Source organism: Silurus meridionalis, chromosome 1 (assembly GCF_014805685.1).
Source record: "Silurus meridionalis isolate SWU-2019-XX chromosome 1, ASM1480568v1, whole genome shotgun sequence".
Taxonomy (NCBI): Eukaryota; Metazoa; Chordata; class Actinopteri; order Siluriformes; family Siluridae; genus Silurus; species Silurus meridionalis.
In genome coordinates, this window is record NC_060884.1 from 23346124 (window position 1) to 23579355 (window position 233232).

Sequence of the window (233232 nt, forward strand, 5' to 3'; positions counted from 1 at the left end):
TTAGTAATTTACCTCAAAAGTAAACCAACAATTAAAAACCAAATAAAAAAAAAAAGTACACAATTCCTATTTCAACAGTCAGCAGTGATCAGCTCTGTGATACTAATAAAACTAGTTACATTTACATATTACATTAATGGCATTAGGCAGATGCCCTTACAAAGTACAAAATAGATCATCAGGCAGTGTGACTATATTTTGGTTTGTGTACACATCATACCAAGTTCAGCCATGACCTCTGAGAAGACTATTGCTTGGCCTTGATAAATACAAACATAAACCTGAAGAAGGCTGAACTCTCTTTTCCCCCAGAACTGTATATGGCATTAGCTCTGGGTTCCTGATTGGGAGGAATCAGGGTATTCCCAAGCCAAGACACTATTCTATTGTAAAAGGTTCTTAACCATTTGTTCTCCATGGGCGCTGTAACACTGCTGACCCTGTGCTCTGACCCCAATTTACTATCCACTGAAATATGCAAAGAAATAATTTATTATATCTTTACATCTACCCGGATGCTCTAAAGATGGCACCATTCAAAACCATTTCCATATTTTGTCACAATTACTTTTCTCAGGGAAACAACTGACAGATAAAAATAACACACATGGCCAATGCATTTAAAGTGGGCTTAATGAAAGCACACAGAGACATAGAAATGCAAAATACTGAGAAAAGGACTTAGAAAAGGATTAAAGATGTATGTTAAACAGAACACATTTACATTTACATTTACATTTGTCCCATTTAGTAGACGCCCTTATCCAGAGCGATGTACAAAAGTGCTTTGAGTCTCTAGTAATGAATAAATCTACAACAGTGTTTATAATATATATATATAGGCTTTGTGTTTATCAGTTGATGTAGATGATTTATGAAAGATTATCATGTTTAATACTAAGTACATGTACAATAAAAATATATGTATTCTAATACCTTGCAGGACTAATTCTGTTTAAGTCATTATAGGTTATAGGTTTTCAGTGGAAAAGATGCTGTTCAGTGCAGATTTTCTGAGTTAAACATTTGGGATTTCAGTTCATAGTGCAGCTTACAGTCTCAATATTTTACTTCAACTGGAAACAGTGTGAAGGTCCCACGGACATTCGACGTTGCCATTATTTATGTTTTTTAGGACTGATTTATAATTCTGAGCAGCTTCTATAACACAGAACGAGACGGTCAAGCCTGCTGGTGAGTTGTTTTTTAGTTTTCTTATTTCTTGATTTATATTGATAGAAAGTGAGTTATTCAAAAACTGTTGCCATTCTTGCAGGATTATGGTACACCAGTTTTGCTGTCAGATATTCAACATGTATTGCAAAACTACAGGTCCTCAGGCTCAGATAATACAAGAAATTAGCTAGAATTAGATGAGACTCAACTTTATTGTCATTGTGCAAAGTGCATGCACAGAGCCAATGAAATGCAGTTGGTATCTATCCAGAAGTGCATAAGTGGCCTAGTTACAATAAATAGCATAGGTTTTGCATGGGAACATTGTAAAAATGCCTACAAATAATTCTCAGCACCACCCATATTATAGTATACAGTTTATTTATCATATTTACTTTCATGATGTTTTGCACACCTATCAACTGCTGCTCTTGCTGTTTTTGAACAAAATTGTTTTTAGGTTTACAAATACACTTGTTTTTAGTTCTGTACAATACAGTAGGTTTACTGGTCGACTCTATTATGTTTTTTGTGTATCTGTTCCACACTGTTTTGTATTGTATTGTCTACTGTCTTGTCTTGCACAACTTACTGTAGTCCTTAGCTCTGTTTTTTTGTTTATGTAGCTCTATATTGTGTTATGTAGCTCTATGTTATGTGATGTAGCTCCAGGGTTCTGGAGAAACATTGTCTTATTTCACTGTGTACTGCGTCAGCTATATATGGTTGAAACGCCAATAAAAACATCTTGACTTGATGTCATGCTCAAATAACATGATATAAATATGTACATATATGTACATATATGAATCTCTGCATAATGCAGTATCTATTCAGCCAGTTACCAAACAAAACAAGATGTGATATTATTATTATTATTATTATTATTATTATTATTATTATTATTATTATAATACTTGCACGAGTTAATACAAAAAAAACCCACGTCTCCTACATTTCCATTTTTGCACAAATAAATAAATATATAAATAAATACTACAGTATTTCATATTCAGTCGAAGCAGGCTGAATCAGCATATATGGGTGTATATATTTTTATGACCGACTTATGTTTAGGAGGGTTTCTGATCAATGAGTCCATTACACACACACACACACACACACACACACACACACACACACACACACACACACACACACACACACACGCCACGTGTGGTAACATTGAGACCTCTGCGCGCGCACTCCCGCGGTACAGTATAATCAGATAGGACACGTTGGTAAAACCAGGAGACGGGCATCAGAGGTGACGTAAGCGACCCGGTGGGAGGAGTCTGGGTCAGAGTACTTCCTGTTTAGGGTCTAACTGTCATCAAAAAGGGATGTCGGTCAATTATTAACAAGATCCAAGTGTTCTAGTAAGTGAAATTACTTACAATCTCTCTTAATGGCAGGTTATGGTATAATTCTTTCATAGTAAATAATCACGGTGGATAGTTTTTGTCTCTCAGCCCGGGTTGGGTTCACACGTGTTTGCCGGATGTTGTAAAAAAATAAAAATAATAATAATTTTAAGCATCTGCATGATCGAAAAGTGAATTATTTTTTTTTTAGAGAAAAAGAAAGACTTGTAAATGAATAAAAGAATGAAAGGATGTAAATCAGTAGGTTGGGTTTTATTGTCTAATGTGCTCGTTTTTACATAATGCGCTGTCTGCGATATCTTAAATAATAGCTGTGCTAAAAATGTGTCCTGCAGTTTATTTGAATTAGACAATGTGTGAGAAGGCTGGTTCCTCAGATCCTCTGGATCAGAGTCCACAGGACAAGGCAGTGGTGGATCTGGACCATCATCATGAACATGTGGTCAGTCCTGACACCAGGTGAGAGACTCCCTGACTCTGGAGTATGATGTATATTCAAGCACTTTCAGTATGGATTTTTTTTTTGCATATATTTACTTCAGATATATCTTCCTCTATCTATCATTACTGCAATGCAAATATAAAATTAATTGTTAAACATATTAATAGAAATGCTTTGAATAGAAATGTAATGTTATTTTAACCATAGCACATTTGCCTTTATATAGTTATTTTCACACAAGCACTTTGAACAGTTTTGTTGTTATTCTCCTTTATTAATAGTATTATTTATTGCCTTGTCTTCAACTGGTGACTCAAATGCAAATGTTTTCCGTTCCATCAGAATCTATATGGACTACAATGCCACTACTCCAGTTTATCCTGAGGTGGTCCATGTGGTCACTGAAGCTTTAAATGATGCTTGGGGAAACCCCAGCAGCATGTACCTGCCAGGTATGTTCTCTTACACAGTGCATTACTGATATTTCAAGATTATATTTAGTTTAATTCTGCCATCTTATTCAAGGTGTGAAAGCCAAAGACATTATTAACCATTCACGAGAGAGTGTAGCAAGGATGGTTGGTGGAAAGGCAACAGATATCATATTTACATCAGGTGGCACTGAGGTGAGAACCCGCTGTAGTTTCATTCTTTGTTTATATGCTATTTACAAAGCTTTTTAAAACCTAACTCTGTAACTGTTTGTTATTTGTCTGTCTTCTGGGCATAATTTATACAAATAAATCAGCCAATAATAGTTAGTATGTACACATGTAGCTGTTTTTTTGGTTTTAATCCATGATGCAATTGGAAAATAGAAGTCAATCAGCAAAGGTCTCACAAGTCCAGTTCCTCCTGAGGAGCAATATTTGAACTGAAGGTACAATGAGCATATATACAAAACAAAACTGTATGCAAATATAAATAAAAATCATTTTGAGATCACTCATTGCGCGATTCATATAGAAGGCATACATTTACTTATTGGTACTTTAAGTGTAGTTTTAAAATGTAATCACGTGCCATTTTCTTTAATCACATACCTGAACATGCTCACTGTCTATATATAGTCACTAGGATGGAATTGTCTGTACTTTAATCTTCTAAAACTAAAAATGAATAATTTTTTTTCAGGCTAATAACATGGTGTTCCATTCAGCAATGGAAAACTACTGGAAGAGCAGCATGTCAGTTGAGGGTGGACATGCGGAAAATTATCTGAATGGCAAAAAGCTCTTTCCTCACATCATCACATCCAACGTGGAGCATGACTCTGTGAAACTTGTGGCTGAACACCTGGTAAAAATGGGCAAGGCAGGTAATGATGACACATAACCCAGGGTTGTATTATCTTCTGTATGACTGTAACTTGTTTTTAACATTGAAGTCATTGGTATTTTATTATGCTAAATGCAGAATTAACTGTTGTATTATAATATATCATTGGGAAAAAAAAGATAATTTTATGCTCAGTCCTGGTTCTCTCCTTGTCCGCATGGGGTCCCTCTGGACTGAAAGGTGGATTGTTGATTTATAATCACCACTAGGTGTGAATGAATGTGTGTGCTCTGGGCTGGTGTCTTATCTGGGGTGTATTTGAGCCTCCTTTCCTAAGACCCTGACCAGGATTAAGCAATCACAGAAGCTGAATAAATGAATGAATGAACGATTATAATTATTAATTAATAAACTAAAACTGCATTTGAGGTGTCCTTGCCTGGATTTCTCCTGTAGATGTCACGTTCCTGCCTGTTTCCAGAGTGACGGGCCGAGTGGAGGTGGAGGACGTGATGGCTGCTCTACGTCCCTCCACATGTCTGGTGTCAGTCATGCTGGCCAACAACGAGACGGGCGTTATTATGGTAAGTGAATGAGCATAGCGAAAATTCACAAAGATCGTTAAGTATGTGAAAGGAGGGTGTTTAGATACATTTTACCTTTCACAAAACATATATCAATAGTAAATATACCAAATATATAAGTGGAAGGCAAATCTTGTGAGTTGATTGGATTTTTTTTTGTATAGGCAAAAAAACCCCAAATATCTCCTCAATTTACTTAAATATATGTAATAACAAGAAAATAAATTATAGAAAAATAAATAGAAGCAGCAAAGGCAAACAAGATAAAAGACTGGAAATGACAACATTTTCAAAAGTTTCATCATTTTGTTGTGATTAAGCCAATCAAGGAGATTTGTCAGAGGGTGAAGGCAGCAAAAAGATCACCATCTTCTCCCAGAATTCTGTTGCACACGGATGCGGCACAGGCCATCGGGAAGATCCGGGTAGATGCTCAAGAGCTGGGGGTGGATTACCTGACAATAGTTGGACACAAGGTAAACAGTGCTGCTTAGTTATAAATAATAATAAAAAGTATATAAAAAAAAGTAGCAATATTTTTTGTCCCCAAAGGTATAATGTTATACTGTTAAACTGGTGTTGTGAAATAGTACAGGTAAAAATGTATAGAATATAAATGGGCTAAAGTTCAGCACAATAGCCTCCGTAACCCAAACTGTAGTGTGAAGTTTTCCAGTGGCAGTTATGTTGTGAGTTGTTCATGTCATGCAAGTATGAACATTTTCTAGAAGAGTATTCATGTATTAAGGTTGGTTTTATCATTTTTAAAACTAAGCATATATTCACATAGTCTAATTCAAAATCTTTTCCTCTGAAAAAATACAGTAAATAGTAATCAATTGCTCTTTATTTGCAGTTTTACGGTCCTCGAATCGGCGCTTTGTTTGTGAACGGTCCTGGGACGATGACCCCTCTTTACCCTTTGCTCTTTGGCGGAGGACAGGAGCGCAACTTTAGACCAGGGTATTGCATGGCTTTATTACCTGCCAATGCAGTATAAGTGTTGTGTGGCAATGCTGACCCTTTGAACTAGTAAATAAATAAATAAGTCCAAAGCATTGACTCTGAAATTGATATTGTTCCTAACTTTTTTTTTTTAGGACTGAGAACACAGCAATGATTGCTGGTCTTGGGAAGGTAAAATGTTATTCTCAGCTTTGTTCTTTTAGGTTTGCTGTACCTACATTCCTTTATGCATCATGATCGTTTTCACTGTTGTAAATGAATCTTCATAAATGAATGATATCACCCAAATGCGGATGGGTTCCCTATTTAAATCTGGTTCCTCTAAAGGTCTCTCCTCATACCATGGGAGTTTTTCTTTGCAACAGTCCCAGGCTGGCTTATTGGGGATTTGTACACTTAATTCACTTACATGAAAATGTTTTGTTCTATAATTCTTACATTCTGTAAAGCTGCTTTTAGACAATGTCTATTGTGAAAAAGAGATATAGAAATAAACTTGAACTTGAACTTTTCTTTGTTAAAGGCTGCTGAATTGGTGACAACAAACCTGATGAAGGACGAAGCTCATCTGCTGGAAATCAGACTTTACCTGGAGCAGAGACTGCTGGTCAGTACTATTAATACTGTATATTCATTGTCACTGTTTATTTTAAAATTTGTATTCTTTAATTTGTTACAGTTCAAGGTGAGGAAGTATCTTTGTTAAGAATATTCTTTGTTTGTAGACTTTGTTTGGAAAAGAGAAGCTACGTTTTAATAGCCATTTTCATGGAACAGACACACTGCCGAACACATGCAATGTGTCGATTTTGGGACAAGGACTGCATGGTAAATATCTCTTCTCACTTTTATACCTTTCTAGCTTCTGTTGGGTTTACACTCATATCTTCACGCAGGTTTAATTGACTTTAATTGGGACTTTTTCTTTTTCTGGAACATTTCAAAGCTTCATATACTGAAATGTTTTTTAGGTGTGGTCACTTAAATATGAATCCATAAAAATTTCAAAGATGAAATTGTTGAAATATAAGATTTTCATGCAACATGTGCCGACTCGGGTCCTGACCTCGGCCATTTGTAAAACAAAATAGCAGCATTGAATAATTGATTTGTCCTTGGCTGTTTTGTAGGGCGAAGAGTGCTGTCCACATGTAGGAGATTACTGGCCAGCGTGGGCGCAGCCTGTCACTCAGACCACGGAGATCAGTGAGTCTCTAACCTGCAGACAAGCCAGACTTTTGTATCATAGCATGTACTATATAAGTTCTGTGTGTAGCTGTAATAATGAAATAGTAATAAATATGTAATATAACACCATGCCAACGCTTTAATCAGAGTAAAAATCTCTTGAACTAGTGTGTAAGGTCAGACTGAAGTCATTTAGTTCTAAATTGGCTAAAAGATAATAATCTGAGTTGGCATCTGTGTACCAGAAGCATAAACAACTTCTGAGTTGTGTTGAACACACTGGGAATTTGAAGTGCTAATTAAATAATTGTTAAAAATGGAAAATGCAAATTTTTCTGTAAATTAAACAAATATATAATTGTAAATATGGTGAAGAATACGCGATATATTCAGATTTATACTTTTACATGGCACGTACTGTAATCGCGTACTGTTAATGCTGTAAATATTTGTTTTACTTTTGGGGTAACCAGATTATTAATAGCTATAAATGCACTTTAGTTCTAATGAAGACGCATGACAAGATAAACATGTTTCAAATTATAAAGGTTTGTCATTTATAATTTTATAACTTTATTTATTATATAGGGTAAACATTATATTGTTTGTATGTGTAACTTGATCAAACTCACCAGAAAGACAGAAACTAGAAATGCTGAATTTTCTGTATGTTTTTCAGGCCTTCACATATTCTGCTGAACTGTGGCATTCCATACCATGTAGCGATAAATGCTCTGAGGATTAGTGTGGGTCGAAAGACATCCCGGGAGGATGTGGACATCGTGGTGCAAGACCTCCGGGACACGGTGGAGCGATTGGAGCAAATGAACTAGAGTCTGTTTTTCTTAGAACACCCCTTGTGGTGGGGGTGTTGAAGGACAGAAACTCATGCTTTGGTATCATTAATGTACTGGTCAATAAAGGCAGAGGGGTAAGAGGTCATAAATTGTGACTTAACATAACATAATTCTATACTGGTTATATTGAATGGGTTCATGTTTATGGTATAGAGATTCCCCTTTTTTTGTTTTCCTGTAAAGTGACAATGGCAGGTTATCAAAGTATCAAAAATACTGTTACTGGGCTGAATGTTGTTAGTGAATTATTTATTCAATTGGTTGAGTAATATTATTAATATATATACACAGTAACTGTCCTGGAAACATTTCTGAGATAGTTAGAGATTGCATGTTGTATTCAAGCAGGAATATATTAATTGCACTGAATGTGTCTACATGATGCTGGACTAGTATTTAAATGAAGCAAGCAGGTGGAACTCTTATTTGGCTTTTTTATTTATTTATTTTTTTAAACCTGATGTTCTGGATGTCCTGTTCTGTCATCATTAAAGATCACAAGCTTAAACCAAACTGGACCAGTCTCTAATCGCATGTTCTTTTTGGATACTACACAGCTCAAGCTATTCAGAGGAGCATCAATAATTAACACAAGGCTTAAAAATAAAGCTCAAGTGGCAACGAATGAATTGTTAACCCTCCGTATGCCTTCAGATGTCTGTACTTATATTTCTAGGGGCATGGTTTGTTCTTGCCCTGGGGGTATGGTGGCATGTGTCAGTCTGGGCACAAAGGTGACTGCTAGTCCATGAGGTGCTGCACTTTCATGGCATAGCAGGACATCTTTCATTAACTTAACAGCTCACTGAGCCTGACCTGCACCTCTCTGCCATTGAGACATACACTATCCTGACTCCCCACTGTGGTATCAGCTTGCTCTAGCCATGTGTGTGTGTGGTCAGGTTTAGCTTTGCTAGAGAGTGTCTAGTCTGGACTCAGATGGCCAGAGTAGTAAGGAGATGGTACTCCATAAAGCCATAGCTGCTGCTCGTGTTGGGGATCTAGATACTCTAAAGCAGCTGTTCACAAATGGGAATTTGACAGCAGCCATTGTTGATGCCCACGGAGCCGGACCAGTTCACCATGCGGCACGTTGTGGCCAGCTACACTGCCTGCGCTTCTTGGTGGTTGAAGCAGGACTGTTGGCTAATGTCAAGGCTCTGAACGGTGCTACACCTGTCCATGATGCTGCTGCTACAGGCCACACACGAGAGCTACAGTGGCTGGTGCAGTATGCCGGATGCAGTGTGCAGGTGAGCTTCGGGTAATTATAGCAGTATGAATGAGAATTGAAAGGTTCTCAGTGACTGATGCTGTTCTGAAGTTTCTTAACATACATATTCTACTGCACCAAATTTGCTTAGAAAATCAACAGAGCCATGTGTAGAGCCATCTTCAGCTTCTGTTAAACAATATATCAACGTTTTACAAGTCGCAACATCTCATAGGGTAAACCGTTAAACGTAAAACGTTGATATATTGGTCCCCAGACCAAAGCCACAAATCTGTAAACACAAAATTGTCTAGAATGTCTTTGTGTGGTGTAGCATTACAAACTCTCTTAACTAGAAGTAAGTGGCCCAAACATGTTCCAGCATAGCAATGGCCCTGTGCAAAAAGTGAGCTTTAGCACAAGGTTTGTGAAAGAAGTCAAATGGCCTAAACAATGCACTAACCTCAACCCTAATGAACACCTTTAAGAAGAACTGAATGCTGCCTGTTTGACTCCTACAACGTCAATGCCTGACCTTATTAATACTCTTTTAGCTGATTGAATATAAATCCCCAGAGCCACACTCCAAAATGTAATAGAAAGTCTTCTCAAAACAAATCTAAAAAAAAAAAAAGTAATTTAATTCAATTCAATTCATTTTTATTTGTATAGCGCTTTTAACAATGAACGTTGTCTCAAAGCAGCTTTACACAAATAATGTGGTGATTAAAAGTAAATATGTTCTTTGTAAGTAAGTTTGTCCCTGATGAGCAACTATGGCAAGGAAAAACTCTCCGAGATGGCATAAGGAAGAAACCTTGAGAGAAACCAGACTCAAGAGGGAACCCATCCTCATCTGGGTTGCACCGAATGTCCATTTGTAGCAGATATACAATGTTGCGGGGTACAGTGTTGATGATCAGAAGCCAACTGTATTCCTGAGTTAGTGTAGGAGACTGTTGACATTAACTACAGTCCAATCCATTCTCAAAGCGCCCGTTCTTACTCTAATTGTAATTGTGAGGTGTCCAGAAACATTTGGCATAGAGTGTCCAATTAATGAGGTCAGTTTTAAACTATGCTGATTTTTTGATGTGCTTGTATGCAAGATTTCCATGTCTGAAAGCATGCTTGTAGAGATTGAAAGTAAATTCTTGCCTGATGAACTATCTCTAGGGCGATAGCGAGCCCATGTGCGAAACAGCACTAACACCGACTGTTCCACCTGTTATAAATATAAGCCTATGCATAATCAGCTGCAGGACAGTGTGGATGGTGCAGTTACATCACCCGCACTTTTTCCGTTCTCTCTTTGTATAGTAGTGTTGCATGACTGCTTTAATTGGGACCAGATGGAGGCCAAGGGGGCTCGCTGTTTACTGGAGGACTGTGTGGCGCATGTGGCCCCTCTGAGACCCCACAGCCCTTTCTCCCACTAATGCAAACCAGTTCTTTTAACCTCAACAACCTCTTGATCAAATTTATGGCCAGCTGCTTTGGATTAAAGTACACGTTTTAAGTGCCTTGTTATCATTCACTAAAGCGATAACATTATTCCAAGTTGGTGGTCTTGCTGAAGTTTGTCAGAGAGATGTGAATGCTTTTATTTTGTCAGGCAATGCATGCCAACATGCAGTCAACGTGGTATGAGGATTGAATAATTAATAAACATTTCCTCTGCCCACTTAAATAAAGATGACTTCCCTAATTTAATTACACTGCTGGAGGAGTGAGTGTGATGCCGAGCCAATTTAGAGATCTGGTTTGCAGAAGTGTATATTAGCACTGAATGCTTGCTAGAAGCTGCTGCCAACATGACATCCAACCTCTCTTTATCTCTTAGAATTAAACAAAAGGTTTTTGTTATTGTCTTTGAGCCTGATATGGACATAACCTCTGCTCTAATTAACATTACTGTTCACATAGGAAATGACATGCAATACTCCCACCAAATAAATTGATAAACAAGGCTTATACTGTGAAATATATGATATTTTTCTATATTAAGCACCATGAGCTAGTTCAAAGCCACGTAGGTATGGTGTAAATATTATCTTTCTATACTACTTACATGTTGTGAGCTTGCTGTTGGAATTGATTCATTGTTCAGGATTTATGTTTTGGCAAAGCCTACGTTGTATTGTCTCACAATAAAAAATAAGTCAAAGCTAAGATATACTAAACAAGCCTAAGCTCTGGCTTTTCTTTTGTCAAAGAACAAAAAAATACAGTTCAGGCGCCACAAAGGATTTTTCAGGCTCTTTTAAAAGGTTTTTTTGCTTTCCAGGAGCCAGAAAACACACAAAATTTACCCATCTCTCTACTCCAAATAGGTCTGTTACAGACTGAAGCAAGTGGACTGTGCTGCTGACTGAAAGTGCAAAATACTGTATGTTCATCATAATGACCTCACACCTATGAAAAAATACAAATCCTACAGTTCTTATTGTATGGCACATAGAAGGAATTGTACAGAAGTACAAGAGGGTAGCTTTCCAGCCTCTTCATGTCTTTAGTTTGAGCCTGAACTTGGGTGTGTCTGTTTTCTTCCAGTTTCCTTTTACATGCTAAGAACATGCAAGTATGTTAACTATCCCTAAATGTACATTTGTTGCATGTGTGCATGAATATTGCATTGTTATTGATTGGCAGCCCTTTTAGGGTGTAATACTTCTTCCTGGAATAGGTGCCACCTACTGCAACCACAACAAAGACAAAAGCAGTTAGTGAAGATCAAATAAAACATTCTTTAATTTGAATAATTCTGTATTTAAAAAAATCTAATTTTTCATGATACAGTCCCTCTATTGCACAACAGCGTGATCATCATTAGCTTTTCTGGTAGCTTACTAAAGACAAAATGCATTTTAATTCATCATAGCACAAATCTTCTTGTATGTATGTATGTATGTATGTATGTATGTATGTATGCATGTATGCATGTATGTATGTATGTGTGTATGTGTTTTATTCAGTTTCTACAATTAATTAATTAAATTTCTACAAACCTTTCAGGAGCAGGATGATGCAGGAACCACTACACTCCATCTTGCAGCACGGTTTGGAAGGATTGAGGTTGTTGGTTGGCTGCTGGCCTCTGGGGGCAGAGCTGAGGGGGAAACTAACTGTGGTGCCATCCCTGCTCACTATGCTGCTGCCAGGGGCGAACTTACCTGTCTGAAACTTTTGATAGGAAAAGCTCCAGAGTAAGAGACTGAATGTAAAATGTTCTGAATGTTCTCAGATGTGCTCACTTACATCTACATACAGTTTAAATAGACTTGTCTTAATTAGGTATAAGGTCTACTAATTACCTGAGGACAGTGGGTGACAGCGTTTTCATTGTGTGGTGTTATAACCAAAACTTAAATTTGGATTAATTGAGATTTTTATCATTTACAAATGAAGGTACAGGGTATTTTCTTCATTGAAATCCAAATGTTAAGTTAATAAAACAGCTTTTCTAAGTATTCAACTGGAACTATCCCTTATTAGAATCTCCAGGTGTGATTTCATGTAGCGTTTTTCCAATGCTAGCTTTTTTTCCAATGCTTCCATAAATCCCAGCTTTAAATCAGTGTGAAAAATTAGAAGCTGTTTACCGAAAATTGAAGCTGTAATAGATGGGTATAAACAAATAGAAGTGAGAATGTGTGTGACTGGCCTTGAGTGCAGTGGTGTAAGAAACTCCCCTATTTGCACTGGGAGACAAAACAATAATAATCATTAACTGAAATACAGCAGATGTGAAATAAATGATGGTTGTTAACTAATTGCTTACTATTTTATACAGTCCAGCACATACTAGAGTCTAGCAGTTTAATTTATTCACATTATTGTGGCTTTACAGTATACAGTATATCAAGGTTGTTGTTAAGTGATAACTATAGGATAGTATACTGCAGAGCATAAAGCAATTATAGCTTTTATGTCTGTGTGTGTTTCTCGAGTGTTAGTAGGGGTTATTTATGATATGATTTCACACAGGAAATAAAATTGCTAAAATAATGAGCAGTAAAAAGAATACTATACGTTTATTAGATCCAACGTATACCTTGTTTACCTCGGGATGTGGCTGGATTTAACCAAACACTCAGGTGATCCTATGAACTTAGCACCAACCCTATGGGATTAACTGAGAACTTTATTTGGCAGTGTATAATTACTGGTGCATTGATATAACCCCACTGATGGAGTCATTGCATGGTTGAAAAAGCAATTTCTGTCTGCTTTATTTAAGTCTCAGTGTGAAGTGGTGATGTCATGTTAAGGATCAGAAAATATGATCGTTTTGCTGGCCACACAAGTCGAACAGGCGTGTGATGTGGCAGTAGAGCGAGAAAGGATGTTTGAGTGAAACTGTGAAAGGGCTGACTAGAGGGTAAAGGAAATCAACCATAGGTGGGGAAAAGAGAAAAAATAATAGCCTGCATGTAGAGAAATATTATGCATGTGTGCAAGTGGTGTTCAATCTGCATTTAGACCTGGTGTGGAAATATGTTATAACTCACATATTTTAGATGAAAAATAGGTTGACTTTTCATTCAATATGCTTTACTTAGCTTTTATTATTTTTGCTCAAAGTACACATTTGATACAACATGCTGTAGGATCAAAAGTATGTGGATACATGACCATCATACCCATATGCCTGCTTGACATCTTAATCCAAAGTTGTTCCCCAATTTGCTGCTAAAATTCCACTCTTCTGGGAAGGTTTTGCCCTTAATTTAACAATGTGGCTGTTGGAACAAGTGCATTGGTGAGGTTGGACAATGAGGTCAGGCAAGAAGGTCTACTGTTCCAATTTCTCCTAAAGGTGGTCAGTAGGGTGGGGGTCAGAGCACTGTGCAGAGAACTCAAGTTTTCCACATCAACCTTAACAATCTATATCTTTTTGGTCCTTGCTTTTTTCAAAGAGGCACTGTGTTTAGTCCATATAGTTCATTTGAGGGAATAATATATATAGATATATAGATGATACAAACACTAATGTCTATAGTTTATGTTTAAATAATAAGCGAGGAATACTAAGATCTTATTTACACTAACTTTTTTTTGCCTCAAAAATGCTAAATAAAAACTTTAAGACTGATTTTTTTTTTTTTAAGACTATCAATAGTTCTTACTATACAAATGATAATCTAAGAGGATAGATACATTGAAATTAACATGTTTTGCCTTGCAAAAGCAAATGCAACAACGCTCTGATATAAACATTAACATGCACCAAATTCTTAATTAAAATATTTTCAAATGATTATGGATGAAGAGTTTGCCATACAAAATGAGCACAGATCTTTAAAAACAACACGTCTCTTAGAATAATTATGATTTTATTTCACGGCACAGAAACAAAGAAGAGTGTTTAGCTTTGGATGAGAAATTCATATTTAGAGTTTGAGTTCATATTTAGAGCTCTGTTTTTGATGAGTTGCAGATAAGCGTGAAGATCGTTATCTTGGCAGATCTGAGCACAATGTGTGACTTTGTTGAAATATCTGCTGAAAGCCCTGTGAGATTACTGGAATCTTTGGCTCTGTGGAAAAATCTTTCCATCTGATCTCATTGCTTAAAAAAATAAAAAAACAATACATTTTTCGGACTTTCCGATAATGTTCTCAGATAGATTATTATTTCTAGGTCAAAAGACTATTATTACTTATTACTTGTTAATTCAATTTACCATCACTTGTATAGTGATTTTACCATTAGACAGTGTCACAAAGCAGCTTTTCAGTAATGGGTCTACACCAATATGTGAAGCTGCTGAGGATACACAGTGATTCATTTTAATAAAGCGTAGTCACAATTTCATATATTAAGCTTGGAAGTTAATATATTGCAGCCACAAGTTTATATTTCAAGGCCACAAACTAAGTGGGTATGAATTATTGTGGGCATAAGATACCATACCAATGCACTTTTATTAGGAATGTCCTTAATACATGCCTACAATTTATTATGTGTCAGGAATGGAGGATTTGCTATTGGTATCCACATAGCAACATCAGTGACTCCAGTATGTGTTTATGCATCATTCCAAGACTATAAGCAAAATGTTATGAGTGATCTCTATGCTTACATATCTGTGGTCACAATGGTTTAACTCAATTCATGTCTCTTTGTCTAAGTGATTTTAAAATATAATCATTTCCACAAGTGAAGTACTTTGTGGCCACAAACAATATCTTGAGAAACTCAACTTGGTGGTCTTAATATGTAAATTTTTAGTTCCAAGAATCTTATCTTGAATTTACTGTATAACTGTATCCATACCATTTGCAGTGCAGAGATGCCCAAAGTATGGCCTGCGGACCAAAGTTGGTCTGTGGTGACCTTTGATTTGACACAATATTTTTGAGAAGGGGAAAGAAATGGCTTTAAAAAACTTTTGAAACAGCTTCATTTTCTCATTAGTGGTCAATGAATAGCTTAATTAAACAATGTTCATTTTATATATATATATATATATATATATATATATATATATATATATATATATATATATATATATATATATATTGGTATAATGCAACATTTATTTTCAGCCCATACCCCTAAATCAAGTAAAATCTTTGGCCCTCCATAGGAAAAACTTTGGGGACCTCTGATTTAGAGGGAGGCAAACAGGATATACTGTATTCAAAATTCTGTGTTGGGTACTTTAAATAAGCATAGCAGGATGTGTCAGGGGTGCCATAAGATGTTAATTATTATTTATGTTGCTGTTCCAACATGATGATTTGCACTTTCACAGATGTGCGAATCGTCAGACTTTCATGGGAGCAACACCGCTCTACCTGGCCTGTCAGGAGGGCCATCTGCATGTGGTGGAGTATCTTGTGAAGGACTGTGGTGCTGATGTTAATCTCAGAGCTCAGGATGGCATGACACCTCTGCATGCCGCTGCTCACATGGGTCACTATCCTCTAGTTGTTTGGCTGGTGCGTGCTTTTGCATTCTTTGTTTGAATATATCAGCAATGCTATCTCTTGTTGTTTCATAGTAATCGCCAAAGTTTACTGATAGCAAACAAAACATGGCTTAATGTACTACTTTTTTAACTACTGTCTTTTGTATATATATATATAATTTTTTATATATATTTTTGAAAGTTATGGGAATTTGAATTAAAATTTCAAATCAATTGAAATTAAAAGATATACCATAGTATTTAGTTAACTTAATCTGTCATTTTCACTCTGCAATAAACTGAAGAAGAACATATGCGCCATTCTGTGTGCTGTGTGATTCTTCCCTGATCAGAAAAGGCACCACGGACATCGTAGATCATGTGGAAAACCTCTCCAAGGATCAAGTTTTGTTGGGCAGGATAAAATTCTAACAACTTATGGAATACAACTAAAACTTCCAACTTTTGGAATTAGTGTGTAATTCTTGCAAAAAAAAGTAAAGACCAAAAGAAAGAAGTATTTGCTTTTCAGTGTGGCACATTTTCCTCATGTCAAAAATAATAAGTATTAAAATCTGTATAATATATTTCACAGTGCAACTGATCTGGCATGCAGTATTCTTTGTAGTTGCTTTCCTCTCAGCTTTTCTTGACCATTTCTAGTTGTTTATGCTCTTAATCTACATATCTTGTTGTACATACAGTACAAACCCAATTCCAAAAAAGTTGGGACACTGTACAAATTGTGAATAAGAAAGAAATACAGAGAAATTATTAAATGTTGAAAGTGAGACTTGAAAATGTCATGCCAAATATTGCTACACGTTCCAAAAAAGTTGGGACAGGTAGCAATAAGAGGTCGGAAAAGTTAAACGTACATATAAGGAACAGCTGGAGGACCAATTTGCAACTTATTAGGTCAAATGGCAACATGATTGGGTACAAAAAGAGCCTCTCAGAGTGGCAGTGTGTCTCAAGATGGGCAGAGGATCACCAATTTCCCCAATGCTGCGGCAAAAAATAGTGGGGCAATATCAGAAAGGAGTTTCTCAGAGAAAAGTTGTCATTATCTACAGTGCATAATATCATCCAAAGATTCAGAGAATCTGGAACAATCTCTGTGCGTAAGGGTCAAGGCTGGAAAACACATCTTACAAATCTGTAAAGGCACCATAAATTCTGAAAGGTATATCCAAGTTCTAGAACAACATATGCTCCCATCCAGACGTCGTCTCTTTCAGGGAAGACCTTGCATTATCCAACATGACAATGCCAGACCACATACTGCATCAATGACAACATCATGGCTCCGTAGAAAAAGGATCCGGGTACTGAAATGGCCAGCCTGCAGTCCAGATAAGTCCCTTTCACCCATAGAAAACATTTGGCGCATCATAAAAAGGAAGAAGCGACAAAGAAGACCTAAGACAGTTGAGCAACTAGAAGCCTGTATTAGACAAGAATGTGACAACATTCCTATTCCTAAACTTGAGCAACTTGTCTCCTCAGTGCCCAGACTGTTTTAAAAAGAAGAGGGGATGCCACACAGTGGTAAACATGGCCTTGTCCCAACTTTTTTGAGATGTGTTGATGCCATGAAATTTAAAATCAACTTATTTTTCCCTTAAAATTATACATTTTCTCAGTTTAAACATTTGATATGTCATCTATGTTGTATTCTGAATAAAATATTGAAATTTGAAACTTCCACATCAATGCATTCTGTTTTTATTCACAATTTGTACAGTGTCCCAACTTTTTTGGAATCGGGTTTGTATATTTTAGTGCATATGTGAAACACCATGACATTGTATTTCTAATTAATGTCATTTTCATATCAGTTTATTGTGCCAGGTAAACTGTACTAAACTTGTGCTTGTTATTTATAGGCCTCGTTTACGGACATCAGCTTGTCGAGCCAGGATAACGAAGGTGCCAGCGCTTTGCATTTTGCTGCCAGTGGGGGGCATTGTCGAATCCTGGAGAGGCTGCTTCGCACTGGATCAAAGGTCATCAAAGATGACTGGGGTGGCACTCCTTTACATGATGCAGCAGAGAATGGGGAGATGGAGGTACAGCCCTAATTTTGCATCTTTAGAAATGGCAAAGACATCTTGAAAAGTTGGGAGCGTTTTTGTCACTGTTATAAATCATACCCTAAATCAGTATCATGATTTCTTTAGTGCTGCAAGATACTTCTGAGTCATGGGGTCAGCCCTTCAGAAAGAGATGTCGACGGCTTCACTGCAGCAGATCTGGCTGAATACAATGGCCATTATGAGTGTGCCAGATACCTGCGCTCAGTGGAGACAGACGTAAGGATGACTGTTTTTTATTTAATTTATTTTTTGTCTATAAGATCATTTAGACATTTTAGTTGGTGTATGTGAATTCTCAAAGAAATTACAAAAATAAAACCTTAGCATGATTTGTTCGGTCAGAAATCATGCTTATTTTGGTATTTTCATACACAACAATATTTCACGTTTGGAAATAGGTAGATTGATTGAACAGTGAGTAGCACTGCTGCCTCACATATTGCTGGTCCCAGTTTTGATCCCATAGAGTGTGTATTCCTGCTACATTCCCAATATTTCATTTCAGATCTATCACACATCTTACCAGGATACTGCAGTGATTAAATAAATTAATACTGGGGATTGATAAGTAAAGAGGCCTTATTTAAAATGTCTTTGTCTCTGTTACATCACTCAATCTCTCTCACTCTCAATCTCTTCACATTTGCACTTTTCCATGTTACATTTTAAGCTAAGTTCAACTGTTCCTGTTTTGTAACAGAAAATACTCTGCTTTTGTTAGCATATGTTATTATTACAGTTATACTAAACACAGGCCAGTATGTCATTTTATGCCGTACATCAGTTAAAACATATTATTTTACACTTTATTTACATCTTTCTTGGCATGTTATTATTGGCATGACTTAGTGTAAATGTCGTTATGCTTCTCATCCTACAGTATAATGCTAAAAATGTGAGTGCAGCTTTATGTTTGAGGCAAAAGGCAGCATGCCTCAGTCTATCTGAAATTTAAAACAGCAAGTTACCTTTACACAATGATGATGATTTAAAAAAAAACTCAAACAACAGTAAAACTATGCAGAACAACTTAGCAATCACGCCAGATGCTCACCCTGCCATGTGGAATCGTTTGGCCTTGAATACAAGATGCATAGAAATCATAAGCCTCCTATACAGTAATTCCTGCCCTCTGACTCCTTCTCAGCCATTCTGCTTGCTTTGATTGATACAGCTGCTTATGCCAAACCCTAGTCTCAAAGTGAAACTAGAGATTTCAGAGTCTTTGTGTGTAGTCCAGAGGTTTTTGAATGACGTGTTCACTCTAGATTTTTAAATGATCCTGTAGGGCTGCCAAGGTCTCTCATATATATTTTGCATATTCTTTATAATGCCTTTATCTGGAATCACTGCAATTAATTATTCTGTAAAACCTTTTTAAAATACCCTTTATTTGTAGCATTTTTCTTTAAATCACTTTAAGTACTCACAAACCTACAAATCTAGGTATTCAAACACACTGACTACTAGTATGTGCTCTATTATATTTATATACTTATCTTTTCCTTTATTTATGTTTTATATTCATATTTATCATATTATAACGCATTTTATGTACGTATTGTACCCATTTCTGAACAACAAAATAGGTTTACTGTATATATTGAATATACAGTGTAATATTTTGACACAGATTCCATATTTTTTTTAACTCTTATTTTAACTCTTACTTTTTTAGACATTTGCTCAAATGTGCAAAAATATTTTATATGTGCAGCAGCAGTTAAACTAAAAGCAAGAATAAAGCAATGCAATCTTTTACAAAGGCTGCAAAGTACACAATATAAAACATGGGTTTTAATAAATACAAAATATGAAGTGAATTTTTTACTGAATTCATGAAACTATTTACTGTTTGCTAAAAACATCTTTCCAAGATAAAAGGTTTTTTTTGCATATTTAAAGTTAAAGCTTGCATTTTTTTTTTAGTCATTGTGAGCATTGCCCCAGACTGGATGTGAATAATTAAATAAAGATTCTGTAGCTTATATCTTGATTGAAGGCTAAGGTGCTATCAAACTCCGGAAATAACTAACTCTCAGTGAACAATAGGGAGTTAATTAGCACAGGGGGTTGGAAAGGCATCTGATGCTGCTGTATGCACCCTTTACACTCTGTGAGCATATCGGTTACCTTCTCTTCACTGGCCTGAGGTAGAGCTGGTTACGGAATCCAGCAGCTCAGTTTCAGAGTTTTTACTGTTTCACTGCTTGGAAGCAGAAATCTAATCCAGAACAGGGTTAGAGAGCAGGATGTTTGTAACCCTCAATGTGCACCTTATTTTCTTTACGTTTATTCTACTTGCTTTAATGATATAGTGAAGAAAAATAATTGGTATGGCAGTAAAGTGCTTATTTGAAATATTGTAAAGCGTTGTTTTAAACTGTGCAAATGGTAAAGGGGAAGGAAAGCTTTAGTCCGAGATAAAACCATAAAAAGAGAACGCATAAAGGTATGATAGATAGATAGATAGATAGATAGATAGATAGATAGATAGATAGATAGATAGATAGATAGATAGATAGATAGATAGATAGATAGATAGATACTGGTTCATGTGAACACAATATTTTATGATATGTCTGTTGAATCATCTAAGATTTGCAGCTGTAAGTGAACACACATTTTACACAATTGCGGTCTTGTTATTGTTTGTTTTTCTCAGCTCCAATCTTTCGTGGTACTGTACAAAACACAAAAGTTTCATAATCCCCCAAAATAGATGTACTTTTTCAAATATATTCCATTCTGTATTAAATACTTGCACATTAACTTGTTTTTATGGCTTTACTCCTCCTTAACACGGTTGGGTCAGGCCTTCTTATTTCCTCATGGTGCTTGTAATGGATTGTTTGGGATGCTGGCCAGCGAGTTGCGTGCTAGGCATTTCCTCATGGTTTGGTTTCATCCCAAAGAGGTCACCATGCCTGAATGCAGCCCACCAGTCGGAGGGCTGAAATCCAAACACAAGAGTACAAGTTTTAGTTACAACACAAATCCATGCCTTCCTCATTTTACACTAGGCCTGGAATGGAAGAGACCATCTGTCTTTAAAAGCAACACAAATGATTGAAAAATATCTTTTACCAGCTTATGCTTGCAATATGTTGTGAATTGACTTTATATACTATAAACATGGCTTATTTGATTGACAAGATATTAAAATGCAGCATTTGGCTTGATAATCACTAGCTGGTGAAAGAGCAGGAAAAACAAGCCTAATAAATAAATGAGCTTTAAGATTTCTGGTAGTGATTAGAGATTTACTAGTAAAATGGCAACCTGTTAGAGATATTTGAAAACTATTGGCACTATGCTATTGAAAAAGTATGATGTGTTGATGTATTCTTGTGAAACATAATTTTCTTAAGGGAAAAAACTTTCAAAATGAAATGTATGTTGTGTACCCACTACTTGCTTATTCCTTGGATATTTTCTATTAGCAAGGACCTGTTGGTTTGTAGAGCAACTTTTGTATGCCTGACCCACCCATGATTATGTCTGTGTCCAGCTGGTGGTGACACATTAGGGATTTTAAAATTGACCAGAGCCCTGAAAACTCAATAGGATGCTATTTTCTTTATTTTATTTTTATAGAATATCTGAAACATTTCTATTGTTTAATGATCTCTGACCTGAACAGACTCCACATCTCAGTGTGGAATGTCCATCGTGAGTAGGATGTGGCTTAGCCACTAGAGGGTGATAATAGAGCTGTCTTTTGCCTTTAACATGGTCTTAATTATCGGGCAGAATCTTCAAACGTGTTTCTTGTCAAGCCTACAGTCCTATTACAAGAATGCTCATTGTTTCATTCTTTAGTGTTAAGGATATTGATGTTAGATCAAGTTTACCACAAGTGAGCCAAATATTCTAACTGGAACAGCTGTGTGCTGGCACGTGTCCCATGAACATGAAGTTAAATGAAAGGCATGCTGATTAGTAAAGCGTGACAGTGACACTGTATCATGGGTCTTCATACTCTTCTCTGGAGATCCGATGCCCTAAAACACCTGATCCAGTTAGTGAAGTTCTTGTGAAAGGATATAAAAGCCAGTTGTGCTTGTAATAAACTCTGCAGAGTAATGGTCTGGGCGGCTCGATGGTAGATGATATGCTCCCTTCTGTTGTTTCATTGAGACACCGTGGTAGGTCTCGTTGGTCTTACATACAGGGGAGCCACTGATCTGTGAAGATGAGCTTATGATCAACTCTGAAGCTCACTTAATTACCAAGAATTAGAATGGCCTGTTCTTGCAATACACACCATTGATTAATTTGCTAACCATGTTCCTACTAAGCCACTGTCTGACTCAGCAACATGTTGTTTGAAAAAAACACTGATCTGTGATATCTGAACCAAGAAGGTCAGTTGGAATTGGGTGCAGAAGGATAGAAAGCCAGGCCAAGAGGTCCATTATGTTGCCTCTAATGAGGATTTAGGAACAGTGCCATGCCCATTTTCACTACTCTCTGACATGCAGCTTTCACAAAGAAAAGGAAGAAGAAAATGTGTCCATGTAATTTAAGTGCGGTTTTGTTATTGGATTTTACACTCTATTAAAAAAAGGTGTTTTTTTGATAATTATAGTATCGTTGCTTATCGTTAATAATAATAGTTTCTAATTTTGACCTTTTCTGGCAAGAAAAAACACATTATTCAGTGTTGATATAGTGATAAACAATTAAGCATTTCTCCAAAAATACAAACAAAGAACCTATTTTCTATGAGAAAAAGTAGAGTGGTCTTTTCCTTTTAACCTAAGATGGTGTTTAGTGCTGGAACTTATTAAGTCTCAAATGCAACACTGAATAGACTGGCAGTGTTGGAGTAGCTGATTGGCTAAATATTTATTTTAACAGTTTTGTACGGACTTTCAGAACCAGTGTTGTTCCAAGATAAGTAAAAAAATTACTGATTATTTCCATTATTAATGATTTGCCTAAACCACGTGTGGCCAGAGCTGCCAAGCAGTGTGTGTGTGTAGAGTGGGAGGCAGATTCGATGTCTATCTCCTCTTCAATTGATTAAAGAGACTTCCGTTGCTACTTTTCCATAGAGCCACTGTTTGTTTGCATGTGGCTGTTGGTTTAATCCTACATTACAGTCACTTCTGGCTATCCAATCCACTGTTTTAATTATTGAGGACATTCTCCGATCAGAGTGAATTGCTTATTGGATGCAGTACCATCTCGCTAGTGATTGTGATGTTGTTGATGGTGTGAAGTAGAGGCTGGTTTTGTGCTGCAGAATGTGTGTTAATGTTTTGCCAGGCACAGCTCTGTGGATAACTTGCAGGTTAAGAGTAATTTGGTAAGTACTGTAACTGTTGCTAGGTTTACTGATCAACGGAGGAAATGGATTGTTTGTTGTCCAGTTTATCATGTTCTGTTTATAATGATGCTGATTTTGTTTTCCTATGTATCTTTTTTTGTGAAGACAATGTTATTGTTTTATATATTTGTCTGTATACTAATTATGAATATTTGTCATCATGAGAAGCATTGCTAATCAAGAACAAAAAAACGAAGGGGAAGCTGTCAAAAATGCCAGCTGTTTTTCCAAGTGTCTTGTGTTACTTTAGTTACAGTAACTGAAGCTTGTGTCATCACAGCTTTCTGGCAATGTTTTGCCTGAAACTGATGCATAGGGACTGTTGTTAGTTTGATGTGTTTAAGTGTGTGAGAGTCATACGGGAAAAACAATTGCCATCTTGAATACAGGCAGCTTGAATACAGGAAGCCTAAATGTAACAGAAATGTGGGAAGTGATAATATGGAAAGAATGTGTTTATGCCATCAACACACTTTAAAAACCAGGCCTGTTTTTATTATTGTTTTTATATGGGTTAACATGACCTATGTGTTTACGGTGTGAGGATTTAGAATCGGCTCTTTAAAGCTTTTCCACTTCTTTTACATTCACATTCAGATGCACCAGAGCTTTGAAGTCAATGTATAAACATGATTTAACATTATATAGTTTGTTAAATGTTAACAAAGGTGGGTGGTCCTAAAGCTACCAAGTTGTAAATCAAAAGTGTGTGTATATGTGTTATGTAGGTGAATATACCAGGTCCAAGATTTAAACACCATGCATGTACACATACAGAAGGTATAGATCTGACACTTGTTTGTCTCTGTTATGCTTATAGATTTACCAAATAATAGTATATATTACACATATGTATATTATTTTGTTGAAATGCTATTCCTACTGTGGCAGAGAGGCTGATATGGTAATGTGTGTTACGCTGGTATAAGTGCTTTAGCTGCTATGGCTGCAGCAGCATTTTTAAGGTTGAATAGGGAATTATACATTAACTGTGCAATTCTATCACATTTACAAAACAATGTTGTTACATCTATTTAAAATCTAAGCTATATCTGTCACTTCCAACTTTTATTTTTAGTTTACCTTGTATTTCCATGGTAAGGATCATAATTTTTCCTTAGCCAATCATAAAAATATTTATAAAAAACAAACAAACAAACAAACTATATAAATAAATATATATATATATATATATATATATATATATATATATATATATATATATATATATATATATATATATATTTTTTTTTTTTGTTTTTGTTTTTGTTTTTGTTTTTGTTTTTGTTTTTGCAGACATACATTTACATCAGTGTCAATTTCAGCAATCATTAAACCACACTGTCCAACCATCCACCACAAACGCTGTCACATTCACATTCACCATCTTACTAATCACACTCAGGTATTGCCACTCAACACTCCTAGTTGCCATTCTATCCCAGGCCATGCATTCTATTCTGTTGTTTCCTGGGATTTGTAGGTTTATTGATTATTGCCTAGTCAATTTTATATTATTTGTTGATTGCCTGGCTTGTTTCCTGTTCAAGATTTTGCCTGTTTATTTGGATATTGGCTCAAATGTATTAATATAGCTTCCTTCCAATGTACTTTCTTACCCTTTTCTCCCTCCTAACTAAATCGGATACAGTGCGTAATTCCTGGCATGAGGCTGTTGCAGCTCAGGGCCACCTAGTTGCGAAACAACATGAGCAGATATCTTTGATTCACTGTCAGCTGTTTACCCGAATTATTCCAATATGTGTTCAGCCATTCACCTGAGGGAACTTAAAGAGAGACTCTTCATACACAAACAGGAGCAACCTAAATGCAGTAGAACAGTCATGAAATGCCCGCATCTAAGCTGTAGGTAGTAGCTGGATTTAAGCACTACTCAAAGCCATGTATCCTCATGGGTATTTATTTGAACTAAGCAGCCATATCAGAAGACCAGGTCTACCTTGATTAATTCATCACAATATTATTTTGTCTGGATCTCTTGTTCAAGAATCAAGAGAAGGTCTAGGTGAAAGCAAAAAACACCCTTGAACCCCAAGTCATTGACAGTGCTATTATTGTGCACAATGGTCTTTCATATGGCCAACCAAGGCCCCACAGCTGGTTCATTATCCAGCCCCCGAATCCCTTGAAAGCATAGAAAGATGTTTTAGTTTTGCCCATTTCTATAGAGGATGTATTACTGGTTTTAGCAGCATAGCTTCACCATTAACGCTATGCTGAATCTCTCAGCAGAGCGTTCATGCAAGTCAAAGAAGCCTTCATCACTGTGCCTTTCTTAAATATCCTGACCCTTCAAAACCTTTCACGGTGAAGGTGGACACTTCAGAGAAATGTCTAGAAGCTGTATCTTTACAAAAGTAAAAAGACAATTTCTTCCCCCTGGACCTTATTTTAGAAATAATTATTTTCTTCAGAATGTAAATTTGCTGTGGGTAAAAAAGAGCTGCAGTTGTAAAGTTAGCCCTAAAAGAAGGTGTAACTGTCCAAAGGGAGCCTCTATACCTTAATGATCCTCAAAGAACACAAAGATTGATGGTATATCAATACATAACATTCTGAATTCCTGTCAAGCACACTAGACATTCTTTTGTTTGCCATTTCTTAAATCCCTGTTTCCCAAAAACTGATTCTCTTTGAAACCTCTATCAAGCTCCCACAAAGAAACTACAGAGGAGTAAATTCTACCAAATTCAAAATATTTCACAGGAGATACTAATTGGGACATTAGGAACATAACTGAGATGAGAACCCTGTATAATGCCTAGTAGATAAAAGTGTGTGCCATCTCTTCTCCAAGACAATTTAATCATGTGGGCATAGGCCACTGTTACTGGCCACCCCAGCACCCAAAGTATCCATATTTATACAAGACCACCATAGTATTCAAAGCAGGCACAATATAAAGTTTATTTTGTCATTTGTTCATCTTATGCACAAGTGCAATGAAAACTACTCCCTGCCTACACTGCAATGTCTGTGGTTTCCCAGAACCATTGACTTTGTCATCTTATTGATCCTTGGGCAAAGTTTCCACAAATTCATGCACCAACCGCCAATGTTTCTGTGAAATAGCAAGGCTACTCCTCAGCTGAGTGGATTTAGCAAGCATGTTTAGGAAGCGGTACATCAACACCTAGAACACAGAATCAATGTTTAAAAGGAATTTGCAAATTGGCATTGTGGAGAAACTCTCTATTTCATACCAAGTGATCAGATGTTGCCCTCCACAAAGGACTTGCATGTCACACAGAGGTGCTGGAAGTTGTTATTACATTTGCCTGTTGAATGCTCATCAATAACTTACAAGCTTGACTTCCCATGTCACTGCTGCCTTTTTCCGTACTGTCAGGTTGGCATTTTACTTTCCTCCTCAGAACAACACACACACACACACACACACACACACACACACACACACACACACACACACTGTCAGCAGCACTAAAGTAGGTGAAAAACTCTAGAATAGTGTAAAAAACAAAAAGGAGTCTGTATGCAGGGGGTCTGTAGGCCAGTGGTTGTTTTTGGCACCATTCGGTGTGAACTTTACATATAGTTGTGTGTGAAATTTCCAGGATTTCTGAACATCCATGCCATGTTCAGTCACACTATTTAATATGATTCCCTTGATCAATATCTGAATAACTTTAGCATTAAACTGCTGCCACATGATTGACTGATTACACAATGTTATACATGTGCAGGGGTTCAGGTATTTCTAATAAAATATATAGTGAATGTAGCTCAATTTTGCAATATGCAATAAAATGCTAATAAAACCTTAGACAGCATACTGTATCATTCTAATTTCACCAAACATGCACTGCTTTGTGAGGTTAAAAATGAAATGTACTGATTTTAAGATACTGACCGTGCAAAATATAAAGACAATATTATGATAGAGTATGTTTTGATTTATTGTGTTTCCATATCTTCCACGCTATACACCATGTTATACTTTGCTTCAACTTTGTATAACCTCATGTTCCCTGTAAAGTCCTCCAATATAATATAACACTATCACTAATGATCCCACTGTAAACATTTTGTCCATCACCGGAAAGGCCACATGTGGAGTATTTACTGCCTCCCTCATCCTCGTAATTTTCTTATCAGTCCCTGTGTGGCCTGCGAGGTAGAGATGAGAATGCGAGGGCTGCAGGGATTTTGCATCCGATGCTCTAGCTTCAGATGAGCGTGTTAGCTAATGGGAACCAAATGCACCATGCTGTCCACTGGCTTTGATTAAAGCCACTTGTATGAGCAGATGAGTGTGAGTGAGGACGTTGAACTGATGTGAAAAGGTCACTGAAAGAATGGGTGGGGTAATGTTTTATTTCTCTGAAACTACTCTGCATAACCATGTTTTTCTAAAAGTTTTTCCCACCACCCGGTGTTTATCTATTTATGAAATGCACAACTTCTGGGAAGTCTGTCCTCAGCTGCATCCGAGCAGTGTCACAGAGTATTTTGTGATCTGTGGACATCAAAGCCTCATGTGAGAGGAAACACGAAGAACCACCTCATAGAGATGAGCAACAGCAGTGTACTACTGCATATCAACATTCCCTTTAAAGTTTTGTTTGTGTGTGTGTGTGTGTGTGTGTGTGTGTGTGTGTGTGTGTGTGTGTTCTCACATTTTGCTATAAGTATAATCATGTGTTCTTATGGACCAAATATATCGGTATATATTTAAATTTTTTTTTACCTTGAGGGGACATTTGTCTGGTATTTATGAGACATGAGACATTTGACTGGTCAACTTCTGAACAAAAAAGTTATGTTTAGAATTAGGTGTAGGCAATACATTAAGTAGCTGCATTACGTATAGTAAGAGGTATGAGGTAAACAGCAGGCATTTCTTGATTTTAGTGTTGTAACTATTATTTCAAAAATATTGAATTAAATCTGCCAATATTAAAACAATAATTAGCAACAATAATTTATAGTCCTGAGAAACTAAACGGCTATACAGTATATAGATATATAATAACATTATGTATCCAGAAATACATGAATTCATCTTCACTAACTGCTTCACCCGGTGTTCTAATGGTTCTGGTGCCTATCCTGGGAAGTGTGAGGCGGAAATGGACACGTAGTCTTGTTGTTCTGTTGTAACAAAATGTTAACCAGTGTTTGTGAGTGTTTTGTTAATGGCCTGCAAAATGTTGGACAACTTTCAGATAACTAAATGAAATAAATTATTGTGTATGTGTGATTTTTTTTTTTTTTTAGCCCCGTGGTGCCGTTCAACTTCTAAAGGAGAGTGATTCTTTGAAAGCCGAGCTGAGGGAGAGGCCAGTGGTGTCACGGAAACCCAGTTCGGGAGACTACTACAAAAAGATCAGTGAACTCGAACAAGAGATGGAAAGGCTTAAGGTTAAGAGCATTAATATTAATGGAATTATGGCCCATTTCTTGCGATTTTGCACAAAGCTGTGTTTGTTTTATTTAATCACATCATCTTTAGTTTGAACTCTAATTTGCAAACATAATGTTGTAATACAGAAGTCTCAATTTCTAGATTCCAAGTAGCTTTACTAAACACTGATTTAATAGGTGGAACTGTGGGCATAAGCTTCATAAGATTATGATGATGGTGATGATGATGATTATTACTATTATTATTATGTCTTCCTTCAGCAGACTGAGACTAAAGATACCCCTGAAGCTTCATCTGCTCTCCCTCTTTCTTCTTCCCCTTTCCCTCATCTTTTATCATCTAAAAAGACTTTGACCAGCAGTGTTCTGCACAGCCAAATAGCCAGCACGGGTGAGAGAACTTCATTGAGCCTGATTTTTTCCCCCCCTTTTTTACCTCTGAAAGTTGCTTATGGGAACTGACATCATTATTGACTCTTCCTTCCTTAATTTCACTAAATGACTTAATTCCACTATAGTGAGTAATGCTAATCAGGCTGTGTAAATATGATCAGAGCAAGAGCGGAAACATATGAGAAGAAGAAATAATGTTCATGTCATTGCAGTGATGAAGAACTTAAACTCCAGTAAACCGGTTCCAGAGAAAGGGAGAAAGCTTTTGGGAACGATGAAACTTGGAGATATGAAATCAATCAACTCACTGAGAAAATCTGGATTATCGGAGAGATTGACTCCTGCTGTATGTACATTAAATAATGTGTTATTCTTTTTAAAAGAATGTTGTATAAAAATTGCTTGTTGTTTAAGGTTTACCTGTGCTTTGAATGAGTTTGGTTTTAAAAATACAATGAATTAGATACAAAATCTAAATGCTGTACTGTATGCAACTGTACATATGACAATATTTAGTGATAAAAAATAAGATGTTAATACATATATTTAATTTGGTGTCTACTTTTAGAATAGGATGGTGGTGTTACCAACAGAGGAAGCTAACCTATCTGATATTGACTACCTGGTGCCAACCCTTGATGAGAAGGGCAGGCCTATAGCTGAATGGAAGAGACAAGTGATGGTGAGGCAGCTGCAGGCTAGACTGCTGAATGATGAAGCCCAGAGAAGGAAGGTAAGTACTAAGATTGCAGTAGATATTTGTTGAGTTATCTCATAGCTGCTTTTGGATTGAAAACAACCATGTTGTATGTCCTTAACAGGAGAATGGAAACAGATATGCCAAGATGGACAGCTGGAGATATTCTCAAGCACACAATGCTATACTGGGACCATTTGGAGAGATGCTAACTGAAGATGATCTCATCTACCTGGAGAAGCAGATCAAAAGTGTCTCAATGCAAAAAAACTGCAAGGGCTATGAGATGGAGCTGGCTCGCCTTGTCGAGGAACTCCGAAACATTCTTCCAGCGCCCATTGTCAACATAACAGTCAATACTCAGTACAGAAACTCTAATACACAGGTTAAACTGCCTTTGTGGTGTAATCGGATATCTGGCATTGTCATGAGCATGTCGCTACTTATGACTAACTTGACTGATGAGTCTACTTCCAAAATGCCTAACTCTGAACTTGTTACTGTGTTCTCTGAAAGCCTTGAGAGGCAAAATTCATCCCGGGGACGTAGGGCAGAAATTGAAAATGAGATTCTTGAATTTGGAGTGTCTGTGAGCAATCTGAAGTCCAACTTTGAGAATAACTGTCCACCAGTTCCTGAGGATTCAGAGAGTACAGAACTGTGTGTGCAAGAGGAAAAAGCACCTGAGAGTGCCTTAATAAGACCCTCAGACAATGATGAGCCAGCAGAAGTGGAGCAAAATGATTCAGGCAGGGACAATGAAGAATTAACCAATGTTATGGAAAGCACTAGCCTACGCAAGGAGCGTATTGTCGTCCTCTTCCTGGGTCACTGGAAGAGGTCTGCTTATGCTGTAACTCTCAAAAATGCCCAGAGGAAGCTCAGCCTGGACAGTGTTGAGATGCCAGAAAAGAGCCAAGTTCACCGCAAATCCAGTTTGGATATCTCACCAAAAAAGATGATAGAGCAAGGCTCTTTGGGACAATTTCTTAAGCAACGAAGCACCATCAACAAAATGATTGGCAACTGGAGAAGCATGATCTCAATTGTTCCATCACGGCAAATCCGGAGGCTTAATCGTCAGCAGGCACTTTACTCACCTGAGCAGTTCCTGCCCCGCATGAATGGAGCAGCGTTTGAATATGACTCTCTGACACTTGATCTTTTCATGCTAGGCTACTTTCACATCCTTGAACAGGACCTTTCAGCTGATGAGAGAAAGATGAGGCACCTGCTGTGCTTCGAGGTGTTTGACCATTTGGGTCATTATAGCTGGGAGACAGTGCGGGATTTCCACAAGGCTGTCATCCAAGACATTGAGGCTGGAAATAGGGAATGGAAGGATGGGTTTGAGGATATTAAGATTAAGTTCTTTAGCGAGGTGCCTCCACAGGTGAAAAGCCTAGAAAAGAGCCCACAAGCAGAGATAAGACCAGTGCCTAAAGTAATTATCCAGACTCCAACACCTGATGAAAATGATACCATTATGAGAAGTGCAGACTTTACCAGCTTGACCAATGAAGAGATCTGCAAGTACATTGACAGGAGTTTTGCCTTTTGGAAAGAAAAAGAGGCTGAGATTTTTGACTTTGAGTAATACAGAAACATTGGAAATATTGTCTATATTTTACGACAATTTTTAGATATAGCCATTCCCTGCCCATTTAGCTCAATTTCATGTCAGATACTTGCTGCCTGTTCTATTCTATATAAAGATACAGACAATTGGCTGGCAGTTTTGTGATCAACAAGAGAGTAATGATGTCATGCCTACAGTACCAAGAGCAGGGCCAGTTTAGCTGTGTACACCTCACAGCCATCGAGTGTTTTGCCTAATTGGAATTTGAACTCATATTCCCAAATAAGTTGCCCTACTTGTCAACTAAGCACACATTGCTATTTAACTAGCCAGAAAATGTTAGGTTTTTTCTGCCTTGTTGAAATTTTGTTATTTGACTACATTTTTTTTACAATGGTGTAAAATTAATCATAAAGATCTATGTTAGTTTGAATCATAATTTAGGTTTGCTGTGTACAACTTTAAAATACCCTTGTAAACGTTTTTCTGCTGACAGCTTTCACAGTGAATGAGGTGCAATAATAAACCATTTGATAATTTATATGGACTATCTAATGTAGTGTTTACATTTGCTTTGTTCTTTTCTTAATGCCCATTTGAATGTATTGCTGTATTTACTGTACACTTTGCATACAAATTCTGTTTAGTAGGAAGCAAGATGTTTACTCATTTATAACAAATCCCTGGGCAGGCCACATTACACATAGTCCACAGTCAAAGCTTTAGCCCAAAATCCTTTTTAGACAATTTACTAGACAATTGAATTAACTTCAATTAAAATGCTCTTAATTTAATTAATTTATATGTATCTAAAAGGCACCTTCTGCGTAAATGCATACATTTATTAAGCATACAGTATTTTAGTCAACTAAAAACAGATTACAGTTCATTTCCAATTTAAAAAAAAATTATTCACCCTAGAAATATAGAGTTTGACATTTATTTACAAATGACAATTTACAAATGTCCTGATTATATATGTATTTATGCCTGCTGTAAAACCCCTAAGCGCTTTTGAAAACGTTTTTCTTTTAAATGCCTTGATTGAAAGTGTAGTCCAAATGTCTATATGGTCTATTGCTGCTCATTTTTGAACTTATTTAACAAATCATGGTTATTAACATGTAATCAACTAAGCTCAGATTTTCAAATAGGGCATTTCTAGGAATAAACATCTAATAGAGACTATTTAAATTATATTATTTTCCTAAGTAAACAAATGTGTTTTCTTGATTAGTTGCATTTTCCTTGCTACCTGCTCCTTGGTGAGAAACAGAATTAAACAGTTGCATGCATTTTTGCATTTCAATTGGAAAGCTACCAGCTTGATAACTTCATCACAAATGATATTGAAGTGAGAAGTTTAATGCAGTAAGAGGAAACGAAATATTATGTATAAGACATAAGGTGTAATTTTCCTGCATTTTATAAATGCTATTTTAATTATTTTGAGTGAAACTGTCATAAATATATTTTATTGCAATGTAATTAATATAACAATAGACAGAGGTGGGAAGTAACAAAGTACAAATACTGTGTTACTCTCCTTAAGTGGATTTTTCTGGTAGCAATACGTTACTTCACTATTTATTATAAAAACAAAAATTGTCTGTGGATGAGACAGAGGGAGTTGGTGATGTGAACATGACTGAGAACAGAGACATTCCCAATCACCTGATCGTCATCTTTTCTCTGCTTGTGTTCTATATGTTAATTGTTTAGCCTGGTTTCATTCATTTAAATATCAAAAATTGAAATGATTTTGTATTATTTTTGTTAATATGATGATATGTCCAGTTTCCAACATGACACTAAAATAACAAGTAGTAATGGCTTCTTTTTACTTGTACATGTCAGAGCCCAAACATTTTTACTTTAACTTGAGTAAACAAGTGTAGTCAGTATTTTTACCAGAATCCTTTAAAATATCTGTACTATTACTTGAGCGAAGGATGTGTGTACTTTTGCCATCTCTGAAAACAGGAGATTAGATGAAGATTAGGATCTGATTTTAGGCTGCATTTCAGCACTTATGATGTGTAGTGTGGCAGCCACTGCATTAAAGGGCAAATTCTGCATAAAAATGTTTTCACGTGAGCTGAAAGGATCAAGACAGTAGGCTGTATTTGAGTTGCGAACTCGGACTTTGACACCTGCAGTTCAATTGATGTTCATGAAAATAAGGAAATTCTTAATGTGAACATTAGATGAGCTTCGGGACAATTTGAGAGGTGTAGCCAAACTTAGCACCTGCTTAAAACCTACAAAAATGTTTAGTTCATTAATGAATAATTACATATCATTAACACATTTTGTTAGTACAGTGGCTGTATGTATGGCCCTGAGTTTCTTGCTCTATTGTTCCCCCTAGTGGAAGAGCAGGGACTAGCTCTTTTTTCAAATCTTCTACAGTAGACATAAAAACACTTATAAAATTGCATGTTTTTAAAATACAAGGACAGAATAAACAGCAGCATAAATGTAAGCTTGATACATCTTAAATGTAATTTTCCAACAAACAAAAATCCAGAGAAAAAAGATTTATATTAATCAAATAATTGGGAACATTTTAAGTAAGAAAAAAAACACCCTGCTTGCATAAGTCTTCACACCCTTTCATAATGAGGGCTCGAACTGTCACATTCAATAATAGGCCTTTAGGTATATGGCATATGCCTGCTATCAATTAAAGTTATTCTGATTAAAACCAGATAAAATTAAGCTGTTGCTGTATTTGCTTGAATGATTGGGGATACATTCTTCTCTAAGAGTCTATGGACACAATGATTTGCCAAAGAAACTGTGAGACTTAATTGTTGAAAGGTACCAATCAGGAGAGGATATAAAATAATATCGAAGGCACTGAATTTACATTGGAACACTGTCAAAATAATCATCATTAAGTGAAGAAAATGTGGCACCACTGAGACGTTCAAGTTCAAGTTTATTTTTATAGTGCTTTTCACAATGAACATTGCCTTAAAGCAGCTTTACAAAACTTAAGAATTTAAGGGAATGATGTGTATTTATCCCTGATGAGCAGCCTGGGCGACTGTAGCAAGGAAAAACTTCCTTAGATGTTATGAGGAAGAAACCTTGAGAGGAACCAGACTCAAAAGGGGGAACCCATCCCCTGGTGATATTAAAAGTGTGATTATAAATTGTATAAAACACTGGAGAATGAGACCTAATATTACCAACAGTATTGTATGAGGAAGACAGGTGTGTCAGAGAAGTATGTGCAGGACATGTATGAGGACAGTGCGACAGCAGTGAAGTGTGCAGTAGGAACGACAGGCTGGTTCAAGGTGGAGGTTGGATTGCATCAAGGATCGGCTCTGAGCCCTTTCCTGTTTGCAATGCCAGTGGACAGGTTGACGGACGAGGTCAGACCGGAGTCTCCATGGACTATGACGTTTGCAGATGGTATTGTGATTTGTGGTGAGAGTGGGTAGCAGGTTGAGATGAGCCTGGAGAGGTGAGGTACACGCTGGAGAGAAGGGGAATGAAAGTCAGTAGCAGTAAGACAGAGTACATGTTTGTGAGTGAGAGGGAGGGCAGTGGAGTGGTGCGTTTGCAGGGAGAAGAGGTGGTGAAGGTGGATGAGTCAGGAAGTACCTGGGGTCAACAGTGCAAAGTAATTGAGAGTGTTTGTGAAGTGAAGAAAAGAGTGCAGGCAGGGTGGAGTGGGTGAAGAAGAGTGTCAGGAATGTTTGTGAAATCTGTGATAGAAGAATATCTGTAAAGAGTAAAAGGGAAAGGTTATAGGACTGTGGCGAGTACTGCTATGTTGTATGGTTTAGAGACAGAAGGTGGAGCTGGAGGTAGCAGAGCTGAAGATGTTGAGTTTTTTTTTGGAAGTGACGATGATGGACAGGATTATAAATGAATTTATTATAGGGACCGTGCATGTAGGAGGTATTTTGGACAAAATGATAGAGGCGCGATTTAGATGGTTTGGACATATGCAGAGAAGACATGCACGTAGTTGGTTTGAAAGAGGCAGATGTAGAGGACAAAGTAGTATGAAGACGGATGATCCCTAATGAGAGCAGCTGAAAGAAGAAGAAGTCCTTTCTACAGTCGTATACAGTTAGTTGACATTGTGGAATCAGGAGCCACTGAGCAACTCGTAAAATAGCTCAAGAGTGACCTTCCAAAGTTGATGAGAGGACGAGGAGAAAACTTATCAGAAAGACTACCAAAAAGCCAACAGCAACACTGAAAGAACTTAAGGAATTTCTAGCAGGTACTGGTCATTTCTTGCATGTGATTGCTATTTCCTGTCTTCTGCAGAAGTCTGGGAAGTGGGGTAGGGTGACAAGGAGACTATGCCAACCTGTCTGAATTATGCCAAAATATTTATTCAGTCACCCCAAGACAAAGATTAAAACTTTTGGCCATCATTTAAAGAGGCATGTATGGCACAAAGCCAATACAGAGCATCATCCAAGGAACACTATACTGACAGTAAAGCATGGTGGGGGTAGCATTATGCTTTGGGGCTGCTTCGGTCCAGCTAGACCAGGGTCAAGATAGATGAGGAAATGAAAAGCTCTAAATACAAGTAGATTTTGGCAGAAACCTTATGTCCTCTGTCAAAAAGCTGCAAATAAAAAGGCATTTCACACATCAAAATCAACAAAGAAAAGGTTTTAAAAAAAGATAATCAAAGGTCCTCCATCTCTTAGAAAACAAATGAATTGATCCAAAAAGATCTGTACACAAGAGATCACCTAGAATTTTGAAGGATCTGGAATTTGCAAAGAAAAGTGGGATAAAATCCTAGAGTCTAGATGTGTGAAGGTAATAGCGATTTATTCACAAAGACTTGATGCTGTAATAATTGCAATAGCTGCTTCTACAAAGTATTAGTTGGGAGTGGTGTGCAGACTTCAATCAGAGCGTTGTAGGTTTTTTAAAATGTTCCCAAATATTTTTTTTTCCTCTGGATTTTCTTTGTTGAAAAACATTAAAGATGTAACAAGTCTATAATTTATGTTGTTATTTCTGTCTATATTTAAAAAATCTGCAATTTCATAAGGGTCCACTGAAATTTGGCTTTATTCCACAATGAGTTTTTTTGTTAGTTTGTTTATGTATTTTGCACTTTGTTTGGTTTAAATTCATTTAATACATTATGTGACAAAATAGGTACAAAATATGTACATTCTGTTGACTAAGTATAAAAATAATAAAATCATAAACAGGCAACAACTATGTCATTACGCACAATAAAAAATGAAATGCTTTAAAACACTATTTTATCAAAGGCGTGTTGGACTTTTTGGGAGATGAGAGGACTGGTGTCTAGGTTCTCAACTGAATAAATACTCACTTACAGGCTCTTACTTGAAAAAATAAGCCAAGGGTTTCCCTCATTTGATTTTCTCTACTGAATCAGGAGTTTGATGGGGATGGAAAAATATGTATAGGGAAGGTGGTAAAGAAATCATTACTCGAATAACTCCAGGTTAAGCGTGTGTGTGTGTGTGTGTGTGTGTGTGTGTGTGTGTGTGTGTGTGTGTGTGTGTGTGACAAGGTATTGTTTGTCCCCCCGCCCCAGCCTTTATAATTCTCCTCAGGTTAAAGTTATTATTATATTAAGGTATATAAATAAGGTATGAAGTATATCACTAATTAGTAATTATCATTATCATTATCATCATTGTGTGTGTGTGTGTTTGTGTGTGTGTGTGTGTTTCTCTTTAAGAACAAGTGACAGATAATACCAGACACATTGGTATCTGAATTTAGAGCCTTACCAACAGAACTAAAAATAGTACAGTGAAGGCAAGCATGCTATGAGTTGGCAAAACTTATCTGTGGCCCTGAACAAGCGGTAACAAGCAACTTAAATCTTTTACATTATTATTTTAAGCAATATGGGACTGCATTCATCCAGCTAGGAGGTAAGGTTTTTATGATCTTGAATTCATGTAACATTTGCATAAGCGTTACAATTACAGAAGATGTTAACATTCTGTCAGCAACTTTGTTAGCTGTTAGCTGCTAGTGAGTAAACAAAGAACATACACTAATCAACTTGTAACTACTAAATGTCAAATTGACTGTAATTTGTTATATGTTTTTTGACCTACTTCACTTAAATGTGTGCTTGTCTTCTGTCTAAGTTTAGCGGTTCAACCCTGAGGTGCTGTTACCCTCTTGACTGGTTATTCTTATTCTTTTTTCTGCCATAAAACAAAGTATGCAGACTGAGCCATACATTGTAGAGGTAGTGGTCAATACTCCTTCCAACCACTCATGGAAAGCAAGAGAAATCAGGCCTGTCTGGCTTGATGAAGGCACTATATGGCAATACTGTATGTTTTTGCCCATATTTAAAAAAATCAGGAGACAATTATTTTCTGTGATTGCTTTCGAAGTTGGACTATTAATCCCCATCTACTTATATTTTTGGCTATTGTGCATATAATGTACAAATGAACCTACACAGCAAATACAGAACATATTTTTTGGAACTAGTCCTATGGTCTTGTCCTGTCTTCACAACATTTCATGTTGACAACATGTCAAATTACACAGCAGAGTCTAATAAACATAGCTGACACAGGCCAATCATTCAAAGTAGGGCAGAGCTTGGATTATTCAGTTGTAACTCAAGACTAGGGGGAGGATTGCAACAAAGTTTTAAAAAGGGGCATGTTCACTAAAATGGAATGGAAGAATGTTTTTCAGGAATATAAAGTTTGTTTGTGTTGAAATTTGCTGGGTTATATCAGTCTTCTCATTTGGAAGTCGATTAATTATGACTGCAATCCCTCAGAAACATTGTCTATCAGTTTTCTTCAGGCATTTCACATGATTGAGCTAGTGTCAAAAAATTGGTTATGTAGTTATTTTATTGTTCTATGTAGCTGGGCATAGTCATAGTCATAGTCTTTACACATTGTCATCACTTCAGTCCTTTATTTGTTTATCTTTTCTGGAGCAAAAATCAAATGAAATCCAATTTTATTTGTCACAAACACATTCATTCAGAGTACGAAGTGTGTTGAAATGCTTTTTATGACTGTCCAACATGTAAATATAAATAGGAAAAAAAAAAAAAAAAAAAAAAAAATATATATATATATATATATATATATATATATATATATATATATATATATATATATATATATATATATATATATATATATATATATATATATATATATATATATATATATATATATATATATATATATATATACAAATTATATATATATATATATATATATATATATATATATATATATATATATATATATATATATATATATATATATAAAGTATAAATAAAAGCATAAAGTATAAAATATAAAGTATAAAATATAAAGTATAAATATAAAGTATAAAATATAAGTATAAAAATACTAAAAAATATCACAGCAGGATAGCATTTCCACTGGTCATAGCACTTTATTACCACACTGCTTTAATCGGCCGGATACTAATTTATGTCATTGGTTATATCTAAGACAAGTCTCATTTCTTTTTTTTGCAGATAAATATTTCACAGAAGAGTTAATTGGGTTGCAAAGTCTTAAGACAATTAGTCACTGGATCAGAAAGTGTCATCATGGTGCGTAATGTGGATGACCTGGAATTTTGCCTGTCTTCTCACTCACAGAGCATGTTGGAGGGGCTGCATTCTCTCTGTTCTCATCCCAATCTTGTGGATGTGACCTTAAGTGCCGGTGGGCGGGATTTCCCCTGCCACCGGGGCATTCTGGCTCTCTGTAGCCTTTACTTCCACTCCATGTTTACAGGTGACTATGTGGAGAGCATTGCTACGCGTGTAGAGCTCCATGACGTGGATCCAGATGTGCTTGCCACCTTACTGGACTTTGCTTACACCGGAAAACTCACCATCAATCAGGGAAATGTGGAGGGATTGATATGTATCTCAAGTCAGCTTCAATTCCAGACAGTGCGGTCTGTCTGTAGTCGATACCTGCAGCACCAGATAGATGCAAGTAATTGCCTTGGTATACAAGAGTTTGGAGAGATCCATGGTTGTCCTGAGGTGGTGGCCAAAGCCAAAGCATATCTTTTGGAGAACTTTGAGGCTGTACAACAGCATGAAGAGTTTCTTCTGTTGGAGAAGGATAAGCTAGTGGCCTGTCTAAAGGATGAAGGTCTGCAGGTGCGGAATGACTGTGCACGAGCCGAGGCAGCACTTACATGGGTCAAGCATTGCAGAGACAGCCGAATCTTTCACCTGCCAGAACTATTGAGACTAGCCAGACTACCTTTACTGCCTGAGTCCTACCTTATGGAAAACTTATTAAAAGACCCTCTAGTCCAGGATTGCCCAGAATGCATAGAACTGCTCAAGATTATTTCTACAGAGGTAGGTTATTTTGTTGTAGATTACAAATATCTAGCACACCAGTTACTGTCCAGTCTTGTAAAATCTAAACATGTGGCGTACTATTGTTTCAGAAAATTAATATTAAACCAGGTGAGTCAGCTCAGAGTCTTTCCCGAAATAGCCCTCACAACCTGCAGGAAGTTTTGTTTGTGATGGGTGGCCGCTCACTAGATGACACGGAAGAAGAAGATGAGGAAGAAGATGGTGAGAGAGAAATCAGGATTCATCCTAGGAATTGTGCTTTCTACAACCCAAAGCTACGTAAGATGGCCTTCCACTGACTTAATGATGTCAAGAAACATCTCACAAGTTACTCCATTATCTATATTGAAAAAGAACAATAATAATAATTGTCTGTTCTTTTCCAGAGCAATGGCATCAGCTACCTGATTTTCCCAACTACAATAAATGGGGTTATTCTGTTGTCTCTTTAAACAATGATGTGTATGTTTCAGGTAAATAGCAATAGCAATTTAGTTATGTATTTATAGCTAATATTTTAAAAAGTATTTTGAACAAAGAAAAAGAAAACAGAAAACAAACAGCACTAAGTGGGCTTTTAATTATATTTGTAAAAAATAAACCTTTTGGAAAAAAGAGCAAGCAAATGTTTAGGTTTCTTGCCTGTATTTGAGTCCTGCATTATATGAATGAAACATCATTTTCATGAAGGATTTGGCAAGGATATAGAAGAATATCCTGTGACTATAAAGAAAATTTCTTTGAGATCCTCATAAGAACTGGAACCATTTAAGAATTATGAGGACTACTAAACACACTTGCAAATGGAACAGCTAGCTTTTCGAAGACTTAGTGAGATATATTAAACTCTCTTCTAGCTGCAAATAGCCAATAACATTCATGTTCTTCTTATTTTATAGGTCATTTTTAGATGTTTTGGCTCAGTGGAATTAAAATATGATGCCTATACAAAGCCAGCATTATTTCCCAAGAGATATTCAGTACACCAGTACAGAAAATAATTAATAGTCTACATGACTTCTAGGTTTTCTCTTTCCCAGGAGGTTCAAGGGGTTCCCAGTCCAATACCTGGTCAACCACAGAGACCTGGAAGTATATCACTCGTGAAGGAAGGTGGGTTACAGTAGCTCCAATGTTGAGGCCCAGGACTAATCATTCCTCTGCAGCACTAAATGGAGAGATTTATGTGATTGGAGGTAAGAAAATAATGGAAATAAAGCATATTAATTGCAACCTGTCAACCTATTTTTTTTTTTTATCTCCCTATTTTTATAGAGAAAATATAAAACAAATATTTTACAACTGTTTTCTATATCTGACTAAATCTGATTTATGGCCCAGAGCAATAACTTGTATCTATTTCAATATACTCAAATGTTTTGTTTACTTGCAGGCACTATGATGGACATTGTAGAAGTAGAACACTATGACCCTTACAGTGACAGCTGGGCTTTTACATGTCCTGCAGTGAAATATGTGACCAACTTCACAGCCACAGCATGTCTGGGCAAACTGTATGTCATTGGCTCCTGTGCTGTCAAATACAATGCTCTGACTCTGCAGTGTTACAACCCTGTGATAGGTAGGAGTCACCAAGAAGTAAAAACTGTTTGCAGTCTACACAAACACAGAAGAACATCACTCATCATTAATAATGAACAATACAATAAATTAAGATCTATTAATCAAACTCATTAATTCTGTACAAATATTAAAGACTTGTTCCCTAGTGCTCTGGAAGTTAACGGGTTACAGGATCTCACCATCATGTTTGCGTTTGAATCCTGGGCAGGGAACCAACACAACAACTGAAGGTTGCATAAGACCAAGTTCAAGCCCAGATAAAATGAGTTGGGCATCTGGTGTAAGATTTGTACCAAGTCAAAAACACAGATCAATGTTTGTTTGTTTTTTTGTGGCAACTTCAACCAATATCAGATCTACCAATATCAGAGTATTTGCTGATACCAATACTGGTTCAGTTCCATATGATCCTTGTTGTGTTAGTCAAGATTAAATGTGTTAACTGCATACAATACATCATAAAAAACTGAACAAACAAAATTACATTATGTAAAAAAATATGCCACAAATCACCATTCAAATTTAATCTAGAGTTTCAGGTCAATATTGGCCCAACACTATTTAGTTTTTTGTTCTCTTCTGTTTTCTTCTTTTTGTAAGCGTTATCATGGTCCTATCTCCTGCAGCCCAGGTTTATTTTTTACAATTATCATGTATACACAACCTATCCACTTTGCGTGATTAAAACAATGTGACATTTTAAAATTATTCTCTAGTTGTGAGGTGCATAATGTGATCATACTCACGGGCAGCTAATTTAGTTCCATAGATACTAATAATATCTGTGTATTACCTTTGTCATAAAACGTTGTCATAAAAGCCACATGATTATGCAAAACTTACGGTACAGCTACAAAAAAGATGCAACATCCAAATGGACAGACAATTATTCTGATACCTAACAATGTGACATAATAATAAAAACAACTACAACAACAAAATCTCTGTAGTTGAAGAGTCTAAAGCAGATTAATATTGGTAAAATGGGACTTTATTATGGTATTTTTTTTCTTTTCAGATAGTTGGAGTATTGTCTGCTCTCCATTTATTCCAAAGTACCTATCCTCTCCTCGTTCCATTTCTATGGATGGAGTTATCTATCTAATAGCAGACAACACCAAAAAGGTGTATGTGTATGACCCAGATGCTAACATTTGGCAAAAGGTGAGTCTATATTTTAATAATTTCTAAAATGTTGACAATTTTGAATGGGAAATTAAATTACTAATGAAAATGTCTCTACTACTAAGGCTATTGTACTTTAGTTGCTAAGATTTTGTACTACTGAAAGATTGGTTGATATACCAGATGATACACTGCATTTCAATGAAAAACTGCATACACTGCAAACTGCCAACTATTCTCTGTTCCACTGGAAGTCATTTTGGATAAAAGTATCTGTCAAAATATTCAATTAACTATTCAAAACTTCTTTATTTCAATATGAGTTATAACATTTAAAACTGCCCCCAGCTTGTGTTAAATGCTGTACCTAACCGTTAAGAATCCATATCTAAAATCTCATTGGTTCAGGTTCAGTTCCTGCACAAACTTCATGAGAACGGAGGAATGGTGGTTCTGGGACAGCAGCTCTACGTGACTGGGGGTCACTGGAAAGGAATGGAGGGAGACTATGGTGTGGAAGTGGAGGTGTACCTTCGAGCGTCCAACTCATGGAGGGTGGAGAGTTTCCTTCCCAGGCTGTGGTACTATAGTGGCTGCTGTTCCATCTTCTTAGACACAGCCCAGTGGACCGAACTCTTTCCTGAAGAGACATAAATCAGTGACAAGAAGTTCAATTTAGTTATAAGCTCAACTAGAATGAACTAAACTCATACCAAGATGACTGGGACTAGAGTTTTCTTTTTGGATTTAGGAAGTGAATATGTTTTTACCGTTTTTAATATTATTTTAAAGATGTTTTTGCAATGATTGAATATTAGATTAATATACATCTTAATTTACATGATTTCAGTTTTTTTTATGTCATTTTAGCCAAATAAGTACACGTATTTGTAGAGTACAGAAGTTACAGACAGCAGTGTATACAAACAACAATATGTAAGATAAAGAATCCTAAAAGACAAGGTGGTACTGCACAATACACAGGGCACTATATAAAAAAGTGAAGACAAAATGCTAAATACAAACAATGCAGATAATGCAGTAAACACCACAAAGGACATTAAATGCATGTTTGTGGTGAGTAAGGCATTATTGTGCCTGAGTTTTATATAGTAACTATCATTTTATTTGTTTTTATTGGACTAAATTTATCTATCTATCTATTTATCTATCTATCTATCTATCTATCTATCTATCTATCTATCTATCTATCTATCTATCTATCTATAATCATTTTATTTACTTTTTTGTAAATCTGTTGTTCATGCAGGATTTCTCAATGAAAATAATTGAGCCTCTGTACATTAATATATTTGTTTGTTCGAAATAAACCGTTATAAAATTACTTAGTTTGTTGCATATAAGCTAAAGGAACATGCATGTGTCTATCAAAAACACACAAAAATAAGTGTTTCCAAACTTTTATCAGACACTGTAAATTTGATGCATTTGAATGACAAATGCAACACACAAAAATATAGTTTTGGGCCATATACTAATATAGGCATTTTTTGCTTTGTTTGCTGTGTACAAACTCTATATACGGTAATACACTTCTTTGTGTGCAATAGATACACTGCAGGTAAAGTGGTTCATTCTTGGCATTTAAAAGTCTTGATGATTATTAACCTGAATAACAATTAGACTCGTACGTGACCGTGTGTGTGTGTGTGTGTGTGTGTGTGTTGCACGGGCGTCTTTGTAACCACGGAAAACCAAAGCTAGCGTCTGAGTATCACAGCAACCGCCCAGGAGCGTCCTGTTTCCACGCCAACCGTGAAACTCCGCCTGGATCTGTGCTATGATTGTAGTAGCTTCCGAAAGTTTTGAAGAACTTTTGGTCATTTTTTTGGTGGCCAGCTTTTATTTGCATTTGAATGCTTCTGTTTGTTTGCACTTGGGCTAGTTTTGTTTGGTCACACCGAACTACAGAAATACGTTTTTCAAGTGCTGTTGGTGCATTAAGACAAAAATATATATATTTTGTTTTAGTCTAACTCCGTCCAAGGCCATTTCCATATGAATTGTGAAGGAGAGTCCTCGGCCGGACTGGAGGCTGTGATTCAGGTGCGTGAATTGTTTGGGAAATTAATTCAGGAAGGTTACTGCAAATCAGTGATGGTGTGTTCATGCAAGGCAGGAGAATTAGTTTTAATATTAACGAGGCTGGCGAATTTTTCACCAAGGTAAGGATGATCCAAATGATCGAAGTGCAGTACAATTTTAAAGCAGTCAAAAAAGATACTTTATTAGGAAAAAGTCATGAAGTGATTTAATCAGCCGATTATGTTTCATGCATGATACAGAAATCATGCATTTTCAGGTAAAGTTCTTCACTTAATGTTTATAATAAAGTCCCATCAGAATGTGGACTTGGGTATGGTTTGAGTATCCTGAAACTGCTGATCATCTGGGAATTTCACACAACACACAACAGTTTCTGAAGTTTATACAGAATGGTGCAAAAAAGAAAGAAAGAAAAAAAGAAAAACAAGTATCCTATGAGTGACGGTTCTGTTGGTAGAAATGCATTTAAGATAAGAGAGATCGAAGGACATTTTCCAGATTGGTTTGAGCTGCCAGGGAGGAGATAGTAAGTCAAATAAAAGCATCCCAGCTGACACAACATCAAATTGGTGGTGGTTTGGGCTACAACTTCTAAAAACCACACTAGGTTCCACTCTGTTCAGCAATGAACCTGGAATCTGGAAACATGAGCGCATGCTCATGCAAACTGGATAATTGAAGATTTTAAAAATCGCCCATTTTTCCAGTCTGCTACTGTCTCTCTCTTCCAAGAGTCTGGTTAGTTGGAAGAAGATGCCTACTTATATAGCTTGACATCAATGTGATTCTATCTTGTTGATATTACAGAAACATGTTACTGTGTTGGTGATGTTACAGAAACTAGAGGAATCTCTGATCAACCCAGACAGCAGCACTGAGGAGAAGGGTCTCACTGTACAAAGTGATGATGTGGACTCTTTTTTAACACCAGTTCCTGCACTCATACGGCAGATAATCACCCGAAACCTGTCCGATGGTCCTTCAGGTAAAATCAATAGACGCCCCTGGAACATAGTAACAGTGTGCCGTATATCATGAGCTTTCTTGTGGTCCCCCTAGTTTCTGGTGCTGGTGGGAACAGTGTACTGGAAGAGAACCGGCATCTAAAGGATCTGCTTTCACAGACCCGTATGGACAGAGACCAGATGCTCGGCAAGCAAGCTGTTTTAACCAGCAGGGTAGGAACATGTACACAAATCCTCATACACATGTTCAATCAGTGCATTCATGTCCTCTGACTTAGAAGAAGTGAAACTACTGTAAGCAACAAGTTAAACAAAGACAGCTCTTGAAGGGGAGGCTCATACTTTTACTTCTTCCATTTTGTCAGTGTGTCCTTCTGTCTTAGACCAATCCATAACAAATACTAACAAATGATTCTTCTTCACATTTAAAATAAATCCTCTTTTTTGCTTTTTTAAAGAATAAATCATGATGGTGTTATTATAAGTAGCAAGATGGTTATGTGATGTCTTTACCACACCAATTGTTAAACTATTTTGTATTTTATTATATATTATTTATATAATTCTTCATTTCTATAATTTTTTTAAATTAATAGATATAAATAATAGATAATAGATCTCACTTTTTAGGCTTAGTTCGTTATTGATTATTGTTGGACTTTCGGGATGTTCAGCTGGTATGAGGTATTTTTTTCCTTTATAACCTGGCATAGCCTTGTGAGCCTGATCCAGATCATTTTTTGGCATTCTGGGCATTAAACAATATTTGAATACCCAGCTTTATTATACATAATGACTGCATCACTTTACCCAGATGAATTCATGTTAAAAACCTATATCCATATACAATATATGGACAAAGGTTTTGTGTACATCTGACCATAATATTCATATGTGCCTTTTGAAAATCACATTGCAGATTTGGTTACCATTTGCTATTATAATAACCTTTACTCTTCTAGGAAGATGTTCCACTTTAAAATATGGTTGTAGAGATTTGCACTCATTCAGCCACCAGGACCTTATTAAAGTCAGGTTCTGGTATAGGGTGAGGAGTCCTTGGGTTCAGTCAACATTCCAAATAATCTCAAAGGTGTTCAGTGGAGTTGAGGTCAGAACTCTACAGCAGGCCTCTCAAGATCTTCCACTCCAACCCTTGTAAAGCATATCTTAATGGAGCTGGCTTTGCGCACAGGGGCATTGTCAGGCTGGAACAGGGTTGTGTTTGAATGGTAGTTCAAGTGATGAGAAAATTCTATTCTAAGGAAACAGTTTGGGGAAGAATCACACATGGTTGGAACAATCAGGTGTACCAGTACTTTTTTCCATACAGTGTATGTTAAAACAGTACTTCATTTGTATTACACATTCATGTCAGTTTGCTGTAGGTAAATCATGGATGTGATACACAGTGGTAGAAGTGTCATCAAAAAGGCCCATTTATTCTCTTTTTATTTAGTGTAGGTCTGTTAAAAATGTTTACCTCTTGTTTATTTCTTCTACGAGGTTGCCTCTGTGGAAACAATGGCTGCATTCTGACACTCATCTGCTGTAACCTGGGGGTAGTTCTCAGGCCTGCGATGTTTAAATATAATCAAGCTTTCTGTCTCCATGTTCAGTTACGCTCTCATTAATAATATGAAAAGAAAAACTAGCCACGTGGGTTGTATCTTTCCTGTCCTTTGCTTTTTCACTATTAAGTGCTGGTGATGTGTGCGCCATGTGCATGAAGCAGTGATCAAGGAAAGTAGTCACAGAGCTTCTCTGTCAGAAAGGGGGAGCGATGAAGAGCCTTGTGGCTTTGAAATGGAATATGTGCACAGCATATACTTTGCTCTTTCCAAAGTGGGGAAGCCCATTTGCAGGTTTTGATAAACAAACTGAGCAGTAAATGGCCCTGTGAAAAAAAAACTGTCACACTGAACAAAATGTATTTACTCCTGTTTGAACACATTCAGCTTTAATATGGCAAATCAACATTTCTGTTTAAAATAGTCTTTTACGTTTATAATATATTTTGATAAATTATGCAAAAACTTTCAACAGTATCATTTTCTGAGGTTAATATTACAGTTCTATATAATTTGCATGATTCTACTGAATACGTCTCTGTTATTAGCTGAAACACTGGTGTTATCAAATCTTATTGGTCCGAAGTTGTAAATTCATTACATTCTAATAGCAACAGTTCTTTTAATCCATATAGAGTCATTTAAGAAAAAAATGTAATAAAAACAATGATTTCTAAATGTGTCTAAAGATTACAAGCATCCAGTATTGATTTTTGCCGTAGCCCCCTGCACACAGAGTTCTCTCATAAAAAAAAAATAAATACGTTTTAATAAAAACAGAATGCAGTGATCAACAAATCTCATAAACACATATTTAATTACAATAGAACTCCCAAAACCATCAAATGTTAAGGAAAACAATGTCATTTTGACTTTGATGGCCACAAATGGACAGAGGCAAATAAAGTCTATAAATCTAAGTGTTACTAAAAAGAAACAGCTGAAGAATCATTCTGAAACGTATAACTAATTACATTTAAAGTATCAAAGAGTATTAAAGATTCAGATTCTCTCAGAATCAAAGATTGAAGAAATCAGCAAAAAACTGTCTACAAATTGTGGAACAATTTCAGAATAATACTCTCCAACATATAATTGCAAAGACTTTGACTATCTCATTAGCTACAGTACATATAATCATAAAAAGATTCTGGGCATCTGGAAAGAACTCTGTGTGCAAGGGACAATGGCAAAAATCAATACTGGATGCTTGTAATCTTTAGACACATTTAGAAAGCATTGTTTGTGAACACAATTTGCCATGTTGGCCACAAATACAGGTTTAAACTCTGTCATGCAAAAAAAAAAAACATATGTGAACATGATCCAAGAAACCTCATCATCTTCTCTTGATCAAAGTTTATTGAACTCAGGCAAAATGGAAAACTTTTCTGTTGACAGACGAAAATGTGAAATGATTCTGGCTAGTTATCAGTGCCCAGTTTAAAAGCATACATCTCTGATGGTATGCGAGTACATTAGTGCCTATAGAACATGTAAAGGCACCATCAATGTTGAAAGATCTATATAGGTTTTAAAACAACATATGCTTTCATCCAGATTACTTCTTTTTCAGGGAAGGCCTTGCATACAATACAATTCAACAGTTTGGACACACCTTCTCTTTAAGTCGTTATCTCTTTATTTTTGAATCACTTTTAATTGTATAGTGCTTTTAACAATGGACATTGTCCCATTGTTATGATTCTGAAGAAAAAAAACAGCTTTTACAAAGATAAAGAGATTTTAATGACGGAATGTATAAGAAAAGTTTGTTGCTTATAAATGTATTATTTAATTTAATTTATTATTTTTAACATCGTACATTAATACTGAACCTATACAAATTGTAAAAGAATACATATAAAACTATTAAGTAAACAAAAAAGTGTTGAACATATAAAGTGTTAAGAGTATGTTTTAAGTGGTCAAAAGTAGCTACATTTAACCTTGAAGAAAGCTTGGCATTTTCTCATCGGATTCATGAGGTAGTCACCTGGAATGGTTTGTAATTCACAGATTTGCCTTTTTAAGAGTCATCTGTGAAATTTTCTTGCCTGCTAAATGTGCTTTAGACTATCAATTGTCTTGTGGAGAGAAAAGGGTGAGCACAGAGTCAATAGCCCTATTAGTGCTACTACTGCTACTGTCATAATCCCTATTATGACAAAAAGACAAACAGTCCATCATTACTTTAAGAAAAAAAGTTCATTCAATCTGAAAAATATTTGCAGTCTCCAAAACCATCAAAAGCTATAATAAAACTGGCTCTCATGAGGACCATCCCATGAAAGGAAGACTAAGAGCTACCTCTGCTGCAGAGAAAAAGTTTATTAGAATTACCAGCCTCAGAAACCACCAATTTACATAATTGCTTCTTGGAGTTCAAGTGGCAGAGATGTTTCAACATCTACTGTGCAGGGGAGGTTGCGTGAGTCATGCCTTCATGGTTGAATTTGCAGCAAAGAAACCATTATTTCAGAAGAACAACAAGCAGAAGAGACATGTTTGGGCCAAGAAACAAAAGGAACGGACATTAGATCAGTGGAAAACTGTTCTGTATTCCGATGAGTCCAAATTTTAGATTTTTTGTTCTAACCACCGTGTCTTTGTTAGGCATAAAGACAATGGAAAAACCAAATGGAAGGAGAAGGTGTATTAAAACTTTTTACTGGTACTGTATGTAAGCAAAACAATGCTAAACCTCAACTCCCATCTATTACAACACCATGGCTTCATAGTAGAAGATTCTGGGTGCTGAACCAGTCTGCCTGCAGCCCATAGCTTTCTCCAAACATTTAGCACATCATGAAATGTAAAATATAACATAAAAACAAAGGACTGTTGAACAGCTAGACTCCTGTATCTACCACATTCCTCTCCCCAAACTGGTCTAAACCGTTTCCCAGACATATAGAGACTGTTGTTAACAGAAAAGGGGACGTTACATAGTGGCGCCATGACCCTGTTATAACTTTCTTGAGACATGTTGCAGACATTAAATTCTTAATTACATTATTTTGTCTTAAAAATGGTACATATTCTCAGTTTAAAATTTAGATGTTTCTTATGTTCTACTGTAAATAAAATATGGGTTTATGAGATTTGCAGATCATTGTATTCTGTTTTTATTTACACGGCGTCCCAACTTTATTGAAAATGGTGATGGACTTGATGTGTTTTCTGTGAGGAGGCTTTTATTAAACATTTAATAAAGGGGTGATTATCTGATAGTAATAATAATCTTTTTATACTGAGATCTATGCAAAGCAAATTCAATGCTTTAGCTTACCTTTTCAAATGTTTGTATGCGTACTCATATAGAGTATTTTTATTTGCAAGCAAATAACATTTATAACAGGAACCTGTTCTAATATTTAATAGGTATTCTATAAATGTAAGGGATGTTAATTGAAACACTATATATATTGCATTGATGTATGACATATGTTAAGTTACATGTACCGGAGTTCATGCTTATGTTTGAAATCCATGAAGACTCTCTTAACAGCTACTTATTCTCATTCACACTAATTCTTTGGGAATCTTGCATCTGCCTGGCTTTCTTTCACTTCCCTCACACTTGGGATGTCATTTTGGAGGCGAGTGAGAGAAGGTCACCTCTCTTGAGACTGTGGAAGAAACAGCTTATTTTTCACAGGCCACAAAGCTGCCATTTGTGATAACAGTGGCTGCTTTTTGCTGCCTAAGCTTTTAATGAACAGCAATGCTGCACATGGCCATTTGAGTTTATTTTAGGGTCTGGTAAAAAAAAAAAATAGACTATATTTAATTTAATTTATTTATTTATTAGTAATTTTTCAGGGCGAAAGACAGAAGTTGGACTGTCATTGACTTTGGGTTTGCAGATATGTTTTTCCTCTTAAACTTTATCCACTTTAGGGGCTTTGAGTCCAGATTTTCTACTTCTCTTACATAGTAGTCTCTAGATTGTGGCATTATGGATGTTTTGAGTCACATGGCTGATTTGCAACAATGCTAGCGTGCCAGAAGTGTGTGTCTTGACCATGCTTACACGCAGTTGAGAGCATTTTCACATCAGCTTCTGGCATCTTGGCAGTGTGCTTGTGCACTTATGTTAACACACTTTAGCAAGCAAAGCCCTAGAGAAACATACTGTGGTGAATGCCTTCTTTTAGTAGCATGACTGATGCTAACCTTTCAGTATGTGGTGAGCCATCTAAGCTTACACCCTTACATGCTTCCCCCTTCCATGAAGCTCCCATGACTGCCATTTCCATGGACATTGTCTACTAGTGCCACAGGAGCCACTTCATTTGTTACTGTATGTGTCTGTAGAGCAGTATAATACAGCTGGAATATATCACCAGGAGCTACAACCTCGTTTTTTTTTTAATTATTAGTTTTTTGAGTCACTGTTTCTATCTCCTTCTGGAATCCCTTGTTTATTGTATTGTTTAATAATGTTACCCTTATGAAAAATATAATGGTATTTAACTTATTCAGGGCAGACATAAAAAGTTTCCATCAGGAAGCACTGAAATAAATGAGGCCAAATTAGGGAGAGATTGTGCCTCTTCTGCAGCACATACAACCATTTTTTTCTCTTCATATAAACTCACATGGTGTGTGGGTGGCCAGATACAGAGAGGAGACATGCGGGAGATTCCTTCAACGGTTGTCCTTTTATAAATCTCTGCAGACTGTCATAGACTCATCTTAGTTAAAATATCAATCATTGACTGATGTTTGTGAAATTTGTAGGACTGTATTGTCAATTCCAAGACCAGGACTAATCAGTTTTAACCTGAGTTTTAATGGGATAGAAAGTCATATTTGAGTTCAACACAAAGTTGAAGTCAAGATCAAGACTAAAATTCAGCAGTTTTTTTGAGACCAAGTCTTTACAAGATGGCTTCATTCACACCTGTGATTAAGCTCTATACTCTAGAGCAGTGGTCATATATATAAATGTATATATACTGCTGTGTACATTTTTTAAGTGTGATAAAAATATGTTTATAATAGAATTTGATGAGAGCTAACATCTCAGCAAATAAAGTAAATTTCCAGGAATATTACCCATTCTTGTTTTGCTTAAATGTTAAAATGGCCCTTCAATGAGATGTCAATCACAGCAATGGCCCCCAGCCAATTTGAGTTTGAGACCCCTGTTATAGAAGAATATCTCTTTTTTTAAGAGTTTGTGTATGCAGAAAATAAATACAAGCATTATATATACAAACATCCAAATTAGACCAAGACCATATTTCGTGTGATTGATGCCTCTCAACAGTAGCAAGACCCTGCAAAAATTGCCAGTCCAAGATTGTGATTAGGTGATTGTTGGAGGTTGAACCCTGTTAAACCCTTAAGTATGGCCTTTAGAGGAAAACAGCATCCTAAATTACCTTAAGTGTGTTTATATTAAAATATTAATGATTTTAATGCTAATTTCTTGTCTGGTGCTGTATTTATTTTGTTCCTGTGAGAAGTTAGATTGCCATGTTTGCACCAAATAAACGTTACATTAAATGTTATTTTATTGAGAGCTTCAACATAGAAGTAGTGAAAAACAAATTTCCACATTACAATATAATGCCATATAAATTAAAAAGCTTAGCTGATTAATGAGGTTTGAAAGCAGAAAAAAACTAAAGGACTAAAGCACTACTGCTTCATACTTCTTTTTTCCAGCATCACTATTTGCAGGTTGTTGTACAGCATTGTGGGTAATACAGGAAACTGTTATCAAAGTGAAAATAGATAAACATTTTAAAGAGCATTGAAAAAGATTTGTTTAAAAAAGGTGACTAGAAATAAAACTTAAATTGCCATTAAAGATCACTTGGCAATTATAAATATTAACATGGAAGCTTGAATTGGCCTCTGATATATAAATGCATATGACAAGTTAATTCCTATATGTTCATTAAAGTGTTTAGGAAATGCAATAGTTTTGAATTTCTGTATATTGGTGTGGTGTATATGAAACTTGTTTCCTGTTTCTGCTGTCATTTGTATTTCAGAAGGTGTTCAGACAATGACCCTAAGGTCATCTTGCACGTTTAGTGATTTTTGATTTATTCACTGCTTGGAAATTTGGCAGAGGTTTTTGTCCTCTTCAGAGACCAGCGGCACAATGTTGATGTCTTCTGCATATGTAACAATATGTCTTGTTCTGATAATCTTGATGAAGTTGGAAAAAAGTGGTGGTGATGCTGGAGCCTTGGTGTCTATGTCCTGCTTGCCTCTCAAGGGAAGAACTGTAGAAGAATAAGATGCATTGTGACCCATGGTAAAACATTTGACTAATTGAAAAAGAGAAGCGAGCCCACCCCTCCAGCATTTTGGGGAGATTTTTACAGGGCCTCCTTCTTTTTAAAAACACAATAATAAAAGAAAAATGAATTTCAGCTTTTTCAGCTAATCTGGTCCTGATAATTGACCTCTGTTGTTTGAAGGAGCCACAATGGTTTCATATGACCCATGAGCACTGACCTTGAACCAGGATAAACTCTGACCCAGTTTGAACTGGGATAAAGCATGACCTAGTTTGCAAAGCTGCATCATCTCACACAGCTGTGGAGCATGTCAGGGTGACCTTTGAACCCTCTATGTTGATACTGGAGTTCTGCCAGATTTCAATTTTCTCAGGCGCCCACTCTATGTGTATGCCTGTGTTATGTGTGGGGGAGTGTGTCAGTTTGTGCATATGGGTGCATGTCAGGGGATTGCTGGGTATATTTTAGAACTCTGAGGTACATTTTGTGAGAATCTGTCTGCTTTTATGTGGGAGTGATTTCAAGACAAAGTGTGATATATGATAAAGTAAAAAATTTAAGTAAAGATAGAAGAAAAATACCGTGCTTTTAAATTCCAAAGTATATAAATCAGAAAATGTAATGACTGTTTTTAGCTTCACTGCACTGTAACTTGTTTGTTTACCCTTGTGTTACAGACCAGTTTAACACTTTTTGACACAGAACAGATTGGGATATTAGCAATCCTCTTTGTTTTGCTGTGAGAGTGCCTGGTTAAAGCCGGCAGATGGTGATAAGGGCTGTTTTGTTAGTGGGAGTGTGAGAAGGTTTCTTGCTTTTGCTTCTGCTTGCTTCGGTTTGTTTTTCTTGTGAATGTAAGTCTGTTAATACGTGGGCTGCTGCACGTGGCTTGGGGCCAACCAGGCCAGCCCCATGCTGTATTTAAAGTAAAAAGAATGGTCAGGGACATCCCCAACAAGGGGATCACTTACTGATCCTGAAGAGTTGAAATTCTTTTTTGCACTTCATATTAAACATTATTAATAAGAGACATATGTTTTTATATTATAGAGGGCAGCGTGTACCTCTATTCACGTGTTTGTGCTTGCTTGCATGCTTTACATACAAGCTGAAATAGTTAGTTATTTTCATGCCAGATTCATACACCTGTGTGTGTGTGTGTGTGTGTGTGTGTGTGTGTGTGTGTGTGTGTGTATGTGTGTGTGTATGTGTGTGTGTGTGTGTCAGCCTGTCTCTTTTCCACATTTAAGTTCGCCTTTTCCACAGCTGTGTTGGCACTGAAATGCTAAAAAATATGAATGCAGCAGAACTTTATAGTAACCCTGCATGTCAGGGTCCTGGGTTTGGGTCGTTCTTTGTTGATCTGTGTTGTGCAATTGCCCTCAGTGATGCTGCAAAAACAGCTTTCACAATCGATGCACTGGAGTGGCTCTGACAGCAGGACCTTGAAAGGGGCAGGCTGTTAGAACTAAATAGCGTGGTACAAGAGAGAAGTGCACGTGTATGTGTGTGTATGTGTGTGTATGTGTGTGTGTGTGTGTGTGTGTGTGTATGTGTGTGTACATGTGTGGATGGCTTGTATGTAAGCTCCAGCTGTGTTTGGGAATCTGACAGATAATTCACTACATTACTTTCCTTTATTAAGCTTCTGGGGCCTGGCCAACAGAGCGAGAAACAAATGCAGCTGTAACCCTTCAGATGCTGGACGATTGCCTCATTATCCTGCTTTCTACTCTGGGTTTCAAGAAAATGCATGTAATCTTACTGGTCCAAAGGAATGTTTAGCTGCACTGTTCGCTACTGAATTAAGTAATACACTGTATCACCACTTAATTAAATGCAGGATATGAATACTTACTGAAAAGTCCAGTGTTAATCCATCTTTTCTTTAGAGCTGAGTTTATGGGTCACCTAAAAAAATATTTCAGCACTCTGTCAACCTAAACTTTATCTTTCTCAGCATATGTTTATAATTTCAACACATTTTGTCATTATTAAAAAAAGAACAGAAAGCATGTTTAGCTGAAATTCACGTGTAAAAGGAGTCAGGGGATTTGTTGAACTCCATTGTGTAACCAATAAATCACAGCGGGTGTGCTTATAATTGGGAAATAATCAACGACAGCATGACACAATATAACGTAAAAGATGCCACACTGAATTCTTGCATAGTTGCATGCTCTGAAGTGTGCTATTCCACTTATGTCACAGCAGTTTTCAAAAGATAAAAAAGATATAGTCTATTAATCAACATATAATGTGATTAATAGTGATTTGCTCACTTTATTTTCAGTTTAATTTAATGCTGTGTTCTCTGTGAAACAAGTTCCTGTTATCACTTCTATATAGCAGCTATTGTAAGCTGCACTCTCTTTGACACTTAGACAAAATATGGCATTTTACAGGTTATTCGTTTTTATTTGTCAACCAACACATTTTTTAAATAAGTGATTTGTTATTAGGTGTAGATTCTGATGTATATTCTCTGTGTAAGTTGTTACTACAGAAACCAGAGCATAACAGAGTGATTACATTAATATAATCCTGTAATTTGCCTTGCAGCTGGCCTTATTGTCATTGCTGCTACGTTAGAAAATTAAACAACACCTTTAATTAGATTAGAGAATTTTATAGGAAGGTGGAGTTCAAATACTCAACTACATAATATTGAGGAAGACTTGAGGAAACCAAGACCAACACGTTTCTATGTACACGTATCCAACTGGAGCCAAGCAGTTAAAATAGGTTTTGTAGTATTAATGTGGCATCAAGGGGAAACAAAGGGAAACATGCCATTTGTTGGCATGGCATAACCAGAAATTCTGTTTGTCTTGATAATGATGACATGACTCATTATCTTTATTTATATAGCATATGTCAAAATCTCAATGTGCTTTACATATAAACAGGATGAAAATTTATTTTACAGTTTTATAGCTTAATTTACTATGACAAAAACATACATGCAACAGTTTTCTGTCATTGACTGACAAATCAGATATTCATGTAAACTACTGTTCTTCTTCTTCTTCTTCTTCTTAATTTAAAAAGTAAAGTAATTCATGTCTGTTGAAAGATTTTCTGCAATGTCACCCAAGAAAATCCTAACCCTGGACAATATGCCACACCCTGATAGCGTTAGACTGGGTTACAAAGAGCTCCAGGTTTTATAGGGTGATATAAGTAAGATAAGACCACTCACATACTCTCATGGAGCAAGTTCATATCTGGAACGCAGATACATTTCCAATTGGCCATGGAATATGGACATGATGCTTAAAATATTTGCAGTCATACTAGTCGGTCATTCCAGAACACAATTCTTACGAACACATGGAAGCTGAAACAGAATATTGTGGCAACAAGTTTTGGCGTTCTTGCAGAGAGTTTTCAGTGGCTTTGGGAACTGTTCTCGTGTCGGTTGTTGGCAGATGAATCAAAGTCACTGCGGCTCCTTGATGTGTTTTGAAATATTTATCAAATGAGACAATACAAGGAGTGGCACAAATCATAAATATTAAGTAATATAAAATCACTAATGCAAAACATACTGCAAAGGGCAATGCAAGGCCTCTGCTTCATTGAAAATGAGGAAGGATAGAGGGACTGTATACTAATAGAAAAAAAACTGAGTTGAAACCATATGGCAATATAAACCACACCCCTAGGAAGCCTTTTGCCTTATGAATTGCATGTTAGTGTAGAACTAACAGTGGATCATTGGATGACCCAGTCAGGCTCTTGTGTCCCAAATGCTTTCTTTATAGATTCTTTGTAACCAAAAAAGATGCAGAAAGAATTCTCTTGTAAATGGGAAACATATAACTTGCAGTATTCTTGTCTTAAAACTGGAAGTCTCCATAAGACACATCCTGTAAAACAAATGCCTTGTTGAATTGTGTATGACTGTATCTCTATGGATCCAAATTCCAAGTGGTGCCCTAAACCGAGTGGCCAAGCCTGTAACTTGATTGACCAGTAGTGTACTAGTCCTCATATGTGCATATGTGTAAAAGCTGTGCAATCCTAATGTGCAATTAATAGCTCTTTTAAATATCGCTTTAAGGGAGTTTTGAGTGAAAATAAAAATGCAACGTATTAGATGATTGCATCTAATTATCAACACTGTGCATGAGGCCCTGAGTAGATTTTCCTGCAGATTTTTAACTACTTTTGAAAATGCTATTTATGATAAAATGTGTTACAATTTAAGTACCTTGATGAAAGAACTATTCAGCAAAATCATGTGTTTAAACATGACTGTGCCATTGCCGGCTTTGTTGTGAGGTTCTGGCAAGAATCTCATCAATTTCCACACATTTAACAAAGGCACTCAACACACTAAACAGGCCTTTTTCATATTGCCAAGTTTCAAAGTGTTTTAGAAGTTACAGTCAACCAAAAGGACTATTGTTTACTTATACCCTTTCACAACAGTTTATCCAGTACACAGCTGCCTTTTTTGCTTGGAGGGGGGAGGGGGATAAAATGGAATTGGGATTTTTCATACCATTTTCTTGACCCAAACCTAATGAGTCTTAATTTTATTTGAAATTAATCAATTAATTAATTATTAATGCATTTATTTCTGTTACTGAGCTTGCAGCTCTGAGATTCACCAGTTCCACTATTTTGGCTTTTAACATCATGCACAGTTTGTGTGATACAGTAAAAAAAAAAAACTTCTTTACAAGTATGGCATTCTGAAGCTATACCTCAATCCATGTGTGAAGTACAGCCATAGTCCACTACAAATGTTTCAAATTTAGATCTCGGTTTACCGGTATAGATCACAGCCTGGGGTACATAATATATACAGCTTACTTTCATGTGAGTAAGTGATGATTTTCTAAACCTCTTACAGATAGAGACATCACAGTAAAGCTGAATTGACTCTAGATGTGATATTTTGGTAAATATTTGGAAGTGTAAATGGGGAACAAGGGAGGGAATTGTATAGATAGAAATCATTTTATTTTTGCATGAATGTGTGAATCTGTTTTACATCTCATACTCATACAGCAACATTCTTTTCTGTGAGTCATTTCGAGATCATGGAAAATGTCCAAACATTTTACAAATATTTGTTTTTATATATTGTTTACATTCTTTTTTTTAAATAAATAAATAAAAAAAGAAAAGAAAATTGATGGGCTGCATGCCACCCCAATGGAATCACCCAAATGACTGTCATTTACTTCTTGTATAGTTTATTTGGCCCTTTGTTCTATCAACCTAGGTAAAGGACATGTCTAAGATCAAATACTTTGTAAAAGCTTCATTGTGAAAATGCATCAGTAAGTATAGGAAATGAACTGTTAAAGAAAAAGATTTTGTACTTTCGTAACAGGAAAGCATATTGCTGCCTGTCCCTAAATCACCCAATTAATCAAAAAGTACACTGTATTTTACGAAAACTTAAATTCTAACAAAAATGGATGCAGTGTCAATGCTGATCTTTAAGATATGTATACATGGTTCTGTATGCCCAGAGAAGCACAAATACACAAAATCCTTTTTGATGCATCCTTGGATTTTGAAGTCTCCTTGGATCTACACAGCAGCAGTGACCCGTATATACTGTTAAAACATGTTAATGCTGAGCGTGTGCGCGAGTGACATTTATTTTATGTTTTTAAATCAAACAAACCCAGTTGCCTTTCTGTGGATCGCAGCTACAATTTGCCTACAATTGCGCCAAAATAGTTTAAAAGACACATAATCGATAGTGTTGCACACAGCTGTTTCCAGAGGAGCTTTTAAACACAGCTGTTCACTCTCTTTCTTCTTTCGTTCCCTCTCTCTTTCTCCTTCTTGTCCTCCGCCCATGTTTTTCACTCCCTTCATGCTCACAAATAGCTGTCACCTTAACAACGGACTGTAAAACAAGCCCCTGTTCCCTTGTGAGCCCTGAACCCCGAAAAACCGCCCAAGGCCGGGTGCACGCTCACCCTGCTTTGTAGTGGATGGAATAAAAGCTCTCAGAACGCCTGTTTTGAAAATGTTTTATTAAGGTACGGGAAGCCTTTGGCTCTAAGCTGGAACAGGGGGACTATTGTCCAAGCCTCTTAGTGAGACTGCTACACAGCTTAATAGCACTAGATGAAGCTGGGTGGGGATTGTGTTGTCAGCTCAGCAGTTTGGGTGATTTTAGCTGTTAGCTTTGTGTGTGTGTGTGTGTGTGTGTGTGTGTGTGTGTGTGTGTGTGTGTGTGTGTGTGTGTGTGTGTGTGTGAATACAGGGGATTCTCTCTCTCTCTCTCTCTCTCTCTCTCTCTCTCTCTCTCTCTCTCTCTCTCCTTTTTCACTTTGTTTCAGCCAGCTGGGCTAGATTGTTGATGTGTTTGGTTGAACATGTGGTTTGTGTTACTGGGGACGTGGTGTCTGGCACCAGGCTGGGGATTGGGGGAGAAGGGGAGGAGGCATATAGGGGGGTTTCAGCTTTGAGAAGATTAAGAGACATTGAGATTGAAGACCTACAAGTAAAACTTGGAAGTCAAGGCAAGAATCAGTGCATTATTTCTGTAGTAGACTAGCTTCAGTGCTCTGGCACTGAATACACATGAACCCATAAGTAAACTTACACAATGTTGGTTATGTTTGCTGCTGAACTGGTAAGCTTTCTGGTACATTTTTATTTAAGTGTAACATTTGTTTGTCGATATGACAATTACATAAGCCCTTCATGGCAACCAATTTAAATGTACAGTAACATTTGCATAAAGGATTATTACTTTCTCTGTCAGTGAACATACACTAATCTAATAAAAAAAAAAAAAAAACACCATAGCATATTAAAACAACAACAACTGAATGAATGACTGAGTTCTTACAGTTATTGCTTAATGGTCTTGCTCAAGGACCAAACAGTGACATTTGAGTGGTTTTGTGATTTAACCTTTAGTCAGTAGCCCAAAGCCAGTGCCATTCCATTTAATTCTGGAGAACTTCCCAAAATTAGTAATGCTTTATCTGAAAAGTGGTTCAATGGATAAAACCCTCCAAATAAACATTTATCTGTACTATTTCCTTTTTTTTTTTTTGGACATCTGACTTTTAGATATGGACATTTCCACTAATGCAAAATATATAAACCATTAAGCATTAAAAAAATATATATATTTAGACTGCTTTTAAGAATTATGCGTAATACTACAATACTTTATCGATTGATGTTTGTATATCCACATCTTCACCAACCCATCTACTTGGTTGTGTCTTCAGTGTACATGTGTGTCTTTTCAGCTGGAGCAAATGTTGACTCTGCAGTCGGGAGAATCAGACCAGGAGAGTGTGTATGGTGCAGAGAATCAGAGGCTGCGGGAAGAGAGCCGAGCATACAGGCTCAGACTGCAGGCCTACCAGGAGAGCCAGCAGAAACAGGCCCAGCTGGTCCATAAACTTCAGGCCAAGGTCCATCAAGGAACACAAATATTCATCCTTATATCTTCATAAAATACATCTTCTCTACATATTAATGTATTTGGAACCAAATCATGTATGCTATTTTGTTTATTATCACTGTGTGATTGTTACTCTGCAGGTGCTTCAGTATAAAAAGAGATCTGGAGACCTGGAGCAGCAGGTGCTGGAGAAAACATCCGAGTTGGAAAAGTTGCGTCTCTCGGTATGACACATTAAAGCTCCCACTTCAACTTTTTCATCCAACTGCACCTTTCACTTGTGTTGTGTAGTCCAATTTGTTCTGGTGTATTTTCTATGAACTTGTGAAGTATGTTTTTTTGTGTTTGGGTAGCTCCAGTCTCACTTGGACTCCTCAGCCCAGCAGTTACAGCGCTCAGAGCATGAGCATACCCTGGATACACAGAGCAAACTTACCCTGCTGGAGGAGGAGCGGCAGAGGTGAGCACTTCTACAAAACCTTAGCTGTAGAATATTAAAGGCAAGAAAGAAATAGGAATTGAAAGAGTGGCAGCAAGAGGGATAGAGAGAGAGAGAGAGAGAGAGAGAGAGAGAGAGAGAGCTGCGAAGAAAAAACAAGCTATTTAGGCATTGGAGCAGCTTCACAGTTGTACATTTAAAAAGTAAGAACAAGAACGCAATTTAAAATAATCTATTGTTTGCTTTTATTTAATCTTTAACAAACTAGGTGAAAAAGCTGGAGTGCTGCTTAAAAAAGAATTAAGGAGAGCTGAAGTGCTCTTATAGCTCTCAGAGTACATGCACAAGTATTAACGTTAGGAAAAAATATTCAATATCCAATTTGTCAAGCTCAGTTAGAGGGGCCCTGTTCTCCTCTCCTGCCAGTGCGCATTAACAGCACTTCCCAGAGCCGACCTTTATAGGGAGGTGATTTACTGTGGCGCTTACCTTTAATTGAAGCAGTTATGGCTTGCCTGCCTGCCAGGCGTTCGTTCCTTTTACTGCCCTGCTCACAGTGCCATTGTCAGAACCTGCAGCTCAGAGGCTGCACAAAACCAATCCTCATTTCACTCACCTCTTATTCACTGTAGCTTTGCCAGACTCTCTCTGCAAGATGGATACATTTTTACCAGTCAAATTATTTGGTTGTAGCAGGGTTAGTATTTACATTTAGTTCATATTTATTTCCTGGGTAAGTCCAATTGGAGCAACTTATAAATTTGACTGATTCAGGGCTCACCCAGAAGCTTACAAATGCTTGATCTCAGGCTTTAGCTAATTTTCAATAAATTACCTGGCTACTAAATTAGCTAAAATTACAGGCTGTGGTTGTTACAGTGAGGGCCACACACACAGACATAATGATAGATGTCTAGGTATTTATAAAATTTAACAAATTAGGCCACAAAGGCATTATAACATATATAAAAAGCAGCACAGTAAAATTATGTATCGGTAAGTTACAAACTGACAGTAGTATTCACTTACCAGCTAGAATTGTTTTAATCTTTAAAAAGATTCATAATTAGTACCTAACATCATTTAGTTTATTATAGCTACAGTATAAATGTAGCTAATGGCTTTTCCTCAAAATTTTCAATTTATACTAAAGCCTCTTGATATTCTAAAATTATTGTTTTTTTGCTCCACACTGAAGACTTTTGGGTTTGAAATCAAAAGATTAATATGAAATGTTAGATCAGTATGTTAGCTTTCAGTACCTGTTATATACATGTAGATATAATAAACTATTTAGAACATGGCACCTTTGGTGTCACCCAGTTAATTTTTTTTATTTTTGAAAAAGATACTCATAATAAATGAAATTAAATAATAGTGGTTGCAACAACTGCATGAAGTTGACAAACTAACCTACATCAATAAATTTCAGCATTTCCAGGCTTGTACTGCATCTTCTTTCAGTTGTTTTGAATGGTTTCTTTATGGTTTGAATGGTTGAATGGCGAAGAAGACCTCTGGTTTTTTGCTGTATTTTGGGTTATTGTCTTTCTGAATGGTTAGGTTTCTCACAATTAGATTGGATGTATTTCACAGACAGAAACTTTCTATGAAATTTTATCTTCTCCTACCATTACGAGTTACATCATCTATTATTAGTTAGCCTGTTCCAGAACCAACCTAAAAGGGCCAAACCATAACATTACCTCCATCTCCACTGGTGAGGTCATATGTTTTGGATCATGAGCAGATCCTTTCTTTTACCATGTTTTGGCCTTTCCATTACTTTAGTAGAGGTTAATCTTGATTCTACAACTGTCATTGCTCAATTCTGTATTTTGTTTTGAATTCCACTCTGACTTTCAGATTCTTGCTGCTGATGGTTTGCATCTTGTGCTGTGCCCTCTACTGTATATTTCTTCTCTTGTACTCTTCTACAAAAGTTGTATTGTGATACCGTCTTCCATGTACAGTGGAGGCTGGTGATGTCCTTCACAGATTCTTTTATCACCTGCTGTAGTTTTGCAGTGGTTTGCTTGGTTGACCTGTTTGGTAGGTTGTGTACCAGTGGTCTCTTTTTTCAGGACATTCCAAATTGTTTTACTGGCTATGCCTAATGCTTGTGCCATTCAATGCTATTAATTTTTTGAACAATAGAATCGAACAGGGCACACCTGAGCAACATTAAATACCTCTCAGTCACATGTTCCAATATTCTTTATAAGTGGATTCAAACAAAAGGCACCATGCATTAATTTCTTGGTTAACACATCTAGAAGTATAGACAGTCGATAGCTAAACCCCAAATATACTCTGTGTATTGCAGAAATGAACAAACCAACCATGTGAGTCCAATACTTTGAAGGGGAACAGTGTATTGAGCTAAAATACTACAAAAGTGCAGATTATCCACTTTGAAAGTATTGGAAAAGAGAGCTTGAACTTAATAAAAAAATGAATAATCATGCAAATCCTGTCAAGGACATAATGGAAGCAGCTGCAAATGAACCCCATGATTTTTTTGGATCCCAAGCCACATTCTTTGTCTCCTGAACTTACATATTGCTATGGTGGTAATCACAGAAACACTGATTAGTATCCATAATCAGCCACTTATGCACAGTCTGCAGTTTATCCACATTCCTACAATCCTTATTTCCTTTACAGTTCTCATTATTATCATATACTTGCTACTTTGCTGGCAGTAACCACTGCTTGGAACTGGGTGTTGACTAATGATATAAACACTGCTGTAAATGACGTGATAAACATCTCTGTTGGCAGTTATATCCAAGGTTAACATAGTCTTTATAAAACTGTCACATGCATTCCCCTTTGTAAGCATGGCTGGCTGCACTAATCGTTAGACAGGCCTTTACAAGCTTATAAATGTACGAGTCATCTAGAGGGTTGTGTGGAATTAATGGCTTAGATTTTTGCAGGTGGCAGTGCCAGGCTGGGATTGGTGTTCTAATTCTAAAACTTTTTTTTTTACCATAGGTGCTCCAGTTTGACCAAGGTGAACGCCCTGCTCCGTGAACAACTGGACCAAGCCAACGAAGTCAACCAGGCCCTTACAGAGAGTCTCCATAAGGCCCAAGAAGAGGCAGAGCAGAAAGAAATGCAATTGAATAGGGAACAGGAGGTGAGATGGAAATGGAGAAAGGAAGGAAAGATCTGCTTTGTATGCTTTTTAAGCAGTTCTACAGTTCAAGGAAAATCTTTCCTCAATCCAACCTAATGAAACTCAACTCTGGAACTTGTGGAATTCCTGCCTGGTCCCTGTTTTGTTAGTCTGGACACTGTTTTAAATCATTGTTGTGATTTTCTCAGCTGTTGTTTCCTGTGAAAACATTCCAGTCATTCGGAAAAAACAAAGAGAGCAAGAATTCATTGCAGTGAGCAAACATCTGGCAACATTAATTTTGTATTCAGCCACGTACAGTCAGGAAGAGCGCATTTTACTATACATGTGTGTGCTTTATTTGTGTGTTTGAATGTGCATAAGGGCATGAGAGAAGCAGAGAGTAGTTTGAAAGAAGTGTATATTCCTTACCATTTACTTGTTTATATCTTTGCACAAATATGTGCATATGCTTTCATTAAATTATTTATAACACAACACAGTGTATTGGAATGGGGCTGCTATGGAATAGCAACATTTAAACATGACATATTATTTGGGCCTTCAGAATTAAATCTGCTGACCATATGATGATTTCATATCAAACATATTCTCTCTTCCCCTCCATCAACCCCCCCCCATCCATCTATAATTCCTTGCATCTTTCTCGTTAGGTGACTGCCTCCCGGCTGAGCCGTGAACAGGCACGTTGTCGGGCTCTCTGGCGCCAGGCTGCATCTCTGAGGAGCACCTTCACGCAGCTCAGGGCTTTTGCTGACAGGTAAGTGTATGGCATGCTGCCAGAACTGCGCTGCTCCTACAGTTCAAGCCCCATTCTCTCCCCGACCCAGCCCAGGATCAAAGCTGAGTGGGTTACTGGGGTCACCCAGCTCACTGGCTCCTCATGGGAAAAGTGATGCTTGGCGTGCCCCATGGTTTAATGCTGGGCCATCCATCAGAGCCGGATGAGGACTTGGCCTGTGTTGTGTGTAAATGCTGTGATCATTGTTGAGTAATTTGCCGTAATAAGGATTACTCAACACATGGCCAAGAATGTTCAAGGCCTTTACTCAGACACGACAATGTTCAAAGAGCTCGGTCCCTGGTCACGAGATGGAGCCTAATAACTTCGACCATCTGGCTCCCTTCAGCTATAAACGTGATTTCCTGAGAGTGCACTGAACCCAAAAGCTGGACACACGCTATCTTTAGTCACATAAGAATTTGTGATTGCTCTGAGTCCCAATACTCTAATGTGTGACTTTTTGTGTTTGTGGTTACAGGAGTCTTTCTGACATGCGGGGGGAGAATGCATCACTTAGCCGGAGGCTACATGTAGTCTGTATGAATCTGGAGGCTGCTTTGAGTGATCAAAATGCCTCTACTGGTCTGGAGGTCTCAGCTCTAGAGAGGCAGCTGAGAGACAAACTGAGGGAAGCTATGCAGCTTCAGGCCTGCTTCAATGTAGAGAAAATGGAGCTCAACTCCAGGTCTGTATGACTTATTAACCTATCATGCTTATACATATTGCACCTACATGATTAATAGGTGACGTTTTTGGTAGATGCCCCTGGAACTATACATTATAGCTAAAGGTTTATATCACCTATTCACAATATATGTTACCTAAAAAGTGTTTAACAAATATGAACAAACAATACATTCTGCATTTGTGTTGACCCAAAATAATAAAATTGCAGATTTAACTATGGACCTAAGACATTGTGGTATGTTCAATTTTAAAATTGTATTTTTTGTGGAATTGTCAGGATTTACTCTTTAGCGAACATATAAAAACGCTAAAGAATCCATAGCGCCAGCGTTAGCCAGTAACCACTGATGCTAGCGCTATGGATTCTTTAGCATTTCTATGCATATGCAAAACAAATCTTATTTCCGGTACAGAGTGAGTAGCCACAGTGGCACTGCACTAACTCAAAGTTCTTGCATAAACAAAGCTTCTTTTTTTTTTTAAAGCTGTTGTTGAAGCTGATCCTTTTAGTCATAATATAAGTATTGTCTTGTTCAAAAAAGTGATATGATTTTGTTAAGATATTCTTATGTCATTCTGTGGACTTAATCCATAGGTTTTCTGAATCTTTGGGCCCTTTAATACATTAAGACCTTGTACCATTCTTATATTAAATTGCATTGTAATCCACTAAGCAATAATGGTTGTACAATGAAGAGAGCAGACTTTATACTCCATGCTCTATGACCTATGACCCTTTTGCTGATTGTAATTGCGAGTGGGGTGGGCTGTGGGGTGGGGTGGGGAACGAATGAGAATCAGATGAGAACCCTAAGGGGATGAATAAATGCTCCTTTACTTAATGTAATTGAGAAACCATCTGCACTATTGTGGGTTGTGTGAATTGAGCTAAGCATCTACCCAAGTTTGTAATCTGATGCGTTGCTTTTATCAGGCATTTGGTTAACTGTATGCATCCAAACCTACTACTACTGCTGAACTTGGTATTCTGGAAGAACTGGTAGTCTTTAGTACCTGGTTTGGTATGGTTGACAAATCTGAAGGATAATGCAAGGGTTTTGTAGTAGGTATTTTGGGTTTTTAATGATTTTAATGCTTAAAACAGTATTTGTCAGCCTCAGTTTGTACATGTACACTTGTACATTTTCCAACATTTATACATGTCTTTTTAGGATTCAGGCACTGGAGGACACTTTAAAGCATCTAAGAGCTCAAAACAGTGAGAAAGAGAACAGCCTGGCAGCATTGCAAAGCAGTCTGCATAGGATGGTGAGAGTCTACAGGAAGTATAGCATACTGTATAAGGGTTGTTATGTAAAGTGTTCATGCTCCTGGTAAACTCTACCGAGTCTTCTGTAATTGTTGTTTGTGAAAATATTCTTGGATTCTTCATAGTATTGTATGTGCTCAAAATCTCCAAGAATGTCATGTTTATTTACTGTACATCACCCAAAAAAAACTTTCTTTATTTTATTATTATTTTATTTATTTATTTATTTATTTATTTATTTATTTATTTATTTATTTATTTTCTTACCCATTCCCTAATTGGAGATTGAAAAATATTTTTATTTAAAATCTGTGAAAAACCTCCAAAATTGTGATTTAAAGCTTAAGAATGATGTCTTTTAGGACTGGAGTTAAGACCCCACTATTGTTGAGTCTGAAATCAGGGTTAGATTACAATATGCAATTGTATATTACAGCACCAGTCAAAAGTTTGGACACACCTTCTCCTACACAGGTTTTTCTTAATCTTTTATTATTTTCTACATTGTACATTTATTCTGAAGATGTCCAACTATGAAATAACACAAATGGAATTATGTGGTGATCAAAAAATATTAAACAACCCAGAATATGTTATATATTTTTGATTCTTTAAAGTAGCCACTTTTTGCTTTGATTACAGCTTTGCACACTCTTAGTATTTTTTTAATCAGCCTCATGAGCTTGTTACCTGAAATAGTTTTCAAACAATCCTGAGGTGTTTCAAGATGGTGTTGAGTGTTTGTTGGCTGCTTTTCCTTTACTCTCTGGTCCAACTTGTCCCAAACCATTTTAACGGGTGATTGCCGAGGCTAGGTCATCTGATGCATTACTCCATCACTCTCCTTCTTGGACAAATTGCTCTTACATAACCTAGAGGTATGTTTGGGGTCATTGTCCTGTTGGAAGTTTAGTCCCACTAAGTGCAAACCAGATGGGATGGCATGTCACTGCAAAATGCTGTGGTAGACATGCTTTTTAAGTGTGGCCTCAATTTTGACTAAATCACCAACAGTTTAACCAGCAAAGCAGCCCCCTACCACCACCTCGTCCTCCATGCTTCGCAGTTGGAACCTCGCATTCTGCAACCGGCCACTCACCCTCTGTACATCTAACAAAAACACGACAGTTAGAAACAAAAAATCTCAAATTTGGACTCTTCAGACCAAAGGACAGTTTTCCACTGAGTTAATGTCCATTCCTTGTGTTTCTTGACCCAACTCTCTTCTGCTCTTCTGCTCCAAAGTAATGCTCTCTTTTCTGCAATTTCACCATGAAGGACTGACCCATGCAGTCTCCTCTTGACAGTGGATGGTGAAATATGTCTGCCACTTGAATTTAATAATTTTCTGAGGCTGAGAATTCTAATAAACGTATCCTGTGCAGGTAGCATGGTGTTTCTTTCCTATACACAATATGTGTAATGAAAATGATAAAAATAAATAAAAACGACTGATGGAAAAGTTCTGTCCAAGCCTTTGACTGGTACTATACTGTATGTGCACACAAACACACACACACACACACACACACACACACACACACACACACACACACACACACGCACACAATGTTTTTAGCTCTGGTTTTAGACCTGACAATAATGGATCCCTATTGGAACCAATCCCTATTGGTGTTCCCTGTTCTCTAATTTTCTGTTGATCATAGGCATAATTAATCTTTATAATCCTTTAGATGTGTATGAAAAACAAGAAAAGACAATTCTGAACTAAATCTTTTATGTAGCTAATTCAATGCATTTTGATGTATCTAAACATATTTTAATTAATCATTATTAATTATATTAGTTTTATCATTTTTCCTGCCCAGGAATTGAGTCAGGCTGAGCTCACTGCTGAGAGGGACACCTTACGCAGTGAGGTTGGCAGCCTACAGCAGATTCTCTACAGCATCCACCAGGTTATATATATGCAATTTAAATAAATATTTCAGTATAGGTGATTGGGCGGCTATATTTTTTCAAACGTTAATGGGAAATGTGCATCAATTAAAAAAGAAAATCTAACATTTAAAAAAAATCATTTAATTATACATTTTTTTATTGTTGAGTGTTGAGTGTTTTGCTGTTTTGTTTAATTCCCAGACAGTAGGTGAGGACAGGGACAGTAGCAGCTCAGACAGTCCCGGAGAAGAAATTCTTTCTCTCTCCTCTGTCTATCTCTCCTCTCCTCAGCATGGTAACACTCTGAACGCTGTACGACGTGTATTATCCAAGCGGCAGACACAAACTCAGGTTACCAACATCTACCACTATACTTTCTAGCAAAGATTTCTCAGCTGATGATGTCCAAATGTACATGTGACCATCACACAAAGTTCATTAATATTACTTAAATTAAATTTGTTCACTGGCTCTACATGATTGAACTGAGTTGCAATAACACAATTTGTTTTCTGCACATGGCAACATGATTGGATCATGTTTTTCATAACCCTGGAATAAAATTTACAGGAAAAGTGTACATCAAAGGTTCTCTTCACATACTGGCAAACATTTTACGTGATTTTGAAACGTGCCAAAGTGCTTAGTGAATGAGTAGATGGTTTGTACAGTATGCAACATATTAATGACTGCATTTCCTCCACTACAGGATTTGCAGGATCGTCTAGAAGCTGCACTGAAGCAGGCTGCAATGCTGAGTGATCAGCTACAGGATAGAGAGTCTGAGAGGAGGCAGCTGGAGCAGAGAATTCAGCAGCTGGAACAAGAGAACCATCGTGCAGAGATGGCTGGTGAGGAGAGCAGCAGAGATGCCCAGAGATATCGCAACTCTCTGGGCATTATCTCCAGGTAGACCTTTTTTTTGCGTGTCTCCTGCCTTAACAGATCTTCTGAATGGAGTGGAAAAGCCTAGATGTCTTAGGAGGCTAAAATGTATTTCTAAAAGGACCCAAGATTGGCAGCTTGGCAATACTGGGGCTTGAACCCCCAACATTCTATCAATGACACAGAGCTTTAACCACTGAGCTACCGCTTCCTTGGTGCTACATCATACATTGTCAGAAACCATAAGCGAATTTTTTCAGAATACTTGACACTTAAGATGATTAATATGATTATGACAAACCAGAGGCTATGCAGTCCTATAATCCCCTACATTAGCATCAGTGCAACATTAAAAAGACCATCCAAATCCAAAAATGTTTCTGGTGATTACATTTTGGGGAACAGGAAGATTGTGTAAATTTCTTTATATGCCAAACTGTTTTTTTTTAGAAGTTACAGCTGGCTTTCAAAATGAATGTAGAAGAGCAAGCAATTTGTGTTTTGAGATAGATAGATAGATAGATAGATAGATAGATAGATAGATAGATAGATAGATAGATAGATAGATAGATAGATAGATAGATAGATAGATAGATAGATAGATAGATAGATAGATAGATAGATAGAACTTTATTGTCATTGCATTGTACAGGTACACAGCAACAAAATGCAGTTAGGCATCTACCAGAAGTGCAAAATGTAGCAATCATGCAAATAGTGCAGATAAATATGTAGCTTATGTACAGCATGTGATATATATGTAAGCATATGTACAGTGAATAAATATAAAAGCTATAACAGTGCATAGATGTGTGGACATTATTAAGAAGTACAGACAAATAGTTCTAAGGCTATAGCATTGAAGAGGAATGTGCAGAAGTGAAAGGTTATAAGATTATGGCATTTAAGAAACATGCAAGCTGAATAAATAGTATATATATATATATATATATATATATATATATATATATATATATATATATATATATATATATATATATACAGTAGGGATATAAGATACATATAGATAAAAATAGTGCAGATGTAATGATGAGTAAAAAAGTTTTTACTATATTACTATGTAATTACTATGCGTATTACTATGTAATATGTACATGTCTAGTACAGAGGTTATATACAGTGTTTTGTGTTTTGTTTTGTTTTTTAGTGATCTAGATTTAGGAGAGCTTTTACAGGGAAGACACTTTGTACCTTTTATGAGACTGTCCCTTTGACATTAGCGATAACTTAACACTTGATCCTGGAAACACACTGTAAAGTGGCATTTGGTAGCTTTGGGACAAGCATCCTTACACTTGATTTATAACTCTTAATTTTAAGTTCTCAATCCCCTCTATTTTACTCCCGTTCCAGTGAGAGGGATGACTTGGAGAAGCAGCTCTCTACCCTGCAGCACCAGCTGAACTGTGATCAAGCAGAGTTGGAGCGTTTAAGGAGCGCGTCTTTAGAAAACCAGAGGCAGAGAGAGCTCCTCCGGCAGCAGAGGGAGGACCTGGAGAGGCAGCTGGCTCGCGAGTGCTCCGAAGCCGAGAGGGGGTACGTTATTGCGCAAGTCCGGACCTCAACTTCCCCTGCAGCCTGTGTTTGTTTACAAGCAATATCACTAACACATGTCGTCCATGGAGGCGCTTTGCACCAAACCAGGACAGCATTGTTTGCATATGCCATTAAAGTCAAAGATATTTTATTGTTCTGGTCTTCTGATTATCAGTGTATTTTGTGTCTTTTAGGATTTCTTGTTTTTTAATGACAGCATGACAGACCTGCTAAGGACCTATGCTTTGTAGAAAAACAAGAGCTGAAATGTTTACAAATGAGATGCTGTATGACCTACAGGAAGGAATTGGCCTTGTTTATAGAAAACGTTTTGCTTGTGCGCGGAAGCAAACGCAAGTGTGTACGTGTGGATTTGTGTGAATGTTTGTCAGTGTTTGCCTACATTTTACATGTGGTTTGGCTCCGAGTCTCTAACATCTTGTGCTGAATTGTATTTCTATGCATGCAGTCGTGCGATGAGGGATGTGTGTGTGTGTGTGTGTGTGTGTGTGTGTGTGTGTGTTCACTGTAGTCAGCGGACTGTTGAACAGCTGGAGGCCAAGCACTCGGATGTGCGCAAAGAGCTGGTGACTGTAAAAGAAGCTCTGAGTCAGCTCACACTACAGAAAGAAGTACTGGAAGATGAGAAGAGGAGCCTTGTACAGGCTTTGTCGAAGGTACCACACACACTAAGTTCCAAGCACAAACCAATACTTATTTTTATATGCATCCCTAATAATATGCAAACTTCAAAGCACACATGCAGTGTACATCCACCCCAAAGCTTGCTTACATCCCCCACTAACACACTACTAATGGCTCACCTACTAACTAAATCAAGTCCATTATTCTCACTGCCATATGTTCTTCATTTATATCATAACTGTTCTCACCTGTATGAAACATACTCTCGCCAGGGTCATAAAACTGTGTTTATGCAGATTTAATGCATTATTTATCCACAAAGTAAATAGCTTTTTTTCTGTCTGAAGTCCAGCCTTTTTGCCGAATTACTGGAACTTGTGTTTACTCTGACCTTGAATTGGCTATACCGCTATACTTATTAGCAGCGTTTGATGTTTTCCCTGCAACAGTGCATTCTTGAGATCTTTCATCTCACAGTTAGAGAGCAGCCACTCATTTTCAGTGTTAGCCCATAAAACTCAGCAAAACTCAGCACAGGGTAATGTGGGGTTAAATGCCCCTGAAAACTTTTTTGTAAAACATTGTTAGTATTGAATGCACATGAGACCGATGTATATGAGGTTCTGGTAAGCAGAATACAGTCTAACCGATCGTAGAGAGATCAAATAAGCGCTTGCCTGGAAGAATAGTGGAGGTGTTAGGTAACATATGGAGCACACAGAAGAAAAAGAAATATAAATATTTACAAAACTACAACATCAATAGAGATTTTAAAACTGAGTTACTGCCCAGCAGTTCTATCAGAGCAGTGCTTTTATAGAATACTAATCAACAATCAACACCTTCTGGCCAGTCATTAATAAGAATCAAACTGGTATATGCTATAATGTACATCACAAACCATAAACTGGTGGCAATGAATAAGTGATCGACTGGCTGATGATTATAACCTGACAGGATGGTTTGTGACATTTATTCATCATTAGCTGTGTTACTCTGGTCAGGGTAGCAGTTGTTTGAAAGTCTTTCCTGATAACACTGAGTGTGAGGTGGGCCATCATAGAACTCAATGCACATGCATTCACACCTAGCTTCGATTTAGCAAAGCCAGTCCAACTACTGCAATGTTTTTGGGAGGTGGAAGGTAACTGGAGACCTCCAAGGACTAGCATGTGGACCAGAGATGGGAAGTAATGAAGTACAAATATTTCATTACTGTACTTAAGTAGATTTTTTCTGGTATCAGTACTTTACTTTACTATTTATTTTTACTTCCACTCATGCAAATATCTGTACTTTCTACTAATTACATTTTCAAAACAAACTTGTTACTTTAGTTTCAATCTATTTGGTGAAATGTAAATTTTTTTCTTCTCATTGCGCACCGTTTTCAGCTTATCAACCAATGTACTGTCATTGCGCGGCTTTTTCGATCTACCACTGGTGTATCATTTCCTGGCTCTCACACATGACAGAAGTACGCTAGTTTACGAAGCTTATAATAACAAAGCAGAAGGCAAGTGTAGCTAATATATATATATATATATATATATATATATATATATATATATATATATATATATATATATATATATAAAACGAACAATTATTTTTAATCACTAAACATTTGTTTTATTGATGCACCAATTCTCAAATCAGCATCGGAATCCAATTAACCCTCTGGAGTCAACAAATGCGCTAGCAAAATTTTTTTTGTCTTTTTTTTTATCGTACAGATTAAATCAATGCATCATTCATGTCTGTTAAGCGTCTACTTTTATTTCTATACACTTATAATAACAACAAAATGCTGTGTACTTTTGTCACCTCTGGTCATAGTAATCTAATACATTCCTGTAGTATTATATTATACACTTTATATTGGTATATGTGTCTGGTCATTTTCACTGTTTGCTATAGATGCAATGCAGCTACTGTTTGTGAACCATGTGCATAAACTAATAGTTTATGTTGACTTGTATACCAGGTATTTTGTACTGTAGATAAAAACACATGTACGTATAAATACAAATTGCACATAAGAATGAGAGATGCAAGCCTAATTTGTTTTATACTTGAACAGTGTTAATGTATTGTTATTCTATTCTATTCAGTTGTTTTCACTAACCAAAAAAATGTTCATGAATATAACAGCATCATAATTAGTCTACTCAGCAACCATATAACTGAATTTACAGAAGCTATTTTTTTTTAATAGGCAGAGGTCCAGAATGCTGAGCAGGAGTTGACACTTACCAAACTGCAAAGCGAGGCTGCAGCGCTTAGAGACTCCTTAGCCAAGATGGGTGCCCTGAGCGAAGGTTTAGCCAAAGACAAGGTGGAGCTGAACCGTGTGCTGCTACAGGTCTGAAACAGTCAGTTCATACGACTGACATTTACTCTGCCACACATCACCCTTAACATTCTCATATAAAACCAAATGTACACGTATATTAACCTTTGACCTCTGACATTTCCCCCTAAGGTGGAGGCTGAAAAGGCAGAGCTTAGCGAACGGAAAAGAGAGGTGGAGCTTGAGCGGACAGCAGCCAGGGAGGATCTGACACGCGTGCAGCAGGAGCTGCTGGATGTGATGGCCGAAAAGCGAGCTCTGGAGGCCACACACATTCACTTCCAAGAGGCCCGAGGAAGTCTGGACGCAGAGCTGAGCGTGCTGCAGAGGGAGAAGACTTTAACGCTGGAGCAGCTTGCCCAGGTCGGCCTTCTTTCGCCTGCACCTGGGTGTATGCAGTGATTCACAACTCTCAGCTGCACTCTGAAGTGTCCCGTTGTCATATTAAAAAAAGCCAAGGGGAGATATTGGATGCATCTGCCATGCAACTCAACACCTTGCACTCTGAGCATTCTCTATATGAATCTTGGCCCAAGTGTGTGTTTTATGAAGCTCTCAGGAATTGGAGCATTTGGCCTCTTAAGTGTGAAGGAAGAAGAGGAGGACAGCACAGATTGATATTACAGACTTGTTAGATTCACTGAGAGGAGACTAGTAAGAAGGGCAGTAAATTAGCAGCCTGAACTTGTGGCTCTTGACAGTAAGTTATGCACTAGATGGTGTGAAATTTAAAGCAGGTTTTTTTGATAAAAAAGCCCAGGTTGTGAAGGTACACAGGAGGACTTTTTTTTTTGACTGAAAAATTTTGATTTTGCAAAGATTTTAGCCACATTTCCAATGTTCCAACTGTTAAAATTGTCATCAGCCATTTCACTTAGACGATGTACGTGTCAGGTGAGTGACTTAGCATATCATATGAACGTTCCCCTTGCTTGATATCAAATGGTTCACTACACACTCAGTGGGGAAAAGTTTCATGTTTCGGGGAAATATTTGGACAACCTGCTGTTTGGCTGCACTCTGTAAACAGTTTGGCCAAGTTCCTGTGCTCATTCACAGCTCGAGTCCAGCAGCCCCGCACTGATTGACACATTGACAATGGCCACGGCTTCAAGTGGCGAATCCATTAACAATGACATCATGGTGAATATTTTACCTGCTAGTGAACGACATGTAGTCTCACTTGAGAATACTCTGACCAGCGTAGGAATGAACTTTAAATGCTGAATCATATTCAAATTAATGGTGGAAACATTTTTATGTTTCTATAACTAAGTAAATAAGTACATTTGTGGTGTGTGTGTGTAGGCCAGTAAGCAGAAGCAGGCAGCATTGGAGCAGTTGAGTGTGTGTCGAAAAGAAGCTGATCTCCAGACTGCCTCGCTGCAGAGGACGGGCAGAGAGAGAGAGGAGCTGGCAAAAAACAAAGCCATGCTGACTGTCCAGCTCACCACAGAACAGCGAAAAGCCAAGGCGCTCACCCAAGAGCTGGCTGCTCTTCGGTGAGTGAGTGCATGACTGTGCTTGCTTGTGCACACGTGGGTATGTGGGTGTGCGTATGAGTTTTAGTTTGTGTGGGTTTTCGTAAGTGAATGTGGACTAAGTTTTGGTATTTATGTTGGATTCTGAGACTGGCAGCTGATGTTAAGCACCTATGTGTTTTAGTGAGGTTTCGGGCAGTAATCAATAGGGTTTTTTCACTCATTAAACTCTTCCTAATGACCGTGAGCCTTTTCAATCAAACTCTAAGGTTAGGTCACACATGCTTTCTACTGTTTGAATGATCACCCTACTGCCCATCGCATTCTCAGCGACGTTCCAGATTGTAACAGCCGAGCTGTGATGAATTTGCCTTATAAAAAAAGGTTAATAAAAATATATTTTTTAGGAATTAAATGAGAATCAGAGAATAAGAATTGTTCAACTGAACTGTTGGTATAACTTTTAATATATGATACACTGACCAGGCATAACAATAGGACATTATAACATTATTATGTTAGTAAAGTGAATAACACTGATTATCTCTTCATCATAGTGCCTGTTAGTGGGTGGGATATATTAGGCAGCAAATTAACATTTTGTTCTCAAAGTTGATGTGTTAGAAGCAGTAAAAATAGGCAAACGGAAAGATTTTAGCAAGTTTATCGAGGGTCAAATTGTGTTGACTAGATGACTGGGTCAGAGCATCTCCAAATCTCCAAATCTCTGTGGGGTTTCCTGATTTGCAGTGGTCAGTATCTATCAAAAGTGGTCCAAGGAAGGAACAGTGGTGAACCGGGGACAGGGTCATGGGCATCCAAAGATCATTGATGCACGAGTGGAGCGAAGACAGACGAGCCTCTGTAGCTTTAATTGCTAAAGAATATAATGCTGTTAATGTTTAATGGGTGAGGACTTTTTGGGCAGCAAAAGAGGGACCAACACAATATTAGGTAGGTGGTCATAATGTTATGCCTTATTTGTTTATTCATCAAGTCAAATCAAGTAGGCTATATTGTCATTCCAACCATGTACATGAAAATGAAACAGGACTAAGGTGCTACATCAGACAACATAAATTAACAAATGGAACATGGAACTACACAAAACTTTAAAATAACAGCAAAAAGTGCACAAGTGCAACATTAAGCAAAAAAAAAAACTGAAGACAGCATAACACAAGGAGACAGTAGACACAACAACATTAGCCCACCAGTACAGTACAGAAGGTTCTAAAAATAAAATAAATACTTTAAATATTTAGTTTAAATAAATGTGCATGGCTCCCACAGAAGCCATTTTTGGCAACTCTTAATCTGACGAACATTTATGGAGGTCTATTCCATCTACAGTAGCATCAGCTGGTTTTCCCGAATGACTGTGCATAGTAACACAGGTATTTTCAGGACACATTATGGTAAATATATGATATAACCTGCCATGTAAATGACAGCTAATATAAATATTTCATCACAATACTTTGACAATTGTAATAATAGAGTTATAAATATTTCATCTGGCCCTTAAATAAAATGGGTTTTTGTTAAAAAAGGAAATAAACAGAGTTTTGTAAATCATGTATGGTCCTAGATCAAAACAGTTTTTTTCTAATGTTTGACATACAATTTTATTTTACTCCGTTACCTCACTATTGTCTTACTCTGAAAAATCATAACTGATGTTCCAGTCCCTAAAGTGTCAGAACACATTTTCTATCAGCATAATGCATTTGTCACTTGGCACATTTGTTCTGTCTTTACGGCAACTGACACCTGTTGTGGAGCGTTTATAAATGTATTGTCAGTTGGCATGAAAGACATGGAAGGTGCAGACTCATATACAGTAACACTATAAACAGGATCTTGAACATTACTGTTTTTTTCTCAATTTAAAGCACTACTCAGTTCCCTCACTCTCTGTCTCTCTCTCGCTCTCAGAGCCGAGAGGGAGTCTCTGGAGTCAGCTCTGTTTGATGGACAGGAGCTGATCCTGTCTCTGGAGGCTGATCAGACTCGGTTAGAGGGAGAGAAAGGCAATCTCCAGCAGGCTAACGATTCTCTGACATGTAAGTATCTCCCTGGGAGCCTCTGGCCCCCAAAAAACAACCCATGCCGGGCCTATATTTCAGATATTCCAGAGATATATTTCATTTGCCGGATCTCTGAAACAGCTGGCCTGAAGGGTCATCTACTCTCTTCTCTGGAGTTCAGCACAGTCCCCTAACAGAGAGCATTCACATTATGCACTATTTACATGTCAGCACTGTCACTGTGTATTGCATAAAAATAATTCAATCGAGAATTATGATTTCATATGTTCCCTCTGAACTGGAAGTGAGCAACATAGATTTTTGTAGATTTCCATTGAGCAACGTTTCATAACTTGTGCACAGGTGAGGTGTCTCGTCTCCAAGGTGAACTGGAGCAGCAGGTGTCTCAGGCTCTTCAGGAGAGACAGGCTCTGGAGCTAAAGCTTGCTCAGGCTGAGAGAAATGCCCAGCGAAGTCTTGCTGCTGCTCAACACTCTCACCAGGAACAACTTGAAGCTGAGCGCAAGGACAAGGTTCCACTTATTTGTACCGTACATTCAAATATAAGACCACAAAACAGATCCTAATGCTACTGGATAATGCTAATTACTTTAGCTTCCATAATTCATTATTATTTAACATCTCAAAAAAACACTAAATTACTACCTTTATTTCTGTGCCTGGTCACATTAAAACTTAAAACATCTATTCTTAATAGTTATATTAAGTGTTTGCTTTGTATAGTGAGAAAACCATGATCTTTCCAGTCAGATAGTTTGCTGAACAAAATGTAAAATATAAAAAAAAATTGTGTGCTTTTAAGCAGGTCTTCAAAAATTATAGTCAGACATGTAAAAGAATAAACAGTGCAGAGTTGTAGCAAGATCATTAAAAAAATATCACATGCACTAACCTATCCATAAGTTGTGTGCAGAGTTTGCTAGCTACCTCACTGTGACATCACCTCTTCTTTTTTTTGAGAATGTCAAGACAAAGAAAAATTGTGGATTTTCATAATTCTGCTTTCAGGCCCCACATTCTAAAACATGTTTGTGTGTATTCACATGAAAATGCAGTATTTTCTTTTTAACATCAGAGTTTATATTTGCTCATTAATTTACAATCATTTGATTCATGCTACCAGCAATGGACAATGAAAACACTTTTCCAGACCATGAAAAATCGAAAGCTGGCATATGACCAGGTTTAACACCTGGTAATGAAAAATGCTGGCTGCACATTTTATTTGATAATTTTTTTACTATTTATGTAAATCTTGTGACAATCAGTGTAACAATGATACAAAATCATTGCATCTACCAAACCAATTGCATCTGCACTACACAATACAATTCAACATGAATAACAAATTAAACACTACTTTTAATCTGGAAGCTTTTTAGATGTGATTAGGCACAGATGCTTAAGACCTCAAAACCACGAAGCATTGGAGCTTCATAACCATGATGGAGAATTTAATTGAAAGTTTGAGATGCAGCTTTACCTGATACGTCTTCCCTGCATCAGGAATGTATACGCCTGACCCTGACTGAACAGAAGGAGCAGGCTGAAGATCAGCTGCGTACGGAGTGTGAGGATCTACGGCTGCGCAGTCGCAGGGAACTGCAGCAGCTGCAGGAGCAGCTGGCCAAACTGCAGCAACACTGCACAGACAGCCTGTTACAGGCCGAGTGCCACAAACAACAGGTGTGTGTGTCTGTGTGTGTATTTGTATCTGTCCACGGATACTTAATAATGATTTATTTAGCTTCAATAAGGATATATTTGGAATTGACTTACTTATAATTACTGTTATTTAAATTTAAGACAGTCAGGTTGCTGCTTTTGTATTTTCTCAGGCGCTGTCTGAGAAAGAGGCAGAAAAAGCAGCTCTGGCCGAGCGTAATCTCATGCTACAGCAGGAACTGGAAGCTGGTGCGCTTGAGATGGAGCGCATGCACAGAGACTTCCTAAGCAAACAGGAACAGGATAAGGTAAATGTAGAGCAAATATAGGGCATCGGTTTTATTTTGGCAGGAGGTTAACATGCCAAGTTCTCTTTTCCCTGTAGGACACAATGGCAGGTCTGCAGAGTGAGCTGCAGCAGCTTCGTTCATGTTTTGAGGAGTCTCTCAGCTCTCGGGAGATCTCAGAAAAGAGACACAATGAACAGATCAGAGAATTGTCTCTACACAGGCATGAGGCTCAGCAGGAGGTGAGACCAACGGTTATGAATCAATCAGCAGATCACTTCATTAGTTCAATTGTATTGTTCTTAGCATGGAAGAAAAAGGCTGCGTTGGCCAGGAAAGCGAATATTTTGCATCTTGGGAGGTGGATTTATTTGCATTGGAAGGGGGGAACTGGCCAGGGAGGCAGCACAAGGCCTATTTGAGCCCAGTTTATACCAATTAGAACCAGTACTGTGGAGAAGCATTTACCACTTCATGCTTTTGATTTTGGCTTTGCTTAAGCTGCTGTTTGATGTGCCTAGACTGCCACTCGTTGGTTTGATAAAACACCAATAATGTTTATGTGAGTCAGAATGGCATTATGTCTTATTAGTCTAAAGTTAAAACCTTTCTCACCACAATAGTACAGGAGATTTCAGGGCACTGGCTGTGGCAAGATTGCTAATGCTGGTCACAACCAGACCTTATATCTATATTTTTTCTGTTTAAATCTTCCTTCAAGTGTTTGTATGTGTGTGATCTTTCTCCTGGCCCCGGTGGCCCCGTGCCTTTCCCTCCATGTATTTGATTATTTTTACTGATCCTCCTCTGACTTGCCTGGTCAGATGTTGACTAACTGCCAGCAGTGAGACAGTGCGTGGTGGTCGGGAAAGAGAGAGAAAGAAGATGTAGCCTGAGTTAGCGATGGATTTAGCCATCTTTATAAATTCCTGTGTGTCAGAAAGTTTATTTTCTCCTCACAAAGTACTAGCCATATTCACCCTGACCCCTTTAAGCTATTCCCTCCCCTTCAATTTCTCTCTTAAACACACACACACATGCAGACACACATACACACTTTACACCATTCACCTCCCAAATCAATGAACTAAACACAGGCGCCCTGGGCCAGAATGGTACAGCATTGTTTTTCTCACATTAGGATTTATGAGATGAAACCTTCTTGTGTGGCCCCGTTAACACAAATCCTCCCTAATATTCACACACACACACACACACACACACACACACACACACACACACACACACACACACACACACAAAGGGCTGATGTTTCCCATCACATTGCTGAAATCAGCAGTGTTTGGAATGGTTATCTTTTCCTTTCACTATTTCTCTGTCTCTTTCCCTCTCCTTCTCCTTTTCCTCTCATTTAATTTGGACAGCTTTGGTTGTTATGACACAGAAATCTGCCCCCCCAAAAAATATTTGCAGATGCCAAACCATTACCTGAGTTAGTCGAACAAGTGTTTAACAGAGCCCTGTCTACAGTATACCTCTGATTTATTTCTCATACTGTACATTTGAAAACTAGTTTCAATGCTATATTGCTTTGTAAGTAGTAGTGGCCCTGTGTGAAGGAGAGCGATGCTCACATGCATTGAGCACTGAATGGGACAGACTGTGGAATTTTACTAATAGACAGTCTTTCCATTTCATTCAAACCGTGGAAAGTGGAACAGTGCCGTCGTCACCGCGGTTTATGCCACGTATGGAATACAGCTGTCAAAAATTTGCATCTTTACTATGAGTTGTAATGTAATCTGACATCAATAATCCACATACGTGCACCAGTTAATAGTTGATGAAAACATAATTGTATTAATTCCTGTGAGGATGAGCAGCTTAATCACACTACACTATTACTTATTTTCTTCTCTTCTCTCTTTTCTCATTTTCTTTTCTCCTCAGGTGGAGCGTTTGCGGAGGGAGTTGGCAGAGGTGGAGGAAAGCCGAGATGCCGGTAGGAGGGAACTGATTGGGACTCATCGGCAGCTCAGAGAGTGCGTTCAGGAGAGAGACGCCCAGCGTAGGGAGAGTCTGGAGCTGAAGAGAGCCCTGGGAGATGAAAGCAGAGAGCGGGAAACCATCCACACCTCCAACCAGGAACTCCGGACTGCTGTCAAAAGAGCTGAGAGTGACAATAACAGGTTTAAATACCAACCACACAATACCACCACACAAACAAGTTTGCATTCATATAAATCATTATTGTCCCCATCCTACTAAGCTGGAATTTGTACTGAGATCACCAAGGTTTTGTCTATTTAAAAAACCTGAGAAAAAAAGCTTTAATTCGAGCACCTCTATTTTTTTGGCATCTCATCTATTTACACATATAAAGATGTACTTACATGAGGGGACACAGTGCATAACATGACCGCAAAATGCATGCGTAGTATGTCTGATATTATTGTTTATTTTGCTAAAGCTGTGTTTTTTAACATTGCTTGAGGCTGCATACCCTCAGAGTCAGTCACATATTGTGACTGTAATTATTAAACCACTGAATCTGCATGAGACTTTTTAAAGAATTAAATAATAAGGATTATGTGTTGATTAATTATTCAATGTTTTCTTCAAATAAATTAGGTACACTTGTGAATATCATTAATGCACCCAATGTGCCAGTTGGTTTATCCAAAATGGAATGACTGCAATGTGCAGAATTGATCTTATGAAATAACATCTCTAGGTTACGTATGTAATTCTAGTTCCCTGAGGGAACGAGACGCTGCGTTGAAACGCTTTGGGAACGTGCCCAAGTGTTCATGCTCCGAAATAACGTGTGTAATTAGTCAAAAATTGGACGCTGACCGACACCGGTCACATCATGACCAGGAGTATAAAGCACATATGAGTGAAGGCAGCGGCAGCTTCTGTAAGGGAGAAGAAAGCACTGCAGGGACGCCAGAGGTGTGGTATAGAGACACAGCGTCTCGTTACCTTAGGGAACCTAGAGACATTTCTTTTCAGGAACTCGAGCTGCATCGAAACGCTTTGGGAACAAGTGTCCAATAATGCCAGACTGCCCAGTCCCTGCCCAGTGTGTCAACACAGCTAGAGGAGGACCGAGGGGCCAGGAGTGGCACTGTGGTCTAGGTTATAAAACCGCACAGATGTCAGCGGGGTGTACCGCAGCGTCACATATGTCTTGGAGGGGAACTCCAGAGGACCGAAGTTTTGAGGCAGCCACACTCCGGGTGGAGTGAGCTCTGACCCGAAGGGAGCCGGGAGACCAGAGGACTCATAAGATGACGTGATAGCATCAACAATCCACCTGCTCAGAGTCTGCTTATTAGCAGAGGGGCCTCTCTTGGGATGGCCGTAGCAGCTGATCGGTCCTTCTCCAAGGACCCGTCCTGTGGACGTAGGTGTCCAGTGCATGCAATGGACAGGGCCGGTACAGTTTCTCTTGGTCTGGGGCCTGGAACGGAGGAGGATAAAAAGCCTGTAATCTTATGGGTTGTAGGACGGCCGAGGGCACCTTGGAGATGTATCCCGTACGGGGGTACAGGAAGGCACCAACCATACCTGGGGTAAAATACAGAAAGGAGGTTTTGAAAGGTGCCTCCAAGATGCCTCAGCTAGAGGCTCGAAGGGGGGCTCAGAAAGAGTCCCCAAAACAATGGCCAGGTCCCACCCAGGCACTCTAGGTTGTACCGGGGGCCTCAGCCTTGGCCCCTCAGGGGCCACAGCCACAGCCTCCACAGCTCTGGGCGGGGGTGAAATATGGCACCCCCTGGCTGGGAAAGAAGATCCCTCCTCAGAGTACTCTCCCTCGGAGGGTGCTCGAGGAGAGCTACCAGGTTTGCGAACCATGGTTTGCGCAGAAACCTTGGAACTACCAGGAGGAGACTGACTCCATCTCGGCAAACCCTCTCTAGAACCAGTGGGGCTGGAGGAGTAAGGGAGAACCAGAGGGGACAGTGCAACGTCTCAAGAGACGCAAACAGATCCACCTGGGCTCTTCCGAATTTCTCCCAAACCTGCTCCACCACATCGGGGTGGAGCCGCCATTCCCCAGGTCCCAACCCCTGCCTCGACAGGGTGTCTGCTGCCTCATTCAACCTGCCCAGGATGTAAACCGCCCTCAATGAGAGGAGTTTCCCCTGGGCCCAAAGGAGGATCTGGTGCACCAGCCTGCACAGGGGGCACCAACGCAGACCTCCTTGATGGGTAATGTAGGAGACCACCGCAGTATTGTCCGTACGGACCAACATGTGGTGACCTCTAAGGTCCGAAAGGAAATGCTAGAAGCATGGACAGCATCTCTAGGCAATTGATGTGCCAGCGTAGATGGGGCCCCTCCCACAGACCTCTGGCAGAGCGACCACTCATGATCACTCCCCACCCCGTGAGGGACGCATCTGTCAGCATTAAGCGACGACCTAAACGAGCACACTCTTCCCGGCGATCAGTTGAAACCCCAACGCCTTCATGTGGGGGCGAGAAGACATCTCCCCTTAGACCTCAGGGGAACCATTTCGTGAAGGTACGGGGTGAAAGGGCAAGGCCGAACAGAAGAACCCGGTATTGGTAAGCTTCGGCCCCGAAAGCAACCTCAGAAACTTCCTGTGAGAAGGTAGGATGGATACATTAAAGTACGCATCCTTTAGATCTACCATGACAAACCAGTCCTCGGATCTGATTTGAAGCACAACCTGCTTGAGGGTCAGCATCTCCAACCTGAGTCTCATGAGAGAGTGGTTCAGCTGACGTAGATCTAAAATAGGACGCAACCCTCCGTCCTTCTTCGGAAACTATGAAGTACCGGCTGTAGAACCCAGACTCTTATTCTGATGGAGGGACCACCTCAATGGCCCTCTTCCTCAGGAGAGTGTTTACTTCTTGTTCCATGACCAGAGCCTGCTGGCTTCCCACCAGTGTTGGAAGAACCCAGTAAAAACGGGTTGGAGGAGACCCGAATTGAATCTTGTAGCCTCGCTCTACAGTATGCAGGACCCACCGAGACACATCTGGATGAGCTTTCCAGCGCCTTAGGGGTATCAGTCTCTCGAGACTGACCTCAGGTATGCCCAGAGCCAAAGGAGCAACCTGAGATGGCTCTAGGGGAGGCGAAGTCTCCGGGACCACAACGACGTCGGGTGCAGACCAAGGAAAGAGCTTGCTGTAGCTGGTCTTGCCCTGAAGTAGGGTTAACGGACCAGTACCCTGAGGGGGCCGGGACAGGGCGGGCACCGGATAGAGCGGTGCAGCATGCCCCTTCACAGCCAGAGCCCTAAAATGTTCTGTGTCAGGATCTTTTCATCTGTCACCTCACGAGGCTTCGACGCCGAGCGCTGCGCAGGATCCCTCACAGGGCGTTTCTGCACCTTCCGTCACTTAAATGCATCAATTAAAGAGGAATTTGTTGTATGTGGTGGCAGGGTGAGTGGATCTTCAAAATACACTGGATGGATGGATAAATAGTATTAAAACTCATGCACAAAACACATATAACTGCAAAGTTCTTTCACAAATGTTTAAGACTCTTGAGTAGGCTAGGCCATGTCTCGACTTACGACATTTTCAAGTTACATTGCAGGACTACCTGTATACTATATAACTAAATATATGTACTATATATACACTATTAAAAATCTGTTATGGTAAGCTGAAATCTGTTTCTTAGCTACTATTTTAAAATTATATTTTTTTAAATAAAGTAGATATCCTAAGTGACACATTAAATATAAGTTAAGATGAATGTTTGGCCTGAATCTGTGCTGCTACAACATACAATCATTTGTAGGCCGGGTCACATTATAAAAAGACAATATGCTTTAATAGACAAGATTGTAAAAGAACAGGACTGCATTCTGAGAGCTGTTTTCATTGAAAACACACTAGAATATCTCCTTAAAACAGTGTTTTTGGTTTGCTGTGCTAATAGAGGATTACTAACGTCCAAATTCTCTGTCCACAGCATTTACACTTGGATATTCAGAAGGTTATCGTTTTTCAGACCAGTGGGAAGCTAATTATTTTTAAACATCCTCCTTAATCATTAACCAGCATCAAGCGTTTGCAAATGATATGTTTTGTGTGCAACCTCAAAGTCTTGACCTCATCCTGACCTATATGAACAATAATAGTGCAGTAGCCCCGAGTTGACATTGATAGAGGCATTAAATCTGACTGTGAAACTTTGCTTCTTATTTCTATTGCTGCTCTGGTTTTATAATTGATGCTTTGGCCATCAAGAGGTCCTTAGTTCAAAACTTTATGTTGGAATTACATGCATTGAAATGACATAATTCTAATGTAGAGGCCTGCAGCAGTGACTGAAGTAGAACAGTTTATGACAACCATGCAGCTTAACTGTGACTTCTGCCAACATTTACATTTATATTACTTTGATGTCAGGTTGGCCAGGTTAGATGACTAAGCAAGAGATGATACAAATATTCTGTAGACTAATAAGGAGATATGTTAATGAGAACAAAGACTCAAACACCAACAAACAAGCTGGTCTAAAATTGTTCATATTTGTCTGACTGTCACATATCATGGTTGTGATGATTATGTTGTCACTTTGTTCCTCAGTCTGAAGAGATCTCTGGAGGAGAAGGAGCAGAGACTGGCCATCCTAGAGGAGTGTAAGTCCTCTCTTCAGCAGGAGGCACTGAAACTGAGGTCCAGTCTGCGTGATCTGGAAAAATCACACCTTCAGGCCCGTCGAGAACTCCAAGAACTGCGCCGAAAGGTCATTGCACCTGCTTACACTTGTCTGAAGTTTGTGCATAGCTGACCTTCACATCAAACTATATATATATATATATATATATATATATATATATATATATATATATATATATATATATATATATATATATATATATATATATATATATATATATATATATATATATATATATATATATGGACCTTCCTAAACCCCTTGAAAGCCAGGAGGTTGAAAGTACTTAGTTGTATAGGATGTCTTTGTATGCTGTGGCATAATGTTTCAGCATGATGATACTCATATAAACAAAGAAAGGTTATTGCTATGGTACAAATTGCTATGGTTATTGTTGGGGAATTTGAGTGGTCTCAAACTCAGTGAACACCTTGGAGATAACTTGAAATTCACCCTATAGTTCTTTACCTCCTCCCCTGACATAGTACCTTACTTCTTCTTCTTCTTCTTCTTCTTCTTCTTCTTCTTCTTCTTTCGGCTGCTCCCATTAGGGGTCGCCACAGCGGATCATCCGTCTCCATACCACCCTGTCCTCTACATCTGCCTCTTTCACACCAACTACCTGCATGTCTTCCCTCACCACATCCATGAACCTCCTCCTTGGTCTTCCTCTTTTCCTCCTACCTGGTGGCTCCATCCTCAGCATTCTTCTACCAATATAATTCATGTCCCTCCTCTGCACATGTCCAAACCATCTCAATCTCGCCTCCCTCACCTTGTCACCAAAACATCCTACATGCTGTCCCTTTAATAAACTCATTTCTAATCTTGTCCATCCTCGTCACTCCCAACGAAAACCTTAACATCTTCAGCTCTGCCACCTCCAGCTCCGCCTCCTGTCTTTTACTCAATGACACTGTCTCTAATCCATACAACATCGCAGGTCTCACCACAGTCCTATAAACTTTCCTTTCATTCTTGCAGATACCCTACTATCACAAATCACTCCTGTCACTCTTCTCCACCCACTCCACCCTGCCTGCACTCTTTTCTTTACTTCTCTAACACACTCTCCATTACTTTGCACTGTTGACCCCAGGTACCTGAACTCCTCCACCTTTTCCAGCTCTTCTCCCTGCAACCGCATCACTCCACTGCCCTCCCTCTCATTCACACATGTACTCGATCTTACTCCTACTGACTCTCATTCCCCTTCTCTCCAGCGCATATCTCCACCTCTCCAGGCTCTTCTCAACCTGCTCACTACTCTCACCACAAATCACAATATCATCCGCAAACATCATAGTCCAGGGAGACTCCTGCCTGACCTCGTCCGTCAACCTGTCCATCACCACTGCAAACAGGAAAGGGCTCAGGGCCGATCCTTGATGCAGTCCAACCTTCACCCTGAACCAGTCTGTCGTACCTACTGCACACTTCACTGCCGTCACACTGTCCTCATACATGTCCTGCACCACCCTCACATACTTCTCTGACACACCTGACTTCCTCATACAATACCACAACTCCTCTCTTGGCACTCTGTCGTACACTTTCTCTAAATCCACAAATACACAATGCAATTCCTTCTGTCCTTCTCTATACTTCTCCATCAACATCCTCAAAGCAAATCATTCATCAGCTGCTCAAAATACTCCCTCCACCTTCTCAACACACTCTCCTCACTAGTCAACACATTTCCTTCTCCATCCTTTACTGCTCTAACTTGCAGTACATCCTTCCCAGCTCGGTCCCTCTGCCTGGCCAATCGGTATAAATCCTTTTCTTCTTCCTTAGTGTCCAACCTCTCATACAGCTCCTCATATGCCTTTTCCTTGGCTTTCGCCACATCCCTTTTTACCTGCTGCCGCATCTCCTTGTACTCCTGCCTACTTTTCTCATCACTCTGTCTATCCCACTTCTGTTTTGTCAACCTCTTTCTCCTTATGCTCTCCTGCACTTCCTCATTCCACCACCACGTCTCCTCGTCTTGCTTTTTATTTCCAGATGTCACACCAAGTACTTTTCTAGCTGCCTCCCTCATCACTCCTGCAGTAGTTGCCCAATCATCCAACACCTCTTCAACACAACTGAGCCCCTGTCTGACCTCTTCCCTGAACCTCACACTACACTCTTCCTCCTTAAGTTTCCACCATCTTATTCTTCTTTCAGTCTTCAAAATAAGTGTTCACCACTGCCATTTCCATCCTTTTAGCAAAATCTACCACCATCTGCCCTTCCACATTCCTCTCCTTAAAACCATACCCACCCATCACCTCCTCATCACCTCTGTTCCCTTTACCTACATGCCCATTTAAGTCTGCCCCAATTACCAATCGTTCTGTCCTAGGTACACCATCCACCACTTCATCTAACTCACTCCAGCATTTTTTCCTTCTCCTTCATCTCACAGCCAACTTGTGGAGCATAGGCACTGATGACATTTATCATCATCCCTTCAACTTCCAGCTTCATGATCATCACCCTATCAGAATCTCTCTTCACCTCCACTACACTCTTACTGTACTCTTCCTTCAGAATCACCCCTACACCATTTCTCTTTCCATCCACACCATGATAAAACAGTTTAAATCCACCTCCAATGTTCCTGGCCTTACTCCCTTTCCACTTGGTCTCCTGAACACACAGCATATCTACCTTTCTCCTCTCCATCATATCAGCTACCTCTCTCCCTTTATCCATCATAGTACCAACATTTAAAGTATCAACCCGACCTCCACTCTCCTACACTGCTCCTTTCCCTGCCGTCTCTGTAGACGTCTTCCTCCTCTCCTTCTCCTCCTTCGGCCAACAGTAGCCCAATTTCCACCGGTACCCTGTCGGCTAACGATACCTGTGGCGGTCGTTGTTAACCCGGGCCTCGACCGATCCGGTATGAAATTCTCATTTGTGATCCGCATATTTGATTTGGCACATGTTTTTACGCTGGATGCCCTTCCTAACGCAACCCTCCCCATTTACCCGGCACTAAGAGTGCACTGGCTTGTGCATCCATAATGGCTGGGTTACATAATACCTTACTACTGTTTGCAAATAACAAGTCATGCTCTAAACTCTAGTGGTAATCCTTCCCAGAAGAGTGGAGTTTATTATAACAGAAAAAACAGAATACATCTGGAATGGGATGTTTTCAAAGCACATGATGGTCCATATATTTACCAAATATTCTAGCGAGTGAGAGCTAGAAACTGTGTGTGTGTGCGTGTGTTCAGGTAAAAACTCTAGAGGCAGAGTGTACACAACGTAGTCAGGAACTGAGTGAAGTTAAGGCTCGTTTAGTTCAGGAAGAGCTGAAGGAGGAGGAGAGCAGGAGGGACAACTTTGCCCTTAAACAGCGAATCTTGGAGAGTGATGCAGGACGAGAAGCAGCACTAAAGGAGGTGAGGCAGGCATTAACACACACACACACACACACACACACACACACACACACACACATACAAACACACATACTCCTATCATCTAATTTACTAAAAAGTCTAGAAAATGCACACGTTACATGTATATACTGTATTATATGTACATGTGTGCTCATGGCAGATGGCAGGCCTGCAGCGGCGTGTATCTGAGCTGGAGGAGGCACAGCGAGTCGAGCGGGATGCCCAGCGTCAGCGTGAAGTCAACTTTGAGCAGAGCCAGCAGTGTCAGCAGGAAAAGATCACCTGTTTAGAAGCGGCTCTACAGGAGGGTCAGGTGAAGCTTAGAGACCTGAATGTGGAGTTGAGTCTAGCACAGGGACGAGTTCAAGGACTGGAGGAGCAGCTTGCAAAGACTGATGCTGCACGCGCTGATCTGGAGCACAAGATGAGTGGTCTGACCTCTGCTCTTAGACGCACTCTGGGCATCGGGTGTGGGTCAAGATCACCCACTCCAAGGCCGAGAGGGAGGAACCCATCACCATGGAGAACTCAATCTCCTTTTAAAGGTTTGGAACAATTTACCACAAGTTCAATTACAAATTAAAAATACAAACATACAGATACTACATTGTACAAAAAATGCAAAAAACACTTCCATTTGAGGTTCAATTACTTTTATTTAATTATATCATAAAGCATTTTATACACAGAATACATTTAGGCAACAATGCAACATTATTTGTTTGTATCAAATAAACCAAAATCTGTGAAAGAAAATGTTTTTGGTGCTTTCTTATATAGGGGATATAAGTAGCGATAAACATGTAGCTTTGTATGCACATTCATTTGTGTGCAAGATTAGGTGATCTGTTTGTTCATATTTGTGTTCAGGTGGTGATCGTGTATGTAGCTCTTCTCCAACTCGATCTGTTGGAGAAGACGGAGACCTGGATTTGGACTCTGTGCAAGTGGCTCTGCGTAACTTCCAGCAGGAGCTCAGAGACACCCAGAGAGAGAGGGTAGGACACACCCACACACACACACACACACACACACACACACACACACACACACACACACACACACACACACACACTGATAAGACACTTTAATATAACCATAAAATACCACAAGACACTGTAAGCAGTGTTTTGCATACATAGGTGCCTGCTAGCCCAGGTATACAGATGTGCAGACAAAAAAATGTCAAGTTCTGTTAAAATAGCTTTTCTGTTTATCTGTTGAGAGGAGATATGTGATTCTTACTAATTTTATGTGGAAAATGTATATTTTTTTCCTTGTATTAGATTTAAATATTTGCTTTATACCGAACATAGGCTAAATGTTTCTTCACATACTAAAACAGAGCTTTTTTGTCATATGCACTAAAGTATTATTTGTTTAGTAGTTAAATGCCCAGTTTGGACTGAACATAAGCTGACATATGTCTCTTTTAGGATGAGGCCCAGTCTCAGGTACTGAATTTGAGCAAGCAACTGACAGATCTACAGGCTAGTCAGGAGAAGAGCAGCACACGGGTGCAGCAGATGAAGCGTGCACTAAAGGAGCTGGAGCAGGGTCTGATCTCTGTCTGACAATACCACATAACATCTAACTGTCATGACTGTATACTATTAAAACATTAAATCCTGGTTGGATACATCTTTGTAAATGCTACATTGTATGTGTGTTTGTGTGGACACAGGGAAACGTGATTTGGTGGAGCGGTTAGAGATGGCTCAGGCCTCACTTATACTACAGGAGGATGCAGTGCAGTGTGGAGACCGAGAGAGGAGGATCATGGGAGAGGAGCTGTCCAGGCTGAAAAGTAGCCTGCAATCAGCTGAGGCAGGAACCAAAGCTCTGCAGGTATCACTCTGTCACTCCAAAACCTTTTGACTATTCTGAAGGAAATGCTATAATCTACAAGATGCTATAATCAAATGGAAAACTGGAATATGCACTCGCTGAATTAACATTTTTTTTTCACTTTGGTTTTCTCTTTCTCAGCACACTAACCTTTCAATTCAGCTAAGCATAAGGTGAAGATATTCAGCCATTTTCTCTGTGTAAGCACAGAGAAAAAGGCTCTCTTACATGTAGCCTTCTATACAATGAATTTTGACTTTTCAGATGATGTACAGTACACTTTTCAGATGATGTACAGTATAGCAATTTGTTAAACATTTCCCCAAATATAATGAAACCACACCTTCCTTTGTCACTGCATGGTTTGAATAAGACAGCTATGTAATAAATAAGATCATAGGCTCTTTAAAAAAACAAAAAAACATATTGTGTGTAGGAGAAGCTGGAGCGGGCCGATGTGTCTGAGGCGAGACTGGTTGAGGAGTGCAGGAAGTTGAAAGAGGCCTGTAAGGCCACAGAGGAACGAGTGTCCAGGTTTGAGATTAACCATCGTGCTCTTGAAGGGGAGCTGCAACGCTCACGGCTGCAAACTGGAGAGCTGGAATCCGAGCGTGCTGCCTTGCTGGAGAGAGTGACCAGTCTACGAAGGGAACTAGGGGAAAGCGAGCAGCACACGGCTCTGCTCAAGGTGAACATCATGATAAGCCATTTATTGTTCTACAAACTTTAATTACTGGCATGCACAAAAGCTTAATGTATTAGGATATAGGTCAAGAAAAGATAATGTGAAAATGTAATTTGTTTAATATTATACCACAGCAGTGCTTAGTTATTGATTCTGATAGACGGTGATGAGTTTTCTATAAGAGCACTGACGTCCAGCTGCAAAGCTGGTGTTAAAGTGAATATATATGCGAATTAAATTTAAAGAATGTTTTTTGCCAAATGTAAGTGTCACGGATACACCAGACGTCGGAAACCGGGAGCAAAACAAGGTGTCGTTTATTGATCTTTAACAGAATAAACACAGGAGAATAAGAAACGGGAGTGCAGGAAATAATAGACTTAGCTGTAGCGTGCTTCACCAGAAGCATAGCGAGGAGCATAGGAAACTCAGGGGATCGCAGGAGAAGTAGGTAGTCCGGATGATCTAAGGAAGGTATATGGTAGATCAAACAGCGAGTGAAGGGGAAGAGGGACCTTTTAAAGGGGACGGGTTAATGGAAAACTGGTTAAGGTGATTAATAGAAAGGAGAGGTTGAGCGAGAATGTTGAACGTTGGAGGGAGGCGTGACTGGTGGTTCTCTGACAGTAAGAGGAATAAAACACTTTGAAATGTCTTGTCATTGAATGGCACATAACGTGACCCCATAATTAATTTTGTCATTAGATGCCCAGTTGTGATGTACAAACTGTCCTCAGGGAAATGATGACAGCTAGGATGTGTTGTGGCTGTGTTTCAGGTGGAGAGTGAGAGAGCAGCGACAGCACTTGCCCGTGCTGAACTTCAGGATGCTCAGCTGCATGAGAGGCTGCAGAACCTAACAGCAGCTCTAAATGAGAGTAACTGCAGTACAAAAGATGCACAGGAGCAGGCCGCTCAGCTTCAGAGTGCTCTCTCGGCCAGCGAGCACGATCGCAGGACACTCCAGGTCGGTAGACAAGAAAAGAAAAATAATTTGCTTTGATGAATTTTTGTATTTGAATTACTTGAGGATTATTTTCAGAACTAATGTAAATTGTAGGTTTGACCCTAATGAGCAAGCCAGTGGTGATGTGTTGATTAATGTAGTGTAACAGCAGCTCTGGCAGTAGTTTGGCTTTAAATTAATGTTTACTTTTGAATATGTCGCTATAATATCAATTTACACTCAAACTAATGGTTCTACTGAGAGTCTAACATTGCCATGTCTTTAGCTAATGAACATGCTAATTCACTCTGGCTTGACCACACAGGCACAAAGGCTCTGATTATGACTTGATGTGGAATGCATGCCATAAAATTTTTAATGAAGCCTTCCCATTGAATCGATCGTTTGACTCCCCTGCCTACGGCTCCGGGTTCGTCGCGCCATCGCGCCGTAACTTTTCCCCCTCATTGAGAGCTTCTTTTCTTCCCATGAATCGTCAGCATGGTGGGATAGCTATGCTATAAACCACTGCCGCAGAGTCATTACTTCTCTCCCAGCATCTCTGGAGGGCTTTCAAGCCTTCATTTGAAAACAGAGTTTTAAAGATGCTGTGCAAACAAAAACACCGAGCTTGGTATAAATCTCCTGCAGTTTCCTCATGACCTGTCAGACCATGCCAATAAAAAGGGGGAAAAATGCCATTAATGTTTCTTGACACTCTTGAGCACTATTGAGCACTATTGAGATAGAGAAAGAGTATTATACAAATGCTGGGTTTGAATGGAAAAATGGAAGGAAATGGGGGAACGGGGGAAAAAATAGGACCATATTTTTGTGAGTACAGGAGCAGCTGGAGAAGGCTCGCCATGCTCTTTTGGACACTAAGAAACAAAACCACATCCTGAATGACAAGCTGCAGAACCTGCTGAGAAATCAGGATGATTCTGAGCTCAGAATCAAAGAACTGGAAAAACACATGCGCAGCTTGCAGGAGGTAGCACAAGTACATTCATATACACATACACAGTAAAAAAACACATATGAAGAGCATTGTAACTTCTATAAAACTTTGCATATCCTAAAAATCTTATGTGATTTATGAAACCATTAGTTACATTGCAATTATGTCAATCTCTGTGGATCTCAGGCTGTGCGGCAGCGAGAACAGGAGATGCAGGAGACCCAGGATAGCTGTGCTTTTCTGCAGAGTGAGAAGAGAGAGCTACAGGAGCGAGTAAACATCCTACAGACCTCAGTGCAAGGCCTGCAGGAGGACAAGACGCAGCTAGAGAAGACGCTTGCTCGCCTTGGCAAAGACAAGACCTCCCTTAAACGCACACTTGAGAAGGTAGCGGTTCTCATCTTAATCGTGCTTAATAGTCCAGTGTGTATACAATAAAAAGCTGTAATGTGGAGTAAATGTACTTCAAATATAGCATATGTGTTGTTTTATCTCTTTTAATGAAATGTTTATATATTGTTTTATTCTATCGTGTTAACGAACTGGCTTTCCAATTCTGTACAATAACTCTATAACCCCTAACTGCTATAGAACCTATATGAGCTTCGTGAAAAGTAGTAATAGTGGAACTTTTTGTGGAGACATTAAAATAAATGGTGCAAAACAAAAAGGCCATTAAAGATTAGTAAACTGTAATAAGGTTTAATAAACAAAGACAATATTTGGTGGCTTGACCCATTTATTTTCAATACAAATACAAATCATTTCAGTTTTGATTGAAATTTATTGGAACATATTACTGTGTATCTGCTACAGTTTGTTTGAGATTTTGAGTCTTTTGTCACACATTAGTCTGTTTTTGTAAGTAAAGCCTAACACTGTGCCAGGATTGTGCTTATACTATACTTCTGCTGAAAGATTAATTCTGATAGGTCTGAAGGTTTATTTTCAAAAGCAGCATTTCTGACATTTGTTCTGGCTTCAAGACAATTCACATGATTACATTAAAGGTGTTTATTCCAGTACATTATCTAATCCTTAATATGGTTTTCTGTGTTTCCACTGGCAGCTCTTTATAACAGTCAGAGATAGAGTTGTACATTTTCTGACAAGTCTTTAGGAGAGAAGGGTGTTTGGTTTCTTGGTACCATGACAAGCTGCATTTTCTTTGTCATATTCACTTCATAAGGGAGAGGAAAAAAAAGCTGGTGAGGAAACAGTTTATAAGGGAAAAGAGAACTATTTATAGCTGCTTAAATACAAGTGGCCTAACTATAAATATTACACATTGTAAAACGTTAACGAATAAAAAAAATTCAATTGCTGTGGCATAACAGGAATGTGCTGTTGTAAGAAAGCAATTTGCTTTGGGGTGGTTGCCTAAAGTAATCCTTTCTATTTTAGTACTTACATAATCAAGATTAATATTAAATATATTTTTCTACATATCTACATTTACAGCTTATCCACTGAGCCACCACTTCTATCAATCAGTGTTTAGTACTGTGCCTAGTTTTATTGGACACATGTCGATTATACATATTTTTGAGCTATAGAACTGAGAATCAACAATAACATTTTAAGAACAACAGCATGTAACTAGAAAAAATCAGTGTGTGTCTCTGTGTGGACATATGTTTATACCAGGTGGAACAGGAGCGACGGAGTCGTGAAGAGCAGGCAGTGTGTGTTGGTCATCAGAAGGAGCAGCTGGAGCAGACAGTGTGCAGTCTGGAACAGGAGCTGAGCGAGACACAAACAGAAACCAACACGCTAAAGGTTAGAGAGAAAAAGAGGCAGAGACAAAGATAAAACATGAGTGAGAGAAAGACAGATAGGCATAGGGCGAGCGAGAAAGAGAGATAAATTCAAATACTTGTGGATAAATGAGTGGATAAATCAGTATCCAGTAACTCGAACCTCCAATCCACTGAAACCAGAGATGTGAGAAATATACTTCATCAAAATTCTGTTTCCATTTTAAGCACCCTTTACTGGTTAGCCTCCAGGTCTCTTTAGCAAAGTGACTGTGTGTGTGTGTGTGTGTGTGTGTGTGTGTGTGTATAGTCCCAACTTTCCCATATGGAGCAGGCTCATACGCAGCTCCTTCAGGAAATAAGTACTCGGCACAGGCAGGAAGTAGAGTTGGAGACCGGACGACTGCGTGGTGCTCAACAGCAGGCAGAGCGGGCACTGGAAGCTCGAGAAAAAGCTCACCGGCAGAGAGTTCGTTGCCTTGAGGAACAGGTGAGTATGACTGAGGGGTGAAAACTCAATGCATAAAGCTCAGGGGACAGAGGACAATGTTTATTATATGATTATTAACCAGATGACAAGGTCATGACAAGTATTAGAGCCCTAATAATGTCACATCGTTCATAGGAGGATCACACTAAATAACTCATTAGCATTTTATTAGGTACTAAGGACCATAATCAGAGTTACAGTAACATTTATGGCATTTTGCAGACGCCCTTATCCAGAGCAACTTGCATTTATCTTATTCATACAACTGAGCAGCTATGTGGTTAAGGGCCTTGCTCAGGGACCCGGGAGTGGCAGCTGGGTGTGGCTGGGATTCGAACTCATGACCTTCAGATTCAAACTCCCTATTAGTTCATGCTAGTGACTTAAGTATGCAAGTCAGTCGGGAAAGTTCCTCATATTTCCTATATTCAGGATGATTTTATTCAGGCACTTAGATTTTCTATTAAAACTGCCTCAGTGATGTTTGATTTAATAGCTTTGGATTCTGGGTTTTTCAGCTGCATCTATAATACTGGGGGAGCGGTAGCTCAGTGGTTAAGGTGCTAGCTTACTGATCAGATGGTCAGCAGTTCAAGCCCCGGTATCATGAAGCTGCCAGTCTTGGGCTCTTGAGAAAGGCCCTTAACCCTCTGTGCTCCAGGGGCGCCACATCATGGCTGACCCTGCGCTCTGACCCCAGCTTCTGAGCAAGCTGAGATATTCAAATAACGAATTTTTCTCTGCTGTAATGTATATGTGACAAATAAAGGCTATTCTATTCTATTCTATTCTATTCTATTCTATTCTATTCTATTCTATTCTATTCTATTCTACTGCCTTTAAAATAAACCCTTGCCTTTAAACAAAAAGAAATCTGGGAGGGAAAATGCAAACTGAACTAGCAGTTCATGCACATTTGCTAAATGCAAACAATATTAATATCTATATATGTATCTATTGATATCTACTATCAGTAAATATTTAAAGTTACATGCTGACTCTTTTTAGTTGTCCAGCTTTTAATGTTGTCCAACTTAGATTTCTCTGCTTAAAAAAACGTCTACTTTTTTTATGGAAAAAGTAAACTTACACATTTGTATTCATACATTTTATTTATAAAAAATCCTTGAGATAAGCAATGTGGAAATACAATGAACAGGCATTACATTTTCACCACCTGCCTAATTTTGTGTTGGTCCCAAAACAGTCCTGACCGTCGAGCATTATCAGTATTAACTTCTTCAGCAATTTGAACTGCAGTAGCTCGTCTGGAGGATTGGATCACTACTGGGTTCACCACTGTTCCTTCCTTGGACCACTTTTTATAGATCCTGACCACTGCAGACCGGGAAACCCCACAAGAGCTGCTGTTTTGAAGATGCTCTGTCTAGCTATTACAATTTGGCACTTGGCAAACTCACTCAAATTCCCATTTTTTCCTGCTTCTAACACATAAACTTTGAAGACAAAATATTCATTTGCCACCTAATATATCCCACCCACTAACGGGTGCAATGATGAAGACATAATCAGTGTTATTCATGTGATAATGTTATGCCTAATCAGTGTATGCAGATTCATTTACAAAAAGTGTTGAATGTATAAAATTTATAATGGTCACAAATGGCATTTGATTGTTATTTGAGTGGGTTTACAGGCCAAAATGTAAAATTTAGGATGACAACTAGTCGTTAGATCAAACTGTAGTGCACCTTTTTCAAGCTCTTGTCAGGATCAAACATAACTAAGACCCAGCATGTAAATCTTCCAATAGCTTTTAATGATAGTGAATAAGCTTTACAGAAAAACAGCTAGAACAAATTGCCATTGTTTATCCATAACTGCTGATTATTCCTAGTAATGTACTCAGACTTTGGTATGAAATTTTGCATGGTCAGGGTTGGCACTTTATAAGAGCCATGTCAGATTCAGGCCCTCAGTACAGACTGCATTGTTGATTTTGCTCTAAAACACCAAGTCCATTCCCTGGGAGTTTGCTAATAAGCTGATGAGATCAGTCACATTGTTTTTAATCAGTGTGTGTGTGTGTGTGTGTGTGTGTGTGTGTGTGTGTGTGTGTGTGTGATCAGGTGTCCACACTGAAGGAGCAGCTGGAACAGGAGATACGCAGAAGACAGACCTACATGAGTCAAATGCTGAAGCCTGGGCACTAGACGTGTGTATGTGTGTGTGATTTGGCCTGCTGGATCTGACTTCTAAGGCCATGGAGCGAAGCCCATGTTTCATCACACACTCCCTTTTGCCGTCTCTCATTATGGAGCTGGGCCAACATGGCTTGCAGTGGCTACTCAGACGGATGTCCACATAATAAGCGGTTTTAACGGACGCACGCGAGCACACACCCCCACACTTTTACTCAAAGAACAAGAAATCACTCGCAGGACTGTTGGACTACATGAGCACAAATCCCCTCAGTAATCCTGATTGACACCATAAAAAACCCCCAACAACAACAAACAAAGAGATCACTGTTTCTCCAAAACGCTCGGCAAGTGCCAAATTGTTTTAAGGATTTGCTCGGCATGCGGCTGAGGCGTGTGTTAGTGTGCTCTGTGTGTCCCTGTTGGCCTGATGATGATCGCTACAATGTGAGGATGGCAACTGCTAGTTTACCTCTTACACCCACACGCACACAAAAACTCATACACACATACAGTATATACACACACATTTTTCTTACCATCATTTTGAGAACCCTTTATTGATAATTATTAATGCAGCTAATCAGTGCTATACCTACATGTATATTTAACCCTAATTTTAACCTCAGTACACTAAAAGTAATTTTTTTTCTTTAACAAAAAAAACCTGATACACAAGTCAGAATGACCCCAAAAGGTCCAAATTTTTAAATGATTCCTATCTTGATGAGGACATATGGTCCCCTCCAAGATATAAACTTGCTTGCTAGCACATAAACACACACATAAACACACACACACACACACACACACACACACACACACACTTCTAACAGAATATTCTGCTCTTTTATGTTTTTTGTTTTTTTTATGTCGTGCGTCACTTATTTAATACGTTTATTACATGTAACAACATGGAGCTTAATGATAATGAGATGCAATCGTTTTCATCTGTCAATGCTTAGGTCATTTTTGAGTTCTGAATCAAAGCATAGCATTCATGACAACCTTAGAGAAGCCATTCAGATTTATTTTTTTGATCATATTTAATGTTAATCATTGTAACAACTTAATGTCAGTTAATTCAAAAACATGACGATTTCAGCACCATGTTAAACCTCAGACATACGTGCTTGATGTTTGGTGAACAATTAAGAAGAAACCGCTTGTTGATTTGGGTTTTTCGGGTTTTTCTTTTTCCAGCTTCACTCCATGAAATTATTTTATTTATGCGCAAATAAACCCACAATGAGTGATGAAACAGTGATCAGATTGATGTGTGGCTTTTGTGACGTTGGCTATATTTGTGTTGGCTTTGCCATGTGAATAATTGCACAAACTTGTTTTGATGTGTGTGCGCAAGTTAAAAACTGCCTCAGAAGTTCCTTTGTGACAGTTTGGCTCCAGGTTTTGATTAGTATTACTAATAACCCACTTTGTAAAAAGATCTTTTTTTTCTCTTCTCTCTTCCTCGGAGAGGAGCATGGTCCTCAGAGTCAACTGCCAAAAGAGTCTTAGCACAAAATCCTCCATATACAGATTATTGCCTGATAGTGTCTGTATTGTAGCCAGCCAAACCTTGCTGTGCTTTTGTTTAAACGCAGTTATTTCATACGCCTTTGAAATTAGACATCTCACGCACTGGATGATGAATTCACTTGGGAAATTGATTTTCAGGAAGAGAAAAAAAAGAAGACCACGGTAATCCAAACCAGAGGGGCTTCACATATATTGCTCGCTTTGAACTGGCATCTCATGCGAGGCCTTCATAAGAGCCACTGAGTTCACTAGACGTGATTGGCATTCTAGTGTTGATCTTATATTGATAAAGTGTCTGTTGCTCTCGTGTGTGTGTGAGTTGAAGTGTGTGTGTATATGTGTGTGTGTGTGTGTGTGTGTGTGTGTATAGGCAGGCAGTAGAGTTAGAGTGCTTTCCACCAGCGTGTGCAAGCCCAAATGCCCTGTCAGTGTGCCGGCTGCACGCCTTTGATTATCATAGCCCTGCCCACTCCTTTTCCAGTTACCAGCCCCCTCTCGGTGATTGGCTGTGTGCTTCTAATTATGCGAGGTAGTGAATCCCCAGGGGGGGTGGGGCCCGTCCTGAAAGAACTCCTTTGGCAGGCAGAATAGAGGTTTTATTGAGGATATTTCTAAGCTAACCATCAGGGACCAAATTGCTGGATTGTAAAAAAAAAAAAAAAAATCCAAATCTCTCTCTCTCTCTCTCTCTCTCTCTCTCTCTTACTCTCTCTATTTTCACTCCCTCACTCAGTTGGTTCACTTCAGTGAGCAGCAACAGAGCACAGCAGCTCTCCAGCACCCAGCAGCACACAGAATGCAAGGAATCTGCCTTTCTTTAGTAAAGCAGAAGCTCCAGTAAGAGCAGCAGGAGCAGCCTAGAAAAGCTGAGGGCAGAGAAGACAAGAGGAAAGTAAAGAGAACAACTTAAAAACAAAAGGAAGCATTTCAGGAGCTGGAGACTCCAGCAGTGTCCTGTTTGCCCCATTCCGGGTGCTTAAGGACCCAGTGCAGCGTAAGTGATGGGACGGCTGAGGCAGCTGCTGCTCTGCCTGTGTATGCTGCTGTGGCCAAGCGATGTGATGTCAGCTGTCCCTCTTGAGGACTTTTACCCATTTGGACAAGAACAGGGTGACTCGCGGACCAACACACAGGATGATGGTGGATCAGGACTGGTGGAGATCTCAGTGGCATTCCCTTTCTTTGGAGATCGGCATACTGGGCTCTATGTGAGTTTTGGAATGTGTGTGTTTTTGAGAGAGTGAGAGAGAAAGAGAGTAAGAGTGACTCAAGCCAAAGAATCGGCTCTTTCACTCAGCAGCTTTATTGGTGTGTGTGTGTGTGTGTGTGTGTGTGTGTGTGTGTGTGTGTGTGTGTGTGTCAGATAGAGATCAGGCTTGGATGCTTAGGCACATGTGCAGGAGGTTTGCTTGTCACACTCTTAGACAGCATACTTTTCCTATCAATTGTTAGGATGTGATTTAGAGGATGCTTTTTATTAGACTGTCTCACACACACACTAACACACACTTCTTTAAACCAGTGCCACCTGTGCCATCCCTCAAATTGATCTGCGAAAATGCCACAGAGAGCTTCCTCGTGCCTTGCCAAACCTGACCGAGGTGCCATGGCAACAATGGGCAGTGATCGAGGTCTCGTTTCTCTAAGAAAAGATGAGTGAAGTCACATGCCCAAAGCAGCACGCCTGTGACACGGCTGACATGCCACTCCACCACCGTGTCCCTAACCACCAGATGCCATTCAAACAACTGTGTTCATGCTTTTAATATTGTATTTCTGCCTTGATCCTGCTCAGAATAATGAAGTCAGATGGATTTGGATCTTGGCAAGTGCGGCTGAAATAGCCTAGAGTTCTCAGTGTGTGTGTGTGTGTTTGTGTGGGCAAGTGCAAGAAAGTGAGCGCACCAGAAGCTTGCTTGTTCGCATGTGGAGTCACACGTGTTTGTGTGTGTAGAGTGGCATCTCGCATATCACTGAGGAGTGTAAATATTAATGCATGCTAGAGACAAGATAAGACATGCTGCAGATAGCGGCACAGATCTAATATTAGATTAGCCATGTGCTTCGAGCCTGAGGTGGGGCTTCTGAGGCTTCTGGCTCGGCACGCCGCAGTGCATCAAGTGCAAACGCAGAAGGTGACTGCAGGTCAAGTGTAACCCAATCAAACAAGTCACAAAGGCAGCGATGTGTGTGATGAGTGCCTAAGAGTGCACTAACGATGTCTTTAACCATGCGGTTTGAAGAGAGAGTGAGTTATTCTTCAGCTTTACTGCATGTCCAACACGTGGTTGTATTTAACACAACGCAGCCACTTCAAGCAGGTGAGATTTCACAAGAGCGAAAGGCACTAATACTGGAAAAGCTTTTGGAATGTGGAAAAAGACACAGCGCTGATTTGAGGTGGCACTTTCCAGTCTCATTTGGATAGCAGAGCGTCCATGAAGCTGAATGAGAAATTCTGAAATTGAGCTGCTTCGCTCAAAATGTTTGCTATTTCTTTTTCTTCTTTCTCTTCTAATCCTTACTCTGATTTTTTTTTACTTCTTTATGTTCTTCACATTCTCTTCTTTATGTTCATCTTTTTATCCTCTTCTGCCTTCTTCTTCTTTTGCTGTTTATTTTTCTTCTTATTATCTCCTACCTCCACCTTCTTAACTCCTCACCCTCCTTGACATCTTCTTTGTCCCTCCTCTTCTTTTCTTCTTCTTTCTTCTCATCCCTCACCTCCACCTCCTCCCCACATCCACCTCCTCCACTCCCTGTCCTCATTGACCTCCTCTTCCTCCCTCCTTCTTCTTCTATTCCATCTTTTCTTCTCATCCTCCATCTCCTCCTGGTCCCCTCCTCCTAATCTCCCCACCTTCATCTTATTTGTCATCTCTTCTTCCTCTTCTCATCTGACATCTTATTCTGCCACTTCCTCATCCTTCTCTTCCTACTTTATCTTGTCACCTCATCTTTTATTTTTCATTTAATCCTCCACTCTTCTATCTTATTTATCTTATTTGTCACATCTGCTTCTTTTTTTTTGCCACCTCTTTCTCCTATTTATCTTCTTCTTCCTTCTCACATAAAAAAGAATGCAGCACTTTCTTTTCCACTTAATTTGAGGTTACAGAAACAATCACTTTTTTCAGACCAGATTCAGTGGGATGAATGAGGTGATGGCATTCTGAGGACATTTCATAATATTTTGCAGCACAGTACCGCAGTAGCAACGTCTTAACTCTGTAACCCCATTGGCATAACCTTCACCACATGAGAGCCTTCAGAAGGCTGCATTGATAGTCAATAATGCAATCAAACTACTACACCTTTGATTTATTTTGATTTTGATTTTTTTTTTTGCTCACATACTCCCCTTGACCACCACCAACCTCCCTTCCTTCTTTTCCTTCTCCTACTACTCATCCTCCTCCTCCAGATAACGAGTGCAGGGGTCTTCCCTCTGGACCTGTCCAGCTGCTGGGCTGCACAAAGTCGAGATCCCTTTAACAGAACACAGATGCATCTGTGAAGTGTCTCAGAGACGCCAACCAACCCTCGAATAACTAATCTTGCAAACGCCTAGGACACAGAAAACAGGGAATGAGGTCTGAGGCTTGGGAAAAGCAGAAAGCATCTTCAAAGCAGAGCAGACAGTTTTGCTCTGGGTGGATAAGGAGTGATAGAGAATGCATTTTGGTGACCAATTTATTAAAATAATTTAATTGAGCACAGCTACAAAAAAGCATGAATGTGTGTGAAATGTTCTGTTTTGAAAATTAAACAATAATATGGATGTTCAACATGAAATGAGATGAAACAAAAGTGTTGGTTGGATGATAGGAAACTGTCAGATTGTCAGAGAAAATGCTCGGTCAGTGCTGCATGCATCATAAACATCTGCTAATGATCATCCTCGCCACTTCAGCACAACGTTTGCGCAACCGTGGAGAGAAAATCTTCAACCTTGAGAGATATATTCCTCTCCCTTGGTGTGTGACACTGAAATGACCCAAATATTTCTGTGAGAGTGTGAATGGCCATTGTATAACGGTGTTTATGAGCCTGAGCACATTTATTCATGGTGCTTTATATCATCTATAATCATAAAAATTATATGCCAGATTCAGTTCTTCAGAGGAGCAGGATTCAGAAAAATTAATTTCTCTCCACTGAGTACTGAGTTATTTATCCAACACCAGGGCTTCCCTGTAGATTCTTTTGAGAGGAATTACGTATATTAGTACACATTTCGAAGGTTATTATAGGTCATTTGGTGGGAAAATTATCGTAGCAGAGCTTAATTATTATGAAAGACCAATCAAGTAAGGTTTAGCATCAAGGTTATGGGGGCAAAAACATTTTTACTTTTTCCTTCAAATACTATGAGTGTGGATGAAGAAATGTGGTGAAAGCCCCCCTCTGACAGGGAACATTCAATGTTTTCTTGAGCTTCATCTCTAGACACCTTTTTTTATTATTTGGATCTTGGGATTTGTTTTAGCCTGACTTCTCCCAGATGAAAGTTTATTCGAGTCTATAAATTCTTCTGTTCCAAAGAAAGCTAGAAATTTCCAGTGCAGAATTCCCAAGAAAAACAACAACACTGAGCTAGAGAAGCAGATTGACACTAAGTAAGACCGAGTGTGAGAGAGAGCGAAGATGTTGGTGTAGCGCAAAACAATATCTAGAGTTTCCTTTATAAAAAAAAATAGCAAGAAATAAAAACATTTACTGCTTTACAGTTACAATACTCTTTGGAATTGCTAAATTAATGACATCCTCTTCCAACACAGCAGACATTTTTTTTTTCTAGCTAGATTTTTCTTGTCCCAGATAGCCAACTATTTCTAGCTGAGCAGTGTCTGTATTTGATTTTAGTCACTCTAAGCCTGCTTATTTAACAGAGTACTTTGACACAGAAAGAAAATTGCTTATTCAACCTTTTCCAGATTCTCTAACTGATCAGTTCGAATGTCAGTGCTAATTTAGAGTTCACTAATCCAGCAGTGAGGTTGGTCTAGTCATTATGGCCACCCAAAACTCAACGCTTATGCTGAGAATTTTTCTACACTGCCTATGGAATCCAACATACAAATATGCAGAGGGTGTTAGAGCCATCTCTGAAGCATTTATTATAAAAGGGATTCTGGTTTTAGTCATATATATATATATATATATATATATATATATATATATATATATATATATATATATATATATATATATATATAATCCAGGATTACAACCTGCAATAATGGAAAGACTAGCAGTCCTTCGTTCTTTTTATGACTCTCCAACAGTCTCGGGGCCTTTCTAGTCCCTCACCTGTCTTCTTTCTAGAATAAATTTCTCTATACAGTTCTTGTTTGCCACCTCTCTCTCTCTCTCTCTCTCTCTCTCTCTCTCTCTCTCTATTTTAATTTTTCCTCTCAGGTCTCCTCTGTATGACCCCATGTGCGGACCTGCAGTTTGCGCTCTATTTCTCTGCATCAACCAGACTCACGCTGCAACTCACTGATGCAGAGAGGGGAAGACTGCGGTCAGCCAATTAACCACGCACCCGCATCTGGCCAAGCAAAACTTCCTCTGCTGTTTTTACAGCTAAGGTCTCTGAATTATGGTTTCCATACGACCGGCAAAAGGGGAAAGGAAGAACTACGTGTCGGCCATCACTTCTATCACTGCTTCGGGTTGCTGCCTGAAGTGGCCACAGATATGACAAGTGCCTGAGTGGTAAAGTGTGGAGACGGGTCGGCTTAGTGGAACTCTACTTTATTTTGCAAACTCTTTTTTATATATATTTGTTTATCATAAACTGATCCCTTGTCTGCTTTAAAGGCAGTATGGATCTTAATTTCAAACCTCTGGATACACTGACACAACGTGACACAAATGAATGTAATCAATACGTGAGAAGTGTAATGATCACTGTGTGTAAAGTGTCCCTATATCATGGCTCACACTGTTATTTGCAGACATTACTATGTGAATTTAGTCAACAGATTTGCAGGGCAGCACAAATCTGTGGAACCGTAAACTGTGGTTGCTGTCTAGCTGGCAACCTGGCTTAAAAGGTCCAACGTCTTAAAACCACTTCCTGCTTTGGCAGTGGACAACACCGAGGGCAGGTGTGAGGGTGTGTGTTTGAAGAGTAAGGGGGGAGTGGTGGTGGTTAGTTTTCTCAGCTGTGGACATGGACCTCTGGTGAAACAAGGGAAGTGTCTGTTCCCTGATGGGAAGTGGATACATGGGCCACAGAAGACTTTCTTAATCTTTGATCCTGAAGTACTGAACACACCATGCAACATGTCAGCACACTGCTGAACAACTTGCCATCTCTTACTGCGTACTCTGAGTCAGCATGTTCCATACATCCAGCTCACAGAGCCACTTATTTAAACCAGCATTATTAAGTTCCCAATTTTCACAACATTACTGTGTATAAAGATTTTTTGTAAAATGCTTGAATTTGTGTCATGAAATAATAATAAAAAATAATTAAAGAATCCTACAGGGTGTCATGTTGGTGTCACAGCTCTGTTGTCTGTGTGGGTTTCCTTGGTTTTCCAGTTTCTTCTAAATTCATGACAGGTGGTGGACTATTGACTAAAGATTTTCCCTTAATGAATGAGTGCATGAGTGTGTTGTGATGCCCTGTGATGAACCGGTGTCCCATTAAGCGTGTGTTCCTTTCTGCTAGTTTCCCAGGCTAGGCTTATCCACTGAGACTCTGATCGGAACAAAATGGCTGCTGATGAGGAACTAAATGAATAAACTAAATATAATAGGTTTTTTCAAGCTGAACATGCCAGATTATATGATTCATACTGTCCATGTTTCATTTAAATGAAGGCTCACAATCAGAGGAAGAAGCTGAATGGAGCTCTGTGTGCTGACAGTTTTAATCCTGTATTTCCTCTGCTCTTGTTTTATTCAGGTCAACAACAATGGCCTTGTGTCTTTTCTAAGGGAAGTGTCCCAATTCACTCCAGTGGCCTTCCCCATCGCTGGAGACCGCAGGGTAGTAGCGCCGTTCTGGGCTGATGTAGACAACCGGCAAGCAGGACTAGTGTTTTACAGAGAGAGCAAAGATCCTGTAATCTTGAAGAAAGCAACAGACGACATCCACCACTATTTCCCCGAATTCCCCACATTCACAGCAACATGGGTGCTTGTCGCTACATGGCATAATGTCACTTTTTTTGGTGGGAGCCCAGTTACTCCGGTAAGGGCACAAAATATTTATAATAACATACATACAGTCCACATACTTTTCCAGTCCTGGTTAGAAGGGCAAAACAAGTGTGTATATAACATACCTGATTTGGAAGTCAGGATGTAGCACAGTGCAATTGAAAACAGTGCTAGGTTACTAAGAAACCTTTAATCCCCAGCACATCCAAACTGTCACTGGTTGGCCCTTGAGCAAGGTCCTATTTCTTGAGGCTGTTATATTATGGCTCTGACAACTTCTTTACAAGCTACCATATGCAAAAGAATAAATCAAAATTTCACTGTGCTGTAAACTATATGTGACAAATAAAGGCCCTTTTCAATTTTACACCCATTTACAACTCAGTTCTCAGATATAACCTATGTGACTTTACTGAATTTATCTCAAAAGTCCAATAGTGAGTGAGTGGGTTACCTGATGGTAGGCTGGTAATTTTTTCTAACTGAAAATAAATGAAATTTTTGAAATGAAAATGCTTGTAGTATAACTCTGTAAGCTCACTAAGGCACATGTACAACAGAAAGAAGACAAAAACATACAATAAACATAAAAAGCATACTATAAATGTAAAGTGTGTAATGTTATTAATGTGACTTAAGGTCTCTCAGCACTAGGAAATTGTTGTACAAATGTATGTGCTTTACAAAAGTACATCATTTACTCAGGCACTTTTCCTTTTTTAAGGTGAACACGTTTCAAGTTGTGCTGATTACAGACGGAGAGCTCTCCTTCACCATCTTTCAGTACCACAATGTTACATGGACCACAGGAATGCACGCGAGCAGCGGAGGAGATCGCTTGGGCCTGGGGGGCATCGCTGCACAGGTAGTGTCCCAATTCACTCCTCTGCCTTCTAGACACTATTATACACCGTCGGCTGAGTCAGTTTTTTGTTTTTTAGTTTTTTGCACCAGACCAAAAAAACTGATTAAAAAAAAAATCTAAATTGCATTTAAAACAACACAATTTATTTACTTTATAATTGCTTTCAAACCAAATCATAAACCCATTAAAGCAAGAGATCATTTGAACTTTGTGTCAACTTTAAGTCTTTACCTGTATGTATGTACTGTTACATTTGAAACTCTTCTCTACATAGTTCTGTTCATGTACATACACAGACGGCAAAAACTATACGATATAATCTGATTACTGCACTTAAATGCAGGCATTTTTATTCCTTGAAATATGTTTTAACAGATGTAATCCCTTATGATACCTTAGTATTTTGTTTATATTAGCAGTCTTGTGTAGCTAGAATTTGATACTCATCGTGTTACTAGTGTGAACGTGCTCAGTGATTTATATGCAACCTGAACACTGGTCATAAAATAGAAGATAAAAAACAGGCTGTAATTTTTAAGACACCATCATGATGTTCAGCTGTGTTGCCTCTGAATAAATACAACGCTACACAAGACATGCAGGAGGAGGGAAAAAAATAATAACAAATAAATAACTTTCAGGAACTCAGTACCCTTTTAGGATTAGTCTCTCAGGAGGATTTAAAATTCTCAGACATGCATCTGTCAAGAACTTAGTTCACATTCGTGACATACTCGGCATTCTCTGTTTGATGCAATATTAATGACCTTTTGTTCAGTAGTCTGTATACACCGAGCACTCAGTATCTCTCAAACTCGTTGGTGGTTTTAATTTTCAGACTTAAAGAATTATTACCCTGTAATGACAGAAAACAATGGAAAATAGTTATGAGTAAGGAGTTTTTGAGTTTTAGGAAGTTAAGGTCCTGCTCAGTGGCCCCAAATGAGCTGCCCTTTCTGAGCTACTGCTGATGTGTGGAACTAATAAATTGAAAGATTTTAATGTAGAAAAAAACAGCTGCTATTTGTAACACTCTTATTTTTATTTATTTTCATGTAAGAAAGTTTGATACAGAGGTGATTCTTGGGACAGTTTGGGCCCTAGGCAGGAAAATGCAAGCGGCTCTCCTGCCATTTTTTTCACGTGTTTATTGCCATTATGTTACCAGATGCTTTTATAAAAAATCATGAGCCAACAATAAAATAGCTGTCTGAAAGTGTTAGCATTAGGTTCTACTTGCTAGATGCAGTGCTAAAGCTTCCCAAACATCATTATTTCTTTCTTTCTTAAGATTTAACCAGAACATTTTTGAACTTTGAAAATACTTTTAAAAATTAAGCTGCCAAGCTTATCATTGTATAATTTTATCATTGTAAAATGATAAAATCTACCAAACTCGGTTCCTAGCTAGATGTCTAAATTAAGTTAGGCTAGTTTTAGTTTTATTTCTTAACCATGTGTTGTCATTATCCGGTAGGTTTTTATCGTTTTGTAAATGATAATTCTAAATAAATGCTGAGCATTTGTCAGGAATCCACCTGCCACCTGCCATTCTCCAGTGAGATGACCGAGTAGGGGGGATTTCTACGGAGCGTCGGCAGGTACATGGATGTGCAGGCATTTCAATTCCCCACCGAGCAGGCCAAGATCGCCTTTTGCATTTCCCTACTGTCTGGAGATGCTCTCTCTGGAGCAAAGCAAGCTCTGGAGCGTGAAAGGAGGCAATTTTGGCTCATACGCTGAATACATTAGACAACTCCTGGGGATGTTCGGGATGACAACGGCAGATCTCCACCTACAGTTCCCACAAGCGCGTAGCTCCATTCCAGAGTTCCCACGAGTGCGCCGCTCCGTTCCAGAGTTCCCACAAGTGCGCCGCTCCGCTCCAGTGTCCCGCCGAGGCCGCCGCTCCACTCCAGTTTCCTGCCGAGGGGGACGTCGCCTGGCCTCAAAGGGGACATCGCACCGCCGCCTGGTATCAAAGGGTGCGTCGTACCGCCGCCTGTCAGCGTAGGAGACATCGTACCGCCGCCTGGCCGCGTAGGGGCCGTCTCGCTTCCAAGTTCCCCACAAAGGCGACGTCTCGCCTCCGAGTTCCCCACAAGGCGACGTCTCGCCTCCGAGTTCCCCACATGGGAAAGTCTTGCCTCCGAGTTGCCCACGAGGTGACGTCTCGCCTCCGAGTTCCCCACAAGGGGACGTCTCGCCTCCGAGTTGCCCACGAGGCGACGTCTCGCCTCCGAGTTCCCCACAAGGCGATGTCTTGCCTCCAAATTCCCCTCTAGGGGACGTCTCGCCTCCGAGCTCCCCACAAGGCGACGTCACTCCTCCGAGTTTCTTTCCAGGCAATGTCACTCCTCCATGTTCCTCTCCAGGCGACGTCACTCCTCCGAGTTCTTCTCCAGGCGAAGTCACGCCTCCAATTTCCCCTCGAAACATCGTCGCACTTTAATACTCCTCCAACAGCTACAAAGCACTCAGAGATTCCTCCCAGTGTGCTGTCGCGCCTCAAACTCCTGCAGAGGGCACCGTCGGACCCCCGCTTCAGCTCCAAACTCCCGCAGAAGGCGTGACTCGGCCTCTGATCTCCGCCGAGGATGTTGCTCCGCCCCTGATGTCCGCCAAGAGAGCGTCTCTCCCCCTTTGATCTTCGCCCAGGGCGTCGCTCCGCCTTAGATTTCTGCAGGGGACATCGCTTCGCCACGGGTCCTTCCCAACCTTCCCCGTTTTTTTTGCCGGTGTGTTCCAGGCCTCCTTCTTCGACCCTGGGCGGTTGGCGGGACCTTCCTCGGAGTGCCCTGGCCCGCCTGGTGTGGGTGGTTTTGGGGCGTCAGGTGCCGCCCCTGGAGGAGGGGTGATGTCAGGAATCCACCTGCCACGCCTCTTTTGGCAGCTGTCACGCTGCCTTGTTTTGCCACTCAAAAGACAGGTGTCTCTCGTTAGCGATTCCCCATAAAAGCCTCCATTCCCATCTCACTCGTGTCGGACCTACTTTATGGCTACGGTGACCGACCTCACCCGAGACTGCCAGCATTCCCCACTGGTTCCGTGGATCACTCGCCTCCCATGGATTGCTATCCTTCAGAGGATTACTCACCTCCCGTGGATTACTATCCTTCCGAGGATTACTCATGTTCCGTGGATTACCCCAGTTCCGTGGATTATACCGGCTTTACGGACTCAACCTGCGTTACGGTTCGTTACTCTCCGTGACTCTGTGCTGTGCTCTGTTTACATCAATAACCATGATAGAGCTACTCCCACTTCCGATTCGGGGTCTGTACCCTGACAGCATTCTAGCGAGGTGGGGCATAATTTAGGGAGTTTCCTGTATAACCTTGTATTAGAGAAAAAAGAGACAAAAACAACCTTGCATTTCTCAACATTATGAGAATAAATGACTTCTATATTCATCTTACCATTCACAAAAACAGATAGTGAGGACACTTACAAATAAAATGCTATACCCTACTGAAAAAGATAATATAAATGTTCAAAGAATTTGTAATAGTTTTAATGTTTATAATGGAAATGATGTGGCTTTATGGGAACTATAATGGCCCCTGTGGGTCTCTCCTGGTTATTTGTTGCTTTCTGCTGGTTGCATGGTACAGTATGTTTAGTGGATACCATTAAATGTCAATAGAACACCTTCATCAAGCTTATAGTTCACATGTAGGTATTTACTTAACACCAATAGAGATTATTTCGATGTCATAAAGTATCCAGATCCCAGTAAGATTCTACAGTGGTTTCTTTTTTTGATTATATACTCAAACGCACTACATAATGGAAACAATTTAATAGAGGCTTTTTGAATGGTTACCAGCTAAGGACCATTAGAAACCATTTCTATTGGGACTATTTGTTACTATAATTTCTATGATCAGATTTTGGCCATTATCTGGTCATCCTGCCTACTTATATGTACTCTTTAATCTCTACAGTTGTTTTATGCCTTTCTGTAAATCCACAAAACACAGAATGTTCATCTTTCACCCAGCCAGAATACATATAAATAACATGCTGCAACTAATTTAGAAGAATAAACACCATTCCAAGATCCTTTAAAAAAACATTTTCAAAAACAGGTTTCCTTGGTTGGTTTAGGATCTTATAAGGATTTTAAATTCTCAGACAAGCATCTGTCATAAACTTAGTTCACATTCATGGCATACTTGACATATTCTCTCATACTCTCTCTTGATGCAAGCTGAGAAATGAAGTGTGTTTTTCTCGGGTGCAGTCTGGGTGTCAACACAGAGAGATAAACATTACAAGAATTACAGAATTAATTGACTAGATTTAATTTCATATAATGAAGTTAAAGTACAAAGAATATAGTTTGCATACACAGGAACAAAATGTTTCCAGAACCATACAATGCAAAACTGTTTACATGGCTACATAAAGTGACAATTAGAGGACAATAAATACATCAGAATTGCTATTATTATAATGCATATAAATACTGCCTATGCAATAACACTGTTATTTTAATAGTACTGAGAAATTCAGACCCCTCTGAGAGAACTGTCCCACCTCTATCCTCTCTTCCTAGGCAGGTTTTAATGCCGGTGATGGGAGGCGCTATTTCAACATCCCAGGGTCTCGGACTAATGATGTAGTAGAAGTGGAGAGAACTACAAATGTGGGGTATCCCGGGCGCTGGGTCTTTCGCATTGATGATGCTCAGGTGGAGGTGGGCAGCTGTAATAACACAGGTAAGATATGATGAAGACAAGTAAAATAGAAAATTAACTATTTCCACAATTATATGTGATAAATAATGACACAAAGAACTAATATATACAGTAGACCATAATGCAAAATTAAAGTTTGTGCATATGTTTTCTTTTTGTCAGCATCAGTCTGCCCACACCTGAGACCCTGTCTGAATGGGGGTCGTTGCATCGATGACTGCATCACAGGAAATCCTTCTTTTACATGCTCATGCTTGGCTGGCTTCACTGGCCGTACATGCCAGATAGGTAAAAAAAATAGGATTGCACCGAAAAAACGAAAAAGGAAACTAATAGAAAACACACTAATAAATTTAAAGATGTCTATATTTCCTTGTGCTGTACTTCAAATGTCATAAGTGTAGATGAGTCACTTTTTTTTCCTTTGTGTTTGTGTAGAAATTGACGAGTGCTCCTCATATCCCTGTCAGAATGGAGGCACGTGTAAGGACGGAGTGAACAGCTTTACCTGTCACTGTCCACCAGGATTCACTGGGCCCCTCTGTGAAACAGGTACGATTAACTTCCTGCGGATTATGATAAAAAATCATGTTGTAGTGATATTATACCAGAGCATGTGTTATAGAGCAGAGAGACCAAAAATAAAAAAAGTACACTAGGTAACACATTTATCAACAAAGCATATAATGTTTTGTGTTGAAAGATCATTGTCCAAGAGAAAAACAGCAGAAAAGTAAAAAAAAAAAAAAAAAGAATTCCTGCACATGTACACATACTTGCATGGCCTGTTTCAAAATTGTATCTTTTTTCATTTCATCTATCCATCATCCTGAGACCATGGCTCACAGTTTGCTGCTTCTATAATAGATGAACCCCACCATACCTTATTGCAATTATCTCAATGTGCTACACATGGCATTTACATTTCATTAATCTGGCAGATTCCAGGTTTCCTTACACTTGAACTAGGAGACCCCGTAACTGTTCCAGCATGACAATATCCTTGTGCACAAAGCAAGCTCCACATAGTTATGGTTTACATGGGTTGTTGTGGAAGATCTTGAGTGGCCTGCTATAGAGCTCTGACCTCAACTCTATTGAACACCTCTGGGATCAATTGAAATGCTGACTGCACCCCAGGACTCGTCACCCTACATTAATAGCTGACTTTATCTAACACCCTTGTGGCCAAATGAAGTAGAATTGTATCTACATGCAAATGTTGTGACCAACCCAGTCTCACGGCATTTCATGATATAGTCACGAAATGTAATCTATTGACTCGTGTTCATGGACATGAATTTCCCTCTTTTTTAGTGTCATTCAGCACAACTTTCCTTCTAATGTATTTCAATACGATGTATTTTTCGTGCCTCCGCCACATTTTTTATTCTTCAAGCACTATCAACATTTAATCAGGATATTTTTTTCTTGTTTTTAATGCTTTTTATTCTGTAAGCATCATAAGCGGTTGCTTCGAGTCAAAATATAGTAAATATATTCTCCCGGTAAATTGTAAATTTAATTGTAAAACGTCTGCAGATTCATTGCTTCTTAATTTTGCCGTTTCTATTTGGAGAATTGCAAATTTTCCATTGGTTTGGTGTGTGAAATCTAGCAGTAAATCCTACAGTACCTACCATGAGCCTTATCGACCTTTGCTATGGTAAGGACACCAGCTGAAACTCCTTGCCGCCGATTCTATTTTAATGATGTCGTCATCTCTTCTCAACACAAACACGAAATTGTGCTTTTTTATGTCAACAATACGAAGTTATGACCATCAGTTTTAATTGTTTTTGTTTTGAGTGTGAGAAAAAGTTTTTTTTGTGGGATCAGTTGTGGATTAATGAATGCAAATGTATCAAATATATGAAAGAACTTTTAACTATAACATTCAGTTCTTTACTTTTTCGTAATTATAATGAACCATATCACATTTTTTTTGGAATGTGATCATGCAAAGGATTTTTGGAAAAAAATGTTTTGGATTTTTTTCTCTACAACTAAATTTTTATTTTTGAAATAATTCATGTACTGTTTTTGATTTGGGAATCAGGGTCAAAGGGATGGCTGGTATATGGTATTTCATAAATGTAAAGTAAAAATAGTAAAAAAAAATTTTGTATTGATTTAAAACTATTTTATGATTGTTTATGCTCATTACTTTGTAAGACAGCTGCTAAAACAAGCACTTTTAAAAAGAGATATATGATTTTTGCTTGTCTGCGTGTGTGTGTGTGTGTGTGTGTGTGTGTGTGTGTGTGTGTGTGTGTGTGTGTGTGTGTGTGTGTGTGTGTGTATATATATATCACTGCATTATTGAGTGGGTTAGAGGTCATTTGATCTGGTGTAGAATACCTGGGGGATTTGGGCGACATTTACATTTAACAATGTAACTTTCTGTGTTCACGTTTTCAAGGCCCAGTCTAAAAGAAGTAAGAGAAAATAAACAGTCAATTATACAAATTTTTTTTATTATTATTACATTTGACACTTCTGTTCCTCTCACTTTTGAAATGATGGCTACACCCCTGAATGTGTCAATAATAACAATACAACTTGGCCCAAAATTACTACACATTACTACTACTTCTTCTTTCGGCTGCTCCCATTAGGGGATCATCCGTCTCTATACTACGTCCTTTACAATCCACAAACACACAATGCAACTGCTTCTGACCTTCTCTATACTTCTCCACCAACATTCTCAAAGCAAATATTGCATCTGTAGTGCTTTTCACCTTTTCTTTTAGCCTGGCTTCCACTACTCTTTCCTATAACTTCATGGTGTGACTGATTAACTTAATTCCCCTGTAGTTACTGCAGGTCTGCACATCTCCCTTATTTAAAAAAAACGTTACCAGCACACTCCTTCTCCATTCCTCAGGCATCCTCTCACCTTCCAAAATCTGAACAACCTGGTTAAAAACTCCACTCCATCTCTTCTAAACATCTCCATGCTTCCATATGTATGTCATCTGGTCCAACTGACTTTCCACTCTTCATCCTCTTAATCGCTGCTCTCACTTCCTCCTTACTAACCCTATCCACTTCCTGCTTCACCATCTCCACACCATCCAACCTTCTCTCTCTCTCATTTTCCTCGTTCATCAGCTGCTCAAAAAACTCTCTCCATCTTCTCAACACACTCTCCTCACTAGTCAACACATTTCCATCTCCATCCTTTATTGCTCTAATCTGTAGCACATCCTTTCCAGCTCGGTCCCTCTGCCTGGCCAATTGGTATAAATCTTTTTCTCCTTTCTTAGTGTCCAACTTCTCATACAGCTCCTCATATGCTCTTTCCTTGGCTTTTGCCACATCCCATACCTGCTGCTTTATCTTCTTGTACCCCTGCCTACTTTTCTCATTTCTCTGTGGGGTAATGAAATTTATCATCTTCCAGCTTCATGTTCATCACCCTATCAGAAACTCAATACACTCAAACTGTACTCTTCCTTCAGTATCACACCTACATTATTTCCCTTTTCATCCACACCATGAAAGAACAGTTTAAACCCACCTGCAATGTTCCGGCCTTACTCTCTTTTCACTTGGTCTTCTGAACACACAACACTCTTCTCCTCTCCATCATATCAGCTATCTCTCTCCCTTTACCAGTCATAGTACCAACATTTAAAGAACCCACACTAACCTTCACTCTCCTACACTTCTCCTTTCCCTGCTGTCTCTGTAGACGTCTTTCTCCTCTTCTTCTCCTCCTTCGGGCAACAGTAGCCCAATTTCCACCAGTACCCTGTTGGCTAAAGATCCTGTCAAACAAGTCACCTGTCCAAATCCAACTACACCTGATTTATAGAACCTCTCTCTCTCTCTCTCTCTCTCTCTCTCTCTCTCTCTCTCTCTCTCTCTCTATCTATCTATCTATCTATCTATCTATCTATCTATCTATCTATCTATCTATCTATCTATCTATCCATCTATCTATCTATCTATCTATCTATCTATCTATCTATCTATCTATCTATCTATCTATCTATGTTTATCATTTTCTCTCCCTATAATTTTCTCTGTCTATTTCTCACAACCTCTCTCCATCTATCTCACTAATTATATTTCTATCCATCTTTCAAACTGTGTTGTAAACAGAGAAATCCTTTGCATAATCACATTCCAAAAAAAGTGGTATTGTTTATTATAATTACAAAAAAGTAAAGAATTGAATTTTATAGTTAAAAGATCTTTCATCTTGATACATTTGCATTCATTAATCCACAACTGATCCCACAAAAAAAAACTTTCTCACACTCAAAACAGAAACAATGTTTCTGATTAAAACTGATGGTCATAACTTAAATAAAGCACAATTTCATGCTTGTGTTGAGAAGAGATGACGATCGTTAAAAGAGAATTGGCGGCAGGTCCGCAAGGAGTTTCAGCTGGTGTCTTCACCATAGCAACGGTTGATAAGGCTCATGGTACTGTAGGATTTACTGCTAGATTTCACACACCAAACCGATGGAAAGATGGTGTTTCTCCGAATAGAAACGCCAAAATTAAGAAGCAATGGCTGTAGCACAAATCTGCCCGGGAGAATATATTTAGTATATTTTGACTCGAAGCATCTACTGAACATCTACTGCACATCTGAAAACAAAAATAAAAGAAAGATGTTCAGGTGCATCATATTCATTTCAATTAAACCACAATTACATGAAAGTACCAAAAATATTTCTTAAATGTTAGAAATGTTCATCCAGTTTCTCAAATATAAAATCAAAATATTTTTAAATGTCAAAAAATCTTTCAAGGTTAATATGTAAGGAAGAGTGCTAGGTAAAGGGACCCAAAAACTGCTCAGAGAATACAAAACATTTGAGAAACATATGAAGAGCTTGCATCTTACCAGGGAAAAGTGATATTTCTGTTAATATCTGAATTTATTACATATAAAAAAGACTAATCTGTTTTATATATAGTTAGAGTTGAAAGAAGACCATTTTCTTTCGAAATATAATGAATAGAAGGCAAAAGCCTTGGAAAATATACATAAGTATGGTAACAAATTGTACTTCGTTACTTCCCAACTCTGTTAGATTCATCAGCTAGATTCAACATTCTTGTTTTATTCCACTGTGAAGAAAGCGGCATATTCTACAATAGAGACTTGTATCGTTCGTATGTATGCAAATAAACCTAGAGTAAACTTAAATCTAATGGTTATGGTAGAATCCTTCAAGCTTGGCACATCTTGACCCCCTTCACTCATCAAGACCCAAGAAAGCATCTAAACACGCTTTTTTTTTTTTTTTTTTATTCCGCTTCTAGGATTGTGACAAACAACAAACACCCAGATATGGGCTTTTAATTCCGACATAGCCCATCTGAATAAACCCTAATTGTGTAAATGAAAAATATATATAACATATTTTCTTTTGCATCAGTGCAGAGACTCCTGTCCCCGGCACCACCTTGTTGGTATCCTTAGATTTGGGCCGATCTGCACTAGCATAAGGAAATGCTTTCCAGGTTGATTAAAAAGCACTTCTGGAAGTCAAACTGGATTTAACCCGTTGCCAAATGCCATAAATGTAAATGTAAGCTGTATGCTATGATGTGGCTTTGCTCTCTTTTTCCATCTCTTTTCCACCTTTCCTGAACCCCCTCTCCCTGGGTGCTACACAGGCTGCAGGCTCCCTCTCATTCCCACAGTCCAGCCTGCAGAGATGTATCAAACCTCTAATACTTTTCACAGCCAGAAGCACATACTTTCAGAGTGAGGGGAATGGTGTGGCGGATATATTAATCAGCTGAGTAAATATCCTGTGCGTGTGTGTGTATGTGTACGTGTGTTGCCTGCAGACATTGACGAGTGCCAGGAGAATCCATGCCTCAATGGAGGGCAATGCATCGAGGGTGAAGGGAGCTTCACCTGCCTGTGCCAGGCGGGTTACACCGGATCTGTGTGCGAGACAGGTGAGCATGGTATTAAACAGTGTTCCTTAGCTGGCAATGTATTCCCCGGGGAGCAAAGCCTGCTTTCCACATTAGTACTACTAGCATTTATCTGGCAAACATCCATTGTGGAGCTTTGCACTGAAAGCCATCAGTGAGAGCTTATCATTGGTAACTTCCATTTTTTTCCCCTTGGGATTTTGTTTTGGGTCATGTGTTGTGTTACAAATTTTTCTGAGTTCAAGATTCTGTCCTTGACTTGACATTTTGGGGTGACGTGATCCCCTTGCTTAACATATTGGACTCGCCAGAGCAGAGCTTATTGATGAAACACAAACCAGGCTGAGAAACACCATGGGAATTAAAGTGTTGGCCCTGCAAATATTGGGATGCCGTGTTTCTACATAAGACTGGATTACTTTTAATGCTAGACACCTGCTCAGTGTAACCATGCACCTGCAAGACATCCTCAAGTCTTAAGATTTCAATATAAAGTCAATAAAGAGCTGTTCCGGAGATTAACTCCCTAAAGGTCCTTGTCGCTCATGAATGAAGTTTGTGTTTTTGTCGGTCCAGACATTAATGAATGCAAGTCCATGCCGTGTGTAAATGGAGGTGTGTGTGAAGACAAGGTGAATAACTACACATGCACCTGTACTGCAAACTTCACTGGAAGCCAATGTGAGACAGGTAAGTGCTTTTTAAACTTCCTGTCTAGAGACTTAACTACTAAAAGCTGCTCTTTTTCTACTCACTGTATGCCAGACACTAAGCATTTTCCAACCTTTGTTTTTATTTCCCTTCGCAATGGGAAAAATATTTCATGATTGAAAATGATCATTCACCCAGCCAGACCTACTTTCTATCTTTTTTTTTTCTCTTCCCTTCCTCCATTGTAACATTTTTCCGTCGGGGACAGACACACACTGTCCAAAAATTGAAATTCTGAATAAATGGAGAAGATGAGCTGGGATGACTGCAACATCTGGTTGTATGTCTGAATCACTAACCACATGTATTTGCTAAAAGCTTCTGCAGCATCTTCTAGTTTTTAGGCAATTTATTTTAGTGCATTTTGTCTGAGTTTAGCACAAGTCACACTTACAACATAGACAATCAATCATGTAAAATCTGCTAGGTGTAGGGTTTTGAGAATAGAAGTCCTCTCTGGTAGGAAACAGCTATTGCTAGCAACTAGTCAAAGAACATTTTGTCAGCAATAACATGGCAACGATTTTGAAAAGACACTACAATATTATAACATTATTTCTACTAGATCCAAGGATGGTTTTTGCATTGTTTTTGACAAAAGACACTCTTTTTAGTCATATTTTGTTAGCTAGCTAGTTCACTACGAATCTATATGAATCCAGACTTCTTTTTAAGGTATTAGAATGGCATTAGGCATTGGCATAAGTCATTATGATGTATGCAGTGTCTGTTGTTACATGCACTAAATGGATTAAAAGGAAAGTGAGGAGACCTGGGGTGCAGTCAGAATTCCAGGTCATTCCAATATCTGTTTAATGGGGTTGAGGTTAGAGCTCTGTAGCAGGCCACTGAAGATATTCCACTCTAACACATGTAAACCATTTCTGCATGGAGCTCACTTTGTGCACAGTGGCATTGTTCATGTTTAAACAGGTTTGGGTCTCCTAGATTAAGGGATATTTTAAAGCTTCCACCTCAGAAGGCATCCTTGTGTGTCTCCAAATTTGTGGTAACATTTTGAGAAAAAAAACACATATGGCTGGAAAGTCAGGTGTCAGAATACTTTTGTCCATACTTTTATGTTCCTGCAAACCTTATCACATCTAAACCATCAACCTGACAGCGAGTTACTATTACAACATTGTCATTATAACTTGCAAGAATATCTTTTCTCTCTCTTGTTCTTTTTATCCTTCTCAATCATTGCATGTTTAATTAAAGACTGTGTTTTGAACATTAACATGCCTTACTACCTTTAGTCACAATATGAACACAGTATGAGACCCAGTAACAACAACAACAACAACAACAACAATAATAATAATAATAATAATAATAATAATAACAATGCCACAAATTTGCTTTCTTTCCATCAGAATTAGTAATCATGACCAATTTCTCCAGTGCTGAAATTGTAAATAAGACAGGTGAGTTTCAATGTGTTTTGCTTTTAAATACTTTTTTATCTATATTTCTTACCTAATTTCATTCGTATGTTTGAATTCCCAACATGTCCAGCTTCTTGTGGCTGCAAGAACTGCAAACTCAGCAGCTCAGGAAACTTCAACTTCAACTGCACCTGCAAACCAGGCTACTATGGAGACCATTGTGAAGGTACGCTTGGCACAATGCTCTTCTTCCACATTGTTTCTCCTTCCTAGGTGGGCAGGAATGCAACACAGTGCAAGAGGTTTGGGTCAGACAGTGCTATGCCACAGGAATTTGGAGTGCTGCCCATAAAGACGATGCCACCGTGTTGGATGAGCGCAATTATCCAAACCGACGTGGCCTCGCCCTGTTTATTATACAGCCCTCACAGCAACAGGCGCTTGATGTTGCAAAATAATTGCTTAATGGCACCTTTTATTAGTTTACCAACAAAAGGAAGGGCCTCCTGTCTAGACTTGAAAGGGCCTAGATTTTATGAGATGGCACTTCTGTTTGGAATTCGCTTCCTGGACATCCAGGTGAAGATATGCCAACCAGTGAAAATTCAGGCTTGTAGTTCAATGGCTGTAATGTTCTAAACTGCTTACAATTTTAGAAGTAAGGTATAGGGTTTGGTAAAAAGTCATTTGGTTTCTTTGTGCAATCGGTTTAACTAGCCTCTAATGATTTTGAAAAACATTATATTCTGAGGTTTGTGGTTGGAGCTTTATAAATATTCCATGTCCTCAGTAAGAAAACAGTGATCTGGGTTGCAATTAAGCTTCTCTTGCTTACCCCTTTTCTTCTAGGTTTGTATTATATCTGTATCTGTTTTGCTACAATTATCCATAATTTTCCAGATCTGTATCTGTATTCTGGTTTGTAAATCTGTTCAATACTGTTTTTGTTCATTAGACTTTAAGTATTGTTTTCGAGTGGTTAGAAATTCTCTTAAACTTACCTTTTTTGACTAGGAATTTAAAACATTTTTTTTGCCTTAAGAACAGGTGAATTTGCATTTTTTGTTAAAATAAAATCCGAAAAAAAAACAAGAAAAAAAAACTACTAAAAATACTAAAATTAGTTTTAAAATGTTTATAAAATTTAGATTTAAATGTGCAAGGTTTTGTGGTATAAGCAATTAGGATCACTTATCACTGTTTAGGAACTAATAGAAATAGTCAATTTAATTTGTATTTATTTATAAGAATTTTTTTGAAAATAATATTTTCTATAAAACACAGTAGCTAAAACAATAAACAAAGTGGTAGCCCAATTTAAACTACTACAGTCATGACCATGCAGTTATCAGGCAGGTGTTTGTTTATACAGTGAGCTTCATAGGTTACTGTTTCCTCATGTTTATTTGAAAGTAATCTTCCGTAGTGTCTTGACAGTCAGTTAAATTGATATTCTGTCATTGACAATATCAGTTATATCACTGCTGTCTACAAACAAACCATCACTCCATGCGATGAGATTCTTAAAAGTGCCACAGTGTGTATAAATCTAATCTGCACTGCACTTTGCATTTAATACATGATTTTGGTCAATGAGTAAAGCATCAGAATCCAGTTTCCCACTCTCAAGTCATCCTCTAAGGGATTTTTTTTTCTTGAGTTCTCTCTCTCTCAAAGGACTTTATTAGTATGTGAGCCATTGCAAATTCACACTACTTTTCATCCATGAACTGAAATAACTATCAGCATTTATATGGACTCTCTTAAATCTCCTGAATACCTTCCTGCCCGGGCGAACTTGGAAGGTTCAGTGGAAAAAGGCGCACATGGTCCTCAGTGCAAGAGAAGGCTGTGTCCCGCAGGCAAAGCGCAGAAGCGCCTAATCGGCCACTGAGATCAAAGCCGAAAGCCTCACAGAGGGCCCATGAAAATGGCTCCGCTGAATTAACATTCTATTAATTGCCTGCGGGGCCTTTAGGTTCCGATCAAAAAGCATGTTTCATATTATCAGAAAAATAATACTCTCACGTAAACCCCCTGAACTTCAAAAGGAAGCAAATAAGTAGTGATACTGCCATGTCCTTTGATCCATTTCTGCAATTACACTCAGGGAAGGGAGGAAAAATAAATAGTCATGCAGTTAGGATGAACGATAGATGCAGAATACTGACAGTCATCCTGAACTTCGTGAACTGTGTGGGAAAAAGACATGAGAAAAAGAGACCCAAGAGAAAACAAACGGAAAAAAAAGTTATTGCAACACATTTCTGTTTCAACAAACATTATTAAGACCATTTAAAAAGCTTGGTTCCTCATGATAGTAAACCAATTAAAAACCTTATTTGCTCATCAAAGAAAGACCGTGTACACTTCCTGAGTGTCTCGTTCTCTTTCTGTTTATGTCTGTCTTGCAGAAGAGTGTCTTTGCCAGAATGGAGGTGTTTGCACTGATGCAAATGGCACCTGTGAATGTCCAACAGGTTTCACTGGACTCTACTGTCAGTTTGGTATGTCCTTACAGAAACTGTAAGCAGTTTTTAAGTCAATTCTGACTTTCGGAAGATTGGTGCTAACAAAACAGTACAGTACAAAGTACTTTTTTTCTCTAGACACCGTCACATGTGGGCTTTTAATCATTTGGGAACAAAATGAAAAATAAATTAGATTTTACTGAAATTGTTGCTTTATTTGCTTTTAAACATTCTTCTTATGATAAAATGCTTTCACAACAACTTGAATTCTGCTCAATTTAAAATAGCATTTAATATATGGAGCAGCAACTCAGGGCAGATATTTTTTTATAGCTAGTGCTAAGGAAAAGAAGAGTCTCGCTGTTGTGCTGTAATTTATACATTGGTTGTATGCACATTTTTAGGGAGTTCTGTGCAGTTTTGCCATCGCGTTTTGAGTTACATAATAAATGTTGCAGAAGATTTAAAAGCAGATTTCACATAGAAGATTTAATCTATTCTTGCAATCAAGGCTCTAAAAAATACTAGCTTCTGACCTTATTTTAGACATTAAATACAGATATATCCTGGAATTAAAATCAGTGCAATATAAAAGAAAAAAAAAACATTTAAATCAATTGCCCAACTTGTGAATAATGAACATTAAAAAAATATATTAAATCACCTGTTAAACTCTGTATGGACCTGATCAAATGATTCTATTTGCTTTTTGAACACCCCATTCCACATTTATCCCAATTTACTGTTATAATAATAATATAATAATCTTCCAGCAACATGTTCCACTACATTTTGAAGTGTGTTTGAAATATGAAAATCATAATGAAATTATTTGAAAAAGTATGCGAAACACAGCATATAAAGTGTCTATTTATATATTGTATATGCCTTTTCACGTGATTGTGTGATTTTTTTTATAAAGGTAGCATTTAATAAATATAACATTATTATGAAACAATTGATTGGTATTTAAAGAATAATTGAATTTCTAACTACGTGATGAAATCTAAGCTAATCATTCTAATCTTATTCAAATAATTGTGCAGCTTGGTGTTGTTTCCTTTTCGATCATTTTGCAAACTCTCATGAATTGTTTTGTATGTTTGTAGAGGTCACACAGACACCATGCAGTAACAGCAGGCCATGTCCGGACGGGGGTCCTTGTTTGGAATATGGGGGCACATACCTTTGCACGTGTCAAACTGGTATTGACTTTGAGCATGATCACAAAGACTTCTACCCTTATGGTAAGTGCTGAGAAACATGAAGATGATAAACACACCACTCTCAGTCAAGGTGCTTCCAAAACTTTCCCAAAAAATTGGAACTGTTAATACAATTCAAATATATATATATATATATATATATATATATATATATATATATATATATATATATATATATATATATATATATATATATTTGATATAGTTGATCACATAAATTTGGTTAAAGGAAGTGTCTTGAATTTCATATGAAAAGTACAAAACTGTAAAAATTGTGAATAAAAACAGAATGCAATGATGTGGAAGTTTCAAATTTCAATATGTTATTCAGAATACAACATAGATGACATATCAAATGTTTAAACTAAGAAAATTTATAATTTTAAGGGAAAAATAGGTTGATTTTAAATTTCATGGCATCAACACATCTTAAAAAAGTTGGGACAAGGCCATGTTTACCACTGTGTGGCATCCCCTCTTCTTTTTATAACAGTCTGCAAATGTCTAGGGACAGAGGAGAGAAGTTGCTCAAGTTTAGGAATAGGAATGTTGTCCCATTCTTGTCTAATACAGGATTCTAGTTGCTCAACTGTCTTAGGTCTTCTTTGTCGCATCTTCCTCTTTATGATCGCCAAATGTTTTCTATGGGTGAAAACTGCAGGCTGGCTATTTCAGTACCCGGATCCTTCTTCTAAGCAGCCATGATGTTGTAATTGATGCAGTATGTGGTCTGGCATTGTCATGTTGGAAAATACAAGGTCTTCCCTGAAAGAGACGACATCTGGATGGGAGCATGTGTTGTTCTAGAACTTGGATATACCTTTCAGCATCGATGCTGCCTTTCCAGATGTGTAAGCTGCCCACGCCACACGCACTCATGCAACCCCATACCATCAGAGATGCAGGCTTCTGAACTGAGTGCTGATAACAACTTGGGTTGTCCTTATCCTGTTTAGTCCGGATGACATGGTGTCCCAGTTTTCCAAAAAGAACTTTAAATTTTGATTCGTCTGACCACAGAACAGTTTTCCACTTTGCCACAGTCCATTTTAAATGAGCCTTGGCCCAGATAAAATGCCTGCGTTTCTGGATCATGTTTAGATATGGCTTCTTTTTTGACCTATAGAGTTTTAGCCGGCAACGGTGAATGGCACGGTGGATTGTGTTCACCGACAATGTTTTCTGTAAGTAATCCTGAGCCCATGTTGTGATTTCCATTACAGTAGCATTCCTGTATGTGATGCAGTGCCGTCTAAGGGCCTGAAGATCACGGGCATCCAGTATGGTTTTCTGGCCTTGACTCTTACGCACAGAGATTGTTCCAGATTCTCTGAAACTTTGGATGATAATATGGACTGTAGATGATGATAACTTCAAACTCTTTGCAATTCTTCTCTAAGAAACTCCTTTCTGATATTGCTCCACTATTTTTCAACGCAGCTTTGGGGGAATTGGTGATCCTCTGTCCATCTTGAGTTTTGAGAGACACTGCCACTCTGAGAGGCTCTTTTTGTACCCAATCATGTTGCCAATTGACCTAATAAGTTGCAAATTGGTCCTCCAGCTGTTCCTTATATGTACATCTAACTTTTATTGCTTTTTATTGCCTCTTATTGCTACCTGTCCCAACTTCCCAAAATGTCTCACTTTCAACATTTGATGTTTTATCTATATTCTATTGTAAATTAAATATAAGTTTATGAGATTTGTAAATTATTGCATTCCTTTTTTATTCACAATTTGTACAGTGTCCCAACTTTTTTGGAATCGAGTTTGTACATTGGAACACTTGGATTTTTTGTAATTACTGTCAGCATCTAGTTTTTCCATCTGATGTCATACACATTGACACAAATAAAGCATAAGTGCAAATAAAAGTTACCAGTTCTCTCCTGGAGTGATGGAACGTGGTCAAGTTGGTGTATGTGTTTTCCAGTACAGCCCCAATCGGCCTGCGATTCTTCACCATGTCAAAATGGGGGTTACTGCTACGAGCAGGATGGAGGTTACACCTGCGAGTGTGAACCAGGCTACAGGGGGAAGAACTGTGAAAAAGGTATAAACGTGCAATTGTGCGCTTTAAAAATGTGCTATCTGTCTTTTTGCCTTTAAAATATTTTGGTAAATGGCACCCTTATAAATTTGCTTGGTGATACATGCAGCCTTGATTCGTCTCTTCCTTTTTTCTCCTCAGTCAGATTAAGTATGTGTGCCTCTAGCCCCTGCCGAAATGGCGGCTCGTGTAAAGAAGATGCAGGGAGCTACTACTGTGTGTGTCCTTACCGGTTTACAGGAAAACATTGTGAAGTGGGTGAGTTAAAGGGAGACTATTATTTTTGTGCCAAAAGCTTTAAGGTGTTGGAAATATTTGTGCACAACCGTGCCTCTTTTTCATAAGTTCGATGACTACGATTAAAAGGCCCATGTGTGAATGTGCTGGCAGAAGTTTTTTCACCAAATTATCCTTCCACGATTCCCTCAGTGGAGCTCTAACCATGCGTTTTCACTTTCAAATGGAAGGAGTGCACAATCTGCTTTCATTCGTGTTTGGACAACTGCACTTCCGCACAGAGCCATAAAAACCCTGCACAGAAACGGCATCACCTCAAAGCCAAGAGGCTTTTCATCTAAGGAATCTCATTATCCCAACTTTGTCTTATATTAGAGTTGTGCAACTGTTTGGCCGTGTAGAATGATTCGGTGTGCTGGAAATCATTCAAGACTTGGATCCTTCGTGGACTGGAACAAAAACGTACCCTGGCACATGAGCCTGAAAATGTTGTGCAGCACTTTCTAAGAGCTACTGTAATGATTAATGACTGCTCACACATGTTGAAACACCACATGTTCACAAACCGTAGATACAAATATTTGCACTTGCTCTGATTGATCATAAAAACTCATTTACATACAAACAATTACAGAAATGCAACTTTTTTTTTTTTTGTTTGTTTTTTTGTTTTTTTTTTTTTACACAGGAACACTATCTTAGAGTCCAATCATGTTTCAGTTGAGCAGAATAAAACAGTATTGTTCATGTCAAAAACATTAAGTACTGAATTCTGACTTTTATTAGCACTAATCAGTTTCAGTACTTTATTATTATTATTACCTTCAATAGTAAAATGCTGGGTATAAAGGTCATCCTCTTTCACAATGCATGTAAAAAATAAAATCTTGCGCCATTTGCTCTCTAAATAGAAGAAATAAGAAATGATGCCTCTAACCAACTGACCACTGGCTCTAATGGCTTAAGCATTCCGATGTTCTGGCCTAGACTTGTATTTAAGTGGGTGGGGATTTAAAGAACATTTGTTTTTTTTAATAAGCAAGGCATTTCTTGCATTGTTTGTGTGTTGACTGTAAATATGGATTTTAGAGCATCTCTACCATAAAGGTAAAAATGTCAGAGCTGTGATTCTGGAAATATCTCAAATTAGCTCTATGTGATTTATTACAACCTGAAAGCTACATCTGGAACAGAAATTACCTCTGCAAACTGATACAAGTGAAGGACTGGTATTAAATTTGCAGTTCTTTTATAATGTATTATATGGAGAAAAGTATTGGGACACCTGACATTTCTTGCCATTTGTGTGTTACCACAAAGCTGAAGGCACACAATTGTATAGGACGTCTTTGGATGCAGTATAATAATATTTTGCATTCACTTGAACTTGGAAACCCAAATCTGTTTTAGCATTGCAATGCCCCTGTGCACAAAGTGAAAAAAAATGAAGATATGGTTTACATTTTTTGGAAAGGACGATCTTGAGTGGCCTGCTACAGAGATTTGATTTTAACCCTACTGAACATCTTTGGGATGAAATGGAACACTGACTGCATCCCAGGCCTGCTTACCCTACCTGACATTACTAACACAATTGTGGCTGAACACAAATGTGCACAAGAACACTCCAAAATCTAGTGGAACATCTTCCCAGAAGTGTGGAGGGAATTAGAAGAACAAATAGGGACTAAATGTGGAATGCGATGCTCAAAAAGCAAATATCATACTTATGACCAGGTGTCCGCAAACTTTTGGCAGTATAGTGTACTTCAACATCTGTATAAAATGAACGTGGGAATGCTCGTGGGATTAGTTATATCTACACTATAGATTATAACAGCATTTGAACAAATGCCCAATGTACAGAACACAGGCTTATGGCTCTAATATCAGTTCTGCATGTATGATGCATTTGGCTGTTAGATGTGATGTGTAATTACCTACACCTGTAGCAAGTTTCAGTTTTGCCTTTACTCTTCCAGCAGGCTTGTTTGAGATCCGAACTTGGCATGACTACAGAGAAAAATTCACACGCAGTCATTCAAGATTTTCATGTTGATTTCTCCTAATAGAGTACAGGATTGCTCCCTGTAAATTAATCACAACTGCACATGCAGTTCATCAGATGAATAGATTAGCACTTTTTCATTTGGATGTTAATAAAGTTGGGTGTCTGTAAAGAACACTGCTGTAAGGAAAAAAGCTGTACACACTTTATGCTGTGTATTTGTGTGCAGGAAAACCAGATCCGTGTGCCTCTGGCCCGTGCATGAATGGAGGAACGTGTTTCCATTACATCGGCAAATACAAGTGTGAGTGTCCTGGATCTTTCATAGGAAGACACTGTGAGATCAGCAAAGGAGCCAGTCCGGCTTTAGATGGTAAGCCGTCTCTCTTGTCTTTTATTATAAATGCTCCAGGGATTGTAACACAATAATCAATTCGTACAATAGCAAAAAACATCCATCGCAGTAAGTGCAGCTTATAGGGAGGTTCAAGAGGGAATAGAAAACGATGCCAGGAAGAGGTAACGCATGCCAGTTTCTCCTGGGGTACTTGGCCGTTGCTCTCCTCCTCAGGGAAAAAGAGAGCCGGAAGAAATGTTCTGTAAATCTGATCCTCATTCTGAATGGTGGTTGTAACTCTTGACAGTGACATCGCTATTTCAGGGTTTGTGGGTTTTCCACAAGGTAAGGTTGCAATAGTGCATTGCTGCTGCACTCTTCCACAAGGAAAAAATCAGCCCCTTGTCATCGGAAACATATCAAATTAATGATGTTTAGCATTTTATATGATTTCTCCCTGTTTATAGATTTAGGGGAAGGACCAAATCAAAATCCTAGTGATTCTAGTTTAGGAAGGCTTTTTATCATTTGTAGCTGTTGACAAAAAATGCAAAGCAGAATGCATACAAAACATCTCAATCACTGTAATTCTAACTACTTTTTGGCTACAAAAGACATCATTCAAACCACTGAAGAAAGCAGAATATTAAAGTGTATATAAGTGTAATAATATAAATGTAATGTGTAATAACATAATATTGTAAATGACAGATACAGTCACACAGTTGCATTGTTATTATTATTATTATTATTATTATTATTATTATTATTATTATTATTATTATAAGAAACGAAAATAATCTTATTAGCTTTTGTAGATTTTCATTGCATGGCAGAGAGAGTTGCGTTGTCTGAATACCTTCCTATGTAAGTGCATTACTTAGGTACTTCATCAAATTAAAACTTCAATCAAGCTTTGTTTTTAAATTATGAGAGTACATCTATTACAGAAATCCTCTGTCCTCTGTCAAATTACACTAGTTTCATTGTTGCTATACGATGTTTCGCTCCAACTGTGATGATTTCATGCTTTAGTTTTCTGCGTTTTTTCTTTATGGTTGCCGATTTACTAGACACTAGTAAATATGTGATTTGTGTTTCTGAGTATTGCTTAGCCTTTTTGCTTTGCTTGCTTCACTGTTTTTAATAAACCAGAAAACCTGCTTATCACTTTGGTTTAGCACACATACAGTTTTACCTCCTATTTCAAGTTCTATTATGACAACTGTTTAAGATTCAGCCACAGTTTCAATGAAACTATGATGATTTTTTTTACACATATACAGTATGTAGAAATTTGTTTCCTCAGTGTAATTGTTGTTTAGTTTTTGTTATATATTTGATATTTATATATATATATATATATATATATATATATATATATATATATATATATATATATATATATATATATATAAATATAAAATATATAACAAAAAACTAAACAACAATTACACTGAGGAAACAAATTTCTACATACTGTATATGTAAAAAATCATCATAGTTTCATTGAAACTGTGGCTGAATCTAAATATATCTTATATATATATACACACACACAACTTTCTTTCGCCACAGCAGATCATCCATATTCGTGATCCGCATATCTGATTTGGCGCATGCTTTGCGCTGGATGCCCTTTCTAACGCAACCCTCCCTATTTATCCGGGCTTGGGACAGGCATTGAGAGTGCACTGGCTTGTGCAACCTAATGGCTGGGATATATATATATATATATATATATATATATATATATATATATATATATATATATATATATATATATATATATATACACACACACACACACACACACACACACACACACACACACACACACACACACACACACACACATTTTATATATTATATATATAATTATATTCTTTTCCATCCATATGGGGTTCTTTCCCAAATTGCTTCATAAACTTGGAGGCACACAATTGTGTAGGATGTATGGTAGATATGGTAGCATTACATTTTCCCTTTACTTGAAACTTGAACTATAAGACTCAAACCTGTTCCAGCATGGTGATGTCCCTGTGCACAAAATCAGCTCCATGAAGTTTCACTGACTGCACCCCAGGCTTTCTCAGTCTAGTCAGTACCTGACTTTACTAATGCCCTTGAGGCTGACTGAACAAAAATATCCATAACCACACTCCAAAATCTAGTTGAACATCTTAGAAGATTATAACAGTAAATGAAGACTGAATGTAGAATAAGATACATACACATCTAATGGTCAAGTGTCTATATTTTTGTCTAATATATAGAATATAGTAAATAGCTTGCTCAATATAAATCAGTTCAATTCATTTTTATTTGTATAGCACTTTTAACAATGAACATTGTCTCAAAGCAGCTTTACACAGATAATGTGGTGATACAAATAAACAGGATGTTCTTTATATGTTTATTGTAACTCAAAAATTTATGTAGACCTTAATTCTCAAAAACAGTTCTCCAGTAGGTGGATTGTCCACTGTTAACCCGATGCCTTGTGGTTATATTGTGGCTATATTAGCACCATTCTGATTAGGATATAGCAGTTATAGAGAATAGTTAAATAATGAATATATTTCCCATGTTTTAATTAAAAGAAATTGTATCTCTTACAGGAAATGATTGTGGTCCCCCTCCTAAGGTGAAGCATGCTGAGGTACAGTTCTCTTCCACCAACCCTGGATCCTTGGCTCTGTATACATGCCACCCAGGTTACACTCCCAACCCCAGAGCTACACAAAGCATCTGCAGCAGCCATGGTTCTTGGACTCAGCCTCCGGTCTGTGAAGGTGAGTGTAACTCCATTGTGCATATCACATTGTGACGTGTAGAAGAGTAGAAATTATAAAAACAGGGAATTCAGTAATCCCTGTCAGAAGTATGAGCAGCATTCCGAATACAGACAGACAGGCTTATATGTAGTTAGTTTATTTTACAATTAGAAAAATAGCCAGCAAGGGTCAACAGCAGGAAAGACAAAGCAAGTTCACCCAACTGCACTAAATAAGAATTCACAAATCTTAGACACAGTGGAATATAAATAAGAACATTATTTAAAAACTAATTTAAAACAGCTACACACTATCAGGAAATAAGCAATAGATTTAGCCTGACTTGGAAACGACTAAAACAGAAACAAGCTCTTGCCATTGGAACCAAAGGGGAATCTGTGCCACAAAAACTAAAAGTATTTCTTTGCTGTGACATACGGGAACTAGGCTTAAATCCCTGACATTCAGCATTTGGCAAAAATGCCAACTCTTCGACATCATGTGGAAAGCCAAGTGACCAAGTGTCATGGGTAGAAAATGTGTCTAATCCAAGGTCAGGAAATACAATTTATTCGGCACAAGATACTGAATATAAGTCATCGTTGTAACTTGGGTGCTACATACGTACATTCATATTTGAGTGAATGTTGTGGCATTTGGAAGCATAGTGTAGAATCTAGTGCACGCACACATACACATACACACACACACACACACGTGCGCACGCCCGCCTGCGGTCTCGCCACAGGCCATAAACTGTGGAGAACATCATTCCAGAAATGTGGATAGTACATCACTCCCGTCACTGTAAATACAAAAAACAACAATGTATTTAATTCTGCCAGTGAGATGATGGAGCAGCCAAATGGTGACTTAGATTTATCGATATACAGTTTTCTTCCTCAGTTGCTATGAGAATAAGGCAGAACATGTCACAAAATACTTGATTTACTATGATCTGTGTTTTTATCAAAATTCTTTTAGTATCAATTTTCTGTTCACCTTGAGTTGTATGTTTATAATGGCCTTCATTTTTTTGGGATGAATGGGCTTCTCTAAAAGACTTCTATAAACATTTTTTTATCATACATTTCCAAGACTCGTCTTTCTCAAAAACCACCCAAATTCATGTGAAAAGACTTTTTAGTGCTCGCATTCGGGTTGGTTTATGTGTCGACGATTCTCTGTTTTTCTCCTCAGAAATAAACGAGTGCTTGTCTCAGCCATGTATGAATGGAGGCACGTGTCGAGACCGAGTGGCCTCCTTCTTGTGTGAGTGTGAGTCTGGATTTACTGGCCAACGCTGTCAGACAGGTGACTACAGTTTGCTAATCTTCTATCTTTCTTCATGTATTTGTCAGATGACTCTGTGGCAATTAAAATATATTCCATTTGAAATGTTCCACTAGATTTTGGTGTGCTTGTGGAGATTTGTGTTTATTCAGCCACAAGGGCATTATGAAGGTAGATGCCAAAAGTGTTAAATAGGGATGAGGTTAGAGCTTTACAGCAGGCCACCCCAACCCATGTAAACCATATCTTCATGAAACTGGCTTTCTGCACATGGTCTTTGAAATGATCGATCAGGTTTGGGTATCCTAGTTCGATTAAAGGGATAATTTAATGCTATTGCATTTGCAGGCATCCTACACAGTTGTGTGCCTCCAACTTTGTGGTAACAGTTTGGAGAAGAACCACATTAGGCTGAAAAAGTCAGGTGTGCCAATAATAGGGCCGTATAATGTATTTCATAATAAGAGAAAATCTATCTTTTACTCTTGGCTACACACACACAAAAGAACATATGAGATTTTCATCAAGCATCAACAAGTATGTTTACAGCAAGAGGCAGGCATGACATACTGTAACTTCATTAAAAATTTACACAGATCCCAAAAAGCTTAGATGTATACAATCCCTTTCCATGCTTAACAACTGTTATCACAGATGTTTGTTGTTTTTGTTTATCTTTCTCTATCGCTCTCTTTCATTAAGAAAAATTAGCAAATGGTTATCAATAATAGACATTCCAAGCTATACATAATGCCATTCATCCAAAAGGGATGGAGCACGGGGATCATAGTGTTATAAAAGACGTGTTGTAACTGACAGGCTCTTGCATCCAACAGAACAACCAAGCCTGTCTGTAAAGCAAAATTGTGAAATGAAGCTGATGAGGACATGGTAAAACAGTATTGGATCAAAGGGCTGAAAGTCTGTGGAGTATAATATTCTCCATAACTTGTTTGATGTTTGATTCACTTTGTTATATAATTACCTAGTTATAAGAGTTCTAGTGAGAAAAGGAAGTGATTGTTTATTTATGTTCTTCTTCTTTCGGCTGCTCCCATTAGGGGTTGCCACAGCAGATAATCTGTTTCATACTGCCCTGTCCTCTACATCTGCCCCTTTCAAACCAACTACCTGCGCATCTTCTCTCACCACATCCATAAACCTCCTCCTTGGTCTTACTTTTTTCCTCCTTCCTGCCCCTTCTCTGCACATGTCCAAAACATTTAAATTGTGCCTCTCTCACTTTGTCCCCAAAACAACCTACATGTGCTGTCCCTCTAATAAACCAATTTCTAATCCTCTAATTCTTCTAATTCTAATCCATTCTCCTTACTCCAAATAAAAATCTAAATATCTTCAGCGCTGCTACCTCTAGCTCCACCTCCTGTCTTTTAGTCACCGCCACTGTCTTTAAACCGTACAACATCGCAGGTCTCACCACCGTCTTATAAACTTTGCCTTTCACACTTACAGATAACCTTTAATCACAAATCACTCCTGCCACTCTTCTCCACCCACTCCACCCTGCCTGCACACTTTTCTTCACTTCTCCAACAAACTCTACATTACTTTGCCCTGTTGACCCCAGGGATTAAAATTCATCCAACTTTACCAACTGCATCACTTGCAACAGCACCACTCCACTGCCCTCCCTCTCATTCACACACACGTACAGGTAGTCCTCTACTTACGATGGAGATACGTTACGACGACCCTATTATAAGTCAAAAATATCGTAAGTCGAAGATGAACTAGAATGAACTGAAGCAGATGATTTTGTTACACTTTTAGGCCTTTAATATTTCAAAGAATATACTCGGTCTCCAAAAGATGTTACCCTCTGTTTCCATTAGCACACACAGCCTGCATGCAGTTTCTTCTCACCATGTGCGTTGTAACTCTCATGACCTTTAACCTTTAGTTCAACAGTCATTGGCCAACAATAATAGACTCACATTTAACAAATTAATTTACTAGATATAAAACAAACCCATATCTGAACAAAAAAACAATGTGTCAGTTACTATTATGTTTTGAAATAGAAATAAAATAAATAAATTGACATCGTACAACATTGGAAACAAAGCACATTTTTAAAGGTTCCTACATTTCATGTTTCCCGTGCTATGACTGTGACAGCCTTTTCTGCGTTATGCTGATTTATAATTTCGTTTTCTGCTATAAACTAAAGGCTTTCATCTTCTTTTTTTCACTACCAGCAGGAGATAATCTTGGGCGCTTGTAAGAAATGCTTTTATCTCTAAAATTGCTGTTTGAAACTGAAAAAAATACACACTTAACCCTGAGACTTGACTTTACTCTGTCGACCACTAGCGAGAGTGGAGCATCTCACAGGGTGAGAGATACGCTCATCCCAGCAACATATCATACATAGTATTGTACATCGTATGCTGCTGCCTGTTGCATGAAATCTTTTATATTTTTTACAATTTTGTCGTATTGCTATCGTCATCGTAAGATCGAAAAATTGTAAGTCAAAAAATCTTAACTCGGGGACCATCTGTACTCTGTCTTACTGCTACTGACTTTCATTCCCCTACTCTCCAGCACTTCTCAATCTGCTCCCTACTTTTACCACAAATCACAATATCATCTGCAAACATCATCATTCATGGAGACTCCTATCTGACCTCAACCGTCAAACTGTCCATCATCACTGCAAACAGGAAAGGGCTCAGTGCTGATCCTTGATGCAGTCCAACCGTCACCTTGAACCAGTCTGTCATTCCTACTGCACACTTCACTGCTTTGACACTGCCTCATACATGTCCTCCACCACCCTCACATACTTCTCTGACACACCTGACTTCTCATGCAATACCACAACTCCTCTCTCGGCACCCTGTCGTACGCTTTCTCTAAATCTCTTACAAACACTCTAATTTTCCTCATTCATCAGCTTCTCAAAATACTTCCCCCACCTTCTCAACACACTCTCCTCACTAGTCAACACACTTCCATCTGCATTCTTTATTGCTCTAACTTGTAGCACATCTTTCCCAGTTTGGTCCCTCTGCCTGGCCAGTCAGTATAAATCCTTTTCTCCTTCTTTAGTGTCCAACTTCTCAAACAGCTCCATATATGCCTTTTCCTTGGCTTTCGTCACATCCCTCTTTACATGTTGTCAAATCTCCTTGTACTCCTGCTCCTCCTTACTTTTTTTTATATCTCTCTCTCTATCTCAATTCTGTCACCTCTTTCTCCTTATGCTTTCCTGCACTTCCTCATTCCACCACCACATTTTTTTGTCTTCCTTTCTCTTTCCTGATGTCACACCAAGTACCTATCTAGCTGTCTCCCTTATCACTACTGCAGTAGTTGCACAATTATCCAGCACCTCTTCACCACCACCAAGCCCCTATTTGACCTCTTCCCTGAACCTCACACTATAGTCTTTCTCTTTTAGTTTCCACCATCTTATTCTTTTTGCAGTCCTCACTCTCCTTCTCTTCTTTTCACCTCTCCAAAGCCATCTTACAGACCACTATCGATGATGTTTAACTACACTGTCCCCTGCCAACACCTTACAGTCTTCAATCTCTTTCAGGTTGCCTCTCCTGCATAGAATATAGTCCACCTGTGTGCACCTTCCTTAACTCCTATACATCACCCTATGCTCCTCCTTCTTCTTAAAATATGTATTAACCAATGACAATTCTATCCTTTTCAGAGGTTGGAGCAAGGATCAGGTTTAAAGATCAGAGAATGAAGAGAGTGGCATATTAATGGCATTGGGACATTATTATGATTTACATTAGTCAAAATCATGGATGTTTTGAGCATGAGCAGTTAAATGGATTAATTAATACAATATTGCAGTGATTAAGGTGTAAATATTGGTAAGATTGGTGAATAAAAATATGCAATGTAAGACATTCCCTATGTTAAATGTTTTTTACTTACACATTTGCAAATGCAATGGAACATAACTGTGGTGGTGTTTTGTTTGTGTCTGAAAGAAGTGTTAAACAGAAAGATACTTTATGTATACCAGCTTACTAAAATGTCGGTGCTTTATCTGTAGAGCAGGACAGATGCGAGTCAAATCCCTGCCAGAATGGAGGTGTGTGCCGAGGCTACTGGAGAAGGCATCTTTGTGTGTGTAAAGAAGGCTACATTGGGGATCGCTGCCAGACCCGTATGTTGAACATCGCTTTCAAGTACTATGGTCGTGCTGCTGAAGCGTTCTGGACTTGCAAGGTGACTGAACATTGTTAGACACGTCTCTTATCGCCCTCTAGTGGAAAACCCGTGTGTATTACAGCCGTGTGGGAACCGAGGCTTCTGTCGGAGTGATAGGAGAGGAAATTACAGCTGTGCCTGCAGGGTGGGATACACAGGCCGTGACTGTGAGAAAGGTACAGTGTACAATTAAAGCCACGCTCCTCAATGACATGGGTTCACAGAATCATTTTTGTTTTTATACAATACAGTTGTATCTAATAATAGTTTGCATGAACAGTTCTGCATTTAAGTGCCTATCACTGAACAGCACTCCTCAGTAGTGATGGAACTGTAATGAACAGACATTCGGTGCCACTTAAATGGGGTTTCCAGGGAGTTTTTCCTTTACACAGTTGCCAATGGCTTGCTCATTAGGGATACAATTATAGGAAAATAACTTATAGGCACTAAACTTATACATTCTTTTATACAACTTAATAACTTTTTATTTCTATAAAGCTGTTTTGAGATAATATCCATTTTTAAAAGAGCTATACAAAAAATTTATTTAATTTAATTGAATTAGTAACAACAGCACTGATTATTCTGGTCTAATAGTATCACCTTTAAAAGTGAGAATTTGCAGCTTATAAGTGATTAATGTTCACACAGCTTGTTACATCTAATCTTTAATTCTGAATGGGAGTTGGATTTGTGAAACATAGTCAAGATAAATACACAAATTACAAAATGTGCACGGACTTATTGCTATTAAACAAAAAAAGAAAGAAAGGAGTCAGTATTTTAAGCATGTATAAATTTATATTCCACAAGTCAATACAGTATCTTATAATTATGCCTATTATAGCGTTTTCACTATGTTAGATTTGATATGATACATTAAAATATATACATGTAAATATTGTAATGTGACAGCTTGGCTTATCATGTCTGTCAAAATATAATATCTGATGACCACATGTCACATGTCACATGACAAATTAAAAAAACTTTAGAAGACAACTTTCCTAATTCAAAATTTTAAAAGGATGTTTTTAGGAAGCTACCTGAAAAAATACTGCTTACTGGTGCTGATAGGTAAATTAATGTAATGGGTGTTTTTGGTTTACATCCTTGGGATAACCCATAGTAGAGCATAGATGTTTAAGCACTCGTAATTTTTTTTAAGACAGAATAATGTAAAATAACACACATTATCCTCCATGTTCCCAGATCTCCTGCCTCCATCTGGCCTGCATGTGCTGAGAGTTGAAGAAAGCGAAGTGGAGTTACAGTGGGATCAAGCTGACTCCAATCAGAACCTGATCAGTGGTTTTGCCATCACTTATGCTCCGATTGGGCGCAGTCCGCGAAAAACAGACTTCCTGGAGAGGCAGCATTCGACCTACGTGCTGCAGGGCCTGAGTCCAGGACAGCTTTACAACATCTCCACCTACTCAATCAAACGCAATTCCAACAGCAACGACATCAGCCAGCCTGCGATTGCTCTCATACGCACAAGTGAGAGCGCTTGCATTTATCTTTCAAAACACGTTTAGGTTGCTGAGATTTCTCCAAAAGGTGGAGTGCATCTTCAAGTTGCCTACAGCCTTGTAGGTCTCAGTGTTGGTCTCAATTAGCCTAAAACCATACCAATAAGACTTGATCATGCATGCAGGTCTAATAATTCACTTTAATGGGTAAAGATCAAAGTACAAATTCTGAATAGCTGGTTGTCTTGCAACAGTGAAGATCTAGCTAGTGAAATAAACCACATGCTAAATTGCAGACATTTTTTTTTCTTTTAACCGTAGAGCCCTTTCCATCTCTTTTGTAAAAAGCTAATATTAAAAGTGCCGAATGTCATATTGATGAGTTGGCAAGTACCAGTGATTAGGAAATATCCTGGAGTGGTTCTATAGAGGATTTCCCATCTCAGCCTTCCAATTATTCTTGTAGAGCCACAGAGCTATTTTTGCATTGTCACTGAAGATGGAACTTTTATCTCTTGTGCTTCAGGGCCTCGGAAAGTGGATCAGCTGCAAGTGGTGAATGTTTCCTCCTTTCAGGTGTGGTTACAGTGGCTAGTTCAGGCCGGCTCACATGCCACTGTAAACCTGGTTCGGGTATCTCTGGTGCCCTCAGATGGGAGCGGCTCTCGCACTGCTGTCCTTAATGCCAGCGTTACTGATTACAGCTTCAGGTCAGCTATGAGATCAAAATGTCATCATGTTAGCATGACTGATTAGCCCTTCAAGCATGTATTTTACCCACTAGATGTCACTCTTGAGGCCATGTATATAGCATTTTGGCATCTTCTTCATTTGCATATGTACATACTCTGGAAGTAGATTTGTCAAAAAAAAAGTCTAATGTGTGTGTCACAGTTCTCTTCTTCCAGGTCTGATGTACTCTGTAGATGTTCTGACACAGAGTGGACTTCGTCCTGAGGACCTGCCATCCACCAGCCACTCTTCTGGACCTTTGCAGTTCTGGACAAGTGCGTTCACCTCTGTGTCTATTTTTTTCCTCTCTGCCCATTACAGACTCATTACAGACAGTGCATATGTTCGAACTAGTTCTATCATTTCTAATCCTGATTTTTTTCCATGTCAGAACCATTGCCTCCCCAGAACCTTTCTTTATCCCACGTGAGCTCCAGCACTGCACGGGTCACATGGGACCGGCATCCAAGGAGCATCCCTGATGGCTTTGTGGTGAACGTGACACGTGGCCTAACCACTCGGAGTCGCTACCTACCTGATGGAACTCTGAGCATGTACACCATCCGAGAACTGAACCCGGGGCAGCACTATCGGCTCGCCCTGGCCGCTGTGCGAAACACGGGCGATGAGCAGATCCACAGTGTGGCCCAGCACCTAGCTTTCACCACATGTGAGTCCCAAGAAAATTTTTTACAATGTTTACAGAACCTAACATGCTTATTGACATATTGAAAAACAAGTCATTGTTATACCTTTAAATAAGGACGTCAGATTCTCATATTGCTTGAATTGGATTCACTATAATGTAAAGGTACAGTAGGTTTAACACAATATGCTTTGGATAAATTAATAACTAAAAAATGTATTTTTGCAGTACCTCTAGAGGAGACACAGGGGAAATCTGAGAGAGCTCAAGGAGGTCGGGACACCTCTAGCAGGCGCCCTCTGACTCGCACCAAACTACAGCATCAAGGTTCTGAGAAAGACAGGGGCCATTCAGAAGAACTTCCCAGGTAGGTAAATACTAGGTAGATAAAATAAATGTTTCATAATCTTTAGACAGCATGTTTTTATTTCAACTGGTGCCATCAAAAAAAGTTATTTTTCTGGCCTTTCACAGATACACAGAGCTAATAGACGGTCGGGGAAGGATAACAGCCAAGTTTGCCAACCCACAACGCAAAGTCATTCGCCATCGCCCAAGTCAGTAATGTTTGCTTTTTTATTTTTTATTTTTTATTAACACAACAATAAGTGTTAGTATGAATAACTCTTAGGCCAACTACCGACTTTCAATTATTCCTCACTTTTGTAGCCTTCCTATTAGACTGGCCATACTTAAGAATTTTCTGAAGAATAGTTTTTAAGATAATTAACTGAATGAGTGCAAAAATTATGCAAACATTAATAACTGTCCATATAAAAGATTACCTAAAGGAGGGCCTGTGATGACCTTTGATTTTGCCTCCATCATGCGATATGTGAGAACAGGGAAAAAAATTACACCAACACAGATCTTTCTAATTTAACATCAGAATCAGAATCGGGTTTATTGGCCAAGTGTGTTGACACACACAAGGAATTTGGTTCCAGCTGTTTGTGACTCTCAAAAGTACAGACATAAATAAAAACCTATACAAAACAGACAAGACAAAAACAGACTATACATATTTTTTGTTTTATATTTAAATTGCAGAAAATGTAAATGTAAATTAAATGTAGAAAATATAAGTAAATATGACTTATGATAAAAAAAAAAAAATAACTTCTCTCTTTAGAGGTCACTGATTTTACAAGCATATGGCTATGTTGTATATATCTTGAATAGCTGTATTAGGTAATGCACTCTGTTATGTACTACATAAATGGGATTGTTTTCAATGTTCGATAAGCACTATACGTAATCACTAATCAATGATCTATAACACTGCATTAGCTAAGCAGACTGCAGAGTAATGTATTCTATTCATTTATTTCTAAACATTATGACATCATAAATCATGGTGAACAATTGAACTTTTAAATTTAATATAATACAGTTTGGTACTGTATTAAATGCGACATTTACTCCCGGTAAATTACACGGCCCCCATTCAAGTTAGATTTTTTGCCCTTTATAGGAACAAGCCTCTGGTATATATGCACCAGGGTAAACATAGCATTGGCCACTCTGTAATTTATCTAATCTGTAGCTATGCCATACCTTTATTTTACTTTATTAGCTAGCCATGTTCACTGAGCAGCTAGAGTATGTTTAAATACCTATTATATTATGCAATTAAAAACAGGAAACTTGTTAGCTGGGATGATTATTATACTGTGATTTTTATATTGTGTTAGTGGATGCAGAACTAGGCAAAGTCTAGGTGCTCAAAAGGAATATACTCTGGATCATAGGACAGCTTTCACACCTAGGGGCCGTTTTATAGTATATTGACCTGCGAGCGTGTTTTTGGGTGGTGGGATGAAAGCAAAGAATATAAGGGAAAAGCCACATAAACAGAAACCTGAGCTCCAGATTAAACATGAGATCCTGGTCTTTGGGGTGACAACACTACCTTGCTAACCTGTTAACTATTATCTTTTGTTTAATGGAAACCATTACCCTTGATTGCTCTACTATGTTGGCCCTTGGCCTTTCAAATTGGTGTCTAGGAGACTGAGCTACTGGCAATAGCTTAATTGGGGTGCAAATCATGTAATTTGTTATTATCTAATATGTGTGTATGTATATGTGTGTGAGGAACACTTCTCACATTCCAGCAACTGTTTTAGTATATCATCTCAAGGAACCATATTATAGAAATTAAACTAAGATATTTTTTAGTCAATGTGCAGCTTGTATAGCAGTACAGATTTACTGTCCTCTGAAAATAACTAAGCATACAGCTTTTATAGTCTAAATAGATGCAGATGGTGTACTCATTTTTGCAAGATACTGTATATGTGCATCACAATGCACTGCGATAAACCAGTCATCCAGTGTTTTTGGGACAGGCTCCCAATCCACCATGAAAATGTTGACTGAAGATTATTGAAACGGATGAAATCCTGAATAATCAATGACCTTGAACTCTTTTGCAATATAATTTCTTACAGAACCTGAACCTCCAATTAAACTAGAGAGAATGGAGGAAACTACCAATAAAATAAGTCTGGCTCTGGAGATCCCTGAAGAAGTGGCAAAGAGGAAAAGTGGTAGGTGTTTCTTTCAATGAAACATAAGCATTATCTTAAGAAACAGTAGCTCTCTTCAGATTCTGGTCTGTAAGTGATATTTTGACCCTCTAATTGCTGCCAGCTGAAGCATAGACTTACAATGTCAAGGTAAAATGTTATGACACACAATTGCAATGAAGTAATAATCACAAGAGAGTGTATGCTTACAATTTAATTATTTTCTACCCTTCAATTTATTTCTTAAATTCAGTTTTTTTAGTGATGTTTAATTTTATTAAGATGCTCAGATGCAACAATAACAACGTATTGTGTTATACAATGTTTTTTGTGTGTATGTGTGTGTTGCAGAAGCTCAGCATGACTGCAGGACTCAGCCGTGTCAGAATGGAGGGACTTGCACACAGAGTGGAGACACTTTCAGCTGTGAATGTCCGACAGGCTTTAAGGGCAGACAGTGTGAACTGTGTAAGTCCAATAAGCAAGTTACACTTTATCACAAATTCTCTAAATCATTAAACACTTTCGGATACATGACAGACATTTTCCAAGTGAGGGGTGGCTAATTCACCTCTTACCATACGAGTGCACATTGTTATCTAGTTTGGATAATGCATTTCTTTAATTAAGTGTTTTGCATTGAGTCAGAATGTGTTTCTGAAATAACTTCAGTGAATTGTTTCCTCACGTTGTTGCTTAATTAACCTCTACGTGTGTGCCTTTTTTTTTCTCCACACACATTAGATTGCCAACGAGTAAAACATCCATGTACCCGCCTCTACTCTGAAACAAAGAGTGTCCCTGTATGGGAGGAAGGAGTCTGCCATTATCTGTAAGGAAATCTTTCTGTCTTGTGTATTCCAGATTGTGCATGCAGATAGGAAAAAAACTTGTTACAACAGAATGCAGTTGTATGCAGAAGTTTGGGGTGCACAGAGATTCAGATCCTACTGATTTTTTTGGCTTTAACAAATGCACTAAAATCATTTCGAATTAACGAATGAGGTCAAAAAATTCCTAAAGCAAGAATTCCTAAAGCATGCCACAAGAAGCAATTGTGTGTATGCAAACATTGTAGGGTTTGGAGGTGTCAGTTTAAGTTTTGTTTGTTTTTTCACAGTTAATGTTGCATTTTGCTCTTTAAGAACGAGGCTTTGTACTTTTCACATGTACATCACAGCACAGTAAAATTCTTTCAACAGAGCACAGGATAAGCCATGATACAGCGCCCCTGGAGCACAGAGGTTTAAGGGCATTGCTTAAGGGCCCAAGACTGGCAGCTTGGCTATACTGGGGTCTGAACCCCAACCTTCTGATCAGTAAACCAGAGTCTTAACCATTTCCCTAGTGTGGTCCAGAAGGGTGCAACAAATTCTATAAAGGATGTTAAGTGGTAGCTTGTTATGGTCTGACTGCTTAGAATTTGGACAGACAGACAGACAGACAGACAGACAGACAGACAGACAGACAGACAGACAGACAGACAGACAGATAGATAGATAGATAGATAGATAGATAGATAGATAGATAGATAGATAGATAGATAGATAGATAGATAGATAGATAGATGCCATTATATTTTACAATAAAAAAATTCCATGTTATTTTCTATAGCTTCTCTAATTATAATTAGCTGTTTGTATTAAAAAAAAACAAAACATAACCAGTAGTGCCCAAACTTTTGCATATAACTCCATATTTTGCTGAATTTACTCTGTTCTTGTTGTGACATTTCACTAAAGTTTATATTTTTTATTTGGCTTCACAGATACAAAAGAACTTATAAAGTACAGCAGGATGTTTGTTTTAGAGAGATCTGTGAACCTGTACTCAATAAGAAAAACCCCAGTAAGTATCAAACTATCAGATTGTCACATTGGACCTAAGATTTTATGACTGAGGTCCAGGAAAGCTTAAAAACTCTGACTCTGTGAAATATAAAGGGATGTGCCAGACATTTATACCTTGAGGCCAACTTGTCAATAGGATGATTTATAATTCTAATTTCTAACCAGAATACTGATACTGGTAACATTTCATTAGCTACAGCCAAAACCAGCAGACAATCAGTGCTCTTTATTAAGCTGGTCAGGATGCTTTTGACATGTCATTTTTCATTTTTTCTTGTACTGGATTGAACCTGCATGTTTCAGACAAAACTCGGTTTCATCTTTTGTTTGTGTGGGCAGGACAGATTTATGGTCAATCCAAATATGACTGGAGATATTCCACTGGTGAATTTTACATTCTAATGTTATTTTAGTTACTTTTGACAAATGTTTTTTAATAAGTTGCTGAAGTAGCCTACAAATATTTTTAGACCATGTCCTGTTTTAATGCTGGAGACTAAATGCCACCAGGAGGATTAGGTCATTTGCCTAAAACCAAACATTTAAATCTTAATGACTTTTCAGCGAGGCAGATTGAAGATGGAAAGGTTACAGGTTACTATTTTTCCCAGTGAAGCTGAAACAACGTTTTTGGACAAGAAATCATGAGGCATTTTTTGCTAGTAACAAGATAACAAGGAATTGAACTTGACAAAAGAACCAGCAGGGTATTAATAAAAGCATATGAATAATGAACCTAATGAATAGTGAACATTTTTGGTTAGTTGAAAACCAGGAAAGCCACATATACATTTTAATGGGGACAGTTTGACCATAAGGATGTTTTGCAAAACAAATCTGCAAAATTGGGAAATCACTGCAGTGTATAGTATTTAGAGAATAGATACATACATTTTACCCCAATATTCCAGGATGACAGAAAACTGTAAAGTGACAATAATCAGCTGTGTTTTCATAGAATAATATTGAATAATTTGATGTTAAAATGCCAAAATTTTGTAAAAAAAAAAATAATAAATTGGGGATTTGCTGCAATGAAACTGTATACAATGAAAATAAGTGAGCTAACTGTAGATCCTTGGTGGATGTCAACTGTTACCTGATACAGCTTGAAACTTTGTTCTAAATTTTACACAATGTTATGACCACATTAAGAAATAGGATTCGATTCACCTGAGTGTAGTTCTCATGATGCCTGCGAGTCACTGTTACAGCTGACACACCAGAACATGAGCTGAGGTTTCTCAGTTTTTGGCTGCTCAGAATCTGTCTATAACAGGCAGCAAAGCAATATGGACTGGACCTTAATTCAGCAGAAAAACAGACTGAATTGTTTTGAATAGAACTGGAAGAAGAAAGAGTGAGCTGTAGATATTTATTTAGAACTAAGCTGGTTTACGGCTTTTCAAGTGAAATTGCTGAAGCCTCTAGGGGAAATTCCCTGTCAGGTTTGTTGATAATGTTATTAATCCTGTATGTGAGGGGATTGGGGCAGGGGATTACTAAGGAGGAGCTTACAAGCTTTACTTTGGTCACAGGGGAAACTAAAGAGTGTATGGGGATACTGGAAAAGTAGAGAAAATTGTCTCCAGATCTTCAAGAAAGATGTCTTAAATACCATGCCATAATTGCATCTTATGGTATCTTCTATACCTGAGCAGTTGCTGGGCAAAATATTTCTAGACATCTGAAACAGCTCAACTGGCAATTACATCTATCCTAAATGGTAAACGCTTGTAATTGTAGAATTTCTTTTTAACAAATTACTGTAATAAACTGTAACAGAAGCCTCTCTTCCATTAACCTTTTTACATAAAGACTTAATCAAAGGCAACATACTCTACCTAAGGGACAAGAATTTGTTGCATGGAGTTGAGGCAAACTATTTACAGGAAATGCCACAGTTGCACCAAGACAATGGAGTCTATCTGCAGAGTCTATCCTGTTGGTTTATCTCCCATCTTATCTGAGATCATATCCACCTAGATCTGCAGTGGTGGAACCCTTGTTCCTGCAGAACTCAGGTAGTGCCAGTCAGCTGTGCACAAATCTGTCTTCACCCCAGTCTACATTGCTTTTTTCTTTTCCTTCACCTCTTAGCACTTACAGAGACTTTGATCAATTTATAAAAATTGTGCTATGTTCTCAACAGCATATTTCTTTTCTCATACTCCTGGGGCTTCTGGTCATAGTAGAGTGAGAATTACCTCTTCCTGGATATACCATCCTTCTTGTCTTCCCAAACTTTATAGATGAGCTTGATTCTCTCTTCATTCCTAGATGTCACCCCTCTGAATCTGCTTGAGACCTTAATCTCCCAATCAGCAGTACCATCTATATGGTTATCCACCAGCTTTGGTCTTTTGGTCTAAACCACTTGTAGTCAACCCCAAAACAGGCAACATCCAAAAAACTCCTCTTCATGTATTCGACCAAATCTTTGTTTCACAAACAACTTTTCCTGCCTTTTTTATACATTCAAAGTAAACTCTAAAATCCTGTTCTTATCTTTACTTTCATTTACTGTGACCATTCCTGTTACCACCACTACAAGTAATTTCTTATATAAAGAAATATACATTTCTGTTTAACATAAACTTAACATTTAAAAAAATGAACATAAAATGAGCCACTACTTTTAAAAGGGCACTCACAATTAAGCATTCTTCAGACTTTCAGCTTGGGAAGAAATAACCCTTCTGCAAAATGGGGGTCTCAAAGATTAATATCTGTAGCAAGTTATTCACTCTTCCAGTCCAGTTAATACTAGGTAGCTTTTAAATGTTTTAAGATTAGCTTTGTTTAAAGTACAGGAGAGTACTTTATTTATCTATGTTTACACATTATCACCTTCAAAATGGTCCCCTTACACAGCTATACAGCTCTCCCAGTGTTCCTGCCACTACTGGAATATGTACTGAAAGTCTTTATTTTGTGGTGTGCCATATATCTTTTGCGATTTGCGCTGGATCTTCGCAGTGGTGAAAGAAGTTTGTTGGAAATCTTTGCAAAATTATTAAAAAGAAAAAAAAAATCACATGTACATAGGTATTCACAGCCTTTGCCATGACACTCAAAATTGAGCTCAGGTGCATCCTGTTTACACTGATCATCCTTGAAATGTTTCTACAACTTGATTGGAGTCCATCTGTGGTAAATTCAGTCGATTGGACATGATTTGGAAAGGCACACATCTGTCTACATAAGGTCCCACAGTTAACATCAGGACAAACCAAGCAATGAAGTCCAAGGAATTGTCTGTAGACCTCCAAGACAGGATTGTATCGAGGCACAGATCTGAGAAAGGGTACAGAAAAATGTCTGCAGCTTTGAAGGTCCCAATGCGCACAGTGGCCTCCATCATTTGTAAATGGAAGAAGGTCCACCAGGACTATTCCTAGAGCGGGCCGCCTGGCCAAACTGAGCGATCGGGGGAGAAGAGCCTTGTTAAAGGAGGTGACCAAGAACCCAATGGTCACTCTGAAAAAGTCTTTCTCGGTGGAGAGAGGAGAATCTTCCAGAAGAACAACTATCTCTGCAGAACTCCACCAGTCAGGCCTGTATGGTAGAGTGGCCAGACGCAATCCACTCCTCAATAAAAGGCACATGACAGCCCACCTGGAGTTTGCCAAAAGGCACCTGAAGGACTCTCAGACCATGAGAAAAAAAGATTGGCCTGAATCCCAAGCGTCATGTCTGGAGGAAACCAGGCAAACCTTATCACCTGGCCAATACCATCCTTATAGTGAAGCATGGTGGTGGCAACATCAGGCTGTGGGGATGTTTTTCAGCGAAAGGAACTGGGAGACTAGTCAGGATAGAGGGAAAGATGAATGGAGCAATGTACAGAGACGTCCTTGATGAAAACCTGCATCAGGTGCTTCAACAATGTATTAAGCAAAGGCGGTGAATACTTATGTACATGTGATTTTTTTTCATTTTTTCTATTTTTAATAAATAAAAAATGAAAAAAAAATCACATGTACATAAGTATTCAATAAGGCTGTAAGAATAAGGCTGTAAGATAACAAAATGTGGAAAACCTGAAGCGTTGTGAATACTTACCGGATGCCCTGGTTGGTGTTCCCTGTGACTGTGCATCCAGTCTTGCACTGCCATCTGTTGGCTTGTTACAAAACTAGTCTCGAAGATTTTTGATAAACCACCTTGTATCTCTGCTAATGGTTTTACCACTGTATTCTTTAGACCTGTTTTGTTTGATCTATCCATGTCCAAGACCCTGGATTTTGATGTTCTGACACAATTGTCTTTTCAACAAAATTACCTTACAGAATCTAACCTCTTTGTATTCACCAAGGCTTTACACAAAGGCACAAAGAATTATTTGTATTCAGTCCTCCCCAATATCATCATCATCTTCATCATTATCAACAACCAGCCTGTTTTCTTTGACATTGTGAATAATCATCATTACCTCTTTACCTTATAACCTCACTACTAGAGTGCCTCAGTTCAGTACTTCTTGCTGTCCTTGAACATTTATAGCATTAGCAGATGCCCTTATCCAGAGCGAACTTACAACTGAACAGTTGAGGATAAAGGGTCTTGCTCAAGGGCCCAGCAGTAGCAGCTTGGTGGCGCTGGGATTTGAACCTACGACATTCCAATCGAGAGTCTAATGCCTTAACCACTGAACTTCGACTTTCCTTTTGTATACAAAAAACATAGGACTCAGTTATCATGCTTTGTTGCTTCCCCCAACATTACTATGCTAATGACACAAAAGCCTTCATACAAGCTTCTCACAAGATCTCATACAGCCTCAACAACATCTCTTGCTAGAAGATGTCTCTTTTGCTGGACTGGTCAGTCACCAATGTCAACCTCACAGTTTATCCAGGACACAGAGAAACTTAGTTTCAACGTATAAGTTCCTGTTTTTATAAAACATGTCCGGTTTATTTAACTCTGATTAACATCTTTCCCTATTGATCCAATTTGAGCAGTAGTAGTAGAAGAATTTGCAATATTACACTGTAAACATTACATTTGCAGTGATTTCCTGATTTATTTTGTACAGGATTTTATATTTGTAAAAGTGTATAAACCTTTAAATGACAATAAAGTATAAATAATAAGAATTCACTCAAATTGTAATATAATATGCTATGACTTAATTTGTGTAAAAAGAAATTAAAACATACAGATTAATGCCATTGAATTTCTTCATATTTTAAAAGTTATTGATACCTGTCTAAAATTATTGCTTTATAAGATTTTAAAGCTTTATAATTTAGACAATTTAAATAAAATGTGCTCTATAACCAGCAATGACATTTTTTCTTTCCGTTTTCTTTCAGACCGCAGAACTCAAAGACAGCAATAAAGGTGACTGCACTTCTTTTTTAAGTTTGTTATACAGCTCATCTTGACTTTTGCTGAATTATGGACCGAATACTTTATGTTTTTTTTTTTTTGTATTTCAGAAAGCTGTAGTAACTTGGTGAAGCACAGACCCCTCTTCGTACCAAGCGTGAATCCATGAATTGCTTACTCCAACAGTTTTTTCCACATCTCATTCTGTAGATCACCATGTAAAATACAGCCTGGCAGTTACCCTGCATCAATAGCATACCTCAACTGGAATGGATTTGTAATGTTGACACTACGTGGCTATGTAGTCCCTCAGGGAATTTTTCTTTAAACGCTGGCCCCATTGCATCTCCCTTCGCCATCTTATACAGCTGTAGAAGTGGTACTCTTCAAAATCCCTGTTTTTCCTCGCCTCTCAACAAGAGCACAAACAATTAGTGGAAGCATCTCACAGGTCTTTGTGTTTGTATAAATCCAGTTTCTCTGCTAGCTATTCTGTAAATAGTGTTTATAGGTGTGTTTTGTAGGTGAATATTTTAATAATAAAATTATTAAAAATGGTTGTTGTCTTTTTTTTATCATTAGCTGATGTCCGATGGCTTTAAAATGACAATGGAAATGGACAGATCCTAGGAAATTAAAACAATGTCCATTTGTAATGCAACTGATCTCTGCAGATCAGCCTATATATAAGCCACATATGCTTGTCAATACTGAATTGATTATTAAAGGTCATTGTGACTTAAAATAGTCCCTCATGATATACTGGCAGTCTAATCTTAAACAACACAATTCGTCATTAATTACTGGACTCTGTGTCAGGCTTTATTTTACCACTAGGTGGCCCTGCACTATATGCACTAGATTGTGAGAAGTTTATAACTCTATCAGGTTATCTTAAAATTTTTATAATATATTGTTTGATGAAGTTTGTGTGATGAAACCTGACCTTCTTTTCTGTAATCCACAGGCTAAACCACTAAATCTACTGCTTCCCTAAAATAATAAAAATAATAATAATAATAATAATAATAATAATAATAGTAGTTAAAGAAGAAAAAGTGGCGATTTATTTTTTTGTCTGCCTCTTTCTCATTATAATAATAATAATAATAATAATAATAATAATAATAATAATAATAATAATAGTAAAAGCAAGTAAAAGTCTCTTTTATTATTATTCTTATTCTTATTTATTATTTTATTATTATTATTATTAGTAGTAGTAGTAGTAGTAGTAGTAGTAGAATCAGCAGTAGTAATAAAAGTATTTCAGTTTTAACATCAAAAGATCATGAAACTTTTTTCTTATTTATTATTGAAAAAATGCTTTTATGTATTAATGTAGAAAATGAAAAAAAAATTTTTTTCATTTTCATTTTTTTTTCTGCATTACTCTGCTTAATGCCATTAGTAGTGTATATTCATTATTCAAACCTATTATTCAAACCCATTATATAAACCTATTATTCAAACCTAACAATACTACTACTACTACTACTACTATTAATAAAAATAATAATAGTAATAATAATAATAATAATAATAATAATAGTAATAATAATAACAATAACAGTAGTAGTAGTAGCAGCAATAGTAATAAAAGTATAAGAAGATACTAATAATAATAATAATAATAATAATAATAATAATAATCATCATCATCATCATCATCATTATGGAGAGGCTTTTTTGTACATGCCACATATACATTACAGCACAGTGAAACCAGCAACCCAGAGCCATAACCACTAAGCTCTTACTTCCCTATAATAAGAATAATAAGAATAATGAGAAGAAGAACAACAAAATACTAATAATAATAGCAATAAAATAACAAGAAGGGAACAGAAGAAGATGAAGAAGAAGGAGGAGAAGATGTGGCAGCTCAGATTTTATCCTCATAAAGATCATGCAACTCTTTTTCTCCTGTATTTTTTATGCTTTTGGGTATAAAATATAAACTGTCAATGATATAATCTCTGTTGATCTTTTTCAAAAACCCAAATTTATTGGGTCAGTCTAAAAAAAATGATTGTGCGTGTGCGCGCCACAAGCGCGTGCTGTGCAGCAGGCCAGAGCGTGCGCGCACCCCGTATCCAGCCTTTCCGTTGGGTACGCGCGCTCCAATCCGGGCCCCGCCCCCTTTCCCCGGTGAAAACTGAGATTACAGTTGGGGGGGTGGGGGGGTGTGTGTTGGTGTGTGTGCGGTTGGTAGGACCATGAAAGGAAAGACCGGGACGGGACTTTACTGGTTATTTTCGCGGTCCGTAAAGATTGTTTTATGTGTGAATGCAGGCTTATAATTGATCAGAAAAAAAGTGAGAAGACGCTAAAACAGGCGTCGCGCATCCGTGCAGCTGTGTGACGCGAGCCGGAGCACCAAATGAGACTTGGAACAAAGTTAGCTATAGCTAGCTCGCGTCGTTAGCGTTGCGCTAAGCTCGGCCAAGAGCAGCCGAGGAACCGAGTCCAAACCAAGCCGTTGTGGGGTTTTAACGTCGTCATCAACATTTGCTGTAGTAATGTTACCTTTAGGGGGCCACTCAAGTTTTGGATGAGGGTAAAAACCCGGGGTTTGCTAAAGCAGTTTGGGGGAAGCGTGAAGGCGCAATGCTGGGGCAGAAGGAGGCGGCGCGGGGCTCCGGGGGTCGCCGGTCTGGGGGCTGCGCTCGGACGCTTCCAGCTCTCAGGACACTCGGGGGTTGCGTGTTGCTCTTGCAAGTCCAGGCGGCCTTGTGCCTCACCAGACCCGGCGGAATAATTAGCACCAGCGCGAATAACAACCACCCGAGTGTCAACGTTTACATGAGTGAAGAGGAGGTGAAGAAACTTCTGGGTGAGTGTGTGTTTGCTCTTTGGCCATTTTGGCTCGGTTTGGGGGTGAAGCAGACTGGAAGTGGAAGCACAGTATTTCCTCTAGCTTGGAAAAGTAATTTAATACCTGGAGTGTACAAAGTGAGGTTCCTTAGTTCTTCTCAGTATTTTCCTCTCCAGCTCTTTGTTTTAAAGTGTGTTTCAGAATGAGTTCATTGGAAATTGGAGTCAGCAACACGTCTAAGCAAAAAACGAGCGCTCTTGCGCATGCTCAGAGCAGGCCAGATTCCAAACGGCTCCTGGTTAGACATGAAGTGCACTAGTTTTCATGTCTGGTTATACTTTATATAGTACGCTTGTATAGGGAGCCGGGATGCATTTGGTATTCAAGCGCAACTGCTCTGATGGGTTCCGTAAAGTCTGAGCGTGTCCCAGTCTGGAGACTTTATGAGACGTGTTAGAATTAAGTATAAAAATATTATACAGAATACAAATGGTCACTTAAACCCCCTCAGTATTTGCTGGGATCAGTATACTTCTTGTCAGGGTGCTGTATTTATTTTGATCCACGTCTGCAAAATGTGGAAATAGAACATTATATTAGTTCAAAACATTTGTGGACCCTCAATATGAAAATCTGTACCCAAGGAGGTGTTTACAGCAGTTTGTTTGTTGTTTTTCATCTGACACTCAGGGCTTGTTATATATAAAACTCCTGCAAATCTTGTAAACAGTAATCAATCCACCAGAAATCAGTTCACTTGTAGAAACACCAGAGACTCTAATGATAGCAAATGTGACTGACTTTATTCCTGTCTTTAACTGTATTTTTCTTTTAATTACGGTATATTCAAGGTGTAAGTTTGTCATGTATATACAGGTAACCGTCTGTTACACGATGAAAGGAAAACAAAAAAAGGAATTAAATGAATAACAAATGTACAATGTTATAATGCACTTATGGTGTAAATGCAGGAAATGGTGTAAGCTAAATAAAATTAGATTTGTATCATATACGCTTAGGATTTTGCGTGTTGTTTACAGCGTGATGGCTCATATTGCACAGCCTTGCTTCTGACACTAATGGGAAGCACATGAAAAACAGGACAGGACCCACATTGTCTGGCATGAGGGAAATTATCCTGTTGTGTGTGTGACTCAGGTCATGCTGCACTCATGCAGTCAATGATTAAATCGTTTAAGACGTAAAAATGTTGTGAGGCCAAATCTTGTTTCTGCAACAGCTATGTCACGGGTCTGCTAGACAGTCGAGGTTTGCCGTCCTCTTAAAGTTCACAGGAAGACAGGGGTAACTTCTTGTAGAAGTGTGAATTGTTTAATGGTTGTTAAATGCTGGGCGTTGGAGCTTTTGTCTATGACCTATCATTACCATCACAAGTGTCGCAGTAGACATGCTAATGAAAGGCTTGTGGTACTGGAGTAGTTTTCCAGGATGAAAAGGAAGCAGGGTGTATATCATGCTGCAAGAACCTAGAGTGAAATGTTTCTCTCTGATTCACATCAGTGGTATGTCTCTTATGCGAGATGTTATGTCTGGTGTTCTTACCGGAGTCTTGACTTTTCTAATATTTGCACTGTTTTTAATAGTCCTCATACAGTTGACGTTTCAGTGGCTACTAACTTCACAACTGTGCTGCAAGTGTTCTCAAAGTGTTTCTCATATTTCTCTAATTAGTCAGTTATTTGTCATTTTTTTGTTGGTGTTCCCAAATAAATTCTCACCATGTTACACCATAACATGATAATCACAGTTAAAAATAAAATGCACAAGAAGATTACACAAGGATAACTCAACTTCTCAACTCAGCTGTGTTGAACAACCTCATTGCGTGCTTTAGTTTGTGTACACTACTCTTACACCATCATTGTCGTTCACGGGGAAATAAGCTCCTGCTGTCATTTTAATACGATAACAGTAAAATCAGATCGTTTTAATTAGTTTGACAGGATCAGTATTTGTTTCTCCAGTTAAATCTTATTAAACCGCACTAGCCATGTTGCAACCACATAACTTCTAACATCTTACAGAAAACAGTACGCAATAAATACAGTACAAATAAATACATACAAATAATCTGCTAATCTGTTTTGAAAAGCACAAGAGAAAGTAGGTTGTAAACCGTGTTGTATTAACCATAATTTCCCCATGCTGTGTCTGTGCCCTGGCGTTTTTTTGTGTTTCATCATTGCTGATTAATGAAGACATTTTGGGCCTTTACACTTCTTCATAAATATAATAGTCTGATTATAATTATCAGCATTTTTCTTGCTGTATTGTCTGTCTTGTTCTGAATATGCTGGAATGTGTAGTTTAAAACGTGCCCGTTTCTTTTGCGACTGCATTACCAATCACAGAAGTAAACTATGTGCATGTTTCTGCTCTTCCTTGTTTGTTTCTCGTTTGCTGAGTGAAGTTCTTGTCCTTTTGTATCCTGCTTGCAGGGTAGTGGTGCCTGGTCGATCAGCAGTCAGAGCATTTCATCGTTTTTGACACACAAAAAAACACTCTTTAGTAATTATTTGTTTACTACATGTACTGTACATGTATACATATAATATTGTATAATGAGCAATTGCCATTTATATTTCAGGATACCAAATACCTTTTTAGATTACGTGTCTCATTACATGATGAAATGATCACACTGATTTGTATTATACAGTTAATATACAGTTGTGCCTGTCCTCGGTCTAATCTACCTTTGATTTAGCTCATGCAGATGAATGCCGTCTGTCTGCAGTCGCGGAGTGTGTGGCAAACAGAGACGAGGATACTATCAGAGTGCACTGTGATTGGTTCGCCTGATAAATCATGAACAGAAAGCTCAAGCTTTACTGAACCAGTGTCAATGAAAACCTCACGATTAACTAGTTATCTAAGCAGCACCACTTGTGTTTATTTATTCTAGTTATTTTACAGAATCTAACAGATAATGACAAATGTCAGTTCTGAAAAAAAAGTTCATTGTTTATTTTAATTTAATTAAAATAATTTTTTTACTTAAATTTAAAGCTTCTTTCTACAATATACCAAAATGATTTAGGGACCTGTCTTTGTCATTTTGCCAGAAGCAGACTAAGAGTCTTTGTTTGTAGCGTTCAGAGAGGAAAAAAAAGAACTTCAGCCCGGATCACAGTGCACTTATCTGTGAGATGCTGACAGGCTCAATAATAGCTTCTTGCTGCCTGAGAGAATCAGGTGTCTGTTGTGCGGGGAAGGAATCTCATTGCCACTGATGTGGTTTAAAGAGCTTGTATTGTGACTCATGGGGATTATATTCCTCCTGTCCAAAGTCTTTGCATTATACTTAGTTATGTTTTCTGCTAAAAGCATGAGCTGATGTCTAATTATCTGATATCTGATTAACCTTTGGACTGTTGTCATCTCCAAGTCTGGATGCTTAGATCTCATTGGCTGTTTAGATGCTGCCTGTATTTGAGTGCATATTGAATTTCGGGCTTCACTCTTGCCAGAGCGATGTCAATACATGCTGCCAAACAACATAAACTGGAAAGATACCTTGTCTCTTTTTCTTACTCCCAACCCTCACCCCTCATGACTGTGTTATTTCCTCTCTGTCCGTCTGCTGGGTCTGTAATTCCTTTTACAGATCTTAATCTTGAGCCAGTTATTTTATTCTATTTATTTATTTATATTTGGTAGGCTTCTACTACAGAACAAATGGTTTCATCAGTGTTATCCCTTCATAGCAATACAGCAGGGTGGCTTATGTAGAGCTTGTGCATGCACAGGGCACTTTTTTAAAAATGATTTGCCTTGTAAACAGTAGGAGACTGCCAGATGATGAAATTTGTCATCCGATGCCTTTATTTATTTTTCTGTTCATTTACATTTGCATGGCATAGAGTTCCCTTAAAACCGCAGCACTCAACTCAGCCTGACGCGTAGTAAACATGACGAAAATGGGATTTTAGTTTTTTAAGGAGACTGCGCTGGTAGCTAAGTTTGGCATTTGTTGAATTTGGTTGCTAAAACTTGTTTTCCCCCTCGGAACCGCTTTTCACAAAGTGCTCCTGCTAACAAATTCCTGCTGAACGGCATGCAGTGGTTTCGTGTCTCGGGATGATCACGGCGAACGTAAGAATAAGCGAGAGTCGTGTATTGGGTTTCCATTTGAATTAGGAGGCATTATTCATTCTCATCTTGTTTTACACAGTTCAGCTAAACATCCAATGGATGAGGGTTAATTCAGTGTAAAGGGAAAGAACACTGCCAGCCTTCAGCAAATGCAATATTCCAGAAATCAAAAAAAAAAAGGAAACATCTCTGTGCATGTACTAGTGTACTTTTTTATTAGTGCTCATTTAAGTGTTTACTGAAGAGGTGGGTTGGACAGCTGTTTGGACAGTCAGGGGAAGTTAATTTCACCCCCAGGATGCCAGGACAGAGATGGGTCACATACCAGTCTTCCTTATGTCTTATTGATCTGTGTAAGCTAGATAAAAGCCTTCAGCTTGGTGTTGATGAACGCTGTGCTTGGCACAAAGCACAAGAAGTTTTTCCTGTTCCAGCACACCTTAGAGAATGGATTATTAAGTAATGAGGTCAACAACGTGTGCACCAGAGCCTCATATCGCTGCTTTTGCACTCTTAGATAAATATCAAACTTTGTTGGTTGCAGCATACTTTTGCCATGTAAGGTTTCATTGCTTCCTGCATGACGTCATGATGAGGATGGACCTGGCCTGGCTTCCCTCTTTTCATGTACTCTTGTCTCCAGCCTCCAAACCTCAACATGACTCAAGAGTAAACTATAAGCCGTGTATGCTTCGGCTGGTTACAGACTCGGCATGCACTCTCATGTCTGTGCTATTCTGGGGGCTGGTGTGTCCGCTTGGCTGACGATGGCACTTCAACACTGTGGTCAAGGAAGATGCCCTCACTAATTTATGACAGAGGGCTGTCATTGTGTTTTCTTTTACTAAAAAGGCTAGCAGATACACTGCTAATGTTTACCACCGTGCTTCTGTGCTGGTTTGCTTGTGTTTACAGAATTCAAACAGGCATAGTGTTTTCTGGTTTCCAGGGCTGGTATGATTATATGAGATATTGCATGTGCTCTGATGTCTAGATTTCCAGATACATACTTGTTTTAAAAAGGAAAACATGAACTGAAAAGTAAATTGATTTAAATGATTTTTCATTATGATTTTGATAAACTTATAAAATGTTGTAAACCTAATAAATCATTGCAGTTTTTTTTTTTAGGTTGTTTTTTATTTCCCCTATAAAAGTTAGAATGTTACTCCAGTTGGTCAGGTCTTCAGTACCTTTACTGCATCAAGTCCCACCATGCTGCTGTTCCTGATCTATACAGCATGTGTTTGATATGTTGCCCTTCTGCAAGATCGTTCTGCATACAGCTGAGCTTCTCACTGTTGTTCTGGTCTTTTTTTTTAATTCTTTTTTGTGGCTAGTTCCTTGGTTTGGGCAGGAACCTTATGGCAATTTCCTGCCCCACACCCCCAGGAGCCACCCATCTCCCCCCCTTTAAACTGGGGTCTAATCACTGTGATAATCTGAATAAAGTTATGCCATTGGCATTGAGACAAAGTTTTTAGTTTGTGTTCTTCTTCTCAGCCGCCACGTTGCTACAAAAGGTAATACACAACTCCAGCGTTGTGTTTACTAGATATAATGCTCCTAAATTAATGAAGGCCAGACTTTCCATCGTATTAATTAGACCCAGTAAAGAATATCATCTTGCTCACATCACTGCAGTCCAGGGGTTATGTAATAGTGGAATTGACGACGCTTGGTTTTGGCTGTTCACTGACTTTGGTTTGCTTACTCAAATTGTTTATACCATGAAATAGGAACTATAGAGCTCACGTTTCCCCTTTTCAGCACAAACACCAATGCAGTTGTTGTGTTTAACCGCCTCTTCATTTTTATGTAAAATAGCTGCATGCCTTGGGCATTTTTCAGAGCCCATTTTGGTTTCATGCATGATTACAGCTTGGTGCTTCACCAAAACGGGTTGAGTGGAACGTTATTTTCAGAAAGCAATCATTATCTTTTACTTTGGGATTCATATACTTCACCTGCTAGTTAGCATAATACAGAAAATAAATACCAAAGGGTAGGAAAAAAGGATTTGATTTTGTAGTGTATTAAGTCATGTTTTGTGCCCTTGACAAAATGTTAGTAAGTTGCTTTCAGCAGTGGCGGATGAAGTACACAAACCACGCACTTGAGTTAAAGTAGAGATACAGTAGCTAAAATGTTACGCCAGTAAAAGTGCTCCCTTAAAACTTTCAGTTGAGAAAAAGTAGGAAAAGTATTTGCCTTCAAATGTATTTAAGTATCCAAAATACTATGGATTATTATGGCTTTAATGTTCCGATTATCATTTTTTTTTACAAGACTCTTTGCTTCATCAACTCAGTTTATTTGAAAAGACTCTGTTACACAACAATCTACTAATAAAATGATAATGAGTCAAACACTGATATCTAATAAATTATCATGAGCCCAAAACCTTCTTTTAAACTACTTAACTTTTTATCTCGCAATCTCGCAAAATGTCCTGCTTGCTGTTGAACCGACACTGAACTGTATGTTGGTGATAAGTAGATACCACCAAGCGCCAATCAAAAGTTCAGAGTCCACTCATAAATATAACGGAACTACTGAATTCGTAGTTGAGAAAAAGTCAGATATTTGACTTTAAAATGTAGTGACGTTAAAGTAAAAATCGTTTAAAATAAAAATACTTTAGTAAAGTACTGATACGTGAAAAAGCTACTTATCTACAGTAATGAATAATGTTTACTTCGTGACTTTCAAGCACTGGTTTTTAGTGAGGGGCTGCTGTGTTTTTGCGTCACATTACATGTAGAGAAGATTTGAGTCAGGTTACAGTATATTTTCTCAGTATTTTATGACTGAGAGGATTTTGTGAGTTAAATATGGTCATCCTTGCATGTAAGCTATTGTCCACATAGTAAATGTGTTGCTGTTAACCAGCTCTAGGGTAGCTACAACATTACCTTCAGAGCTTTATCATTTTTATATTTTGCATTTCAATTGTATGAATTCATAATCGTGCCCATCCCGCTACACACAGGACTGCTGCATAAGTACACCAAGTACGTTTTTCCTGGATGTTGTCTCTGCACTGCCATCCTTTCACATGCAGTTGATGTCTAAGGGTGTGACTGAGTTATAACCTGCCTTATTTACTCACTGTTGTTGACTTTTGGCAAGGATTCCTAATTCAGCTGAGCCTAAAAGACTTGTTGGCTTAATATTTACTTCTGTTCTGTCCCATTTCTTTTCATTGTAGTGGAATTTCTTTGGTGATTGTCAGGCAGTACACAGTTCCAGCGATTTGTTTACTAGATGAAATGCTTCTAAATGAATAAAGGCTGGAAGATCCCTGGCATTAATTAGTAACACGGAGAGTCTCTCTTTTCTGCAGCATGGCGGTCCAGATGGTCAACGTGTCTCCACTCTCACTCGTCCCAGTACCCAGCTCACTTTATGGGTTGACCTTCACCCTTGGCCTCATCCTTTCATGTATTTACAAGTCACTCTTATACTCCTTGTTAGACCTGACAGTGTGAAGGAGTGGAGATATGACTTCTCAGGTCCGCTTCTTATCTGTATGTGTCATAGCACTGAAGGAAGGAGGTAAAATATATAAATCTCTTTGTTAGAAGAAGCTCCAGAAATGGGGGGGGGGGCGGAGATGAGAACCAGTCGCTGTCTGTGCGGATATATGGAAAGCGTTAATTTAGCCTGGAATGTGTCATTTGGAAGCAAGAAAGCGTCTGTTGTGCCTGTTGAAAAACCATTTTAGGAGGTTTTTTGAAGCTTCGGGTATTTAGAGAGTTTTGTGAGGTCACTTGGTTGTATTTAGCTTTCCCAGGAGAGTACACGTAACAACATATTCACACCAGACACATCACAGGTGTGTCCCATTGTGACTGTCTTCAATTGCCATACCACATGAGACAGTGGAACAGTGGTTTAACAGCCTTTTCAATCCTTTTTAGATGATCAATGAGCATTACTGTTTAGACAAATTGTTATAAAACTAGGGCACAGTTATGACATCTTTGTATATTTGTATAAATTTGTATAGACAGTATGATCGTGGGAATTTAATTAATTCCTTTGATGTGGAAAGAAATAGGAGCAATGTGTAGTTAAAGGGCAGTGCCACCCAGTGACACATTCTCCCAAAATCATACACATCCAAGTTCGAGCAGTTCCACTTAAAGTTAAAAATAACCCTTTCATGCGTAGGAGAGGGAAAGGAGACTTTCACTGTGAACGAGATGGCAGATGGAGATGAGAATCCAACTCAGTTACAGTGTTTTTTTTGTACAGCTGTTTTCAGTGGCATTTTATATATATACAGGGAGTGCAGAATTATTAGGCAAGTTGTATTTTTGAGGATTAATTTTATTTGAGGATTTAATTTGAACAACAACCATGTTCTCAATGAACACAAAAAACTCATTAATATCAAAGCTGAATATTTTTGGAAGTAGTTTTTAGTTTTAGCTATTTTAGGGGGATATCTGTGTGTGCAGGTGACTATTACTGTGCATAATTATTAGGCAACTTAACAAAAAACAAATTCATACCCATTTCAATTATTTATTTTTACCAGTGAAACCAATATAACATCTCAACATTCACAAATATACATGTCTGACATTCAAAACCAAACAAAACAAATCAGTGACCAATATAGCCACCTTTCTTTGCAAGGACACTCAAAAGCCTGCCATCCATGGATTCTGTCAGTGTTTTGATCTGTTCACCATCAACATTGCGTGCAGCAGCAACCACAGCCTCCCAGACACTGTTCAGAGAGGTGTACTGTTTTCCTCCTTGTAAATCGCACATTTGATGATGGACCACAGGTTCTCAATGGGGTTCAGATCAGGTGAACAAGGAGGCCATATCATTAGATTTTCTTCTTTTATACCCTTTCTTGCCAGCCACGCTGTGGAGTACTTGGACGTGTGTGATGGAGCATTGTCCTGCATGAAAATCATGTTTTTCTTGAAGGATGCAGACTTCTTCCTGTACCACTGCTTGAAGAAGGTGTCTTCCAGAAACTGGCAGTAGGACTGTGAGTTCAGCTTGACTCCATCCTCAACCCGAAAAGGCCCCACAAGCTCATCTTTGATGATACCAGCCCAAACCAGTACTCCACCTTGCTGGCGTCTGAGTCGGACTGGAGCTCTCTGCCCTTTACCAATCCAGCCACGGGCCCATCCATCTGGCCCATCAAGACTCACTCATTTCATCAGTCCATAAAACCTTAGAAAATCAGTCTTGAGATATTTCTTGGCCCAGTCTTGACGTTTCAGCTTGTGTGTCTTGTTCAGTGGTGGTCGACTTTCTGCCTTTCTTACCTTGGCCATGTCTCTGAGTATTGCACACCTTGTGCTTTTGGGCACCCAGTGATGTTGCAGCTCTGAAATATGGCCAAACTGGTGGCAAGTGGCATCTTGGCAGCTGCACGCTTGACTTTTCTCAGTTCACGGGCAGTTATTTTGCGCCTTGGTTTTTCCACACGCTTCTTGCGACCCTGTCGACTATTTTGAATGAAACGCTTGATTGTTCGATGATCACGCTTCAGAAGCTTGGCTATTTTAAGACTGCTGCATCCCTCTGCAATATATCTCACTATTTTTGACTTTTCTGAGCCTGTCAAGTCCTTCTTTTGACCCATTTTGCCAAAGGAAAGGAAGTTGCCTAATAATTATGCACACCTGATATAGGGTGTTGATGTCATTAGACCACACCCCTTCTCATTACAGAGATGCACATCACCTAATATGCTTAATTGGTAGTAGGCTTTCCAGCCTATACAGCTTGGAGTAAGACAACATGCATAACGAGGATGATGTGGTCAAAATACTCATTTGCCTAATAATTCTGCACTCCCTGTATATATATATTTTTTTTTTTACAGTGAGCTCTGAAACGTGTTTAGCAAATGATTTGGTTGGTTGTTGCTGCATGTTTTCATTACCCCTGGTGAAAACTAATCCCAAATCTCACCGAACTCTGTTTTCACAAGTTTTAGAACCGCAAGGTCTGCGGTATACGTTCTAGTTCATCTCTGAGGTGTTTGTTGGGGTTGAGATCAAGGCTCTGTGCAGGCCACTTGACATCTTCCATGTCAAATTTGGCAAAATATGGCTTCACAGAGCTTGTTTGCACGTCGCCAATGTCATGCGGGAACTGATTTGGGGTGTGTTAGTTCAACTGGAGGGAAATTGTAATGCTATTTCCAAATACAGGAAGGTGTTAGCTCAGTAGTGAAGGAACTGGATCGGAAGGTCACAAGTTCAAATACCAGCACAACCAAGCTGCCACTGAGCAAGGCTCTTAACCCTCAATTGCTCAGATGCATGTCGCTCTGGATAAGCGCATCTGCCAAATGCCATTACTGTAGATATAAATGCAAAGACATCCTATACAATTTTGTGCTTTCAGCTTTGTGGTTACAGTTTGTATAAGGCCCACAAATGGGTAGTTGCATACTTCTGGCCATATACACTGGCTTGTGCACATCGTCTTTGCTCACTCTTAAAAAAAAAAAAAAAAAAAAAATATTAAATAGATATTTAGTCTTAAATGTAAAATGACTTCAGCTTTTAATTAGGGTTTAATGGAGGACTCAGCCTTAGTCATGAGAGCCCTCGTGTCCCTGTTTTTGGAAGTTTGAGTACACCATACATTTATTACAGGTTGCCTGTCTAAGCTTTCATCACCAATAATACTATAAACCCCCCCCTTAAAAATTGGGTTTTGTGGTTTGTTGTGGTTCATCATTCTTTGTCAGACGTCATCATCAGGCGCACCTCCCCACTTATGAGTTAACTTTGAACTTTCTGTAGTCCAGCAGGGAAATTAACCAGATTGTCGTTCAGCATGTGGGAATGTAGTAGTTGGTTTTCTGATCAAACATAGACTTTCGAATTGTCACACCCAATTACACATTTTGACGGGTTTACCCTCTCAGGCCACATTTAGGGTCCCCCTTGTAAAAAGAAAAAAAGTGGCGGTGTGAGTGACATGGCAGACGAAGAAACGGCTCACATGGTTCTAATTAATAAAGGAGCTTTCGTCCCTGTGAAGGCCAGGCTGGATTCGTTAGCAAGCAGCCGCAACTAAACCACAATAATCTGGATCCTTTGTCCTCAGAGCTGTCGTCCTTCCAAAGAGTGTGTCACCAAGCTTCTAGTCTAAACGATCCTTTAGACGTCTCAGCAGGAAACTAATGTTCAGTCATGAGCTAAACACCAGAACAAATTCAAAGCAGTAGACCTGTGCCACATGTTCTGAGGAGAAACAGTATGTTCAGATGGCTGACCTGTGAGGCAAGCGTGTAGTGATAAAGTATTTCTTTTATAGAGTTCTATATCGTATTAAAGAAATCACCCTGGAGCTGTATCTGTAAGATGTTAAGGCGTGCTGTCAGTGCACAAAGATCCACAGACCTAGATGTGGTTTCATGTCTTGCTGTTGAATTACTGCACATGCTCTCAGTACACAGTAGTGAAGAGCACTCTCAGGCCCCTGGGTCATGTGACATCACCAGAGATGGCTTTTAAAGCTTAAGTGTAATGCCTCTTTTTTGGCATTAATCCATTACTTTGAAGAGCGATTACCTGAATGTTGAAAGCTTTGGGATTTTGCAGGTTTTCGGGTTATTTATTGCCTTTGCTTACAAAGTGAATTACATGAGAGACTGCACAACACCAGAAAAGTTGCTAGTTTTAATAAGGGTTTTATAATTTTAGATTTTAAGTTCAGCTTAATTGGCTTGATGGAGCCAGTAGGTCTGGGTAAGAAGAGATTCAGCTATCTGCAGTGACTAATGCTGCATCCAGACTCTGTTGAAATTAGCCATTTGTAAACTTTAATGAAGTAATTTCCCACCTCGGCACGTGTAAAGTACTGAAAAATGCAGTCATACTAATGACGGGAAACTATGCCACATTTAGGAAGGAAACGTAGGCCGAATCACAGAAACGGCTTGTGTTCCTGTCTTGTATTCAATATAATATTAATACTTTATTTACATTTCAATATTCTGAAAATAAACGTAACAGTGGTTTACCAAAATACTTAAAAGTAGCGTTTAGATCAATTGAATAGTTAGAAGGTAAACGTATCTAGGGGGACAAATGCAGATTTGCAACATTATTCACTTTCAGAAGTGACAATGTGAAGCAAATTACACAGTGCATACTTAAGATATCTTATGAGGTAGGAACTTTGATTTATTTCAAATATTTAGATGAGGGTGGGAGTGTTAGATTGCATACAGTCCTAGTAAAGTGGTTTCCTTCGTGATGTAAAAGTTTTATGATAGTGTGTCGTGCATCTAAACTGCAGAAATGTTCCAGTTTAAACCCACTGTATTGTTGCCTGTTCCTCCCTATTTGCTCTGTTCAAATCGGATTACAATACAATGGTGTCTGTACAAAAAAAAATCCTGTCAAACTACAACTGGGATGTCTGCAAACATTCGACTCCAAATGGAGACCTGCACCGCACCTGTTTGGCCCACATGCCACAAATCTGTAACACGTCCCCTGTTTTGTGTGTCGAATAGTGGGTGGTCGCAGAAAAGCATCATGAGGCTTTGTACCAGCACCAGTCATCAGAAAGACATGAATATGCGAATGACTGTTCTCGGGTCCATGGCAGATGTTTGGATTAGCTTGTGCCTTTCCATCGCACATTAATTCTGGCACTCAAGCTGTTGAGTACAGCAATGAATTAGAGTGGTCCTGCTGGTATTTTTTTTTGTGCTGTCTCCAGTGCATTTTAATAGCTTTTCCAAAAACCATGTAAGAAAAACACCTCTAATGACTGCCAGAGAACAGAAAAAAACATCTCCTCTTAGGGGATACTGCTCTCTGTGCTCGTGTTTCCGTATGTATGGTTATCAATGTTATTGGTGTCTGAATTGTTTTGAAACATGTTTCAGACCTCCATACACACACATCATTAGAGCTTTCTTCATTTATTCATGTGCAGCAGTGTCTGACCAAGGAAGTTGTGTGATTTCAGATTTAGTTGGTTCTCATAGACAAGGTCAGTGTGTAAACTTGTGAAGAGGCCTTGCTGAATAACTGTTCTGCCACATTTCTGCTGCATCTGTACTGTTGCTTGTAATAAAATACCCGGACTGCTTTAGCTCGCTGTGTCTTACAGACTCAATCAGAATGCTTGTTGTGTGTGTACAGGACCCTTCACTCTGAAGAAAAACGAGAAATTAGGACCCTACAGGAGTTTTTCTTTCTCCTCAACCCCCCCTTTCATTCAAAACACCATATCAAATATCGCACTTCTGATTGACGATCTGATAACAGTGCCTTGGAATGTCACAGAGGCCGTAATCACTGAACATCCTGATATCGAGTGAAATCATTTTGCCATTAAACCCTACAAAAAAGCTGCCTCTTGAATAACATGCCGACGTCCTGCACTATTGACCGAGGCTTTTGCAGCGGCCATATAGCCAGCTTAACTTGAACGTGCGCCCAGAGCCCAAAAAGAAAAGGAGGAGGGAAGCTTTCAAGGGGAGCGAACTGAAAGACGAGTAGGGAGCGTATACAAAAGGAGGCAGTGAATAGGAGAGGAATGATTGTCAGCGCTATTCACGTTTCTGCGCCTGTCCTTTTCAAAGCGCCACAGTGAAAGCAGAAGGACTCTCCTCCATTTTTGTTTCTCTCTCGCCGGTATGTTTCGCATGCAGTACGCAGCTCTAGCAGCCAAGAATGTGATTTCAGCACCTGCTTTTTCTCCACACTTCCTTTTTTAGACTTTTATTTTTTTATTTTTTACGCTCGTTGAAGTACTTTGTGGCAGTGTTTTAGTGGAGCAGCACTGCTATACTAATTCCACTTTTGGTTCGAACTGAACTCTTCCGTCTTTCTTTGCTCGCATTCACTGCCTCCAGCTCACGTTCCTTCCTCGTTAACTTTCTTTTAGGAAATATAGGAAATGGTTTGTGTACAGATATAGCCTGTGGAGTGTTTATATATAAAGTTGTTTCGCCTCGTTCATAGTGTGAAAACAGGGTGTAGCCATGAAATCAAGAATGGCCTTGTTGTTAAATAAACCTGTATCCTCAGCAAAACGCCCACTTTATTCCATCACCATTAAATGAACTTGCTTTCTGGCATTCAGTGAGTCTAAAGTTTGCTTGTATCTGCTACATTAAACATGTGAGTACCTCACCTGGAGCAATCACATAAAAAATTCCAACAGAGGAATGTCCCTCGTGAAGGAGACTGAAGGAGACTCCCAACAAATGAACTGGAAACATTTCCACTGCCATGGCTGTGAAATTAGGTTTAAAAAAAAATTTTTTTCCTACAGTCTGGTTTTTTGGTTTAACAAGGAGAAAATGTTTTGGGAAGCAGAAAATCGGAACATTTTCACAATATAATTATTGAATAAACCTCTTTGCTACTGACCATAAGGTTATGACTATAAATGTTGTGACTGTTCAACTATTTAACTGGATGCTTGGCTTGGATTTGCCCTACTTGAAAGTTGCTTTGCGTAAGTGTTAACTATGCAAATATCAATGTAGCAGGCTTTATTTAGAAATACACTGCACTTTGTGTGGAAGTATAGATACATGTACACAAAAGGGCTGCTGTACACTTGGTAAGTCAGCATGATGGATTTTTGTTTGATTATTTCTCTTTTTACTTACCATGAATTTGGTTTATGGGCCAATATATTGCTTATTTTTGCCATCATTTAAACAAATTACACTAATATTTAGATTATTTAGCTTTTGCTGTCTTTTCTGGAGAGTACAGAAAAATATGTGTATGGAAAAAATGCACAGACAGGTATGCAAATTAAGGCATATGTAAATTTTAACCCCAGCCTCAAAGTTCTGGTGCCATGGCTCTGATTCTCGAACAGATTATCCATTCTTTTCTGAGACTTTGCTTTAAATAAGCACCAGCACGGAAAGGAAAGTGCAGGCTACAAGTGTTATCGATTTCTTCTACGCTTGAGCACTATTCAGGTCAGGCCTCCTTGGAGAACAAAAACTCTGGAAATACCATGCAGTGTTTTGCGCAGCCCAAGATAGGCTTACTTTTACTAATCGAGGTAGCCGTGACACCTTGGCATTTTTTCCCTCCCCGCCGGCCCTCCGCAGGCAAGCATGCCGCTTTTCATGTGTATCCTCCAATGGTGTTGCATGGAAATGGTAAGTCCATCTGAAAGTACTTTTCTGTCTGGTGTGCAGCTCAGGTCTAAGTTGGTCTGCCTGCTGGCTCCTTGGTTACTTTTAGCCCACACCTGTTTGGTATTACGCTGATTGCCTGCCCTCCTGACCATCTGTGCTGATAGGGCAATCTGAGCAGTGAGGATTTTCCACCAGCAGCTATTCCACCATTTTGCTATGCTAATGAGGCTTAAACACTAAAGCAAAAACATGAATGGAGTCCCTCATTCCAGCCCTAAAAAAAAAAAAAACTGAATTAAACTTTCCCTGTACCGTGCTTTTCCAACCACGTGTGATCATATTTCTTGGCTCCGAAGTTATGAATTGTGAGAACATAAAGAGAACAGCTGATTACAGTAGTAAATATGATCACAAAGAATCATGTGACGGAATAGGTATGCATTCAACAAGTCAAGTCTCTGCTGCAAATAGATCAGAATTAAAATAACTCTTCTATCCATTGTCAGTATTAGCCAAGGTGACATTTCTTTAGTTTGATTGTTTTGGTGCCATCGGTAGGCAGATTAATCTCTCTTTCCAAATTCTGATTAAAAAACATCTCCATCTATAAAATCTCTTGCTACAGCTTTATTCTTTTAACTCTAAGTTTAGTCCAGTGCTTGTTATCTGTTCTCAAATGTATTTTTTTTTTAAACCCTTTTCTTTTGAGATCATTCTCAATCATACTGCAACATCCTCCTTTTCTCCATGCAAAGGACATGATTGCTCTGAAGCCCCTTTGGCTGTGTAATTTGCTACTGTTGTAAATATGCTACATTGCTTCCTGTGCTGTCACTCCTGGCATGCTGTTAACTCTATCATACACCTCAGTCATCAGACACACACAAGAACACGGCTCTGCTGACCAGAAGTAAACGACATACGACTTGCATGAGCAGAGCATCGCAAAATCTCTGTGGGTTATGTACAGGAAACAGACTGGAGTAGTTTACCTCTCAACTCTTCTAGTCCAAGTCATTCGTTCTTTTGTCAAGTGACTCTCATATACGCTATGCAGTTATATATACATATATAAATTATTGGAACTATAGTCAAAGTTTGCGTATGTAGACTGTTTGGGGATCTGCTTATTGAAAATGTTACATTTTATTTCTGATAAAAGGAACGAAAAGAACTATATGACTCAAAGATTTGTTCACTTCGATGAACGAGATTCAAAGAACAAAGTCACTAATATGATTCAATCTTTCCATCATACTGACAATAGATTTTATGGAAAGGTACCTCTCAAAAATATGGTGAACAGCTAGGGGATTTGATCTTTTATTTTTCTTTAGCTTTTTGGTGTATATGCACACATTGCATTTTGTGTATGGAAGTGTAAATAATTTTTTTTTTTTGTGGTTTCAACTAATTGATTCATAGTTCGATTCCATGAAAACTGCAGTGTTTTCCAATGGGTTGGCATATTGAACATTTCCATAACATCACTATTCTGCTGTGAAAGAAATTAATAGTTGGCGTTTTGATATTATGTAGTATACAGTTCACACTGTAGTGAACTAAGGCTGCAGTTACTCTGATCAAATGTGCAAGCTCTGTGCAAAGATGTTTAACATTTCATTGCAGTTCAAAGTTTGAGATTGGTGAACTCTGACCTGTCGGTTCTTATCACTTGAAGACGAGTGATCGATAGAAGATTGATACGTCACAGCATGATCTATTCAGGAAATACAAGCTGGAGACACACTGTTTATAATGGTGTTGCATAATCCCAGCTATAATGTGTTAAGTTCATATCAATAATAATATGAAATCCAAAAAACAGATTGTGTGATGTCATATGTTGTCACCCATATTTGCAGCAGCCTTGAAAGATTTTTTTTTGTGTGTGCTGAAAGTCTAAAGTGACTGTGGCCGAAGTTTTATTAATTGACTATTTTAATTAATTTTTGGATGGAAGGACAGACCTCGGCACTCAGAATACAGTTAAAAGTTGTCTTGCTTACTTTTTTTGTTGAGCATTGTAGATCCTTCTAAAACAGCAATCTATTGTATTATATAGCAGAACATCCAGTGCTTCCATTGTATTCTAGTGGCATTCTAGCTTCATGTTGAAGCTTGTTCAGCAAATTTCATTCTTCCTTTAATTTTCATCCAGTGACTAGTCGTCTTTTTCCTAATAAAAACCAGATAGATTGTGTGTTTGTCATGGCAATGTATTTTGGACAGTCTGTAGGTACCTAAAACCACTCATTTCCTTTTCCCTCGAGTACAAGGCATGCAAATCATATATCCTTTTCACATCCTGTTACCCCTTGCAAGCGAAGAATATGATTAGAGCGGGGATAACGCACGCATCTGATCTTGCTCATGCACGTTCAAACATAAACATCCACGTAATACTTTTCTCAATCTGATAAATGCACTCGTCTCATGTTTGTCGGCCCTGACTCTGCCTTCCGGGTTTGTTTTGAAGTGCTGGTGGATGGAGTTGTAAGAGAAGCACAATCTCCACCTCTCACATGGTCCCTGACCTCCCATGAGCACCACAAGTGCTTATGCAAAATAAGGCTTTTAGTATAGGAAAGTTTTGTCTTACCTGAGCATATGTGGGCCTTAGGCTTTGTTCTGGTTTTAGAAAGGCAACAGCATGATATTTATTAGAATTCATTTACCTGAAAACTTCTTATCCCACATAAAATGGTAGAAAGAATAACTGGAATTGTTTTGTCCTGATTAGACTTCTTTTTTTTTTTTTTTTTTTGGAAGGTTGTGAATTTAAATCCCCTGCAATTGTTGTGCTCTTGAGCAAAGCCCTTAACCCTCAAATGTTCACAAGTATAAATGAGAGAATCCTCTGGAAAAGTCTCTCTGGGTACAGGCATCTGCCAAATGCCATAAATGTAAATTAGCAACGATTTTTGGTGCACCCCTTGTTTCGAGAGAGGTTCTCATCGTTGCTGGAGAATACACTCTGTTGTTGTATTGTCACATAGGATTTTGTTATATTGTGTATTATTTAAGTTTGAATCTAAATGTTTTAATCCTGATTTAAATATGTATAACAACCCTAACCGTGTTTTTGCTGTATCCAGATCGCTAGACACTAAATCTAAAATGAATTATGAACAAATAAAAAAGGGTGCTATTGAAAAAAGATGGATTGAGTAATGATGAGTCGGGGCTCTGTACCTGTAGGTTTCCACCATGAGGAAGTCTGTAGGATTAGCACTTTGCTCTTTGCGGCACCTCGGTAATAAGGTGTTCCCTCAGTGAAATCTGGAACTAACTCCCTTTTCAGATGTTCCTATGATGTGTGGCCATTGGGAAATAATGAGTTTCTGCTTAGTGCTTGTTTAATATCTTCCTAACCTACTGATTAGCTTCAGAGAAACCTTGTTGTGGTTTTACTCATGGAATCTCATCCCTTGTGGAATTCAGTGGTTTCTACCTTGCATGACAAATTGTGTTTTTGTGTTTACAAAAATAATCTTATGTAGATGTTTAATTTCGCTCCATATATCAGGTGACATGATTTTATTAGACACCGAGGAACCACCTGGGATTCCCAAGTGAAAATAACAAGCATTATTTTGCTGTTCATTGAAATGCATTTGGATTGAATTATTCTAATGTGGACTTTCTGTGCATATTCTGTGCATATTTTGCTTGCAGCTGTCTCACTATTCAGCTATGCCTGCACTCTCTAGTGTTTGTAGTGTTAGGAGGCATGTGCTAACATGTACTGAATCCCAGCAATACCCAGGTCAGTAGTGGAGTAATGCCATCAGCTCTCTGTGGACTTGTGTGTGTAATGTGTATCTGTATTCGTTTAATATATCAAATGTTTCTCTCTTTGGTATATTTGTTCCTGGTAGTCGGTGTGGCTTAAACTAGGATGGTATTGGTGGTGATGGTGGGGTTATTCATGCCTTTCATCCTGCCAAAATTTTGAAAAAATTATTAGTGTGATGTTTCTGTTCCTTGTCTTGATTGCACACCCTCTAAACTCAACTTCAACCTGAACGTCAGCTTTAAAAAAAAAAATAAACAAAAAGTAAATAAATAAAATTTTATTTGTCTCCTATATGTATCTTGTATTGTTTGTATTTGTGACAGTTTACTTTTTTTTGTTGTTTTTTTGTTTTTTTTGCATGTTTGTATTGATTGAGCTTAGATTTCATTCCTATTCTTCTGTCATATAGTTTTCAAAAATCCATCTCTATCCCACCCAGCAAGACGCAAGGCACACACCCACCAGTCTGAGGATAAGATATAGTAGCAAGATTTGAGAACTTTGAAGTTTTTTTCAAAAACAAGATCAACCACAGGATTTTAAATCACTAGACTTGTTTTCTCCTTGGCATGTTTTTTTTTTTTTTTTTTGTTTTTTGTTTTTTTGTTTCCAAGAACAGTGGATGCAGCTTAAGCATGAAAGGGGGTTTGAAACCATAAAGAAAGACGCTGCATCCCCTCATAGAAGTGCTTAGTTAAGAACTGGTGTCAGAGTGAACGGAAACCACCAGTGAGTTTTTTTTATTTATTTATTTATTTTTATTTTTTTAAAGCTTGTGTGGTTGACCACAGAGAGTTTCAAAGCAACTTGTTGTTACTCGATTCAGAAAACACAGAGGAAAGATGAAATGCTTTCCACAAAATACAGTGGAGTAAAAAGACTATAGAGGTTTTTATAGTGAACTAGTAAACTCTGATGGACATCACTATGTCTGTCTGTCTGCCTGTGTTTTGTTTTGTGGTGAGTTCATTCTGCTACTTTTTCATTTCATCAGTTCTCTCCAGTTCGTCCTGGCTCCCCTTTCATCCTTTTTTTTTTTTTGTCACTGGCGCAGAAGAGCGATCCATAAAAGCAGGGGGTCAAGCACCCTCGACCCCTTTGGCGCCCACATTCAGTCCATCCCCCATGAGTTAGGGTTGTGTTGCTATTTCCAAAAGCACTTGTTCCAGCATGACACTGATTAGAACCTCCAAAGCTAGGGTTTAAGGAAAAGAATGGAAATACTTAAACTTCAGAATACACTCTCCGCTCAACCCGTGTGCCCCTCTAACTCTCTTTCCTTTCATTTTCCCAGCAATCTGTTTTTAAGCGGTACAGATCCAAAATAAGGCAATTACTTCAAGCGAAAATCCTCACCCTACAGAGGTAGCAGGATTTTTTTTGTGTTCATTCTGACAGGTCATCGGTGACACGTACAGCTGTTGTGTCCTGGCACAGTTGGCCGATTAGTTGTGAAATGTCCCTTCATGAGTGGTCGACTCCGTGCTGTGTGTGTTCGTCAGCCCAGCAGGCTCTGTTTCTGGAATTATGGAAACTGCTTTTGTTGAAGAGCCATAAGGTTTAAAACTTGGCTCCCAAAGAAAGCTTCAAAGTCCAGAACATAGTAATCAAGTCACTGTGGAGGTTTTCTGAGCAGAATGTGGAATGTTTTTTACCGGCCAAGTCATTCACCCACTCAGAGCTGCATTTCAATGACTGAAACGTCTGAATAAAGAAAGACCATGGGGGGAAAAAGCAGGAAATGATAATGGCTACATTAGAGGCCTGGCAGGGAAGATGGACAACTGATGATAATTATGGGTCATACTGTCTGCAGTCATGTATTAAAACATAAATTACTCATGCTTTTTAATACATTGAAATAGTGGTTTTATTTTTTTTTCCAAACAGCTGTGATTGCCATTTCAGTTCACACAGCATTAATCCCAATACATATTGTTCATTATACACCCTAAACCACAAACTGCTGTGGTCTTCAGAAACCAACTGAATTTTGGGAAACAGCCAAAAATGAAAATTCAGGAATTGACCAAGTTTGGGTATTCCTGCCAAGAGTATACATTTAAATCTCTGTTGTAAGAAAACAAAAATATTTGCACATAGTGGCTTGGAACTATAAATGTAGGTTTTCTCAATGTTGAGGAAACGCGTACATTTTAACAAAACGGTGTTGAATTTATTTAACCTCGCATTAGCCGTCTGCCTGCAGGGATCATGTGGGGTAACTAGTAGTTTGCCAGACATGTTGTCATTCAGCTGTCAGTCTGTTCATAGATGTCTAAAACCTTTCTACTCAAGTTTGTTTATGACTTGTTATGAATTAATTTTTGTTTATAGTACCCATGTCGTCACGATGCCTTCAAAATAAAGAGCATTTCGACACTATGTACAGATGACTAGTTGTAAAATAAATGGCTTAATACAATCTAACAAAAGTTCAAATAAAATCTAAGAAAAGCAGGTAAACAGAACAGACTGAATAAACCGATGAGCATGTCGGCATGAACAGATATTACTCGACAAAACAGAGGTCAATGAGTTTGTGTGACTTAACTCTGTTGATGAGACAAAGACTGATATTGGTGGTAATAAAATCTGACTATCCCAACTTCCATTGTAAATAAATACATTTAAATAAATAAATACATTCTAATAAGTAGAAAAGATCAATCTAGAGATGGCGAGACAATATTTTCGTTGAATTAGAATAGTTTTTAATTTCTATCATTGTCTGTTTGTCTGTGTATACTTGTTTATAATTTATATATTTATTTTTACATATACATTTTATTATCTATTAGATTTCTATTATATATTTAAAATAAACTTCTCAATTTTCACTTCTGGGTCCAAGCAGGCTAAATGCTATTACATGTACATGTTAAATATTTTAAAGCTTGGGATAATTTGTGCTTTAAAACTGTGACAACAGATCATCAAATATGCAACCAGGCTGCCACACCCCAGGCTGCCACACAACCAGGCTGCCACACAAATAAATAAAACTTTTTGTTTATTTTTTCCTTTATTGCTGTACTGTAAGAGTTGGGGGAGGAATTGCAATCCCCTTCCCCCTTGTTTAAAGACAGTCTCGACAGGCTGATAGTCTGGCTCCACTCGACCCAGCCGAAGTCCCGCAGCCGAGATAGGATTGCCCAAGGGCACGGCTCGAGATTTCAGCCGTCACTCAGCTTCACGTGTTGCTATGCCTTGGTGTGTGGGAATCGGCCTCCAGCATGAAACCCCAGCCACCTATCCATCAGCACCTGCTCTCACCCTGCTAACGGGGGGTAAATGCACCCGTCTTTCATAGCACAGGTGTGCGCTACACCCTGAGAGAGAGGGTTTTTCGGGTAGAAGCTGCTCGAGGAATGCGGCTGTGGCCAAGACCTTGTTTAGATTAGCACGTCCTCAGGCTGAGTTATTAGAACGTAGAGGCTAGCCTGAGGGAAGAGACGGGCTATTAAGGTCTGGTGATAGTGAAGGGTGAGGACCTCAAACATAAACATCCTCAAGCTGGGATTTTTTTTCTTCTCATGCCATATAGCCTTGATAATGAGCGTAATATATATAACCCAGCTGTCTTAAAAATGAGCGGGTGCTCTCCCAGGCACAGATATTTGGGGGCAGTGTTAGTTACTTTGGCTGTTTTATGGTAGGTCTTGGCTTAGTCAGATTTAAGTGATGTATTTCTTTATTCCTCTTTAATTCCACAGATTCAGTTAAGAAATGTATTATGATTTAGTTAATTTACATGCTTTATTTGTGCTCCTTGATCATAAAGAAAGACCATGTTGGTATCATGTACTCAGATGGTTTGTTGCCTCGAGAAATGTTTTTGGGCTGCTGTGGGTTTCTCCTCTCAGAGACGTCCAAGCTCTGCAAAATCCATTAGTCTCCAAATGAGTGCTTAAAAGTTCTTGTGGTGAAATGCAAAAGTCATAAGGACTCTGGATCATGGAATGTATTTAACCATATTTTGCATGGAGAAGAGAATGGAGTGCGGCTTCCCCCCCCTGTTTTCATGTGTATCTGTACTAATTAGCCCTATTGTGTGTGTGTGTGTGTGTGTGTGTGTGTGTGTGTGTGTGTGTGTGTGTGTGTGTGTGTGTGTGTGCGCGCGCACGTGTGTGCAGGTCTGGATGCTGAGCTGTACTATGTGAGGGACGATGTGGTGAATCATTATGCTCTCTCCTTCATACTCCCGGTACCCAGCGAGACCAACAGCCTGCACTTCAGCTGGAACTCCAAGAGCAAGGTAATACCCAGTTCAGCAGAACTTCAGCCTCCAGATATGTTCTGTACCAGTTATAGAGGGATTCTGTTTTATTTTTTATTGTAGGCTTGAAAAAAAAAAACGATTTCACATTCTATTGTTTTTTTCATTTACCTAATTGAAATGTGTATATTTATCATACATTACACTTACACTCGTAAACAAAATAATACGTTTGGAATCCTTGCTGAAAGCCTAAGCACACAAGATTTATTTACCTTGTCCCATAGTAGGCATATTAAAGTAAGTATTATTGTAGTAAATGGCACTCTGGCACTAAACTGTCGGCATCGTTAAGTCCTATATTAGCATTTTGAACCGATCTTTCCTCTTACAAGCAGTAATTGCTGACTTTCAACATGGCTACAAGCTTTTATTTTCTCAATGATTTAATTATTTTAATTACTTGGTGGTGATTTTAATATCTGTAGCTCTGTACCACATGGCTTTCTATTTAATTTACGGTAGGAGCGTAAACATGCACAGCTGGGGGGAGGGGGGGAGGATGGAGCGTTGAAAATGTGCCAAGATGGTGTGAAATTCCGTAGGACCCTGATGGTACACATGTACTGTAACTCAGCTGTAGGTCTGAAATGTGACAAACAACAGTGCAGATATAATCACTAGCCTTGCAAATGTTAAAAGCTGGTTATAAGTCTGTATTAAAGCATGTGTACTGTTGCCCAATTGTAGTTTTGTTTTTGTAATCACTTTGAAAGGGTTATTTCATTATTATGTATGACTTGAGAAATGCTATTTAGTTCAGGTGCTTGTGGTGTACAATTTAGTTGTCTTTGGAAAATTTGAGGTTGGGGTTTTTTTTATTTATTTTTTTATTTTGGGTCATTCGAGTCTCGAAAAAAGTAAATAAAAAAGTCTAAAGTTAAAAAATCTAAAATTTAGACCTTCAAAAGGCTTAGTTTTTTTATTTGCTGTGAAGCTTTTCTCGTATCATCCATTATATTTGCAAACCAGTAAGTACATTCTCAAAACATTGTGTACCAACAGCACAACACAAAAGCCTGTACTTTTCTCAAAGTACGTAGTTCACCTCTCAAATGTAATTATTTGTGCCAATGAACATCTCATACCCATCAGAATGAAAACTCCCTTTGTCAATGTTCACAAACGAGATCATCAAAATATTAAGTCATGTCGTCGGTATGACTGTGCACAGTTTCAGTATGTCTTGATATAAACTACTGTTTGGATTACTATGATTTAAAATGCACAATGTTGAATTTCTTCTGTTGGGTATTTTTGAATTTCAGCAGCACAAATGTATTTATTTGTTTGCATATTTAATTTATATTAATTGCGAGAGACCGGACAGGATTTACACTTTTACTGTACTAGTGTTCGTTCGTTTCTTTGTTCAGAAATCAGAAATTGTGATTCTGTCTTCTGCTCTGTTGCCAAATGAAGGTTCACAAAATTCACCTTTGGCCTGTTTTAGAGAACCAGTTGATCATTGGTTGATCTGATGCCGTTCACTTATGCACTGAACTGATGCCGAGATGTTTTGGGGGTTAAGACTATTCAGGTGAAACCAGTAAAATATATATTTTTTATCAACGCGACATAAACAACTGATAATGTGGGAAACAGCGGACAATTGTACACAATCGATTAAATTAATGTACAAAAGCATTCGCAATTTAATCAAAGCAATTTTTTTTATGATGTGCACAAGTGACTAAATGACGTGGAGGTTGAACGAGTTTTAAAAATTTAATTTCTGCTCTGAGAAACTCCAAAGCAACTGAGAAATATTATTTACTATTTACTTATATATATTTTTCAATCATTTTAAACAGATCTTAATATTTCTCTATATCTATGTACAGTGTTGGGCGTTACCGGTAACGCGTTACTTTTTACAGTAACTGATACTGAAAAATAAAGTAACTTCGTTTCCGTTACCGTATGGTGCGTTACCCGTTACTTTTTTAAATGAATTAATTTGGGCTGAAGTGTAGACTACAGTCTAACCTACTTACAGCAGCGTCGCATTGTAGGATTGGTGATTGAACCACTGTAAACCCGAAGAAGATGCGCTGTGGGCGTGTCTCCGTTTATTCAGGTCTATGCGGCAGTAATGGCGAGTCAAGGCGAGAGCAAGACGAGTTTCTCAAAGTGGAAATATGCTCATTATTTCACTTTAGTCGAGTATAAAGACAAAAACATTTAAGGCAAATGTAAGCTGTGTCTTTCTGGTTCGAAGCTCGTATCTACTGCGATAAACAGCAACTCCAATCTGTCGAAGCTCCTCAAGGACCTCCATGCCTGAGGAGCTAGTAGCTAGAAGCTAACCCGGTGTTCTGTTCTACATTGTTGATAGTTTTCATACTTCAGCTGTGAAAGGAACATTTTTAAGAGCTCAACACAACAGCAGAAGCCACTTTAGTTTTTGATTGTGAATATATTATTCAGCTTGTTTTGTTATTTATTTCAGAAATCCTTGTGATGTATTCAGTTTGTGCTGGTCTGACTTAAATAAAATAGTGTTTAAATATTAATTTGTGTTTAAGTCAGTTTTGTGTTTGTAGACCATAACGCATAAAAGGGCATTAATAGAAACTTTAAAGATTATTATTTTAAAAAGTAACTAAAAAGGTTACTTTTAACAGTAACGCATTACTTTTTGGTGTAAGTAATCAACAAAGTAACTCAGTTACTTTTTGAATGAAGTAACGAGTAACTGTAACTAGTTACTATTTTTTAGTAACTAGCACAACACTGTCTATGTAATGCTACCTCGAACGCTCATTGAAATGCTCATTCCAAAACGTCTTATTCCAAAATGGATTCAAATTATTATTTTCCTCAAAATTCTACAAACAATACCCCATAATGACAAGTTTGTTTAAAATCTTTGCAAATGTATTAAAATTTAAAAAATTTGAAATAAAAACAAAAAATAAATTCACATGTATTCACAGTCATTGCCATGACACTTAAAATTGAGCTCAGGTGCATCCTGTTTCCACTGATCATCCTTGAGATGTTTCTACAACTTGATTGGAGTCCATCTGTGGTAAATTCAGTTGAATGGACATGATTTAAGGACAGTTAACATCAGCACAAACCAAGTAATGAAGTCCAAGGAATTGTCTGTAGACCCCTGAGACAGTATTGTACCGAGGCACAGATCTGGGGAAGGGTACAGAAAGATTTCTGCAGCATTGAAGTTTCCAGTGAGCACAGTAGCCTCCATCATCTGTAAATGGAAGAAGTTTAGAACCACCAGGACTCTTCCTAGAGCGAGGGAGAAGGGCCTTAGTCACAGAGGTGACCAAGAACTCGATGGTCACTCTGAAAGAGCTCCAGCGTTTCTCTGTGGAGAGAGGAGAAACTTCCAGTCTGGAGGAAACCAGGCACCCCTCATCACCTAGCCAATACCATCCCTACAGTGAAGCATGGTGGTGGCAGAATCATGCTGTGGGGATGTTTTTCAGCGGCAGGAACTGGGCAACTAATCAGGATCGAGGGAAAGACGAATGGAGCAAGGTACAGAGACATCCTTGATGAAAACCTGCTCCAGAGCACTCTGGACCTCAAGACTGGGGTGATGTTTCATCTTCCAAAAGGACAACGACTGCAGAGATCTGAAAATGGCCTTCTTCCAACATGATGGAGCTTGAGCGGTTCTGCAAAGAAGAATGGGAGAAACTGCTCAGAAATAGGTGTGCCAAGCTTGAAGCATCAAACTCAAAAAGACTAGAGGCTACAATTAATGCCAAAGGTGCTTCAACAATGTATAGAGTACGTACATGTGTTTTGTTTTTTTAATACATTTGCAGAGATTTTAAACACACATCTATCATGTTGTCAGTATGGGGTATTTTATCGTAGAATTTTGAGGAAAATAATGAATTGAATCCATTCTGGAATATGACTGTAACATAACATAGAAAAAGTGAAGCGCTGTAAATACTTTCCGGATGCACTGTAATTCGCTGTGTTACAACTACAATTCATACCAACATGCAACAGACAATCAGCTTTCTGTAACTGGCACGACTCTCCCTTGGACTATACCACAGACGTAAAGCATATTTTTTTATTGAGATTTTTTTTAATCCCCAGCTATGTGGAAGTGCAAGTTTAGTGATACTTGGCTTAAAAAAAAAGTATTGTGTGACTTAGGCCAGTTCCTAACAAAGTATTTGTGTGTTTGTTTTTAATGTCGTGTTTTAAGTCTTAAATTTAATTATTAATGGTCTTTAAGTCCCAAGACTGAATTCCCGCTGCCAATTAATTAATACACAGTGTTTAATGATCTATTAAAATGATGCTTACAGAAATTCTGTTCAGAAAGCTCTGTAGCAGGCCTTTCAAGATCTTAATCTCCAAACCATGTAAACCATATCTTCTCACTTAGTGCAAAGGGGCATTGCCTTGCTGGAACAGGTTTTTGTTTCCAAGTTCAAGTGAAAGCAAAACTTTATTATACCGCATCCAAAGAAGTCCTATACACTATACGCTGTGTGCCTTCAGCTTTGTGGTAACAGTTTGGTGAAAAACCACATATAGTGTATTTAAATTAACAACTTGTATGAAATCATCATCAGTTTTTATAATTGAATATTAGCATTAATTGGCTGGGCGGTTTTACATTTAGTGCAATAAGTAAATTAAAAGAAATAAATTGAAAGAAAAGAATGTTTTGTTGATTTCACACTGCACAGAAATGAAAATCTACACTGATATTAATGATTTCCTTTTAGATATTTATAGTCGTCTCAATCGTAGCTGCGATGTGAGTTACTCTGTCACATTATTGTTTAAATCGATACTCTGAAAAGTGAAATACAAACCCAATGCTGATGTACGTATAGGCTGCTCAGATTGGAAACTGTGTCAGCCAATCACTGCAGATATTCATTCATGAAACACTCCTTCATCTGTAGTGGATTTGACCCTGTGCTTGTTAACTAGTTTGTAGTTTGTTAAAGAATTTAAGTTAAAAAGAAATTGAGACTCTGTGGTCCATGTTTCCTGTCTTCTCTCATCTCCATGCTGCCATCTAGTGATGATCATGCTGCATCGAGCTGAAGTTAAAAGTACTGTACAGGAAAAAAAAAAAAAAAACCCTAATTGTGCTTCAATATAATTCAGCTATGACTCTAGTGTGGTTTTTGTTATGAAACTCGATCTCTTTCTCTTTGTTGTGTGCAGGTGGAGTACAGGTTGGGTTTCCAGGTGGAGAACCCTGCAGTTATGGACCAACCTCATAGCAACATTTCAGCCAATGGGGAGGTCCCACTGACACGCTCAGGTATCTCTTTACTCTCACACACGCTTGTAGAATTATTTTATAGTAAGCTCCCAGGGGCTCGTCAAGTCAAGAGTCAAGAAGCTTTTGTTAATTATTTAACTATTTAACGTGCTATTATTTTTTAGTTTTAGGCCCTAAAATGTCCTAAATTCACAGTTCTTGACTTTATATCAATTTTAACGAGTCTTAATTTTAAAATATCCATGTAAAAGCTACCCCTAATTATTGAAATGCTCATGCTTCACTTGTTGTAGTTGTGGTGGTGGTGTTCTTTCGCTAGTCCAAATATAATAAGCTGTATTACGACTACAAATGAGGCAAACATGCAACAGCCAATCAGCTTTCTGTTATTGGCACAAATCTTTCATGGATTGTAATTCAGATGTAAAACAGATTTTATTTTTCAGCTATGGGGAAGTGAAAGTTTTTAAATTAATTAAAACAATTAATTTAGGGCTCGGTTAAGGCCAGTTGCTTACAATGTATTTGTGTCTGTTTTTTGTGTTGTGATATAGGTCTTACATTTTATTCATAATGGTCTTAAAAAGTCTTAAGTTTGACTTTGTGAAATCTGCAGAAACTCTGCAATTCTCAAAAATCTCAATAACTGGAAAACAAGTATTAAATAAAGCCCTGTGTCTGTAATAAATTGACTTATTGATGTTGCTGAGTTTATGTTCATGCCCATGGAACTTATTTTGTCAGTGTGGATTTAAATTTCAGTACCCCAGTTGATCGTATTAGTTTTATTGGCGTATGTTCTGATTTCTGTTTTTGGTTCTTATGCATAGTTTTCAGAGTGGACCTCTTCTGTTCCGGGAAAGTGGATGGTGAGGCAGTTCTTACCATGCAGCTGAATCTGACGATCCATGCCAACAACTTCACAGTGCTTAACTTCAAGCGCAGGAAAATGTGCTACAGAAGTAAGCCCTGTAACAGAACTCTAGTTTGTGTGAGGGTGCATTTCACACAAATGTGTCTATTGTCTGAACCCATCCCTTTACCTCACTCTGTAATATGAGCTGCAATAAGAGTAAAAAAAACTCGGTCTGACTTTCTCTCAGCAAACCTGAAGCTCTCACAGTGAAGTTTATGACACAAACTCTGTCATATGCATACCTAAAGGAAATACCTAATGACTTTGCTCATTGTTGATTGAATCACAATGGTGTTTTTCATTTTCATTTTCTGTCTGTAGTAGAATAAGATTTGTTCTGTATTGAAAGAAAAAGAGAATATAAGAAACTTTTCTTTTTTTAAATCTTTTTATCAAAAATATAATTTTATTTAAAATCTGATTTTCTTTATTTTATAATTTTATTTACTTAGGGATTGAGCAGCCAGATTCCCCAAGAATCCTCCTTCCATTCTCTAACAAAACAGGACCAGACTGTAAGTACTTCTGTTCTGTGATTAAGTAGGTTAGCATTTATTTTTTTAAATGAAATACTGGATGGTTTCACGTTGTATTTTCAAAAATATATTTTTGGTCTCTGATCTTTTGCTGTGTGTATTTTCCTCAGTAGACAGCGCTCCGACAACATCCACCAGAGTGTTCTACATAAGCGTTGGAGTGTGTTGCGCCGTCATCTTCCTTGTAGCAATCATCCTCGCTGTGTTACACCTGCACAGCATGAAGAGAGTCGAGGTGGATGACAGGTGGTTTATCGTTTATCGAAGTGTTTGCATTTGGGTCGAGTTTTATGCACGTTTGCAGGAACAGTGAGACGGAGAAAGTCTGATCCTGTTGAGATTGATGAGTTCTATTTTGAAGCATTTGTGCTTCTTTGCATGCTTTGTGCATGTATTGATTATATATACAGTACAGACCAAAAGTTTGGACACACCTTCTCATTCAAAGAGTTTTCTTTAATTTCATGACTATGAAAATTGTAGATTCACACTGAAGGCATCAAAACTATGAATTAACACATGTGGAATTATATATGGAATTATATACATAACAAAAAAGTGTGAAACAACTGAAAAATGTCATATTCTAGGTTCTTCAAAGTAGCCACCTTTTGCTTTGATTACTGCTTTGCACACTCTTGGCATTCTCTTGATGAGCTTCAAGAGGTAGTCACCTGAAATGGTCTTCTAACAGTCTTGAAGGAGTTCCCCGAGAGATGCTTGGCACTTGTTGGCCCTTTTGCCTTCACTCTGCGGTCCAGCTCACCCCTAAACCATCTCGATTGGGTTCAGGTCCGGTGACTGTGGAGGCCAGGTCATCTGGCGCAGCACCCCATCACTCTCCTTCTTGGTCAAATAGCCCTTGATGCCTTCAGTGTGACTCTACAATTTTCATAGTCATGAAAATAAAGAAAACTCTTTGAATGAGAAGGTGTGTCCAAACTTTTGGTCTGTACTCACTCTCTCTCTCTCTCTCTCTCTCTCTCTCTCTCTCTCTCTCTCTCTCTCTCTCTCTCTCTCTCTCTCTCTCTCTCTATATATATATATATATATATATATATATATATATATATATATATATATATATATATATATATATATATATATTAGATCCTGATGTCTTGACCTTTATATCTTGGGGGAAAAACTAAATCTTTCTCAGGATTTAGTTTTTCCGAAAGTTTCCTGTCTGTTGGACTGGTGTTTAAACTTGTTTTGAAATTAGTGTTATCTTATTTGCCAATTCCAGTCAAAGGAGCCATGTGTCTGTAAACTCATTGCATAAACCCATGACATGTTCCCATTTTGTCCAAAGTGGCAACAGCTCCAAAGCATGAGAATATAAGCACGTGCACACAGCAGCTCTTTGGTACTTTTTATATTCAGTAAAATCATTATTTACTGCTTTAGTGCATGACTGGATCAGTGGCTTTCCAAACGGCAGTTTGAATCTGTGCTGTTTGAGGATCTTTGTTTGCTTCTAAGGGGTCTTTCTGTTGAATTAACCTCTGAAGCTCAAGGCTAATTCTTTTAATTGGCACAATTATACAACACTTAAGCATTATGAAGGCTTTGGGGTTGGAGGTAAAACTGTTACTGACAGCCTCCCAGTGAAGGAAAGCAAAAAAATCAAAAAGAGAGATGCAGAAAGTTCTATAGCTTAAAAAGCTATACTATTGGGTGTAATTAGTTATATGCTGGAAATAAATTTAAGCCACTTGCATTGATTATACTTGCATTTTTAGATATCTAGACAACCTTTGAGCATAGCATGGTACTTAGTAATGCCTGAGAATTACATTAAGAATTGTGGCAAAATTGGTTCAGGCGGACAAAAGTATAATTGTTGGTAGAAACGTTCATATGGCATAATTTAGGTGATAAACGGTCATGTCTTACTGTTTCTCTCTCACTCTTTTATAAGCTCCAATATACATAACAATGATGTTTTTGTTGATGCCTGTACTTAAATGTAGATTACTAGAATTATATGTACACACATTTACTCTTGACCATATAGTTCCGCTTTGTGATCTTTCTCTTTGTGTTTTTTTTCTAGTGAGAGTGACAGTGGGAGCTCCCAGGGTCTTTCTCAACCCTCCACTCAGACCACACAGTACCTAAGAGCAGACACACCAAACAATGCCACCTCCATCACCAGTAAGATCCACAGTAGCAAACCATGCATATTATTACAATATACCCCATACTCAAGCAGCCATTTTTATCTGTATACTTATATACTCGTGTTAAATAAATATCATAGGCACGTTTCACTTTATCACAAATGTAATTGGTCAGCCTTCATTTATATATATATATATATATATATATAAATGATCTTCTCCAGTCTGCTTCTTTAGTGTTGCTCTGGACCTGTGAGGCAACTATTTATCAAGCTCAGGAAATATGACCTTACTCATAGTTCCTTTTGTAGAAATATATGTTTACTGTAAACATGTCTCTGCATCCAGACTGTCTAAAACAGAAGTGTTTCACAGACTTGCCAGTATGTTTTTGCGGTAAATTATTAAGATGTATGAAATTACTCCATGCAGTTGAACCCTTTAATCTTATTGGTAGACCCAGGTTAGGGATTAGAGATTAGACCTGCTGCTCTGCCTTTGTTTTTAAATCTTTTGTGACATTTCATCCTCTAAGCCAGACCCAAAGGTTGGAAGCAGAACTACACTAAAATCCTGGCCACCGTTTATACTGGGATCCCTAATTTCTAGTCAAACTTTATATACAAAAAGAAAACCTGGTCATAGCCTGAAAAGTTTGCTAATGGAAAAATGAGATGTGTTTGTCAATTCACTGTGGTGCACACACATTTCTGATTGCAATATAGCTTTATCACCACCATGTACATTATCCATTATCCACTCCATATTCCCTTTTTCCCTTCCTTCCCTTTCTGTGTGGTTCTATACGTCACATTTGTATTGCCTGTGCTTTCACGTCTGCTTTGTGTGCATTTGCCTGTGATGGCAGTAGATTTTTTCAGGATTTGTTGGAATGTGGAGGATTAACTAGTTCTATTTAAACTCGAACAGAAATTTGTAAATAAGATCTATAAAAATCTGGCTTCGTATCTTAACAATGTGATGTGAAACAAGTACACTATATGGACAGAAGTATTGGGACACCTGACTTTTCCAGCCAGTGGAGGGAATTATAATAGCAAATTGGGACTAAATGTGGAATGTAACACTCATAAAGCACATACCCCACTTATGACCAGGTGTCTGCAAACTTTTGACGAAAGAGTGTAAGTGACTTTTATTGCTTCATAGCTTCATTAGCCTCATAGTGCAGAGCCGAGGAAGCAAGTGTGTCCCGGCTGATTGAGTACATTCTGTCTAATTGGATGATTTCTTAAATAAGATTTTTTTCACTGTACCATTTCTGTAAGGTCAGTAAGTGGAGTGGTATGATTACCTCAGACAGTTTCCCGCCAACACGTTTCTCAACCTAATGAGGTGATTCCTTACATATGATCAAATGAGCTAATCAGGAATCAGAATGTCCTGGTAATAAACACTTCAGACTTCATGTCCTCAGGGTGTAATGTCTGTCTCTGTGCTGCATGTGTGGGCAGCGAGCACAAGGTGAGACGTACTTATATATGAACTAGACTACAATACAGCTTGCAGAAGTAGTGAATGATGAGAAAACACAGAGCAACATTTTGCTGGATGAAAGTCACCCCCTCACACACACACACACACACACACACACACACACACACACACACACACACACACACACTCTTGCACATCTTACAGAATTGACAGAAAGTGTTATTTTAGCTCTCTGTGGTGTTTTCTATGTGGTTAGGCACCCCTATTTTCATCTAATTGGCTTGATTGGGCTAAGATTAGTCATATTTTTGTAGGTGGACACACACGTGACCGATACTGTCTTATAAAAGTTGTTCTAAATATAGTAATGAAAAAAAAATCTGAAGTAAAAAACTTGTGCTGTTCAGTTTTTTAATGTATAAGTAAATATCAATGGGTTGTAGCTGCATTATTTGTCTTGTATTTATTTTCCCCCCCCAGACTGTTTCCTGCATTTGTAGCGTGTTGTCGCCCCCTGGTGGCCGCATATGGTCACTAACTCTTTTCCTCTATGCCTCTGCCATATGCGCTCATATTGTTGTTGCACTATTTACTTATCATAGTTACCCATACTTTACGCATCTCTCTCTCCCTCTTTTTCTCATCTTTTTCACCCACTACCTCTGTCTCTTCCTCCATCCCTCCATCAGACGTTCATGCTGGCTCTGCTCCCATGCTGCAGCTCTCAGGTGCCTCCTTCCCCCACCCCGGTGTTCCTTCCCATGAAAGCAAAAGTAAGTTCCGCTTTGCTCTTCTAAAGCACGAAAGAGCCAGAATGATCACATGGTCAGTCTCCTGCTAACAAACTCTCCTTCTAACCTAAACACCATCATCATTGATTTCACAGCATAAAGCGACTGATGCCTTGTGCCATCTTTTTTCTAACCACACCTAGTGCATGAGCTTTACTGAATGATTTGTGCTGCTTGAGTGCGTGTCTGCAACTGGGGCCTGCATCAATGTGAGGTTTAAATAGGGTTTATGCTTGCTTTAACAGTGCCAATGACTAATGGCTTGATCATGTATCATTGCTTGTAAAGTAATTTTAACAGTGCTTAGTGATGAAACGATCATTACATTTATTTATTTATTTATTTATTTTCTCTAGTTGAGTATCATATCCTCACACAATTTGGAAAAGAATGCATGCATACAGTTAAACATATGAGTGGATTTTATGCACTGTTCACCTTAAACTGTAGATCCTATGTCCTCTATTTCCAGAATATTTCAAGTTATAAGATGGAAAGAATTCATTTTTTTGGAGTATCACCACTTGGTGGCGCACTCATGCTTTGGATCATAACGTATCATAACGTGTATATTATTAAATGTGTTTGTGACTACATAATAACATTTTAAAAGATCAAAGAATTAATAGTAGGAAATAAACTCCTGCAGTTCCAGAGGAGCATTATAACTTGTTATGAATAGTCCCATGATAACGAATAAAATATGAAACGGACTTGAAATCTATTGCAGGCACCAAAACCCCAAACACACATTCGCGTGTAGGGAAATGTAGAGTAGCAAAGCTGATACAGTTATAGTGGGGAGCTGTGATGTGGCAGTGCTGCCATATAAAACCCCCTTCCCCCCCCCGAAACTACACCACTTGAAAAATACTACTTTAGAGCCTTTTAGATAACTTTGGATGCTTTAAGATTTAGGTCTTACTAATTACACACTGTTCTATGTTAGCACGATATTTTATTGTGAATTACTCACTTGAATTGTCATTTTAATCACTAAATAATTGTGAATCAGAACTGTATTAGTTAGGGGTGCTATTTTGTGGGTTGTCATCAGTCCACTGATTTCTATGGATGTATAATTAATGCTCATGGAATAAACCGCCATGTCGCTGAAACAGCCTGCAAACAATAATGGACACAAATATTTACGTGTAGACAAATATTTATGTGTCGGCTAGAACTACACAAAAGCAGGAGGAGAGACTGTTCCAACATGCACTTCGGCATTACACAACTCCACTTTACCAACATCCACTTCGGCATTACACAACTAGCCATGCTTTGTGTTGTGTCCATGTGACCTTTAACTTTAGTGCTTGGGAAAGTTTTGCATATGAGAATCAGTGAGATTCTGTTTAAACACTGCTTACAGTCGAAGACAAAAGAGATACGTAATGCAAGAACAGTAATGACTTGATTTTTGTCATTTTGTTGTTTGATGTTGTATTTAGCGCTGTTTGTGTTTGTCTGTGCTTTAGCCTATCCTTCTTTGCGGATCGAGAAGAACGACCTGAGAAGCGTGACTCTTCTGGAGGCCAAGGCAAAAGTCAAGGACATCGCCATCTCCAGAGAGAGAGTCACGCTCCGAGACGTTTTGCATGAAGGTGCGTCCTCATTCCACACTCTTGGCTTCTAGTGAATGATGTACACCCGAGTTTCCATGCAGGAACATTTTAATCCTCGTTGTTCTCAGCGTAACCATTTACATCTAAAATGATAAATCTACATTGTGTTTTTGTAAAAACACCTGGCATGTTCAGTCCTGACCAACCTCTATTACGTCACTCATATTCGCCAAATCATATTTGAGCTTCAGGCAAGCTTTTCTCCTTATCCCTGGCTTGAGCCCCCTAATCGTAACACATAAGCTCCTGATCAAAACCACTCTCACGCTTGAACTAGCAGCACTCTAGCTCAGTTCACACACTAGTTTTCAATCAGAGCCCAAAATGCAGTGTTCCAGCAATTAACCAGTGACCACATCTACAGTGTCTCACAAAAGTGAGTACGCTTCTCACATTTCAGCAACCATTATAGTATATCTCCTCAGGGGACAATACTCTAGCAATCAAGCTTGGATATATTTTATTCACTGTGCAGTTTGTATAACAGTACAGATTTACTGTCCTCTGCAAATAAGAAGGACGTCTCTCCTGCAGCTGGCTCACAAGAAAGTTTTCTGAAGACAATCTGTCCAAGAGCATGAATTACAGGATCCATGTCCTGTGATCTGATGAGACTAACATAAACTTAATTATTTCAGATAGTGTTCAGCATGTTTGGTGATGCCCTGGTGAGGAGAATCAAGAAAATTGTCTTGCCTACGATGAAGCATGGTGGTGGTTGCATCATGGTCTGGGGCTGCATGAATGCTACTGGTACTGGGGAGCTTGGGATTAAGGGAAACATGGATTCCAACATGTACTGTGACATTCTGAGATTCTGAGCACCTGTGGGGCATCCTCAAGTGGATGTGGAGAAGCGCCATGTGTCTAACTTCCAGCACCTCCATTATGGAGTCATTATTAAGGAGTGGAGGATCAGAGCAACCAACTGTGCACCTCTGGTGATTTCTATGCCCAGGAGGATTAAGAAAGTGCTAGATAACAATGGTGCTCAAATAAAATATTGACACTTTGGAGTTTTCACATATTTACTCAGGGTGCACTCACTTTTATTAAGTTATTTTTCGACAATACAATACAAGCTGCACATTGACTACTCGAAAATATATCCAAGCTTCATTTCTATTGTATTGTCCCTTGAGAAGATATACTACAATTGTTGCTGAAATAATATACTTTGTGTGTTTGTGTTTTTTTAATATATATATATATATATATATATATATATATATATATATATATATATATATATATATATAATATACTGAATCATGGAGTGTGGATATTATGTTTCACACACACTTGGCACTCACTCTGTTTAACTTGGGTGTCTATTTGCATTTCACAGGAACCTTTGGACGGATATTCCATGGTGTCTTGCTTGACGAGAAGGACCCGAGTAAAGAGAAACAAGTGTTTGTGAAAACAGTCAAAGGTACAGAAGTAATTTTACACATTCATCACTCTTGATTGTAGCACAGCTCAAAACTGGTCAGGAAGTGTAAAATCATATTCCTCATACACTTAATAATAAATGGATTTAGTTTAGTTTAAGGAAATCAAACCCATGATGTTTGATGTGGTGACCTTCTTTAAGGAGATGTAAATTTTTTTTAAGAGAGGGGCAAGTGAGGGCATGACTGTGTATCACAGCATGTTAAAGGTGATAAGTGAGAACAGGAAATAACTAATACTCCAACACCATGTTCATTAATTTCAAAAAACAACAGGGTCATTCATGTGCTGTTCTTTACATTTAGATTGTGCTCAAGTGGTTTTCATAAATAAGGAATAAAACATGATGAGACATGCTGTTCACAGTCCACTTTCTGGATATATGATGTGGCTCACTGGCATCCAACAAGCTTCACCACATCAACAATGACATGCTCTTCTTGTTTCCAACCTACTTATTATTAGCTTTTGATTGTGTTGTCCCAGTGCCTGTGGAGTGTAACTATAGAAACAATAACACATTAGAATGAGAGCATTAATCTAAACCTGTGATCTGCAATATAGCCAGAATCTATCATCAGAGTCGCTGTTAAAGAACATTTTTTTTCTTTGTTTTTCACAATCAATAATTCAACAGCACTGTGATATAATATACCACACCTTTTGTACAGTCAATTAATCAAGCACATACAGAGAGCAAGCCTGGTGTTTATAAAGCTGCATGTTGTTATAAATCACCCACAGTATTAGGATCAACACATCCTTATAAATCACATCCTTGTGTTTGAAAGTAACCCTCCTTTTGAGCTCTGGCTTTTATGAAACATCTCCCTCTCTGGGAAAGGTCTGTTCTTTATGCATGTCTTGCAGGTTTTCTGTGATCCGTCTAAAACTTTTCAACCTCTCACTTGATATGATTAGAAAATCAAACTGATTGTTGTGTTTTAAATGCATTCTAGTGCGTGTGATTTCAGAAACAGAGCAGAAACATGCCTTTTGTTTTGTATATGTTAAGCACAATCAAGCTTTTTTGTATTATTTGCATATCCCAGCGCATGCAATGGCATCCCTAGAGCAGAGAGGGTTAAGGGCCCTGCTCAAGGCCCGCACACTGGCATCTTGATGGTGCTGGGGCTCGAACCTTCTGATCAGTAACCACTGACCCACCACTGCCCTAATATTTAAACACAGTTTACATGTCAAATATACTAAACTGTGGTATGGAAAAAGAAAATGTTGAGATCTACTGATTTTAACATGGCACTCCTCCTGCATTGAGTTGCCCCAGACAGGGCTGGTGCCTACTGCCAAACAATGCTCCATGCCCTCCCGAGTTGCTGTAAACCCTTCAACTTCCCTCGGCCATACCCATGGGCCAGAAAACAATGTGGATTACCTGTAAATGCAAAGTAGTCGCCAAAATCTGCATTCTGAGATAAAATCAAATGTGAACATGACTCAAGCCTTTTGGCCACATATTCTGCTAGATTCTAATGAAAAAATGTGTATAACCCCGGAGTGCACATATTTCTGTTGTTCAAGAGTTCATAATAGATACATTTTTTCCAAGTTATCATTCCCCAGTAACTTATTTATTTTATTATTATATTTTTAACATTTAAATCTCAACCAAAGCCCAGCCGATGAACTTGTCAAAACGTCTTCTTACCTTGTAATTCTAGATTATGACTAACCACTTATACTGTTGGTTCTTGCATTTGGTTTTGCAGATCATGCCTCGGAGGTGCAGGTGACAATGATGCTGACGGAGAGCTGTAAGCTGCGAGGTCTTCATCACAGGTGAGTCACAACTGTTCATTAATTGCATCTTCTGTAATTTCAATCACAACTGCTTAACCGCACTAAAACCTCTGTATTTGATCAAAGCTGCTATATAATTGTATACAGGTAGTCGTCGACTTACAACCATGATTGGGACCGACAGATCGGTCGTAACACGATTTGGTCGTAAGTAGAATAGGCTATATGTACAATACTGTGAAATGATGCCGGAAGCTGGTACGCACTGTCGTATGTCACGACAATCGGCTAGCGATTGTTGTCGTAAAGTCGAATGGTCGTAAGTTGCATAGGTCGTAAGTCGATGACTACCTGTAATCGGCTCCAGGGGTATTGGCATCCCATGGTTATGAAAATCCCAAATTTGAAATAAGAAAACATGCTAAAACTACCAAAAAATAATGGGCTATATCAATATTTCATAATGAAATGTGAAAAATATTTGCACTAATAGAAATGAACAGAATACTGCAGCCTATCCCTATTTATATTTGGCTTCAGCTGAGTGTTAAGGAAGTCATGTAGTTGTTCAAAGCTTCCTATTTCACTGTAGTATTAACAATTGCAATTGCAGTCGGTGAGCTAAAATTGATAAAAAAAAAAAAAAAAAAGTGTTGTATAGTGTTAAATAGCTGTAGGCTTCGCCTCTGTTACAGTAAATATCACAAATTCCCTGTAGAGATTGGAGATCCAAATTAGTAAACAAATTGTTGAACTAAGTACATTATATTATAAAAGGAATGCATAAAGTGCAGTTAACTGACGACATTTTTATAGCTTTTTTCCACCCATGTTATCAGTGTGCGCCAATAATTCTGGAGCTAACTATACATAATAATGGAAATCCATCAGAACTGTTAGTTTGGCATTTTAAATAGGACAGACTAGGAATGCTTAATCATTTTGGTTAATGAGCTGTTTAATAGTCATAAAGTGAATTTAACGTAGGAGGCTTTTTATTTATTTTTTTATTTTTTTACTTTTACATTGACATTAGTCATTCATTTCCTTATTTATTTTTCTGTTCATTTGTTTATAAGGTTTAAACCACAGGTGAGTACCATAATATTCATCAAGCATTACACTGTTTTGTTATATTTCACACCTGCTGCACAGTGAATGGTCAGAGTTTGCCATTGTGGTTTTGTGTTTCCACTGACTAGTTTTAAAGAATCCTTCCTGACACACAACTCAGTGTAAGGTTTAACAATCAGCATATCTGTTCAAGTAGGTGTAATAAGTAGAACGGACACTCCTTTACAGCGACTGGAATAAGTACATCACCGACTTATCAGAAATGCAACACCTCAGTTTCATGCTGAACTGAGTCACAATGTGTGATCAGTCCTGCACACTAAAGATTGAGGAAGGGAGGGCAGGAAGGCGCCGTTTCTGTCTCTTGGAAATGAAGGGTATCCTCTTCATGCCCCGTAGGTCCTGTGAATAAAAAAAAGAAGCCATATTGTATACAAATGTTGGAAACACGTGTGTGGCTTTGCTGCATAATGACGGAATATCGTGACAGTGGAGTGAGGGCACTTCAACAGCAGCAGTGACCTTTGCATTCTCCTGTAGAAAGATTTAGGATGTGTTTTTTTTTTCTTTCCACGTTCTCTTTTCTCATTTCCATTTTAAGAGCAAGTTCCTGTGTTCCCTGACTCAGAGTTTGTTTCATATGAATGCAAAGAAAATGAACCAGTGTTGGAACAGTATAAATACTTCATATGTTTTGTATTCTAATTATCGTCTTTGGGCTAGACAAAGACCATTAGGAAGTTCCTATATAGAAGGTATGTGTTGCTTTAAAGGAGTTGCCAAGTCCTTAACTTGTTGTTTGTGGTAAGCTCTGGCGCTTGGACAGATGGTCCACATCCTGTCTTGATTTTTGGGAGGATGGTGATTGTGCCAGGCCTTGTCTAAAGTCAAAGATCAGATCCTGTAAAGGCACCTTTAGCCCTTTTTATTTTTACATTTCATTTAGAGGACAGAGAATACTACAGGTTACTACAGGCTTTGAGCCCTCAGAGAGGCTTCAAAGAAGTATTTCCTGCCTAAAATTGTTGGCAGCTAGCTTGGCCTGGTACGTCTTTTGCAAGTTAGTCCCTTTTTTTTTTAGTTGCTCTCCTTGCCTTTCGTGACTCCAACGCTTCGTTACTTCTACGTTTTTGTATCACAAGAGCGGTCTGGTGTCAAAGCTGTATTATGGTTAGTCATGGGGTATTATTGCATTTATTACCATTTGATCTGTAAATTCTTTTAACCAATGAAGTTCTTTCCATCTACCTGTGACTCCCCAAGACTTGGCAATCGGTTGTCTCTGGACATGCTGTAAATCATAATAAAACAACCACCATTTCCCAACTCAGGAAAAGTGAACTGTGATGAAAAGACTTTGGTCGTGATCTGTTGCTGTTGCATATGCATTACATTGCTACATCTGCTGCCGGTCCTAGCATGCACATAACTTTTTTTTCTCAACAGAACTCATTATCAGTCAAATGCACAGAGGAATGAAAGAATAAATTAAACCTCTAGCCCGCTTACTTTCAGCAAAGTGTCGTACCTTGCTATGCTTGGTCGCTTGTTTGTTTTTTCCTTGTTTTTTGTTCAATTAGGATGAATACTGATTGTATTCTAAGAGATTCTGGGGTAATTTCTTAACAATAAGTATGGGGAAAACATTTTGCTTCATAACCGTGTGTGTGTGTGTGTGTGTGTATGTGTGTGTTGGAGGTGGGGGGGGGTGGTAATATGCAAACAAGTGCAAAAATAGTTTGATAAAGATTTTTATTTGCACCAATATATACCTTGACACCATGGTACCGTGAAGCCGTGATGTTTTTAGACTTGGTTATGATATCCTGCCAAATTCAGACACTGTTAGACTCTATGTATTTTCCCTAAAACCCCATTTCTGTTCTCCACCCTCTCAGGAACCTGTTGCCCATCTGTCATGTGTGCACAGAGGATGGAGAGAAACCTATGGTCCTGCTACCTTACATGAATTGGGGCAATCTGAAGCTCTTCCTTCGCCAGTGCAAGCTCGCTGAGGCCAACAATCCTCAGGTGAGTTTACAACTTCGACTCTCATCTGAAAAGCTGTAATGCATGCTGAACATACAATGCTGCTTAGTATAGAATGGTACTGGTTTAAACAGGAAACGGGCAAACCAGTATCAGAAATAGCCAAAACATTCTTAAAACATCAGTGCTTTCAAAATGATGGGTTGTTATGCTTTCATGTTACTATTAAAAGATGCTGAAAGTTTGAAACTGCTCTTGACCCTCCGGCACGACACATGAGAAGAAATATAGTGTTATTTATTGGATTTTTTTGAACAGTGAAAGTATTGTGCAAAGGTCTGCTTGATCTAAAGTAGCAGAGGTTGTAGTTTCAAGGAAGTGGTGCTTTACTGGAGTTGGGGGTGAGCACAATAAGTACTGTGTACTGGTTAAACCCAGATGGCTTTGTGCCAGATGGCATCACATTTTCTTCAGGTACAGGGCAGGATGCTGTTGATTTGATCAGTACATTCTCTAATAACATTCCTCCACCTAACAATTTTTCCCAAGCAAGACTGTGCTTGCTACAAGTGAAAAACATCACCCTATTATAGTTTATTTTTTTACAGCCCACTAAAGGAATTGGAGTAGGCAGTAAATAGCTATACATGCAGTTGCAGATGTCTCATTTCTAAACTTATTGACGACATCTGGTTTTGCCTAAAACTCAACATCAATTAAAATAGAATCGGAAAGCTTTTTTTTTATCTTCTTAGTGTTAGAATGCCATTTGCAAGATTTTACCATCGTCAGGATGGCAAAATATAAACAAGCCCAAATTTGTTTTTTCCCCCACCATGTGGCCTGTGACATTTCAGGCCGTCAATGTTATTATTTATATTCATGCCACGTGTTTGTGTGTATGGGTGTGTGGACGGCTTACCTAAACATGTGTCAGTACTGTTATGCAAGTTTGAGTAGTAGTTCTCTTTGTAGATAAGTTAAGCAGGGCTGTAGCCATGTGCACGTTATAGGTAACATGCGTCAAACCAGCCAGAATAATGGAGAATCTTGCTTTGTTGAGACAAGAACCTGGACACACCAAGGCAAATATTCATGTTATCATCTGCAGTATAACTGTGACCAACAGCATTGGCATCACGTGGTGGTGATGTTCTTATTGAATGTTTATCCTGGAATTTTTAAGAAACAAGCTTCAGTCATCTGCTTGTTATTAATCGTCATTCAAACATATGGTGTAGCGAGCTATAGTTTTGCTATGAAATAATCAAGAGAAATTGTTAAAATTCCAAAGTAGTTTTGTTAAGATTTAAAGTAGCACTGGAAGCCGACACATCAAGATATATTGTTTCCGATCGTTTCCTCCTTCCTTTATCATCCTCTTCTCTTTCTCTCTCGGTTCAGGCCATCTCCCAGCAAGATCTTGTTCACATGGCTATCCAAATAGCATGTGGTATGAGCTACCTGGCACGAAGAGAGGTCATCCACAAAGACCTGGCTGCTAGGAACTGTGTGTAAGTTAGCAAATAGATCTCCCCTAAACACACACACACACACACGCACGCACGCCTTATTTGCTACATACTTTTTTCTCACCTGACTTGTGAGTGTGGTGTGTGGGCAATTCTTTATAATTGTGTCCAGCTGCACGACCAGCGTCTTCATTAGTAGCCTGGCACATGCAGTTTGTTTAAACCTTCTCTGTACTAAAGACTTCAAGCAAGCATGTGGACTTCAATGGCCAGTTTCTTGGTAAGTGTTTCCATGTGCACACTGTCTGACTAGCATTTAATTGTATTTCCTGTAGCATTGATGACAGCATGCAGGTGAAGATCACTGATAACGCTCTGGCTCGAGACCTCTTCCCCATGGACTACCACTGCCTGGGGGATAATGAGAACCGGCCCGTGCGCTGGATGGCCCTGGAAAGCCTCCTCAACAATGACTTCTCTAGTGCCAGTGATGTGGTGAGAAGCAAAATCTTTGAATGTAGTCCTTTAACTGTGTACCATTTCATTTATACATACTCATTTATAACAGTTATTACAATGAATTTAATTAATTACATTTATTTATGTTTGTTTGTTTATTGCATGCTTGGTTGAGGGTGGTGTCTGTTTATAAAAAAAAAAAACACATGGCTTTTCATTTATTTTCCTGCTTTTTATGTTTGATATACACATGGTAATCTGAGGAAAATTCTAAAAAAAAAAAAAAATGATATATTTCAGTTATTTTAGTTGTTTTGTTTATATGTGAAAAATACAAAGTTCAAGATGTTATACCAGGCATCAGTCACGTCAGTGTATGCCCTTTGGTTTACTCTTTTTATGTATCTGTTTTGTATATACATTTATGTGCTTTGTGAAGCATTTCTATTCATCTGGCCCATGCTCTTCTTACAGCAGCTTTCAGAAAGTCCACAGTAATAAAGATAATTGATGCTTTGAGATCTTTTAAATTGTAGTTGTTGTAGTTTGCACATGTACAGGGAGTTTTTTGTTTTTATTTTATATTTTATCACTGTGGAGTTTCTGAAAGCTGGTGCATGGGTCAGACGAATACAATTGTTACACGAAGGCTTTCACGGTGCACAGGGAAACCATTTTTTATTTGTCCATTCCTCAGTATTAGCTCCAGCACTTCTTCAAACTAAGTTATGCCTGTGAAAACCAGCAATATTAAAGGGTGAACAAGTATCCAATTGTAGCAATGTTTCTGTTCTTCTGTTTTCACATACTCAATTTGACATTTCTAGTAATACGGCTGGCAATTGAGTGCGAGGAGTGTGTATTCAGGCCTGACTCACCTTTGAGGGAGGATCGGTGACTACTTTCTGTTTACATGGCAAACCTGTTAACGTCATACTGGCTGGTCTTCTACGCAATGTGAAGCAAACAGCCGCGCAGTCAGAACACAAAGGCCCATGGGCAGGTTGAGACGTGGCCCAGGTTTTACTCCATAGGCAGTGGGATATCGCCGAGATCTTTTTAGGTTGTGCTTCCAGACACACTGACTTTGTGTATACTCTGTGTGTGCCTTGAAGTTGTGCAGTAGCCTCTCGTATAGTAGCTTCATCACAGCCCATGTCACATTCTTGTTGTGCTGCATAAAAGGAACGGAACTGCAGTTACGTGTCCATCTGTGGGTGTGGAATCGCATTCTGTTTTTATTCATCTCATGGTAACAGCCATGCCAAAGAAAGCAGGCTGCAGACAGTGAGTAAGTAATTACTGGCTATGTTTTGTGTAAAGCATGCACTTACAGCCAGCCTACTGGTAGCTGACCTTTATGACCCAGAGGAGATGGAGAACAATAGGTACTGGTGCTAAACATTGGTCAGAGATGGTTAGGAGGCTCATTAGTTTGAAAGCGTTATTCTTCTTTACTACAACAGTGACCAGTGTTGTTGGGTGTGTAAAGAAGTTCTAATCCATTTCCATGTGTTTATTTTAAATCCTGTGAAATGAGTTCACCGCCCACTTGGCTTCTGTCTATATAGATGTACATCAGAAATCTTTGACGTAGTACGGAAGGGTTTTTTTCCCAGGATCATTAATCAGTAGTCTTTCATTTAAAAGAAGTGTTTCATTTAAAGCTTGCACAAGGCGTCACTTCTTGACAACCTTACAAACACCTTTTTAGAGGTAAGAGGTCAGAGATTTTCAGAGTTTGGGGTTTCTTCTGCCTTTGCCAACAGAACAAAAATTGTAACGACAATAACGTGGTATAGGAAAAATGTGTAGTGCAGAAATTTCAGCACATTTTTCTTTCTGTAATTGACCTGTTTCGAAGTGCAAAATCATATTTGGTCAGGAATCATGCCAAAGAGGAAGGAGGTTGTTATCTATTGCGATTTGACTGGTTTGTGAAAATAAAACATTGTCATATGTAGTCACACTTCCTACAACCATCTTTCACTCAGAAAAAGGGGTACTAAAATGTTACCATGTCTTGTAGTATTCTTGAACTTTGATATTTTTTTTCATAGAGTGCAAAGGAGGCCAAGTTTGTGACTATTGTTGCTGCTTTTTAGATCGTATCACCACAATTGTTCAATAATTATATTTACATAACTTAAGTTATTTCTTATGTAAATATTTCATGACTAGTATGACAATAGGCTTTACTTAAATATATGGATTGCCAAAGAATTTGAACTGATTAAAGCAGGAACACTGGCTAGAACACAGGAAAAGCTAAAAGATCGCAGCACTAGAGTTGAACCAAACGTGTAAGAGGAACCGTTAGAGTGAAGCACTTTAGCATCGAGAGAAAACATTGTTCATTCCAAGATTTAAGATGGTATCAAAACAAACATAGTGATGCACACTTAAGACCGGTAACACCCTGGACCTGAGTTACAGTACAGTGGCCAGGGTCATACAGAGGTTTTCCAAGACAGGTTCCACTCGCAACAGCCCTTGAAAGGGTCGATTAAAGCAGTGCTTCAGGTACAGAAGCGGCTTCAAAGAACAGATGCATGAGTGCTGCAGCATTGCTTTAAAGATTGCAGACCGTACGCCTCACACTGCAACAAGTAGGTTTGCAGGCCGTCGTCTCAAAAGGAAGCCTCTTCTGCAGCTGGCTCACAAGAAAGTTTGCTGATGACAACCTGTCCAAGCATGAATTGCTGAAACCATGTCCTGCGGTCTGATGAGACTAAGATCAACTTGTTTGGTGTCCAGCTTGCGTGATGACGCCCTGTTGAGGAGTACCAAGAAAATTGTGTCTTGCCTATAGCCAAGCATGGTGGTGGTAGCATCATGGTCTGGGGCTGCATGAGTGCTTTTGGTACTGGGGAGCTGTGGTTCATTGAGGGAAACATGGATTCCAACATGCACTGTGACATTCTGAATCCATTTGACCCCAAACACACTGCAAGATGTCAACTGTTTTGCTGAGAAAGGTGATTGAGTTGCCAAGTATGTCTCAAGACCTGAACCTTATTGAGCACCTGTGGGGCATCCTCATGTGGAAGGTGGAGAAGCAGCATGTGTCTAACTTTCAGCAGCTCCGTGATGTCATAATGGAGGGGTGGAAGAGGATCCCAGCAACAACCTGTGCAGCTCTGGTGAATTAAGCCCAGGAGGATTAAGGCAGTGCAGGATAACAATGGTGCTCACAAAATATTGACACTTTGGCATTTTGACATGGTCACTCAGGGTGTACTCACTTTTGGTGCCAGTCATTTAGACAATAATGGCTGTATGTTGAGTTATTTTCAGAGAACAGTAAATCTAGACTGCGATGCAAGCTGCACATTAAACACACACACACACACACACACGCACGCACATTAAACACAAACACACACACACACACACACACACACACATGTATAGTCACCAATTCTGTATAAATGCTGTTTGTCTGAATGCAGGATAGAGAATTTGCATTACTGATGTGAGTATGTAGAATATAGTGGCACATTGTGAATTCTTACACGATCCATTTCGATTTCTGCAGAGTTGAAAAACAGATTGGGTTTCAGTCCCTAAGCTTTTTTGAATAATCCAGATTTCCTCGAATTGTTGTTGTATAATGCTTTGTTTCTAAAAATGCACGCTAGCACTGATTGCATACAGTGACCCAGAGTTGACTGCCCCTAGATAGAGGCCCATTTGTGTACATGATAGAAGATATTTTACAGACCAAAAACATGGCTAAAAGTGGACCATGACCTGCCAGGTCTACTAGTAACATGATTGATACTGTCTGTCAGCTTGTTGTCATGAACTTTCACCTAACAACGGACATTGTCTATTACAATGACATTGTTACATCTGACATTATTAATTAATTGTTCATAATATATAAAAAGAAAACCAAGTCCAAAATCACCCCTGCAGATTGTCCTAATAGGATGTTCTCGTTCTGTATATTTGATGGTGTGTTTACCTAACATTGTCTGACTTTTGGTTTTTATTACAGGTGTAGAGAAGGTACATATTTTACCTCAGTGACCTTTCTATACACAGATGTTTTAATTACAACTTCACTGTGTCCTCTCTCTCTACAGTGGGCTTTTGGGGTGACTTTGTGGGAACTGATGACTCTGGGACAGACTCCTTATGTAGACATTGACCCATTTGAGATGGCCGCCTACTTGAAGGATGGCTACAGAATAGCACAACCCATTAACTGCCCCGATGAGCTGTAAGTATAATGCAATCATTTATCACTCATTACAACTCATTTCTTAATATCAGTTAATACTTACTACATACGGACCAGGCATAACATTGACATTATAACATTATGAAGAGTGAGTGAATAACACTGATTATATGGCACTTGTTAGTGTGTGATATATATTAGGCAGGAAATATGGGCAAGCTTAAGGATTTGAGGGTCGAGGATCAAATTGGGACAAGGGGCAAATTGTGATGTCTAGACGACTGGGTCAGAGCATCTCCAAAACACCAGCTCTTGTGGAATGTAGGAAGGAACAGTGGTGAACCAGCGACAGGGTCATGGGCGACCAAGGCTCATTGATGCACGTGGGGAGCGAAGGCTTTGCTGTATGGTCCGGTCCGACAGTCGAGCTCCTGTAGCTCAAATTGCTAAAGAAGTTACTGCTCTTAATACTCAATGGGTCAGGACTGTTTAGGCAACAAAATGGGGACCAACACAAAATTAGGTGGGTGGTCATAATGTAGGTTTATTTCTATAGCGCTTTTTACAATGGGAATTGTCTTAGCAGCTTTACAGAATTTAAGAATTAAAGTGAATTATGTGTATTTATCCTTGATGAGCAGCCATGGCGACTGTGGCAAGGAAAAACTCCCTTAGATGGTATGAGGAAGAAACCTTGAGGGGAACCAGACTCAAAAGGGAAGCACATCCTCATTTGGGTGATATCGAGAGTGTGATTATAGTCTTTAAACACTGGAGAGCGAGAACTTCTCATAATCTTACATTCTGGTGCTCATGTTAATGTCCTTTTTACAGTCTTATTATGTCAGTTGAGGTTAAGGAACCAAACTCCACATGAGGTGGAATCCAAATGGCTCTGGTACGTCTCTGGATGGTTCGGGATGTTTTTGCAGGGTCGGCATCTACTTCGTTAAATGTCCCTAATCTTCATGAGGTGGGACGTGACTGGAGCTGGTGCAACCTCAGGATGCCTCTGGATGAGTACAGAAAAAGAATCAGTGGAAAGGAATTAGCGTAGCTGCTGTTCATGATCTTAACAAGCTCAAGTTGATAATGTGCATTTGATTAGATTTACTGGAGCACATGGTTATGATATGTGACTGGTGTCCATAATGTTATGCCTCGTCAGTATATATATCTGTTATTTATACACTCAGCTGTCAGTTTATTCTGTGTACTAATCATGTATGTATAATCAATTGTAAGTCACTTAACATATTTTTGCATTTTATACCTGAGGAATTATTGAGTATAGCTCATTATAAAAAAAGCTTAGCATTCACTCCACCTTGGTATGGATTTAGGCAGGAAATTATTAGTGTTGGATGAATGACGGTTATTTTTTTTCTATACGCACATATAGGTTTTACACCAGTTTATTATTTTTTTTCTTCTAATCATTTGTAAATCTGAGTTTTTTTTGTTTTGATCATGTTTCAGGTTTGCTGTAATGGCGTGTTGTTGGGCGCTGGATCCAGAGGAAAGGCCAAAGTTTCAGCAGCTTGTGCAGTGCCTCACAGAGTTTCATGCAGCTTTGGGGGCCTATGTTTAAACTCCATCCTCAGGTTTTGCTCTGGGCCCCTGGTCACCGAGCAGCACTAATCCCACAACAGGAAAAATCAAACCTGACTAAAATAAAAATGCCAGTGAAATAGGGGGGAAACTGCAGTCATTGAGACTTTAAGACTTTTTCTCTTTCCTGCTTTGTCAAGGGTCACCCTTTTCTCCCTTTATGGAATAGTAGATGTAAATGCGTTTTCACAGTTGAAGAGCATCAGCCTCACCACAGTGCATGCTTTTCTTACAATGCTGGTGTGAGCATTCACAGGAAGCTATCGTTCTTTTCAGCAGAGAACCTTTTCCACTTAAAGACACTTGTGTGCAGCTGCTGAGTTTTCTCAAAAAGCTTATTTACCAATGGATCCAGTCTGATTTTTCAGACTTTGCTTGCTTGGACAGTGAGAGGAACACTCTCTACTGGATTGATTTTAAAACACTGCTATGAAGTGGAGGAGTGTTTTTTTTTTTTTTTTTAAATAAACAGTGTGTGTGGAAAAGAACATCTGCACAGGACATATTTGTCAGTTGTTGGTACTTGTACGTTTGCCAAAATAATTTTTTCCAATTTGTTCAGCTTGAATGAGCTTACGTATAGTTCTGCCACTGGTTTTCAGGAGGAAATCGGCTTACTGCCTCATGTATTTAATTATCTTTGGGGCAGTGGATATGCAGGACTGTACAAGTATTTACTGAAACCAGTATTAACTGGCTATTGTGGTACATATTACAGCACAAATATCTATTTCATCCATTAAATTGATCTTGCAAGTTTTATTTTATTATGGGTGTTAAGCAAAAACGAATTAAAAATTACAATAATAGTAAAACATTGCTTACAGGGTTATTACTTATTCTAAATGTTTTTTTGTTCTGTGTCAGAACAAAGTCCTTCTTTTGTATTTTTTTTTTATTTTTATTTTATTTTTTTTTAAGAATTCGTAAAGACACACCAGTCACCGTGAATCATCCAAGTGTACGGCCTTTGTTTAAAAAAAAAAACAACATTTTCTAGCTGTGTTTCTTTTTCCCTAGCATTTATAGACACCTCTTGATTTTGACAACTGCATGTTGATTTGAAAAGGTATTATGTAAACTGTTTCCTGAACTCATACCTACCAATTAAAGAAAGAACCCAAAATAAAATGGGTTCCCAATGTTGAATCACTGTTTCTTTTTCCTTTCATTGACCAAGTCATGCTTTTGTGTGTTTCATAGACCAGGTCATGACCTCAGTAAAAAGATCTTTTTACAGGATTGACCAATTCTACCATAGTTTTAAAAAAAATGTCTTGTGAAACAGGATGTTTCAAACAGAAATCCTTCATCGGCTACTGTGTGAAGAGTTTTTAAATCTTAAGATGGTGAAAACACGACATTAAGAGAGTAGAGGTTTCTGAACAGGTGCATCCTGTTTTCTGTATTATACACCGATTTGGCATAACGTTATAACAGTATGAACAGTGAGTGAATAACACTGACTATCCCATCATGGTGCCTGTAAGTGGGTGGGATATATCGGGCAGCAAGTGAACATTTTGTCCAAAGTCGATGTGTTAGAAGCAGGAAAAATGGGCAAGTGTAAGAATTTGGGTTTGACCAGGACCATCTTGTGATGGGTTTCCTGGTCTGCAGTGGTCAAATCTATCAAAAGTGGTACAAGGAAGGAACAGTGGTAAACTGGTGGTGGTACCAAGTCTAAGTGATGCTCGTGTGGAGCTCCTGTAGCTCAAATTGCTGAAGACTTAATGCTGTTAATACAGGGTTAGGGTTAGGGTTAGGCAGTTTAGTGGTGGTGGAATTTAATCTCATGACCTACTGATCAGAAGTCCAATCTGAGCTATCCTTTGTTGAGGAGCTCAGAGGCTCATATTTCTGTTTAGTGTTGATCAACACATGGTCAAGAGGAACGTACAAAATTCCTAAGAGTTCATGCATTATAATATATTTTTGGTACTTGTTTTCTCGTGATCAAGGTTTAATTTTCTCAACAAAAGTTTTCTCTTTATCACCACTTCTCTTGATTTAAAAAACCATTTTCCCGCAACGTAATTGTATAATTGTAATTTCATGAAGTACACGGTGGCATCTGAAATCTCTTCTCGAAGTTACTAATTTCCCGCACCAAATATGGACTTCATCTCTAGTATGAGTGACTTCCTGATCAAAGTAAAAGCGAATGAGATCGATGCCTCTGCACTTAGTACATGCTCTTATGCTGAATACATGGGAAAATGATAACGAGGAAACAACTTTTGTTATGTCAAGATTATGAGAAAATGAAAGAAAAAAAAAAATTCAGAATGCTTGGCCTCTTAGGACTTCCGTACATACAATTACGAGACAAATTAGTGAGGGAAAAATACTAGACTTTGTTGGCAGTGGATGCATGTATTGTAGACCACAGAACTATTTGATCATTTATAGATCGATTCAGACATATTGGATTCAACATACATTACGTACTACAGAGAACTGCATAAGTTGGTTCACTAATAACAGGATTTGCTTTCGTATGAAATCAAAGGCAATGAGGAATATAATCAGACACGTTCATTCAGGGGAAATGTAAACGCTTTGCGAAAACTGAGTTGTAATTTCCTTCTATTGTGGGATGTAAACCTGTTATTGGGGCTTTTGATGAGAAACACCAAGAAAATGTGGAGTGGAGACATACCCTGTTTATTTGTGTACTGAACTCATCAAAATGAAGAATCAGTAATCAAGGGTTACATTTTCTGTGTGGAGTTTCATATGCTCTCTTTGCATCTGTGTGGGTTTCTCCTGGGATCTTTGATCGCCTCAATATTTTGAGCTCCATTCATTATTTTGATCTACATGCCACATTAGGCTGCCCTTTTGGTTTGTGTGTGTGTGTGTGTGTGTTTGTAGAGTCATGCAATGCGCTGTGTGTGTTATGGATAGACTTTGAATCCACTGCAACTCTGACTAAGGAAAAGCAGTTTTTTTACCAATTTTACCAAACACATCGATATGAGTGTGTGTTTGGTCCTCTGGTGCAGAGCCAATGTCCTTTCTGTTTGTTCAGGAGCTACAATAAACAACTCCTGTAGTGATACACGAGGAAGGAAGACTGGTAATGGATTCAGGGCCTGTAATTTATCGGCTGTGTTACATTTCCTTGTTCCATATGGCTGTTGGCTCAGAGGGGCATTGTTCTATATAACTACAATCACATTTTGTGACAGCGGTTACCAGTGCTTCTTGTACGCAAATTTGCATTCTTGCAGAGTTTACTTCTGTTCCCAATCGAACACATCTGTTCCAGCAATCAGCACACAGCACCCCAAATGAGACAGGTTTGGTTAAGAACTAAACTCTGCACACTTTCTTTCCTGGGTCCCAAATGCTAGTTCTTATTCGATCAGCCTATATTCTAGAGCTCCTAGAATTCGTTGTAGGGGTGTTTTTACACACAATTTTTTTTTTCACAAATGCTGACACACATTTTACACAGAATCGTGCAGGAAGTGGCCACTTTTCAACAGCGCTGCTGTCAGACTTGCTTTATTAGGTGGATTTTTTTTTTTTTTTACTTTATCAGATGGACCAGATCACAATTTGAAAAGCAAGCGATTAGGAGAAATGCGGTTCTTCAGACAAAGATATTGCCATGACGGTATTCCCACAATACAATATTTATGTGAAATGATTTCAAAATTAATATAGATTTAAATGAGAAATTGAGAGCAAGAACGAAATATTTAAACTTGACTAGGTTTTACAGATCTGTATACTTAAGAATCTGTTTTCTGTTAAACAGAAAGATAGACTTTTATCCATTTGTTTTTGGTCAAGGGTTGCACATTTATTTCCCATTTATTTCCCAGTAAGCACTGTTTTTTTAACTTTGAAGAGACAAGTTGAGTGTGTTTTATATCAAAGTTTCCTGCTCTTTTGGAAAACGATCAATCTTCTAAGTAACAAGTGACATTTTTTTTCCTTTTACTGATTTATGGTAACAATTCTGAAACTCTGGTCCTTATTTAGATATCGGAACTCTGTGTTTCCTTCAAGTCACTGCTGTCTGGTTTGCAACACCAGTGCAGTGACGGTGTGTGTGGCCACTTGATTTCGTCATGGCACACTAATTTAAAATCCTCAGTGTAAACTAAGAATCAGCTTCTGATGTAACAAGAGATTCATTTCGGAAACCTGTGTGCAACATCCCTCATGCTCGTCCGTGGGTTTTAAACCTTGCTGCCTGCGAAGAGCTTGTTTTCTGAGCTGTGATATAACGTGACCTGTTTTCCTAAACACATGATCAGCATCAGCTGCCTGAACCATCATACATTATCTATATCCTCCATATATTCATACGGAACCATATAGGTTTATAGACGAGGCACAAAGATGTTGTGTTTTGTTTTACCCACACTGCATCTGTCATACAAAACCAAAAAAAAAAGAGTTGCACTTTTTTTTTTTTTGATGATGTAATGGAAAGTTATTTAAAACTAAATGTCTGTTGAGAAACACAGAATGAATTGGCAACAAAAGCCGGGTTGCTTAAGTGATTCATTGAATTGTTTTCCTTTTTGACATCGCAGCTAGTTCTGCATTGCTCACATATCGTTTAAAGCCATAATTCTCAAAGTGATTTTGCAGGATCTGCAGGGTTACAGGAGACATAGCCTCTGGCTCTGTAATTTATTAGGAATATTATTATTTTTTACAAAACTCAACACTATCAAGGCTACTGGAATTTTTATTATTATTATTATTCAAGTTACAATTTTGAACTTATCATCATCATTATTATTGTTGTTACTATGATTATTATATTGTCATTGTAATTATCTTGTTAATGTGTTCGATTAGTTACTTGACCTAAATGCATATTGTGTGCAAATATATAGTCTTTGTGGATATGTCTCTATTAACTTGACATATCTGGACTTTGGAATTTTATCCCACTCTTCTTTGCAAAAAAAAAAAAAAAAAAGTTCAAGTTCCTTCAAATTGTGAGGGGATCTCCTGTACATGCCTCTTTATTAAGTCATCCAATAGGCTTTCCAAGGGATTGAGGTCTAGTCTGGACTGATTATCCTTTTCTAAAGCCATGTCTTTGTTGATGTGCTTTGGGTTATTGTTATGTTGAAATGTGAAATGCCTTTTTTTATTTTCAGCTTTTGGACAGAAAATTTTGTGCCAAAATATCTTGGTATTTTGAGCTTTTTGTTTTTTTTCATCTATCTTGACATGTACCCCTGGCCAAGCTGAACAGAAGCAGCCCCAAAGCATAATGCTACCCCCACCATGCTTCACTGTCTGTATGGTGTTTCTTGGATGATGCTTTGTATTAGCTTTGTGCCAAACCTTTTAGAATTATGGCCAAAAAAGATCAAACTTTGCCTCTTCAGACCTTAACACATTTTGCCACATGGTTTGGGTGACTAAATTAATTATGTGGCATTTATTTGGCATAATTCAGAAATTACTGTAGAGCTTTCAGCGTTGCTGTTGGCTTTTGGTAGCCTCTCTGATAAGTTTTCTCTACATTCTCTCATCAACTTTAGAGGGTGATCCTAAACTTTGCAGTGTCTCTGTGGTGCAATATTTTCTGCACTTATGGATGGCAGTAATCAATGGTCTTTTTTTACCCCCCTCCTAATTGGTACCTTTCAGCAATAAGGTCACACAGTTTCTTTGGGAAATCGTTGTTTCTTTAGGCTCTTAGTAAAATGCAACACCAAACATTTAACCAAATACTACAGCAACAGCTAGCTTTTATTTGGTTTTAACCAGAATCACTGATGGCAGGTGTTTGTTATTTACCTACAGGCCTAATTCTGTTTAACTTTGAGAACAGATTTTTGTTTGTCGGAAGATCACATTTAAGATGTGACAAGTCTGATATTTATGTTGTTTTTTCTGTCTTTATGTTTAAAAAATCTGCAATTTCATTAGGGTTCACAGACTTTATATATCTACTCTATGTGTATATGTATACACACACATGGACTGTTTGACTCTTTTTAAAAAGTTTATGCAAAAGCAACATAAATGTGACAGTAAACATTTACAGGAAAATAAGTTAAGCTATAAAAGAGCTGTGTAATTTGTGAGCAAGCTGGTAGCACTCACAACTCCACAAGTTCTTTCACACCCTTACCAGTTTATTATCAGTTCAGTTACACACAAAAGAACACTATACGAGTTCATTCAGCCTTTAAATGTTCATTAAACTATATTTACTCCAGTGTACCTTCTATCAGACAGTTCACACAAAGGCTGGTTCTGTTTGATTTGAAGGTGTGCATTTCCTTTCACTCCAGAGCGTTGATCTATATATGCACAAGTTCATGCTTGGCCCGGTCTTCAGAAACTCTTTGGTGGTTTTAGAAAGAGATCCAAACTTGTACTCAGCTGCACTTTTATTTCTTTTTTTTTTAAGTTATTTTCTTTATACTTCATATGTGTTGAACTGATGCTGAATGATGTATTTTGCCACAGTTTTTTTAGTTGGGGCTGTGATTCTTCCAGTAATGTTGATTCTGGGGGGTTTTGTTTGTTTGTTTTTTTGTTTTGGTTAATTTTTTTATGAACTGTATTATGTAGCCTGCAAGTATTTTGAAATATTTATGGACTATACAAAGATTACTACTTCCACCATGTTTCCCACACTCATCCTTGCTGTAGTTTTGGATGTAGACTGTAGCTGTGAGTGCATAATAAACAGAATACAGACAGAATGATTAAACTACTCCCTTGCTGTAATCTCTGTTAAGATAATAAAAGAATGAAAGAATTCAGTGATCTCACCTAGTAATCAAACCAATTTAATCAATTATATGTACAATTTATTACTCTTTTGTATTTATAAAAAAATAGAACATAAACTATCATTGTAAAAAAAAAAAAGTTTAAAGACCTGTGAGGTGTGCGCCATGATAGAATCTACAAAACCGGTCATGAATTTGACCCGAATATAAAGCTTTAGTATATATTTTTAGATGTATTTTTCTTTTAAATACCCATTTATGTTTATTAGAAATCACTGATAAGAAGCACAAGACATTGGCATTGGATTAGATTTGATTAGATTTACTTTTGAGAGCCAGTTTGTGTAGAATTTCAAGTCCCACACAAACCTACAGGGTGGATTGGTTGTAACACTGGTACTCAGGAGTAGTAAATAAAAGACAAAGGCTTGCAACTATAACCTGTAGTGCCAAATAAATCACATACAATACCAATTAAGGTCACTTTAAATGACATATGCACAGTCTTTTTTGTGCCTTTTTCAGGAATCTGCATGCCAGTCACACTGAATAAAAAAAAAATGGCAAAGACCAGCTGATGTGAATGTGGGATGAGGAGAACTTGTGGGAAACAATAAACACGTATTTTGAGCTCCTTTTCTTGCTTCCTTATTATGTTTTAAAAGAAATAAGGATGTTGTGGGTGCCAAAGTTCTCCAAAGGAGGAAGGTGGGTTTTAGAGTGCAAGAACTTTTCCGACCCTGATCCTAGTTGTTTCATAACTCGGTATTATAATGGCAATCTCCTACATGTAATAAATCTATTGAGCAACTGCACGTAACCAAAAAGCTGCCATGGTGACATTGTGTGCTTTAATTGTTCTGTAACTGATGGTGAAATGTTTTGCAAGGCTTCTTAATTCTTATTGATAATAGAAATGCTTGTATCAAATACCAAAACTGGACATGATGTACTCCAGTGTAGATACTTAACTAAAGAGGAAAGAGTTGAGAACTACATATTTCTGTACAATTCTAAATATAGAGACCTTTTAAAGCAGATTCTACAGAATAAATTAACATAACATTCAGCCTTTATAAACCACATTTATTTGTAACAATCATTAACACATTCACTTAATGTTTATTCAACCGGTACAAAATTTTTAAAAAAAAAGCTCCTATTTCAAGAGAGTGTCATGGTGGTGTCTCACAGCTCCAGGTGCCCAATTCATTCTTCAAGATACCATCTTTGAGAAGATTTCTATTATTTCTCTATGTGATTTCCTTTAGTTTCTCTGATTTCCTCGCACCCCTTCCAAAACATGACAGGAGGTGATTTGCCTATGTTATAATGCTAATGAGGGTTTGAGTGTGTAAGATTTGCTTTGATGATGGATTGGTTTCTTATCCAGGGTGTGTTCCTTGCTCATGTCCAGGGTTTCCACCACCTTTACAAGGTTCGAAAAGGTGGTAGCTCAGTGGTTAAGGCGCTGGGTTACTGGTAGGGGTTTCAAGACCCAGTATTGCCAAGCTGCCACTTTTAGGGCCATTGAACAAAGCTCTAAACTCTCTGCACTGTATCATCTATGACCCTGGCTTCCTAACAACTGTGCTTTAAGGTAGAGAAGCATAACAAAAATGTACCTTTAATGCATGTATTGTGAATTAGTATGAATTAAAACAGGTGTAAAAATCAGCATTATACAATGAATATGCATAATAGAGGTGAATTCAGGGATCTTTGCAAGCTCCTGAAGTTCTTACACACCAAGTTCTTACACACCAAACTCACGAAACCATATATATATATATTGGTGTGTAAGAACTTCAGGAGCTTGCAAAGATCCCTGAATTCACCTCTATTATGCATATATGAAATAAACTGGAACATAACAATAAATAGTGATCCGGCCTTTTTGTCCATTCTCTATCTAACCTCATTTTTGTCTACACAAATTCCCATGGACACACTCCAAAACCTCCAAAGCATTCTGAGAAGATGATGGGCTCAGGTGCAACTCCATGCGAACGCTCTTGGTTTTGAAATGGACTGTCTGACATCTGCCAAGTTCATACAGGTGCTTAACATACTTTTGGCTATGTGGTGAATCTCAAACTTTATAATGCTTCATTATGGACTGCAGGTCTACACTGAACAGTAAATCAGTACTAACCTGAGCACTGACCACGTTATGCGCATCACCGCCTGATCAAAGCGCCGTGACGTCTTCACGCTTTTTAAGAAATGCCTCGAGTCCTCATAAGGCTTACCAGAAGTGACCGCGTGACGCAAAAAAAATACACTTCAGTGAAGTGTTGTACATAACGTGCCGAAGAAGCAACTGTTTGCAGAAATGACAGCACGGAAACACTTTGAATGGAGAGAAAACCCCTCGGCTGCGTCCTAAACCGCATGCACCCTACCATATATGAGCTTATATCCAAATGCAGCACTTCCTATATTGAGATAGTTTTCACATTTGATTTAGCATGCTTTTACAATGCTTTCAGCTTTAGTGATATGCGAGTGTTTCTTTTTTTTATTACGTGCTTTCTTGAAAGGAAGAGAATCGACTCACAACACGAGCTACATTACGCATGCAATCTCACGCATGCAATCTTTACGTTCCCTCCACTCGACAGCGTCCCGCGTGCACGCTTTTCCCGAGCAGCGAATCAAATGAGTCACAAAGGAACACTTGAGCCGAGTACGCTGCTCGACAGGAGTAGCGCGTGCGGCTGTGGGCAGAGTCCCGTGTTACATCACCGCATGCCATAAAACCCCACAGCGGAGTGTACAGCCCCAGACTCATCTGCATACACACACACACACACACACACACACACACACACACACATATATATATATATATATATATATATATATATATATATATATATATATATATATATATGTATATACACACACTCACAAGTGTATCTTAGAAGAGAACACTTTACCTAAGAGACCTCAACAAGACCAAATATGGAGATCTACAAAAATGACATTAAGAAGCCAAAGTCATCTATGTTTTGTAACATCAAGGTAAATTCTTCTTCATCTTCATCTTTTCTTCTACTATTCATAATTATTATTATTATTATTATTATTATTATTATTATTATTATTATTATTATTTTGATGCTCCCTAGTAAGACTTTATTAATTTATTATTTTATAAATAATGCATCATTTTTGTTTTATAAATGAATGTAACTATAAAGTGTTTATATATATATATATATATATATATATATATATATATATATATATATATATATATATATATATATATATATTTAACATATATAAGTCTTACTAGGAACATAATAATAATAGTATTATTTTATAAAGAATGCAGGAACCCAACCGAATGTGCCATAATTTTTGTTTTATAAATAAATGTTTTATATATATATATATATATATATATATATATATATATATATATATATATATATATATATATATATATATACTGCAAATAATATAAATATATTATGCTACATTGGGTTCCTGCATCAATGCCTTTCCCAACCTGAATATATCCAATGTTTTTTTTTTCCGCTGCCATCATGTCTAATGCATTAGTTCAATGTTTCTCCGCTCAATCAATTTTTTCTGCACTGACAAACTCATCCACCTCATCTACTTATTGCCAAACCCTGCATGACCTGGATCAGGTGTGTTAAACAGGTAAAAACCTGTCCTTGTGAAACAGTGTGATCAACATCAGAGCTGAGAATCCCCTGCTGTACTTTTTCACTCCTCTGTTGCACAAGATGCTTCTAAATCTCGCACAGAAACTAGATCACACTGCACATTCATCATAAACATCATGAAATGAAAAAGAAAAGAAATTCTGGTTGTATTGTTTCCAAAATACTTTGTAAATTACATTTGTAGACTGATTTGGTAGCACATACTCAGCTGCAGCCTAGGAATTGTATAAAATATGTATTTTATAGCCTTCAGACTTTGACTGTATGCCCTCTGTGCTGTGTGTGTGAGTCCCAGAGATGTACAACATATAAAACCTTCTGCATGCTTTCCGACATCGCACTGAATTCACGACTCTGACTGTACATCAGGTTTTTAACTAAGCTTTGTTTGTGTGACTGTGTGTGTGTGTCTGTGTGTGTGTGTGTTTCACCATGTTCATATTACTAAATAACACTGCTGTAACAGTTTATCCATTTCTCATGAGAGACTTCATTTGATTTGTTTGTACTTCTTGCTTGCTTGCCATTAAAATTCGAACCATAGCCAAGCGATTTTCCTGGCACCGAATATGAGTTCACTGCAGTTCAGGTGAAATTAATTGTGGACTTGTGAACTTGTATTATCCTACTTCAGATTATCAGTTAGTGCATCAGAACAAATGATACATATAATTAAATAGAAATCATATAGAACCTCTGATCATATTACCAGTGTTTTGAACCAGTTAGATTAAATTTGATACTTTATTCATCATTTTTCACCAAAGGAATCCTGGCGATACACAGTCCATTTGATTAGTAGCAGTGTTGTGCCAAGTTAGATTGACCTTTTCTGGAGTCCGTGTTTTATTGTCTTCTCAACAACACAATGTTCTGGTCCCAGGATTAGATCACAGCCTAGACAAAATGTCACCTTGACTCTCCAAAAGTAACTAACCAACCACTCTCACATCCAAGTAATTTCTTAGTTGGTGTGCTGTTTTGCTAAACTGTCTGTTTACATCCAAATCCCTGCTGCCTGCAGGGGGTTACGCCTCATCCTCCGTGTCTTTGTACATCATACATACACTTCTCGCACTTGAAATGCTTCCAGAAAAGGTGTGCATAGCACAATCCCTAGGGCTGATTTAATGTCTGTAGCTCTTCTGTTTACATAATGTCTAGTTTGATATTAATGAGCATGAAGAGTCTGAGGTAAATCAACACTGCGACGGGGTAATCTGTCTGCGCGGTAGGTGTCATTTACAGACTGGACATTTTTGGCATTGTGTTCGAAGGTAAATTGGCATCGCTATGTTTACGCATGAGTTAAATGAACGTGAATAAGTAGTTACAGTATGTGCGTGCAGGAAAGGCAGAGACTTGGGAAAGTGAGTAGAAATCAGAGATAAAGAACAGTGTTCAATAGCAGAGTAAAAAAACAAAGGCTTTTCCTGTTTCCTATTGAAGGTATAAGGTTCTGTGTGATAATACTGTGAATTAGCAATACTGAGCCAAAGATTTCCTCTGTGATAAAATTAATATCTTCTAACATATTTATAACATCATTTTCTGTAAAAAAATAAGGATGGCTGACAGTTTTATGGGCTTCAATGTTAAAGAAAAACCCGTTTGAAGTGGTGAAACCTGAAGAGATCCAGAGTAACATTTAACATCAATTAAATTCAGTTTTATCTGTATAGCAAATAAGCAATTTAACAATATACATTATCGCAAAGCAGCTTTACAGAAACAAATATATATTGCAAATATAAACTTTTGCATCAGAAATGAATCCCTAAGTTTGTCCCTAACATGCAAGCCGATGGAGGCAGTGCAAAGAAAAACTTCCTGAGTCGTTATGAGGAAGGAAGCTTGAGAGAAACTAGATTCAGAACACAACCCATCCTCATCTCGTTAACTCCAGAGTATCATAATCTGTTTATCAATATGCTTGAAGGTGAAAACCTGAACATTACAGGTTTGAACTCATTTTTAATGCAGAGGAAGGGAAGTGTATATTCATCTAGGTTCAAAAAATCAGATCAAAGTCAATGTCAATCCAAAATAGACATTGTTATATAAATCTATATCCTGGTAAATAAACTATCAGCTGTCATTGTGTGTGAAAAATACGGATGGCGATTTTGTCACGTTTTTTGTTGTTTGAGCGTGTGTCAAAATCATAGCCTTGCATTGTTTAGATTTTTTTGAGGCTTTGACTTTTGAGAAAGTACACAGGTGTAAAGGTGTACAGGTGTAGGTGTGTCGTGTATTTGGATTACAGGTCGGCCCACGGCGTCAAAGTGAGGAACTGGTCTTTCCTCTTGTGCAAGCCTGACCATTTCTCTGTAGGTCTGGCTGGTCATTGTCATTCGCGGAAGTTGATTCTCATTACACCATGTTGTAAAACAGATGAGATGGCAGATGACTGAACATATCCTTCAGCATCTGCAAATGATACAATATAATTAAAATAATCTTCTGTATGCTATGCTGGGCAAGAGAACACACTGATTATTTTAAAAGATAACATTAAACATACTTGTATTGTGAAACCTTCAAATTATTTGTTCTAAATATATCCGTCATAGAGAACTCTCATTACTTAACGTAGCATGTATTAGAAAAGAGAAGCATTCAAGATTTTTTTTGTAGCAAGCCCTTCCCCTGATTCTTCACTCACAGTGGGGCTCTGGATGCACCACAATGGAAGCCAGGATGAGATGCTTTTCCAAGATGTGAACCTCACCTCCCATCATATACAAAGTGATCTCAAAGTGATTGAAGGTACAATTACTGTAAAACAGATAGGGCTGGATGGATTCCAAGGCATCAAAAAGAAATAATTATATATAAAACTAAAAGAAAAGACTGGCTGAGTAAAGTGAGTGCCAGGATAACAAGCCAAGTAATGCTCACCAAAATGCTTTTCCTGATTGAACGGTCCATTTTTTGCAGTACATTGTTTGAAATTAATCAGAAATGAGGCAGAATAAATACAAAGACACCTTTCAGAGGAAAAAGATAAGCCCAGATTTAAGCTGTCATTTCATTTTATAGCTTCCTAGACAGCAGTGTGCAGACATGCCAGGACATAACTGCATGAAAGGAGGATAAGAGAAATATGTATCTGAAAACAATCTTTACGACAGTGTGCGGTTCTGGTTGTCCTCCAAGACTCTGCAAGTTATTTGCACAATCACTTCATTACAAAAGAAGGTAATACGTGCGGTGTGCGCTCACCTGAGGCAGCTGTAAGATTAGCGTTAATGGCACAATGAGCGATAAGTACAGGTGTCATCTCCGCACTGTCTCCCAGTAAATGAGTCTGCCAGCTGTGGCTTGCAGGAGATCCCATTTCGAGTCTGGGAGCTAAAATGTATACACTGGAGTTATGATGAATACTTAAGGCTCAGGAGATAAACTATTTATGTATAGTGGCGGTGTCAATCCAAGAGCCTTGGGGCTTAAAATATTTTTTAAACCTTCTGCTATAACTTGATTGCAATATTGCTCTTGAAAAGATCCAGACTTGCTCTGGCATATCCAGGCTAAATAAAGAACATCTTCCAGCTCTGTTTATACAGTGATTTAAAAGGAAATCATATCAAACTGCTGAAGTGGAGAGACAGAGAGTTGCTATTCAGAAAGCTGAACAAAGGAATTCCTTAAGGCCAGTCGAGCATGACAAGACTCTTAAAGCAGTTCCGAATATGAAAACGTGTTTGCTGCAAAACACAGACAAAATTTTAGTGACTAAAAGGGTGTAAAAATGGGCTTATTTGTGCATACCAACAAACCATAAACCAAATAATGGGCACTGAGAAACCATTCCAACAGATGATGAGCATCTTCGAGGATGCTCATGGCTGGCTCGGCACAAATGATATAAATTTATCTGGTATTTTGTGAAGTTATGGGAAGTTAATCCAGTTCAAATCTGTGCAGTGATATTTCATCTTGTTTCTGTACTTTTTAAAAGGTTGTAGCAAGATGGGAGATGAGTGCGAGAAAATGTAGCATTGTCATGCCTTCCATTTCTCTTTATCCTCCTCTGAGCAATCTGGGAACTGGTCCAGATTGATGAGCTTTGATCTTTGCGATACCTTTGGCAATTATTTGAATAAACGTCCTCAAAGCAAACAGCTCGAACAGTGCAGAATTTTGCAAAGCACCGCTATATCATTTGTGCATTACTGGGGTTTACATTCTTATTTGGCAGATGCCTTTATGTAAACTGATTAAACTTTCTACTTCGTCAGCTTTAGGGAGTTTAGCTCTGCCTTATCGCGCAGTGATAGCCTGGTAGCTTCGATGGAAAACGAAGATTCTTCTGAAGCATTCCTCGCACTTAGAGCCAGGTGTGTCTTTGGGCTCGAATGAAGACAAAGCTGTTTATCTGGGTAATTTAAAACAGAAAGCCTTCCACTTTCCAACTTTCCATTTTAAATACGCACTCAAATCAATTACCAAGTGACTCATTTGCACAAAGTTTTTGCATTAGCCTCTGTTCAGGCGATTAATTCCGAGTGCTGTTCTAGCAGTGGTTCTGTTGTTTACATATAGTGAAGTAGGCATCGGTGAATGTCAGAGGAATAAAGTTTTGGTTTGTTTTTGAGTTTCTTTCCTGCAGTCGGGGTTCATTTGTGCAAGACTTGTTTATCATGAACTTTAGTAACTGCAGTGTATCTGGAACTTATCCTGGCAACACTAGGTGTGAAGCAAGAATACACTGGATTGCACACTCATTGCTGCTATACTGTATGTAGCTGTTTAGTTCTCTAAATGTTTTCTGAATTTCTATTGCACACATTTGCAATTTAAGGTCATTATTCAATCTGCTAAAGAGTGTTGGGGAAATGAGAGGAAACCCACATGGTCAAGGGAGACAACATGAATAAAAGACAAAGCCTTATTCTGAAGGATGAGACTTCAGAGCTGCAATCTTTCTAATGAGCTTTTACAGACCTTTCAGCTGCATTGTCTCTATTTCTTTAGACACTATGTTGATCTTACTGGATACAATGTAATCATAAAAATGTCCTTTGTATAATTCTTTTTTTTTGTTGTTCCTTGGCTGACCTGTTTACTTTCCTCCTAGTTCTTCGTGTTGTGCCATGGCCTGCTCCAGCTCACCCAGCTGCTGCACTCAGCGTACTTTAAGAGCACCATCACTACCATCGAGAGACGCTTCGGCCTTGACAGCCTGTCCTCGGGAACCATCTCCTCACTTCACGAGGTGCTTAATGCACTATGAGTCACTTCATTTTAAGTTTATAATGGTGAACTAGTGTGAGTTCAGTGTCAGGAAAGCTCAAGTTCAAGGCTTTTTCCAGTCCAGAATTGATGCTTTTGTTATTGGCAATTTTAGTTTAATTTTTACTAATCCCAGAAACTGTTTTTGGTTTCACTTTCCTATGAACACGTGTGGTTTGTCATGACCAACATGACGATTTCTTTTGAAACCGCCGACATTATTACAAAACGTCTTACTGCATCTTGACATTGCCACCTAGGTCACAACCGGAACTGAACTAGATGTCATAAGTAGCACATAAAGTAACACATTTACTGGAAAAACATTTTGTCCTGTAAGTGATTCTAATGGCAATTGTAATGAAAGAAGAAATGCAATTAATCATGAAATGAAATGGTGCCATATTTCTGATAGTTCATCCCCTTTAAAAGGATGTCTATAATGAGTAATTGATGTTAGTCCAGATTTCCATATTTGCTCAAACATTGTCAAAATCCTTAGTTTCTAGTTTGTAAAATCAGTTAAAATAGTTTCCTTGGTCTACTACTGAAAACTGAAAACTGTGCTTGCAGCTGCAATGATTTTACATTGTGTTTTTTAGCAATTCAGCAGGAAAGTAGACATAAAGGGAATTTAGTTCCCCTGTAGCCTGCTCTATATAAGCAAAGTAATGAGATGTATGTGGATGTGGATGTGTGTGTGTGTGTGTGTGTGTGTGTGTGTGTGTGTGTGTGTGTGTGTGTGTGTGTGTGTGTGTGTATACTTGCTGTAGGTGGGGAATATGGTGCTGATAGTATTTGTCAGTTACCTAGGAAGTCGTGTCCATCGCCCTCGCCTTATTGGACTGGGAGGACTGCTGATGTCTATTAGTGCCCTGATACTGACATTACCTCACTTCCTGTCTAAACCTTACACCTACGACTCTGTGCTGAAAGGTGAGCACACACTACCACCATCCTCTCTGTTTATGGTGAAGTGTTGGCAAGATTGTAATTATAAATAAATCACAATTTTTATTTACATTTTTTAACAGAAGACAATATCGGACAAATTCTTTTGTCCTTGAGATTAGAGAGTCAAAGGAGTTTAGAGAGATAAAAGACTCCTCCAAAGACAATAAATACATAGCGACTCTAATTTTCATCTTGGCCTTGGTAGCACATCCTCAAGTTTATCTAATCTCATATATTTATGTAAATTGCTGAGCTGGAAGTAGCTTATTAGACCAGATAAGAGATATCTAAAGAGAGACATTTAGATGTACTTTTCATCACATCAAATTCAAAACAGTGATCTTCTGTTAAAATTATTCAATAAAAATTGAGATGATGTAATTTAAGGCCAAACACAACCCAGCTTGTACATGCTATAGGAAAAAACCTGAAACTGAAAAACAGTTTAAACCAAATAATAGGTTAAACCAATTTCAGCAGTTGTTTAGATGGTTAAGGGTCTAAAACATGTTATCATTGTGTCTAAAAATTCAATCTCCTTTTGTGGAACTGGTTTGGCACAGAAAAGCAAACTAAACAGTTTTCTGGAGTACTCAAAAATGGACATATGTCTATATTTGAGCTAAAATGGGTAAATAAAACCTTATTGTTTTTACAAGCATGTCTTTGTCTCCGTGTGTGGGGGTGGTATTTAAACTGTAAGCTCTGGCTTATATCATGTCTGTGATAGTCAACCTTATAAGCTCACTGCTATCATTCCATGGCAATATGTGGCAGAGGAAAGGAACTAGACTGGCTCAGCGCTGTTTAATATTACTCTATATACTCAGTGAGCGAAAAAACCCACACCCTCAGGGTCATAAATTCGTGAAAATAATAGCATTCTCAAGAATCAAAAAGCAGATTGGAAAACTAGACAAAACATAGTGGGGGTTTAAAATAACATTCAACAATGAGAATGAGATTGTAAACAGGACAAGGTCTTAAGATCTCTCCTGTACCTCATGCAACAGGAAGTTTGCTTTTGACCCACTGCACCCTGGCGAGCTACATCTCCTCTTCACCACAGGTGTGTATGCACTAAAAAAAGGCAAAGTTGTAAAAGAAATAAACAAATCTGGGAGATTTAAGAATTCAAACGTAAGTAAAGAACAAATTGTATTGGAATCAGTTAAGCATGAAAAATATAAAGAGAGAAGAAAAATAGAAAAACTGGGTGAAAAACTTCTGAAAATAATAAATGTGGGCAGGGAAGTAGAGAGAAGGTCATAGATTGGAAATTAAAAAGGTGTGTGGAGTGTATTTAGAGTTTGTGAGAGCTGTGTCCTAACAGGCTTTAGCTGGAAGACATTAATCTCAGTGCACATGTAAAGAGAAAAAAAAAAAAAAAAGAGAAAAAAAACGGCAAAATAAGAAAGATTAGAGCAGCCGGGAATTCTGGGTTGGTACATTCTTCCTCCCTTTTTATCATGTGTTTGTGATACCTACTCACTTAATTACCTGGTACTACTAGTCAGAAGAGAAATTAATCATGGGTTAAATGAATCACCAAAGCACCTTGTTAACCCTATATTTCAGTCTGTTTACTTTTTATTCTATAGTGTAGAGATGCATCCAAATAGTTGTACATGTTATAAATAGTTTTTGCACTTATTAAGTACAGTAACTAACACTCAATGTTATAGTTATTTACTGAGGTACAAATTATTTTCTCATGCTATCATATGCCTTTATGTCTCACAGACAGGCAGCAGGACATGTGCACTGTCCATGGTCTGTCTCACAATGCATCGTCAACCGTTGAGGCCTGTGGTCAGCAGGACACTCGATTAAAATATAGGGACAATACAATGCTGTGGGTACTCATGGCCACAGCTCAACTGTTGTTTGGAATTGGCTCTGTCCCAATTCAACCCTTTGGGATCTCGTATGTGGATGACTTTGCTGGGCCTGGCAACTCTCCCCTCTACATTGGTAATTACTGAGCTCTTCAGATTTGTGATATTGTCTTTGCCGCAGTCATTAATGCTATGTTTCTCATAAAAAACTATGTCTTTGCTCCAGCCATACTCTTTGCCGTGTCTGTGTTTGGCCCTGCCTTTGGCTATCTCCTTGGATCTGTGGTGCTCAGAATCTATGTGGATGTGGACAGAGCGAATACAGGTACTGTTTCTTTTTCAGATGACAGCTCTTGTGATTGAATTAGAAGTTACTGGTTTCAGCAATGATTAAATATCCTGATAAAATGCTTGATGACTGGCTGAAATGATGTTAGCAGATGGGAGACAAAGATGTGCAGAGCACAGGACTGGATCCTCATAGGTCTGCTAAATTAAATGCATCTTCCGTCTTTAAAACTTCTCAGACTCGATTTTAGCTCTGCTGCCAGATATCTCGTTTGATAGAGGGAATGTTTTTGTCCGCCTGCCTGTTAGTGATGTGTCTGGCAGTAGGTTTACATATGATACATGGAAGAATGAAAACAAGTGGATTATTAAGTAATTATTCAATATAATATCATGTTTTTAAAGTAATTGCTTCCTTTATATGTAGTTTGCCCCTTTGCCCCCTAGCAAATTAAAAGAAAGAACGTTTTCTTAATTACTTCAGGAAATTTGAGTAAAGAACATGTGGAATATCCCTAATTTATTTCTAAAATTTGTTCAGGTAACAGGGTTGAGTGAATTAAAATGTATGTTTTCTACTAATGAAAAGGTAGTGTATTTATCATGGTTTGGGACAGGAAAAAAATCGCTGTGAAATATTTGCATTTAACATGCACACACCGGGAATATATAAAGTCTACACCCCCGATTGAAAATGGTAGGTTCTTGGTATTTAGTAATTTTTAATGTCACTGCTGGTATTGATCAGGAGAGGATTAGCAAAGAATTTCCACAGCATGTGCTGTATCACAGAGCACTGTGAAGGCCATTATCAGCAAGTGTTGAAAATAGACCACCACAGTGACATTACAAACGACAGGGCATCCCTCCAAAACTGATAAAAAGACAGGCTATTAACAAGGCTGCCAAGAGACCCACAGCAACATTACAAGAGCTGCAGGAATTCACTACATGGGTCCAAATGTTTGACCTCCACACCCATATGAAGTTCTTCTTATAGCAAACTATTGCTACAATATGTAACACACACAGTTGTGTAGGATTTGTGTATGCTATAGCACAATGATATCCTTCACCCCACTCTAGAAGCTCAAACCGATTCCAGATTCTAATAAACAAAGTAAGGTCCATAAAAGCATGGTTTGCCAATGGTGGTGTGGAAGAACTTGAATTTTCTGCACTGAAAACAACCCTAATAAACACCATTGATATAAAGTGGAATGCCGAAAGTGAGCCAGGCCTTCTCACCTGTCTTCACTCATTTCTATTATGGCTGAATTTACAAATACTCACCTCTTCTTTTAAAAATATAATGAAATTCTTTCCTAAAAGTTTGGAAGCTATAATAAGACCAAAGTGGGGCTAAATCTGAAATGGGATGTTCAAATAGCACACATGGGTGTGATGGCCAGGTGTCCACAAACCAAATACAATGTACACAGTGTAATGTATGTAAAACATTATTTAAACTAGGGCTGCTGCTATCGATTGTTTTAGTAATCGAGTATTGTGACAATTATTTCATTAATTAATCGAGTAATTGGATGAGAAGTACTTTTTCTTTATTTAAGAGCAATACTAAATAAGAGAGAGAAAATAAGACAGGTCTCTTAAAACTAACAATTACTTTGTTTCCTTTTGATCACAAATGTTGTAGCTCCTACTTTTATACCAAAGACTGTAGAAAGAACATTTACTTATAATCTTATACTCCAGTACTCATGTTAGTTCTCTCTCTCCAGTGTTCTGTATTGTTGAAAGATTTTTTTCAAACTCTTGATGTCACCCAAATGAGGATGGGTTCTCCTTTTGAGTCTGGTTCCTCTAAAGGTTTCTTCCTCATAAAATCCTTGCCACAGTCGCCATGGCTGCTCATCAGGGATAAATGCACACCATTCACCTTGACTGTTGATTTCTGTAAAGCTGCTTTGAGACAATGTCTGTTGTGAAAAGCGCTATAGAAATAAACTTGACTTGACTTTTTTAGAAAAAATAAAACATTTTTATTGCTGAATTTGCATACAAGAATTTCTGTAAAAAATAAACACATTTAGAACACTTAATTATTATTATTATTGTATCAAAATACAAATACAGTGCTTTCAAGTCCCTCCGCAGTGGCGCGTAAAGTAGGTTATGGGAAAATACTTGGTTAATGAAACTTAAAAATTATTCTCACTCTTGTATTTATTTATTAGATCTCACACAGTATCGCAATGTGGTTTTCTTGTCTTCAGAAAAGCTGCTTGAAATTTTTGTAAAGTAAATCCATGTATTTATCGGCAGCTTTAAAAACGTGCTCCAATACACTACATGTGCACACTTATTGAACACACTGTATATAAATAAAATAATAAAAATCAAGATTAAATAACTTTAAAAATGGTAAATGCACTGCACAGTGATTTCTTTATGTTTTAGTTTGAAATTATCCCAAATTTTGGAAACATTCTGGCGTTTTCTTCAGCCTGAATCTTCTCCTCGCTGTTTTCACCCCGTTCCTCCATTTTCTATTCTGCAGCGTCTTTTGTGTTACCTGTCCAGCGTTCTCCAGAGTTTAGCGTGTGGTGCGTCAATAATAATGGTCTGTGGGAAACACAGTGCTCTATGTGTAGTTAAATCGACAACGAAGCTTTGAGGCAAATTCATTTGCCTTGATCACTTTTGTAATTGAATTACTTGAGTTACTTGAGGAATCATTACAGCTCTAATTCAAACAAGTGGCAAAACAAAATCAAAAACAGAATTAAATTTTTTTATCCAAGCCCACCAATATCACCCGAAAATGTCTTGGCAAAGTGGGTTATACTCCAACATAGAACATTTTGGATATAATATTAGAGAACTCCACATCCAAGCATGCTGGTGGGAGTATCATGTTAGAGGGAATTATGCATAACTTTAAACAGGATACATCAATGATCCTATGAAATCTAAGTGAAGATTTTTCCACAAAAAGAAGATCATGATGGACCAAGATGGCATGCACAATGTGAGGCTTCCTCACTGCATTTCACTGGCTCTGTACTTGTCGTCTGCACAATGACAATAAAATTTAATCTAATCTAATCTCATTTAATCTATTTAATGTTTTGCAAACTCAGAGACCAGAGTGAAATCTTGTGTAATGGAAATGTGTGAAATAACTTGATGTCTGTGCGCTGGAGATCCCCTTGTAATTTGAAGGATTCCGAGGTGAAAGATTCGAAAGAGTGGAATAAACTTGCCAAATCAAGATGTGCAATGGTGGGTAGGTTTTACCCCAAAAATACTGAGTGCTGTATTATAATACTTTGGATTTTCACTAGACTTGTATTGGTAACATGGAGTTGTACACTTTTTAATCACAGTATATTGCGAAGGACATTTCAACCTATGTTTAAAAATGTCCATTATCTACATTTACATATATATTTGCTGAGCATTTTAGAAAACCATATTTAGCCTAAGCTAAAATTGCCTGTGGGAACATGATGGTGGTGAACTGGATTAAAAACTTTAAATACATGGCTGCTAGTATGCAAAGGTGTGACCATAATTTTCGCAGTTGTTGGAGAAAGCATCTGTTAAAATGGTGCTTTACAAACACTGCAACTGGCTAAGACTTACTTGAGGTGAAATTTAAGACACCTATTTAAATTTTTTCAATCTTTTTTCTTTTGTAGCTGGGGCTCTGGAGTTGACTCCTACTGACCCTCGCTGGGTTGGAGCATGGTGGATGGGTTTGCTGGTCTCTGCTGGGGGAATGTTTCTCACCTCCATCCCATACCTTTTCTTCCCTAGGGCGATGCATGTAGAAAACGTGAGTGTTCCTTTTACATATCTACCTATATATACACACACACAGCTTTATTTTTAAAGCATTGTGGGAATAGTAAGAATAAGTACCTGTTCCAGTAACAAGGTTATTCCTGAAATAGTGATACACTATGAATTGCATCTCTCCTATCCTGCTTAGTATAACCTATGCCCTGAGAAAAATTTGAAAAAACTTTTTTCTGTTGTCACTCTGCCACGTACCACAATTCCTCCAGAATGTTGTTTTTCCTGTTAAAAAACTTGCCATATGACACTAAATGTCATAAACCTATCTAATGCCTTAGAAGAACCCTAAATCTATCAGGTTACTCAAATTGGTTTTATTTTACTATTTTGCAGAACATTGCAATTGAGAGTAACACTGTGAAAGACAATCAAAATAGTTCAGACGTCTCCATGCAGGACTTCCTCAAAAGTAAGTACGCTGCTCCCAATCTGTTTCTCATTCTGTTTGCGAAACTGTCGCACGCTTGGACACTTTTGTAAATATAAACTGACAAGTAGTTCCACCACACTTCCACAGTGACATGACTCAGGCTTGCAGGTTGTCAACAATCATATGCTTATTGCTTACTCAGGTAAATTGCACAGTGTGCTGTCTGAAAGGTTTTTTCTTGACTCACACTCAGTGGGTTCTGCTGAAACAAGATCTGATTACATATTAGGGGCTTTGTAGCTCTGACAGCATGACTTGTTCCCATGCTGAGGTGTTGACATACACATGTGTTTTCTGCTCAGTGTTTCCACGCCTGTTTGTGAGGCTGTTGCTCAGCCCACTTTTCCTGCTGTTGGTTCTGACCCAGTGCTGCTTCTCTTCGGTGATGGCCGGACTGGCCACCTTCCTGAACAAGTTTTTGGAGTGGCAGTACAGCACTTCAGCCGCTTACAGCAGTCTTCTCATAGGTGTGTTAAATCATGTAGAGAAATTAAACAGATACTGATACATACATTTTTTTAGGTTTAATGTCTTCCCATTAAGGCTGAAAACATATATGTGTGTCTTGGTTGCTCAGGTGCGGTGAATCTGCCCTCAGCAGCAATTGGGATGCTGTTGGGAGGAGTTATTATGAAACGCTGGGGCCTGTCGCTTCGAGTTATTCCTCGCTTCTCTATGGCATTGCTCACCCTCTCTACAGTGCTGTGTGTTCCTCTGTTCTTCATGGGCTGCTCCACACAAACAGTTTCTGGAGTTTACCCATACAGTGGATCCAGTGGGTGAGTTATACCCAGCAGGATTATATTATATTTTAATATTTTGCAACTGGAGGTCTTAGGAGCACCTTAGATTTTAGAGCAATGTGGCTGTAAAATATACTTTTAAAATCCCTTAGTTATTAACAATATAAACAGCAGACTCGCATACACCAGACATGTTTAAGTCTGAATTGCTTCCAGGCAGTGATGTGTGATAACAAAGCTACGATGGAAGTCACTGTAGATAAATTCTGTAAATGTATGCAGGCAAAATGGCACTGGGCCAGGATTGGGCTAACATTAGACATTCCAATTGGTTGATGTTGGATGCTTTTTATTTCAAATGCTAATGTTCAATGTTAAGCACAACCAGTGTTAAAACATGGTTGTTATGACAGTGCATTTTGCCAACATTGACATAAACTTTGCTACATGAGAAAACTACATTCTACATTTAAGTATTTTTGGGAATACTTCCACTTTATGCAACTGTATATGTTTTTGTTGACTTTATTTACTAAAGTGTTAGAATGCTTCTTTCTCCAACTTCATCTTCTGCGATCAACATAATTAACATACAATTTGTTAACATTTATTTTTAATAAATATAATAAATAATAATATAATATTTTTATATAATATAATAAAATAATAAATATTTTTAACAGTAGTAGTAATAGCTACTACAATGTACTCCATTTTTTAGATGAACCGGTAGAAAGTAAAGCTATATTGACAATATTAGTGCCCATAGTTTAGTCAGATGGTATGGCAAGTTAGTGAAGGGTCCTGAATTTGTGCTGTCTGGAGTTTTGCATGTTCTCCTAATGTCTGCCTGGGGTTTAATCTAGGTATTCCTATAACCTCCAACCTTTCAACACATGCCAGTAGGTTGATTATGCTAAATTGCCCCTAAGTGTGAATTTGTGCATGTTACTCTGACTGCTTTCCATTTATGCCATTTATGTCATTCCATTTATCTCGGCCTCATGCCTAGTGTTCCCAAGATCCAGTGTGACTCTGGCCAAGAAAAACCGCTGAGCCTGAAGAGAAATAAATAAAATAAACAAAAGAATGGACCATCTGTGCATGATTATTTTGTGCAAGCCCTAACAGTATACAATAATCTTTCTGTGAAATGACCCAGTTTCCTGTGAACCAATTCATCAATCTGCAATGTATCTCTGACTATGTATCCACTGTTAACCATTGTTTTGGTACTCTCCACTGTGGAGAGGGTAATGCTATTAACATTCTGAGGAATTACAAGCACTCAAGTTTACAAAGATACCAGCACTTACCTCTACCATAAAACCACACAAACAAACATATTACATAGACAATAATGTAGAAGCAGTTCCATCTATTGCAGGGTTTCAATGTTCTATTAGGATTCTCATAACCAGAAAACATATCCAGATAAACTATTTTTCTGCAATTTTTTTATAAGCAGTGCTTAAATAAGATTTTCAGCCAGGCTTGTGCTAATGTCATAAACAGCTGTGCCTTAATGAATTTTACAGCTGGTGAGAAATCTAGTGAATCACCAGCAGTACCAGAACTCTCTTGAAGTAATTCACTAGAAGTCACCAGGAGATGCTGTAGATTTATTTGCATATTTACTGAGTCATCAGGAGAGTTCTCTTAATAAAACTTGCTACATGGAGGGAAAAGCTTTCTGAAGACATTCAAAATATCTACCACATAGACAGAGAAATGCGATGGTAGGGTGTAGATGCAAAATAGATATAATGGAAATGGTTGCATTGAAATAATTTGCAAAAATTACAGAGCAGTGCATGGATGTGACACAGATTAGTGTGTTGTGATTAGTCTTTAGGCACAATAGTTGTCAGTGATTGGTTGTTGGGCTCAACATTGATCAGTGATTGGTTGTTGGAAACAGTAGGGATCAGTAGTTGGTCACTGGGAACAATGATCACTGGTTGGTCTTCAAGATCTCAGGCTTGTGAAAACACCATTCAGTCAGGCTTCATACAATGGTTCTACCATACTGTTTCTATATAGCTTGTATAACCAGCAGTTTTAATGTAAGCTGGAGCACTGCATTAAGTGTAGGACAGATGTTAACATCTGCGCAAAAGCTGCTAGAATCGATGCTTAGTTTTAGTTTGAAAGGAAGCCATTAAATGAAAATAACAAGTCACCAAATCGAGTGACAAAACCACTATGTGAAAATCATTAATGTATAAAATCTTGCCAGTGATCTTATGGGGTTTACTGGGGAAACTAGAGGGTCACTCAGAACTGTGTCTTTTGTGCTGCTGTGCCTTTTCTTTGCCTGCTGTCAGCTTTTAAGTAGAGTCATATTTTCTACAGAAAGCTTGTAACTGCAGCTAAATCTGCCTAGCTTCACTCTGAGGCTACTGATAGTAATGAAAAGTAGTACGGAGTACTGCAGTGTCCTGTATGTTTTAAGTAAGTGGCTCTGAGAGGATGCAGAATATTATATTCTCCACATACTCAACTTGGGTCGTTTACACAATGCACTGTGTGATTAAATAAAATAAACACACTGGGCTATTAACAAGGTTAAAGGCTTGACCTACATTTTTTGTTCATCCATATTTGTAATTGAAAACAAAATATTCAATTAAAAATATTTCATTCTCTCAATAATATAGTGTTTAAGACCAGCTATATTTTTTTCTGCTGATACCCTACAGGTCAACTTTACCGTGCCATTCCAACTGCTCGTGTACAAAGAGTGTTTTTAACCCAGTGTGTGGGGAAGACAACATAGAGTACCTTTCACCGTGTCATGCAGGCTGCACCAGCTTCACCAAGGATCCCAAAAACAGGTTTCGGATACAGGTGAGAAGCCGGTTGATCTTCACCAACATTAGCAGTTTGAGTTTGACCAAATGCTAAAACATTGTGCAAGATCATAGATATAGAGCCATATCTGTAGAGCTAGCTAACATAAGGTCGACTATAAGTTCATGGAAGTATAAAGTTCTCATGTGAGGATGAAAAAACTGTAAAAGAAATTTCATAATGCATCTTAATGGGAACCAGATAAAATATTCTGACAAAATTCCTGAAGGTTTTCATTAGGGATTTTCTGGTTACTATTACATACCACCCGGACTTAATAGGGCCTTCTTTGAGTGATGATTATCATCAGAATACAATTATATAAGGCATCAGGAACCATTAGGAACACCACATTTTACTAATCTATCATCACAGAGCCCCCAAAATAAATAAATACCCTTTAGGAAAAACACATTTTACATATTTACCCCGTTTTGAGCTATGAATTTTGTACATTTTGGAAATTGTTGGTTTAAATGCAATAAGCAAGCTTTAACAGCCCCTCTGTTTATCCACACAGTCCTTTAATAACTGCAGCTGCGTGACGGTGGGTGCTGGCATGGGTGGTGCACGGCCTGGCTCGTGTGCCAACAGCTGCCCTCACCTCCTTCTGCCTGTTATCTTCCTGATCTCTATAGCAGCCCTCATCGCCAGTCTCACACACAATCCTATCTACATGATGGTGCTCAGGTATGATCCCAGATTCACAAATGCACTCATACAAACATTTTTGTATGTTTTAATAAACAAGACATCTAAGTAAGGAATTAAACATGCAAATATTCTACATCCAATTACCACTTTTTTATTACTCTAAGAACAATATGTAATACTTTGATTCCTTTATTTTTACAAGACTTTCAGAAAATGTAATGCATTTATTTCTCTGATAAAAAGCACTCACTTTGTCTAAATTGCAAATAAATGGCCGTTTACCGAAAATGTACAAGTCTCACTCACACAGTCCCTGTATATTTTGTTATCATAGAAACAATAACATCTACATTTTAATGTGAACCCTGTAGCTGCTGTTATAGAATATTAATTAACACTTTCTGACCACTCAGAATTTTGCCTTTAGCAGCTCAGTGGTTAATTATAAATAATAAAGCATTGCAAGACCCAGATTTTAGATTTCATGAATGATGCAAAGATGTGAAAGTTTGACATCTGTATTTCATTTAATGCAGAACTGTGCCACAGGAGGAAAAATCTTTTGCCATAGGAGTTCAGTTCCTTCTCATGAGAGTCCTTGGTAAGTAGAACCCATACCTCTAATTAAGCATATTTTCTCTCTTTCTGTAGATTTGAGACTGGTTTAGGAGCCTTTGGAATGTCTAATACTGTAATGAGATGTAATGTCACTGCTGCTGGACTGACTTACTTAGACTTACATAAAAAAAAAAATTGCTGCCTTCTTTTTAAGGCAGATTTAAAAATTAGAACTAAGGACAGAGGTAACATGGCACAAGGAGAGAAAAGTATCAATGGACAGTTAAAGGATAGAAAAAGGGGTAAATTTCTGAACACCAAATTTTTGGTTGGAGGTGTTGTAGCACCCTCTATTGGTGTGAACATGACATTACATTGTTTACTATATACTGTGTATATACACACACACACACACACACACACACACACACACACATAAATATATATATATATATATATATATATATATATATATATATATATATATATATATATATATATAACAAATCACATGATTGTAATGAGTTAACTCACGATTAATCGCAACTTAATTGCACATTTTTATCTTTTCTAAATGTACCTCAAATGAATACCTTCAACATTTTTAATGCTCTAATCAACATGGTCAGGAACAAACATCGCGTTTTAAATTATGTAAATAATCAGGACACCAAACGCAACTTTTGCTATGTTTCCACATGGATGGTTTTAATTGTGTGCATCGTGGCAGATTTTGATGCTTAATTTAGAATTTGCCACATCAGTAAAACAAATGTTTAGTGATTAAAAAAACACTTTCTGTGGAATTTATTTATTATTTTATATCTGAGTAAAGAAAGGACGTCGTGAATAAATTGTGTGTTGTGTTTAGGATTTCAATTTCACCTCTTCTGTATTATATATATATTTTTTAAATGAATGCACAAACAGAAAAATGCACTGTAGTAATCGCACGTTAATAAAATTAGTGCCATTAAAATAAATTTGCATTAACTTTGACAGCTCAAATATATATTTATATTTAATTTATTCACACAATTTCATGGTTCGGTGTGTACCTCGGTTATTAAGTGACTGCTCATTTTCAGTACAGTTAGGTAAAAAAAATGCAAAACATACAATTGTTTGTCCTTTTTTTATCAATGCAGTTTATTTTTATTAACATTTGTGAGCATCAACAGTTTTTAGAACAATTTTAAATAAAATGCCTACTTGGTTTAAATAAAAAAATAGAATATGTAAAAAATAAAATTTAATAAACTACCTAATCAATACACTTTTTTATTGAAAGTGTGAGGCGGAGACCAAACAAACTTGCGGTCCGCCAATTACTGCATTTGTGAGGGAACTACAGTACATACTGTGTAGCTTGTTATCTCATTAGGCCTCAACTATGTATATTAGACTAGACTGAAAATCCATGGTGCATCTAGATGAGCTATTAATAGCTATAAAGGTTATCTGTTTGATTAACGTATAATAAAAAGCAAAATTACAATCGATTTGTTCTTGTGTATATTTCCCTAATGGTTTGCATTATTCTTTCTGAGAAAGAAATTCATCTCCATATTTCAGGGTAATCCAGCAGATGTATACAGTACAATACAAAAGCAAAGCGGGTTAGATAGAAATTCCTCATTAGAACAGAGGGTTAATATATAACCTACAGCCATAAATCACATCACATTAGTAGCTCAAGTCTTACCTCAGGACTTTAGTGCATTAGTCTTACTTCTGATCTCTTACAAAGAGGACCGAAGCTCTGATTCGCAGGAGTTAAAAGTTAATATAAATGGGCATTACGGTCTAACTGGCACACACTCAAGCATTAAAAGCTTCAGCTAAATGTGTGCTATTTACTACATTTAAAAACTGCATGTCAGGGTTCTGCTCAAGCACAGAAATGAAAGTAATTGCTTCTCTGTGTGTATGTGCAGTGTGGCTTCCAGCTCCTGCCCTTTTTGGGATGACTATCGACTCCACCTGCATTTGGTGGAAAAGTGTCTGTGGAAAAAAGCTCGGGTGCGGTTACTATGACAACAACCTCTTTAGAAACAGGTATGGGAATGTTCTTACTTGACCTAAATGCATACGAGGATCTGTTTGTGCTGCAATTCATAAAGTAATGAATATCATACATGAGATATAGTGAGAGTGATTAACAATTATTTTGTGATTTCTAAAAATTT

General features: G+C 38.2%; 7 protein-coding genes across 13 annotated transcripts in view; all 7 read left to right on the plus strand.

The window, feature by feature from the left end:
* Positions 1-1086: 1086 nt before the first annotated feature.
* On the plus strand, positions 1087-8389 carry scly (selenocysteine lyase). 2 transcript variants are annotated; one of them, XM_046862585.1, is made up of 13 exons: positions 1087-1194; positions 2897-3020; positions 3346-3455; positions 3529-3629; positions 4138-4321; positions 4738-4865; positions 5186-5341; positions 5722-5828; positions 5966-6002; positions 6355-6438; positions 6557-6659; positions 6962-7037; positions 7699-8389. In XM_046862585.1, the coding sequence occupies exons 2-13, from the start codon at positions 2914-2916 to the stop codon at positions 7850-7852; spliced, it is 1347 nt and encodes a 448-aa protein (XP_046718541.1). In that variant the 5' UTR covers positions 1087-1194; positions 2897-2913; the 3' UTR covers positions 7853-8389. The 2 variants fall into 2 exon arrangements, with proteins under 2 accessions (XP_046718541.1, XP_046717823.1); XM_046861867.1 differs by lacking the exon at positions 1087-1194 and adding an exon at positions 2288-2555.
* Positions 8390-8835: 446 nt separating this feature from the next.
* Positions 8836-32055, plus strand: LOC124388978 (espin-like protein). The gene is made up of 10 exons (XM_046854152.1): positions 8836-9129; positions 12105-12295; positions 15850-16036; positions 17895-18077; positions 18189-18320; positions 28699-28842; positions 29107-29236; positions 29451-29584; positions 29807-29971; positions 30060-32055. The coding sequence occupies exons 1-10, from the start codon at positions 8836-8838 to the stop codon at positions 31530-31532; spliced, it is 3033 nt and encodes a 1010-aa protein (XP_046710108.1). The 3' UTR covers positions 31533-32055.
* Positions 32056-37272: 5217 nt separating this feature from the next.
* On the plus strand, positions 37273-43914 carry klhl30 (kelch-like family member 30). The gene is made up of 8 exons (XM_046846217.1): positions 37273-37426; positions 39028-39876; positions 39969-40158; positions 40266-40352; positions 40920-41075; positions 41273-41461; positions 42482-42627; positions 42997-43914. The coding sequence occupies exons 2-8, from the start codon at positions 39103-39105 to the stop codon at positions 43240-43242; spliced, it is 1788 nt and encodes a 595-aa protein (XP_046702173.1). The 5' UTR covers positions 37273-37426; positions 39028-39102; the 3' UTR covers positions 43243-43914.
* Positions 43915-44401: 487 nt separating this feature from the next.
* On the plus strand, positions 44402-100164 carry crocc2 (ciliary rootlet coiled-coil, rootletin family member 2). 2 transcript variants are annotated; one of them, XM_046861011.1, is made up of 37 exons: positions 44402-44655; positions 45463-45640; positions 45715-45833; positions 60702-60869; positions 61000-61083; positions 61213-61319; positions 64299-64443; positions 65097-65203; positions 65706-65912; positions 67087-67183; positions 69014-69103; positions 69288-69437; positions 69796-69995; positions 71346-71528; positions 72061-72205; positions 74392-74538; positions 74659-74889; positions 75835-76028; positions 77946-78073; positions 78401-78570; positions 79565-79744; positions 79897-80031; positions 80109-80252; positions 81922-82160; positions 86560-86719; positions 89887-90054; positions 90215-90599; positions 90925-91052; positions 91491-91611; positions 91739-91902; positions 92339-92590; positions 93366-93554; positions 94378-94527; positions 94681-94881; positions 96142-96273; positions 96562-96741; positions 98832-100164. In XM_046861011.1, exons 1-37 carry the CDS (start codon positions 44608-44610, stop codon positions 98913-98915), a joined length of 5910 nt encoding a protein of 1969 aa, XP_046716967.1. In that variant the 5' UTR covers positions 44402-44607; the 3' UTR covers positions 98916-100164. The 2 variants fall into 2 exon arrangements, with proteins under 2 accessions (XP_046716967.1, XP_046716978.1); XM_046861022.1 differs by having other exon boundaries at positions 45493-45640.
* Positions 100165-101018: 854 nt separating this feature from the next.
* On the plus strand, positions 101019-150943 carry sned1 (sushi, nidogen and EGF-like domains 1). 3 transcript variants are annotated; one of them, XM_046858631.1, is made up of 31 exons: positions 101019-101650; positions 107368-107655; positions 108349-108489; positions 113051-113213; positions 113355-113480; positions 113631-113744; positions 119019-119132; positions 119688-119801; positions 121199-121249; positions 121341-121436; positions 123625-123717; positions 124791-124928; positions 126844-126963; positions 127102-127218; positions 129435-129578; positions 132164-132337; positions 133520-133633; positions 137658-137771; positions 137875-137991; positions 139031-139318; positions 139817-140000; positions 140185-140297; positions 140414-140692; positions 140897-141035; positions 141143-141225; positions 143122-143220; positions 143551-143667; positions 143944-144031; positions 144968-145047; positions 150371-150398; positions 150497-150943. In XM_046858631.1, the coding sequence occupies exons 1-30, from the start codon at positions 101444-101446 to the stop codon at positions 150394-150396; spliced, it is 4041 nt and encodes a 1346-aa protein (XP_046714587.1). In that variant the 5' UTR covers positions 101019-101443; the 3' UTR covers positions 150397-150398; positions 150497-150943. The 3 variants fall into 3 exon arrangements, with proteins under 3 accessions (XP_046714587.1, XP_046714595.1, XP_046714604.1); XM_046858639.1 differs by lacking the exon at positions 123625-123717; XM_046858648.1 differs by lacking the exon at positions 101019-101650 and having other exon boundaries at positions 107519-107655; positions 113055-113213.
* Positions 150944-152555: 1612 nt separating this feature from the next.
* Positions 152556-204376, plus strand: ryk (receptor like tyrosine kinase). 3 transcript variants are annotated; one of them, XM_046875510.1, is made up of 16 exons: positions 152556-153222; positions 176381-176502; positions 181702-181801; positions 182593-182724; positions 183131-183193; positions 183325-183460; positions 185274-185374; positions 187488-187571; positions 189071-189196; positions 190566-190652; positions 192403-192472; positions 195406-195538; positions 196901-197010; positions 197304-197463; positions 201519-201655; positions 203096-204376. In XM_046875510.1, exons 1-16 carry the CDS (start codon positions 152997-152999, stop codon positions 203205-203207), a joined length of 1899 nt encoding a protein of 632 aa, XP_046731466.1. In that variant the 5' UTR covers positions 152556-152996; the 3' UTR covers positions 203208-204376. The 3 variants fall into 3 exon arrangements, with proteins under 3 accessions (XP_046731466.1, XP_046731541.1, XP_046731625.1); XM_046875585.1 differs by having other exon boundaries at positions 183328-183460; XM_046875669.1 differs by lacking the exon at positions 187488-187571.
* Positions 204377-212834: 8458 nt separating this feature from the next.
* slco2a1 (solute carrier organic anion transporter family, member 2A1) overlaps positions 212835-233232 on the plus strand; it is a 21259-nt gene continuing 861 nt past the window's right edge. The window contains exons 1-13 of the mRNA XM_046875780.1: positions 212835-212985; positions 218746-218883; positions 219674-219836; positions 221598-221828; positions 221919-222017; positions 225646-225782; positions 226139-226214; positions 226538-226702; positions 226813-227014; positions 229681-229828; positions 230352-230521; positions 231022-231086; positions 232981-233101. Coding sequence (XP_046731736.1) covers positions 212926-212985; positions 218746-218883; positions 219674-219836; positions 221598-221828; positions 221919-222017; positions 225646-225782; positions 226139-226214; positions 226538-226702; positions 226813-227014; positions 229681-229828; positions 230352-230521; positions 231022-231086; positions 232981-233101 — 1775 coding nt within the window. The 5' untranslated portion in view covers positions 212835-212925. The remainder of the gene's footprint in view (positions 212986-218745; positions 218884-219673; positions 219837-221597; positions 221829-221918; positions 222018-225645; positions 225783-226138; positions 226215-226537; positions 226703-226812; positions 227015-229680; positions 229829-230351; positions 230522-231021; positions 231087-232980; positions 233102-233232) is intronic.

What these genes read in the sequence shown, in the direction of transcription:
- scly (XM_046862585.1), top strand. Translation starts at nt 2,914, where the DNA reads ATGTGTGAGAAGGCTGGTTCCTCAGATCCTCTGGATCAGAGTCCACAG. An exon ending in ACGAGACGGGCGTTATTATG is followed by an intron (nt 4,866 to 5,185) that starts GTAAGTGAATGA and finishes GTTGTGATTAAG; the next exon opens with CCAATCAAGGAGATTTGTCA. An exon ending in ACCTGGAGCAGAGACTGCTG is followed by an intron (nt 6,439 to 6,556) that starts GTCAGTACTATT and finishes CTTTGTTTGTAG; the next exon opens with ACTTTGTTTGGAAAAGAGAA.
- LOC124388978 (XM_046854152.1), top strand. Translation starts at nt 8,836, where the DNA reads ATGGTACTCCATAAAGCCATAGCTGCTGCTCGTGTTGGGGATCTAGAT. An exon ending in TTGATAGGAAAAGCTCCAGA is followed by an intron (nt 12,296 to 15,849) that starts GTAAGAGACTGA and finishes GCACTTTCACAG; the next exon opens with ATGTGCGAATCGTCAGACTT. An exon ending in ATCCTCTAGTTGTTTGGCTG is followed by an intron (nt 16,037 to 17,894) that starts GTGCGTGCTTTT and finishes TGTTATTTATAG; the next exon opens with GCCTCGTTTACGGACATCAG.
- klhl30 (XM_046846217.1), top strand. Translation starts at nt 39,103, where the DNA reads ATGGTGCGTAATGTGGATGACCTGGAATTTTGCCTGTCTTCTCACTCA. An exon ending in TCAAGATTATTTCTACAGAG is followed by an intron (nt 39,877 to 39,968) that starts GTAGGTTATTTT and finishes CTATTGTTTCAG; the next exon opens with AAAATTAATATTAAACCAGG. An exon ending in GTGTTACAACCCTGTGATAG is followed by an intron (nt 41,462 to 42,481) that starts GTAGGAGTCACC and finishes TTTTCTTTTCAG; the next exon opens with ATAGTTGGAGTATTGTCTGC.
- crocc2 (XM_046861011.1), top strand. Translation starts at nt 44,608, where the DNA reads ATGAATTGTGAAGGAGAGTCCTCGGCCGGACTGGAGGCTGTGATTCAG. An exon ending in CCGAGTGCCACAAACAACAG is followed by an intron (nt 79,745 to 79,896) that starts GTGTGTGTGTCT and finishes GTATTTTCTCAG; the next exon opens with GCGCTGTCTGAGAAAGAGGC. An exon ending in TTCGTTGCCTTGAGGAACAG is followed by an intron (nt 96,742 to 98,831) that starts GTGAGTATGACT and finishes GTGTGTGATCAG; the next exon opens with GTGTCCACACTGAAGGAGCA.
- sned1 (XM_046858631.1), top strand. Translation starts at nt 101,444, where the DNA reads ATGGGACGGCTGAGGCAGCTGCTGCTCTGCCTGTGTATGCTGCTGTGG. An exon ending in TGGGCCCCTCTGTGAAACAG is followed by an intron (nt 113,745 to 119,018) that starts GTACGATTAACT and finishes TGTTGCCTGCAG; the next exon opens with ACATTGACGAGTGCCAGGAG. An exon ending in CATTCAGAAGAACTTCCCAG is followed by an intron (nt 141,036 to 141,142) that starts GTAGGTAAATAC and finishes GGCCTTTCACAG; the next exon opens with ATACACAGAGCTAATAGACG.
- ryk (XM_046875510.1), top strand. Translation starts at nt 152,997, where the DNA reads ATGCTGGGGCAGAAGGAGGCGGCGCGGGGCTCCGGGGGTCGCCGGTCT. An exon ending in TAACAAAACAGGACCAGACT is followed by an intron (nt 183,194 to 183,324) that starts GTAAGTACTTCT and finishes TATTTTCCTCAG; the next exon opens with TAGACAGCGCTCCGACAACA. An exon ending in ATTAACTGCCCCGATGAGCT is followed by an intron (nt 201,656 to 203,095) that starts GTAAGTATAATG and finishes ATCATGTTTCAG; the next exon opens with GTTTGCTGTAATGGCGTGTT.